Source organism: Callorhinchus milii, unplaced genomic scaffold (assembly GCF_018977255.1).
Source record: "Callorhinchus milii isolate IMCB2004 unplaced genomic scaffold, IMCB_Cmil_1.0 Scaffold6, whole genome shotgun sequence".
Classification (NCBI taxonomy): Eukaryota; Metazoa; Chordata; class Chondrichthyes; order Chimaeriformes; family Callorhinchidae; genus Callorhinchus; species Callorhinchus milii.
The window spans coordinates 334,499-585,902 of NW_024704747.1; the positions used below are offsets into that span (position 1 = coordinate 334,499).

The window sequence follows — 251,404 nt, forward strand, 5'->3', positions numbered from 1 at the left end:
CTCCAGGGAGAGTGCAGTCCAACCCAACAAATATCTCTGGAATTTCCATGTGTAGGTGGGATGCATGGAGTTCTGTGTGGTTTGGAGGTGCTTAAGCATGGTGATGGGTTTCCATGAGTCAGACACCCGGCTGGCCAAAAAGGAATGGTGCGAGTGTTCACAGATGTGAAGATGCCCAGGTGTAGGTTACAGCTGCTTTCTGTGTGTGTCCTGTGCACTGTCAATGCACTTTACAGGATATACTGTTAAGTGTAGTTACTGTGCATTTGTAGGTGAATGCAGCAGACAATTTGTGTACAGCAATGTTCCACACACAGCAATGACGTGAATGATCCATTTTATTTAGAGGATTGTTGGCTGGGGCCCTGGAGAGACTGCCTTCTCTTTTTGATTACTGCTGCAGGATCTTTCATGTCCATCCGAACAGGAACAGACAGGACATCAGTTTAACATCTCTTCCAAAGGATGGCAACTCCGACAGTGCAGTGCTCCCCCAGCATTGCACTGAAGCGCCAGCCTAGACTGAGTTCAAACATCCCAGCATGGACTTGAATCCACAAACTTATGATTCAGAGGCAAGAGTGCTATCAACTGAGCACACCTACTCTCTCAGACACACACCCATTCACACACATACACAGTCTATCTCAGACACACTCATTCACACTTACTCTGAGACTCTGGTTGAATCAGAAGGTGTTGCAGAGGCAGGGACAGTGTGTCTTGCACCTGTTGCAGCCACATGCACGCTGGTTCTGCTATTCTTAGTGTGGAATCTGCCAATCTTTAGATTCTAAGTGCGTAAGTGGAGCAGGGCTCGGGTTACTGAACGTACCTTTACACTGAGGCATCGAGAGTCCTTTTAGCAGAATCTCTTCTCCACGTTGCCAGCCTTGGGCCGCAGTTAAGCACTGTAAAGCGCTCCGAGACCCCGCCTGTTTGAAGGGCACTACTTAAGCACAAGCTATTGTTCTACAACTAATGATCTCTTTACTCTTCACCCTCTCCACTGTATCCCCTATACACTCTGTCCCTCTAATCTGTCTCTCTCTCTTCACATCCACAGATGACATCTTGGCTCATTTGGTAACAGAAATTACTATGTATTATAGAGAATCGCAGCCCGTGTGTGTTATAGAGNTTTTTTTTGTGTTAACCAGCCGGATGGCTGATACATGCGGAAACCTATCACCGTGCTTAAGAGTATCCAAACCAAGCTGAGATTTCCATGCATTCCTACACATGGAAATCCCAGAGTAAGATTGTTGGAATGGAATGCGCTTTCTCTCCCTGGAGAGAGGTAGGTGCAGGTTGGCGAGAGCCAACGTTTGGGGAGAGCCCATGAGTGTGCATTCGGGTAACTGCTGAAGTCTAACCAGCTAAAACCACACAGCTTGCCATTGAGAGCGCTGTCTGGCGCTGTCCCGCTGCTTGTCCAGCTAGGACCACTTTACCTGTTAGGGCTTTGGCTGCAGGGTTAACAGGAGCTGAGTGGGAGGATTCCCTGCCCCCAGACTGTTCGGCCCTTCCAAGTCCTGCACATGATCCAGGCCGGGCTGTGCTGTCATCAGCAGTGAGTGCCCTGAGATACTAGTATATCAAATAGCAGCCTCTGTGTGTATTATGCAGAATAGCAGCCCCTATGTGTATTGTAGAGAATAGCAACCCCTGTGTGTGTGTGTTATACGGAATAGCAGCCTATAAATTCCCTGGGGATGATGTGGAGAGCGTCTGTCCTGTGTCAGACGGGCAGTTTGGGGATTGTGGCCACAGTTACTCCTCATTCTGAGAAGCAGATACAGAGACTCAATCCAGGCGCTCAGCACCGAGAATTCCCTGCAGGCGCCTGGAATCTGTGCCATCCTCTGATGTGTGAGTGTGTGTGTTGGTGGGGGGGGGGTGGGTGGTAGGAGTGGCTGGGCTGTGTGTGTGGATGGGATGGGGGTAGGAATGGCTGGTACGGGAATGGCTGGGCTCTGTGTGGGTTGGGGTAGGAGTGGCTGGGCTGTGTGGGGGGGGGGGGGGGGAGTGGCTGGGCCTTGTGAGCGGGGTGGGTAGTGGCTGGGCTGTGTGGGGGTGGAGTGGTTGAGCTGTGTATGTGTGTGGCGGGGGCGAGTGGCTGGGCTGTGTGTGGCCGTGACGAGTGACTAGGTGGTGGGAGAGTGGCTGGGCTGTGTGTGTGGGGGAGAGTGGCTGGGCTGTGTGGGGAGGGGGAGTGGCTGGGCTGTGTGTGGGGAGGGGAGTGGCAGGGCTGTGTGTGGGGAGGGGGAGTGGCTGGGCTGTGTGTGGGGAGGGGAGTGGCTGGGCTATGTGTGGGGGGGTAGTGGCTATCTGTGTGTGTGTGTGTGTTGAGGGTGGGTGGTGGTGGGTTCTGAAGAGACAGTGGCAGAGCTGGCGGAGAGGAAGGTGACAGGGCAGTGCTAGTTAGTGCCACACTTTCACTGTGAGTGTTGGTGATGGTTGGGGATGGAATTGAAGCCAGGGACACACTGCAGTCTGGGGATGTTCGAGTTCTGCCAGAAGAAAAAAAAACCTGTTGATGCTTGGAGGAGGAATCCGTCTGTCAGCTGCTGACGCCAGAGGCAGGTTTCATGTTGTCTTGTTTAATGGAGCCGAGACGGTAGGGACTTGCTGAGAGTCCTACAAAGCGAGGCAAAGAGAGCAAGGAGCTGGCAGAGATTGGCACAGTGACTGAGAGGAACTTGGAGTGACTGGAAGAAAAAGTGAAATACTTTAAAAGTCTTGCAAAAGCAAAATAAGAGTAAGAGTTACTCACCAGCCAGGGAGCAGTCTTCATAATTTGGTTTGCCGACAACAGAGTGAGGTAAGGCTCCCTGTATGCTCACCTCAAACAAACCATTGCACATTCCCTCCCTGCTGTGTTGTGATTATGTGCTGATTAATGACCAGAAACATCCTTGTGTCAATTTAACTATCGTCTTGATGAAATATTCTGCTGAGTGCTATCTGAAAATGGGGTGTGGGATCTGGCAAAGGGGTGGAGCGCGTGGGTCCACGGTGCTAAATCTGTATCTTGGGTTTGTTGGGTGTTGGAGAGAAGAGACAGTTAATTAACCCCCTGATGGTCCAAACCTACAAATAGATTGTTGGAACACACACTGTGGCCAATCGTCCTCCAAGTATAGATCTGAACAACATCTATTGGCATCTCACCAAGGGGCTGCCTAAGCAGTAGCATCTGGAGCCATTTGCACTAAGGAAGGAGTAAAGACAGAAGGATTTTACATTTTATAGTGTTTTATCATGTTAAAATGATATGCTTCAGAAATAATCCTTGCATTTGATACATTGCCAATAAGACTGAAACATCTCAAAGCACTTCATAGCAGCCATTCTGCACACAGCCATGAAGCAACTGACCAATTTCTCTGAGGATTGTTGCCCAGGACACCAGGAGAAACTTCTTTCGCTTTTCCAATAGTATAACAAATTCTTTTAACTCCTCTCAGAACCGGCTAAACAGGAGCTTACTTTAACATCTCAACTGAAGGACATTGACTCTTAAGAAATGCAGATCCCTTCTCCCCTCAGACTGTATTGAAGCATCAGCCTCAAGTCCCTCAAGTAGAGCTTGTAGGCAACACTCTCTGAGTTAACCAAGGCCGGTTGGTGAATGGTGTGTCCTCAATCTTCAATAATAATCCTTATATTTGATACCACACATTATCACGTAATCAAAAAGTCTCAAAGCCTTTCACAGGATTTTACTGCGAAGTATAGTAACTGTGTTTGTTGGTGCACACAGCAGGTGTGAACCTGGCTCAGTTGGTAGCACTCTTCTCTCTTGAGTCAAGCCCCACATCAGAACTTTGAACTCACAGTCTAGGCTGACACTTCAATGCAGTTGGGGAGTGCTGCATTGTCGGAGGTGCCAACCTTCAGATGAGGCATTAAACAGGTTCCATCTGTCTGCGCCTCCGCACCTCAGGCATTGGCAGCATCAACATCCACGGATGCACACTCCACCTCACCAGTTAGGAACTTGGGAGTCTTTTTTGACCCTCAACTGTCCTTTCTTTCCGCCGTGATCTGCTCTGCCTTCTGCCTTCCCCCACCGCCGTAACATTACCCGACTCCTCCACTGCCTCATCCCTCAGGCCGCTGAAACCCTCATACACGAATTCGTCACCTCAAGGCTCGACTAAGGAAACTCTCTTCTTGTCGGCCTCCCCAACTCTTCCCTCCACAAGCTGCAGATCATCCAGAACTCTGCAGCTCATGTACTCTCCCGCACCAGGCTCTGTGACCCTATCACCCCCACCTTCGCCCGGCTCCACTGGCTCCCCATCCCTCAGAGGATAGAATTGAAAATCCTCATCCTCACTTTCATGGTCCTCCAGGGCCTTGCTCCCTCCTACATCTCTGACCTGCTGACCCCCTATCAACCTGCCCGCTCCCTCCGTTCAGCAGGCTCCAAACTGCTCCATGTCTCCCACCCGATCTGCTCTACCATCGGCGGCCGGGTTTTCAGCCTCTCTGCCCCCACCCTTTGGAACTCCATCCCATAGTCCCTTCGCCTCACTCCCTCCCTTGCCTCCTTCAAGGCATGACTCGAGACCCTCCTTTTGAACATGCTTTCAGCTGCCCTCCTACCTCTCTGCGCTCCCTCATCCCAACCGTGCCCCACCCACACTCGGGTCCTGGGGTGAAAGGCGCTTTTACAAAGGTAATTTTTTTTGTTGTTGAAATCGTTGTGGTTGTAGAAAGTTACAGCTCATCCAGGACTTAATATCTACACAACCAGAATGTTAGCTGCAGCTGTAAAACATCCTGAGATTCTGGTTGGTTTGGCCTGAATTCTGTGGATCTTTATATTTGTGCTTGCTCTGGAGTGCACTTCCTTTGTCATACTTCATTGATCAGTTCATCAATTATCAATACTTTACCCGGGCAATACCTCTCCATCTTCAATCGAACATCACATAATAGGCCTCACTATGCCATGGGCCTAACCCCCCACACAGACAGGCCTCACTGGGTCTAACTCTACTGTATATAATAATAATAAATTAACTAATATAAAATAACTTAATTACTCTCTCGATGTGAATAGAAGCTGACATTCAGTGTGGAACTGAGCTACCTGAGACACTACCTGCATGAAGGGGTGCTATATGAATGCTAATTCCTGTTGTTTATCTCCAGCAGACAAGGTTTTCAATGAGAGTGTTCTCTGTGTAAATTAAATGAATTGAGCTTGGTAAGGCTGAAGGATACCCTTCTGTGCTATAAAGTATAAAGCTTATACTGTTCAGTTTGTTTGATTCAGAGCCTCACTTGAAGTCATTGACAATTCAGGCCTGGTACGGCAGGGTCTTCTTACTCTTCTCTTCAATCCCTACTGATGACAGCTTACTGTTCCTTCCTTGCAAACTGCACCAAGCGCTCTGAGATGCTACCCTACGTGAGGGGCGCTATATAAATGCAAGTTGTTGTTACACCAGCATTTTCAGCTGAACATTTCTATCCCATCTGTCGAGGTCCGCCCTCCTTTTTTCTCCACTCAAAGCAGACAAGGCCCATTTGCTGAGTTTGTGGACGGAGATGACATGGGTTCCTTGTTTCCTCGTTCCCTGTCTCTTTGCCCCTCCCCCACACGCAAAGAAGATTGCTTCTAAACCTGCTGTCCACTGTAATAGATCAGCGTGGGGCAGGAATTTGAGAAGTGCACAGTATGCAGAGTCTGTGGTTGTAAATTGATGAATAATCATTTGCTGCTGAGGGTTCAGCTGAGGGACTCCCTTGGACATCGCAGCCTGCTGCCCGCTCAGGAACCCTGAGCTGTGTATGCGCAGCAGGTCACAGCATTTACCTTTGAATGATTCCAGTATTACGTCTCTCGCTAGTTTTTGGCAAGGAGTTCCACAGCGAGATTTGGACTAGATTTTCAACCAATTTGTAGATTGCTGCTTCCAAGTGTTTGGTATCCCCTAACAGGCCCCTAGCCTGGCTATTGTCAGATCAATCACTGCAGCACGACTGTGCTGTTGCTGATTATGTCACAAACGTTACAGGCTCTGCATCCCGGGCTCATTCCTCATCACAGTCGAAGCTACCACTCTAAAACAGTGCTGGGGGAGCGCTGCACTGTCGGTGGTTTCGTCGTTTAGATGAGTTATTAAACCAAGGTCCAGTCTGCTTGTTCATGTGGATGTTAAAGATCCCATGGCACTATTTGAAAAGAGAAGGGAGTTTCTCCTGATATCCTGGCCAATAATCTCCAGATAGATAGGTTATTCACTTCAATTATTATGGGAAATTGCTGTGTACAAATAGGCTACAAAATACAGTTATTACACTAGGCAGTAATTCCTGTGAAGTGCTTTGATACAGTTCGACAAAGTGATGTAGCACCTCATCACATCATCGAGACGTCTCAAAGTCCTTCACAGGATTTTGCTGTAAAGTGTAACTGTATTAATTTGGTCACTCAATCAATGACTATTTGTGGGACGCTGCTGTGCGAAATTGGCTGCCACGTTTCGCCCAAAAATATACAGTCAATTCACTTTACAATATATTCTGTTAAGTGCACTGAGATGTCTCAAAGATGTGATAAGGCGCTGTATCAAATGCAAGTATTATTATTATTATTATTTACAGCCGAATGTGATATCCAGTTTGGACATATCAATGAATTACAAATAGTCATGACCAAATTTATGTCGGGATTTTTGGTCAGGCCATTGGTAGAATCTCCTTTTTCTTTTTGAATAATGCCATGGAATCATTTCTCCTACTCACGTAAGTCACCATGGAACACCAGCCACCTCCGCTCCCTTAAAGCACAGGTGTGTGCCGCTGAACGCACTTGGCTTAAATCGAATGGTCCACCGGCAGATCTGGCTGGATCTTATCAAATCCTAGCACTCTGCCCTCGCCTCCGCTAAATCATTGTTCTACTCCAAGACAATCTTGGAGGCCAAGGACAACCCCAGGCTCTTCTTGTCCATCACTAACCGGCTCCTACGCCCACCCTCTTAAGCCTCGCCCATCGTCAACTCCAATGCCAACTGCGAAGTGATGCTGGACTTCCTTGAATCCAAAGTCGAGGGGATCTGCTCAGCTGCCTCTTCCCTTCCATCTACTACACCCTTTCCATCTCCCCCTCCCACAACGGCCCCTACCCATCCCTCCCACCATACCTTCGAACTTATCTCCCCCTCCTCTCTCACCACCACCATAACCCGCATGAAAGCAACCACCTGCTCCCGCGACCCCATCCCTACCCCTCTCCTTACCTCCCAGCTCCACCTCCTTGCCCCTCTACTCACAGACAGCATAACCTCTCCCTGTACACTGGTACTGTTCCCACCGCATTAAAATCAGCCGTCATCACTCCTATCCTTAAAAAATACTCCCTACTCTCAAACTACCTCTCCATCTCCAACTTCCCTTTCCTCTCCAAGGTCCTGGAATGTGTTGTTGCTTCCCAGCTTTGCTCCTTCCTCTCCCGACACTCCCTTCACGAACCCCTCCAATCGGGTTTCCGTGCTGCCCACAGCACAGAAACAGCCCTGGTCAAAGTGACAAATGACATTCCGTCCATCTGTGACCAGGGCTCCCTCTGCCTCCTCCTCCTCCTTGACCTCCTTACTCCTCGTGGAGTCCTGTAGCTCAGTGGTTAGAGCACTCGCTTTGCAAGTGAGAGACCTGAGTTCAATTCCAGGCAGAGGGCGAGACCTTGGGCAAGTTTCCTTACTCCACACAGAGCCTAATAATAATCCCTCCAAAACCAAAAACAATAATAAATTGGTCATTTTCAATCCACGACTGTTTGTGGGACATTGCTGTGCGCAATTGGCTGCCGCGTTCGCCCACAAATATACAGTCAATTCACTTTACAGTGTGTTCTGTGAAGCGCTTTGGGATGTCCTCCAGACGTGAAAAGCGCTATATCAAATGCAAGGATCGTAAGGATCGTTACTGCCTTGCTACCGTTGATCACTCTATTCTCATCCACTGCCTCTCCTCTCACATCAACCTTCACAGCTCTGTCCTTGACTGGTTCAGATCGTACCTCTCACATTGCTCCACTTCATCTCCACAAACAGTTTCTCCTCTAGCCCCCTCATATGGTGTTCCTCGGGGCTCTGTCCTTGTTCCCCTCCTCTTCAATATCTGGTGACATCATCCGCAGACATGAAGTCAATTTCCACATGCATGTGGATGACACCCAACTGTACCTCCCTGCCTCCACCCTTGACTCCAGGCTCACTGCTGTCCTGACAGAATGTCTGTCAGACATCAAGTCTTGGATGAGAGCTAACTTTCTTCAGTTGAACGTCAAGAAAACCGAGGCTCTCCTGATTGGCCACACCTCAGGCGCTGACAGCATCTGCATCCATGGATGCACACTCCACCGTACTAAAGCAGTCTGGAACCTTGGCCTCTTGTTTGAACCTCAATTATCCTTTCCACCCCACTCTCGTGCCATCACCTGCTCTGCCTTCCCCCACCTCCGCAACATCCCCTGGCTCCGCCACTGTCTCACTCCGCAGGCCGCCGAAACCCTCATACACGCATTCATTATATCAAGGCTCGACTGCGCAAACTCCTTGCTTGTCAGCCTCTGCCCTCCATAGGCTGCAGATCATCCAGAACTCTGCAGCCCATGTCCTCTCCCGCACCAGGCTCCGTGACCTTATCACCCCCATCCTCGCCCCACTTCACTGGCTTCCCATCACACAGAGGACACAGTTCAAGATCCTGGTCCTCACCTTCAAAACCCTCCATGGTCTCACTCCACCCTACGTCTGTGACCTCCTAACCCCCTACCATCCTCCCCGCTCCCTCCGCTCAATGGGCTACGACCTGTTTCACGTCCCTCACCTCGCCCACCCCATCATTTCGCCACTCTGCCCCCACCCTCTGGAACTCCATCCTCAGTCCCTCCACCTTGCCCCCTCCCTTGCCTCCTTCAAGACCCACCTCAAGACCCTCCTCTTTGATCGTGCTTTCGATCACCCTGCTTCCCCCCTGCCCTCCACCCTCCCCAATCCTGTTCCCCAGCTTGCATCCGAAACTCTTGACTGTCCAACGCCTTGGGACGTCCGCTCTACGTGAAAGGCACTATACAAGTATAATTTTGTTGTTGTATTAACGTACACCTGAATAGGCAGACAGGACCTCAGTTTAGCATTTCCTCATCACCTCCAACAATGCATCGCAACTCTGCAGTGCTTTGGAATGTCAGTCTGGACTGTGAAACCAAAGTCCCAATGTGGGGCTTGCACCGACAACCTTCTAACCCCACACAGTTCAGGCTGACTGTATCCTGAGCCTTTATGAAACTGTCAGAGTTGGTAATTGTATTGCTGAATATAGAGGCAGACCAGGGTTAAGTGCAGGTGTAACACACGGATGGAAGCTGGTGAGATCACAGCTGATTTGCTCAGGATTGGAGGAGAGATTTTTATAAAGAGAACAATAAGTAAATCTAGGAAAGTAATGAGAGCACCAGCAGATATGGGTGGAGCTGTCCCCAGTTAGGTACTTATGATGTCCTCAATCTGCAGAACCATCCTTTCAGCAGTGAAACAGGTCTGGCTTGAACAAGGAGCACTAGTGCCTCTCACCACAGTCGCAGCAATCAGCACAAACACCAGATAGGATTGCACATGTGGAGCAGATCCTACAGCTCTGATAAAGTACATGTGAAGCTGACTGAAGCCTGACATCAATCTGCTGTAAAAATAGCCACTGGTCTGGTCAATGCTGCCGAGAGCTATTTACACCCATCAGGAACGCAGCTGGGCCTGTCCATCAGAACGTCAGCTTAAGCACTGAACCTTTGGGCAACAATATGAGGTTTACTGCCTGGAACAGCAGCCTGCCAACTGCCCTGCTGTGACATTGTGCCACCCTCACTAATCTGGTACAGACAGGCCTCCAATCTAGTGTAGATTTTGTGTTGGTTAGCCAAGAGTCTGACACGTGTGGAGACTCATTATCATGCTTAAGAGTCTCCAAGCCAAACAACGGAGAGTTCTATATATGGATGGTTTCCAATTGTCTTTCCCTCGAGGGACATACCCTACTGACTTAATCCAAAGAGTTTAAATGCAAGAACATGGGTTTCCAGCCCGCAGAGTATGTATTGGGACACACCAGTCAGTGATAATTTAACTAGCTATAACTACAGTCTACCATTGCTGAGCATTGGTAAGTTTCTCGCTGTTAAACTAGGACCTCCGTACCCAATAAGTCTTGGCTTGGAAGATCAGGAGGGGTGAGTGGAGAGAATCCCAGCCCTAGTTACTGGTCCCTATTGATTTATGCCATAAATTAAGAAGTATAAAATCAAGAAAAACCTGAAAACACTATTGATTAAATCCGGACTTACCTAGACTCGTGTGAATGTTCGGGGGGTGGAGTGCTTCTTGCCGGCCCACTTCATGTCCCAACTCATCCCAGCATTGAAGAACTGGGTCTCTATAATCCTTCAGTACTGTAATGCTTGGAGTCCTGTAGTGTAGTGGTTAGAGTACCCGGGGTCGATTCCCAGGCAGGTCAGGGCGAAACCTTAGGCAAGATTCCTTTCTCCACACACACACACACACCTCTGTTTACCTAAAAGTAAGTAGCAACCAGTTTGTTAGTCGATTGGTGGATCACTTTCCGGTGGTAATAATCCCTCCAAAAATAAATGATAATGATAATAATATGGTCACTCAATTAATGACTGTTTGTGGACACTGCTGTGCGCAATTGGATGCCGCGTTTCGCCCACAAAATACACAGTCAACACACTTTACAGTATATTCTGTGAAGCACTTTGGGATGTCTTGAAGACATGATGAGCTATAATCAAATGCAAGGATTATTTTTTATTATTGGTGGGCGAGCTCTCAGCCTTTCTGTCTCCTTTCTCTGGAACTACAAGGATAATGATATAGATGTATAAAACTTGTTTTACTGATAGAAAATCTGACTTGATTTTCTATCCAGCTCAATGTTGGCAAGACAGAGGCCCTCCTGCTTGGCTCCTGGTAGCGCCTCCTCACCTCAGCCGCTGACACAATCACCATTCATGGCTGCACTCTTCACCTCACCGAACCAATCCAAAACCTTGGTGTCCTTTTCGACTCTCAGCTATCCTTCAAACCCCACATTCGTGCCAATGACATGTTCCACCTTTCCACACCTCTGCAATACTGCCAGCATCCACCACTACTTCTCACCACAGGACGCCGAGACCCTGATCAACTGCCCGCCAATTGGACTTCCCAACTCTTTCCTCCACAAGCTGCAGATTATTCAGAACTCCGCAGCTCGTGTCCACTCCCACATGAGGCTCCAGGAACCGATCAACCCTGTTCCTGCCCGACTTCACTGGCTCCCCATTCCTTAGAGAATCGAGTTCAAAACCTTTGTTCTTGCCTTCAAGGCCCTCCACAGTCTTGCTCCCCCCAACCTCTCCGTTCTCATAACCCCATATCAGCCTGTCCGCTCCCTCCGCTCAGTGGACGCTGGCCTGCTTTAGCTCCCCCGCACTTCCCACCCCACCATTGGCGGTCGGGCATTCAGCATCTCTGCCCCCACCACTCTGGAACTCTACCTTTCAATTCCTCCGCCTCACATCCTCGCTTGCCTCCTTCAAGTTCAGTCTAAAGACCTTCCTCTTCAACCATGCCTTTGGCCACCCTCCCACTACCTCCTCCCATTCTGACCCCAACTCCCAGCTCGGGTCCAAAACTCGATTGTCCAGTGCCTCAGGACATTTTCTGATGTGAAGGGCGCTATACAAGTGTAATTTGTTGGTGGTGTTGAGTTTTGGTCTCAGATTGAGTGTTTGTCAGTTACACAGCCTGTAGGTAAATCAAGTTGATAGCAAGTCTTGCATGATGTGGATAAATTTGATTGTGAATCTTCCAGTTTGACCTGTTCTCACAGTTCGGCTGCAGAGGCAATCTCATTCCTTCATTTTAATTGTTAATGATTCTTCTACCTCTGGTTTCAGACATCTTGTGGTCAGAATGTTCTCCAGGCTCTGACAAACTCCCTGAATAATACCACAATATTCCACCTCTCATTCAGCAGGCAGTGTGTTCAAGTGCTGATGAAGAAACCATAGCTAAATGGCTGTTATAATAACCCTTGCATTTGATATACAGCCTTTCACATCAGGAAGACATCTCAAAGCAATTCAGTGCCATGGGGTCTTTTACATTCACCTGAACAGGCAGATGGAGACGGAAACTCAGTTTAATATCTCATCCAAACAGCAGCCTCTGACAATTCAGTGCTCCATCAGCCCTATATCAGAGTATCAGCCGAGATTGTGAGTTCAAAGCCCTAATGTGGAGCTTGAACCCACATTTTTTTTGATTCAGAAGCAAGAGTGCTAATTTGGTCACTCTGGCTGCCATGTTTCGCCCACAAAATAAAGTCAATCCACTTTACAATAATCTATGAAGTGCTTTGAGAAGTCTCACAACTACTTGTGTTTATATAGCTCCCTTCACCCAGGCTAGAGTCCCAGAGCACGACACAGAGCCAGGGGAGGTGACCGCAGGCACTTATCAACACAATAAGGCGCTTTTTTCAAATGAAAGGATTATTATTTAATATGGAAGGTTCTATAAAATGGGTTCCTGTCCTTTGTAGAATGAGCACAGGCAATTGAAAGAGCATTACAACTCGTCCATGTAAATCAGGCTGCAGATGAGTGCTCTGCAGGAGGGAAGTAGCTAATAGATTGAAGCACTGATATCTTTCACAGTACTTTTCCAGCTGAGAACTACCTAATAGGGTTTTGGCAAGTGATGCAAACATGTTTGCTTCACAATTCTTGTGATTATATCAGTCATTAATTTTCTGTGCCTGAATGGAACAGCCCAGCTTTAAGGAAGCAGTGCAATGCCTGGGCACCAGTTATCACAACATAGAAATTGATCTGAAATGGTTTGACGTCATCAGAATTGATCTTGAAATATATAATTTATTGCCTACAAGAGGACAAATACCAAACTGCAACATCTCAAAGTATTGTGGAGATGGAGAGGCAAAAAGAGATCTTTTGATGTCAGTGATGATGTGTGCAGCTCCGGTCTCTCTCTCTGCGTTTTTTTGTGGATCAGTTGCCTCCGGAGCTGTGTGGTACAATCCAAGACTGAAATTGAGCCAGATTTGTATTTTCATCTCAGTGATTTCTACACATGAAGCAAGCTTATCTTGATTGAAAGCATTTTATTGACATTGTGTGTGTACAGAGGCACACGCATAGGGAAGAATCAGTGATCAAGACAGATAAGATAGGTACATACATACGCATACACAGATACATACAAAATGGACTGAGGAAAACATCAGCTGCCTGATTCCCTACTGCAGTTGGGATCTATTAGCAGGTTAAGGTGGTGTGAAGCGGCTGCTGAAGATATCAGTCAACAGCACTGATCTCCCCGTCAACATGAAAAAAATCTGGGCAAAGAAACGACTTCAGGTAAGAAGTAAGAATTAAACTGCAATTTTAATGAATTGGAATTGTTTCAGTCCTGCTGCAGCTGTGATCGATTGTGGGGGAGGAAGGTGGTTTAGTTGTTAAGAATTAAATGCTTAAAAATTGCACAATAAAACTGGTTTCTGATAAGCTGATTCCGGGGGTGGGGGCGGATATCTGACGGGTTAAGGCACTAAGGCTGACATGGAGGGAAGCTGTAGTTGGGAGAGGTTGTGTCTGTGAAGGTTACAGGAATGGGGGAAAGGTTGTGCGCTACACATCCTATTCAATGACTAAGATCAGCAGCGTACCTTTGGCAAGTGATAGATGTACAAGTCATACTGTGGCAGCCCCAGGCCACTGCTTTCTGACTACAGTCCGCGGGTCAGTGGGTGTTGTGCAGTAAATCCCAATCAGGTGTTATTGACCTGTGTCCTCCGCGGCCCCTTTACACGAGCTCTCTCACTGAGGGCTGTTCCCGGAGAGAGTCTCTGTTGAAACAAATAAATATTTAGACACATAATAAATGAGGCAGGATTGATGGTAGCAGAGTAAAGACAGCCAGGGCTTTGCACAGTCATGTCTCCACCCCCCCACTCGGAGGACATGTTTTTGGCGGTGGTACGTCATGGATGGATGGATGGATGGATGCAGACTGCCGTCAGTCCCCACCAGCACCCAGGAAGCCAGTCACAACAACACGCCCTCCTGTGAGCTGTCCAAACACCAGGCAGCAAACTAATTCATCAGCTGATTAGAAGTTGCAATCTGATTTAAATTTTACATTTAAAATGTCTCTTGAAATGGGTTAAGAGGCAGTGACTTTAGTATAATCCGCTGATCTCCAGGGGACGGTGCCAACAGTTGCCCACTCAGTGACCGTCCAGAGCTGTCTATTCCCTGAATTGTTGCCTATGTAACAGGGTTGGCAAGGTGCGCTGGGTCCTGTAGGTTAGTGGCTGCCTCATTCAAGTTTGAGTTTGTCTTGGAATTCACATCAGAGGGCACACCAGCAAGTGTTGGTCAGAATTTACTTCTCTGTAATGTAGTGTAATGGGTGTCTGTGCCTTCACACAGACTGTCTGTATCTCAACTACAGCTTTAACACACACAATACAGCAGCGGAGAAGCTCACCATGTAAGGACCTGTACACAGACATTACACCTGTTTTTACCAATGTCCTCAGTAGTTTTGTGACCAAACTGACTGAATATAGAGAAGAGCATCCCTTTTTGCCACTCACACATAGGAGTGGTTCAGAGGGTAATTGCATCATATGATGTAGAGCTGAGTCATACAAACCAGGTTCCATTGCTTTCTGATGAATTAGCTACCCACAAATCTAAACTATCCAGTGACTCCAGGGCAGGAGCGTGTGCACGTGATGTGGATTGCAGATCATGTCTGCCTTAGTTCTCATCCTTGCATTTGACATTAGAAACATAGAAACAGGAGTAGGCGTATCAGCCCCTTGAGTCTGTTCCGCCAGCATATAAGATTATGGCTGATCTATACTTGAAGTCCAGTTACCTGCCCTTGCTCCATATCTCTTAATACCCTGACCTAACAAATATTAATCTACCTCTGCATAGAAACAGGAATAATGCACCTTATCATGTCAATAAATAATTGTTGCAGTTTTGCATTTCAAAATAGAGAAATGGAGGCAGGGAGTGGAGAAAAGGCACAGGGAGAGTAGGGGGTGGATTGGAAGAAGCAGGAAGATACAGCCTGGCAGAATTTATCAGTTTTGGTCATGAGGAAGTCCATGATCTCCTCATATTTGGAATCCAAAGCCAGAATGAAGAGGTTTGAGGTAGAGGGACAGGACAAAGGAGGCATTTGGTGGTGAAGAGGATCGTAGGACTGCCCTTTAGAATAGAAGGTTTTGGCTTCATAAAAGGAGAGGGTTTAGTCATGGATGTGGTCAATTGCAAAGTGTAGTGATCATGCTTCTGCAGGTAAACGCCAACGTTCACTATGGATTCACCAATCTCACTCAGGCAGACCTAAACAAAGAGATGGGTGATACATTGGTAATGTTGATGAAGGATGATCTCTGTGTTAAAACTAAATGTAGCTGACCCAAAAGTGTGAGATGTTTGCAGGATAGGTACGTTTCCTCTCTCATCCTCTCTGGCAATTTGATGGTGGTGTGATGGCATGGTGTGGCTGACAACACATTACCACTCCAGTAATGTTGCATAACAGGTATTATGTCATTATTTTGCATTACAACTTTTCTGATCCGGTCTAAACCAGTAAGGAATTGCTGAATGGAAGTCAGATGCAACCTAATCCTTCATCCATAAGATCCCTCAAAAGATCTGGTGCTGTGACTACATATGATTGCTCACTGACCTGGACATTCTTCATTTTCAACATACTGTAGGATTGGAACCAAGGATATCAGCATTATTGAGGAATTCTAAAGGCTTTGAGAAATTGCCATGCCCCAAAGTTACTCTCATACGGCACCCATGCTATATCAGGTGCTCTTCCCCTGCAGTCTTCAGAACTTTATCCCAAATGAAAGTTCGTTGAATTTATAGCTGTGTCCTCATTTGAGAAAATTTTGAATGAAATCCAAGAAAATTCAAAATGTCCCGAGAAGGGAAGAAACCAGCTTTAAGCAATGTGCCAAGTGCAGCCAAGTCTTCACAGCAGCTGCTGCTTAGTATTTAATGATTCATGTTCAAAAAATGACGTCTCGTGCAAATGGTTTCTCGTAGCTGAAAATGCTCCCATGTGTACTCACACTGTGTGACTCCATTTGGTAGTATTACTGACCTCGTAACAGCCTTTGCATCACAAACCCAGCTCCATATATGCCTGTTGGCCAGTGTTTTGAGTAATTATTCGGGAGAAATTATTTCCATTGGTCAGTGAGTCAGTAACTAGAGGGCATCAATTTAAGATAGCTGGCAAATTCGGGAAGCTAAGTGAATTTTTTTCACACACAGAGTGGTTAGGATGTGGAATGCCCTGCTGAGAGTAGTGGTTGAGGAATAATCAATATTAGCTTTGAAAAGGAAACTAGATAGATATCTAAAAAGGAGTGAACTGCAGCAGTCTGGGGAAAAGGCAGGAAAATGGGACTGAAAGGATTGCTCTTTGAAAGAGCACAATGGGCCGAATAATAATAATATTCCTCGCATTTGATATAGCACATTATCACGTCTTTGAGACGTCTCAAAACGCTTCACAGAATAAACTGAAAAGTGAATTGACTGTATAAATACAGAATGGCCTTCTGTGCTGTAAATTTCTACAATTTTAAACCAATTCGCTGGTCAAGATGGCTAAATATGGGGAATAAGAATTGAAAAAAACATAAATGTGTTGAGAACAGAACTATGAGAATCGTGTTACTGATGAGAGGCTACCATCACGAGTGTAGCAATCAATATCTAAGGGCTAAAATTGGTGTGATGACAGTTATTGGAATGGAACCTAGAGAAAAGACTCATTCCAAAGTTTCTAAAATTTGATCAAGTGCTTCAAAAATCTCAAACACTAGAATAAATGTATAAAATAACAGCTAACCCTTTCTGTTCCACAATGAGGGAAGGACATTGAACATTTTAGGGGATTACCAAGTTTCCTTTCTTAAAGAAAGTTTACTTTCTCTCATTTTTTAAATTCTATGAAGATCTGTTGCAGGAAGGATTCCATTGAAATCAAACCAGAAATGCTTCTCTAATAATATGGTTCCTTGAATTAATTTTAAAAATTCATGCTGTATCAGGCATGTCAATGCTCAGGCTGTCATTCCACATTGGTTAGAAATCACTTCAAATTATCCAAATGTTTCTTTCCATATTTCTGTGTCAATAGTTCAAGCGATATCTCAATGTTCAGATTATCTGTCAACATAATATATGCATCTGCAGGTAATCCAATCCCATCCCTGTCTGACACCATTATCATACACCTGCAGGATAATTCTACCCCATCCCCTGTGGCACCCCCTTCTAATCGACACCTCCATTTTATATGACAATCCCGATCCCTTTCGGGGGAGTGAAGGCAGGTAATGGTCACAATGTGTCAGGACACCAATTTTTATTTAGATTTGAAGAGATACCATTACCCATATTATTGACTGGTTAAACATCAAGTAAGCACACCAGGTGAAAATCAATCAGATTTAAAATGAATCTTACCCGTAATTCTAATTTCAGTAATTAAATGTCCTCATGTACAGGGCCACAGGTGGCAGCAGGCAAACAGCTTCTCGGAGGGTCAATGTGATGAGTTGTTACTCTGGGATGGGAGTCAGGGGGAGGAATCTTCTCAAACCTGGGCCTTAAGGTGAAGCCACAGATACTCAGGATATTATTGGGAATCACGAATGGGTATAATCCCCTTGGGCTGCCATTGGGATGTATGCACATTTGTGGGATATAAAAGCATGCTAGGAGTATTAAAAGTACAGAGCTCCATGGGGGGTGGGGGGAGGAGAGAGAAGCAGGAGATGGGATACAACAACTTGCGCTTATACAGCGCCCTCCTTGCAGGGTAGCCTCTCAGAGCGCTTAACAGTGGCAGAGGCTGACTCCGAGCCGGGGAGGTGGCCGTAAGCATGGTCGAAGAGGAAGGTTTTCAGGCGGAACTTGAAAGAGGGGAGAGGTGGGGCAAGGCGGAGAGATTGAGGGAGAGTGTTCCAGAGATTTGGGGCACAGTAGCTGAAAGCGTGACCGCCAATGGTGGGCGCAGGGTGTGTGAGATGAGCAGGAGGCCTGTGCCAGTTGAGTGGAGGTGCTGGGTGGTGGATCGGAGAGGTAGGGAGGTGCCAGGGAGTGAATGTTATTAGAGAGCTCCATGGGGAGGTGGGAGGAAGGAGAAGAGGGAATGGGATTAGGTAGAGATCTCCAGTGGGGAGGGAGAGCAGGGAATGGGATTGGAGTAGAGAGCTCTAGTGGGGGGATGGGATTAGAGTAGAGAGCTCCAGTGGGTGGGGGGCTGGGGATGGGATTAGAGGAGAGAGCTCCAATTGGGGGGGGGTGGGGGCGGGGATGGGAATAGAGGAGAGAGCTCCAGTGGGGGAGAAGGGAAGTGCTCGGGCTGACAGCCAGACTGTGTGCCTGACTAATCTACTTCTCTTCCCTTCCAGAAAGCCGGTCACTCCACCCGCACGTTCGGACGCCTGTCTCATGGTGCGTTGCCCTGTGTTTAACCCGTGGCGCGGAGCCTCCTGTCAGTCACAGCCTCTCTAGTTGATTTACCGCAGGGCAGCCCAGGAGCCCGGCTCCCGGGGCAGGCTCGCTGTGCGGTTGCCCCAGACCTTTGGGCCGGCCACTCAGCAGCTCCGCACTCGGTTTAAGGAGGGATGTGCTGTCTGCCGCCGCCTCAGGCACCGAGCTTACCCACCCTCACAGCCCTGACCCCCCCCCCCTACCCACACACAGCTTCCCCACCCACACAGCCCCCCCCACCCACACACAGCCCCCCACCCCCCACCCCACACACACGCAGCTTCCCCTCTCACACACACAGCCTCCCCTCACACACGCACAGCCTCCCCCCCTCCACACACACACAGCCTCCCCCCCTCCACACACACACAGCCTCCCACACACACACACACACACAGCCTCTCCCCCCCCCACACACACACAGCTCCCCCCCACACACACACAGCCTCACCCCCCCACACACACAGCCTCCCCCACACACACACAGAGTCTTCCCACACACACACACACAGCTTCCCCCACCCAAACACACACAGCCTCCACCCCCCACACACAGACACACAGCCTCCCCCCCCCACATACACAGCTCCGCCCCCGCACACACAGCCTCTCACACACACAGACACAGCCTCTCCCCCCACACACACAGCCTGCCCTCCCCCCAACACACAAACACACACAGCCTCCCCACCCCCCCCCCCACACACACAGAGCCTCCCCTCCCACACACACAGCTTCCTCCCCAACACACATGCGCACACACACAGCCTCTCCCCCCAACACACATGCACAGCGTCTCACTCACACACACCCCACACCGACCCTACTCACACACAGCCCCACAGCCTCTTCTTCTCACACAAACACACACCCTTACACAGTTTCCCCCCCTCCACACACTGCTCCATCAGATCTGTCACCAAACACCCAACAACTCCCTCACCTACACCACCCGTTACACCCACCTAATTCTCATCCTATACTCCCGGAGCCAAGCCCGCGGACTGACTGCAAGCCAGAGATATTGGGTCACGCACAGAGTTGTGGGAGATCAGTACGATGTCTCTTAAGGCCTTCTGTCTATTGGGAACCTATTCTCTGTCTCTGGAAGTATACTGCTCTGAACTCCTCTGATTTCTGCTTTGGCTTATAATCGGTTACAAACTGCGTAATCTTCAGTCCATGTTGTTCATTGATCTTGGGGTCAGAGAAGCCTCGGTGCCTATGGGTTAGGGAGGAGAAAATCAGCCAAACTTCTGACGCCCCTTCTGGAAGGTGCCATATTTGGATGTCACCTATAGAACCTGAAATGTTGCAAGAAAGACTGGATTGGGTTTGGCTGTGATACCCCCACAGTTGAATACCTTGCCAGGACTCATTGTCTGGGTTTACAGATGAAGAACAGACATTTGGTGATCAGAGGCCAGCTTCACCCACCCATAGCCTAGTGAGATCAGGAACTCACTGGGGGTGTGAGATTTGGAGACTGAAACACAAGGAAGACATCTCCATCCTGTGCTTACCAGGCTAAGTAGATGCCTGTTTCCTGCACTCAGTGAACCCATAACCATGTGTTACTCATTAATTTTTCAGTGTATTTATTCTTGCATGTAGTTGTATAAACAGAGTTGAATGTTGCCCTATTGCGGCGCCATCCGCTAGTTGTACACAAATGTGTCAGTGTTATATGTGCATAGCAATGTGTTGTATTGTGTTAGTAACCGCTCTATAATATGTGCTTTCTCTTACTGCCACATGGAAGCGAAGTATTCCGCTCCTGCAGGAAGCAGAGCTATGGTATGCAAAATAAATATTTTACAATTTGGGGAGAAAAAGTAAGGGGATATTTACTGGGAAAATGGGACTTGGTCATGAAATCATATGGGAAGCGGATCTAGTCTGATGTTTTGTTGGCCAATATTTGATACCAATATTCACTGCAGAGCAAGCTGATTTAAAGCTAGAACATGCTGCTGACCAACATCCAATGCCTTATCCCTATGATTGTTGTCCTGGTGGAGAGGACAAATGATTCTTCTCAATATTTTTTACTTTTGATTTATTGATCTGTGTTGAACATTCACAAATATCCACCAATTTAAAATAAGTCTGGTTCAGTCTAAAACAGGGAAAGAAAAACCAGCACACCAGTATATTGGTGTATTCCAAATATGGTGGCAGATTTAACTGCAGCTGGATTTCCTGTTCTGGATGGCTATCCAGATACTTCTACTGGAAGTTCATGTATGCAGTCTCGGAAAATATTAATTTCAGTGTTAAGACACCTCAAATGTTGGTGCTGAAACTTGGTACTGTGCAAATGATCGCAGCAGGGTTATGCTGCCATTTTGGAATACGCCTATCGCTCAATTTGGTTACAGTTAGGGCTTCTGTTTGTCTGTTGGTAACCATCAGCCTTCAATAGCATTTGTGCATATGAGGATCTTGTCTTCACAATTGCGTGTGAACTCCTGTCAGTGTGAGTTTCAGAGTAAATCACTGTTAAGCAGCTCGGGGAGAGTGAAGGTAAGGCTTCTCCTGAGGAAACCAACAATGTAAATCCCAGAGCATCTCAACTAGCGATGTGCAGCTTTAGCTGTTTCTATTAATACTGAAAAATCTTGTTTGTACCCAGACTCGGAGGAATGTGCAGAGGACGACACGTTTGAAACCCAGAAGCCTGTGGTCTTGGGGAATCTCTGGGACCAAAGAAACAGACTGTTCAAAGAGTGCCTGCAGGTAGGTACATGGAGATGAGGGTGAGACAGTTGAGCAGGGTAAGTAATAGCCCGGTAATAAACTCAAGTCAATTGAGCACAGTCAGATCTGGACTTGAGAACAGAGGATTCCAAATTTAAACCACAGGGCACAGTGCAACGCGACACGTACCAGCGCTATTTCCACTAAGCAGATGCACTCTGAACTGCTTCCCGAGTACCTAATAAAGTTATTTTAAACTGACTGTCCTCCTGGCGGGAGGTAAGTGGGGTCCCTTTGGAGATGAGCTGGCTTCAAGGTGACATATTTAGCAACAGAAGTTCGGAATCAAGAAAATCCTCTGGTGGTCTTGTAGTCCTGTTTTGGAGCCAAGAGCACATCCGCCATACTCCAGGACACTCCTGATGACAGCACAGCCAGCCTGGCTCGTTGGTATGACCTGGAGGGGCAGGCCAGTCACTGGGGCAAGGATTCTTCCCATTCAGTTTCTGTTAGCCCTACAAGCCAAAGCACTAATGGGATGGGTAAACCATTAAGTTGAAATATGGTTGAAATATTTTGACCAAGGTATTATATTGGGGGAAAAAAGTAACCTTGTATTTTATAAGATATAAATAGATTGTACCTCACCCCTCTCAACTCTGCCGCTGTCCAAGCTATTGTGGGACACTGCTGTGCGCAATTGACTGCCACATTTCGCCCCAAAATACACAGTCACTTCACTTCACAGTGTGTCCTGTGAAGCACTTTGAGCCTCTCGAACACACGATAAGGCACTATATCAAATACAAGGATTATTAATATAAATCTAGCTAGACAAGCAGCGGGAAACTTGTCAGACAGTGTTTTCAATGGCAAGCTATGCAGTTTTAGCTGATTCAACTCCAGCAGTTATCCAGCACACAGTCTGGGTTTCTAAAGCCTTTTCTCTTGCCAAGCTGCATCTAATATACTCTCTGGAAATACAACAAAAATAATTTGCATTTAAATAGCATCCTATGGTACGGATAATGTCTTAAGTGCTGCACAGTGGAGGGGTTGGATACTGAAAGTGAGAGGAGGAGGTGACGATGGGCTTGGTCCAACAAGTAGATCTTAAGGTGGGATTTGAAGATAGGTGGCATGGGGAGGTGGGCATGAGGTGTAAGGATTGGAGCAAGGAGTTCCAGAGTTTACGATATAGTAGGTGAAGGCAAGGCCACCACGGAGAGATTCAGGGACAAGCAGGTAAGCAGGATGCATCCCAGGGAAAGTTTGCACATTCCATTCTACACGCAGGGAAATTTCCATGTGTGGGTGGCATACAGACGTGGAACTCTGTCTGGTTTGGATACCCTTTAGCATGGTAATGCGTTTCTGCATGTGTCAGATACCTGGCTGACCAAAACAAATGTAGCTTGTGCTTTAGATTTGTGCTGATAGTCCTATCCCAAACAAACTGATTTGCCCTCTTCATTTGAAGTAAAATCTTTTTTGTAATCTTCTGGAAGATGAATTTGTTCAACAACAAATTGGATTTCTATAGCATCTTTCATGTCAGGAGGGCTTCCTAAGTTGCTGGATGGTTGAGGGGTTTCAACCGAGCTGGGGATTGGATTCAAGAAGGGTGAGGGGAAAGATGACTGAAGGCACCGTCAAAGAGAAAGGTCTTGAGATGGACCTTGGAGAAGGCAATGGAAGGGGTGAGGGTGAAGGGACTCTGGGATGGAGTTCCAGAGGTAGGGCAGAAAGGCTGAAGACCTGACTGCCGATAGGAGGTGGACAGGACAGAGTTTGTGAAGCAGGCCAGTGCTTGCCGAGTGGAGGGAGGAGGCAGGTTTTTAAGGTTCGAGCAGGTTTGTTCATTCCCATATTGTTCTCACCGGCAACTGCTGAAAACTAAGTCTCCATGTGTTTGTCTCACTGTAGTTCTTCTAGACTTGGAGCTCAGACCTGATGTGTTTCAATGATATTTTTCCTTTCCTGAGAAGGTGAATTGGAGAGTTTCATGGATATGACATCAGGCAGCACACCTTCTTCTGCAAGGACAGTCCAAGAGCATCCACCACACTCGGATAGGTCGTGGAGCCAGCACTCATCGATGGAGACTGCAGGAACCCCAAGCACTGGGACCTCACAAGGAGTAGTGAAGGAGCAACTCGGTATCAGACTAGTTCAGGAGGCCCCCACAGAATCTCCCAGGCAAGCAGATACACAGCAGCCAGTGAGCACGCAGACCCGACACCTGGGGGTAGAGCCACTGATCCCGGCCCCCCACTCTAACTCGGTGTACAGTAGCTGGAGCTCAGAGGAAAGCCTGTCTGTTGCTAGTGATACATACGGAAGCATGTTCAGCCTCTATAGAGGAAAAGCGTTGTCAATACCTGCGTAAGTACATGCCCCTCACAATCTCCCTCCAGCTCCATCCATCATCAGGTGAATTTATTTGCAAATTTTATGTTGGCGAAAATTTAGCTTCTGAAAGAGCTCAATTTCTTGATCTTCCTCTTAAATTACTAGTTCATAGTTTATATCCTGGTACATGGGACAGAGTGGAATGCTTTGTGAGTTAACAATTATGGGCAGTGGTACCTCTGTTAAGAAAAAGAAAGCAGGAACAGGAGGAGCTCAATCAGCCTGTTCTACTTTACTAGTTTATTAGATTGTGCGAGAACTTTTAATCCCAATGCCCCACCTTTTCACCACATCCTTTAATATTTCTATGACTGTGTATTTGTCTCTCTCTTAAACAACCCTGTTAATTCCGGTTATTAAGACATTCACTGTTTTTTTCTGGTCTCCATTACCTTACATTTGTTTACAGTAAACTGTGTCTATCACTCTTGCCCAATTTCAGAATTGGTCCAGATCTTTAAATATTATCAATCTTCTATCTGTCCACAAAATGAGCTTCAATCAGAAAGAATTGTAATCATCTGCTGCCTATTATCCTGATGATAGTGACCTACAGGGAGCTGGCTATTGACAAAATTGTTGGTACAGGAGATACTGCAGCTCTCCTCTGGTGGTTATAATAAGATCAGGAAATTGAGTGCTTTGAGGTTTCCAGTCCTGATTCAGCTTTTTATATATTTTGCTTTCCTCTGACTCCTGCATGACTTCACTGAGCTCATGTGAAACTGCTTTGTTTATGACATGTGTTAGGATGTGCTCCTTTACTGGGGCACCACTTATTACATGCTAACTGTCATGACAGACCCACAAAACAATAGATATGGACATACTTCACCCCATAACCAATTGTCTGCTTCAGGTCAGTTTGATATTAATGTTGCAGTAAAGGCACTAACCCAGATTGTCCCCGATCTTCAACAGATTCCAACCCACACTCAGCCTCTCGTCCTCCTCTCTCACACTCAGCCTCTCCGCTCACACTCAGCCTCTCCTCCTCTCACGCTCAGACTCTCCTCCTCTGTCATACTCAGACTCTCATTCACACTCAGCCTCTCCTCTCACACTCAGCCTCTCCGCTCACACTCAGCCTCTCCTCCTCTCACACTCAGACTCTCCTCCTCTGTCACACTCAGCCTCTCATTCACACTCAGCCTCTTCTCTCAGACTCCTCCTCTCTCACACTCAGACCTCCCCTCTCACACTCAGACTCCTCTGTCACACTCAGCCTCTCCTCATTCAAACTCAGTCTCTCCTCTCTCACACTCAGCCTCGCCTCTCACACTCAGACTCCTCTTCTATCACACTCAAACTCTCCTCATTCACACTTAGCCTCTCCTCATTCAAACTCAGCCTCTCCTCACTCAACTTCAAACTCAGCCTCTCCTCCTCTCTCACACTCAGACTCTCCTCCTCTGTCACACTCAGCCTCTCCTCTCACTCACACTCAGCCTCTCCTCCTCTCTCACACTCAGACTCTTCCCACCACCTCTGTCTCTCCTTCCTTCTCTCTCACTCCTCGTACTCAGGGTCTCTCCCTCATAGTGCCAGAAATGACATATCCTCCTTGTGATCTTCAATCAGTGCTAGGTTAGTGCTGTTTTACAAAAGACAACTCTTCCCTCTGTTGACTCTGTTTTGACATGCCATATACCCATTTGGAAGCTTATATAGTAGTGCCTAGGGAGGAGTCTGTCCAAGAAAGAGGAAGATTTCCTGTTTATCTGTTTTGTTCTATCTCTCACAGAGACCTTTCTGAGACTGGTGTAGTTGGAGGTTCCAGTCACCCTGTCTGGAGGGACAGCATGTCACAACACCACCAGGGCGTGCAGCAAGAAACCTTGAGAGCATCTTCGTTTCCTTCAGCATCCAACCCCAGACAAGGTCCCATTAACCCCATTTCCATCATCCCTAGACCAGCTCCCATCAGCCTCGCTCCTATCAGCTCTAGACCAGCTCCCATCAGCCCCAGACCAGCTCACACCAGCCCCGCTTCTACCAGCCCCAGACCGTCTCCCATTAGTGAGCCCCAGCAGCCTGTCCGGGGCAGTGTAAGGGAGATACAGACCACTCCACTGACTCCACGCCGGAAACTCATAACACCTGTTGAATACAGAGATACCGTTCCAGAGGAGTTTGAAGCAAAAGTTAAGAAATCCAGGTCAGATGATTACCTCACTACGGATGTAGCGATGGAAGACAGCACATGTCGGCTGTCACCAGCCCCTTCCCGCTCCGGATCCAGAATCTTTGAGAAAGTGAAATATTTTGAGTCATTTCCAGAGAGGAGGCGAAGTTTTGACCTGGTGGATGGACAGCCGTGGCCAGGGTTCAGAAAGTGCAAGTCCTTTGATCACATGGAACAACATGAGGTGAGGAGAAGGCCTTCGCTCTCTGATCTGCTGGACAGTGAGGGGAGAGGACTACTGAGGGTGGAAGGTGGAGGTCCAGAGCAGAAACGCACGGTATTCAAGCAAAAAGCAGCTTCATTTGATGAGCAAGGGAAGTACGCACACAGGGTCCATGAAATAGAGTTCAAAATCTCAGAGGAATTAAATCGGATTAAGAAAAATGCGCTGAGCTCCATGTCAAAACCACAGATGAAGTCTCCTGTGTTGGAACGAGCGCTGAAAAGAGACTTGTCAGCACGGAGAGTAACTGTCCAGCGAGGTGAGCCTAGTATGATGCCCAAGGGGGCGAGGTGTGTGGAGCGAGTTGCTGAGAAAGCACCAAAAGACACAATGCTAAATTCTATGCGTAAGCCCCTTCAGAGAGGTCTTGCTACTACTAGTGTTTCAACTGAGCCAGATGATTTGGAAGTTGATGGAGAGAAACACCAAGCGCAGCACCCGATAATCAATCATATTGACCAGCAAGATGCACAAGCAGGCAATACAAAAGTGCAAGATGCAGGAACTGGAGTCGTACAGGAAATCCTGGGATCCTGCACACTGGAAACTCAGATTCAGCCAAGTCGTTCACAATTAGTTGTGGAACAAGAAGGAAAGGCAAGTTCAACTTTCCAGCACCAAGTACCAGTTAACATTTCTGCTGTCCAGCTGAAGAACTCTGAGACTCTTGCACACTTCAAACATAGGGGATCAGCTCAGAATCTATCGCAGCTTCCTGCTTCAAGTAAACAGTTGCGAGAATCATTGGAGAAAACCAGGTTGAATTTGGACCAGGAAGACAGTGTTCCAAGGCTTGACATTGCCCCACTCTGTCCTGCCAATCCAAGTGCCACACCCAGACCCATCATCCCAAGGATCACAATTGGTGAAAGAAAAGATGTAGAAATGGAAGGAAAGGCTTTAAGAACAACAGAGGGAAAATCTGCCCGGAAAATCTCCCGAGGGAAATCAAAACAGCTTTGTCCAACTTCACCAGAAACAGGTAAGGAGGTACCAGAGAGACTGGGTCAAAGAATAAACTGGCATCTTTCTGGTGTCTATAGAGTAGATAATCCAAATTTCCACAACTTGGGACAGGTCCTATTGTGGATATCATGTTTCTGTGTGTTGGCGTGTGTGTCTCTGTAATTCTGCATTTATGTGAATTGGATTTCTCCACCTTGTGCTGTCAGTTTACAGATATATGTCAGTAAAATTGTGTATCTGTTAATCTTGTGCACATGCCTGCAATTAAAATTTCAGTCCAACTTTACTAAGGCATTGTAGAGCAGACGGAGACCTGATGTATTCCAGTTTATAAAGACCCCTAAGGAGAAAGAAACCGACCTTTGTTTTCCAGTGGATTCCTCAGATGATTCCTATGTGTCAGCCGGTGAGGAGCCATTGGAGCCTCCAGTCTTTGAAATTCCCATCACAGACACAATGGTGACCGCTGGAGCTGAAGTGCTGCTGAAATGTATTGTTACAGGAACTCCCATGCCTGAAGGTAGGAAAATGAAAAGAAAGTTCCTTATAACCTTATATATTATAATCTTCGTCCTATATATTATAATCTTCGTCCTATGACCAGTACGTATAATCTACGTACTGGTCATAGGACAAGCAGCAGAAGCTTGCCAGACAATGCTTTCAATGGCAAACTCTGTGATTTTAACTGATTAAACTTCAACAATATCCTATTGTACACTTTGGGGTCTTCAAGCCTCAGCTTTTGCTAACCTGCATGCATACATTTGTTGACCTCTGTCTGATTATACATATTCTTAAGCATGGTGATGGGTTTCAAGTGTCAAAAACACCCAGCTGACCAAAAAAAATCTTCACTGTATTCTCAGTCCATGCTGAGCTAACTGGTATCTTTTGTGTATCTGGTGTAGCAGTTGGAGCTACAATTAACCTCAATTAACCTTAGTGAGGAGAGGAAAATCATCTTCTGTTTGCTATCCAGTGAAACCTTGTTGAAAGGTATAAGTGTGGTCATCAAATGAGGACAGCATTGGGCTTGGCTACGATGCCCTCTATGAGCAAACATCTTGAAAACACTCACTGTCTGGGACAACACAAGGACAATGGTAACTTGAGCAAGATCCCAGAGCGTGGCCACTTGTGGCTCTGTACCCAGCTCGAGTCAAAGCTTTCAGGAGAGGAGAAAGGGAGAGAATTGGAAATAGAAAGTTGTTACTAAATTGTGTTTTTATTTCTCTCACAGTTATTTGGAAAAAAGATGGTGAAATTCTCGGATTGGGCCAAACGTATCTGATTAAAGCAGAGGGTGAAAGGCACACACTGCTCATCCAATCAGCGAGTGTACTGGATGGCGGTCTATATTCTGTCAGTGCTGCCAATGAGGTCGGCTTGTCTAGCTGTTCCGCTTCTGTCCAAATCCGAGCAGGTACATTGTTGTCTGTTGTTGTCTCTTGACTTCCCTCTTACTCTCCCACCACTCCCTAAAAGGCACTAAGGATATCCTCTTTGTGTGTGAATAGTGCTTCCTGTATCTCCTAGACTTCAATATCTCCACCGCTTTTGACATTGTTGGCCACTTCTTTGCTCCTCTGCCCTTTGTCCTCCCTGGTACATGTTCCCAGGTCTGCACTTTCCTATCTGTGCCAGAGCCTTCACTAAATAATAATAATAATAAATCTCTTATTATTATGTCTGGAAAACGTGATAAGGCGCTATATCAAATGTAAAAATGTAAAGATTATTATTACTATTATAACATCAGACATTGACCATATCCAACACTCCAATTGCTGACTGCTACTCATGGACACTGTGGAAATCCTTGTCATTTTGTTTGTCCCTCAACACACCTTCAAACCGTTTATCCGGGCTCTAATCAAGTCACTTTCTTCCATCTTTGCAACTTCTGCCACTCCTTTAATCCCATGCAGCTGAAACCTGATCCATGAGGAGTGGAGATGAACAAGAAATGGGTCAAGGAAGGTTTAAGAGAGAGAGTCTTAGGGCAGGGTGGTCTGGGAGGGGAGAGGCAGGGTTGTCTGGGCGGGGAGAGGGAGGGTGGTCTGGGACGGGGAGAGGGAGGGACAGGGTGGTCTGGGAGGGTAGAGGGAGGGGCAGGATTGTCTGAGATGGGAGGGTGGGGTGGGAAGGGAGAGGAAGGGGTGGGATGGGAGGAGGGAAGGGTAGGGTGGGGTGGAAATAATGGGCCAGGATTCCCTTTTCATAATGAATAGGAGTTAAAGCAGTTTAAAGAATTGTTAATAAATCACTGATAAAAACAAATGGGACTCTAGGATTTATACATAGGGTGTGGGAGTGAGGCAGGAAGAGGGAGGATAGTGCAGAAGTTATGCAGCAGAGGAAGGGGATTAACAAGGTTGTTCTATGTAAATTGTTAATTAAGACAAATGTAGTAAACACTAGGGACACGTGTTACACGTAAGGAACATATATGTAAGCAGGGAAGTCAAGCAAAGTTTTTTAGTCAAGCAAATATTACAAACTTGCTTCCTAAGGCACGCCAGCCCCTGAACCAAACGTTTGATGAAAAATTGATACACCAAATTTGGAAAACCCTACTTTGAGCTTGATCCTCTTTGCCTACTCAGATCTCGTAGTTCCCGGGTAGAGAAGACCCAAATTCAATAAAACATGTCAGTGCCACAGAGATGGGTTCTTGAGACAAGTCTCTGTGTCTCCATCGCTAACGCTTTTACAGAGTTGTGGGGCTGATGTCGTCTTTTGGAGTTGTGCTCTGAAGATGCTAACCTGGCACTGTACACATGCTAGTTATCTTTGGTCAGACTGCCTGTACTTGTGAAATCCCACTATGATTGGCTGCCACATCCTCTGCTCCTTGGCCAGCTTAAGGTATGACACTGCCTGGATGATGTCTCAGCTAATTAAAGAGCAGCACAAGTATTGCGATATCCAGAGATTCGGAGGCAATGTAAAAGCTGCTGTTGCTTGAAACGCGGCATTGTCACCAACTCAATACCGCATTTCAAACTGCAATATAAAAGCAGCATAAATTACCAGAGAAATGGACAGTGTAAATCAGCTCCAGAAATAACAGACATGCTTTTGAAGAAAGCAGCAACTGAGGGTGTGCCAAGAGGCCGAGATCATAATCACGAATGGGCCTATTTCTGTTCATAAATTTCCTTGCATGCGTGAGCCAATCACCCCCATCCTCACCTGATTTTACTGGCTCCCCATCCCACAGAGGATCAAATTTAAGATTCTCATCCTCACTTTTAGAGCACTCCTTACCTATGTAACCTCTTAAAACCTTACCTATCTGCCCGCTCCCTACACACAGCAGGCACTAGCTTGATCCATGCCACCTGCCCTGCCTGCCCTGCCACCATCGGCGGTCAGACCTTCAGCCTTTGTGCCCCACGCTCTGGGATTCTTTCTCAGAATCCCTTCGCCTCCCCTTCCCCCTTGTCTCTTTGCAGACTATGGACAATATGAGCATGAATTGCAGCATGTCTCTAGCCACCTAGGTACGGAGACAGCAAGTCTGCAGTAGTCAAGAGATTGCAGCATTTATCTGTCAGTCGTGCTGTCCCTTTTGTGACATCTCTCTTTGATCACTACCCACTCTTTGCTCCTTGGCTGGGTTACACAACGACATGGCCTGGGTGATGTTACTGCTAAATAAAGAGCAGCACATACCTTGCATTGCTCTGGAGACACGTGGGCTGGCTACTGTTTACTGCTCCCACAGACTGCCTTCTCTGCTCAGTCAGGACTGTTAATCCCAAGTATGAAGACCCTCCTCAATATGGGCCTACCTCACCCAACTCCCGCTGGACCCTGTCTTCTGAGAATTTTTCCGGGAGAGGTTGTACAACACTCTGCATTTGGATATCAGTTGTCAGAGGCAGGAGCATATTGTTGAGTTAGATCGCCTGACACTGGAAGCTGTGGTTTGCTTTTTAAAGCAGAACTTTCTGTTTCTGAAGAGTGCAACGTACTGCTGTATGGAGGAACGGCGTGGACTGGCCTTGGTGTTGAGTGTTCACACTGGCTTTGTAAGTGGGGCAGGAACGGGGCAAGCTCCTTCTCTCTTTCTGATTTCTATTCTTTCTTTCACAGAAGAATCCAGTTCCAGTAATGTATTCAGAGTGATTATAGCAGTAAAACCCTTACTCTTCTTACTCTCCAAGCCATGAGGGGTTTTGTTAGGGTAAAAAGGGAGAGGTTATTTCCACTGATAGGGGAGTCAGTGATTAGGGTACATAGTAATGATCGGCACAAAAATAGCAAAAGGAGAAGTTAGGAGAACTTTTTAGAGAATAGGTATGTGGATAGTCCTGCTGAGTAGGGTGGTGGACACGGTATCCATTGTAGCTTTCAAGAGGGCCACAGACAGCTATATGAGAGAGAGAGAGAGAGAGAGGCTTGAAGGGGTAGGGGATAAAGTGGGTGGTGGGACTGAAGCCATCACCTTGCTCTATTAGCCAGTGCTGACTTGATGAGGAAAATGGCCTCCTGCACAATAGATTTCTTTGTTTCTAATCCTCTTTCCTGATAGACTAGGAATAGTTAACTTTGAGATTAGCTGGAAGATGCTTGAGGTTTACTAAAAATCAGAGCTATATTCCTGAATATCATCTGAATCTCTATATTCCTGAATCTCATGACGTGACTCAGAGATGGGATTTGGATACTTCATTGAGAATAAATCAATCTCTCCACTAGATGGAGACTGGCTACTGTTCTACTACAGTAGAACTTGCTTGGTTTTACATTCCTGCCAATATCTCACTGACCCATGTACATTTGATATGAATGCCACAATATGCCTCCATTACAAGACATGTTTGTTCCAATTAACAGAATTAAGTAGATTTTTTTTAGACTGGAAGTTTGTAAACAATGTTGATCTTTCATGACTTGAAGTGTTTCACCTGATTTTATTGTAAAATACACTGACTGTATCTTGTAGGTGAAAGAGGTGTGCTAATTCAGTAGAAATCACTGGTTAGACCTCAGTTACCATAATGAATGCAGTTTTTGGTGCCCCATTTTTCAACAAAACAACAACAAAATGCATTTATATAATGCCTTTCACATTGAGAGGATGTCCCAAGACACTGGACATTTAAGATTTTGCACCTGAGCTGGGGGTTGGATTCGAAAGTGCTGGGGCCAAGTGGGAGTGAGGGGAAAGATAATCAAATGTGCAGTCAAAGAGGAATGTCTTGAGATGGACCTTGAAGGAGGCGAGGTGAAGAGATTCCAGGATGGAGTTCCAGAGAGTGGAGTCAGAAAGGCTGCCTGTAGTGGGATGGGCAGGGGACGTGAAGCAGGCCAGTAGAGAGACCGGCAGTTTGCGAGGATTTAAGAAAGTTTCAGAGGTTGGGTGGGCAAGAAAGTTAAAAGTAAGAATGAGGATCTTGAACTCAGTCCTATGGGGTATGGAGAACCAGTGGAGCCAGGCGAGCATAGGGGTGATTGGCTCATGGAGCCGAGTGCAGGAGAGGACATGAGTGCGGAGTTCTAAGGATCTGCAGCTTGTTCAGGGAAGATTTGGGAAGCCTGGCGAGCAATTTGTTTAGAATGGAGAATTCATGATTTGCTCCACTAAGACTCTGCACATCCCAACCAGTACCCCCCCACCCCCCACCACCATTCCCAGGATTTACCGCTACAATTCCATGGTGATTGGTCAGTGTGAGAGTAACTGGAGAAAACTGAACAAGGAGAGTGACTGAGGAGAGGGAAGCTGGGACTCGAGAGCATAAGTTACTGGGCAACGACTTGTGGGAGGGCTACAATGTGAATGAATGGTACTAGGAGACATTTTTCAATTTTATCTGTAGTAATTTTCTGCTCAGCACAGAGATGGGAACTGAATGTATGTTGTTTTTGTGAATGCACAGATTCTGGTGCTGACAGGAAATTATTGACAGTTCCCACCGAGCTCTACAGCCCCATCACATCAGATGAGGAATATCTAAGTCCCGTGGAGGATCCTATTGATTTTACGTATAAGGGCAGACAAGCTCTGAAAGTGCCAGAGATCTTGTCCCCACTAGAGGCCCTCACATCACAAGGTCTCATCGAAACACACTTCAAAGCACCGCCTATCTTTGAGGTACGGAAAGAAAGAACTTGCATTCATGGCATCTTATTTTGTTGAAATATCAAAAGTTATTCACAAGTATTAATGTTAAGTGTGTGATTGTTTCTTGTACCCTATCTACAGCTGATCTTTCTACACAAGTATTTAATTTCTCTCTCACTCCATTTGTTCTTTTCACATCATTCTGCCTCGGTTTTAACACTTTTATAATATGTTAAATGCAAATATTATTTATTATTAATACTCAATTACCTGCACCTGACTGTCAGATTGCCAGTTATCATAATAAAATAATAATAATCCTTGCATTTGATATAGCACTTTTCAAGTCTTCAAGACGTCTCAAAGTGCTTCACAGAATACACTGTAAAGTGAGTTGACTGTATATTTGTGGGCAAAACATGGCAGCCAATTGCGCACAGCAGTGTCCCACGAACAACCGTGGATTGAGTGATCAAATTTTTTTTTGAGGGATTATTATCCCCAGAAAAGCGATCCACCAATCGACTAACATCCAAGTTCCTACTTACTGCTAGGTAAACAGAGGCGTGTGGAGTATGGAAACTTGCCCAGCGAGGCTGAAGGTGTTGACTAAAGGCACAGTCTTAGAGATGCATATTAAAAGAGTTTTGACGTCTGAGAGAAGGCGCAAAGCAGAGACAGATTTTCAGAGAGTTCCAAAGCATGAGGGTATAACAGCTGGGTCCTTGACCACTGATGGGGCTGGGGAGACGGACATGCTTTCTGTATTGAACATTCTGTTAAACAACATGAATTCTGCTAGAAATGAAATATCAGTAGGAGTCTGCTGTTCACTTGTGTGAATTATCATCCCTTCCTGACTACAGTGAGATTATTGGAGTAAATGTGATTTGTTTTATCCAGATATCTCTGAGTGACTTGGTTGCTGTGGAAGGTCAGAATGTGAGCCTGACTGTCAGTGTACAGGGAGAGCCCAAGCCTATCATTTACTGGTGAGTATGAGGGAAGCTCCACATCTGTCGCTTTTATACATTTCATTTATTACCTGAGTGCAAATTGCTGACAGTTCCCACCGAGATCTACATCTAACTCTACACCCAGCTCCTCGGCCCCATCACATCAGATGAAGAATATCTACATCTGATGGAGGATCCTGTTGATTTCACATGTAAGGGCAGACAGGCTCTCCAGCTGCAAGAGAGCTTGGCCCAACATAACCCGAACTATGTATATTGATCCTCTTCCAACTTGTATATATATTCCCATGTGTACACATGCACACATATCACGTGCACACACAGAGGGAAGTTTGCCACAAGAACCCCTATTACTGTAAGAGTTTCAGCATCAGGACGACAGTTACGGAAGGAGTCTTACCACTGCGGACATCTGTTTCTGAGGGAATCTCACAGTTAGAAACCCTGTTAGAGGGTGGAAAAGCAAGTGTGACTCTTTGAGGGGATGTGTGTAACTCCAGGTTTGAACATTTCACAGGCTGAGGAACCGTGAGCCAGTGAAGAATGACAACCGGCATTATGTCCTGGAAGGGGAGAAGGGGAAATTCCATCTGAACATTGTTGCTGTGCAGAGGTCCGACTCTGGAATGTACTCTTGCAAAGCAATCAACGAGTATGGCACAAAGCAGTGTGATGGCAAGCTTGAGGTCAAAGGTAAGCATGTGAGCTCCCCTGATCCTGACATTTCAGGGGTCAGGTACTGATCAATGAGTTGCACAGATAGTGTGCATGTCTCTCTGTGGCTATAAAAATATCTATATATTTGGAAAACAGAAAGTCAGTGTGTTTCTCGCATGAGATTAATTCCTCTTGGGATTTGTCTGAACCATTATGTGAGCTCACAACTGTAACCTATCATGTCTAAATCACTGACCAGTCAGTGGCAGGTGTACGTGTGACTAGATATGGACTGAAAGAGATACACATTGATAATGACAGAGAAAGCACACACATACAGGAGAGAAAGAGAGAGACACACACAGAGGACAATTGACTGACACAAAGACACATTTGCAAACAATGATCAAAAGGAGAGAAGCTCACAGATATGGAATGGTAGAGTCATACATGGACACAGAAAGACAGAGAATCACACATACACTGATGAGAGACTGAGGGAGAGATACCAAGACAGCAGAATCACAACCCAAGAGATATGCATACAGAGAAGTTTCTCTCACAAAAACACCAAGATTATGATAAAAGAGGGACTGAGAATCTAAGTGAAAAGAACAGAGGGACAGAGATAGAGCTGAAAGAGAGACACAATCAGAAAGTTTGATGGAGGTGATTGGCCAGTCAATTATCTGAAGAGGTTGTACCTATCTGGAATAATCTGTGGAACTATTTAAAGTTCTAAGTCACATTGCTGTATACGTTCATCTGACGTGATAGTGGTCAGGTTTGGTGCACACTACACTACACTCATAGGGCACTTTTCAACTCCACAGAATGACTGCAGTACCAGAGATAGCATGTGTCAAAGGGGCCAATCTTCAACATTTTAAGATACCTTTACAGAAGGTTTCTATTGCTGGCCTTTTTCTGGAACTGTATGGTTGTGGATAATTTTTCACTAGAGTGATGTCCCTCTCTCTCCCTGCAGCATGTGATGATGCATTATTCATGGTGAGAAAGGCTGGTCACACAGGTGTCCTCATTAATTACAGTGACGCTAAGACACAGATGGAGACATGCTGTTCCTTGGTCCTGTTCTGTTTTGTTGTTGCTGTGTTTTTGTGCTAACTAACTCTGTACTGCAGTGGCTGACAGAGTTTCTATCTGCACACAGGGGAACTGAGGTCATATGGACCCCCATCGCTGACTTTGCTTAGTAACAAACACCATGCAGTACTATTTGACTGTCTTGTGTCTGAGTCTTGTCTAATTGACTCCAATCAGCGGAGTCATGTAGCAATGTGTATCCTGGTTAATCTGGAGACTGGCTGCCATTCTCAGTGTTCACTCTATAACGGAGCCCATGTTGTCTGCATTGATTTCACAGTCAGCCTCTCCCTGGGGAGAGGGGTGTGCGCTGGGCATCAAGCCCAGCATTAAATAGGGTTTGTTTTCATTAGATTATCATTCAGACATAGTTTGAAGTTTAATCTATTGAAGAGATGCCAATGAGCGAATAGTTTGAAAGGAGAGGTGAGCTTTCATATTGAACTCAAGTTAGTCACAGTAGTGAGCTGGGGAGAGTACAGACCTCTGTATTAGTGTGCTGGGAGACACTGTAGGGAGACCCCATGTATGGTGAACTGGAGAGTATGATTCTGCTTATAGAGGGCTGGGAGGTAGTGGATTCCACGTATAAACAGGTGGGAGGCTGGTTTCCATCGATATGAGCTGGGAGACTGTTTAATGATTTGGGAGATTATGGACCCCATCTTTAGTGAGCTGAGAAAGAATTCCACCCAGCCCCTGCATAGTTAGCTGGGAGACTGCACTCCATATATAGACAGATGGGATTCCACATCTGGTTTGCTGTGAGAGTATGGACTCAGTGTATCGTGAGCTGATGAAGTGCAGGCTTCATGTATGGAATCCTAGAGGACTGTGGATTCCACATTAGTGAGATGGCAGAGCATGTGCACATAGTGTACCCCATGTACAGTCATCTGGAAGAGAGCACACTCTGTATGAAATGAGCTAGGATTGGAATAGAGAGCTCCAGTAGAGAGGTAGGACCAATGTAGACGTTGATGGGGAGCGAGTAGGGAATAACAATAAATAAATAATACTTGCATTTGATATAGCGCCTTATCACGTCTTCAAGACGTCTCAAAGTGCTTCACAGAATATACTGTAAAGTGAATTGACTGTACATTTTTATAAATGTATAAATAGGATTAGAGTAGGGAGCTCCAGTGGGGGAGTGAGCACCAGCACAGACAAGACGGGGAGAGCAGGGAATGGGATTAGGGTAGAGAGCTCTAGTGGAGGAATGAGCACCAACACAAATACACTACAGTGAGATGAATATTTCCTTCTGTGGCTGTACACATTCTATAATTTCATTTAAATAGCTGTAAAAGGAGGTTTGTAATAATAATTTATAATAATCCTTGCATTTCCTGTGTTTCCTCCTGATCATATGACATTACCATTTACTCTTGTCTTCTCTCATGGTTGTTGAATTTGGTACGAGTTACGTACGTCACGTCTCTCTTTTACATTTAAAGAAAAGAGCCTCCCTCCATTTACCCCCCCACCCCCGCCATCTCCCTCCACCACCCCCTCCCCCATCCATACCCTATCCCTGTAGAGTTATTTTCAGCAGTCTCTCAGATTCTCTCTATACCCAATGCTTCCTGCAAACAGTAATGTAGTCTGTCACTCAGTGGAACCTCAGCAGGATGTCCATAATGTTGTATTAAATTGCCAGATCCTCACTTCTACTTGTGTCCTGTGAAACAGCTGTGTGTGAGCTCTACATGATCATTCAGTGCAGTATTTCATGTGTTGAAACATGGCAATGTGTTGATTATGCTCTGTGATATACATATATATTAGCTCTACACTCTGGAGTTCTGTATCTTCTGCTGTTAGGTACATGTATTCCATGAATTGGATAGATCTTTTCAAGAAGCGAGTTAAAAGAATCCTGCAGGTGTTAGGTGACTTGCCGTTCACGATTTACAAATGATACTCTCGTTCTTGGTCAGAAGGTTGTAGGTTCAAGTCCGGCATTGAAAACATTGAGCTCACGATCTGGGCTGACACTGCTGCGCAGTTTTGTGGGAGTGGGGTATTGTTGGACATGCTGTCCTTCAAATGAGATGTTAAACTGCCTGTTCAGTTGGACATTAAAGAACCCAGGACACTATTTGAACTCCCTATCTCCACCCTCCACAAGTTCCAGAATACCATGCTCCCCTACTCTGCAGCAGATTGACTTCAAGATTCTCCTTTTAATTTTCAACTGCCCTTGCCCACCCCACTTCTGTGACCTACTGCAGTCCTACTCACCAATCTACTCCCTCCGCTCTTCTAACTCTGGGGTGCTTCACATCCTCCTCTCCACAGGAAGCTTCCAGCCATGTTGCCCCTGCTCTCTGTGACTCTTTTCCCTCTCTGTTTTCAAAACTCTTCTACAAACCTATCGCATTGACTGCAGCTTTGGTCATTTCCTCCTTCTGTGAACCCATAGGAGCACTATAAATAATTTTTCTACATGAAAAGCGCTATAAAAGTGCAAGATTTTGTAGTTATTGAATCTCTCTTGTGTTTTAATGTTTCGGCTGTGATACCCAGCTGGTGCTTTGTGGAAGGAATGAGAAATAAACTTTGTTTGTAGCAAGCTAGTTGACCAATCTTCTGACTGCACTGACTGAGCACCATTAACGGGCAAGCCTTCAGCCACTCTGCCCCCACCCTCTGGAACTCCATTCTGCCGCCTGGCCCCATCCCTTGCCTCCTTCAAGACCTGTCTCAAGACCCTCCTCTTCGACCATGCCTTTGTTCACCCTCCTTCCCCCTGCCCGCCACCCTTCCTGATCCTGACCCCCAGCTCGGGTCCGAAACACTGATTGTCCAGCGCCTTGTGACTTACTCCCGACGTGAAACCCACATACAAAATGTAATGCAATTTTGTTGTTGTTGCATTTGGTAGCTAAGTGATCTTGAGCGAGTCGAAGGACTACTTGTCACACATGGAACTCTGGGAAGATGTTGGAATTAATTATGGACCTGGAATGTTGTAATATGACTAATATTTTAGTTAGTTCGGAGAGATTTCTGACTTGTGCTCTGGATAATAATGGGCCATTAACCTGTGCTTGTATTTTGGGAAACATTGAAATTGGGTGAGTGTCCACAGTCCACCAGTTCAAACCTAACCATCCATGCTTTAGTGTTTGTTGTTCTGCAACAAATCAGTTTGGCCTCTGAGGACAGATGTCAAAATCTCTGCCTGTTTAGCCCAGAGTTGGAGCCCTTGTCTCTGGAGTGTTACACAATCACATGAACACAATATTAAAATGTCTTGATTTAAAAATACCAAGAGTGAATCTGTCTTCCCCAAGCCTCCAGGATTGGATGTGAAGACTTCCCTGACAGAGCCATGTTACCCGATTCGGTATCTGAGCGTCCTAATTCACTGGAAAGAGGGGAATAGTCTTCAGGAAATACAGATTGCCTGATTATCCAATAACTTTCACTGTCTATGTCATGTGGAAGGATATTGTCCTCAAAATGCCATCATAATGTAATGTTTAATGTCTGTCACAGTTGAAGACTGTTTGTGTAACTACATGGTCCACTATCTATATTGGTCTATTGCCTTCCGTATCTCAGACTCACAGCAGGACCTCAGATGCAGTCACCATTTGACTTCAATTAGATTCTCTGGGTACTTGTGTTAGTTTTCCTTGTGTTTTAAGTCTCTCTGATAATTAGAAACTATAATCTACTGTGTTGATGCACAAACACAAAGTTAATCAATGCCCCAGAGTGTTGTTTAGAGCATGTGTGCCAGCCAGTATGTGAGCAATGTGTCATTGTAATGTCATCTTCCAGTGTATATTAATGCCCAGCCTATGAGGCTACAAACAATCATGCATCCATAAAAATGTTTAATTAAAAACCTTGAGAATTGGTAAAAACAATGTCCAAATCATGTGCTAATAAGGACCCACAGCTCAAAACCCTCCAGTGTCTGTTCAACTTGCCTTTCTGACGTGACCAGTTTTATAGCTGAGGTGGCTGAACATTTCCCTAAGTGCGTTGTGTTAGAGTGTCCATTGATTGGTGAATATTGAGCCGACTCTCAGTTGTGCTTCATTAAGAATAAAACCAAACCATCATTCTGGCTACACATAAGAACACGATTCCTTTGACAAGAGACAGGAACTAGAAGTGGGAAGGATATCCTTTTCTTTACTTCCCATTGTAATGAGAAAAGATTGACAGCAGTCATCAACGCTATCTGATGTCTGAATAAAACTATATATAGTAAGATTTACAGAGTCTGGTCGGAAGAGGAAACGTGCTTGTTTACCAATTGCTGCACAATCTGACAGCCTTACAGTGATGCTGCTCCTAACATGCTGCACGATTCCAACTGCACCGAGACTCATCACCTTACACACTTGAGCTGCTGTGAAACAGATACTCACAAACATTCATTCTGAAGCACACTCATATTGGCCCTATACTGCTGTACATGGACATTTACACACCCACTTTTTCACACCCACTGTGACACTCACATATCAAACATAGTGACTCACACTATCACAAACACATACATATAGCCTATCTTGCATGCTCATTTGAACACATATACTGTACATTTACAGACATACTCAAATAGGGATAAACATCAGCAATCATAGGATACTTATCCACAGAACAAGAGCCCTGAAGGGGAAAAGATTTCCAAATGTTTTTAATGAATCTGAATTCTTTGTAACTATTTTCCAGAGGAGCCTCTCTTTGATATGAAACAACATTTTGAGAAACACAAATTCCGTAATATAAGGCTGATGTTGAGAAACATTAATTCCTAGCATTTATTTTTTAACGTTAATCTTCATTTCTAAAGAAACTCCTTAACTGATGAGATTAAAAAGAAAAATTGGAATGCTGGAAATACATTAAAAAATATTCTGAGAGAGAGTTAGCATTGCAGTCTGACTTGCAAACCAAACTGTTTAGCAGATGCTCATGGCCTGATCCGCATTCCCAGCACTTTCTGTTGGAGGCTGACTACCTCAGCAAATAATCTATCTTTAGAAAACACAGGTTTAGGTGATTGCTTCCAATCACTTTCTATCTTGTTGAAGTATTCTGTTGGAAGGACCCTAAGTGATATTGATTGGGGCACATGCCCATTCTGGGGGTGCTGCTGTGTTTATCAAGCTGTACCTGTACCTGTCTGTGTTTTGCTCAATCACTTGTTTTATTCTGTGAAGAAACAGTAACTATTTGTAAAATAATTTTTAGCATATTCAATAAAATAGTTTGAACCACAAACAAAAAACAGTAAAATGGGTGTGATTATTGTTTACTAAATGCACTAAAATTGCAGTTGATCATCCAGCTTTCAATTCCATCACTCTGTGTCTCAGTTCTGTCTTGTTGCTTCTCTTATCTCCATCCATCCCAAGTATCCAGTGGTCAGTGCACTTTGCAGTACCAAACTAATCTTGTCAGTGTAATAATACATACGTTGGTATCTGCTTGTGCAGTAATCACTGACTCCTTTACTCCGACTGCTAAAGGCACCTGGAGACACAGCATGAGCAGTTTGGGAGATTTCAGTTTCTTGATTTCAATGTGTAAATGAGCCACTAGACTCATAGTGTCCGATATAAGTGTGTGCAGGAGTGTGAGTCGGTTACAGAATGTCAGATATAAGTGTGTGCAAGAATATCTATTTGTCAATTAATTTATTCATCAGGATATGTATTAGTTATTCTTTTTTATTTAGCAGTTTATTTTTGTCTGTTTATTGGTTTATCTCTTTATCAGGTTATCTGTGAAGTTAACAATCATAACTTGTATTTATATATAGAATCCTTCACAAGGGGTAGCGTCTCAGAGTGCTTAACAGCTTATTTATTTAGCGGTTTATTTTGTTATCATGTTAATCATACTTACCTGAATATTTAATTATTTATCAGATTATTTGCTTATCTCGTTATTCATTGGTTTATTTCTATTTACTAAATTAACTTATTAGGTTTTCTTCATTTAATTATTGTTATATTTTTCTTCATATTAGTTTATTTCTCTTATCAGTTTGTCTCTATCAAGCTCTATAGTTTATCAGTTTATCGAGTCATCAGATTATCCAACAATTTGTCTCTATTTTCTGTTAACGTTAATTTCTTTATCAGTTTATTTATCAGATTCTCTTTATCAGTTCATCCTAGGTTATACCTTTGTTAATCTGTTTATCTTTACTTTCTATTTATTAAAATAAATGTTTACTGTTTATTGCATAATCTGTTTATCTCAATGTTTCTATTTATCAGTTATTTATTCATCAATTTATCTAGTTATCCATAGTTATCAATTTATTACTTTATTTGACTATATATTTTTTATTTATCTGTTTATCAAGTTATCCTCTTATTAGTTTGTCTCTTTTTTCTATTCATTATTAGTTTATCTCTGATTGGTTTATCATATTATTTTAGCTAATTATTAATCAGGTTAATTATGAATCTATGTTTAGGGTTACTGGTCTGAGCAGTATGCTAGATATAAATGTAAATTACTGTGAATGATGAGAAGTTATGTGTGGAGAAACTATATTTTTTAGGTTAGCTATCCTGGAACAGACAGTGAGGAGAAATTTGATAGAAGTGATTATGAATGGTTTGGGAAGTTTGAATCAGATAGGCTTTCTGTTGTATACAAAATTCAAGAACATATATACTCAAAACGAAAATATCAAAAAAGAATTGCAAATAAAATTTAGATTGGTGAGTGTAACAGATTAGCAGTACAAGCAGTGGGACAGGAAACTACAATGGGTTTCACAAAGGAACTAAAATGAATTAGGATTATTAAATTTAGGAAGGGACTCCAAACAATTATCTACTTCTCTCTTAAAAGTTGTTTAAGGGATCTAAGAGATTTATAAGAAACTACCTCTGGAAAACACTTTGACACATACTCAGACTGTGTGTGCTTTTCAGGAACCTGTACTGTCAATCCATGCTTCCAGCTTCCTGTTACTGCTCACATCTACCATTTCCTTTTGGTTTCCCATTGATAATTTTTTTGGGACATGTACATTAATCATTTCCTTACCAGATCCATTTTTTCTTGTTTATTCATATTACATTGCAGCCCGGCGTGAAGACCAGACTTTGACCATTTTAGCTCCTGCACGAGACAATGTGGTTAATGCTGGGGAGTCAGCCTGCTTCGAGTGTCTCATACAAGGTCCGCTAGACATTGATGTGGACTGGTTGACCAAAGGAAAGTTGGTGCAGCCTGCACTGCTTAACTGCAAGATGCACTTTGATGGGAAAAAGTGTAAACTTCTTCTAAACTCGGTGCACGAAGACGACAGCGGGATATATACGTGCAAAGTGAGCACTGCCAAAGGTAAGCCACAAAAACAAGGATGTGGAAAATGCAGGAAAATGGATTAAAGGATCTGGCTTAATCTAATAAACTGGCAGAATAGGCTTGAAGGGTTGAAGGGTCCTGTTGCTATGTATCTAAGGACTCGGCAAAATATATTAAGAGGGGAATCAAGTCATCTTAACAATCTCCTAAATATTAGGGTGATAAAGCCCATCTGTCATGGCATTTTCCTCATATTATGAAACTGTAAATCTAACTCACTAATTTCTGGACAAATCATCAATATTGTATCTCGTCTGTTTGTGTGATGAGCAGACTAAGTGCTTTCTGACTTTGGTTGACTGTTGTGGAATCCAGCTTGACTTTGGACAGGTGATATTTCATGACCCTCCCCAGTAGGCACAAATATTATTTAAAACTGCGATTTGGTGTGTGAAAGCACCACACCTGCCGAGGACTGATTTTACCCACCGTCGAAGCCCAGTTAGTGCGAGTCATGATGACTGACTAATCATGTCTGTGGAGAGGGAGAGGGAATCCAACTGCAACCCAGGATTAAGAGTTGGATTCCTGTAAATGCCAGAGTCTCTCTTTCAGATGAGAAGACTTGCAATGCCCAGCTATCGGTAGCGCCCTCAATTCAGCCGCTCTTCACCAGGAAGCTGGAAGATGTTGTCGTGATTGAGGGGAGGACAGCTCGTCTGGATGTCAAAGTCAGTGGCACGCCACCACCAAGTCTCATGTGGATGCATTTTGGTAATGAGTTCTCCCAAATAAATAATATAACCGTGTGGGACTGGATGGTGCACAGGGTCAGATACTCTGGGATTTGGGTATAAACCCAATTGCAGACAGAAGGTGTGATGATGGCCTCTCTCTGTGATGGGGCTAATGCTACAAGAGGCCAGCACCAAATACATTAAAAATGAAGATTTCCAGATTCCTGACACCTGAATGTGTGGGTATGAAAAGTGGGAGGAAAGTAATGGAGGCAATGAGGGGAATGTTCTCTAGCTGTTTCTGAGCTGGGATGGTTTGACTAACATGAGATCTGTTTGACAGGAGAAAAGGTTGTGGAGAGTGACAATGTCCGCATCGTGAAGGACCAGGGGCTCCACTCGCTAATCATCACTCATGCCGTCAGTGAGAATGAAGGAGAATATTCTGCCATTGCTCAGAATCCACATGGTGATGCCTTCTGTTCAGCAGAGCTTTACGTGGAGGAACCGCGAGCTGTGGTCTCCTCACCCATGTAAGGGCAACGGTGACACAACTCCTCATTCAGGCACAGCACTGAGCTCATAGTGGCGTTAGCATAGCTAGCAGAGGGCTCAGGCATGTTCTCATGCAAATACAGTCACAACACTTTACATCCTGTGAAGCGCTCTGAAACCTCCCCTTGATGTGAATGGTGCCGTATCAAATGTGAGGATGATTATTGTTAGTGGGCCACACAGGTTCTAACCTCTTGGTAACTATTGGGTCCTGTAAGTGTGGGAATACCACAGTCTCAGGCTGGTTCTCAAGGGGAACTAATGGGTCCCACAGTTCGAGTCCTCTGCTCGGTTGCAATCAGTCTGTGTTTAACTGAAACAACGTTCAACATTCGCTTCTAGGGCACACATCCAAACAACAAATGCATCAAACTCTCTTCAGTGTTTGGCCATTCAAGTGAAAGTTCACTTTCCAAACACATGATCCAGGGGACAGTGATTAACAATGCAGCAGTGGTTGTCTTAAATATTTGTCTTTCACTTTAAAAAGCAGATTCCAGACTGTCAGGCCTATAAGCTATGCTGTTGGTGAGAAATTTGGCCTTACATAAATTCTGCATAAAATCAGAATAAACAATCAGGAGCCTTAACTCAAATGTAAAAATAATGTGAATGAGCTTTCCGCTAGATTGCACTGTTAATAAACAGCCCTTCTGTTTCTGTTATGTTATGGACTACCTAGCTCAGAGTCGTGAATCTACTACAAGCTGCTAACATCTTGAGGGGTTGTAAGTGCTCCGGAACCCTACCCCGTGTGAAGGGCACTATATAAATGCAAATTGTTGTAGGTGTAACAACATTGCCTGAGGCACTGGACCACTTGGAGGAATACACATTCACATACTTCCACCTCCTGCGATTCCTCACTTAAGCTACATCAAAGCCTTCTTCCTACCATCCGAACATACCATACCATCACAGTGATGGTAGTCACTAGCTAAGCACTCAGTGCCATTGATCATTCCCTCTTGTGTGTTTTGCCCACACAGGGCCAAGCTGGAGAAGATGCCTTCTATCCCTGAGGAACCTGAGACCCCAGAGAACGAGGTGGAACGCTTCACAATGCCTGACTTCATCAAACCCATCCACAACATTGATGTGACTGAAGGGAAGGACGCAGTTCTGGAGTGTCAAGTGACGGGGCTTCCTTATCCCACCATTACCTGGTATCACAATGGGCTGAAGTTGGAGAGCACGGAAGAGCGGAGAATGACCCAGTGTACGTACACACACACAGCAGCATGGTTGAAGTCATGCTTTGTCAATAATAGCAGAAGAGGGGAGGCTCCAATCAATAGTAAATCTACTAATCTTGTTGAGCGAGCACTTCCCGGGGTAAATTTCACCTAGGTTTATACTTACCTAATAACGTAGCATTTCAGTGCGAAGTGTTTGTCAAATTCTCAAATGTTTAATTCTGACCCAATTTTCTGTAAGTTCTTTTAAGATCGACAGAAACCGGGCTTCAGAGATAAAAATTGAATTCAACAATTTACCAAATTGTTCAGGCTCTGAAATACTATATTAATATGGACTCAGGTGGAATTTCTACCCCATTTCAGATTCTATTAAAACACAGACATCTCACAATCACAACAGTATAGCATTGTTTAAAAAGCAAATAGTTCAATACTAATAGCTCCTTTCCATTTTGTCCATGTGAGTAGATGTTTAAAAAAAATCTTTATTTAAATTGTGACCACAATGATCGTGTTGGGTTATAAGATTATCAGGAACCATTGAGAAGCATCTATCCTCCCTTTCTCCCCTTGACATGGGTACCTTTCAAGTCCCATAGAATAGCCAGACAAGGCCATCAATCATCAACAGTGCCTTACAGTGGGGCAGAGTAACCCAGGTCAGATATTGGATACATGAAAAAGTAGATACTGAGAGAAAGTCCATTGCCCTGGTCAACTGGGATCTGCTTGATTGTGACCAACAATCTTGTTCATCACTCTGAAGCGAGTCTCATTATCCATGCTCATTGTCTTGAAAACATTGTTCGTGGGAATTTCTATGGCATGAGTTGGAATTGGTCCATTTCCCTGATGGTGGTGGTGGGAAAGGGTGTTTCTGACAGGGAACAGCAGTGCACATGCATGTGAAGTGTGGACACCAATGATGGGTTAGACTGCTGCTCTCCCCCATTTCATTACTCTAACTCTTTCATCTCCAACACAGATAAAGACATCCATCGCTTGGTCATTCGTACCATCAGCCATTCTCACGCAGGCGTCTATAAAAGCGTCATAGCCAACAAAGTGGGCAAGGCTACCTGCTATGCACATTTATACGTATCTGGTAAGATCTCAGTGACCGCTGTACCTCTGTCTCATTGTGTCTGACTAAAGCACCTGTCAACAGCAGGTCTGGATGAAAACCATGTTGGATAGTATGTTGAAATAAAATATGGAATCCCCATGAGTTAGCGACAGACTGAAATCTAATCGAACGACTGGGGCTTTTTAGTGACCGAGATCTGTCATTTTTAATGCTGTTTCAAGCTCTGTACCTGAAATGTGAGAAGGTGAAGGAGTGAGTCTGGGGTATCTCACTGGGGGAGAATATACGGTGTGTCACTGCAGTGGTTCTGATGTACTGTGACACACTGACACGTTATGACATGCTGTGAAACACTATGACACGCTGTGACACACTATGACACGCTGTGACACACTATGACACGCTGTGACATACTATGACATGCTGTGACATGCTATGACATGCTGTGCTGTTCTCTGTCTACAGATGTGGTGCCAGAGCCACCTGATGGGCCCCCTGTGGTGCTTGGAGTGAGCGGCCGCACGGTGACTCTCAAATGGAACAAACCAAAGAAACTGGATCCATCTATAGGTAACAGCAAATACATTGGCTGTTATGAGTGTGTCTGTATGCACAAGTGTTTGAATCTACTCTCTGAACACTGAGTTTGAGGGCTACACACACAGTTGTCTAAAGGTATGCTGCATGCACATATTGTGTTGAATTCGATATATGCCAAATGGCGAGGAGCATTGTGAAAGAGGTCTGGCCTATACCAGGTTTTAAATGGTATAGAGTGACACAGGGACCCTGTCTTGGTCTTATACAGGTATTAAAGGTGGCTATGCAGAAACCACAGACACTAGCTAGAGACATAGAATACAAATGCAGGAGGTAATGTTGAACTTGTACAAGTCCTTAGTTAGGTTAGAGGTATATTGTGTACAGTTTTGGACACCTCATTAAAGGAAGGTGCAAAAGCAACAGAAAAGATGCAGCATATTCACACATATCTACAAAATTACATTTGTATAGGGCTTTTCACATCTGGAGGACGTCCCAAGGCGCTGGACAGTCAGGGATTTAGACCCGAGCTGGGGTGAGTGGGGGCTAACATGTACCTGAGGATGTTAACAGGGATGAGGGGTTTCCATTATGACAAGAGACTTGATGTTAGAGGCAGTAACATACGCTCGCCTCTGAATCAGAAGGTTGTGGGTTCAAACCCCATTTTGGGACTTGGAATCACATAGTCTAAACTATCACTCCAATTGTTAGAAAATAAAATCATCCATAATCCGTTTACAACCAGATATCTTGACTGCTTTATTATTATTCGTTCGTTATTCCCCAATATCCCGATGGGTCAGACCAAAGGCTGATACAATCAACAGATCTTATAACACAATAATACCACCATAGATATCTCGAGTTCAACACTGTGTCTTTACAGCACACAAGTTTGATTCTTCATGCTTTCAGTCTTCTTGCTTACAGCTTTCAATCTTCCATCTGATATCCTCAGTCTTAGTGTTTCTAGCTCTCAGTCTTCCATCTCCCGTACCCTTGTCTGCGCAGCCCGGGATGGCCCCATCTCCCGTATCCTTGTCTCCGTGACCCGGGACAGCCCCATCTCCCGTACCCTTGTCTGCGCAGCCCGGGATGGCCCCATCTCCCGTATCCTTGTCTCCGCGACCCGGAACAGCCCCGTACACAAAGTTATCGGAACTCTTATACCGATGTTCGTCCAATCATGGTGCGGACATTAGATCACCTGGTCAAAATCATGCTGGGTTCACGTGAACACCTCATGTGGTGTACGTGCCTCAGCACACATACACATTGTCCTTAAGACCCCTGTTATCTGATGCTTGTTATTTTGTTAGGTGGGATCATTAGTACATTCCTTTTAAATGACTGATTATTTCTTATCAGTATCCCGGGATGGTACCAAGGTCCTCTAGTTTAAGCAACTTGCTCGTTAGCTGCTATTCTTGAGGGTTGCCTTTTGTTGCTCTTGAGTGTTAATCATGAGTGTCAGTCCAGTTGCCCCCCACACTTAACTTAAAAGTTAACCCGTTCGCAACATCCATTATGATTCTAACATTATACAAAAAGTGTAAATTCTAACACAATGCAGTGCTGCCCTTCACCCCTCTTGATTCTGCCCCCCAGCTTGGGTGCAAACTTTTCACTGTCCAGCTCCTTAGGACAGTGGCTTTGTAAACATTAACTATGATAGTCACTGGTGACAGAGGCTCACAAATACACCAGCACATACATTAACACACACTGAATGCTGCGTTTACAGATCCCGATACACTGACCTACGTGATTCAGAGCCAGGTTCTGGGGACAGCACAGTGGCACGTGCTGAAAGCCAACATCAGGGGAATAACATTCACTATTCAGTCACTGAATAAAGGAAATCAGTATCTGTTCAGGGTCCAGAGCACAACATCCAAGAGCTGCAGCAAACCTTCTGCCACCTCAGAGCCTGTAAAACTCCTGGACAGAGGTAAGGACTTCCTGATGAAAGAAGGTCAAGTCAAGATGCTCAAACTATTGTCTCTCTCTGTGTTACTGTCTCTCTGCTCTGTGTGTTACTGTCCCTCTGCTCTGTGTTACTGTCTGTGCTCTGTGTTACTGTCCCTCTGCTCTGTGTTACTGTCTCACTGCTTTGTGTGTTACTGTCCCTCTGCTCTGTGTGTTACTGTCTGTGCTCTGTGTTACTTTCTCTCTGCTCTGTGTGTTACTGTCAGCTCTCATTACTGCCAACTCTCTGCTGATCCAACAGGTCCCTATCTGGAGGACGCTCCTTGCTTCGTTGACAAACCAGATGTTGTGTATGCTGTGGAGAACGAAAGTGTCTGCATCACCTGCACAATGAATTATGTGCAGGCCAATGTGTGCTGGACCAGGTAAGGAGGACAGCCAATGTGTGCTGGAGCAGGTGAGATCTGCCCATGATTATGCTCTGGGATCTTGCAATCCTCTGGTGCTTGCTGCTCTCACCTGGGTACTATTGTGCCTCTAGGGTCAGTGCCTAGAGAATGTGACATCATCCCAATCTTACTGTGTTCTGCTTCATTACTGCACTGATCACTATAATAATAATATAATAATAATCCTTGCATTTGTTATAGCGCTTTTCACATCTTGTAGACGTCTCAAAGCGCTTCACAGAATATACTGTAAAGTGAATTGACTGTATATTGGTGGGAGAAATGTGGCAGCCAATTACGCACAGCAGCGTCCCATAAACAGCCGTGGATTGAAGTGATCAATTTATTATTTTTTTTCTTGAGGGATTATTATCAGGCGTCTGGAATAAGGAAACTTGCCCAAGGTTTCACCCTGCCGGGAATCAAACCCAGGTCTCTTGCTTTTGAGGCGCGTGCTCTAACCGCTGAGCTATGGGACATTATTAGCCGTTATTGATTGACAATGATCAGTTGATGCTGATTGTTACTCGATACTGATTTATAGTCTTTCCTGGTTTGAAACTTTTTGATTTAATGATAACAACAGAAACACCTATATTTCAGCGGGGAGGGGGTGGGGGGAGTGGGAGAGCTGACACCAGAGTGTCTCTGGTTAGTGACAGGGTGGGATCCCTGGCTCACACAGCGCTCGACCAAAACATGTAGAACATGAAGGTGATTGGCACATCACAAGCTGTCATGTAAAGGTCCTCCCACCACGCAGAAGGCAGCTGTCCATCAGGAAACTGATGAGGAAACTCTGAGGTTTGGGGTGACAGCTGCTAGAAGGTGCTACGTGGTGCCAGGTTCGTGAACACGTTCATATATCCAGTGATTGGTGTGCACAGAGGTACAAACTGCTGCTGGGTATTAGCTGTGACTATTATTGTCCTCACCCTTGTCTTCAAATCCCTCCACTCCTCTGCACCCCCCTACCTCTCTGACCTCATCCCTCCTCAAAACAGTGCCCATTGCCTTTGTTCCTCCAGGTCTGGCCTCCTCCTTGTCCCCCGAGTTCTCCGCTCCACCCTCGGCGGCCATGCCTTCAGCCACTTCACCCCGAGGCTCTGGAACTGCCTTCTTCCCTCCCTTCGCCTCGCTCCCTCTCTTCCTATTTTCAGGTCTCAGCTGAAGACCGTTCTTTTCGACCGCGCCTTTGGTCACCTTCCTCCCCCTCCTCCTGGCTCGGCCCTGGGATCCGTTACTGTGAAGCGCTCTGAGATGCCGTCCACAATGGAGGGCGCTATATAAATCCAAGTTTTGTTGTTGTTATTGATTAGGGTTATTGACTGAATACTGATTGCTAGTTATAGACTGTTCTATTTAATTTGACCACTGCTAGGAATGGTGTGGAGCTGCTGGCCCGCCCACGGGTATATGAGTTGAGCATGCCAGATGATGACCAGCACATGCTGAAGATAGTCAAAGTGGATAAGGCCGAGGTCGGTGAGATTACCTGCACAGCCAGTAATGAGAAGGGGACTGACTCGTGCAGAATTGCTCTGGAGTTAGCAGGTAAGCAACGTGAGAGGAGCATTACGTACACAATAAATTTCTCTCTACCCACACTATATCATCAGTTTTAGCTAGTTAGACTCCAACAGTACCCCAATGCACACTCTGTGGTCCCCAAGTCTTGGCTCTTGCCAACCTGTGCCTAATACTTTCCGGAATTAGGTAAGCAGGATCCGTCCCTCTAGGGAGAGACAGAGAGCACATTCCATTCAACAATCTATCGCTGGGATTTCCATGTGTAGGTGGGAGGCATGAAATTCTCAGTTTGATTTGGATACTCTTAAGCACAGTGATGGGTTTCTTTGTGTGTCAGACATCTGTCAAAAAAAAAAGCTGAGTGTTCCCCTCCATAACTACTCACATTGTGAAGGTTTCCCTGTGACAGTGTGAGGTGCTTTGGAGGGGCTTGTGATTACTGTGCCATCATTCCTCAAACACAAGGTGCTGGCTATCCCCTGATCTGGGCACTGTAACTTGGGCAGTGAAGGAGAAGACCCTGATTGTTTGCCAATCCTAACAATGCCCGGCTGTGACTAAGTTGTTGTGTTACAGAGGCACCATGCTATGAGTCCATCATGGAAGATATCGAGGTCAGCGTGGAGGAGACAGCCAGATTTGTGGTTGTTGTAGAAGGGAGGCCATTGCCTGACATCAACTGGTACAAGGTGAGTGGTGTGAGGAATCTGGTCACTGTGCTCCAACAGTGCAGGAGGGTGGACACTGAGCTGCCCACATGAAGCCAGTGCTGACCTGGACACAGTGATGTGACCATGTTTATTATTATTATCATGTGTTCAGGCTCTGGGATGGCCTGGCAGCACATAATCATGTGCTTGGTGTGTTTTAGGATGGCAAGTTACTGGTGGAGAGTAACCACCTGTCCTTTGTGTACGATGACAATGAGTGTTCACTTGTGATCCTGAACACAACAGATGCAGACAGTGGGGTCTATACCTGCACTGCGAGGAACCTGGCTGGAGAAGTGTCGTGTAAAGCAGAGCTAACTGTGCTGAGAGGTAAATACATTAGCAGTACAGAACGTGGGAGACAGACAGACCCAGGGTCGCATCAGGGTCACGTTCGCCCGGGGAAGACAGTCACTGACACAACACCCCAGTTTTCCTGATCCTTTTGTTGTTCTACAGGGAAAAGAGGGAATGAGGAGTCAATAGACGATGAAGAAACAATTTTGCGGAAGATGAGATTGTTGTCAGATTATTACGAGGTGCATCAGGAGATCGGGCGGTGAGTGTCCTAGTCTCCTTATCTTCAGAAGCTTCCATGGCCTTGCTCACCATACCTCTGTGATCTCTGCAGTCCTATTGCCTAAGCCCCTATGTTCTGCAGGCCTGGCTTGCCTCTTGTCCCACCATCCATCACTGTGCAAGCTTTCAGCCATGTTGCCCCTGTCTTTCTTAGAAGTTGTTATCGAATCGGCTTCCACCAGCCTTTCAGGCAGTACATTCCAGATCCCAACAACTCGCTGTGTGAAAAAATTTCTCCTCACCTCCCCTCTGTTTCTTTTAACATCTATTTTAAATTGGTTTCTCGGGTTACCCACCCACCCACCAGTGGGAATAGTTTCTCCTGTTCACCCTATCGAATCCCCTCATAATTTTGAAAATTTCTATTAAGTCTCCTCTTAACCTTCTCTGCCCTAAGGAGAATAATCCTCGCCTCTCTCGCCTCTCCTGACAACTGAAGTCCTTCACTACTGGTACCATCCTGGTCAATCTCCTTTGCACCCTCTCCAATGCCTTGACATCCTTCCTAAAGTGTGGGACCCAGAACTGAACACAGTCTCTCGCTGAGGTCTCACCAGTGTTTTATATAAAGGTTCATCATAACTTCCTGACTCGTGTATTCTATGCCCCTATTTATAAAGCCCAGTATCCCGTATACATTTTTAACAGCTTTATCTGCCTGTCCGGCCATCTTCAAAGATTTACTTATATGAACCCACAAGTCTCTCTGTTCCTTCACCCCCTTTAAGATTGTACCATCAGTTTATATTGCCTCTCTTCATTCTTCCTCACAAAATGCATCACTTTGCATTTCTCCGCATTAAACTTCATCTTCCACGTGTCTGCCCATGTTACCAGTCTGTCTGTGTCCATTTGCAGTCTGTTACTGTCCTCTTCACTGTTTACTACTTTTTCTAGTTTAGTATCTGGAAACTTGGAAATTGTACTCCCTATACCCAAGCCCAGGTCATTTATATAGATCAAAAACAGCAATGGCCCCAATACCGACCCTTGGGAGACACCACTGCACACTTCCCTCCAGTCAGAAAAACAACCGTTCACCACCACTCTCTGCTTTCTGTCTCCCAGACAGTTCTGTATCCGCTGCCACTGTCCCTTTAATACCGGGGGCTTCTGTTTTTCTTACAAGTGTTTTATGTGGCACTTTATTAAACGCCTTTTGAAAATCCATATAAACTACATCAACTGCACTGCCTTCATCCACCCGCTCTGTTACATCATCAAAAACTCTATCAGGTTTGTTAGACATGATTTGCCTTTAACAAATCTGTGTTGACTGTCCTTTATTTAACCCATATTTTCTAAGTGAAAATTTATTTTGTCCCGGATTAAAAGTCTTAAGAAGTTTTCCCGCTCTTGACGTTAGGCTGACTGGCCTGTAGTTCCCGGGTTTACCCTTCTGCCCTTTTTTGTACAGGGGAGTGACATTTGCAACCCTCCAGTTCTCTGGCACCATCCCGGTGTCCAAGGAGGATTGAAAGATTGTGGCCAGAGCCTCTGTTATTTCCACCCTCACTTCCCTCAGTAACCTCGGATGCCTCCCGTCCGGACCGGGTGACCTGTCTACTTTGAGCACCGATAACCTTTTTAGTATCTCCTCTCAGTTTATTCTTATCTTATCCAATTTCTCTACCCTCTCCTCGGATACTGTGGCATTGGTGCATCCTCTTCTTTTGTGAAGACAGACGCAAAGTACTCATTCAGCCATATCCTCTGACTCTACAAGAAGATTTCCTCTTTGGTCCCTGATTGGACTCACCCTACCTTTGACTAATCTTTTATTCTTTATATGGTTATAAAATATCTTAGGGTTCCCTTTTATGTTACCCGCTAATCTTTTCTCATACAATCTCTTTGCCCCTCTTACTTTCTTTTTCAGATCTCCTCTGTACTTTCTATATTCTATTTGATTATCTTCCGTATTTTGGACCTGACATTGATCATAAGCCTCTTTTTTCTGTTTTATTTTAATCCCATTTTCCTTAGACATCCAGGGAGGTTTGGATGCCCTACCTTTCCCCTTTGTGGGAATGCATTTGTTCTATCCCTGAGCTATCTCCTCCTTGAAGACTTACCATTCCTCATTCGCTGTTTTATCTGCCAATCTTTCTTTCCAGTCTACCTTGGCGAGGTCCGTTTTTAACTCAATGAAATTAGCCTCTTCAAGTTGAGTATCTTCACCTTTGATTACTCTGTCCCTTTCCATAAGTACTCTAAACCTAATGATGTTGTGATCACTGTTGTCCAGATCCTTTGCCCTTTACATTGTTATTTTGTCAGTTTACATGAGGATAATTGAAGTTCCCCATTATCACTACTATATTGGTTTTGCATCTTTCTGAAATCTGCAGATTTGCTTGTCCATCTCCTTCCCACTATTTGGTGGTCTATAGTATACACCTAACAGAGTAACAGCTCTTTTTCTGCTCCTTAACTCTAACTAAATAGATTCTATTTTGGGACCCTCTAGCACATCGTCCCTTTCCAGGGCCGTAACTGTGTCTTTAATCAATATTGCCAACCCCCCCCCCCTCCTTTTTTTCCTTCCCGATCCCTCCTGAGTACATTGTAGCCAGGAATATTCAGCTCCCATTCCTGCCCTTGTTTGAGCCAAGTCTCCATTATTGCCACTACATCGTAACCCCATGTGGCAACTTGAGCCGCAGCTCACCAAACTTATTTGTCATACTCTGTGCATTTATGCACATTCACTCCAAGACCGACTTGGTCTGTTCTGCATTTCTCCCCTGTCTAAACGTGTCTGTAGTGCAGAAGCTCGGTATGCTAGTTGATTACTAGCTGACAATGATATCAGGTTATTGGTGTGATTGATGGACTAGGATCAATGACTGTTTTGCGTGTGGTTACATGTGATTTTTTTCCTACCAGTGGTGCATTTTCATGTATCAAGCGGGTCACAGAAAAGAGCAGTAAAGTGGAATTTGCAGCAAAATTCATCTCCTTCCGAGCAATGACGAGGAGCGACGCAGTGAGAGAGCTGCAGCTTATATCCCAGCTGGATCATCAGAACATTGTGTACTTCCATGATGTGTTCCAGAAGAAGAACAGCCTGATCCTCCTTCAGGAACTGTATCCTGTAATTCAAGCTACAAGCACAGGGCACAGCCACAATACTCAGCACCCTGCCACAGTGCTCAGGCTTTCACATCCCTCTGCCCAGGCACAGTGCTCAGGCTATCACTTCCCTCTGCCCAGGCACAGTGCTCAGGCTATCACATCCCTCTGCCCAGGCACAGTGCTCAGCGCCCTATCAGCTCTGCTGCTACCCTGTGAGTCTATCTGCATGGTGACCACAAGATTGACAGTGACACATTGGTGCAGAGGGGAGCAATCTTCTGAAGTCACAGTGAACAGCCGGGGTTGTGTTCTGCTGTAGCTCTGCAATCATTGAGTAACTAGATAGATTTGTGTTAGGAAATAATATCTGGGGATACAGTATATAGTTCAGGACACGACATGTCAAGCGACTGCCAAGATGGTGGAAGGGGAACTAGATGGAGCTTGGTCTTCTTTCGCCAGCAAATTCCTATGTTCTTATGGAACTCCATTAGTCCAACACTGTTACTCACCTTAACTCTGACACAGCTGTTCTCAAGAAGAACTTTTTGACAGACTGATTAGGAAGCCTGCAGTCTGGGAGGAGGAGGTGAGTGAGGCTGGGGTACATGCGGCCTGAGAGGTGAGTGAGGCTGGGGTCGGGTTCCCCCCCAGCTTGAGAGGTGAGTGAGACAGGGTCTTCCTACTCCCCCCTGGCCTGAGAGATGAGTGAGACTGGGGTCTCTTTTCCTCACCCCACCCCCCCAGCCTGAGAGGTGAGTGAGGCTGGTGACCTGCTCTGAGACGCTACCCTGCATGAAGGGCGCTATATTAATGCAAGTGGTTGTTGTTGTTGCTCTGTCTGCAAGGTTAGTGTCAAGCTTCCCTCAGCCGGCTTCCTCTGCTGCTGCTGGTAGAGAAGGATAATGATGATTTGCCGGACAGCTTTTCCGGTGGTTTCGGAACTCAACTCTGATCAGTGTTCTCTTTGTCAGATCCGGGATTACATCAAACAAATTCTAGATGGGATCAGCTACCTTCATCAGTGCAACATTCTTCACCTGGACATTAAGGTAGGATTGAGTTCAGCATTGTGATTCAGCACAACAGGATTGTGATTGAACATGACAGGATCAGCCACATACTAGAACATTGAACATACAAGCAAGGCTGATACTGCAGGACAACACTGGGTATTGTCACAGTATCAGAGACACCGTCCTCAGATGAGTCATAAACACTGAGTTGTGTCTATCTGTTCAGGTGGACTTCTCTATGACACTATTTGAAAAAAGAAGGGAATTTCTCCTGGTGTCTTGGCTAACAATTCCCCAGTTAAAATTCGTCATTCACTTCATGGCTATTTGCAGGACATTGCTGTGTACAAACTGGCTGCTGCATCCGCCTACAAAAACACAAATTCAATACACTTTACAGTAAATTCTGTGAAGTGCTTTGGGACATTCTCCTGATGTGAAAAGTGCTATATCAAATACAGTATAAGGATAATTCTTGTTAGGGTTTGCTGTGTAATCATGCTTTAATGTGGGAGTCGGATTTGGTGTAAAATGGATGGTGTAGAATGGATTTAGTGCAGATTTGATTGGAATTTAGTGCTGTTTCTTCCTTGCCAGGCTCCATTAGCTCCCTGTCACAGAATGAATCAATTCCAAGATCCTCACACTCATCTACAAATGACTCCTAGCCGAAGCACCTCCCTACCTCTCCAATGTGCTGACACCTCATTCCTCCGCCTGACCCTTCACTCGACTGGCCCCATTTCACCATCAACAGCCAGGCCTTCAGCCACAATGCCCTGAGTCTCCAGATCTCCCTGCTTCAATCCCTCCACCTTGTCCCTCTTTGCCCAGATTGAAGATTGAAGACTTCCTGTTCGACCGCGCCTACGGGTCACCTCCCTTTCTCCCTGGCTCAGCATCAAACTCCGCTGTTGTTCAGTGTTCTGAGGCATGACTTCACATGAAATGAACTATTTTTGTTCAAGTTTTGTTTAGGTTCAGGTTGCCTAAAATTGTTGTGTGTAGGAATGATTTAGTTCTTATCTCAAACAGTTCCTTTCTCCTCATTTCTTCCAGCCAGACAATATTCTTCTGGCAGATGCAGGCAGCGAGAGCCTTCGGATCTGTGACTTTGGCAATGCACAGGAAGTCACCTTGGGCACATCACAGTACTGTAACTTCGGGACGCCTGAGTATATTTCCCCAGAGATCGCCGACCACTCGCCTGTATCTCAAGTTACAGACATCTGGTACTCAGACCTCTTTACTCCTTACTGTGCCTCATTCAGATTAGATAGCAGGACCACAGGGCTTGTGTCACACTTTATTCATGTCCAAAAATACACAGGGTCCTTTCATTTCTTACCAATAGTGGGTGACAAGGCTGCTGGAATTCTGTGTGTACAACAAATAGCGGTAGTGGGCATGTGGCCCAACGCTTACCTAAATATCATTAGTTGAACATTGCCACCTGTTGTAGATTCACAGAACTGCAATAGCTTCCAATCTTGATGATATTTGTTTAGTCAACTAACTATCTGACAGTTACAGAAACCCATCACAATGTTTGAGTATCCAAACCAGACCGAGAGTTCTACATATGTATGCCACCTACTCAGGGAAACTTTGCCATGTCTGAATTAAATTTACACACCCAGAGGGACATCTCCTGCTTAACTAATTACAGAGAATATTGGGCGCAGATTGGCGAGTGCTGAAGCTTGGGAACTGGATTATTCAGGGAAATGGCAAAGGCCTGGGAATAGCACAGCCCCCTGGAGTAAGCATGAAGTTGAGATCATTACAGAGCAGAAGTCTGTAATGGTCAGTGTGGGGTGGGGGCCTCCGTGGGTCAGTACAGGGCAGTGTCTACTTGTTAGCATTAAGTTGAAGTCTGATTGGGACTGGGATCTGTTTCATGGGTGAAGGTGGAGGTTCTGGAGCAGGGACCAGTCACTAGCATGCTCTTCATACCTATTTCTTTCACCAACAGGCCTGTTGGAGTCATTGCCTACATTGGGTAAGTCATCAGTTCACACATCTATCTGTTACTGATGAATTAGAACAGCTGTTTCTTCTCTGGTAACCTTCACACAGCCTCACTTATATTTAAAAATATGCATTCAAACCAGCCGAGAAATTGTCCATTGGATCCTCCTGACACATCCAGTTCGAACAAACCATGGGTTAAATACAGAGTAAAGCTCCTGTACACTATTCATCCAGCACTCTCAGGCTGGCCGTAAAACAAGTTAGCTGCTAACACTCTAATGCAGGGCTGGGGAGCTCTGTATTGTCGGAGGCACCATCTTTTGGATGAGACGTTTAACCCAGGTCCCGTCTGCCTGTTCAGGTGGACATTAAAGATCTCGTGGCACTATTAGAAAAGAGTAGGAAGTTTCTCCCCTTGTCCTAGCCAGCAATCCTCTAGATAATATTGGTCATACGTATCATTGCTGTTTGTGGGATATTGCTATGTGCAAATTGGCTACCGCGTTAGCCTATAAAACATGCAGTCACAGTAAAAACCTGTGAAGTACTTTGAGACTTTCTCCTTATGTGAAAGGTGCTATATCAAATACAAGGATTATTATGTATTAAAAGATTTGCCAAGATCACATAAATTTGCTGCTGGAACAAGCTCAATGGGCTGAATGGACTCCTCCTGTTCCTGTTTTCTTATATTCCTTACTCTCCTATTCAGCATCCCTGGATCAAGCACGGGTTAGATATGGATTAAAACTCCCTCTTTGCGGTCACATCCATCAAAACCATCCTGCCTTGTGGATGACAGGATTTCCCTGTATGCACTGGTAGTGCTCGTGGCAAGGCTGTTGATATTGTGGAAATGCTGTGTTCGGGAAGGAGACTGTTTGAGTCACTCACTGAATGTGTTGTATTTGTGCTGACAGCCTGACTGGCATTTCACCGTTCTTTGCTGAGAATGACAAGTGCACCTTATTCAACATCAAAAACTACAACGTGGCCTTTGAGGAAAAGATGTTTGCAGACCTGAGCCGTGAAGCAAGAAGCTTCGTCATCAAGCTCTTAGTGAAGGACAAGCAGTAAGTTGGGGACAAGTGCTGCACTAGACACACAAAGAGGGGTCTCTGTCACTCACTTCAGTGACACACATATACATCGACCTAAAAACATACACAGACATACACACACACATATAGAAATACGCATACAGACATACATATGCATGCAGACATACACAGACTCACAGTCGTAGAAATACACAGACGCTCATATAGATAGAACAAAATAAATAAGGGCTGAGTATTCTAGTTGTATCCCTCCTGATGTTTATCTAACATCCTTTAAAAACTCACACTTCTCAAACAAAAACCTAACAGACTTCATGTGGTACTACTGACTCTATATCTCCTAACGTTATTCCTAGGTCCCTAAACTGCCATGGTGATAGTGGAAGTGCTGCTAAATGTCACCTTCTGTAGTGACTGGTTTTACTGTGAAGATCTCCATTTACTGTTAAAATTGTGTGACACCAGTTCCCTCATCAGCAAATGGCATTGTTGCTGCCGCTGATTAGAGAGCTGGCAACCAGTGTCACATGCTATTGGTCAGTCCTGTCTTTGCCTTTGTATAAAAAACTAAAAATATTCATCAACAAATCAATCAACATAACACTGTTACTGGCCATGTGGCCCTGTACATTTTCAGTCTCAGACTGCCCAATTAGTTAAGGGACCTATTAGCCCAATAAATAGCATCTTCTGGAGCCTGCCCAGTACAAAGCCTTCCACCTCCACCTGTCCTGTCTGCTCCTCCCGCTTTCCATGCCCTGTTTATTAACACTGTCCTGTTCTCATTTGTAGGAGACCAAATGCAGACGAATGTCTCCAACATCCTTGGGTTTTGGTGAGTTATTTCCAGCTTCTTACAACAACAGCAACAACAACTTGTACTCACCCTTTCGGCTAATCTGTGCCACACCTTGTGTATACATCACATTTTCTCTTAAATGTATTGATGGTTTCTGCTTCAACCTTGATTTCTAGAAGTGAGTTCCACATTCTCACCACCTGCTCCATAATGAAGCTCTTCCTAAACTCTCTTAATACAGGATATACTGTAAAGTTAAGTGGAGTGACTGTATGCTTTGTGGGCAAAAGCACACAATCACCAATTTGCACTGTAACAGGGACCTAAATAGTGTCAATCCCTTTAGGGTCTTTATCGTAACAGAGATAGTGACTCTTCCTTGTTAATAGGGGTTGTGTTGATAAGCTGATCGTGACACTCACTGCAACAGGAGCTGATATTATCACCTGTTATTACAGCTGAAGATGATTAATTTTAATCTATTTTCAGAGCAAGTCCATTAACACGGGGAAGATGATCAGCACGGATCATCTGAAGATGCTGGTGTCCCGCAGGAAGTGGCAGGTTTGTGTGTAGAATCTTGCAATCTTGTCTAGACGATTCAGGGCACCTTCAGACTCAACGTCTCCATAATGTAACTGATATAAGGTGCAGCCTGTTAGAGCTCGCTTGAGTATAGTGCGGATTCAGGTATAACATGATAACACGATGGACTGCTCTACAACCTAGCCATTCCCTTCTCAGGGCGCACAAGCGTAGTATACTGGGCAGCCTGGCGAGTGGCAATATGTCCTGACCAGCGCCTTGGGACGTCCTCTTGATGTGAAAGGCGCTATACAAATGTAATTTGTTGTTGTTGTTGTCTGATTTGTGTGGGAGGCACTCTGGTAAGGCAGCACCCAGGTTACTACACAACAGGATTGGGATGATATTCTTTTGATCAATTGTTTTTCATTGATTTTTTAGCGCTCCCTCATCAATTATAAATCTTCCATGGTGATTAGATCCATTCCTGACCTCCTGGAAGACACATCTAGTCACATGGGCATTGGAATTCCCAAACATCTCAAACAGAATGGAGCTTCATCCGTCCTCTCCTCCTCTTCTGATTCCGATGAAATTGATGAGTTCCCGTTCATCCCGATGCCTCTTCAGATGGAGTTCTCCTCAGCGTGGATGTCTCTCAATGAAATAGCCACTGAGGAAGAGATGGTGGGGAAATCAGATGGTGGGCTGGGTGGCAGAGTGACTGAAGAGGTGATACAGGCAAAAGTGTGGGAACCTGTACAATCCTCTCCGGCACCAGGTCATTCCCTGTCACTTCAAATACCAAGGAAGCCTGAAGAAGAGGTGGATATTGTCAAAAAGAAAGAAAATGGGGAACTGAAAGCAGATGGTTTAGGAAAAGTTCGGATCAAAATAACAAGAAAGAGATCAACAGAGGCAGAACCTCTTGGATCTTCAGATGAAGAGTCTGAGCCACAGAAAGCGGAGTTTCCCAAGCGTGCACTGCGGAAAGGAATGACCATTGAGTCACCAGACTCATTCAAAGCGGATGTTGTTTCGAGGCGACGCGAGCTCCGAAGAGGCAGCTCTGCTGACAGTGCCTTGGCTCTGCTTGGAGCACAGCAGGTCACTGATGGAACCAACAAGGATGAGAGCAGAGAGCTCCTAGAGCTGCCAGGAAGACTGAAAAAATCGGTCTCAATGGAGCTCCCGAGAAGAAGCCCGAGCCCTGGAAGGCTGGAAGAGCTGAGTGTCCAGCGCAGAAAAGCCAGTCCCAGTCAGGAAGATTACGCTCTGAAGCTTGAGCTCATGAGGCAACGGCTGCTTCGGGGGGGCTCTGTGGATAGTAAGATGAGTGGTCTCCGGGGGCCACTTCTGGAACATCTAGGAATTCCAGATGATCCCAAAAAGCGCACCTCATCTCTGGAGCGGCACATTCACCGCCCACCAAGACCGGAGAAGTCCGCGGCTCAACCTAGACTAACCAAAGCAGCCTCCAGCGAGAGTGCCCCAAGCCAGGATCTTATAGAAACACGCGCTCTTCGCAAAAGTGCATCTTTCTCTCAAGGAGAACCGACAATTCTTCACCGACGAGTGGGAGCACCTCTAGAACTACCAGTGTCTCAACTGGATTCCCGGTCAGCAAGCCCAGATCTAGTTTTTGCACTGAAGGAATCTCCTTCCCTCTCTGCCTTGACCGATCCAACTAAATTCGACACCTCCCGGCCCCCAACACCAGTCAAATTAATCACAACAAAGGAGTTGTACCGAACACCATCACCAGCAGAGGTTCAGCCAGTAGTGCCAGAAGTCAAAAGCACAGAGGAGAAAGCACTAATGGAAACACCGTGCATGAAAATCATGATTGGACGAACTGCAATCATCACCCACAGTAACCTTTCGGCTGAACCCGATTTACCTGAATCCAAATCTCTGACTGAACTACCTGTGCCAGATATAAAGAGCCCAAATTTACAAACTGTACCCGGAGCAGAGCACCGGACACCTGAAGTGCTGAAAGCCACCAAAACTGAACAACCTGAAGTACACTCAGCCAAGCACAGGACTAATTTGATCCCCGTTCCCTCCACTCACTCAGCAATCCCAGCTGCAAAGGATGCCTGGCATGCCCCCGCAGAGCAGACTCCATCACAGCCTGTCCCCATGAAGCTTGTGAGCTTGTCCAAGCCAAGGGACACCTCTGCCACCGGAAAGCAGGCCCACATTGTCAATGCACACCCTCTGGGAATTGTCCAGCAGGTGGTTCAGCACCCAGCAGTGTTTTCCAGGGTCAGCCCCAAACCTGAAGTGAATGCAGAGGTGAGAAAGGACGATGGGTATCAGAGCAGGGGCCTGGGAGAGGGCGGTGAGCAAATCCCTCCAGATCTGAATGGTGGGAAACTCAAAATGAAATCGTCCAGCATGAGCCAGTGTATAAACATTGCTAATATCGAGTCTGAGGAAGTTTTTGAGGCAAAGTTTAAGAAAACCAGAGACTCCTCTTTAACCCGCAGCTTGAAGCATTTGATGAGACCAAAATCTGAGGAGAAACTGCAGCAAACATCCAAAAAGGAGGAGCAGGTGTACAGGCCAGGGCCGCTGGGGGCACCCTTACAGCTCACTAAAGAGGATGAGAGATTCTTTCAAAAATTTACAACGGGAAAATCCAGGTCCAGATCCGAGCAGAATATTCCAGAAGCAGTGAAGGATTCCAGCTTCTTAAGAAAACTGTCCTGGCGGCTAAAAGGAGCAGGAGGACCCAGTGAAAGAAAAGAAGAGAAGGTGAAAGAGAACATGGCAGCCAGCGGTGGTGTCCGCAAAGTCTCCTGGCCATTTGGAAGAAGTAGCTCAAAGGAAAGGAAGGCTGGCGGGGAGGAGGCTGATGAGGGGAGAAACGTAATGGCTACTCCCAATCAAGAGGCTGAACTTGTTAAAAAAGAGCAGAAAAATTCGCCAGCAACGAATGTGCGCAAGAAAATTGAGTCCACTATCTCAGGCATCTCGCTGAGGTTTGGGCGGAGCCGGTCTGAGGAGAGAACAGGGTCAGAAACATCACTTCCCACACCACAGGACAAAGTGGAGGGGAAGGAGGGCAAACGTGCCCCTTTTCTCTCGCTGCTCAGGCGCTCCAGCTCAGAAGCTGCCTCCCTGAAGCGAGTAGGGATCCCCCAGAACCAGCTGGCAAAGCAGTCACCCTCAGCCCCATCATCAGAGTCCCTGCAGTCTGAAACTAGCACCACCTCCAAGCAGCTCTGTGGTAAGCAGCAGTCCTTGCCTGTCTGTCTTCACTCTGAGGCTACTAATTCCACACATCGCAGCAGATGGAGTGGAAATGAGTCCCTCACCAGGCCCATTGAAATGCCTGGAGATTCACTGTCTGATCTGATAGGAAAGGCTAAATGGGGATTCTGTAAAGGGAGCCTAATCCTCATCCAAGAACATTTTTTTGTGTATGCCCACTCCCTCCGGCCTGCTTCACGTCCCCTACCTTGCCCACCCCCCCCCCACACCACCTCCGCCACCTCCTTCAAGACCACATCCATAGGGTTGTATTCAGTGGAGTTTGTGTGTTTGAGTGCACTAGTCAGGTGGCACTGGCTGCCTGAACTAAGGTGAATAGGTTACACTAGGGACCAAGCGAACAAAGTATTCTCCTGTAATATAATACTTTCTCTCCAGCTTCCCCTGATGGCGAAAGGAGGTCACGGTGGGATCGATGGGGTCTGTCCCGAGGCAGGAGAGACAAGGCAACTTCTCAGCCCAACATCTCGCTGGCCTGTGAAGCTACCTCCTTACTGTACCATAGAAGTGCTTCAGGTAACAGCTGCACTCAATCAACAATCATTTTACAAAGCTTTCCCAGAACTAACTTATCGAACCATTGCTCAATGAGTAGTGATGTGTGTCTGAGCTGTGGGCAGTTGATGGCGGCAATGCTCTCACCCATTTCCTGATGAGCTGTATCGCCCATCAAGAAGCTCGCAGGAAGTTCCTGGTACCTGCCAACCATCTACTGACGGCTCAAACTCACACTGTCAGATGATAAATGATGAACTGTCAGATGTCAAGTGATTATCCTCCGGTGGGTGGGTTGGAAGCGAACAAATGCTCTGTATGTATACAATAACCATTGATCTAACTGATTTTGCTGCGTTCAAATTGACAGATTTCCCACCCGTCTTCCATGTGAAACTAAAAGATCAGGTGTTGTTGGAGGGTGACCCCCTGACCCTCTGCACATTGCCAGCAGGAAGTCCAGCACCAAAGATCACCTGGGTAAAAGGTGGGTTCCTCTTTAATTATACTATTCTACAACATTGTTAAATACCTTTTGTTGCTGGTCCTTGTCCCCATTTCTCTCCTCTTATCACTGCTCCTGGCCTCTATCTCTCCTCCCCCCTGCAGGCCTTGAGCCCTGTCTTCTTCCTTATATTTCCAGCCCTTGGCCCATTTCTTCTAACATGTCTCAGCTTTTGCCTTGACTCTTCCTCCAATCTCCAGGTCTTGTCTCAACAACAACAACAACAACAAGATTCCATTTATAAAGCGCCTTTCACGTCAGGAGGACGTCCCATCTCCATTGTCTCCATCTCTGCCTTTCTTCTCTCATCTCTGAGCTATTCCCTTTCTCCCCCCACCTCTTCCTTATTATTACTTTTCCTGGATTTTTTTTTTTCTTCAGATCAAAAGCCCCTTGTGTCAGATGATCGGATTCGGATTGTCTCCTGTTCTGATGGCCGTGAGCTGGTAACAATAATGAGAACAATGAAGAAGGACATTGGCAACTACGAGTGTGTGGCTTCCAGCCCTCTGGGCACTGCCAGCAGCTCCTGCACAGCATCACTTGCAAGTGAGTCCCAGAGATTTGGGAGGGAGTGCATGTTACAGTCAGATTACAATCACTATTGAGTTGTTGTTCAAAATGAAAATATGCAAGAAGCTGTCTGAGAATCAAAGGCACTGGAGAGGAACGTGCCTGGACTGCACTGGGAGCCTGTGCCACAGAAAGGTCTCTTCTGGCTTCTCCCAGGAACACAATATGTATATCAATCTCCAGAACCCTAAATCCAAACCACAATTCCATAATGTGTGTGTGGGGGAGAGCACTGCACTGTTGGAGGTGTTGTCCTTTCGATGAGACATTAAATTAAGGGCCTATCTGCCTGTTTAGCTGGACACTTAAGATCCCATAACACTATTTTCTCCCAGTGTTGTCGCCAAGTGTTTTATCTCCCAAATAAAATTGGTCATTCATTTCATGGCTGTTTGTGGGACATCTCGGTCCTCAAATTGGGCGACATTTGCCTACAAAATACACAGTCATTATACTTCTCAGTAAAATCATGTGAAGCTTTTTGAGGCTTCCCAACAATGTGATATACCAAATGCAAGGGTTATTATTACCAATTCTGAACTCACAACTTATGTTACTGACTATTTCTGCTGTTAGACTCAGTACCACAAGCCAGCTACAAACCTGTATTACTGACTGTAACTCTGTTGATGTTACTACAGTTTCTTTTCTTTGTATCGCTCAATGTCTCATTGGACCCAATCTAATTCTGAGCTCTTGGATCATGTTCCTTATGTTTATAGGGCTCCCAGGCCAGCCAGGGCCTCCGGAAATACCTCAACAATACAGAAGTACAGCACTCATCCTTTGGAGGGCATCTGACACAGCTGGTCCCTGCACCTACACCTTGGAACAGAAACTTTCAGGTAAGGAGCCTTGTCCATTAGCATTCATTACAGGTCCCCACAAACATCTCTTTCTCAGCATTAATGTCTGAAATGTGTTCGCGCAAACACAGAAGTTATTGTGCCCTTTGCAAAATGTATTTCACTTTTGAAAATCGGTCTGAATTCTGACCTGTGAGAACCTACTTTCTGACCTGGTTTGGATGTACCCATACCATATAATCCCAGCTTGTATATTCATCCTGTGTGGGCCCTGCGTGTCTAAGGACCTGTGCACAAATTGGCTGCCGTGTTCCCCTACAAAATGCACAATCATTACAGTGTACAGTAAATCCTGTGAAGCACTTTGAGATCTCATAACATGAAATGTAAGCATTATTATTATATTGACCGATAGCAAAAAACATACTCAATAGTGTCTAAAGTAAACCAATGACATTTTGTACAACTGTTTGTACTGTGCCAGGAACGGAGAAGTGGGCCATCATTTCTGCTGGAATTTCCGACTGTTTCTACAATGCCACGGAATTAGTGAGTGGCACTCACAAGTTTCGGGTGGTATGCATCAACAAGGCTGGATGTGGCCCCTATAGCCAGACCTCTGAGAAGATTGTTGTGGAAGAGGATACGCCAGGTAAACTGGCTGCAGTATGGGGTAGTGGGTGGTAATACAGCTCTGGGCAGCGGGGAGGAGAAGTAATGAGTTATATTTGTTAATTTTGGGTTTGTTTAATACAGACGTGCAGCCACCCTCCCAGCCAGTTTCAGCAGAAGTGACCCAGACACCAACCATCTCCCCACCCTCAGTTTTTGTTTCCCTGCCCTCAGTTCCCATCCCCTTACCTTCAGCTCCAGTCTCCCCGCCGTCAACTCCCATCTCCCCACCCTCGGCTTCTGTGTCCCCGCCCTCACTGCCCATCTTCCCGCCCTCGCTGCCTGTCTCCCCGCCCTCGCTGCCTGTCTCCCCGCCCTCGCTGCCTGTCTCCCCGCCCTCGCTGCCTGTCTCCCCGCCCTCGCTGCCTGTCTCCCCGCCCTCGCTGCCTGTCTCCCCGTCCTCGCTGCCTGTCTCCCCGTCCTCGCTGCCTGTCCCCCCGCCCTCGCTGCCTGTCTCCCTGCCCTCGCTGCCTGTCTCCCTGCCCTCGCTGCCTGTCTCCCCGCTCTCGCTGCCTGTCTCCCCGCCCTCGCTGCCTATCTCCCCGCCCTCGCTGCCTGTGTCACCATCCCTGGCACCCGTCTCTCAACGCTCAGCACCCGTGTCCCCCCCCTCAGCAATGATCAGCCCCCTCTCAGCAATGATCTCCCCCACCTCAGCAATGATATCCCCCCCCTCAGCAATGATCACCCTGACTCCAGCAAGATCCAGCCAAGCTATCCCATCACCGGCATTGATCAGACCAACAAGGAGTGTCAGGGCTGGACAGTCGGCCACAACTAGTCTGTCCCCTATTTCTAAAACAGCTGACGGCTCTGCTTCAGGCTTGAGACATGGAGTTCCACAGAAACCCTACACCTTCATGGAGGAGAAGGCCAGGTAAAGTAGGGTTTGAGCATTCAATGGGAATATCTAGGTATTAAGTGGCAGTTTCATATGGAGCAGGGGCTCCCAGGTAGTCTCAGTATTTGGGAAGCCTGTTGCCGATATGTGTTATTTGACCATTGGCCATTGACCATACAACAGCAACAACAAATTGCATTTAAAGAGCCCCTTTCACATCAGGAGGCTATCCCAAAGTGCTGTACAGTTGAGGGCTTGCATCCCAGATAGGAGTTGGATTCAGGAGGGATGAGAGCCCTGGGGAGTTGGGAAGATGACCAAAGACCTGGTCAAAGAAGAAGCTCTTGAGTTAGACTTTAAAGGAGGCGAGGGAAGGGGTGAGGCAAAGGGACTCTGGGATGGAGTTCCAGAGAACAGGGACAAAAAGGCTGTAAGCACAACTGCCAAAGCTGAACGGGTCAGGGCACAAATGTGGGGTTTAACGGATAGTGCGCTACAAATGAGCTTTCCTAGGGAATTTATACTGGAGCTACTGTGTAAATATGTGTAAAGTGCTTTCTGACATCCTCTCAGCATCAAAGGTATTATATAAATGTCAATTGTTGTTGTAAAGCTATAAACGTTATGGGCTTTGGTGTACTGGGAAACAGAAGCTGATGTTCAGACATAGAAGCATGGAAATATTCTAGCTGTGGTCTAACAAACGAGTTATATAAGTTTGCTTTTATATTCTATACCTGTATTTATAACACTTAGAATTCCATTTGCTTTTGACAGCCTTGTCCACCAGCCTTCCTTCCCATCTCTAAGGATATGTGTAAGTTAGCCCAGCCCCTAGGTCCCTCTGCTCTTACATAACTTTTAATATTTTACCATCTAACATATTCTTATTATCCTTATTCCTCCTTCCAAAATGTATTCCCTCGCATTTGTCTACATTAAATTTCATTTGCCATTTCTCTGCCCAATCAACTAATCTGTCTGTATCCCCCTGAAATTGTGTCATTGTTTACTGTTAGGTAAGCTCCCTATTTTTGAGTTATTTGTAAACTTAGAAATTGTGCCTCTTATATTGGAATCTGGATCATTTGTATAAATGGGAAAAGCAGTGGTCCTCACATTGACCCTGGGAGTCACCACTATTTACATCTCTTTGTTGTTCCTGAGCCAGGCGGGTTCGTAGTATTCCTGCGCACATCTGATGACAGACCAGCCCACCTGGCCTGTTGACTGGACTTGGAGGGGCAGTCACTGAGAGTATGAATTCTTCCCACTCAGTTCATATTAACCCTGAAACCAAAATCCTAATGGGTAGCATGGTCTTAGCTGGACAAGCAATGGGAAGCTTGGCAGACAGTGCTCTCAATCACAAGCTATATTTTAGCAGGTTGAACTCCATCAGTAACCCCAACACAACACCTCAACACTCACCAAGTTCCTGTCAGCACATTGCCAGCTTGTCTCAGTCTGATTGGCTATGCTCAGAGGGAGTCAGTCTGATTGGCTGTGCTTATTTTTAGGGGACGGTTTGGTGTTGTCCGTGAGTGTAAGGAAAACGCCACGGGGAAGCTTTTCATGGCCAAGATTATTCCATATGAAGCAGAAAACAAGCAGGCCGTCCTGCAGGAATATGAGGTGCTGAAAGCACTTCATCATGAGAAGGTCATGAGTCTCCACGAAGCGTACGTCACTCCTCGCTATCTTGTCCTGATCTCTGAGAACTGCCTGGGGAGGGAGCTGCTCTACAGCTTGATTGACAGGTAACATGTCCTCTCTTATACTTGGAACCAGCCTGACCCAATACATATTGCAACCTCCCTCAGAGCTCCAGGGCTCTTCCCTTTGAAGCAAACAGTACAAATAGGTTCTTGAGGCAGCTGCATGTATCAGTCTGAAATCAGAAGGTTGTTGCTTGAAGCCCCCACCAAGACATACAGTCATACTCCAGGCTGACAGAGAACACTACCATCCTTTCAGTGAAACATTAAACCAAAGACTTGACTGCTTTTCAGTTGGTTCAACTGGATATTAAATATCTTGCAGTGCTATTTAGAAGAATTGTAAAAAGTTCTTGCAATGTCATAGGAACATAGGAAACGGGAACAGGAGGAGGCCACTCAGCCCATCAAACCTGTTCCATCTGTTTAATTAGATCTTAGCAAATGTTTTAATCGCAATGCCCCATCCTTTCACCATACCCCTTAATACTTCTATTACCTAAGTATCGGTGTCTGTCCCTCTTTTAAACATCTGGCCAATGTTCCTTCAATAATTCATCGAAAATTATATTTGGTCATCCATTTCATTGCTGCGTGTGGGACATTGCTGACCTTGTGCCACACTTTCCTACATAATAGTCTCTGCACTGTAACTCCAGGTGACAACACTTCAAGTTTCAAGTTGATGAAACACAACAAGTGGAGAGAAATGTAAGAGGGAGCAGCAGAGTAGGACTTTTCCATATTCTGCCTCTAGTTTCCACCCTGTGCTTTGGTAAGCTGTGCTCTGTGTGCCTCGCCCAAGAGGGGAATTATAACCTGATTCTCTCTCCAGGTTCAGGTATTCGGAGGATGATGTGGTTGGTTACATTGTGCAGATTCTGAATGGCCTGGAATACCTTCACAGTCGCCACATTGTACATCTGGACCTCAAGCCGGACAACATCATTGTGACTTACCTGAATGTCATTAAACTCATTGACTTTGGCAGTGCCCACATCTTCAATGCAACCGTACCCAAGCCACTGGGGCATCGAGTGGGAACTGCTGACTATATGTGTGAGTGCAAGCGTCTCACTGCAGAGCACACAGTTAGCTTGGAATTTTAGCCCTGCATGTTCTCAAGTCATGGAAAGGAGAGAAATTAGTCTACTGGACACAACATTAGCAGAGAGCTATGGGGATAGAGTCACAGCAAGTGATACGGAACTTGCACAAAACACTGATCCTGTGGAATATTGTGTACAATTTCATTTGAAGTCTTACAGTGGGACAGTGGGTGGGAGTACAGCAAAGGACAAGATTGATAGCTGGAAATGGAAACTTGAGTTACGAGAAGAGGCTACGGAATCGGGAACGTTCACGCTGGAAGAGAAGGCTCAGGGAGGTTGGTTATTCAAGATCCTAAATGGTCTCTAGTAATATAATTAACATGGTCACAAAGATAAGGCCAAAAAGGTCAGAAAGGGAAGGTCAAAAGATTGTTCAGATTGAATTACTTTATACAGACAGTGGCGAGTGTGTGTGGAATGAATACCCCAGGGAGGCAGTGGAGGCAGATTGTGTTAGTAAATTCTAAAGGGAATTAAAAGACTATCTCAAATAATATCTCCCTCACTGATTATTTCTCCTTTTTATTCTCTCTCTCTCTCGCTGTCTCTCTCACACTCACCCTCTCTCTCTTCCTCCATTTCTCTTACATCCTTGACTGTTGAAAAGGGCTAATGTTTTCTTGACTTAATATTTCTGAGTTCTTCTTTCACTAATGTGTTACTCTATCTGTGTCTCTGTCTCTCTCTTTCTCTGTCTCGAAGCTCCTGAAATGTTGAAGGGTGATGCAATCGGGCCACCGGCAGATATCTGGGGATTGGGCGTGCTCACGTATATCATGTGAGTACTTGGGCACACAGATCTCCACACATGTGGCTGTGTCACCAGTCAGGAATGTTACCAAAGTGACAGTGCAGGTGTGAGGTCAGTGTCACAGAGCATGGTGTGGAAACATCACAGAATTCTCCTTCCAATTCCACATAAATGTTGTGAATGCTGGAGACAACAGACAGCTCAAGCACATCAGCTCGGTATTAAGTTTTCTGAGATGCTGCCATGCGTGAAGGTCACTATATAAATACAAGGAGTTGTTGTAGAGTTACAAAGGGTAACTTGGAAGACAGCAGCCAGGAAGTTTTTCTATACCATGACGTAGTTAACGATAGGAACAGGTTGTGAGGAAGAATCTTTGAAGGACATTTGGTCTCATTTAAAAAACATCTTAATGCTGTGATGGGAAGTTGGGAATTCGGGAAGCGTGAGATCACATGGGTCAAAGGATCTTCTTCATACAAAGTAACCTTGTGAGCTTGTTCATGTATTTTGACCAGGAGAATATATCTGGTCTTTCCTGGCAGCAATCGTGCAAATGACAAGGAAATATAGAGAGATGAAAGAGGATAGGAATAATGGATTAGGAGGAGTGCAGGCTCGTGGAGAGTATAACCGGTGATATGGTGTTTCAATGCTATATGGTCTCTGTCATTCTATGGCTGCTTTCATAAAACTCTTCAAAACACATGAAGGAAAAGGCTGCATTGCTTTCTCGTGAGGAATGTGCGGGGCAGTTTGACGCTTTGCATGAGATCGCAGAATGTCGTAAGTCCCCGAGAATTTCTATTGGTATCTGGGGGTCATGGTGGGTACCTGCCTTTGCTTGCACCCTGTGCTTGGTGCCTGTGCTGAGAAGGGGCGAAGGGCACTCTCATCATTCTCATCTCTCTTCAAGATAGCGAGGTTCCCTTGCAAGTTAAGCTTGTGGCGTATAAGATGTGTCCATGGTTCCAGCCTACATGGACCTGTTGCTGAGCACCCCAAGCACATCTACATATAAATCTCAGTTCCCCATCCTCCCAACTCCCAATCACAGTGCCTCAGGCCAGTAGCCACCCATGACAATGCCAACATCAGCTCTTCGTGTGGCAGCTCTGGTGGCAAAAGCCTCAGAGAAGATGGAATTTGAATGGGAAAATAATGCTGGTTTAAACTCCACCGGTTAATGAGGAACAATTAAGAATTTTACTCCAATAAAATAGCAATGTTTATGTCACCACAACAAAGGCTTATGTGACCGTATTTAATTTTTCAAAATAAGTTTTAATTTACCTTTCCCTCCCCATCCTGCTAGTTTTTAATTATTTCATTGGTAAGACAATAGCACAGAATTTGGACCCTGACATGTTAACATATGTATATTGTATGTTTTAGCTTAGAAATATGAATTGTATGTTGCATATTATACAGACGTACATTTTTTTTGATATGATCAATTAATCACGCGCATTTAATGTTGCCTTTTAAACACATACCTGTTGTATGTTGCAGGTTAAGTGGCCGTTCACCATTTGCTGCACTTGATCCAGCAGAGGTGGAGAACAAGATCAAATCAGCACAATTTGACATCACAAAGTGTTACCCTAATGCCTCTCAGAATGCGGCTCTCTTTCTCAAGAAAGTCCTCTGCATGTTCCCAGCGTGAGTACCTGCGGACAGATCATACAGTGTTTGGAGGGTGCTATGTCTGGATGATGTTTGTTTCAATCCAATATCTACTATCCACCCACCTACTATCAGCCTGAACTTGTCAGGTATCTAATAACAAACTGGTGACTATCCTCCTGAGGAGACATCAGCAGTTTCTCTTTGAGGGTGAGCTAGCTCCTGGGTGACCTGCCTGGCAAAGGACTATCCAACAATGATGATGCACCAGCCAGCTGAGCTTATTAGTAAGACTTGGAAGGCAGACTGGGAGATCCTGCTAATCCTGCAAGTTAAAGCTCTAACAGGTAGGGTGGCCCTAGCTTCACAAACAGCAAGAAGCTTGCCACTTTCACAATGGTAAACACAATGCAATTATCTCCACCCTTTGGAACTCTGTCCCTCTACTCCACTGTCTCCAACCTCCTCCCCACCACCCCTTCCCCTCCCCCACACACCCACATGCCGTGGTTGCAGGGGAGGTTAAATTGCCAACGGTCAAGGAGAGGAAACCCAGCCATGGTTCCTGCTCCTGGTCCTGCTAGAGCACTGGTTGTACAGCTGATGGGGAAGAGGTCAGCACAGTTGGCTGAGACGCCTACTCTACAACCTACTGACTCACTACCAAGGCTCATACATGAACAATGTCCGTTTGGGTGGGGTATCAGATGGCAATCAGCAGTCCTGCAAGAGGAGCTCAGAGGGTAACTCTCAGCTAGTGCGAGAATTTTTTTAAAAATTGGATAATTGAAGTAACTGTATCAGAGCCTCTACCTAAAGCAGTGGATGAAGCCTCACCAAGCAATACAGAGAGCAGCTAGTACAACCTGGCAACCTCACCTAGAGACCTCACAGAATGAGTGGTGCAGAGAATGGAATTCCTACACTAGTGCTGTAGGAGCTGTGTCTGCCCTGTTGTAGCTGACTTGGAATAACAGTGTAGAAGGAGCTCTACTCTATCTAAACCATGTTGTAGCTGATGTGTGGATTATTAAAAGGTGAAGTAAGTTTTGGAGCTGAGAGTTAACAGAAGCATCTTGTTGCTCCCCAGTACACGGCCCAGTATAAGGGAATGTCACGCCAACGCCTGGCTGCAGGACAACTACCTGATGAAGCTGCGGCGGCAGACGCTGACCTTCACCACCACCAGGCTCAAGGAGTTCCTTGTTTATCATCAGAGGAAGCGCTCAGAGCAGGCTACTCGGCACAAAGTGCTGCTCCGTTCCTACAGCTCCTCCACACAGCCTTCAGGACCCAAGTGACCTGCCTCCCACACACTGCAACACTGAGGCAACATTCCAGTTACTCCACGATCAAACTCTCGGCTCTTCAGAAGGACTTTATATTCAGATTAAACCATTAGAAAGCTGAAGCATCGGCAGCTGTTGGTTTGGGAATGCTTGCGATCTGGGTGCCCTGTTAACAGAGTGATAGCCCGAGAGATACCTCACGCTGTTAACAGGGATGTTTAGGCACGGACTGCACTGTGCATGTGTTAGCAGCTAGTTAGCACCACGGCTGCTTCTGAGAGAGAAAAACAAGGAGATCCCTATTTGTGCAACAAACTTCAGACCAAGGAAAGAGCTGTGGTCTCCGCTCAGCCAGGACCAGGGAATGGTCCACTTACCATACTGCTTGCTGCTGTGGGAACTATGTTATCTGGTCTGACCTAATGAGTGTTACACGTGTATTTTTATGAAGCTGATTAATCTTTACTTATTTGAAATGAGAGTTGTAGAGATGGAGATGTCCCCTTACCCTCACCACCAGATTACATTAACTTTCCTCTGGCTCCGCACAGAGCCTGCACTACTGCTGTGGGCTCTGAGACTCTGGTTACCAATTGCAAATAGCACCTCCTGCATTATGCAGGAACTCATATGGCGTCACGTTAGTGATAGTAATCAAATGACCCAAAACAGGACATCGAGCAAAGGCACTCCTGATCTCTGCATCCGAGCACTGTTCAGGAGACAGTAAATACACAAAGCAGTCCGTGTCAAGCTGACGTGGGGATATTGACTTGTGTTGTGTCTTGTGTACAGCACCACAATCACTGCAGTTTCCACCACAGGCAGCAGCAAGTGGTTGGGAAGATGAGCGTGTGATCAGATTATAAGATGTATATTTTTATACTTGTGCATAAATGGTAGGGGTAACATGCACACGTGTACACACACTTATGCAGATGCACACACGTGCATTCACACATATGTGTGCATTCACATATGTGCACACGGAAGCACATATGCCAACACACATGCATGTGCACCCTGTTGGCCTGTAACACATGGCCTCCTCAGATACGCAATTAGTTGCACATGAACTAGTAGGAAAAAAGCAAATGACTTAATGTGATGTTTTAGCTGGGTGTAGGCGTGTTTGAGCCTTGCTGCAATTTCTGTCAATGAGTAGTTTTGTGTGAGAGGGAACTGAGTATTGGGAGTCTGGGCATTGGTTTGGAGAAGGAAAGATTGCAACGATTACAAAGAATGTACAGCACGGAAAACAGGCCACTCAGCCCAGCCAGTCCATGCCGGTGTTTATACTCCACGAGTCTCCCCTCAACTCCTCCCTCCTTCCCACACCCTCTATACCCCTCTCCCTCAAGTGAAGGTCTAGCTTCCCCTTGAGTGTATCTACCCTCTGATTCATTCACTGCTTCAAGCCACATAGTCATGCTGCTCTGCGTGAAGTGGTTCCTACTAAATTCTATTTTGGATCTCCCCCGGTTGCTCTCTTATACTTGTGTCTCCTGGTTACGGACTCCCCAACTGATGGAAACAGACGATTTATGTTAACGTTTCATCCACAAAATACACAGTCAATTCACTTTACAGTATATTCTGTGAAGCCCTTTGAGACATCTCAACGATGTGATAAAGCGCTGAATCAAATGCAAGGATTATTATTATTATTATAAGCTTATTGAACCTTTTATAATTTTAAACACTTCAGTTAGGTCCCCCCACTTAAACGTCTCTTCTCTAGTGAAAAGAGGCCTAACCTATCCCAGTCTATCCTAGTAACCGTTATCTGCAAGCCCTGGTATCATCCTCCTAAACCTACTCTACTCTTTCCATCGCTGCTATATCCTTCTGATAGTGTGGAGCCCAGAATTGGACACAATACACCAAATGTGGTCTAACTAAGGTTTGGTATAAATTCAACATCACTTTTAAACTCTATTCCTCTGGATATAAAGCCCAAGACCCCATTGGCCTTTTTTTTTAAAAAAAGGCCTTATCTACCTGTAGCTACATTCAAAGATTTGTGGATCTGAATCCTCAAATCTCTTTGCTTCTCTTAGGTTCCTACCATCTAGAGCTTCTTTATTTTTCCTGCCGAAGTGAATTACTTCACATTTTCCTACATTAAACTTAATTTACCATCTGTCTGCTCATCCTGCTAGCCTGTTTGTCTTTCTGCATTCTTCTGCAATCCCTTTCACTGTTTACCATGCTCCCCTGTTTGATGTCATCTGCAAATGTTGACACCACAACTTCTATACCTGAATCCAAATAACGTATGTATGTGGTGAAGAGTAGCGTCTTAACACAGATCCCTGGGAACACCACTTCCTATTTCTTTCCAGCCTGAGAAGATACAATTAATACTTGCCCTTTGCTTTTGGTTTCCTAACCAAATCTATTCTGCTTCCTCTCCCCATGATTTCAAATGCCCCTTTTAAGCACAAGCCTCTCACATGGCATTTTACCAAACGCCTTGTGGAAATCCAGAGACACTACATACACTGCATTTCCCTCATAATAATCTGGACACTAGGTCTGTATGTGGAAGGGGAGTCGACACTGCTGTGTGCGCGTCTGGGGAGTGAATACTGATGTGGGGTAGAGGGAGTTTGGACACTGGCAGAATGGGGGTGGGGGGGGGGGGGTGAATACTGGAATGGGGTGGGGGAAGAAATCTGGACTCCAGCTCAAAGAGTGAATATTGCTATGTGGGGACTGAACACTGGTCTGCGAATGAGAGCCTGGTCATTGGAAAGTGAGGGATGGCAAAAGGTGTCAGGTCAGCAGCATTTGTGAAGGAGTTTGAGGAGGAGAGAAGCAAATCTGGAGGCAGGGGGATTGACATGTATTTCCTCACAGACCCACGGATTGTCAGCCAGTCTGGGGATTGTCAGGCCATCAGTTACTGAGCTGCTTTCCTACTTAGTGGAAGAGTTAAGATTAGAGGATGAGGCTTGATTTGATTTGGTGCCTACAGGCAGGGAAGGCACGGGTATCTGAGACAGAAGATATCATATTTATTTATCTAGATCTAGTTGTAATGTGTGTGAGAGACTCTGGGTGTGAGCAGCAGCCAGTGAGCAGATTTGGACCAGTGATGTGTGATCACTGTACGCAGCTAGCAAGTCTAGGAGTTGACATATTTAGTACAGCAGAGTTTGATTTCGCAAGGAGGGGGTAGCTTGATTGGTTTTTCCACCCCTCCCCCATGTGCACAGTTTGTAAAGCTAGTGTAGTGCAGGGCTTGTAGTTCCTGTTCCTGTAAAGGCAATGCCCTACTGTTCTCAGTGCATGGCTTTCTCTCTCCTCACTGCTGCCATTCTTGTCCTGTCCTGTTGTCAGCATCTGTTATTTTGTGCCCAGGGTATGTCTTCCGTTCCTTTCTTGCCTGGGAATCCAGCTGCAACATTACCATCTGATTGGTAACAGGAAAATTATAAACCAGGTTTTTCGGGAGAAGAGGAATCAGAGAACAGGGAATGGAGAGCTTGGTTTATTAACAGGAGGATATTCTGCAGGCAGTGAAAAGTGTAACACCACCAGTAGCGGTAATATTCTAACTGAAACGTGGGGTGATCTGCAATGTTACAGCTCCCATATTCAGGCTGTGGCATTACAACGCCAGTGTTGGGACTGCAAGTTTACAGATCAAATCATGTCAGGATTATTTAAGTACTCTGTCCAGGGTTTGGGATGTATGTGATGTGACAGCTCTTGTGTGAAGCCTGTGAGGTTACAGCTCAAGTGTTGAAGCCCGCTGTAATGAGTGTCCACATTGGGTTGACTAACTGTGAGTAACTGAAGTTGGTGTCCATGTGAATGGCTGACAAGATGTACGGGGCTGCATTTTGATGCTCGGTCCTATTTCTTGTGTGAGCAGCGGCCTGAGACCTGTGGCAAATAAAAAGAGCGAGAAAAAAACAGCTGGCTCAGCGTTTCCTTCCCACATTGCAGTTACTCTGCCACCCCCACACACACCCCCGCCACCAAGACCCCCAAACCCTCAACTAGATTCCAGACTGTAACTTGCAGTTAGTTCAAAGGTCACACCATAAGTATCATGCCCCTTTGAGTATTTGTCCAGCTTTATTTGGTCAGCCGGGTGTCTGACACACGGAAATCCATCACTATGCTTAAGAGTCTCCAAACCATGCATGCCACCTACTTACGCACAAGATATTTATTGGAGTGGAATGTGCACTGAGACGACCACAAAGGATAAACTCAATTCCAATTTTTCATGACCAGACATGGTGCTTTGAAGTCAATTCAACCCCCAAGATACCTCCCACTCCGCAGGAGGATAGGTGATCATTAGATATCTGACAAGTGCAGGACTCAGCCTGTCCCCGGTAGTTGAGTTGAAGGCTCAGACCTTCAGCAGTAGCTGCATACCTCATTGCAAACCTTGGGGGAAGGACCTTATGAAGCAACTTACAACTCACCAATCACCTTGATGTTCCTCAGATCCTAGTTCAATACCAGATACCCGGTTTACATGTCACTAATGGTTTAATCCAGTCCTTGTATAAGTAGACTCGGTAAAAAGACATATCCACTGGGAGGCCAACTGTGGCTTAAGAGTGCTAAACAACAGCTCAATTACGGCATTCCCTCCCTACAGCCAATCCCCATTTTTACCTCCAAATCCATGGAGTATGAAATGGTGCAGTCAAGAACACTGGACAAATAAAGATTAGCGATGAACCATTATTGTCCTATTATGTCTATCGCAATACAGGAATGAAATCACACAGATAGGAGTGAGTCTGACTCACTGAGATATGAAAGCAGCATCTTTGTTCCATTGAGTAAGTGAATAAGAATTTGATTGGATTCAAATCAATGAGGGCTTGGAATGTGACTTTTTTGGGGGTCGACCGGGTGTCTGACATGTGGAACCCCATCACCATGCTGAAGAGGAGCCAGACCAGTTTGAGATTCCATATTACTATACCACCACCACATGGACATTTCTCTATGTCTGCAATAGAATGTGTGCCATCTCCCTGGGGGAACACCTTGCTTACCTAATTCTGGAGAGTATTAGGTACATATTGGTCACTGGGGGCAGGGATTCCACTGTGTTCACAGGGTGGAGCTGACTTGTGCCAGGAATTCCTGCATCTCAGCCATGCTGTTGGGGGGTGTTGGGGGGTGCTAAGAGGGAGTGGATACTGGCACCAAATTAAGGAAGGGAACAGGGAAGAAATGAGCCCCTCTCCCTAGTACCAACGAGCTGGTGACCGCCTGCCTCGTGGCCTGAGAACTGGAGAATGTCAGAAATGGGAAAATTCCTAAATAATACATAGAATGGAAAAATCTAATGTTAAATTCATGCCCCAGGATTCTGCTACAAGAGCTCCTGGCATGGACAATAATAATAAATAATAATCCTTGCATTTGATATAGCACCTTATCACATCTTGTAGACCTCTCAAGGCACTTCAGAGAATATACTGTAAAGTGAATTAACTGAATATTTGTGGGCGAAATGCAGCAGCCAATTGCATACAGCAGCGTCCTATAAACAGTCGTGGATTGAAAATGACCAATTTATTATTGGTTTTTTTTCTTGAGGGATTATTATCAGGTTTGTGGAGTAAGGAAACTTGCCCAAAGTTTCGCTCTGCCAGGAATTGAACCCAGGTGTCTCGCTTGCGAAGTGCCACTGCTCTTTGTAGCCCCGGAGTCACCCATGATATGGAAACCTAACCACACCTTAATTACAAGTGACTAGAGACAAAATAGAGTGAGGGACGGAGAGTCTGAGGATGCAGCTGTCCGTCCTTGGCTCTTCAAACATTCCACAGGTCCCAAGACATTCACAGTAAAGTGGAGCATCCCAATTTAGAGTGAAGCTGCACCTAATGGTTTGAATTACTTCAGATCTTGAATTAAACTATGAACTAATTATTTCTACTATTTCAGAGGCAAAAATTGCCTAGAGAAGCCCATGCAACCACATATTATCTGATAGTGCTCGCTCCCCCACTGGAGCTCTTCATTCTAACCCCATTTTCCGCTATCTCCCCATCGTGTCTGTGCTGGTGTTCAATCCCCCACTGGAGATCTCTAATCCCCTTCCTTGCTCTCGCCCCATCGTGGCTGTACTGGAGCTATCTACTCCAAACCCATTTCCACACCATATTCATCTACTTTATACTGATTCAATTCCCTTCCATCTTGTGACCGTAGGGTTGATTTTAAACTGCTCCCTTGGTTTGAGCTGATAAATGCGGCACAGACTTGGAGAATAATAATTAAGAAGTTAATAACTTGCACCATCTGTTGCTGACATGCAGGGGATTTGCTGGGTCCCTGGCCATTAGTTAAATGGCGTTAGTTATTTCATTACACAGCAAAATCCCTGTATTTAGCACAATATTCCCCAGAGTATCTGCACTTAACTCTAAATAAGGGGAGAGTAATTCTACCTCGTGCAACTGTTGGTGGATTCTCTGGGCTCCAGGTGCTGCTCCAAACAAGGTAACTGTTGCTGAAAACTGCAGAAGAACCTCTGAGGGCAGCCCACCTGCCGCCCACCGCCCGAGGCTTTATATAGTGGCCTCCCCGTTCAGTCATGGGCTGTTTCACCAGGGCTCATCAAGAGCATAAACCATTTAAGAAACAAAAAGCACTAAGTCGGCGTTTTACTGACCCAAGACCCCACGTTTCCCCAGGGTAAGTGCAAAGGCTGAATATTGTACTGCCTCACAGCGAGTGGCCATGCTCAACCAATATTGTTCCTCACATAGATACAAGGAAATGCACTCTCTGTCTCCCTCTGTGTCCCCCTCTAAGTCTCGATCTGTGTCTCGTTCCATGTCTCCCTCTGAGTCTCCCTCTGCTTCCCTCTGAGTCTCCTTCTCCGCTTCCCTCCATATCTCCCTTCCTATCTCCCTCTGTGTCTCAATTTGGTTCTCCCTCTGTGCTTCCCTCCATGTCTCTCTTCCTGTCTCCCTTTGTGTCTCCCTTTGAGTCGCACTTCAAATCTCACTGTTCTCTGAGGGTAATTATCAAGTAATCAACAACCACAACAAAAAATACCCTTATATCACAACTGTGAAATAGAAAGTCTGTAAGCACTTTCCAAAGACAGACTGGGAGGTTGAGTTGGGAAGGGACAATGCAGAGATGGAAAGCTCGGTAAAGGAAAGTCAAGGGTTAAAAAAAATGCCTCACAAGGGTTGGCTTGAACAAGCAGAAAGAGAGAGAGAGAGAGAGTCAGTGCTGAGGTGAGGAGGCGCTCGTGGGATTTGTGCAGGAGCCTCAGTTTTATTGACGTTGGATAGATTTGGTTGGACGTTGAGTTGGATGAAGTTACACTTTATTCAGTATGTGATGTCGGAAGGTCAGAGTCCTAACGGTATTACTGTGGAGTTATTACTGTATTATAATAACAATGCTTTTGACACCATTATTGACACGTCTCAAAGTGCTTCACAGGATATACTGTAAAATGTAGTGACTGTGTTTTGTGGGTGACCGCGGCAGCCAATGTCCCACAGCCAGGGAGCGAAGGACCAATGTTTCTGAGGGCTGTGGTAAGTTCGGCTAGAAACCAGGAGAAACTCCCTTCTCTTGAGGAATAGTTTTCGAGCACAGACCTCCCACCGCGTGCCCCCCGAGACCACGTTTATATAGATTTACGCTATTGCCAGCACCTGCTGAGTTAACGTCTCGGCTGGGGGGTGGGTGGGAGTGAGCGGGTAAAGCAGCAATAATCATCAGCAACTCCCACTACAGTTTGACTGCAGACACTATATGTTACAGAGAAACCTGAGAAGCGCTTTGAGACGTTCTCCCGACCTGAAAGGCGCCGTATGGAATATAAGATTATTATTATTTACAGTCAGGTCTGGGCACTGAGCTCCAGGGTAATGAGGAACATTCTCTCTATCATCAGATGTCAGCAAAGAAGGTCCTCCCTCCTCCGCCAGGATGCAACATTGACATCAACGACCCCAAAGTGCAGGACGCGGCCATCAAAATCCAGTCTTCCTACAGAGGCCACAGGTACAGTCCGTGGCCAGACCAGGGCAACCTGACGGGCTGACTGAGCCCGGGGAATAGTATGCTTACGTATGTATGTGAATATATAGTGTGATTGTGTATGTGTATAGTGCGTGTGTGTGTATATATGGTGTGTGTGTATAGTGTGTATGCACGTGTATATAGTATGTGTTTATATATCATGTCGATATGTACATGTATATATACTGTGTGTGTATTTAGTGTCTGTGTGCATGTATATATACTGTATGTGTGTGTATGTGTATATATAGTGTGTGTCTATGTATATTGCGTCTGTGTGTGCATGTATTTAGTGTGAGTGTGTAAATGTGTGTGTATATATAGTTGTGTGTGTGTATGGTGTGCGTGTGTACATGTATATCGTGTCTGCATTTATGGAGAATGGCTGTGTATATTTAGTGTATGTGTGCGCATATATATAGTGTGTGTGTGTATACTGTGTGTGTGTATGAATAGCGCGTTTGTGTGTGCATATGTAGTGTGTATGTGTGTATTTAGTGTGTGTGTGAATATCGTGTCTGTATGTGCATGTGTATATAGTGTATGTGAGTGTGTGTGTATTTAATGTATGTGTGTGTATATATATAGTGTGTGTGTGTGTGTGAATATCATGTCTGTCTGTGCATATATATATATAGTGTAGGTGTGTGCGCATGCAGGCTCCTCTACCTGCCTAACTCCCTATCCAGATCTCTCTCTTCACAAGTACATTTATTAGGCAACAAACGTTAACTGATAAAGCTATGCCCACTGCTGCCCCATCCTCTCATCATCATCACCATCATCATCATCAATTCATAGTTTCCCCTCCACTGAAAGCAAGTGTCCTGAGAGAGGCTGTGAAAGGGCTTTGAGATTTGCTGGAAAGGTGCAAGTTTGTTGATTGACATCTCATTCCCATCTGAAAAAACGAGCTGAGAGATTTAATAACTGACCTTAAGATGCAGGGACCGTACTTTGACCCGTCTTCTTTTCAGCTCATTCACTCGTTGCCTCTTGTGAGGCTTTCTGCTTTTTGTGGAGTCCTGTAGCTCAGTGGTTAGAGCACTCGCTTTGCAAGTGAGAGACCTGAGTTCAATTCCAGGCAGAGGGCGAAACCTCGGGCAAGTTTCCTTACTCCACACAGAGCCTAATAATAATCCTCCAAAACCCAAAACAATAAGAAATTGGTCATTTTCAATCTACGATTGTTTGTGGGACATTGCTGTGCGCAATTGGCTGCCGCGTTCGCCCTCAAATATACAGTTAATTCACTTTAGAGTGTGTTCTGTGAAGCGCTTTGGGACTTCCTCCCGACGTGAAAAGTGCTATATCAAATGCAAGGATTATTATTATTATTTTCCTTCTTGTTGTATTCTGTTCTGACACTCCTGACTCTGTGCCCAGATCCCGTAAAGAGATGAGGGAGAAGGGGCCGCCCAAGATCCTGAAGGAGTTGAAGGATGTGGTTCTGATTGAAGGCAGCGCGGCGAGGCTAGACTGTAGAGTCAGTGCCTTCCCCGACCCTCTTATCCGTTGGTTCAAGGATGGGCAGGAGCTGAAGGACGGGCCTAAGTACCGGTATATGTTTGAGGATCCAGATGTAGTGGCCCTGGTGGTGAGAGATGGGACATTGTCCGACCTGGGCAAATACACCATCTCAATCAAAAACACCTTTGGGGAGGCTTACGATGCAGCAAAGATCATAATTGAAGGTAAAGTTTCTGCTCTCAGAAAGTCCCAGAAGGATCATGATAGACATCAGCCCCTTGCCCCCTCCCCTCAACACCCTCCAATCAGCTACAGCCCGGGTTAGAGACGCAGTAAAGCTCCCTCTACACTGTGCGTCCACACTCCCAGGTCAGGGTTAGAGACACAGTAAAGCTCCTCTACACTGTGTGTCCACACTCCCAGGTCAGGGTTAGAGACACAGTAACGCTCCCTCTACACTGTGTGTCCACACTCCCAGGTCAGGGTTAGAGACACAGTAAAGCTCCTCTACACTGTGTCAGGAATATTCCCAGATCACTGATAAGAACTCTTACCATTGACTTCAAAGGTTGTGGGTTCAAGCCCCACATCAGGACTTTGAGCGTGCAGTCTAGGCTGACACTTCAGTGCAGCGCTGGAGATATGCTACATTGTTCGAGGTGCCGTCCTTCAGATGAGATGTAAACTCAGGTCCTGTCTGTGCCCTCTCGGGCAGAAGTTAAAGATCTCGCGGCACTATTCAGAAGTTTAGGACCACACTCAGGAGGGTTTAAGTGAATGCTTTACACAGAGACAAACCAGGACATGGTGTACAAAACCAAACACATTGGGTGAAGCATAAAAGCTCTGAAAAGGCATTCTGTGAATTATTGGAAAATGTCTAAACACCTGTGTGGAGGGAGGACCGGCCCAGACTGTCTCACAGAGAGCAGTGCTTGTCAGCCCCTTCCCGAACTCCCAAGGGAACTGATCTGTGACACAGACTCACTCACACACACACACAGAGACACACACACACTCACACACACTCAAGACAGACACACACCAGACATTCACTCACAACAGACACACACACAGACTCTCACACACACACACACACAGACACACACTCACTCACACACACTCACAGACAGACACACACCAGACACTCACAACAGACACACACACAGACTCTCACACAGACACACAGACTCACTCAAACACAGTCACACACACACACACAGAGACACACAGACACTCACTCACACACACGGACCCCGGTGTGACGGTGGCTCTCTCCCAGTTCCAGCGAAGATTAAGAAAGGCCCCGAAAACATCAAAATCCGAGCGGGGAAAACGGTGCAGTTGGTGGCGATGATCAGCGGGGAACCAGAGCCTGACGTGGGTTGGGCCAAGGACGGCTTGGATGTGGACGAAGATAACAGGTACCTGACCACCCCCCCACCCCGGGTCTCACTCCCTCGCTGTGTTTCTCACACTCTTAACACGCTTGCCCTGTCATACACTCTCTCCATCATACTCTCTCTCTCTATCATACTCTCTCTCTCAATCATACTCTCTATCTCTCTCTCTATCATACTCTCTATCGTGGAGTCCTGTAGCTCAGTGGTTAAAGCACTCGCTTTGCAAGTGAGAGACCTGAGTTCAATTCCAGGCAGAGGGCGAAACCTTGGGCAAGTTTCCTTACTCCACACAGAGCCTAATAATAATCCCTCCAAAACCAAAAATAATAATAAATTGGTCACTTTCAATCATCGACTGTTTGTGGGACAATGCTGTGCGCCATTGGCTGCCGCGTTCGCCCACAAATATATAGTCAATTCACTTTACAGTGTATTCTGTGAAGTGCTTTGGGACATCCTCCCGATGTGAAAAGCGCTATATCAAATGCAAGGATTATTATTATCTCTCTCTCTCTCTTAATCTCTTTCACACTCTCTCTCTCTCCACAGAGTGTTCTATGACATTCAAGGTGATAGCACGACACTGACCATCAAGAACTTGTGCGCGGAGGATGCCGGCCGCTACGAGGTGTTTGTGGAGAACAGTCTCGGGATGGACCAGTCATTCGCCAGAATCGACGTGCTCTGACCACCCCACCCCCCCCCCACCCCATAGCACACGGGCGGCCCCCTCGCTGCCCGGACACAGTCCCTCTTTTATTTAAAATAAAGTTTGTAAAACTTTCACCACCATAAACCCTCCATCTCTTCCTCTCATTCATTTCAAACGCGGCCTCAGTCCCCGGGAGCGGCTTAGGCTGGGAGTAGGAAGCAGCTGTGTGTACAGGGGTCACAGAGACACAAACCCCATCACAATTGGAGCCATGAACTTATTCAGAGGCCAAATAAACAACAAAACCTTTTTAACATAACTTTCTTGCGTGACTTCGTAGTTGCAAATGTCAAAATTTTGTGTCGGTGTCAAATCGGGTGCAATAGCCAAGATTGCGAGTGTATTCACTCAATCCTCGGTCTTTGTAGATCTGAGTGAGTTTATAGAAACATAGCAACAGGAGGAGGCCATTCAGCCCCTCGAGTCTGTTGCTCCATTCTATTGGATCATGACTGATCTGTACCTCAACTCCAATTACCCGCCTTGGTACCCTGACCTAACAAATATCTATCCACCTCAAACATGAAATTTGATCGGATTCAGCCATAATCCACAGTCTTTTCGGGGAGAGAGTTCCAGATTTCACCTTCACAAACGGTTACAATTGGGTTCCGAACGACAGTCATATTTGGAAATGTTGATTCCATCAAAGTGATTCTGTATCATACATGTTAGCATTTATCCAGAAAAAGCACAAATCCGCAAGTGGAGTCCTGTAGCTCAGTGGTTAGAGCGCTCGCCTCGCAAGCGAGAGATCTGGGTTTGATTCCCGGCCGGGAAACCTTGGGCACGTTTCCTTACTCCACACGCCTCTGTTTACCAGCAGTAAGTAGGAAACCCAGTTGTTAGTCGATTGGTGGATCACTTTTCTGGGGGGTAATAATTCCTTGAAAAAATAATAATTTGGTCACTCAATCCACGAGTGTCTGTGGGACATTGCTGTGCGCAATTGGCTGCCGCGTTTCGCCCACAAATATACAGTCAATTCACTTTACAGTGTATCCTGTGAAGCGCTTTGAGACGCTGTATCAAGTGCCGGAATTATCATTATTACTGTCTGCCTCACAATGTGCACTGTCCAGTGCCTCAGGACGTCCTCCAACGTGAAAGGCGCTATTCAGCATCAATGGCCCCTCCAGCCCCGCCCACTGGCTGTCAATCACAGCCCTCCAGCCCCGCCCACTGGCTGTCAATCACAGCCCTCCAGCCCCGCCCACTGGCTGTCAATCACAGCCCTCCAGCCCCGCCCACTGGCTGTCAATCACAGCCCTCCAGCCCCGCCCACTGGCTGTCAATCACAGCCCTCCAGCCCCGCCCACTGGCTGTCACTCACTGACCTCCAGCCCCGCCCACTGGCTGTCAATCACAGCCCTCTAGTCCCGCCCACTGGCTGTCAATCACAGCCCTCTAGCCCCGCCCACTGGCTGTCAATCACAGACCTCCATCCCCGCCCCTCTGGCTGTCAATCACAGCCCTCCAGTCCCACCCTCTGGCTGTCACTCACTGACCTCCAGCCCCGCCCCTCTGGCTGTCACTCACTGACCTCCAGCCCCACCCCTCTGGCTGTCACTCACTGACCTCCAGCCCCACCCCTCTGGCTGTCACTCACTGACCTCCAGCCCCGCCCCTCTGGCTGTCACTCACTGACCTCCAGCCCCGCCCCTCTGGCTGTCACTCACTGACCTCCAGCCCCGCCCCTCTTCCCGACACTCACGCGCAACCCCACAGCAGAAAGCGGGAGACGCTGCCCGGAGGGAAACGCGTCAATCCCAGGCCCGGGCTCCTCAGACATGGCTTTACCTGGTTTATGGCGACTCCGGCCCTGGAGCTGAGCGCGACTGACCGGGCAACGTTGGAGAGAGAGGTTGACTGACACCAACAACTGCAGAAGAAGCTAATTTATTTGAGGCCAGATCGTTACTGCGAGAGACCACAGAGTGACCGCGGAGTGACCACAGAGTAACCACGGAGTGACCACAGTAACCGCAGAGTGACCACAGTAACCAGAGTAACCACACAGTGACCACAGTGACCAGAGTAACTGCGGAGTAACCGCAGAGTGACCAATGACCAGAGTAACCGCAGAGTGACCACGGTGACCAGAGTAACCGCGGAGTGACCACAGAGTAACCGCAGAGTGACCAATGACCAGAGTAACCGCAGAGTGACCAATGACCAGAGTAACCGCAGAGTGACAATGCAGCTACAGGCAAACAACAACAATGCAGTGGCTCGTTACTACTGCAGGGGGAGGAGCTAAGGGGGAGGATGGGCGGTCGTTCCAGGCCGGGGGTGAGGGTGGGGGGGGGGGGGGTGCAGGACAGAGACTGATTGAACCTGTCTGAGCTTCAGCCATCAGCTGATAGCAACCAGTAGTTACAGTGTGAAACCCAGGCTGTGTGAGCGTGTGTCAGTGTGTGTCAGTGAGTGCATGTGTGTGTGTGAGTGCTTTTGTGTGTGAGTGCATGTGTGTGTGTGAGTGCATGTGTGTAACTGTGTGTCAGTGAATGTGAATGCATGTGTTTGAGTCCATATGTGTGAATGTGAGTCTATGTGTGTATGAGTGTGTCAGTGAGTGTGAGTGCATGTGTGTAAGTGAGAGTGTGTGTGGCTGGGAATGAGCCCCCCCACCGCACTCCAGGATCAGTTTCTGGGTCTTTAGCTGTTGACATTACACAGTATAAATAGCAGCTCCCACTGTTGGACATTGTCCTGACCATAAAAGGAGAACCAGCTCCGGCCAGAACCCAGCACAGTGCTGATCACAGTGTTGCTGCCAACGTAGACGGTATTTACCAGCAGCAGCACAGGTCTCCTGGTCCTCACTGTGCTCTGCAGAGAGAGTGTGAGTGTGAGAGAGTGTGGGTGAGGAAGTGTGAAGCAGTGTGAAGGTGAGGGAGTGTGGGGTTGAGGTATTCACATGGTTTAATATAAAACAACATTTTCTGGAAATGTTTATAAAACCAGGGCTGAGCCGGTGGATGGACCATTGCCAGGCGGAGCTTTGCCGGAGTGGGGAGTGGGGAGGGAGAGTTGCCAGGCGGAGTCAGTCCTCAGTGATCCTGATGTGCACAAACAGTGCGGAGGGCGGGATATACGTGCCATCCCGGGAAAGCAGGTGGATGTGACGATAACCTGGGAAACATTGTTAACACATGAGACAGCAGGGAATATCACCAGAGCCTCACCCTGTATACATACAGCAACTCACCAGAGACTCACACAGTCACACAACAATTCAGTCACACAGTGACTCGCACAGTCACACAGAGACTCACAGTCACACACTCACAGTCACACACAGACTCACACAGTGACTCAGACAGAGACTCACAGTCACACAGCAACTCACACAGACTCACAAATCACACAAAGACTCTGCAGTCACAGAGTGAGCGACCCCCCACCCCTGAAAAGAGACGAGAGTTTCTCCAAATGGTCTGACCAACGATATCCCCCAAATAAAATCAGTTGTTCACTTTGTGGCTGTTTGTGGGACTTTGCTTGTGCATTATTTGACTGCTGGGTTTGCCCACAAAACACTTATAATAATAATCCTTGCATTTGATACAGCGCCTTATCACATCTTCTAGACGTCTCAAAGCAATTCACAGAATATACTGTAAAGTAAATTGACTGTAGTCTGTGCACCCAGTGACACAATAAGAGAAACACTGACCTTGCTGTACACAGCTCAACGGCATTGTGAACTGTCCCACAAAGTCGTTCTTCGAGGTCATGTCGTAATCCTCAACCACAAAGCGAATGAGAGCGAGTTCAGGAACCTGGATGCTGAAGGTCAAGGTTTCGTACCACACTGGGTTAAAACCTGCAGAGGAGGTGAGACACCGGTCAAATCAGCAAAGAACATGATGCGGCACAGTACAGCGCAAGGCCAGGAGGGTGTGGAGTGCAGGAGAGAAAGGGATCAGAAAGGTTAAGAAATCATGAAAAAATCTGAGGGAATGTTAAGATTAATAGCAAATAGGTTTTGAAATACATTAATGTTAAGAGGAGAGTAAAATGAGGGGGGGGCACTGTGTGTGGGAGCTGGACAATGGGAGACAGTAGCACTCTTGCTTCTGAATCACAAGGTTGTGGGTTTGAGCCCCATATTAAGGACTCTGAGCTCACTGTCTAGGCTGATGCTCCAGGTCAGTGTTGGAGTTGCATTGCAATGGTGGAGGTGCTGTCCTTTGGATAACACGTTAGCCCGAAGTCCTGTCTGTCTGTTCGGGTGGATGTTAAAGATCCCATGATACTATCTGAAAAGAGACGGGAGTTTCTCCCAATGGTTTGACCAACAATACACCCCAAATAAAATCAGTCGTGGCTGTTTGTGGGACTTTGCTTGTGCGTTATTTGACTGCTGGGTTTGCCCACAAAACACTTATAATAATAATCCTTGCATTTGATACAGCGCCTTATCACGTCTTCTAGACGTCACAAAGCAATTCACAGAATATATTGTAAAGTAAATTGACTGTATATTTTGTGGGCGAAACGCAGAGCAAATTGTGCACAGCAGCGTCCCACAAACAATCGTGGATTGAGTAACCAAATTATTATTCATTCTTTTTTGAAGAGATTATTATTTCCAGAAAAGCAATCTACCATTTGACTAACAACCGGGTTCCTACTTACTGGCAGGGAAACAGAGGCGTGTGTTGCAACAAAACTTGCCCAATGTTTCATCCTACCTGGGAATCAAACCCAGGTCTCTTGCTTGCGAGGCAAGTGCTCTAGCCACTGAGCTATAGGACTCCACTTTACAAGACGCCCTCCAGACGTGATAAAACACAATATCAAACAACCAATAATAATCCTTGCATTGATACAGCACGTTATCACGTTGTCAAGATGTCTCAAAGTGCTTCACAGAATTTAGCCTAAAGTATAGTGAATGCGGTAGCCAATTTGTGCACAATAATCTCTCAAACTGCCATGAAGTAAGTGACTGATTTTATCTGGGGGTTGTTGGCTGGGATTGCAAGAATTGGGGTATTTAAAAGTCACCAGGACGAGCACATGTAGAGGGAAGGGATTAGCTGCTCCGGGGAAGAGCAGAGTCGCTCACATAATGTCCATTGTTGTCTGACTTTCAGCTGTTGTGATTCTATGTTTCCACCAGCAGGTGGCGACATAACACCTGTGCTGTACCCAGTGCAACAGCGCCACCTGCTGACAGCCGTCTGCATCGCGTGGATTATCTCCAATTATAAAATCCTTGCATTTGATTTAGCGCTTTTCACGTCTTCTCGACGTCTCAAAGCGCTTCACAGATATTTATACTGTAAAGTGATTGACTGTATATTTGTGGGTGAATTATTTATTATCAGAAATTAATCTGAGTTAATCCATAACTCAATGTCGCCGGAATCCACTTACCAGTGTCAAAGCAATCCCATTGTGCAGGGTCGGGTGGGGGATTAGACTCTGCCTTTCCCTTTCCACTTAGTTCATTAAATGCCCCCTCCCATCCTCCCCCCTACCCCCGGGGATTGTCATCCAAATACCCTCCTCTTGTTCTAATATCGCTGCAGGATTTTTAACATCCACCTAAACAGACATAGACAGGACCGTGATTTAACATCTCATCTGAAGCACAGCGTCTCTGACAAAACAGTCATTACACTTTACAGAAAATCCTGTGAACACTTTCAAGACGTTCTTTCAACATGAAAGACACAGTATGAAAGATAAGAATATTATCAGTATGTTCCACATGTCCAGTGTGAGTTTCCGTGTATATTTGCTGCACTACCGTTGTTGTCGATGTACTTGGTTTCCTGTCGCGCGCAGTCACCGGGCGTCCCATGGATCTCCACTCGCACCAGCGGGTCCACGATCGATCCCTGTTTACTGTTTGCCACTTTGGGCAATTGCTGCCCACTGATAATCTGTAGAGAAACCAGCAAACTTCAGAGACACTCTAAACCCCATACTGACCCTCGCTCAGACCCCACACTGACCCCCGCTCAGACCCCCACACTAATGGCTGTGGGGGGCTGACATACCTGAATGGTCAGGGTGATTGGCCGGAAGCCTGTGGTCCCTGTGGGATGTTCGGGGTCGAATGTGGTGACTGAGGTCCTCATGAACCAGGGCTTCAAGACAAAGCCACAGCGACCATTCTGGCTGAAAAGCCCATCGTTCAGGTCCATGTGCTCTCCGGCCGTCTGGAAGTTTAAAGCCACTGAAATGGAGCAGAACATGTTCATGTCACTGAATCCTAACACATCAGCCCTTCAACCAGTCAACAATGATCCGCCAAATGACTAACAACTGGGTTCCTACTGACTGCTGGTAAACAGACGCGTGGAGTAAGGAAACTTGCCTAAGGTTTTGCACCGAACATGGGTCCTCTCGCTTGTGAGGTGAGTGCTCTAACCACTGCACTACAGGACTCAGGACACAAACACTGCACCCCGCTCTGGCTCCTGTGCAGCCCCGTGACCCCACTCTGGCTCCTGTGCAGTCCCGTGACCCCACTCTGGCTCCTGTGCAGCCCCGTGACCCCACTCTGGCTCCTGTGCAGCCCCGTGACCCCAATCTGGCTCCTGTGCAGCCCCGTGACCCCGCTCTGGCTCCCTTGCAGACAGTACCTATCTGGCAGCCAGCATTCCACATCTCCTGAGGGCTGAAGTTGGAGGAGTCGGTGCGGAAGCCGCTGGGATAGACTCGCGAGAGCTGCCAGGTGTTGTGACAGACAAACTCGCTGGCTGTCAAGAGAGGACAAACAGACAGTCACACTGATATACACAAACACATCCGCACCCCACACACAGACACACACCCCCTCCCCACACAGACACACACCCCCACACACACCCCACACACACAGACACACACCCCCCCACACACAGACACACCCCCCCACACACAGACACACCCCCACACAGACACACCCCCACATACACACACCCCACACATACAGACACACACCCCCCTCACGCACCCCCACAGATACCCCCCCACACACAGATACCGCCCCCCCCCACACAGACACACCCCCACACAGATACACCCCCACACACACAGACACATACCCCCCCACAGACACATCCCCACCCCCACACAGACACACACACCCGCCCACACACACAGACACACACCCCCACACAGATACCCCCCCCACACAGATACCCCCCCACACACAGACACACACCCACCCCCCACTTAGACACCCCCACCCCCACACACAGACACACCCCACCCCCAGACACCCCCCCACTCACACAGACCCCTCCCACACACAGACACCCACCCCCCACACAGATACTCACCCCCCCACACAGACACTCACCCCCCACACACACAGACACCCCCACCCCCCACACACACACAGACACCCCCACCCCCCACACACAGACACCCCAACCCCCACACACACAGACACCCCCACCACACACACACAGACACCCCCACCCCCCACACACAGACATACACACACCCCACACCCCGACACACACACACGCCGACACACACACACGCCTACACCCCCACCCCACCCCGCACACACACACCCACACCCCATACACAGACCACCCTCCCCCTGTTTTCCTCATCTCCTGTGTGTCCCTGTGGCCAGTGCTCGGGCTCACATGGTGCTGATCTGTACATTTGAAAGCCCCCACAGTTTAGAGCTGAATGTCTGAGCTCAACCAACTCTCATCTCCGGCTGCTTTGTGCCAGGAGTCAGAGGAAGGGAGACCCTGAGATTCAGTCTGTGGTTTCCTGGTCACTCACCAGCCTCCCGGATCAGCTTCCTGGCCTTGGACTCAGTGAAGGAGGAGAGCTCATAGCAGTGATAGTGCTGCCGCGAGTGATGGAAGCTGTGGAAGTGAACGCTTTTACAGTAAACTACACAGTCTGACAGCTCCTTAGCCAGACTCTGCTTGGAGACCTGCGGAGAGAGGGACAGAGGCTGTGAAGCAGCGACTCTGATACCCACAGCCAGGGAACATGGACCACACAGCCTGAGGCACGTGTGCCGGGGGGACGCCCTGCGCCGGGGGGACGCCCTGCGCCGGGGGGGACGCCCTGCGCCGGGGGGGACGCCCTGCGCCGGGGGGGACGCCCTGCGCCGGGGGGGACGCCCTGCGCCGGGGGGGACGCCCTGCGCCGGGGGGGACGCCCTGCGCCGGGGGGACGCCCTGCGCCGGGGGGACGCCCTGCGCCGGGGGGGACGCCCTGCGCCGGGGGGACGCCCTGCGCCGGGGGGGACGCCCTGCGCCGGGGGGGACGCCCTGCGCCGGGGGGGACGCCCTGCGCCGGGGGGGACGCCCTGCGCTGTTACCTTTTCTTTCCTCTTGACTTCGTTCCTGATATTTTCATCCTCTGCCTCTGCGGCTTCGTCCTCGTCCGTCACCTCCCCTGAGCAGGGGTCCTCCTCCGGCCCACTCAGGGCATCCAACAATGGCCCAATCCGCTTGCCCTTCACCAGGATCTTTCCTCTCAGCTCCTGCACACATACCGCTCACACTCACCCTCTCCCAGCCCATCTTCAATACATAGCGAATACCCAGAACCAATTAACACTAACCCCAGCAACAAGATTATTAATTTCGTCACCCGCTCAGTGTGTACTTGGCGATGAGGGATACCAGTGTGTACTGGGTTGCGGGGGGGGGGGGGATAACGGTGTGTACCTGGGGGTGGGGGAAGGAAAGGGGTAACGGTGTGTACCTGGGGGTGGCGGTGAGGGTGGGGGAAGGAGAGGGGTAATGGTGTCCCGGGGAGGAGGGGGTACAAAGGACTTACCTCAGGGGATGGCATGCGGGTGGGCACAGAGCCATCGATAGTGCCCATAACCAGCCAGTCTCCCAGGAAGTGCCGCATGTGATGTGCCAGGACTCGCTGCTGCTCGAGGCTGCAGTGGTTCTCGATGGACAAGATCAGTGGCAGCTCTGACACCTGTCACAGTAAGGATACATTTACTTGCCACTGTAATGTAGCCCCATCCATGGCCCTTTGCCAAGGCCCCTCACATCAGGACCGCGATTACTCTGGTGCTCAGTGAACCTGGTACCCAGGATTGGACTTGGGCTTCAAGAACATGAAGGCGGCTGGCACATCACAAGCTTTCCTGTAAAAGTCCTCCCACCACACTGAAGGCAGATGTCAGTCTGTAGCTGTAGCTGATTAGTAAACTCTGAGGCTTGGAGTGACAGCTGCTGGAAGGTGTTACCTGGAGTCCGAGGTCATTTACATCTGTACATCCAACGCTAGCCAGATCCGCAGTAATCCAGGGCACTCACTGCTGATGACAGCACAGCCCGGCCTGGCTCATTGGCAGGACCTGGAAGGGCCAAACAGCCCCTGTTAACCCTGCAGCCAAAGCCCTAATGGGTTGGATGGTCCTAGATGGACAAGCAGCGGGAAAGCTTGCCGCAGCAATATCAATGCCAGTTACCCCAGTGCACACTCTGGGGTTCCCCAAGCCTGTGCCTAATATCCAGAATTAGATAAGCAAGGTGCGTCCTCCAGGGAGAGAGAGAGTGCGCATTCCATCCCAGATGCATACTGAATTTGGAGCTCTGAGTCGCTGTGTTTGGAGACTGTTAATAGTGGAGATGGTTTCTGTGTGTAAGACACCAGGTAAGGGTTGCCATGTTACTGCAAGTTATTTACCGTAAAAGCGTATTTGCTGATGACGGAGATGACGTCCTTGAAGAAGATCTTGGATGTGAATGTGTGGCCGTGATAGACGACAGGCTCCAGGCCGGCTCCGTCCCAGCAATCCACCTCCACACACCGGCATCCCCTCATCAACGCTCTGTAACCAGAACACAACCTAACCACAGAGCCATGCTCACACAGGACCTCAGTCCCCACAGCATGTTGTCCCCGCCTCCCCACCAGGGCCTGTCTTCCCTCATCCCCCAGAGCCAGTACCTGATGTAGCCCTCGACACTGCTGTGCCCACGGAGCTGATCCTCCAGCAGGTAGGTGTTGTGTGAGGAGTTGATGAAGTAATGGTTGAGCGGTCGCGACATGTCCTGGTGCAGACGCTCGTGCTCAGGGTTGAAGATGGAACCTTCTGGAGAACGGAGATAGGCCAGGAAGCCATTCAGAGTCAGCGCCGGGAGCTGCTTGGCTAAACAAGACGTGACAAGAAATGTTAGTCATAAACCGAGAGTGACCCCCATCACCCCCGCCTTCAACCCTCCCCCCTCCTGTCCCTAATCTCCCCGCCTTCAACTCTCCCCCATAAACCCCCCACTCCTCTCGCCCATAGCTCCTGCCCCGCTCGTCCTCTCCCAGCCCTCACCTCCCGCTCGCCCTTATCGAGCCCTTGCCCCTCGCACCCCCACCGTCGTTTCTCCGCGCCCTTTCTTGCCCTTGCCCCTCCCTGCTCTCACCCTCTCCCCACCCGGGGTTCAGATGTCATTGTCAGGCTGGTGGTTGGGTACCTGTATCCGAGGGCTCATGCCTGTCTATCAGGGCGGAGGCCGTCTCCATGGCAGTGTCCGCTGGCTCTAGCTGCTGCTCAGTCAGGAACTCGGCAAATTCCCTTTGGCTGAAAGTCTGCCCATCCGCAGAGCAGTGGGAGAAGATCTTCCTCAGGTCCTCGCGCTCTGTCAGGGCCTTATAAAACAGCACAAACTCCTCTCCCTCTAGGGTCCCTGACCGAGACTTGTCAGCCATCTGAGGGTTCGAGGGGCCGGTCAGCACCGCGGCTACACACCCACTCACACTCATCCACTCGCACGCCTGCTCACAGTCACCTGCTCACATTCACCAGCTCATAGCATTGTGAAGTGTCTCCTACTGTAAAGAGTTTCTCATTGTAAAGTGTTTGAGTTAAGGTATTAGGGTTTCCCGTGTAAAGTGTTTCCCAGTGTCAATTAGGGTCAGGGTTAGGGCATTAGTATTAGGGTTACCAGCCAATGAGGATTGGGGATTAGTGGGTTAGGTGTTAAGGTAAGGTTTTGGGTTAGAGTTTAGGTGTAGGTACCCCTGCTCACACGCACCCCCACTCACTCACTCAGCTCACACTCACACACATAGAGCAGCTCCCATGCTCTTCAATGCTGCAGCTTCGCACTGCAGCCACTGGAGGGCGCCTCCTGCTATGTTCCATTTCCTGAATGGACAAAAGGCGATTTCAGGACAGAAACCAGGAAGGTTTTCACCCAGAGACTAATTAGTGGGGGGGGGGGGGCGGTGGGGGGGTGAGGCCAGTGGGGCAGGTTGGGGTTTTGAGGTCAGGGGCACTTGGACTCATTTAGACAACAGCTCAATGCTGCGTCGGGGAACGGTCGTTGGATTTGTAGAGGGATGAGAGCAGGTGGGCCGAAGGGTCTTCATGTTGTTGCTAGGTTTGATTTCTTGGTTGCGATGCCAGCTCTCGCAGGGCTTGACCGACAGCAATGACAGGGACAAGAGACAGAACAGAGGAGCCTTCAACACCAAACAATCACCGGCCGACACCAGTGCTGGCCAAGGAGCAGCCTGACACCTCACCTCCCTCACACTCTCCATCTCACATCCCTCGGCACCTGTCGATCACTCACCTCAAACAGGCTGAGCGCATGCAGCTCGTTCATGTTCACATTCATCATTTTCAGCAGGTCTCGCACTTCCTTAAAGTTCATTCTGCCGTCTTTATCCTTATCTGCTTTCTGGAACCAGTCCCTGATCCACGTCAGGCCCGAGTGAAGGAAAATCATCTGTGCACAACGCACTCAACAACAACTCCCAGGTCAGGGTTAGAGACACAATAAAGCTCCTTCTACACTGTGCATCCATATTCCCAGGTCAGGGTTAAGGACACAGTAAAGCTCCCTCTACACTTGTGTGTCCACACTCCCAGGTCAGGGTTAGAGACACAGTAACGCCCTCTACACTGTGTGTCCACACTGCCAGGTCAGGGTTAGAGACACAGTAAAGCTCCTCTACACTGTGTGTCCACACTCCCAGATCAGCACTAATTTGTAAGAACTGCAGGAAAATAATTTCCAGATTCAGCCTGAGTTGAGAAATATTCCCTCCTCACAGGTGCTTGTGCTGACGAAGTTCTGCCCACCTCCTCGGCCCAATCATTGCTGAAGGATATCGGTCGAGCTTCTCTTTCTGGTCCATGTTCTGGAGGCTGTTGATGAGAGTGCGGAGACCACGGACCCAGGACTCTGCCTCCTGCACCGACTCTGCCACCAGGTCCAGGTTCCCGCTGCGGCCCCGGAACACGATGGTGAAGCAGAGGCCGGGGCTGAACTCCCCAGCGAGGCTCTGTAACAGCTCTGACTGATGTCCCTCTCTCACCATCTCCACATCACACAGCGAGACTGTAACAGCACACCTCAACCTCACTACACGCCAACTCTACACGCCAACCTCACTACACAACTCTACATGCCAACCTCACTACACGCCAACCTCACTACACGCCAACCTAACTACACGCCATCTCTGCATGCCAACCTCACTACGCTCCAAACTCACTACACACCAACCCCCCACACACCAACTCACCACATGCTCTATGTCAACTCACTATATACTAACCTCATTACAAGTCAACTCACTGACCGTGACTCATGCTCGCTGACATGTTACAGGCTCTGATACATGTGTCACTCGCTCTGGCACGTGTATCATGTTCTGGCACATGTATCACACTCTCTGGCACGTGTATCAACGCTATAACAGGTGTACTCACACGCGGTCCTGGGGTTCCCAGCTTTCTTCGAGTTGTACCAGACGCTCATACAATCCTCCTGCAGCCTGTAGCACCGTGGGCGTTTCCAGCTCCGAGACTTGACTTTCCTCAGTACCGCCCCCCGCTGCATGGCCTGCACGTCCCTGTCATCCTGCAGGCCTGACCGCATATACCAGTAACATACATACACACACCTTATCGTAACATACATACACACATATCGGTAACATACACACACACACAGGTAACATACACACACAACAGTAACATACACACATCAGTAACATACCCACGCCAGCAACATACACACGTGCTAGTAACATACGCACACACCAATAACATTCACACGTCAATAAAATACACACTCCAGTAACACACACACATGGCTGTAAAATACACACACGGCTGCAACATACGCACATACACAGCTGTAACATACACACATGCTAGTAACCTACATACACACACACAGACCAGTAACATACACCCATGTCAGTAACAGACACACACCAGTAACATACACAAACATGCCAGCATCATGGCAACAACACAACTCCAGCAAAACCCCAGTCTGTCAGCCTGGCTCAATTGGTACCTGACTTGTTCCGGAGTCAGGATTGTGGTGGTGGTGGGTGGGGGGGTTGGAATCCCATTGTACAATGCCCCAAATCCTGGGATCTTGAATTTTACCTTGTCCAGGCACTGGTGGGGGGAGGTAGGGGGGGATCTGCAGTGTAGCTGTGGGGAGGGGGTGTTGTAGTGTCAGAGGGTTACATTGAGCTCTTGTGTGTCTGTCTGCTCAGACGGACATCAAATATGCCGCAGTGCTATTCAACAAGAAAAGGGAGTTTCTCTCTCACGGTGTTCTGCCCAACCATTCCCCAAGATAAAATTGCAGTCACTTCATGACTGTTTTTGTGGACATCACTGTGTGTCGCGTTTGCCGCAAAACACACAGTCACTGCACTTATTCCAGGAATATCCCATAATACGCCAACAATACCTCATAATACCCCAGATTCTGACTGAATCCAGTTGCCACTTACATAGATTTGGCCTCGCAGTTGCCATCAGTTCCTCTCCTCACAGCAACGCTGAGCTCTGCAAAGTAAAACCATTTAGAAACACTCCAGCCACAAAACCCGGGGAGGGGAAAGAGTGAGTGGGGGCATGGTGAGGGGGGCAGACTGAGGGGTGGTGGGGGGAGTGAAGGTGAGGAGAGGAGCAAAGAGGCAGAGATAAAGAGAAGCATCAACAACAACTTGCATTTATATAGCGCCGTCATGCCGGACGGTGTCTTGGCAAAGTAAAGAGGCAGAGAGAGAGAAAGAGAGAAGAGAAGCTGTAAGGCAGTACCAGCACAATCACAGTACATCCCTGGCACCAGCTGTGGATGCGGAGTATGTGCAGGGGGAGGGAAGGCAGAGACCAGCTCCTCCCTCTGAGACACCTCAATGTTGCTGAGTCAGCCCTTCCCCTCCCACTGCGGCTCCTCACAGTCCAGTCTCATACAGGACAAGGCATTGTACACCCCCCCATCTCATCCCACATTGTAACCCCATTCCCTGCTCTCTCTCTCCTTCCCTATCGTGTCTGTGCTGGGGCTCACTCCCCCACTGGAGCTCTCTACTCTAACCCCATTCCCTGCCCTCTCTCTCTCTCCCCATCGTGTCTGTGCTGGGGTTCGCTCCCCCACTGGAGCTCTCTACTCTAACCCCATTCCCTGCTTTTTCCCTATTGTGACAACGCTCTGTGTAAAATCATTTTTCTTCAATTGATGCCCATCAGAGAAAATGTATCTTGAACAAGCGTAATAGTAAAGAACTTGCTGGGATTCCCATTGAACCTTCTCTGCTCCCACATAATCACTGACACAAGCCTATACCCTGCACCGTTATGTAATGCAAACTGTTCCCTGTTGACTGTGAAACCTACACACTGTTCAGTAACTTTTGCAATAATTGTTGCATAGATTGTAAAACTATTAACACAAGCTGTTTCAGTGACACGCAGAGGAAGCTGCTCCAGTGTTACCTCACTCCTCAATAGGGCTTCAGTCTGTGTGTGAGACTGTGTCCAAACAGCTCCTCATGGCTCCCAGCTCCTGGCTCCTTCAGCCCATATGTCCCGGATCAAGCAGGAGGTAGATTGCTGATAAATGGGGAAGTGTCTGCAGGATGTGGCCCACACTGATCTGTGGCTGAGCAGCTGCTCAAGCTCCCCGCCACCAGCTGCGGGATTATGGCTCAATGGGAAAAGATACGCTTCTGAGCAGTGGGCAGGAAGATGCTCACATACATTTCATGCTGAGCTGTGATGCTGACCAGAAAGCTCGCAGGGAGTGCCTCCAACCTGCCACCCGCCCAGTGAGGCCTCAGATGACAAATGACCGACTAGTGATAGGTTTCTAACTGCATCGGAGACATCCCTCCACACACCTGATATTTACACCTCACCCTAATCCCAGAGTGTGCACACACACACACATACATCACACACACAGTAGTGCACACAGGAGTGCATAGGTACACACACATACGTACATACACAAGCGTACACACGCACACATACATACACACACACAGACACGGGAGTGCACACAGACACACACAGGATTGTACACAAATCCTATTTGGAGAAGTGCACACACAAGGTGTAACATAAACATATACACACACACAGGGTGGGATGTAACAAGCACCAGAGACTGTGGATTCTCACCAGAGCAGAGTGGGCAGGATTGAGAGCCGGGAGCGGCTCAGACACGGTGTTGGGTGAGGGAACTGGAGCATTGTGCTGAGCACAGGCTGGGAAGCCAGGAGGTGAAGAAAACTGATCGGTGCCATCAGAGCCAGACCTTAAAGCAAGGATGTTGGGCGTTGCCGGCTGCTGGTGTGAGCTACTGTGGCAGCATCACTGCTTATACCTTCGCCTTCATTATATCTCCCGTCTGGTGAGCGATCTGAGGGGTCCGAGCAGAGAGCAGGGCAGGGGCCTGACAGGAGACAAGGGTCCCCTCCCCCTCATCTTCCCAGTTAGGCTGTCTGCAACCACAAACATGTGTTTTTAACCTGGGAGTGTGGAAGCACAGTAACGAGGGAGCTTTACTGTGTCTCTAATCCTGACCTGGGAGTGTGGACACACAGTGTAGATGGAGCTTTACTGTGTCTCTAACCCTGACCTGGGAGTGTGGATGGACAGTGTAGAGGGAGCTTTACTGTGTCTCTAACCCTGACCTGGGAGTGTGGACACACAGTGTAGAGGAGCTTTACTGTGTCTCTAACCCTGACCTGGGAGTGTGGACACACAGTGTAGAGGAGCTTTACTGTGTCTCTAACCCTGACCTGGGAGTGTGGACACACAGTGTAGATGGAACGTTACTGTGTCTCTAACCCTGACCTGGGAGTGTGGACACACAGTGTAGAGGAGCTTTACTGTGTCTCTAACCCTGACCTGGGAGTGTGGACGCACAGTGTAGAGATGTGAGCCATTGATTAACTGTCTGAGGAATGAAAGGCAAGAATGACAACACAGCTTTAAGTGTGTGCTTGTCCCCTGAGATGGTCAGGGTAACAGATACATATTTAATGAGCGGACACTGGATCCCGCAGCTTGCCTCGCTCCAGGAAGTGGGAACATTCAGGGCTGCAACCAGCTCGTCACCAAGGATTGTGCGGGCAGGGGTTAGAGACAGAATAAAGTTCCTTCTATACTGCGTGTGTCTGTGTGAGAGACAGTGTAAGGGAGTGACGGTGCACATCCATGCCTGTATGTGTGTGTTACAAGCATCATCCTCATAACTGTGGGTTAGATTCCCCCCCTGCTGTCCCCCTTCCCCCAGTCCTGCCCCCCACGCCCACTGCACCCCCTCCATTGCGTGAGGAAAGTTGGTGCAGGATTAAAACACGACAGAGGAGGGATTGGAGACAGAGGAATATTTATAGACATTTACTGACAGTGAGTCACTGACGCTGTTTCACTACAAACTACAAACTAAAAACTCACAGCAATTCAGGAAACTCTCTCCAGAGACGCCAGTGAGCACCGGGAGCGGCTCCTCTCCCCTCCTCACACACAGCCTCAGCCCCGCATGGCCTACAGGGCACGGCCCTCCATCACACATAGTCCCTCCCCACAGCTCACAGAGCAGGGGATCTCACACTAGCGTCACAGCCTGAGCCACCCCCCACCACACACAGCCTTGCCAATCACAGTCCTGCAAGGTGGGTTAGGCTGGAGCTGGTGGGGAGGGGGCTGGTGACCGCCTGCGGGGTCAGGCAGTGCCAGGGGAAGCCCTTCACTGGGGTGGCAGTGGGATGCCCCGAGGGTCAGTCACTTGCCCGTCTTGGAGGTTCTTGACGAGCTGAGCCAGCCAGCGCTTGGTCGTGGTGTCGTCCTTCAGCACCTGAGCAAATGTGGTGTCTTTCAGCTGGTCAGGAAGACACTGCCTCAAGGCCTCCCGCGCCCTGCAACACACACAGCGTCAGTGAGGGGGGCAACACACACACACAGCGTCAGTGAGGGGGGCAACACACACACAGCGTCAGTGAGGGGGGCAACACACACACACACAGCATCAGTGAGGGGGGCAACACACACACACACAGCGTCAGTGAGGGGGGCAACACACACACACACAGCGTCAGTGAGGCGGGCAACACACACACACAGCGTCAGTGAGGGGGGCAACACACACACAGCGTCAGTGAGGGGGGCAACACACACACACACAGCGTCAGTGAGGCGGGCAACACACACACACACAGTGTCAGTGAGGGGGGCAACACACACACAGCGTCAGTGAGGGGGGCAACACACACACACAGCGTCAGTGAGGGGGGCAACACACACACACAGCGTCAGTGAGGGGGGCAACACACACACACAGCGTCAGTGAGGGGGGCAACACACACACACAGCGTCAGTGAGGGGGGCAATACACACACAGCGTCAGTGAGGGGGGCAACACACACACAGCGTCAGTGAGGGGGGCAACACACACACACACAGGGGTGGTGCTCACTAGCCATGGCTTCACTGATACTCACCGGGGATTGTCAGACAGACGGAGGTAACAGCGAACCACGTGCTTCAGCAGCCGCGCCGACGGCTCTTTGGAAAGTTGCAGCACCATCTTCCCCTGTGTGGACAACAGAACCTTCATCATCACCACTACCATCATCATCATCATCACCATCATCACCAGCACCGCATATCGGCCGCTTTTATAGTCACCATCACTGCACACAGCAGAGTCATTGGCCACCACACACTGTCACCATCACAGCCCCACACGCTGAGCGATGGCTCCAGGTGTTGGTGTGGCGTTTGAGCTGAGGCCGGTTACTCACTTCTCTGCAAACCAAACGGTGGATTCCAGGCACTGGACGTACGACCGGGTGTCACAAAGTAGGATCCAGGTCACACCTTCCAGCAGCTGTAACCCCAGCCTCAGAGTTTCCTCATCAGCTACTGATGGACATCAGCCTTCAGTGTGACGGAAGGACAGATGTCGCCCCCCCCCACTCCCAGCACTGACACCCCACCCTCCGACAGTAATACCACCCCTCGCCTCTCATCAACCCCCGGCAGTGACAAGCCGTCCGCTGATCCCAGACTCACCAGAATCATTGCCACATGAGAGAAACGCTCGTACGTCTGGCAGATGTAGGCCAGCCCCGTGTCATCCAGGAGAATCTTCTGCAGAATAAACGTGGCGACCTGCAGCGATAGAGAGTGTCAGAGAGAGTGTGAGAGAGAGAGTATCAGTGAGGGGAGAAACAGTCAGTGAGAGTCAGTGAGGTAGAGAGAGAGAGAGTTGGTGAGAGAGAGAGTCAGTGAAAGAGAGAGAGTTGGTGAAAGAGAGAGTCGGGGAAAGAGAGAGAGTCGGTGAAAGAGAGAGTCAGCTAGAGGGAGAGAGAGTCAGTGAGGGGCAAGAGTCAGTGAGGGGGGGAGAGTCAGTGAGGGGGGGAGATTCAGTGAGGGGGGGGAAGAGTCAGTGAGAGGGGGAGAGTCAGAGAAAGTCAGTGAGAGAGAGAGTCAGTGAGGGGAGAGAGAGAGAGAGAGAGACGCTTACACACATGGCAGCCCTCCCCCCGCTGACAGAGCCATGGGATCTGTACTCACTGTTTTAGACAGTTCACTGCCTGATTCCATGATCCGCAGACAGAGAGGGATAATCTCTGTTGTGAGGAGAAAGTTAATCACTTCCTGCTCATCAGTTTTCACAAGTGCTCCTGCATCAAATACAACAGTCAGTGAGTGAGTGAGTGAGTGAGTGAGCGAGCGCAAATGTGAAAGTGAGTGCCGAGGCATCAGACTGCTTGCAGTCACACTGACCACCGGGCGCTGTGTTATGCTCACCAATGACGCCCAGACTGGTGAGACGCAGGTACTCGAAGGGCCTGGTTTTGCTGACCGTGTGGAGAAATGGATACAGGAAGAGTGGGATGTGGGCTGCAAGGAAAGCCGACCTGGAACACAGCACCAACACACATCACACATTACACCACAAAGCCAACAAGAAATCACATGACTGACTCCTACATTAACATGATTGTCCCTCTCCTCTCGGCCAGCATCCCCGGGTTCCAGCCTCTTCTGTGGGACAAGTTCCAGGGAGCAACTTTACTGCTGCCCAATGTCTCCACCAGTTTGTTAAGTTGTACTGTGGCCTCTGGCCACTGTGATAAAGACTGTAACAGAGGTGACAGTGTCACAGCCAGAAAAACCCCAGCTCCCGAAAATATCCAGCAACAAGGGTTCCCGACACTGACTCTAACCCAGTGACAGGGTCTCAGCCAGAAACTGCTGGCACAGAAATTCTATCATCCTGACCTGAAACAAGGCACCTTGTTCCTCTCTCTGCAGCAAATTAACAAGTGCTGGGAGGACAACATAAAGGAACAAACTGCCATGTGCTTCTCACATCGACCTCAAACACAGGCCTGGCAGTGACTGGCACCAGCCTGCGGATGGGGGGAGCACCGGTCGGGGGGCGGGGGGGGGGGGCCACCGGCGTGGGGGCAGTGAGGGGCACAGAGGGCTGGGGGCAGTGAGGGGCACAGAGGGCTGGGGGCAGTGAGGGGCACAGAGGGCTGGGGGCAGTGAGGGGCACAGAGGGCTGGGCGCAGTGAGGGGCACAGAGGGCTGGGGGCAGTGAGGGGCACAGAGGGCTGGGGGCAGTGAGGGGCACAGAGGGCTGGGCGCTGTGAGAGGCACTAGCTCTCCCTGGGGGCACTTACCTAGTTTCTGGGTGAGAAGCCACACACTGAAGCAAGGCCAGGGCGTTGCACACACGGTTAGACTGATGTGCTGTCAGTGTTGGGGGGTTGATCGATGGGTAAATATTTACAATCTCCTGGAGAAAAACTAGTATTATATTTACCAGAAGCAAATGTAACATTTCATATCTTCAACTCTAGTTCCATGACCTCAACACACCACTGGCTCCCCACACAATAACAGTATAATAATAATAATAATAATAATCCTTGCATTTGATATAGCGCTTTTCACGTCGGGAGGACGTCCCAAAGCGCTTCACAGAATAGACTGTAAAGTGAATTGACTGTATATTTGTGGGCGAACGCGGCAGCCAATTGCGCACAGCAATGTCCCACAAACAGTCGTAGATTGAAAATGACCAATTTATTATTGTTTTTTTTTTGTTTTGGAGGGATTATTATTAGGCTCTGTGTGGAGTAAGGAAACTTGCCCAAGGTTTCGCCCTCTGCCTGGAATTGAACTCAGGTCTCTCACTTGCAAAGCGAGTGCTCTAACCACTGAGCTACAGGACTCCACTCCATATAGGTTAGAGACACAGTAAAGCTCCTCTACACTGTGTGTCCACACTCCCAGGTCAGGGTTAGAGACACAGTAACGCTCCCTCTACACTGTGCGTCCACACTCCCAGGTCAGGGTTAGAGACACAGTAAAGCTCCTCTACACTGTGCGTCCACACTCCCAGGTCAGGGTTAGAGACACAGTAAAGCTCCTCTACACTGTGTGTCCACACTCCCAGGTCAGGGTTAGAGACACAGTAACGCTCCTCTACACTGTGCGTCCACACTCCCAGGTCAGGGTTAGAGACACAGTAACGCTCCTCTACACTGTGCGTCCACACTCCCAGGTCAGGGTTAGAGACACAGTAACGCTCCTCTACACTGTGCGTCCACACTCCCAGGTCAGGGTTAGAGACACAGTAACGCTCCTCTACACTGTGTGTCCACACTCCCAGGTCAGGGTTAGAGACACAGTAACGCTCCTCTACACTGTGGTCCACACTCCCAGGTCAGGGTTAGAGACACAGTAACGCTCCCTCTACACTGTGTGTCCACACTCCCAGGTCAGGGTTAGAGACACAGTAACGCTCCCTCTACACTGTGTGTCCACACTCCCAGGTCAGGGTTAGAGACACAGTAACGCTCCTCTACACTGTGTGTCCACACTCCCAGGTCAGGGTTAGAGACACAGTAACGCTCCTCTACACTGTGCGTCCACACTCCCAGGTCAGGGTTAGAGACACAGTAACGCTCCCTCTACACTGTGCGTCCACACTCCCAGGTCAGGGTTAGAGACACAGTAACGCTCCCTCTACACTGTGTGTCCACACTCCCAGGTCAGGGTTAGAGACACAGTAACGCTCCTCTACACTGTGTGTCCACACTCCCAGGTCAGGGTTAGAGACACAGTAACGCTCCTCTACACTGTGTGTCCACACTCCCAGGTCAGGGTTAGAGACACAGTAACGCTCCTCTACACTGTGTGTCCACACTCCCAGGTCAGGGTTAGAGACACAGTAACGCTCCCTCTACACTGTGCGTCCACACTCCCAGGTCAGGGTTAGAGACACAGTAACGCTCCTCTACACTGTGCGTCCACACTCCCAGGTCAGGGTTAGAGACACAGTAACGCTCCCTCTACACTGTGCGTCCACACTCCCAGGTCAGGGTTAGAGACACAGTAACGCTCCCTCTACACTGTGCGTCCACACTCCCAGGTCAGGGTTAGAGACACAGTAACGCTCCCTCTACACTGTGCAAGATAGGGGGCAGCACTCACACAACACCACGTACACCCGCAGCCCCACTGCCGGTACCTGTAACAGAGCAGCAATGGTTCCAAACGAGTGCCAGAGCATGGGCGCCAGGTCGGGCACAGATTCTCGCTTCTTGCTCAGCTCCAACAGGGCATTCTCCCGCGTCTCAGGACTCGACAGCTCATTAATCCATTGGTAAATCTTTTCCCGATCCACCTGTGCCAAGGCCGTGGCCGGCTGCCAACCAAACACAGTGTCAGTCACAGAAAGAGAGCACCAGCCCCCTACCCCCGCTCCACACCAGCCCATTCCCCCCCCCACAGCAGTCCCCCCACTCCCCATACCTCAGCCCTTCCTGTCAGCTCACTGCTCCCACTAAGCCTCGGCTGTTAGTAACGCTCGGGGCTTGAGTCAGTAATTTGAGGGTTCAATGCCCTCCGTTGAGCTCAGTCCACGCCGCTGCCTCAGTGCCACAGCTCAGATGAGAGGTTAAACCAAGGCCCCATCTGCCAGTTCAAGAGGACTGTGAAGACCCCACGACATCACTTGGAGGGAGTTTCCCGGGAACAGCCTCTCTCAAATATAATGTACCGTTCACTTCGTGGCTGTTGTGGGGCAGTGCTGTGCGCAAATTTAGCCACAAACATCCTGTGAAGTGCTCGGAGACATTTTACTGATGCGATAAGGAGCGAATATGGCAAATGTTATTTACAGAATAGCTACTGCCTCCCGGGATCGAGCCTCAGCCCTCTCCCCCGCGCCCCCCCCCGCCTCTCCCCCCGCCTCAGCCCTCTCCCCCGCGCCCCCCCCGCCTCTCCCCCCGCCTCAGCCCTCTCCCCCCGGGCCCCGCTCACCGCCCCGGCCGCCAGGCTGTGCATGGTGCTGGTGCTGGTGTCGGTGCTGGTGTCGGTGTCGGTGGTGGTGGAGGCGGTGGCGCTGCCGCTGAGGGTGTTGTTGCCGCCGCCGTTGGGTCCTGCCGTCCCTGACCCCTGACCCCGGGCTGTCCCGCTCCCGCCGCCATAACAACAATAATAAGACTACAGCAGCAACTGTGGCACCGACACCGACACCGCAGTGACCGTCCGCCGCGCGGACTCTCACACACGGTTTGTTTGTAAATATATTGTTGTAATAATAGGTTTTACACGTGACCTTTCAACCCTCCTCCCGCCTGTGTGTCAGTGACAATAATCACAATAACCCGCGGCGACAAACACCGAATAACTGCTAATAACCACACACACAAACACACATAATAACCCACAACATCATATGATTTCATGTGTGTAAATACAACAATAAACTGCAATAAATCACTGGAATCCCGGCAGCCCCCGCGCCGCACAGCATTGTGGGTAACAGCAGCTTCCCGCCATCAGCGCGAGAGAGGAACAGGTACACCCCGTCATGTACTCACACACACACATACACATACATGTACTCACACACACACACACATGTACTCACACACACACATGTACTCACACACACACACACATACATGTACTCACACACACACACACATACATGTACTCACACACACACACACATACATGTACTCACACACACACACACACACATGTACTCACACACACACACATGTACTCACACACACATAACATACATGTACTCACACACACACATACATGTACTCACACACACACACACATACATGTACTCACACACACACACACATACATGTACTCACACACACACATACATGTACTCACACACACACACACACATGTACTCACACACACACACATGTACTCACACACACACACATGTACTCACACACACATAACATACATGTACTCACACACACACATGTACACACACACATACATGTACTCACACACACATGTACTCACACACACATGTACTCACACACATGTACTCATACATACACATGTACTCACACACACATGTACTCACACACACATGTACTCACACACACATGTACTCACATACACACACATGTACTCACACACGTACTCACACACACATACATGTACTCACACACACTCATACATGTACGCACACACACTCATGTACTCACACACACATACATACACTCACACACATACATGTACTCACACACACACATGTACTCACACACACATGTATTCACACACACACATGTACTCACACACACACATGTACTCACACACACGTGTACTCACACACACACACATGTACTCACACACATGTACTCACACACACACGTACTCACACACACACACACACATGTACTCACACACACATACATACACTCACACATATACATACATGTACTCACACACACATACTTACGTATACTCACACATACATATATATGCTCATACATACATATATGTTTATGTACATTCACATAGACACTCATATATATATAATACGTACACACACTAAGAGAGAGAAATGGGTACCGACAGTCAGTGCGTGTATGCATGAATATTTCTCATACATTACATTTCTCATACATTATACGTGTATATAATAATAATAATCCTTGCATTTGATATAGCGCCTTATCACATCTTCGAGATGCCTCAAAGCGCTTCACAGAATGTACTGTAAAGTGAATTGACTGTGTGATTTGTGGGTAAATCTGCACATCATGGAGTCTGTATTGAGGGCTCGGGACTATGAGCGAGGGCACAGGGGGGTGGGGCTGAGTGAAGCGGGTTCTATCCTGAATGTTCAGCCTGAGAGAGCTTTCTGACGTTGACTCTTCGTTGCCTTGTGCTCAGCAGGTTACATGGTTACATGGTTGTGGTAAAGTTGTTGAGAGCCATTAAAATCTGTGATGGCCCTACTGAAAGTTTTCGGTCAGATTCGGATCAACAGCATCCAGACAGGGACGACACGCTGGCGTGAGGGCAACCTGGAGGTGGTGGAGAGGGACAACAAAGCCTCTCTCCTCGTTCGCTTCAAATGTGGCGGCCCCACCAGAACATTCCAGGTACCTCAGGGACTATGGTTCAGTGGAGTCTGACACCTCTGCCTGTGTGGGGGCACTTGTGAGCCAGGCTGGGGGTGCCCTATGTGTAAGCCTGAGGGGAGAGACCCTGTGTGTAAGCGGGGTGGGTGGGTGCAGGGGCGGGAGGCACAGACTGTGAATGTTGATAAATTCCCGGGAAGTGAATGCAAGCCAGGCAGCCCGTCAGGTCTGGGCTGGTGTTTCCCTCCACATGTTTTACCTAATTTAATCCACTCACCTGCTGCTCCCCCAGACTCTCTGAGTATCTAGCTAAATCCTTTTAAACAAATTGATGAACGCTCCTTCAACAAGGGTTTGTGGCAGAGAATCTGGCAGCGATCACCCTATGCCACTCTGTCACTGAATCCCAAACACAAACAGCTCTCCCCAGTCACGCACTCACTAACTCAAGGTTACTGTGTGACTAGTTGTGTGTATTAATGAGGTTGCTGTATGACTAGATGTGTGTATTAATGAGGTTGCTGTATGACTAGATGTGTGTATTAATGAGGCTGCTGTGTGATTAGCTGTGTGTATTAATGAGGCTGCTGTATGACTAGCTGTGTGTATTAATGAGGTTACTGTGTGATTAGCTGTGTGTATTAATGAGGTTACTGTGTGACTAGCTGAGCCGCAATGTGAAGACAGTGAAGATGAGCCCCGCGGTGAAGCAGGAGACCCGGCTGATGCTGACGCTGCAGGACAAGAGCAGCCTGACCATCGACAAGGCCCCAAGCTCCCAGGCTCAGCTCCTCGTGGACTTCTTGGAGGATCTGAGCAGCGAGAAGCTTCCAAGCGGTGAGTTGTGGCGTTCAGTTTCAGAACCGGCGCATTTTGTGTGTGTGTGTGTGTGTCAGCCCAACTCAGTGTGTGTCAGCCCGGCTCGGTGGGAGCGCTCTCACCTCTGAAACAGAAGATTGTGGGCTCAAGACCCATATTGGGACTTGTAATCACACAGTCTAAGCTGACGCTCCAACACAGCACAGTTGGATAGTCAGAGACACCATCCTTCAGACGAGACGTTAAAACCAAGGTTGGTTTATTTCCTCATCCACAGGACAATCCCACACTCGAGTATGGTATATACTGTAGTTGCTCTCACATCGGAAGCTCAGGGGCGCTGTATATATATGTGTGTGTGTGTGCGTGAGATGCTGACCCTGACGTGTGTTCACTTTCCCTCAGGAATGAAGCTGACCCCGGGATCAGGCAGTTTTGGGGGAACATTGGGGAAGAGGATTCCCTCAAAGGAAAGTCACAGGCAGTTGTGTAACATAGAGAACCAGGTGAGGCAATGGGGAACCTGATTGGGACCCGCTCTGTGCTACAGTGACTGGTGGGGAGTGCTGTGTGCGGGGAAGGGGGAGATGTGCTTCTGTGGCTGACCTCCATCTATGTGTCACAGACCCCAGTGAGGAGGGAGGAGGCTGCGTTGAGGGAGGAAGCTGTGGTGAGGAAGTCTCCAGCAGGGCCAAGCAGGGCTGGGCTGCGGCCGCCTGTGCCGGTGGTGGTGACGGTTCCCGGGAACAGCCGGAGCGGATCCCAGAGCCCCAGCTCTTACAGTAACAGCCGGAACATCCTGGCAGAGAACAGGTGGGAAACAGCAGCATCAACAGCCAGTCACTAGGAGGTTGTCACTGTGGAGCTCACTGAACTGTCTCACTTGCTGCCTGTTTTGGGGGCACAGTGGGTGGGTCAGTATATGGGGGCTGTATAGGGGGCACTGTGTGAGTGGGGCTTGTCACTGTAGGGTGGAGGGCGCTATGTGAGGTGGGCGTCTTGCTTGCTGCCTGTTTTGGGGGCCTGTGGGTGGTGGGGGTGGGGGTTCAGTGTTGGGGGGGGGCTGGTTGTATGTGGGGGGTTGTGGAGGGGGAGCAGTGTGTGGGTGTGGATCATGGTGGGGGGGTTGCTGCGTGTGTGGGGGTGTTTGTCACTGTGGTGGGGGGCACTGTGTGAGTGGGGAGGAGTCTCACTCGCTACATGTTTTGCTTAAGGAGTGAGAAGAGGAAGAGGCTTCCGGCCCCAGAGCCAGAAACGGCTGAAGATTATCCCAAAGAGAATGATTCCTCCAGGTCAGTTACAACACCAGCTGGGTAACGGGGGAAGGTGAGGGGAGAGGGTGACAGTGTGGGAGAGAAGGTTGAGAGCTTGGCTTAAAATGTGTGGAGGGGTGGGAGGAGGGAGAGGGTGACCAGGGACCGGGAGGTAAGAGGGAGAGAGTGGTGGGAGGGTTGAGGAGAGGGTGAGGTTTAAGAGCTCGGCTCGGTAGAGGTGAGGAGGGAGCAGGGGGGAAGGGCTAAGGAGTGGGAAATTAACGGCTAGGCTCGGTCCGGGGGTAGAGAGAGGGGGAGGTGGAGGATGAGGTGGGGGAGTTGGGTGGTGGAGGATGGCTGGCGGGGGGGTTGTGGGGATGCGGATTGAGGGCTCGGCTCAGGGTTAGAAATAAGGGAGGGGAGGGTGAGAGGGGTGGCGGGGGAAATAGGGTAGCTAGGGTTAATGGCTCGGGCTGGGGATAGAAGGGGAAGGGTTGGGGGGTGTTGAGGATGGGTTACAGGTTGAGGACTCGGCTCGGGCTGGAGGTAGAGTGACCATGGCTGGAATTTCCACAGCAATAACCAGGCCTGGAGCGACACTGGCCGGAGGTTCCTGAGCAGCAGCCGTGACAAACAGCTCAGCCTCCGTCAGGCAGAGGATAATAAGCCGAATGGTGAGTGTCTGCCCTGGGCCACAGATCCCGGTACCCTCCTCACCTCACATTCCCCCCAGCCCCACGTGCTCTAGATGTAGTGATATCATCACTGACAGCCCCCTGCCCAGACCCTGGGGGGGGGGGCGTGCTGCTGCATACTGGGAGAGAGGGCTAAGAGCCTGGTGTCATGTGACTGTGTCTCCTTCTCAGGGCCGCTGTCGTTGCCGGTGCCATCGGCCTCTTTCTACGGCAGCAAAGCCTCAGCCAGGGATTACACTACTGGGAATTCAGTGCTCGACAGGTAAGCTCTGTGTCAGCCCCTGGGCAAACTCCCAGCGTCTGAGTGGGGTGGCGGTCAGGGTAAGCTCCCAGTGAACTGTGAGGGTGGTCAGCCTTGGACAAGCAACTTTGACTGCTGGCTTTCTTCCTGTGAAAGGGGGAGGTGGGTGTGCTTTGTTGTGTGTCCTGGTAACATAAAGCCCACATTGAGACCTTTGAGGCTGAATGAATGAAGCTGTAAAGTATCCAGTGGTGTTGATGTGTCAGCCTGGCTCCCTCCCCTGAGCAGCAGGTTATGGGGTGGTGACTTGCTGATTTATTATCCATTCTAAATCCTGCGTGTGTGTCTCTCTCGCTCTATCGTTCTGCCTGTCTGTATCTGTCTCTGTGTGGGTATGTGTCTGTCTCTCTCTATCTGTCTGTGTGTCTGTCTATCTCTCTCTCTCTCTCTGTGTCTCTCAGGACCAGCCTTTCAAGCCAGAATCCTTCAGTAAAAAAGACCCCAGGATTTTTGCCTCAGCCGAGCCCTCAGTCTGCAAAGCGACTGCGTCTCAATCAGGATTATGCCGGCTGGAACAAGCTGAGAGTCCAGCCCTCCACACAGCAGCCACAGCAGCTGCAGGGGTGAGTACAGCACAGCACAGAGCAGGGAAACACCACCTGCAGAAATGTGACAGTGAGGCCAGAGCTGTGTGAGAATGGATTTCAGTTTGTGGAGTCCTGTAGTGTGAAGAGGACCCGGGTTCGATTCCTGGGCGAGGCGTAACCTTAGTCAAGTTTCCTTACTCCACACGCCTCTGCTTACCAGCAGTACGTAGAAATTCGGTTGTTAGTTGATTGGCAGATCACTTTTCCTGGGGTATTAATTAATAATAATAATCCTCGCATTTGATATACGTCTCAAAGCGCTTCACAGAATATACTGTAAAGTGAATTGACTATATTTTGTGGGAGAAACGCTTCCCTTCAATTTAAATAATAATAATAATAATTTGGTCACTCAATCTATGACTGTTTGTGGGACGCTGCTGTGTGCAATTGGCTGCCGTGTTTCGCCCACAAAATACACAGTCAATTCACTTTATTCTGTGAAGCGCTTTGAGATATCTCGAAGACGTGATAAGGTGCTATATCAAATGCAAGAATTATATTATCAGTTACTGTAAACTTATGTGAGACTGTATAGCTGATGGAGGGTATAGTGTGTGTATGTTGTGTGTGGGGTGAGGGTGTGTGCGCGGGGGTGTGTGCATGCACGTGGGGGGTGTGCCCGGGGTGTGTGTGTGGAGTGGGGGTGTTGTACATGTGCGGGTGGACTCCTGTAACTGGATTCCCTCTGAATGGCAGGTTCTCTAACCTGGGGAATACCTGCTATATGAACGCTATCCTGCAGTCGCTGTTCTCCCTGCAGTCGCTATCCATTGATCTGCTGAAGCAAGGCATTCCCTGGAATAAGATACCAACCAACGCACTGCTCAAGTGAGGCTGGCTGGCTGCTGGGTTCGGGGAGGGGGTGGGGGCAATGATGGGAGTTAGGGCTGTGGGATGGGAGGGGCAGGCAGTGAGGAGATTTGGGTTAGGGTTGTGGGGGCACGGGACGGTGGGGGGCGGGCAGGCAGTATGGAGAGTTGGGTTGGGATGGGTGGGATGCAGTGACGGGTTATGGATGTGGGGGAGCTGGGATGGGGGGGCCAGGCACTGTGGAGAGTTGGGTTGGGGATGACGGAGCAGTGAGGGAGGTTAGGGCTGTGGGGGCGCAGGAGGTCCAGGCAGTGTGGAGAGTTGAGTTGGGGTCCAGGGTGCAGTGAGGGGGCTTAGGGCTGTGGGTGGGGGACAGGGGTTCCAGGTGGTGTGGAGAGTTGGGGTGGGGGGTTTGGTGGGGAGGTTGGGTGGTGGGCGGGGGGCAGCGAGGATGTTAACCCTATGATGTTGTGTTGCCCTCGGCAGGCGCTTCGCCCACCTCCTGGCCAAGAAGGACAACTGCAGCCCAGAGATGAAGAAGGAGCTACTGAAGAAGGTGAAACACTCCATCTCGGCCACGGCAGAAAGGTTTTCCGGTTACATGCAGAACGTAAGCCTTGCTCAGAGCCCCCCAAAGTGTCACTGTCAGCCTCAGAGACTCACTGTGTGCAGCCGGGATCACAGTGTTGATGTCAGTATTTGAACAATTGTCATTACGATTTTATTTTCACATTCGGGGGATGTCAGTGCATTGACATCGGCTCAGCACCGACTCTGGCCCTGTTGTTAGATCGTAGTGCTGCAGTACGTCCTCTCTACCAACAGAGGGAGCAGTACTGCACACTGAGGGCTTTGTAGTAATGATAATAATCCTTACGTTTACTATAGTGCCTTATCAACCACGTTGTCAAGACGTCTCAAAGCGCCTCACAGGTTCTCGTGTAAAGCCAGTCGGCTGTTTTGTGGCTGCTGTGTTTGCAGGACGCCCACGAGTTCCTGAGCCAGTGTCTGGACCAACTGAAGGAGGACATGGAGCGGCTGAACAAGAGCTGGAGGAACGAGCAGGAGCCGGGGGGTGAGGGTCCAGCGGCTCACACCAAGCTCTATACCTGCCCCATCGTCTCCAACGTGGAGTTTGAAGTTTTACACTCAATCAGCTGTAAAATGTAAGTGAACCAGAGCAGATGTGTGCGAGTGTGTGTGTCTAGGTGGGGTGGTGTGTGTGTGTCTGGTTGGGGTGTGTGTGTCTGGGTGGAGTGTGTGTGTGCCTGTGTGTATGGGTGTATGGGGGGCGTGGGGTGAGGTGATTGAGGCTGTATGTGTGTGAGGCACAGTGGCTGTGTGTGTGTGTGTGGGAGGTGTGGGGGTTGAATGAGGTGGTTACTGTGTGTGTGGTGGAGGTGTATCCAAGCCATGAACCACTCTGCCTTCCGTCACCTCTGTTACATCGCCCGACTCCGCCACTACCTCACCCCTCAGGCGCTGAAACTCTTGTTCATGCCTTCATCACCTCCAGGCTCGACTATGCAAACTCCCTGCTTGTCGGCCTTCCCAAATCCTCCCTCCACAGCTGAAGATAATCCAGAACTCTGCAGCCCGTGTCCTCTCTCGCACCAAACTCCGTGACCCCTCTCCCCCATTCTCGCCCGACTCCATCGGCTCCCTATCCTTCAGAGGTTTAGCGCTTTGGGACTTCCTCCCGATGTGAAAGGCGCTCTATAAATGTAATTTTGTTGTTGTTTAAGATCCTGGTCCTCACCTACAAAGCCCTCCATGTCCTCGCCCCACTCTACATCTGCGACCTCCTCACCCCCTATCAACCCGCCCGTTCCCTCCACTCAGCTGGCTCCGACTACTCCACGTCCCCCGACACACCCGCCCCACCATTGGCTGGAGAGCCTTCAGCCACTCTGCCCCCAACCTCTGGAATTCCATCCCCCAATCATTCCGCCTCTCCCCCCCCCCCGCCCCCACTTAGCCTCCTTCAAGTCCCGCCTCAAATCCCTCCTCTTCGACCATGCCATTGATCACCCCCCTTGCCCTCCCCTCCCTTCTCCCCCCCCCCTGACCCCAGCTCGGGTCTGAAATGCTGTACACTGTCCAGCGCCCGGGGGAGCTGTGTGCGCGTGGGGGGGGGGAGGCGCTGTGTGCGCATGGCGGGGGGGCTGTGTGCGCGTGTGGGGGATGTGTGCGTGTGTTGAGGGCGTTTGTATCTGGGGTGGTGTCTGGATTGGGTGTGTCTGAGTTGGGTGTGTGTGTCTGGGTGGGGTGTATGTGTGTCTGGGGTGGGGTGTGTGTGTCTGGGGTGGGGTGTGTGTGTCTGGGGTGGGGTATTTGTGTTTGTCTGGGGTGGGGGGTTGTGTCTGGGGGTGGGGTGTGTATCTGGGGGTGGGATGTGTGTGTGACTGGGGTGGGTGTGTCTGGGGAGGGGTTGTGACTGGGGAGTGTGGGGTGTGGGGGTGGAGTTGTCTGTGGGGTGTGTTTATGTGGGGTGTATGTGGAGTGTTGTATGAGGAGGTGACGGTTTCTGCGTCACAGGTGCTGTGAAACCGTCACTAAGCGAGAGCAGTTTAACGACCTGTCCATTGACCTCCCGCGACGACGGAAGTCGCTGCCTCCACGATCCATCCAGGATTCTCTGGACCTGTTCTTCAGGGTGAGTGACTGAGGGTCCATCTCACTGACTGAGTGACACTGGGCAGCCATGTCTCCTGATCTCAATATAAATTATCTGCATTCTCTAGGTTTGCTGAGGACCGTTAACAAGAGGGAATGTGGTTAGCAATGAAGGAAATTGTAAACAACTTCAGGAGATGAATAGACGAGGACTGGTCAATGGGACAGAAAGAATTGCTCTTTTAAAAGGGCTGTTTCCCATAGAACCAGAAAGATGTACAGCACAAAAGGTGGCCCTAACCCTTTAAGATGTGCAGCAATGCTCTGATCCCCACCTTGTCCGTGTGCTTTGGTGTGAGTGTGTAAGCTTTGTCGTTCGGTACAACCTGCTGCTGGTATTTAGTCGTTCCCATGTTCTGTTGCAGGCTGAGGAGATCGAATACGCCTGTGAGAAATGCCAGGGCAAAGCTGCTGTAGTCACTCACAAATTCAGCCGCCTCCCGAGGTCAGTGCTGTGTGTAGTGTGGTCTTTATCTTGTCTGTCACTGACCTGGGAGTGTGGACGCACAGTGTAGAGGGAGCTTCACTGTGTCTGTAACCCTGACCTGGGAGTGTGGACGCATAGTGTAGAGGGAGCTTTACTGTGTCTCTAACCCTGACCTGGGAGTGTGGACGGACAGTGTAGAGAGAGCTTTACTGTGTCTCTAACTCTGACCTGGGCGTATGGACGGACAGTGTAGAGGGAGCTTTACTGTGTGTAAGCTGTACGGACAGTGCTCTCTCAGTGACTGTGTGGATATGCTGGTTACAGGGTACTGATCCTCCACCTGAAGAGGTACAGCTACAGTGTGGAGTTGTCAGTGAGCAGTAAGGTGGGGCAGCAGGTGAAGATCCCCAAGTACCTGAGTCTCCAGGCTCACTGCAGCGAGGGCACACGGGAGCCATTGGCTCTGGCTTCCAGCTCACAAGGCTCAGCGTGAGTGTGTGTGTGTGTGTGTGTGATAGAGAGCACGGGTGGGGAGTCACAGCTGGAGGGGAAGGGGGAGCTCAGCAGTGGGTGTAGGTGGGGGGAGTGGGCGCTAAGCGGGTGGGTTAACAATTAAAAATAATAATCCTGGTATTTGATATAACGCCTCATCATGTCTTCAAGACGTCTCAAAGCACTTCACAGAATATACTGTAAAGTACAGTGACTATATTTTGTGGGCAAAGCATGGCAGCCAATTGCACACAGCAGCTTTCCCACAAACAACCATGGGTTGGGGGTCGTCTGAGCGGATGTGGGCGGGGGAGGGGTGTTGAAGAGGGTATGCAGTGGGGGCTGAGCGGGGAGGGGGGCTGACCAGGGAGGGGTATTGGAAGAGTATGCAGTGGGGCTAAGTGGGGAGGGGTGCTGAGCGGGGAGGGGTGTTGAAGAGTATATGCAGTGGGGCTGACATAAACCCTTGTGTTGCTTTCCAGGCCACAGCCTCTCAAAACCTCACAGTCACTGAACTCCTGCACAGCCCTTCCCTCCACACTGGCCAGGTGAGTGGTCACTGCTGTAATTGTGGGGAGAAACTGGGCAAGAAACCATCTAAAGAGATGAGCCCCCTACCCCGCCCACACTCACACACAGGCTGTTACAGTCCCAGCACGAGGCGTCTTGTGTGTACAGGCTAAGCTGGTTTGTGTGTATGTGTGTGTGTGTACAGGCTAAAATGGTTAGTGTGTGTGTGCAGGCGAAGATGGTTAGTGTGCGTGCAGGTTAAGCTAGTTAGCGCGTGTGTGTGTATAGGCTAAGATGGTTTGTGTATGTATGTGTGTCAGGCTAAGCTGGTTAGTGTGTGTGTGTCTACAGGCTAAGCTGATTAGTGTGTTAAGGCTAAGATGATTTGTATGTGTGTACAGGCTAAGCTGGGTAGTGTGTGTGTACAGGCTAAAATGGTTTGTGTATGTGTGTGTACAGGCTAAGCGGGTTAGTGTGTATGTGTATAAGGGATATGGGGAAATAGCGGGAAATTCGAATTGACAGGATTAATTGAAGTACAGATCAGCCATGATCTATTTAAATGGCGGAACAGGCTCGAAAGGCTGAATGGCCTACCCCTGTTCCTATGTTCCTAAGGCTAAGCCGGTGTTCTCTCTGACAGGAAGTACAGCTTTAAGCCTGCGGTAGTGTTGCTGGACTCTGACAGTGAGGAGGAGCAGCTGAGACGGGCCATGTCGCTGAGCCGGCAGCTAAACGAGCAAACACCGGACACGGAGCCCCAAACGGTCAGTCACTCGCCCTTGTCATCCCCCAAACCACTGCCCCCATTACCCCCAAACCACTGCTCCCGTCACCCCCCCAAACCACTGCCCCCGTCACCCCCAAGCCACTGCCCCCGTCACCCCCAAACCACTGCCCCCGTCACCCCCAAACTACTGCCCACGTCACCCCCCAAACCACTGCCACGGGGCACCTTCATCCTGCTCCACCCTCTCACCAATAGCACTCCCTCGCCCTAATTTACCTGCCCCTCACCCCGCCAGCCCCCAGCTCCCTCAGCCAGCTCACTGCTGTGTGCTTTCCCAGTTCCCAATCGAAAATACTAATCATTGCATTTGCTCGAGCGCCTTAGTCACATCATGTTGTGGAGATGCCTGGGTGTAACGCTGCTCTCTCCCCAGGCAGTGAAGGGCAGCCGGCAGGAGGCTGAGGGGCCGGGGTCAGGGCTGCACACGGTGCTGGACGGGCTGACTGAGGAGGAGGTGCTGGCGGTTGTGTTGGAGATGAGCAGGCGGGAGAGCGTCCAGGCCGGGAGCTCAGAGCGGGAGGACAAGCCGAGCAGCAGCCCTGACACCGGTTTTGGGGAGGACGAGGCCCAGGAGTTCCCGGAGCAGCCAGTGACCATGGAACCTGAGGCCGTGAGGTCCAGCGCGCACCCAGGTGTGAGGGTCAGCGCGCGCACCAGTGTGAGGCTAGTGACAGGGAGCGGGGACTTGTTAGTGAGACAGCTCGACTGATGAAGGAAGAAATGAGGATTGTGTGTGGGGGGGACTTTGTGTGTGTGTGTGTGTGTGTGTGGGGGGGAGGTGGGGCTGACACAGGCAGTCACTGTGTGTGTGTGTGGGAGGTGGGGCTGACACAGGCAGTCACTGTGTGTGTGTGGGAGGGGGGCTGCTGACACAGGCAGTCACTGTGTTGTGACCGACAGAGGCTGTGTCTGTGGGGAAGGATGGCGATGAGAACAAGGAGAACAAGACACCTGATGGCTGGTGTGAGGGAGACTGGCTACAACAATACCAGCTGGACAGGGAGCGAGAGGAGCAGGAGCTACAGCAGGCACTCGCTCAGAGCCTCCAGGAGCAGGTCAGCCCGCAGAGCAATGGCGAGGGCGAGACGAGGGCGGGGCTGTGAAGGGCAGAGCTGACATTGTTACCTCCTGCCCACAGGAAGCTCGCGACCTGAAGGAAGACGATGATCTGAAAAGGGCGACAGAGTTGAGCTTGCAGGGTAACCTCCCGCCCCCCTCCCCTGCGCCACACACTACCCGCCGCACCCCCCACCCCGCACACACACTGCCCTCCCCCCCACACACACTGCCCTCCCCCCACCCACACACACTGCCCTCCCCCACACAAACACACTGCCCTCCCCCACACAAACACACTGCCCTCCCCCACACAAACACACTGCTGCCCCCCCACCCGGCGTGAGTGACTGGCTGATGGTTACAGTGTGTGTGTGTGTGTGTGACTGTGGCTGATGGTTACAGAGTGTAATAGCTCCTTTGGGGAGTCGCTGGGGTCTGACGAGGATTCTGGTAACGAGGATGGGGATTTCCTGGATGTGGATTTCTGTCAGAACGCAGAACTCAAGCGGTGTACAGAGGTGAGCATCTCCCCTGGGTGGGGGGGTGGGGGGGTGGGGAGGGGGAGGCAACTGCATATGTGTGGGGGAGAGAGGATGTGTGTTGGGGGGCAGTGTATGTGGGGGAGAGTGTATGTGGGGGAGAGTGTGTGGGAAGGGGGCAGTGTGGGTGAGGGGTCTGTGTGCATGGTGGGGCTAACCCCCTGACAACAATAACAACTTATACATATAGCGCCGTCCACGGAGGGTAGCACCTCAGAGCACTTAACAGTGGCGGAGCCTGATTGAACCGGGTGGGGTGGGCGGGGGTTGTAACAGGATCGAAGAGGAAGGTTTTCAGGTGGGACTTAAAAAAGGCAACAAGGGGGCAAGGAGGAGGGAGTGAGGGAGCGTGTTCCAGAATTTCGGGTGTAGTGGCTGAAAGCGTGTTCTCCAGTGTGGGACGGAGGGTGCGAGGGACGAGCAGGAGGCGGTGCAGTCGAGCTGAGGCGCCCGGTGGTGGATTGGGTAGTGAGGAGGTCGGAGAAGTCGGGAGGTGGAGGGAGTGGGGAGATTTGAACACAAGTGTGATGGGCTGTGTCTGTGCAGATGGAGGAGCTCAGTCATTCCTATCGGCTCATCAGTGTGGTCAGTCACATCGGCAGCTCCTCCTCCTCTGGTCAGTGTAACACGTGCTACTCACACTGATACAAGTCACATTCATTCACACGCCGCTCCGCAGTCATTCACACTGACACGGCACTCACTGCCACTCACACTCACACACCCACATGCTGTGCTGTCCTCCCGCAGGGCACTATATCAGTGATGTGTTTGACATAAAGAAGCAGACGTGGCTGACGTACAACGACCTTGAGGTGTCTCGCACGGCGGAGACCAGCGTCCAGTCCCAGCGGCAGCGAAACGGCTATATCTTCTTCTACATGTGCACGTGAGTATCTGTCACCGCGACAACCCCCCACCCCCACCCCCACATATTGTCATACAGCGCTGAGCCCCTCACCCCCACATACACACACAGGCATACATACCCCCAGTGCAGCCCCTCTCCCCCCCCACACCACACACACACAGGGCAGTTCACTGTGTGCTGTGCTTTGATGCCAATCTCTGCTGTAAAGCTGTTCTATGCTGTGGGGCTGTGCTCTAAAGCTGTGCTGTGAGGCTGTGCTGTGGGGCTGAGGCTGTGCTGTGGGGCTGAGGCTGTGCTGTGGGGCTGTGCTGTGGGGCTGAGGCTGTGCTGTGGGGCTGAGGCTGTGCTGTGGGGCTGTGCTGTGTGGCTGAGGCTGTGCTGTGGGGCTGTGCTGTGGGGCTGTGCTGTGGGGCTGTGGCTGTGGCTGTGCTGTGAGGCTGTGCTGTGGGGCTGTGGCTAAGGCTGTGCTGTGGGGCTGTGGCTGAGGCTGTGCTGTGAGGCTGTGCTGTGGGGCTGTGCGGGATAACGCTGTCTGTTGGCCTCAGGGAAACACTTGAGGAGTTGGTGGAATTGGAGAGAAGTTCGCAGCCGTTGAGTGCGGAGTGGAGTCGGCCGGTGCTGCAGCCGCTCTGACCGACCCCCACCAGCAGGCGGCGCTGTATCTGGTGACCACAGTGACTGATTGACGTGGACGTCAGTGTCCATTCGTTCTCCCTCGTCTCCGGCCACTGACCGAGCGGCTTCATCGGGAGTCACTCACACGCCGCTAATCCGGGAGGAATCCCACCTGGAATCCCGCAGGACTGTTGGGATGTGTTCTTTTCATGTGTTAATTTTTAAATATATATAAATATATGATAATGTGTGAGTGCCCCCTCCCCCCCCCCCGGCACTGTGTCGCTGTGGGTCAGCCCAGGGCCCGGGGCTACTGGTGAGATTCGGGGGCTGTGGGGGGAGCGCTGGCCGGGGGGGGGGGGGGAGCCCAGGGTCGGCGAGTTCAGTCCCTCCCAGAGCCTCAGCTATTTATGTTACACAGAGCTATTTATGTTGATTGTGGCGGTGGGGGGAGTGGTGTCCAGACCGTTTGGGGACTTTACTTTAATGAGTTTCTTTCCTTGTTTGAATGAGAGGCGATTCTCTGTGTTTTAGCAGATGTTTGTGTGTGAAGCGGTTCCCGCACTGGGATCACCATCTGCTCAAAGAAATTGTGACATTAAACCCCGATTCATTAAAAACCCGCGACAAACGTCTGTCTTTTGCACAGTGTGAGTGCGTGGGGGGGGGGGGGGCAGTGTGTGTGGGGGGTCCGGGGGAAAGGTGGGGGGGGGCTGGGGGGCAGTGTGTGTGGGGGGAAGGGTGGGTTAGTGTGGGGGGTGTACAGTGTGAGCAGAAATGTCATGTGACCGCAAGCTCCGCCCCTCCAGCACCAGCGCCGGAAGTTCTTCACGGATCCACCGGAAGCTGTAGGGTTGCCAGGTAACCTCGTGTGTGAGGGGGGGACTATGTGTATGGGGAGCAGTGTGTGTGTGTGTGTGTGAGGGGGGAGGTGCGTGTGTGAGGGGTATGTGTGAGGGAAGCAGTGTGTGTGAGGGAAGCAGTGTGTGTGAGGGGAGCAGTGGGGGGGGGTCTATGTGTGTAAGGTGGGGCTGTGTGTGTGTGAGGGGCTGTGTGTGTGTGAGGGGAGCAGTGGGGGGGGGCTGTGTGTGTGTGAGGGGCTGTGTGTGTGTGAGGGGAGCAGTGTGTGTGAGGGGGGGGCTATGTGTGTGTGAGGGGAGCAGTGGGGGGGGGTCTATGTGTGTGTGAGGGGGGGGCTGTGTGTGTGTGAGGGGCTGTGTGTGTGCTCACGCTGTGCTGTTTCAGGCCTGGCTGCTGTACTGGATGGTGTGGCTCCTGTGACCCTCGAGATGCCGCTGACAGACCTTGTTGCTGCGCTGAAGGACAATCCCTATTTTGGGGCAGGTTTTGGACTCATTGGGGTGGGCACGGCGCTGGCACTCGCTCGCAGGGGGGCCCAGCTCGGGATGATTGCCTTCCAGAGACGCTGCATGATCACGATGGAGGTGGCCAGCCGAGACAAGAGTTATCACTGGTTGCTGGCCTGGATCACACACCACGCTCAGCGCACACAGCACCTCAGTGTGGAGACTTCATACCTACAGCACGAGAGTGGACGTATTACCACCAAGTTCCAGTTTGTGCCCAGCCCGGGAAACCACTTCATACGGTACAGTACACTTGCAGTCTGTACACGGGTAAGCAGGGCACACAGCCTGAGACACTGATACATGCAGGGGTTTGTGTACGACTCCGATCAGCCGGGCATAGACCAGAGTGTGATGCAGGTCACGACTGTTTGGCTGTTGTTTTGACACAAGCGGAAAACCATGTTTAGAGTCTCCGGACTGAGAGTGTCACACATATCTGTCACCCAAACCTGGAAATCTTCCAGTGTCCGCAATGAAATGCGCACTCTCGCTCTCTCTCCCTGGAGGGACGCATCCTGCTTACCTAACTCCAGATAGTATATGTGTGTGTGTGTGAGGGTAGATCTCAGAGAGTGTGTGTGTGAGGGTAGATCTCAGATTGTGTGTGTGTGTGAGGGTAGATCTCAGTATGTGTGTGTGAGAGCAGATATCAGTGTGTGTGTGTGTATCTTTGAACTGACTTTTAAACCTCACATCTGTACTCTGACCCGGTCAGCTTTTACCCACCTCCGAAATATAGCCCTTCTCTTCCACTACCCTCAGGCCACTGAGACCCTCATCACATCCAGGTGACGTTCCCAGCTCCTCTCCACAAGTTGCAAAACACCCCTCCTTGGCTCCCACTGCCAGCTTGGGTGTCCAACTGCGCAGCGCTTTGGGATGTCCTATGATGTGAAATGTGCCAGCAAAATGTACATTTTTATTGTGTTTATGCCTCTCGCTTTGACACACTGACCTGGGAGTGTGGACATACAGTGTAGAGGGAGCTTTTCTGTGTCTCTAACTCTCACCTGGGAATGTGGACATACCGTGTAGACGAGCTTTACTGTGTCTCTAACCCTGAGCTGGGAGTGTGGATGGATATGTTGAGCCATAGGGTGTTAGCACTAATGTGGAGTGACACTGGATACAAATGCTTTGTGTAACAGGTACAGAAACAAATGGCTTCGTGTTGAGAGAAACCGTGAGAAGCAGATGGTTGACCTTCACACAGGGACTCCCTGGGAATCGGTGACTCTCACCTCACTCGGCAACAACAAAACCATTTTCTTTCATATTTTGGAGGAAGGTGGGATCATGTAACTGCTTACATTGCTCATTAGTATATTATATAGCCTGATTTAGCCATATTATAATGCTGTGTCCACCCACACGGGGGGTGGGGGGGGGAGCAGAGCGGGAGGGGCGAGTAAGGGGTGCACAATGTGAGGGGGCCGAGCGGTGGGGGGAGAGGAGAGGCGCAGTGTGAAGGGGGTGAGTGGGGGTGGGAGTGGTTGAGGGTGGGGTGATGCTGTGTGTGAGGGGGATGACATGTTTTCCTGCCCCCTTGACCCTGTGTGGCACAGCCCGGGAGCTGGCCCTGCGGCAGGAGGAGGGGAAGACGGTGATGTACACTGCGATGGGGGCCGAGTGGCGACCGTTCGGGTTCCCGCGGCGACGGCGACCACTCAGATCAGTGGTGTTGGAGAGAGGAGTCGCGGGCCGGATCGTGGCGGACGTGAGGGAGTTCATCAGCAATCCTTCCTGGTACATGGACAGGGGTGAGTGAGGGCGGGGGAGGGGGGCAGGTGCTGCTGTGGGGGTTGTGGGGAGAGTCCATGGGAGGAGTCTGAAGAGGAGGAGGGTTCTGGGGCTGCGTGACCGTGTGTGTGAGACCCTGTGCTTTGCTGTTCTCAGGGATCCCATACAGACGAGGCTATCTGCTGTACGGCCCCCCCGGCTGTGGGAAAAGCAGCTTCATGTGAGTAACATCACGGGGGGAGGGGGGGTCACCGGTACATTCACCCAAACACTGTCTCTGTCACACACTCACTCTCTCTCTCTCTTACTCAGCACGGCGCTGGCCGGGGAGCTGGAGTACAGTATCTGTTTGCTGAGCCTGAGTGACCAGAGTCTGACCGATGACCGACTCAACCACCTGTTGATCGCGGCCCCGCAGCAGAGCCTCGTCTTACTGGAGGATGTGGACGCCGCCTTCCTCAGCCGTGACCTGGCCACCGAGAGTGAGGCTAGCCCCGCCCCCAACCACGTGACCTGGCACCGAGAGTGAGGCTAGCCCCGCCCCCAACCCCGTGACCTGCCCACCGAGAGTGAGGCTAGCCCCGCCCCCAACCCCGTGACCTGCCCACCGAGAGTGAGGCTAGCCCCGCCCCCAACCACGTGACCTGCCACCGAGAGTGAGGCTAGCCCCGCCCCCAACCACGTGACCTGGCCACCGAGAGTGAGGCTAGCCCCGCCCCAACCACGTGACCTGCCCACCGAGTGAGACTAGCCCCGCCCCCAACCACGTGACCTGGCACCGAGAGTGAGGCTAGCCCCGCCCCCAACCCCGTGCCCTGCCCACCGAGTGAGGCTAGCCCCGCCTCCAACCACGTGACCTGCCCACCGAGAGTGAGGTTAGCCCCGCCCCCAACCCCGTGACCTGGCACCGAGAGTTGGGGCGGGCCTCGCTGTGACCCTCTCATCCCCATGTTGTGTAGTAACTGTGAACTGTGTGTGGTTACAGACCCCATTGTGTACAAGGGAATGGGCCGATTGACCTTCAGCGGTTTGTTAAATGCACTCGATGGAGTGGCCTCAACCGAGGCCAGAATCATCTTCATGACAACAAACTACTTGGACAGGTAATCGCTGTCTCTGAGCAGCTCACGATCTCCCCCTCCCCCCTCCCACCCCAACCCCTCAAACCCCACCCTCCCACCCCAACCCGTCAAACCCCACCCTCCAAATCCCTGCCCCCCCACTGTCACTGCCAAGCCCCTGCTGACACTCTGTACTCCCGCAGGCTGGACCCCGCATTGATCCGCCCCGGGCGAGTTGACATGAAGCAGTTTGTGGGTCACTGTTCGCACTGGCAGCTCTCTCATATGTTCCAGAGGTTTTACCCGGACCAACCGCTCAGCGAGGCCGAGGCATTTGCCAAGCGAGCGCTGGCTGTGACGGATAGTATCAGTGCCGCACAGGTACAGGGACACTTCATGGTTTACAAACTGGACTCTGTCGGTGCCATTGAGAATGTCAAGGAGATCATCGCATGAAAAGGGCACAGTGACAATGTCACAGCACTGGGGATTGGCACACTGGGCGGTGCTGGGGATTGGCACACTGGGCGATGCTGGGGATTGGCACACTGGGCGGTGCTGGGGATTGGCACACTGGGCGGTGCTGGGGATTGGCGCACTGGGCGGTGCTGGGGAGTGGCACACTGGGCGGTGCTGGGGAGTGGCACACTGGCCTGGGCACATGAACAAATAAACTCCATATACATTTCCGTTTGCTGTATAGTGTGTTTGCTTGTGTTGAGAGGTGTGTGTGCGCATATACTAAGATGTTATGTGTATGGGGGTAAGTGTGTGTAGGCATGCATTGGGAAGTGTGTGCGCGTGTATCTGTCCAAGTGTTTTGTTCTTTGCTTGTATTTGTACACTTGTGTGCAGTGCAAGTTATTGTGAGAAAACAATTGCCCAAATGGAGATAAAAACGGGGATATAATTCTAAAATTAAACATGCTATACAACGTAAAAAACATTACATTTGTAAAGCACCTTTCATATGGTGTATATAACAGGCAAATTTCCCTTATAAACACTTTATGTGTGTTCTGAAGCGTTTACAATATCAGGTTACATATTGCACTCTCATTGGACAATCCACCTGTCCCTTTGTTCTGGATCTTCTCCCTGGGAATAACATGATTTCCACATGTTATTAATGAGCCCACATTAGCTAATTATAACATTACATTATTAACAGTATAAATACTACACAAACTCAAATATGTGCAAACACACCAATCACAGTTGGCATTGGCTGCCAGTGTAACGGGGACGGGAGGGGGACCGACCCACAGTATTTGAGGCCATGTTCATGTGAGACTAAATCTCTAACCAATAAATACTTTAATTTAGGTCAAGCTTGTGACATGCAAGACACGTTGCAAACAGTCCTCCTTTACGGCTCTGAGCTCTCGGGGAAGCAGCGGAGACGTTTCCACTGGCCCTTGTTCTCCCTTGGTTATTGTCACTAGTGCTTTTACAGGAGCTCCTGACCCTCAGCGTCTGTCCCTCACTGTCTGTCACTCCACTGACAGTGTGACACAGTTTGAAAGCCTGTGTGTGAAGTACAGTGAGGTGCTGTCACTCACTTAGTCTGAGGACTGTATGACCAGGACTTGAGGTCTTGATGCTCTTTCCAGAACGCCATGTAGCTGAGCATGAGGAACTTTCCCTTCTGGTGGACTGCGTTGGTGTGGGGGCAGAGGGAGCGCATTGGTATGGGGGCAGAGGGAGTGTGTTCGGGGAGGGGGGGGGAAAGATGGATAATGAGGTCACAGGGAAATTTCAGTGGAGATGATGCTGGTGTCACAAACGCACATTGCAGCTTTCACTCACTGCACTGCGACAGCTGTTAAAGAACAAGCGCTCCCTCTCTCTGGGATTACACCCCACATTCCTGGTCTGTGGGCTCCCACAACAGAGAAATATCACCCGGTAATAAGCTAGATTTATCAAGTTACAGTGAAGTGAGCTAGATCAGGAAGATTCCCGCGCCTTTAGTGACGGCGGCAAATAGAGGAACAATTCATCAGTTTACCTTTTTTTTTGTTTTTTCTGTATTTTTCCCAATTGGGTTATTTGGTTCCTGGGGGCTCAGTCACCCCTCCCGCTGCTTGGGGGCTGCAGCTTTTCTGAGCTCCTGTCTTTGATTTCTGAGTCTGAAGCAGAATCAGTTGCATCGACCTCTTGCTGTTTCATCCACATTCCAGAATAAACACCTCCTTTAGCCAGCAACTCATCATGCCTGGAACACAAGTGACAAAAATCAATCCCTCCACCTGCCCCACCCTGTCAAATGCTCACTTGTTGGCAGGACCAGGAGGGGAAGACTACTCACTTGGACAGGGATGTCCGGGACACTACACCGCGTGAGGGACGCTATATAAATACAAATTGCTGTAGTTGTTGTGTCCCACTCTGCTCCTGATAATTCTGCAGCCAAAGCCCTAAAGACTTACCTAAAGACTTATTCTAAATTCTGCTCTATGGTCCCCAAGGCTTGGCTCTTGCCAACCTGCACCTAACACTCTCCGACAGTAGGTAAGCTGGGTACCTGGGTAGCACTTTGGCCTCTGTATCAGAAGATTACGAATTCAAGCCCTATGTTGGAACTCTGAACTCACACAGTCGAGGCTAACATCCAGTCTAGTGCTAAGAGAGGGCTGCATTGTTGGAGGTACTGTTCTTCGGATGAAACGTTAACCTGAGGTCCCGTTTGTCTGTTTAGGTGGACATTAAAGATCTCATGGTACTATTTGAAAAGAGTAGAGTTTTCCTTGTATGCTGGTCTGGCTTGGAGATTCTTAAGTATCCTGATGTGTTTCAACATCTGTCAAGACACCTGGCTAACTAAAATAAACGCATGCCCCCCCCTCACCCCCAATTCACCTCACAACCAATCCCCCACCTACAGCTCCCACCCCTATACACCCCGGCACCCCCCATCATTCTGTATATGGTGTAACTGGCTGGCCAGAGGTAATGGTTCTGCAGTGAATGCCACCTCACAGCTTCACCTGCCCCACGGCCTCATCTGCCTCACCACCTCACCTGCCTCTCTCCACGAAGCGGCCATCTTGCAGCACCAGGATCTGATCTGCATTAATCACGGTTGACAACCTGGAGAAAAATTTACACAAGAGATTGTGTCAACAAGTCTTTCCACAAATCCTATTCCTTGCTCCAGACGCCCAAAGTGCTGCTGCACGTGTCTCCATTGCCCAGTGGTTCCCACTTCCAGTAATATATAAAAACAAAATTAGTAATTATAATCCTTGGATTTGACAAAGAGTCTTATCACGTAAAGACAACTCAAAAGCATTTCACAGAATGTTACTGTAAAGTGTGACTGTATAATTATAGGCAAATGTGGCAGCTGATTTATGTAGTAACATCCCACAAACAGCCACAAAATAACCAGAATTACACATTACAGCATGGAAACAAGCCATTCAGTCCAATTAATCTGCGCCAGTGTTTATGTGCCATGTGGTCCTCATCCCCTCCTAAGCCGCTCTCCACATCCACTTCTTACACCTGAAGACCTTTCCTGTCCCCCCCCCCTTTCCGACTTGGCATCAAGCTAACCCACAGTTAAGCACTCGGTGAAGCTTTCCCGCATGATGGCCGCTGTATAAATGCGAGTTGTTGTATTCTCTTCACTCGTGCGTATGCATCAAGTTTCCTTAAACACGCTGAGACTTCTTGCTTTGGCAGTGAGCCCCATATTCTCACCAGTCTCTGCGTAAAGAAGTTCCTCCTAAATTACCTTTTAGATCTGCAACTGTTTTACTCTTAACTGTCCTTGAAACCCACATCCATGCCACGACCTGTTCAGCTTTCCCCCACCTCCACAGCATCGCCCATCTCTGCCACTGCCTTTCCCCTCTTCCCTCAGGCCACAGAGACCCTCATCCACACTTTCATCAGGACTATACAAACTGCCCATTTGCTGGTCTTCCCAAATCTTCCCTCCACAAGCTGCAGACTATTCAGAACTTCAAGATCCTCATCCTCACTTTTAAAGCCCTCCACAGGGACGGCAAGTCCCTTCACCTCACCCCCTTTCCCACCTTCCACTTTGACTGTGCCTTTGGTTTATCTTCTCACCGCTTTTGCTCAGCAATCTTGGGCTTGCTGCAAGTCTCCCATCCCTTCTTTCCACCATTGGCAGTCGTGCTTTCAGCCACAATGGCTCGAGCCACTGGAACTCCCCCTTCTGTCTATCTTCAGACCTCCCTCTTTGACCATCACCTCCTCCCTTCCCCATGTCCTGCTCAGGGTTGGGCAACAGTTTTCTAAAGCACAAACACATTGCTCTACAAGAGCGATATAAATGCAAGTTGTTTTTCACTGTTCAGCCACTGCAGGACCTGCTCACAGCTGCAGCTGCTCCACTTCAAACACTCAGATTTAAAACATCTTTTCCCAAAGCCATTGTAATGGTTTATATTATCTCTATAATTGCAGTGTGCTGTAAGCAGCGCCTGCCTTCACTGCGCAAAGCCCAGGCCTGCCCCATAGCCCTGCACAGTCCTGTCCGGCCGGTCCTTCCCTCCTGACACCCGTGCCTCAGTAACAGCCTCCGCCCACATCAGAAACACTACTTTATAGTTTGTAAAGATCAGCATCAAAGTTTGGCTGTACAAACATACCAGCTAATAATCAAAGGGCAGGATCTGGATTTACAACCTGTTATCACTGCAGCAGCAGGAGGGCAAATCCCATCAAGTCCTCATGCTTCTTCATAAAGACTGCCTCAGAGAAACACATTAACCCTTTAATGAGGTGAGTAAATAAACTCAGCCTCACACACAGGAGAATGGAGTGCCCTGTACGTCTCACATCCACCTGCATTACCCTGCCTATCCACTGCCTAGGCATTGCTCTTGTGTACCCCAGTTACATGCCACAGGACTGTGCAGATACATGTAATGTTTCATATTTCAAAAACAAATTGGTCACTTAATCCACAACTGTTTGTGGGACTCCACTGAGCGCAATATGCTGCCTCATTTTGCCTACAAATACAGTCAATCCACTGTACAGTATATCCTACAAAGTTCTTTGATACGTCTCAACGACGTGATAAAAAGCTGTATCAAATGCAAGGATTATTATTATATTTACTGCAGAATACAATGCCATGTCTGCTGTTCCCAATGCCTTACCTGTGGGCCACCACAATGGTAGTTCTTCCAGTGCACACTTTAGCCAAGGAGGCCTGAATGTTCCTCTCAGTCTGTGTGTCTAAAGCTGACGTAGCCTGAGGAGAACACAAATTAATGAAACCCTGACAAAATCTTCAACATTAGAGGTAAGCCATCTGGAAAACAATACTTCACATGGTGTGAATGGTGTGAAAATGGAAGCACTTCCCCAGAGGCCTGAGAGGTAAAATCAACTGAGGAGTTTAAAAAAGAAATTAGATAGAAATTTGGGTAAAGTTATTAAGGGGAATTGAGAAAAAGTACAAGGCGTGAGACAGCGAGAGTGTGCATCCGTCTGAGATAATGACAGTGTGTAGCAAAGTGAGACAGTGAGTGTTTGTAATAGTGTGTGTGAGTGTATGTAACAGTGAGAGTGAGTGTCTGTAGTACCGAGAGTGATGTGTACTTAATTGATGACACCTCCACAGGATGTGAATACCACACAATCTCAGCGCCACAAGCATCTCATCTCCAATGAAGGAAAAGGCAGTGATTTCAGTGTTTGGGACAAAGTGGCTTTTCATGCTTCAGCTGTTGCTCACCTCATCGAGGAGGATGATCTGTGGGGCCTTTAGGATGGTCCTGGCGATGGCCACTCTCTGCTTCTCACCACCACTCAGCTTAAGGCCTCGTTCACCAACTTGTGTATCATAACCTGAAGGAGCGGTAGGTTATTATCAATATACACAGTAGGCAGGAACCACACGCACATGCTCTGCAACCCCCGCCCCATGCAACCCATTTCATGTGGGACGTTGTGTGCAAATTGGCTGCCATGTTTACCTACAGAACTACATTTTATACACCACAGTCACTACATTTTATAGTTCTGTGACAGACTTTGACACATTCTCCCGACATAAAAGATGCTGCATCAAATGCAAAGATATTATATGTTGTTAACCCCTCCCAGCTCCGCTCCCCCCCTAACAACCCATCCCATCACATCCACCTTTCCCATCTGAGCGCAGCCCCCCCCACCCCAATCCCCACCCCACTGCCCCCACCCACAGCGATCCATCCATTTAGTTGACCCAACCAAGATGCATACACTTCCTACCATCAGGAAAAGATACTATTTGCTCATGAATATCTGCTGCTCGAGAGGCCTCTTCTACCTCGTCATCGCTGGCGCTCACACGACCGTATCTCACATTGTTCCTGATGCTGTCGTTGAAGAGAACAGTGTCCTGAGGCACCACCCCAATGTGTGACCGCAGTGACACCTGCTTCACCTACACAACCAAATACACACTGCTGAGCAGCACATTCAAAAGGTGAACCTTACACCTACCACCACCCTCCCCACTGCACAACACCGGCCCTTCCCCCATAGCAGCACAGCCTTTCCATCCCACATGACGCAGCATCACGCTTTGAGCAAGGGCAAGACTCGACACTGAACTAGCAGCAGAGGCAGGTGATGAACCTGAATATCCCTCTTCATTCCTAGAATCGACAACTCACTGTGGAACCACATGAGCAGCACAAGAGAGCAGGAACTGCAAGCGAAATGTTTAGCAAAGGATGAAAGGTGGAACAAGTAGATTTAAAATGTTTCTGGAAGGAACTCAAGTCGCTTCGGGAAATAGAAAGGATTCAGGGCTGTACTCAATGAGACTGTGTCAAAGGTAATGTTTGGGAAGTTGGATTAGTATTAATCCCCGCTTCAATCTGAAACTATGACATTTGGCAGCTTTTTACCACGAGCTGCTGGAAGAGGTGAACAAAGCTGACATAAAACTGCTCTTGCATGCTACAGAGACTCCACAAGCTACGCACTGTGTGGAACAGATGCTTCGCTGTTGCCCAATAGACATTGTTCACTTTCAGCAGTGCTTTGATTTACACCCTCTCACACCAATCTCCCCAATGAAGCTGACACCATAACCCCAGGATCCAGCACACTGGCCCTTTGCTCTCACAAGGAATGCACTCCATCTCCACTAACTTATTAAGAATTAGGAAGTTTCTCAAAAGTGGAAAATAAACCAGATGTTTGCAGAACAGACTCCCTGTTCCCCTCCCCTCCCCCCATTACACCCCTCTCTCTGGTAAATAAAAACAAGGGTTATTTAATAAATCCCGTTCACCCTCTGCCCTCCAGCATGTGGCAGGGAAGGGACTGCTGATGTGAAGTTACCATAAGTTGTCACTAGTCAGTTGGCAGCTCAGCATTATCCAGAACATTAAACAGAAATCCTCAGTATAGAGGCTGTCCTTGGAACACATAACTGGTTCAAGAACAAAGAGGGTTGAGGGTGACCTGATAGAGGTCTTTAAAATTATGAGGGGTTTTGATAGAGTTAATAGGGAGAAATTGGTGAGTCAGTGACAAGAGGACATCGATTTAAGATAGTTAGCAAACAGGCACATGGGGAGGTTAGGAGAATGTTTTTCACACAGTTCGGAGTGATGGCTAAGGCAAAATCCATATTTAAGAAAGCTTTAAAAAAGAAACTAGATATCTATGCCCCTGCCCCCTACTATCCAGTGATCTCCTCAGTGCTTCTGTCCATCCACTCCATCTACTCTGGTAACTCAGGCCTCACTTTGCCCCTGCTCTCTTGAGATTTTCTGTCTAAATCTCTTTGCCTTCCACTCTCAACTTTCAAATGCCATTTAAAACCTTACCTTCTGACTATCTCCCACCCTGCTCGGCTCCACTCCAAACTTTATAGCACAGAAGAAGGACTTTGTACCATTGTGTGTGTGCTGCCTCCTCGTCCTTCTTGACCTCTCTGCTGCTTTCGACACCGTTGACCACTCTATCCTTATTCACCGCCTCTCCTCTCACTTCAACCTCCACGGCGCTGTCCTTGACTGGTTCAGATCGTACCTCTCATACCACCTGCAATTCAACTCCTCAAATGACTTCTCCTCTAGCCCCTGGATCGTCTTTTGCGGAGTTCCTCAGGGCTCTCCTTGGTCCCCTCCTCTTCAATATCTATATGCTCCCTCTTGGTGACATCATTTGCAGACATGGGTTCAACTTCCACATGTATGTGGATGACACCCAACTCTACCCCTCTGCCTCCACCCTTGACTCCAGGACCACTGCTGTCCTGACAGAATGTCAGCATTCAAGTCCTGGCTGAGGGCGAACTTTCTTCAGCTAAATGTCAACAAGACCAAGGCTCTCCTGATTGGCTCCCGTCAGCACCTTCTCACCTCAGGTGCTGACAGCACCGCCATCCATGGTTGCACACTCCACCTTGCTAAGCCAGTCCAGAAACTTGGCTTCTTGTTTGACTCTCAACTATCCTTTCTACTCCACATCCGTGCCATGTCCTGCTCTGCCTTACCCACCTCTGCAACATCGCCCGGCTCCGACACTGTCTCACACCGCAGTCCGCCAAAACTCTCATACATCAAGGCTCGACTAATCAAACTCATTGCTTGTCATCCAGAACTCTGCAGCCCGTGTCCTCTCCTGCACTAGGCTCCGCGACCCTATTAGCCCCATCCTTGCCCAACTCCATTGGCTTCCCATCACACAGAGGATACAGTTTAAGATCCTGGTCCTCACCTTCAAAGTCCTCCATGGTCTTGCTCCCTCTATCTCTCTGACCTCCTAAACCCCTACCATCCTGTTCGCTCCCTCCGCTCAACAGGCTCTGGCCTGCTTCATGTCACCCACCTTGCTCGCTCCTTGAAGAGTGGACCTTCCGCCACTCTGCACCCACCCTCTGAAACTCCATCCACTGTCCCTCCGTCTCGCCCCCTCCCTCGCCACCTTCAAGACCCATCTCAAGACCATCCTCCTTCACCGTGCTTTCGATCTCTCTGCTTCCCCTCCGCCCTCCACCCTCCCCCACCGACCCCCAGCTCTATACAAATGTAATTTTGTTATTGTTGACTCCGACCCCTTATCGTAAACGAGTGTGAGCTCTGTGTAACTATCTTCCTTACAATAAGGATTTGGAATGCACTGGATTAGACTATATTGCACTGAAACGCTCTGGGAAACTGCCCTGTGTGAAGGGCGCTATGTAAATTCAAGTTGTTGTTGCACTGCCTGAAGATTATTGGTCAGTGTAAAGCCATACACCACAGAGCAGACACTGAAACGTACAGTACAACCTTGGTACAACTTTTTAACCTCTGAGCCTGGAAAACAGCATTCTGTCATACTGTACACAGCACACAATAACAACAACTTGCACTTCTATAGTGCCCTCCACGCAGGGTAGCAGCTCAGAGTGCTTAACAGTGGCGGAGCCTGAAACCGAGCTGGTGGGGGGAGGTCACCGAAGAGCAGGGTTTTCAGGTTGGACTTGAAAAGGGGTGAAAAGGGGCATAGCGTGAGGATTGAGGGAGAGTGTTCCAGAGTTACATGTGTTACAGAACACATCAAAGGTCAGCACTCAGCAGCCTCACCCACCCTTCTTTACCTTAGAGATGTCCTGACCATCGATCTTAATGCAACCTCCGCAGACATCATAAAAGCGGAAGAGCAGACGGATGATGGTGCTTTTCCCCGACCCTGACGGCCCCACCTGGAACACAGTAACCATCACAGAGGCTTCATCCCAAGGTTGTTTGCGAGAAAGCTAAACATGACATGTAAACCGTTTAGCAGGTTTCAGATACTCGGAAAATTCAGCTTTTATCTTTGATAATTAATTTCAACCTCTTGTAAAGGATATGAATAGCATTGACCCTCCCCAACCCAACTCTCCTCCTGTAGGAAAGCTATGCTCAGGAGCAATATGTGTATGTGCATATGTCTGTATGGTCTTCCTTGCGGTGTGTTCCTGCCTGGAACCTGTGCATGTTTGAAGAAAGTATATTAATTTCCTCATTAACGAGGATCCCTTCATAGGTGACATTACTTGGGCTATAAACATGTAATTATTTATATCTTTAGGCTCTCATTCCCACAACAAGGTTGTTGCACATGTGGGGAGTAACTGAACCTGGGTCCAGATTTACTCTATTTATTTAGCATTTTCTGAGTGTCCAAAATTTTGTCAAATTGTTAAAATAAGTCCAAGTTCTTAAAAGAACTAGTATAAAATTTAGACTCATTTACAATTTGAGATGAGCATGAAGAATCATCATGTCTAGCTTTAACTATGCTAACTCCATGGTCGCTGGACTTCCAAACTCTTCCTCCATAAGCTGCAGATTATTCAGAATTTTGTAGCTCGTGTCCTCTCCCACACCAGGCTCCGTGACTCCATCACCCCACCCTCACCCGGCTTCACTGGCTCCCCATCTCCCAGAGGATAGCGTTCCAGATCCTCGTCTTCAATTTTAAAGCCCTCCACAGCCTCATTCCTCCCTACCTCTGTGACCTGCTAACACTAACGAAAGCCTGGAATGTCAAACACAGACAACGTAACTCACCAGAGCCACTGTGTGCCCAGGTGGCACTGTGAACGATATGCCTTTGAGGATTTCTTTCCTAGAAAATGAAGTTCAACATTAAAATTCAGGATAGCACGATTAGGTGAAGCTGTAGTACTCAGCCACATTGAACCGTAGACTTACCCAGCCACATAACTGAAGAAAACATCATCAAATTCAACCTTCCCCATTCGGAATACAAGATTTGCTGCGTTCACGTCATCAATGACCTGTAAGAGATCGAGCAGCCAGTCGTCATCAGTCTGACCTCATTTGTCGCTTTGACAAAAGTAGTTTATGTGACCTGCTCTTGCTGCCTACCATTGTTAGGCTGCGGGGGAAGCAGATACTCAGTCTGCCAATGCTGCCCAATGTCATAGTGACTATGGCCAACCTTGCCTTGCTTCTGTCACTCTGCCCAAGAGGAGGACCGTATCCCAGCCACTTCACAGCAGCAACTCACACAGATAGAAGCCATGGAAAATCTGCAGTACATCAGTGGTAAACCTCACAGTACAGTGTCTAGCTTAATCACACAGGATGAGGCTGTATTCCCATCATTTGGGATTCTGAAAATACTATAACCACAGATGAGATGTGACAGGGATCAGACGTGATGGATGGTTGTCCTCCTGCTGAAAGGACAAGAGCCTCTGGGGCCATTTACTCTACTGACTTGTGCTGATTTATTCAGAGAACTGGCAGAACAGCCCATCAGCTCACTGTTAGTGTTGGGAGACCAGGGGCTGGAGCTGGAGTTTTTTTAGATCATAACTTGTGGTGACACCATTGCTTCAGCATCTGCAACAAACAAGACTCTTCCTCTTGTCTCCCCCACTCATGTTTCTCTCCCGCCCCCCCCCCCCACTCTCCCGCCCACCCACCACACAGCTTATGTGATTGGCTTTCCTGAAGCTCCCATCACACTGACCTCCTGATCCTCTTTGAAAAGCTCAAACATATTTTCCATGTCTATAAACGAGCTCTGGATTATCCTGCGGACAAAGAGGGAGAATGGTTTTAAACTTTATTTTGAGGTGAAATTTGCTTCTGCGTTTCTAACATTGTATTTTCTTGTTATAAGGTGTGACTGAGAAGCAATGTGTGGCAGCAAGAAAAACACAGCTTGGCTGCTGCGTGTGCAGGGAAAGAAAGAAGTGCTAACCTGTAGTAGGTGCCAAACCAGTTGAGTGGAGCGTAGAGCTGAATAATGTACGTCCCAAACAGAACATAGTCACCCACCTGAGCAGTGAGGCAAGAACATCAATCAGATCAATTCATCAACGAGTTAACAACACAGAGCAGTATGCTGGGACCATACACTTAATGTATGGCTGTAGTTCTGTCTACTTAGGGTGGGGAAAGAAAGGGAACACAGAGCTCTCACTCTGAACACTATCAAATGCAAGGATTAATTATTATTAATAATATAATTTTGATCCCACTTAAGCTCCACTTACTTGAAATTTGTTCTCAGTCACAAAGTAGGCACAGAGCAGAGATCCAGCCAGTAGGCCAGAGCCAATTACGAGGTTCTGTGTTTGGTTCAGGAATGCAAGGCTGGCACCGGTCTTCCATTCTGCAACCTAAACACCAATGATCCCGGGAGGATTAAAGAGTGCAGATAATGTCAGACAGCCTTTTGGGGGAAGACTTCCAGATTTCCACTACCCTTTGTGTGAAAAAATGCTTCCTGATTTCACTCCTAAATGGCCTAGCTCTAACATTAAAATTATGCCCCCTTGTTCTGGATTTCCCTCAGCCCCCAAAGGAAATAGTTTTAATATATCTACCCTTTCGAGTCCCTTTATCATTTTAAACACCTCGATTAGATCACCCCAACCTCAACCTTCTGAACTCCAGAGAATAAAAGCCAAGTTTATGCAATCTATCTTTACAATTTATCCCCAGTAACATTCTGGTGAATCTGCGCTGCAGCTCCTTCAGGGCCAACATATCGTTCCTGTGTACTAACTTTTAGTGCTTTGTGTACATGGGACACATAAATCCTATTGCTCCTCCACAATTCCTAGTTTTTCACCATTAAGAACATATTCTGACCTGTCATTCTTGGACCCCAAGTGGATGAGCAAACGTTTTCTCCATCCACCACAGGGTCTGTCCACTCATTGTCTATTCCTCCTTGTAACTTCCTGCTCCCATCTGCACAAGTTACTAAGCCTCCTAACTTGGTGTCACCTGCAAATTTGGATATACAGCCCTTTAGTCCTTCAAATAAGTCATTAATATATATGGTGAGAAACTGAGGCCCCGGTACAGATCCCTGGGGGACACTGGTTACATCTCACCAACCAAAGGTTATTATTATCTGTAATTGGCCTTGGTGCCCCTGGGTAACAGAGTAAATCAGATGGAGGTTCTGTTCAGTTACTTTAAAACTCTTTGCCTCATTTTGCTCTTACCTGATATTTCAATATAGCATCATTGAAGCGATTCACCTCGTAGCCTTCAGCATTGTAGTACTTGACCTGAAGGGACACAGTCAGAGCTGTTCATGTAATGTGGGCATTCCAGCTTCAGACAGAGACATGGTACATGGCAACAATGACACAGAGATTCCAGCTACAGGCAGAGAGATGTGGTTTGCTTAAATATGCTTCTTGCCATTAAAGTCAGGTTTTACTGGTTTGACCCCAGAGAATCAGTGAATTATCAGAAGGTTAAAGATTTTGCGCTGCCTGAGATACTATTTGTTCAAATCCACTCATTGTCACATTGTCACCGTTCAGTGGGGGTGGCCCATCTCTCCCGCCCAACCCTCAGTGCCGGCCGAGCCTATCAGTCACCTCGATGTTTCGTACCGTTTCAAAGTTAAGCAAGGAATCGACAGCCTTGGACTTTGCCTCATTGTCCCTCGTGTTCATTTCTCTTCGGTACTTTGTTCTCCATTCGGTTATTGCAATGGTCATGCCTGTTAGTGGAGAAACAGCAGCAACTAGCACAAACTGCTCAGTGGCTTCCTCGGAAACTGCAAACATTTGGAGTTTGTTGGTAAACACCGAGTCTTTGTATCATGTGTCACAGAATTAATGTTACACTGCCACTTCAGTGTCTCTCACTCACTGCTGCAATATTGCCTGCCTCCAACACTGAAAAACTGCCTACTAATTTCACTCGTAAATGACCTAGCTCTAATTTCAAGATTATGCCCCTTGTTCAGATTCCTCCACCCGAGGAAATAGTTTCTTTGTATCTACCCTTTCAAATCCCTTTATTATTTTATAAATCTCAATCAGATTCTAAGTACTCCGAGATGCTATCCTGTGTGAAGGGCGCTATATAAATGCAAGTTGTTATTATTCTTTTCAGTAGTGCTTTTAGTCACCCTCCACAGTGTCCCCCATCCCAGCTCGAGCTCCCAGATGCTGTGTGAAGTGCTTTGAGGTGTCCTCCAGACAAGCTGGAAACAGTTGCACAAAATGGAATAGCTGGAGATGCTCTTCACAGGGTTGGGGGTGGGGGGGGTAGAGTGATGCCCATGGGCTAGTTCTATAATAACATTAGAAATGAATGGCTATTGGTGGCAATTCCTGAATGTAGCCCAATTTTTTAAAAATATAAACAGAAATCTGCAGACTAGCGACTGAAAGAGAGATGCAGGCTAAAGCTGCATCAGCCCTGTGTGTTCTGTGATTCTCTCAGCTCTGCTCTCCTCCAGATACAGCTTAAATTGTTAGACAAGGATCTTAAGCCCACACTTATGATCTTTCGTTATGGGAACAAACTGGAGGCTGTAGTGGCTAATGGAGGGACTGACTGCACTTTAGTCCTGTTACAGTTTATAAATGTAGCATCAGTCACTGATAATAATAATTAATAATAATATTGTTGATGAGATGTCTCAAAGCGCTCACAGGATATACTGCAAAGTGGTTTAACTGCATAGTTTGAGGGCAAAACACATTGGCCAATTGCACACAGCAGTGTCCCTCAAACAGCCATGAAGTGAATCCACTGGGGATTGTTGGCCGTGTGGCAGGTATGTCTGAGGTACTTACCCAGGTACAGTGCCATGCATAGGAACACGATGAGTCCAAACCAGGCGCTGAAGTTGGAAATGAAGTAAATGATGGCGATGATAATATCAGCAATCGTTGGGAAAATACTGAACACAATGTAGCTGTGAAAAAACAGTTCATTTGTGTTGAACTATAATAATAATCCTTGTTCTATTAACAGTTTTATCACATTGGTGAACTGTTTCAAAGCACTTCATAGGATTTACTGTACAGTGTAGTGACTGTGTATTTGCAGGCAAACATGGTAGCCAATTTGCACATAGCAGGACACTGGGAGAAACTCTTTTCTCTTTTTTAATAGTGCCATGGGATATTTTAATTTCCATTTGAAAAGGCACACACAGAACCTCAGTTTAACGTCTTATCTGAAGGGTGGCATTTCCGACAACGCAACCTCCCCCACCCAGCACTATATTGGAATATCAGTTAAGACTGTCAGCCAATGTGAGGTTTCTGACTGGAAGGTGAGAGAGCAACAGACTAAGCCAGGCTGACAGCTAATTCATTGTATCAGGAGATACTGCAATATAATATTGTAGTCACTGACAGGTGGCAATAATAGAACATTAGCAGAGACCTGTCTGGGACTGTGTGTGGGGTTGCGTCAGTGACCAGTGATACCTGAGCAAGCTGTTGATGCTGCTGGTGCCTCTGTCCACACTGCGGAGCACCTCCCCAGTCTTCCTGCCCAAATGCCATCGCAGTGAGAGCGAGTGAAGGTGGGCAAAGAGGCGGATCTGCACCTCGCGGTTGGTGAATTGCTGCACTCGGATCCATAGGAAGGAGCGCAGATTGTTTACAAAACCTGAGGAGCCTAAACAAAAACCAATCAGTTATGTATAAACCAGCCACAGCCTCCTCCTCAGACCCTGATCAGGGCCACAAGGAAACCCTCCTCCACAACCCTCAGCCTCTGTTCTGACTGCCAGGAGTTCCCAGACTCTCATATCCCCTTTTCTCTTCTTCTGGCTATTTCTGTGCTTTCTGATCAAGTCCTTATATAATACAACAACAAGGTGCATTTACATTGTGCCTTTCACATAGGATAACGCCTGTGGGTGCTACACAGCAAAATACTGAGCTATTGGGAACAATATTGGACAAAGTGGCAACTGATTGGTGTAAATGTAATCCAAACCAAAACCTGTGAGATATTGAAGTGTATCGTGTGTCAGCCTGGTTCAATGGTAGCACTCACGTCTGAGTCAGAAAGTTGTGGGTTCAAGCTCCACGTTCGGACTTGAACTCACGTAGTCTAAGTTTACACTCCAATGCAGTCACTCCACTTTATAGTAATCCTGTGAAGTGTTTTGGGACATCCTCCCGACGTGAAAGACGCTATACCAAATACAAGGATTATGATGTTATTACAGTTTAAATCACTGTAGATGTAATTTCTAACATATGAATGGAAGTTACTTTTCTTAGTACGTTTGAACTTCCTAAAATAACTCTTTTCTTTAGGAAGTTGATAATTTGTTTTCCAGGTATTGTCAGCCATTTCTGAATTGTCTTATTAACAGTCCAGGTTGCACTGATGATTATACGAACCATACTTGTTTTATACTGCCACATGCATCCCCATTCAATTTGTAGATCGATATAATTCCTGATCTTCTCTGTTCTCTGGTTCCTTATTTCTTGTGCTGTAATCACTTGAGATAGCCTTATGAATAATCCATATGTACAATCTAGGGTTTTTATGATAATATCTGGTTTGTTACAAATGACTGTACTAGCTGTATGTACGGCTTACTGGACTCTGGCTATTTGAAATTCAGACCTAGATGGACCAGACCTGAAATGGAAAGTTTTTAAATTTCCTCGGGCCTATGTGCATGTAGCCTCTCCATAGCCTCCGCTCCCCCAGCAGCCTCTCCCCCTAGCCTCTCCTCCCCACATCCTCCCCTCCTCCTAGCCTCCCCTCCCCACATCCTCCCCTCCCCCAGCAGCCTCTCCCCCTAGCCTCCCCCCCCATTAGTCCCTCCCCCAGCACCCCTCAAACAGCTCCCCTCCCCCCAGCCTCCCCTCACCAGGGTTATTGAGTTTGACTCAGCTTGAATCCTGTGAGCAGACGATGGCTTGTTCGCGGGATTCAAACAATTCTAATGCCAGTATCTGCATTTACCGGCTCTGAAACAAGTTGGTAAATACCAGGACCAGCGTTGTCATACTGAGCCAAACCAGATCCCCCTCTCGTATTGGTGACTCCCGACACCTGTCTGTTCAGTGCTTTGGGACGTCCCCGCGATGTGAAAGGCGCTCTATAAATGTAATTTTTGTTGTTGATGGTGGTGTTCCAGCTAGCTGTGGTTTTAGTGTATTATAATATTACTATTTATATAATTAATATCTTATAATTATTATTGTTGCTATTGAATGAGCAACCCACATATTCCCCAGTTATTGTGAAACCATTTAGTATGCTTGCTGAGGCTGCTTTTTATAGTCAATATTCAGGTGGTTCTCAGGACAATTTGTGAGACAAACGTGTGTAATCTCCTACCTGCACCGCCTCCCTGTAGGAACTTGAGAAAGGCGTACATGCAGACGGTCAGGGATAACGTCTTCCAGCCAACTCCTGTACTCAGTTCATTTACTGTGTAAGAGAAACATACAGCCAGCAGATATTAATATGGTGAACGGAGGTGCAATATACAAACAGAATGTGATTTAAAGCAACAAATTAGCACTTCAAAGAAAATAATATATAATAATCCTTTCAATTGATATAGCGCCTTATCACGTCTTCGAGACATCTCAAAGTGCTTCACAAAATATACTGTAAAGTGAATTGCCTTTATATTTTAGGGTGATATGCAGCAGCCAACTGCGCATAGCAATTTATAAATATATAATCTATAAATTTACAATATATAAAGCCCTGGAGGAGGTAGTTTGGTGCTAACCGCCCCACTAAATCTATCCAATTCCTATCCCATGAACATTGGTCCATTACCTGCATTAAAGGACAATGGTAAAACAAGGAAACCCAACAGAAGGCTGTGGATGCTCAGTCCTTGAACATATTCAAGACTGAGGTTGATAGATTTCTAAAGGATACAGGGATTAAGGGATATGGGGATAGGGCAGGTAAATGGAATTAGGTTACAAGATCACCCATGATCTTGTAACCTAATTCTTATTAAATGGAGGGGCAGGCTCGAGGGGCCAAATGGCTTACTCCTGCTCCTACGTCTTATGGTCAATCAGAGGAAGGTTTTGCATAGGATCTATCAGAACATGGAAGGCCTTACCAAAATGGCTATTGTAGCTGAGACTATAACAGGTTTAAAAGGCAATTTGATAAATACTTGATGAAAAAAAAATCCTTGCATTTGGTATAGTGCCTTATCATGTCATTGAGATGTCTCAAAGCGCTTCACAGGATATACTGTAAGTGTATTTACTGTGTTGTTTGTGGGCAAAATGCAGCAGCCAGTTTGTGCACAGCAATGTCCCACAAACAGTCATGGAATGAGTGACCAATTTTACTTGGGGGATTGTTGGTCAGGACACCTGGAGAAACTCCCTTCTCTTTTCAAATAGTGCCATAGGATCTTTAATGTCCACCTGAACAGGCAGATGGGACCTCAGTTTTAGGTCTCATCTGCAGGACAGCACCACCAACAATGCAAAACCCCCCATACCCCATCACTGCATCGGAGTGTCAGCTTAGACTTTGTGTTTCTAAGTCCTGAGATGGGCCTCGAACCCACAACCTTCCGACTTAAAGGCAGGAATGCCACTACTGTGCTAGGCTGACATGACATGATACAGAGTGGGAAAAAAGTTGGGCGTGAGTGAGATAGCACTGTAACAATAATAAACAATATTGTTTAACAACAATAATATTATTTAACAATAATAAATTGGTCACTTCAATCACGACAGTTTGTTGGACACTGCTGTGAGCAATCGGCTGCCGCGTTTCGCCCACAAAATATACAGTCAATTCACTTTACAGTATATTCTGTGAAGCGTTGTGAGACGTCTAGAAGTGAAAAGCACGATATCAAATGCAAGTATTATTATTGTTGTCTAAATGCCTTTTTTATGTTTAGGAACATTTCTATGATTCTATGAACTAGAACAAATAAAATGAAGTTGTAACATACCAATGTTCTTGTAATAGATGGGCACAAAGACGTTGATGGCTCTCTCTGCCCCCAGGAGGAGCAGACACAGGAGGACTAGACCCTGCAGCAGCATGTTCCCTTGGGGCCACATGTATGGCAAAAGCAACTGGATCTTCTTCCGAAAGTCCTTCCAAGTTGACTGATTCCTGTCGTTCTGGTTTAAGAGATGCTATGAGAAAAGAAACGTGCTCAGACACAAAGCCTTACTTTTAAATTGAGATTAAATATATGCAATGTTGGCCTCATGCACAGGTGAGGAAATGACCCCATTTCGAGTGTAGCCTCTCATACCATGAAGTCAACATAACCGTGGCTTTGGCATTTACTGCTTTCTTTCAGTTCCACCACAGTGGCCATTTGTACTTGATGTAGAAACCCTTCACCCCGACATCGTGCTCTCAGCCATGAAGTGCTGCTGAATGTGATCAGCTATGGTCAAGAGCTTAAAATTGTCAGGTACCAGTACCTCTTTCCGTCGGTTTGTCTCAGTTGCCTGCATCACTGGCGTAATAAATATAAAGATTTAGGCTTAGATTAGAAAACAATTATTTTTCATACCTCTGGCCACTTTCTGAACCAGCTGACACCCATGATGATCTGAGTGAATCTGCTATTGAAGGGAAAGAGCTTTCTCTTTAGGACAATGAGAGATTTTTCCTCTTTGATCTGTGGTTCCTGATGAAGTGAGTTCTTTGTTACCAGAAATGGGAATGTGCAGTTGGGAGATGAAAGATGCTGACATGGTCACAGTGTAATATAATGCAGTATGTGCAGTGCCACGGGATTTTTTTCACCAAATTGACGCAAACAGTACTGCGTAACTCCAGTTACAAGAGCCTTGAGGCAATAATGTGCAGTCTTGTAGCATTGTGGTTAGAGCACTCGCCTCACAAGCAAGAGCACCTTGGTTTGATTCCTAGGCAGGCTGAAACGTTGGGCAAGTCTCCTTAATCCACACACCTCAGTTTATCTAGCAGTAAGGAACCCGATTGTTAATCGATTGGCGGATTGCTTTTCCGGGGATAAAATTCCCTTCGAAATAATAATAATTTGGACACTCAATCCACGACTGTGTGTGGGACACTGCTGTGCGCAATTGGCTGCTACATTTCACCCACAAAATACGCAGTCAATTCACTTTACAGTATATTCTGTGAAGCGCTTTGAGACGTCTTGAAAACGTGATAAGGCGCTATATCAAATGCAAGGATTATTATTATTATTATACTAGAAATTGATGTGCGTTCTCAGGAAGTTGCCCTTATACCCCTTGGACCCTGCAACAGCTATAGTTCTTTTATGACATTCTGAACTTCTGTGATCAGGGCTCTCTCTGCCTTCTTATCCTCCTCGACCTCTCTGCTGCCTTCGACACTGTCGACCACTCCATCCTCATACACTGCCTCTCCTCTTTAGTTAATCTTCGCGGACCTGCCCTTGCCTGGTTCGATTCCTATCTCTCCTACCATCTCCACTTTGTTGCCTCGAACGGTTCCTCCTCCAGCCCCTGACTGTCACGTCTGGCGTCCCCCAGGACTCTGTCCTTGGCCCTCTCCTCTTCAATATCTCCCACTTGGTGACATGCTCCCACTTGGTGACATCATCCGCAGACGTGGGGTCAACTTCCATATGTATGTGGATGATACCCAACTCGTATCTTTCTGCCTCCATCCTCAAGTCAAGGACCATTGCCTGTCGGACATCAAGTCCTGGATGAGGGCAGATTACCTACAGTTGAATGTGAACAAGACTGAGGCCTTCCTGATTGGCTCGCACCAGCGCCTCCGCACCTCCGACTCCATTGGCTCCCTATCCTTCAGAGGATCCAGTTCAAGATCCTGGTCCTCACCTACAAAGCCCTCCATGGCCCCACCCTATCTCTGTGATCTCCTAACCCCCTATCAACCCGCCCGCTCCCTCCGCTCAGCCGGCTCCGGCCTACTCTACGTCCCTCGACCCACCCGTCCCACACTGGCAGCAGAGCCTTCAGCCACTCTGCCCCCAACCTCTGGAATTCCATCTCCAATCACTCCGCCTCGCCCCCTCCTTAGCCTCAAGTCCTGCCTCAAAACCCTCCTCTTTGACCATGCCATCGGTCACCCCCCTTTCCCTCCCGTCTCTTCTCTCCCCCCCCCCGACCCCAGATCGGGTCTGAAATGCTGTACACTGTACAGCACCTTGAGACGTCCTCCCGTCGTGAAAGGCGCTATACAAATGTAATCTTGTTGTTGTTTATGCAATGTCAGAGTTTCACCAAGTTCATTCTGTACTGCACCCAAGGAAACTGTTCTCTCTTCTCTATACCTAGAGCACTGCATGCAGTTCTAGTCACCACAACATAAGGGGGGGATACTCAGGCCCAAGAGACAGTATAGAGGAGAGCAATGGGGATGATACACTAATGCTTGTGCAAGATTGCTCACCGAGAGCCAAGGTACATTCCACAAACCTCGCTGTATTCGATGTCTCGTTCATCCTCATTTATCAGCAGCATATACGGCCTTTGAGGTAAACCGGGTGCTTTCAATCCCAGGGTGAAAAGCAGAAATGTACAGCTGTATCGCACCAGCCACAAACCAAACTGCACCTGGAGCAAAGACATACAGGAATCATTCAGGTTGGCATTACAGCACAGAACTACCATAAATCTGCTCTATATGACTTTAATTACCAGCATCTCACTGACAGCACAGGGACACAACAACCCCTTCAACTCTACAGCCCAGTCACTCCCTGCTGCTTTTTGCCTATAAACACTGTCACTACATTCTACACTGGGCAAACGTGGCAACTAATTTGCACACAGTAATGTCCCATAAACAACCATGAAGTGAGTGACCAATTTTATCTGGGGGTTGCTGATCATGATACCGGGAAAAACTCCCTTTTTTAGAACGGTTCCATAGTTATCTTCAACTTCCACTTGAACAGGCATCCATCTCATCCGAAGGATGGCACCTCCAAAAATGCAACACCTGCCCCAACCCTGCACTGGAGTGTCAGCCTAGACTGTATGAATTCAAAGTCCCAATCTGGGGCTTGAACCTACAAACATCGGCAGACCCTCTGCCTCGCCCCTTCCTTTATGGTCTGTCTCAAGACCTTCCTGACAAGTCTTGGCTGTTTCGGGAGGTGTGTATTGAGTGAGATAGTGTTTCATTTTCTGTTGAGTCATGGGACCAGTTTTGCTGAGTCACTCAGAGCAGTGCTTAACTTGTTTCTTTCCCAGCTGCTACTTAAAAACTTAATATTCATGCCACTGCTTTAATTTGAGCCAACGTTTGCTTTTCGTATAGTATGAACATTTTGATAACACCTCAGAATGGAATGATTTTAGGATCAAAAAAGCCATTGCACCCAATAATCCCAGAGGGGCTGCCAATGTTTGTAGGTTCAAGCCCCAGGTTGGGACTTTGAATTCACACAGTCTAGGCTGACACTCTAGCGCAGGGCTGGGGCGGGTGTTACATTTTTAGAGGTGTTATCCTTCGGAAGAGATGGATGCCTGTTCAAGTGGACGTTAAAGATAACTATGGGACCGTTTGAAAAAAGAAGGTAGTGGGAAAGGTTTTCTGGAAGATAAGACCGAAAAGGCCTTCTTCGTGCAAACTAATCTTGTTATCTTGTGATATAAACATACCAATGCAACAAATTTCATCACCATCCTACAGAATAGAGTTACAAAGGAGAGTTACCTTAAGCCTTAATATTATTACCCCTATTATTGTATGAACGTTTTGGTAACACCTCATAATGGAATGATTTTACGAACAAGAAAGTCATTTCACCCAATAACCCTTCTTAGTCTCAAAATTCTCGTGTGCCTCAATCCTGGAGAGTCACCATTCAAACATTATATTCCAATTCAGTCACCTAGGACCTACCTTTTGGTCAGTGTTGTCCATTGACCACCACCACAACGGACTTCCCCACGATATGAATGCCAGATTCTCAGCTGCAAAAGCCAGCGCCCAGAAGAATAGCAGGATTGCACTATGGCCATGTGTTCTGTCCTGCAACAACACTTTAGTGCGCTCTAAATGTAGCAAAGCGATGGCACATGTCCATCCAATGACAGATAAACAAAAGTAGACAATCATGTATCCATGCAGTACACCTAAGCCAAAGGTTTGCCAGAGAATATATGTTCCAAACTGTAGGATTAGGAGCAGTGAAAACAACAACTGCATCAGGTAGAGACGAGAGTGAGGTACATATTTTGGCTCCATTGTAGTACCATATGCGTTATAACAAGCGCACTGTAATGTACCAAAGACGAAGCTGACACTCAAAAGTACTGTTGGAACTAAAGTGAAATAGAAACATGGAGAAAGCCCTTGTTGTGTCCAAACTTCTGATAAGGATGTGTTACCTTCACAGTAACCTTCAAGATTAGCCATTTTGAAGAATTACCAGCTGAAAAACAAAATTAACACTTTTAATAAGGTAAACGGGACAAGCAATTTCAACTGATCATCAAGTCAATAAGGAACTATAAAATCAGCGCTATTTAAAAGAAGTTGTTGTTGGACCACAGTTGTCATCAACTGTAGTAGTTATTTCTTAGCAATATGTTTACCAGTATTCATAACTTCTGAAATTGTTTCTATTGCTCATCTAGATACAACAGCAACTTGCATTTATATAGCACACTTCACACAGGCAGCATCCCAGAATGCTTAAAGATACCTTGCTCAGATAGAATCATAGAATTTTACAGCTCGGAAGCGGGGAATCTGCCCATCATTTTTGGAGGTGCTATCCTTCGGAAGAGATGGATGCCTGTTCAAATGGACATTAAAGATAACTATGTAACCGTTTGAAAAAAGGTAGTAGGAAAGGTTTTCTGGAAGATAAGATCAGATGAACCGAAAAGGCCTTCTTCGTGCAAACTAATCTTGTTATCGTATGCTAGCCAATCTGTTGGGGGATAGGGGACCAGTGGAGCCTGATGAGTACTGAGGCTTGTCGAGTTTGCTGCAGGTGAGGATATGGGTGGGAGAGTCTTGAATCAGTTGGAGCATATCAATGGTGAAATTTAAGGGAGACCGGCGATGATGTAGTTGAAAAAGTTGAGTTGAGAGGTAGGAAAAACATGCATATTGGTAACATTTGAAATACAGGCATAGGCGATTGAATTCTATTCTTTGTTGCTTAATTGCTGCCTAGTTGCCAACAGTAAGAAATAATTTAAATGAAAGATATAGTCCACCTAACCTCACCTCAATGCAGCTGAAACCCATTCATTCCTTTGGAAACTCTAGACTTTGTTTGTCAAACATACTCCTTGCCAGTCTTTCCATAAGGTCCAGCTTATACAATATTCCCCAGCCATAATCATCTTCCACACAAGTCTCTGTGTACTCATTCTCCCCCATCTATATAAATGACCTGGATTTGGGTATAAGGAGTACAATTTCCAAGTTTGCAATGATACTAAGCTATGAAAAGTAGTAAACAGTGAGGAGGACACTAGCAGACTGCAAATGGACATAGACAGACTGGTAACATGGGCAGACACGTGGCAGATGAAGTTTAATGTGGAGAAATGCGAAGTGATCCATTTTAGGAGGAGGAATGAGGAGAGGCAATATAAGCTGATGGTACAAACTTAAAGGGGGTGAAGGAACAGATATATAATAATAATAATCCTTGCATTTGATATAGCGCTTTTCACATCTTCTAGACGTCTCAAAGCGCTTCACAGAATATACTGTAAAGTGAATTGACTGTATTTTTGTGGGCGAACGCGGCAGCCAATTGCGCACAGCAGTGTCCCACAAACAGTCGTAGACCTGGGGGTTCATATAAGTAAATCTTTGAAGGTGGCAAGATAGGTAGATAAAGCTGTTAAAAATGCATATGGAACACTAGGCTTTATAAATAGGGGCAAAGAGGACAAAAGTCAGGAGGTTATCAGGAGAGGCGAGAGAAGCTAGGATTGTTCTCCTTGGAGCAGAGATTACGAGGAGACTTAATTGAAGTTTTCAAAATTATGAGGAGGAACGAGGAGAAACTATTCCCACTGGCGGGTGGGTCGGTAACCCGAGGACACCGATTTAAAATAGTTGTTAAAAGAAACAGAGGAGAGGTGAAGAGAAATGTTTTCACACAGCGAGTTGTCGGGCTCTGGAATGCAATTCGCTGAAAGGCTGGTGGAAGCTGATTCGATAACAATTTTTAAGAGTAGATAATTATTTGGGGAAGACAAGTTTATAGGGCTATGGGGAGAGAGCGGGGGAGTGGGATTGAATTGGAAGCTCTTTTCAAGGAGCCGGCACAGACACGATGGGCCGAATGGCCTCCTTTTGCACTGTATAATTCCATGATTCTATGATCTTCAAAAGGCTCCATTGACTCCCTGTCCCCCTCGTTACTAATGGGTCTTTATCCTGAACTTCAAGTCCACTTAGCCCCACACTGACTCCCTCCGCAACCTCCTCCAGCCCCGATGCACTCTTGGGCCTTCTGCACACCCTCACACACTGAGCTTTCAGCCACTGCTCCCCAACTCTCTGCCCCCCCACGTCCTTCCCCAGGACCCCTTGCCCCTTCCCAGGAGCCCTCCCCAAGAGCCCATGCCCCCTCACGCCCCTCCCCCAGCCCCCTCACGCCCCTCCCCCAGCCCCCTCACGCCCCTCCCCCAGCCCCCTCCCGCCCCTCCCCCAGCCCCCTCCCGCCCCTCCCCCAGCCCCCTCACGCCCCTCCCCCAGCCCCCTCCCGCCCCTCCCCCAGCCCCTCACGCCCCTGCCCACACCGTTCCTGTGAGGCCCTCTCACCGCACACCGCTTTACCTCGTCATTCAGGCGGCACCTGAGTGTACAGTACAGCCGCCCTGTGGCCGCTTAAACCGGAGTCTGACCGCGATCAGCGGAAATAGCCGATCAGAGTCACAGTGGGTGGAGGCGAGACTCGAGACTCGGCAATCCCCGCCCCCACCCGCCCCCACCCGCCCCGCCCCCACCCGCTGGGTCCTAGAAGCCGCCGATGACATTTTGATTAAACAATCCTACAGTTTAGTCCTGGGGCCAACTGCCTGTTGTTGGATCTTCGGGACTGTGGGTTATGTATCACTGTGTACCTCACATCAGAAAATGGCTAAAGTGCACTACAAAGGGCCCGGGCAAACTTTTACAGTCATTGCACCAGACCAAACTGCTTTACTCCTCAGGCATGAAAAATCACCTATCTCAACCAATTTGTACTCTATAAGCATTCTCTCAATCATTAGTAAAGTGATGGATGGAATTGTTAACAATGTCCTCTCACCTCAGGGTTAGAAGGTTGTGGGTTCAAGCCCCATATCGGACTTGGAATTTGCATAGTCCATGTTGACACTCCAATGTTGTGCTGGGGTGTGTTGCATTTTTGGAGGTGCCATCCTTCGAATGAGACATTAATCCTATACCTGTCTGCCTGTCCAGGTCCCATGGCACTATTTAAAAAGAGAAGAAAGTTGTTGCTGGTGTCCTGGCCAACAATCCCGCAAATAAAATTAGTCATTCACTTCATGGCTGTTTGTGGGACATTGCTGTGCACCAAGGTAGCTGCCACATTCACCCAAAAAACATAGGCAGTCACACCACTTTACAATATACTGCGTGAAGCATTTTGAGACTTCTCCGTGATGTGATAAGGCTCTATATTGAATGCAAAGTTTATTATTATTATCAAGAAGCACCTGCTATCCAATGACCAGTCCACAGCTGCAACAGACCTGGTCACATCCCTGATCCAAAAATAGACTTGAGCTGAATGTCAGAGGAGGTGAGAGTGACTACTCTCGGCATCAAGAAAGCATTTGACTAAATATGGCACCAATGAGCCCAAGCAAATCGAAGGTCAATAGGAGTCAGAGAGAAAACTCACCAGTAGCTGGAGTCATACCTTGATGGTTGTAGTTATCATAGAACAATTATCCCAGAACATAGAGGAGCTCCTTTGCCCTATCAACTTCAGCTGGCTTATCAATTAAGTCTCTATTGTAAGATATTTTTCTTGGGATGTGGATGACACTGGTAGAGTTAGCAGTTATTGTTCATTCCTAGAGTAGATCAGGTAGTGGGACTATTGGCTGATGTTTCCAGATTATTCAGCTCCATTCCAACACATCTAACGACAACAAATTACACTTGTATGACACACTTCACATAGGAAAGACATCCAAATGAAGCAAGACATGGATAATATCCAGGCTTGGGCTGACAAGTGTCAGGAAACATTCACGTCACATAAGTGTCAGGCTATGACTATCTCCTACAACAAAGAGTCCAACCACCTCCCCCTCAATGGCACAATCACCATCAACATTCTTGGAGTCAGCATTGATGAAAAGCTTCACTGCTGACCCTGCCCGTGTCTTCACATGCCAAGAAATTTGTAGAATAGAAAATCAGCAAAATAGAGAAAGCAATGAGAGCAATAATAAGCCTTGCATTTCATATAGCGCCTTATCACGTCTTTGAGACATCTCAAAGTGCTTCACAGAATATACTGTAAAGTGAATTGACTGTATATTTTGTGGGCGAAATGCGGCAGCCAATTGCGCACAGCAGCGTCCCACAAACAGTCGTGGAATGAGTGACTTTTTTTTAAGCAATTACTCCCCCCATAAAAACGATCCACCAACAACTTGGTTCCTACTTACTGCTGGGTAAACAGAGGCGTGTGGAGTAAGGAACATGCCCCAGCGGGACTGAACTCAGGCTCTCTCGCTTGCGAGCCGAGTGCTCTAATCACTGAGCTACAGGACTCCACTATAGCATGTAGCAATAGCATATAACTAAACTAAAAGCATGCGGAACCATCACCGAGGTGAGGTCATGATGACTGAAGAACAGATGATGGAATATCTGAGGAAATGATGCCAAGACTGCCCCCAGCTCGGGTCCGTAGCTCTGTCTGTCCAGCGCCTTGGGACATCCCCCAACCTGAGAGGCGCTTTACATGTGTAATTTTGTTGTTGTTGGAGAGGAGCCTCTGAGTAGATGAGCTTATGATTGAGAGTCAGAGGAGAGCAATGATTGAGAAGATGCTGCCATTACTGAGATACTCAGAGCCACCACAGCAGAGATACTTGGCACCGCCATGGCTGAGGGGCTGAGGCCCTCTCGGGTTAGTGGCGGGAAAGCGGCGGGTGGGCGGGGCTCACGTGCTGAGCACGAACTGCCTCGCGCTCCAGTGACCGTTGGCTGCGCGCGCCGCCTGAACGCGTGTTTTCGGTCGAATCGCCTCGTAGATATAACGGCCGCCCGCACTGCCCCCGCACCGACACCCTGACCCCCACACCGCCCCCGCACCGACACCCTGACCCCCACACCGCCCCCGCACCGACACCCTGACCCCCACACCGCCCCCGCACCGACACCCTGACCCCCACACCGCCCCCGCACCGACACCCTGACCCCCACACCGCCTCCGCACCGACACCCCGCACTGCCCCCGCACCGACACCCTGACCCCCACACCCCGCACTGCCCCCGCACCGACACCCTGACCCCCACACCCCGCACTGCCCCCGCACCGACACCCTGACCCCCACACCCCGCACTGCCCCCGCACCGACACCCTGACCCCCACACCCCGCACTGCCCCCGCACCGACACCCTGACCCCCACACCCGCTTCCCGCACTGCCCCCGCACCGACACCCTGGACACTGACCGCCACACCCTGGACACCCGCCGTCCGGCCGGCAACACCCAGCTTCCCTTTACTTATTTGCAATAAATTAGTGAGGAAGAAATGGCAACGGCGAGAGCTCCCGAGCGCGGCAACATGCACCCGGCATGTGCGAGGCCCGTGGCCACTTGCCTTGACAAGAGTGGGGAGCTGGTGGAGCGGGAGCTGCATGACGGCCTGGAGGACGGCAAGGAACGCTTTAAAGACCTGAATGATCGCTTCGCCAAGTACATCAACAACACCATCCTCAGTCTGATGCGCAAAAACAAGGAGCTGCTGTCCGAGCTCAAACTGGCCGAGAAGGAGGAGAGCAGTCGCGTCGAAGCCATATTCCTGAGAGCTCGCTGCGACCTGAAGATAAAGCTGGACGAACACCAGAAAGAGCTGTCCGCCCTGAAGTCAGAAAAGGACAAGTACAAAAAGAGGTGCTTTCTTTCAGTCTGAGTTTGCTCAGAGAAATATTTTTGCAGATCGGCGCGATGCACATCTGTTTGCCGACAGAACCTTCTATTTGCAACTTTTTGTTTTCAATATACGATTATGAACAATTAGAAATTTGGGTTCAAATTCATAAACAAGAGGTCATATCTTCAAAATTAGGACAAAAAAAAGAAAATATTATACATATGTCTTTAGCAAACGGGTGATAGATATGTTGAACAAACGTATGCACAGGTGGTGGATGAACACAAAGTACCAATGGTTTCAAAAAGTAACTCAACAATTTTTCTATGAGCTAAAACAAGTCTGGGTCAGTGATGTATTTCAAAGGAAAGCCATGCAATTTGAAGGAATTGTTTTAGTATTTTAAATTGATCAATTTCTGCCTCAAATAAATAATAGTAATCCTTGCATTTGATATAGCGCTTTTCACGTTTTCTCGACATCTCAAAGCGCTTCACAGAATAGACTGTAAAGTGAATTGACTGTATATTTGTGGGCAAATGTGGCAGCTGATTGCGCACAGCAATGACCCACAAACAGTCGTGGATTGAAAATGACCAATTTTTTATTGTTTTGTTTTGGAGGGATTATTATTAGGCGTGTGGAGTAAGGAAACTTGCCCAAGGTGTCGCCCTGCCTGGAATTGAACCCAGGTGCCTCGCTTGCAAAGCGAGTGCTCTAACCACTGAGCTACAGGACTACAATTACTATCCTGTTTGTGAATATTTGGGCGAAGCTTTAGATCTGGAGTTATGGAGATCATGAAATTGAACGTGGATGGTGATGAGATAAGATAAGCTCAGCATTAGTGAAGGAGGAAAGTATCTGAATATCACCAGGATAGTTCTGCTAAAACAGGTAGTTGATGAGGAAAATGTGCACAGAAGTAACAAAATTGTGGTGTCTTACAACAAATAGTTAAAGGATATATAATTGATGAGATCCTGTATATATTGATTCTTTGTTATCTCCCGCCTCTCCCATATTCCCTGCTTAATGTCCAGCACCATCTATGTAAAGTATGTTGAAATGTTAATCTATATGAAACTCTCTATATAAATGCAAGTTGTTATTGAGGCATAGAAGACAAACTTGACAAAACAAAGAGGCAATGTTGAAATTGTATAACAACAACTTGTTATAAGAGTGCCCTTCACATGAGATAATATCGCGGAATACTTCACAGTGGTGGGTTGGACGCTGAACAAGGGAGAAGGGGAGGGAGAAGCTGACCATAGGAGCAGGCGAAGAGATAGGTTTTAAGGTGGGATTTAAAGAAAGCTAGAGAGGGGGGCGTGTTGGAGAGTTAGCGACGAGATTTCCAGAAGTTAGCATGTAATAACTGAAGGCTTAGCCGCTGATGGTGAGGTGGAGGCAAGGGACGCACAGAAGGCCTGTTCAACAAAAACAACAAAAAACATTTCTATAGTACCTTTCACATCAGAAGGACATCCCAAAGCACTGGACAGTTAAGGGTTTGCTGGAGTTTGGAATCAGGAGGGGTGAAGGGTAGTGGTGGGGGTGGGAGCGGGTCCGATAGTAGGATCAAAGAGGAGTCTTGAGACGGGCTTTGAAGGAGGCGAGCGAGAGGATGAGGTGGAGGGATTCTGGGAGGGAGTTCCAGAGGGTGGGAGCAGAAAAGCTGAAGATCCGACCACCGATGGTGGTGGGGGGGGCAGGGTGGGTGCCATGAAGTATGCCAGTGCCCACCAAGCGAAGGGAGCAGACAGGTTGGTACAGTGTTAATAAAGAAAGTGTAAAAATATTTTAAAAAGGGCCAGAGGCTTTCCTACTTTGTTGTCCATTTCAATGATTCATGCTTTTTGTTACAGATTAGAAAAAGACATTCAACAAAGAAAGGAATGTGAAAAAGATTTTGAAGAGTTAAAAAAGGCAAGTATATTTCTTAACCAATGATACCAACCATTTCTCGTGGTCAATAAATTTATTCTTCACATAACATAGAATCAGACCTCAGACATCTAAAATGAAATGTCTGTTTCCAACTATGATAGTTAACTATGATATTGGCGAATTGTATTCATGATGTTAAATGCAGTTTGTTTTAAGATTCGTAGTTTGGGAGAAAGCACAGATCCCAAATTAGGCAAGTGCAAGTGAAAGTCTGATGAGCAAAACAAGCCCTAGGGCTCTGTTAAGTTGCATCCCAGAATGTGAGGGAAAATCAGGAGGAGATAGTAGTCTCTGATTTTCCATACGTCCTTAGAGACTAGTCAGATGCCAGAGGTTTGGAGGTGGCTTAGGTGGTGCCACTGTTCAAGAAGGGTGCTAAAAATAAGCCATGGAACTGCAGGCCAGTTAGCCATACATCAGTTGTGGGTAAACCTCTGGAGGCAATATAAGAGACTAGATATGGAGTCCTGTAGCTCACTGGTTAGAGCACTCGCTTTGCAAGCGAGAGACCTGGGTTCAATTCCAGGCAGGGCGAAACCTTGGGCAAGTTTCTTTACTCCACACGCCTAATAATAATCCCTCCAAAAAACCCAAAACAATAATAAATTGGTCATTTTCAATCTATGACTGTTTGTGGGACATTGCTGTGCACAATTGGCTGCCGCGTTCGCCCACAAATATACAGTCAATTCACTTTACAGTATATTCTGTGAAGCGCTTTGGGACGTCCTCCCGACGTGAAAAGCGCTATATCAAATGTAAGAATTATTATTATAGATAGCAATTACAGTACTTAAATCTTCATGAGTTAATCAGTCAGTCAGCCAGGGTTTATAATGGGCAGATCATGTTTGACCAATTTAATAGAGTTTGTTGAAGTAGCAACTGAAAGTGTAGGACAAGGCAATGTTCTGGATGTTGTGTATCTGAGTTTCCAGGAGGCATTTGATAAGGTGACACATGGAATATTGGTGGAGAATCTCAGGGTATGTGGATAGGTCTGGATAGAAAGGTGGTTGACAAAAAGGGTTAATAGAATCATAGGTGGAATCTTAGGTTCTCCTACAAAAGTAGTTACTGCACTTTATAATGAATCCTGAGTTTGAGATGGTCAATAATATGGTAAGGCAATATATCAAACGCAAGGATTATTATTATGAAATGAACTGGAGTTCAATACAGAACCTATAATGGCTTTGAAAAGGGAATTAGACTAATATTTGAAAAATAATAATTTGAAAAGATACTGGAGAAAGTGCAGGAGTGGGAAAAATTAGGAAGTTGCTTCAGAGAGTCAGCATAGACATGACAGGCTGAGTGGTCGCCTTCTGTCCTGGTGAATTCTATGATTTGAACATACCTGATAATAATACCGCAAGACAAAAAAAAATAATAAAAATTGGTTACTTCAATCCACGACTGTTTGTGGGACACTGCTGTGCACAATTGGCTGTTGTGTTTTGCCCACAAATATACAGCCATTCAATTTACAATATATTCTGTGAAGCACTTTGAGACGTCTAGAAGACGTATATCAAATGCAAGGATTATTATTATTGATTTTACCTGGAAATAAGTAAATCCACCTTTTCCTGTAATGCTTCCCCATATACAGCCTAGAGCAGGGTTGTCCAATACATTAACCACTAGCCACATGTGGCTAATTGGGAATCCAAAGGTGGCAAAATTGTACTTTTGATTAACAAATAAAAAATGAGTAACACACCATTGTTGGGCATGTGACCTCAACACTCATATTCGCATGTGTATTTTCACCTTTTTGTGAGTCCTGGTAAAATAATAAGACCAAAAGCAGCATGTGCGAGTATTTTTTGATCGTGCTTTACTTCCTTAGTTGTTGCTTATTGGTTAGCTGCTAAAATTGTGTGTAACATGGGTGAAAATGCTGGATCTGCCACATCTCGCTAAAGAAAACTAAATAAAGAGAAGACCCACACATGCCCTGCTCTCCATCACAATGTGGTTGGATGCTGCTTGCCCTTTGCCTGCTGGAGATGTCCTTATTGGTTGGGCGTGCTTTCTTCTGCTGACCTGGAACAGTTATTTTGATTGGTCGAGCTGACCATGATTGATAGCTCCCCTCCCCACACAATATTGTTACTGAAATCTGGAATTTTCAACGACAACTTGCATTTATATAGTGCTATTCACGCAGGATAGCGTCCCGGAGCGCTTGACAGTGGTGGTGTCTGACCCTGAGCCAGGGGGAGAGAGGGGGAGCTGACCATAAGCACGATAACCATTTGCACCCTGGTTGCAGGTGAACGGAAAAGCAACCGACCAATTTGGTGAAAGAGAAAGACTGCAAAGTTTTGCAATGAATGGTGGTAAAATGTTTAAGTAAATGTACATGTAAATGTACATCCAAAGTACACATACCTGTATCGTGTGAGTGCATGTAAGGTGTTTTCTGCTAAAATTAGTGCATGTGGCTAAAATGGTGTTGTCTGTGGCTATTTAGTGATTTCTATTGGATGACGCTGACGTAATGATTGTGTAGAAGCAAGCAATAGTTTGTTTAACAACAAAGGAAAAAAGTTTACTGCATTAGAATTTTCATTGATACTCTTATTGACAAAGTCAAATTGAATTTGCAGAAGAGCGATGAAACCAGTGTGGCGCTAGATAAACTTCAGCGTAGGGTTCGCCTGATGGAAATACAGCTCTTACAACTGGAAGAAATACGCGAACAAGTGAGTACAGCAGCTGAAGTGCTATACCTAAATCTGTTTTGTTAGAATGATCCAGTTAACACTAGTAAGTCCTTAAATCATCGACAATTTACATACATTTAACAATTCACACAGCTGATTGTGGGCCCGAATTAGTAGGAGGGAAACTGAGAGTGGCCGAAAGATAGATCTTAAAATGGGTTTTGAAGGCAGGAGGGAGGGAGAATGACAGAGGGCCTCCAGCATAGGGTTCCAGAGAGTCGAAGCAGAATGGTTCAAATCTCACCTACCAATGGTGGGGAGAATCAGGTGGTGGACATGCAGCAGGCTGGTGCAGAATTGTGAGTTGAGAAGACGCTGACAGGAGCTAAGCAGGAGAGCCCTGGTCTTGTTGACCTTCACAACTGAAGAAAGTTAGAGCTCATCCAGGACTTGATATCTGAAAGGCAGTCGGTCAGAACAGCATTGGTCCTGGATTGAAGAATAAAAGAAGCAGAGCAATAGAGTTGAGTGTCCAAACAGCATACAAGTCCTGAGGAACTCTGTGTGTGACTCTGTGGGGGCGAGATTGGAATAAATGAATAAAATACAAAGAAAAAGGTTTTGTGTTCACCTTAGAAACACTAATAACTATCCTTCAGATTTCATTTCATCTGAGGGCTATGAGCGTTCAGGTCAAGTCTTTTTAAATGCTACGTACCTGGATTTACATTTTTTTTCACAGATAAACTCAAAATATACATTTCATCCTTTTCCCATTCAAACTGTCTTTTACAGGAGCGGGTTTACTGGCAGAAGAAAGTTGACCACATACAACATCTTGAACAAGCAGATCAAATCAAATCAGAACTGGAACAGGCTTTGAAAGAGATTCATTGTGAATATGAACAGCTTGCTAAAAGGAATAAAGAGGATATGGAAAGATATAAGCAGAAGGTATATAGAAAAGCAACAATCCATCGTAGATACTGAATTGAGAATTTAGAAATGAATCCTAGGTTTTATAAATAAGTATACAATATAAAATCAAAGAGTCAATGCCAAACTTACGTAAATTGTTAGGTAGACTGCAGTTAGAATATTGTGTTCAGTTTTTGGCATTCCACTTTAGGAAGGACATCAAGGTCATATAGAGACGGTGCAAAGGAGATTTACTGGGTTGATATCGGGGATGAAATGGTTTGGCCTATGAGCAGAGACTGAAGGAATTGGGACTTCTTTTGTTAAACAAGGAAAATTATTCTTTTAATTTGTGCTTTATTCATAGTTTGAGGAGGCAAGTAATATTTCATTGCAAAATGCTAGGAAGGAATTGGAATCCTATCGCAAAGAGTTGAGTGAATTAAAATTGAAAGTGAGTATCGAGCTATCTTTCCATTGGTAAAGTGCATCTCAGTTTTTTTCTCAGTAATATTAGTTACCCCAAATCCTACCACTCCACGCTTCCTGTCCTCAAATTCCTAAAAACCTACCTCGTCTCCATGCTTTTGTTTACAACCCTGTTACCCACTACTTCTCATCTTGCTATGGATTTCATACCAACTCTTTATTTTATCCTATGTGAAAGATAATAATAATAATCCTTGTATTTGATAGAGTGCTTTTCACGTCTTCCAGTATAGAATATATTATAAAGTGAATTGATTGTATATTTTGTGGATGAAATGCGGCAGCTAATTGTGCACAGCCGTGTACCATAAACAGTCGTGGATTGAGTGACAAATTTTTTTTCTTGAGGGATTATTATCATTATTAATTATTATTAGTAATTATTATTAATTATAATAATAGTGTTATCTTAATATTATTATTACGATGCTTTAGAAGTGCACATTGTTCTTGTTATAGTGACATGGGATGTTTCGTATCTACCTGAGGCAGACATGTGCTCCTCAACTTCCCATCCAAAGGACAGCGCGTCCGACAATATAGCTGATCTATAAAAGACCTCTAAATACCCTTAATATGTAGCATATGTGTAACTGATCTATGAAATCATTTTCTTCTAAAAATAAGGATGAATTAATGAAGAACACACTGCTAGATAAGGAAAGAGAAATGAACAAGTGTAGGGATGTCGGTAAAGCAATGGAAAAGAAGATTGTAATTCATACAAATGAATATCAGGAACTGCTCAATGTAAAGACTCAACTTGAGCAGGAGATTGCTGCTTACAAAAATCTTCTGAATCAGGTGGAGAAGAAAGCAAGGTTAGTACTTTGTAAGTAAGGCTTGTAGGTCAAGTATACCAACAACTTACATTTGTACAGCATTTTTCATGTTGGGAGCATGTCTCAAAGCGCTTCACACAGCTGACTGGAAGCCTGAGCTGGGGGGTGGGAGAACTGAAGGGGGTGGGGGAGGCGCCTAAAAGTGTGGTTGAAAATAAAATTCTTAAGGTGGGCCTTAAAGATGTATGGGAAGGGGCGAGGCAGACGGAGTTCAGGATAGAACATAAAAACACAAGAAATGCTAGATGAAAGAAGACGAAAGTCCATCTAGTTTGTCTTCCACCTTCCTGGCAGTCGCATGCACTATGTCCTGAACTACCTGTGTACTATATCTCATAATGTTATCTCCTAAAAGAAAACTAGCAAATCTGTGTTTGAAAGAATCAACACTTCCGGCTTCAACTGTCTCCCGAGGGAGCCTCTTCCACAGGCTCAATTTTGCTTCACTGAAATAGTGTTTGCATAGATTCGTTCTGAATGTATATCTTAAATTGCAGGCTATGTCCTCTAGTTTTAATATTCTGGACGTTGAAACATGATCTATATTGTCTAGAGCCTTTAGAATCTTAAAGACGCCAATCATGTCGCCTCCCAATCTTCTCTTTTCCAGCATGAACATGCCCAATATACTTAGTCACTCCTCGTCGTCCAGTCCCTCCATTCTCTCAATCATTCTGGTTGCCCTCCTCTGTATCTTCTCAATTTCTCCAATATCCTTATTGTGCTGAGACAACCAGAACTGTACACAGTACTCTTAAGAGTCGCCTCACCAATAATTTATACAGTGGCAGGATTACCCCACTATTTTAGCTTGCTATTGATCCTTTGATTCATCCCAACATCTGGTTTACTTTACTCACTGCAACAGCGCATTGTTGGGAAAGCTTCATTTTATTGTCAATCAGGCCCCCCGGTTCCTTTTCATTTTCCATACATATTATTTTCCTTCCATTAAAATAATAGTCACTTCTAGGCTTTTTTGTCCTCATGTGAAGTACTTTACATTTCTCCACATTGAATTTCATCTGCCAACGATCTGCCGAATTCCCAAGTATGTTCAAATCTTCCTGTAACCTATCTTGTTCAGCTTTGCAATCTACCACCTTCATTAGCTTTGTGTCATCCGCAAACGTAGTCACTGTGCTTGCAACTTCTAGTTCCAGATCATTTATAAAAATATTAAACAAAAAACTCCCAAAACAAATCCTTGTGGAACTCCACTGGTAACATTTTCCCAGTTTGATGACATTCCCTGTACCACCACCCTCTGGGTTCTTCTGGTCAACCAGTTGCATATCCATTGTAATATATCTCCACTGATTCCCGCTTTCTTTACTTTCAGTACCAGCCTCTCAAGAGGAACTATATCAAAGGCCTTACTGAAATCCAGACATCCACAGCCTTACCCTTATCAGGCTCCCTTGTTACACCTTCAAAGAAAACCAGTAAATTAGATTGGCAAGACTACCCCTTCATGAACCCATATTGGCTATCATTTATGATTTTATTTCTATCAGATGCGCTATGATTTTATCCACATTGGACATCAAACTCTTTGGCCTGTAGTTTCCTGGGTCACTTGTGTTACCTTTTTAAAAAATAGGAGTAACATCTGCCTTTCTCCAGTCCCCCAGCATCTCTCCAGCATTCAATGATTTTTGAAAGATTTGTGCCAGTCGTTTCTGTGACTTCCTCCCCCTTAGATCCTTAAGGATCCTCGGATGCAATTTATCCACCCCCTGAGATTTATTTACCTTTAATTTGCACAGTTGTCTGGCAACCACACTGGTAGTGATATGAATCGTGTTGCAACTTTTCTCTGTGACATCCTTGAGTTTTCTTTCCAGATCAGATAAGTTACCTGTCTCCTCCTTGGTAAAGACTGATGCAAAAAAAAATATTTAACACTATTGCAGCCTGTGCAGCATTATTTGTCATGTTCTCTCCAAACTCACCTTCAGTGGCCCTATTCCATTGTTTTTTTTCTTTTACTCTTAAAAACGTTTGGTTATTCCTGAATTCTGCACCTCAACAGCTGCTTTCAGGGTCTATTCCGTGGGTTTGACAGACTGGGTTCTTAGTTACCTTATTGTGGTGATTACCAAGTATGTTGTGGGGGTATCTAGGACTTCATTCTGATTGGCTGCTCATTCACACACTATAAACAATTGGTACAACAGTAACAACAATAACTTGCACTTATATAGTGCCCTCCACGCAGGGTAGTGTCTCAGAGCGCTTAACAGTAGCGGAGCCTGACTCTGAGCCAGTGGGGGGTGGTGGGTGGGGGCTGAAACACAGTCGAAGAGGAAGGTTTTCACATGGGACTTGAAAAAGGGGAGAGAGGAGGCGAGGCAGATGAATGGAGGAGAGCGTTCCGCAGTTTCAGGGCATAGTGGCTGAAAGTGTGACCTCCGATGGTGGGGCGGCAGGTGCAAGGGATGAGGAGGGGGCCTGTGCCAGTCGAGTGGAGGTGATGGGTGGTGGATTGCGGAGTGAGAAGGTCGGGAGATGCCAAATTGGTATTAATATTAATATTCCCACATAAACTACCTCATTCTGGATTTAGGTAAGCACAGTGCATTCTTCTAGAGAGAGTGAGTGTACTTTCCAGACATAAGAAAATTCCCATGTATAGGTAGCGGCATGTATGGAACTTCAGCACAGTGATCTCTTCAACACAGTGACCTCTGGAAAGTTTCTGCATGGGTTAGACACCCAGGTGACCAAAATGCTGTTATAAAATGTAACTTTTACCTTAATAACTCTTTCGGGGAAAATCCACCAGAAATGAAACCCTACTATACCAGTAATGTAATTACAATTTTTTTAAGTGATGTCATTTTATTGTTACTTTTTAGGGACTTTAATTCTCTACCTTCCATTGTTGACAAAGGTAAGTTTACTTGATGTTATATGCCAACTCACAAAAAAAATTATAACTTCAAATGTCTTGCTTTTTCATCCTGTACTGACTGCCTCCACAGACACCTTCTTGTACATTAATGCCCAGGGCTTCCAAAATACCTGATTACTAGATTACTTCCAGAATACCTATTTACTAATAAAGACGAATCTGTCTGTCCACTAAAAATGCAATAACTGATTGGCCTGGAGACGTGATTTATATCTCATCAGAAAGATCTTGCATGGTTGAGTGTCATGGGCATATCTTTTTTCGTGGATCTCCTGTCGTTGATGAGTTATATTAAAAATGCTTTAATTAAGCCCCAAAATATGAGGTATGCCTCGTATTCTGTAACAAAATAGTGACAGAGGAAATTCCCTCACCCTTCTAGAGAGATACATTGGGAGAGGAAAGAATGGAAGAGAGTGATGAAAAAAATTCAATGCTGCATTCTTAAAATTAAATCTCTCCCCCACCCCCCTCAAAATAAAATATGCCGAGTCCCATAAACTCTCGAGGGTAAGAATGAGGAGGTGAGAGAAGGTTTTTTGGGGGAGGGATGGAGGGGGGAAAATGGAAAGGTTATATGAGCCTGCGTGTGAGTGAGTGTGTCAGGTGGAAGAGAGGGAGGAGAGAGGGTTAAAGTGATCACACATTGTATGGCAGTTTTGCTTAGTATTTATGGCATGTTAAATGGTTTGTGAGTGGTAAAAATCTACCACTGAAATCTACATTCCATATTGGAACCTTTGTTTGCAAGTGTAGCTGCCACGGGTACAGCTAATTAATTATAATGGCAAATCCGTGGTGGTTTCAGGGGCTGGGGGTGGGGGGCGGGGGAGAGGAGAGAGTCTTTGGGGTTAAAAACTGAACTGACATTGGAGACGCAAGTATTACATCTGACTCCAGAAGGACAAGATCACATAAATGACATCAACGACATCATCTACAACAAATTAATTGAAAATTACATTGGTCTTGTGTTTCCCACTCTTCCCCACTAACCTGAAGGCTGGCTGACTTTTCGTATGTGAAGGATACTTTTAATTCAAAGAATGAAATGCTGCCAAGTATGTAAATTATTCTTTTCTTTTCCCCTAAAAATCACAGGAGCAATTCATGACAAATGTTATGGTTTAGAATCTAAATCCCGGATACCAGGTAAATACATTTTAGAACTGAGAATGTAGTTTATGACCAAATGTTTATTTATATATCAATAATTACGATCTTTAACATTCCCCCTGTGTCGGTGGACAGTTTAATGACTCACCTGAAGGACGGCATATCTGACAGTGCTCCCCCAATACTGCACTGTAATGTCAGGCTAGACTGTGAGCTCAAGTCCCGATGTATGGTTTGAATGCACAATTATTTGATCAAAAGGCAAAAAAAATTCTGATGTTTGATTTTTCTGTGATGAATAATGGTTATGTTTTAGATTCTGATCCCGGAGATGGTAATGAAACGTGCATTCTTTCTTCGTCTGATGAGGATAAGGAATCCGAGGTGAGATTACTGCTAGTTAATAAGCATGATCATTCTGTGCAATAGAATTTTATGTCTAGAATTAGTACTAAATATCCAGCTGAGTTATGGTGAGGCTGTGATACAGTGATAGCATTGGCTCATCCAACTGCTAGACAATTTATATTTTCATTGCTTGTTTGCTGGACTGAACTCCTCCAATTTTAAACAAATATTTTTAAAACACACAAAGCACCCCCTTGGTGCAAACCCATTACATTATCAATAAATCAGAATTAGAGCTATTATAGTATGCAAGGCTGTCTTTCTGTGCACATGTGTAGTGAATGCAGAAGCACCCCCAGTTATGGGGCTGGTTGGAATTTTATCGACCCCAACCATATTATTATACCAGGGCTCGACTGTAGTTAGACTGTGAGGAAATAAATAACTTGTTTTATTTAATTACTGAGTAATTTGCATAATAAGCCCATTACAACAACAAGATTACATTGGTATAGTGCCTACCACGTCGGGAGGACGTCCCAAGGTGCTGAACAGTGTACAGCATTTCAGACCCGACCTGGGCTCTGGGGGGAGAAGAGAGGGGAGGGAAAGTGGGGGTGACCAATGGCATGGTCGAAGAGGAGGGTTTTGAGGCGGGACTTGAAGGAGGTTAAGGAGGGGGCGAGGCGGAGAGATTGGGGGATGGAGTTCCAGAGGTTGGGGGCAGAGTGGCTGAAGGCTCTCCTGAAAATGGTGGGACGTGGAGCAGGCCGGAGACAGCTGAGCGGAAGGAGCGGGTGGGTTGGTAGGGCGTTAGGAGGTCACAAAGATAGGCTGAGGCAAGACCATTGAAGCCTTTGTAGGTGAGGACCAGGATTTTGAACTGGATCTTCTGAAGGATAGGGAGTCAATGGATTTGGGTGAGAATGGGGTCATGGAGTTTGGTGCGGGAGAGGACACGGGCTGCAGCGTTCTGGATTATCTGCAGCCTGTGGAGGGAGGAGTTGGGAAGGCCGACACGCAGGGCGTTTGCATACTCGAGCCTGGAGTGATGAAGGCATGAACAAGAGTTTCAGCGCCTGAGGGGTGAGGTAGTGGCGTAGTCGGGCGGATTACTGCCCCGCATCAGGACTTGAACACACAAAGTTTACAGAATTCAAAAAAAGATGGTGTGCTGACGAACAATCTTCTGGATTAATTGGTCATTTGTTTCATGAATTGTGTGTGAGCTCTTTCTGTGCACAAAATGGCTAACGTATTTAAATACAGTCACTACAGTTGACATTAATTCGTGGAGTCTTATAGCTTAGTGGGTAGAGCACTTGTCTCGTTTGCAAGAGGACCTGGGTTTGATTCCCGGGCGGAGCAAAACGTTGGGCAAGTTTCGTTACTCCACACACCCGTTTACCTAGCAGTAAGTAGCAGGAGCCCGATTGTAAGTCGATTGGTGGATCACTTTTCTGAGAGTAATAATCCCTTAAAAAAATGTGGTCGCTCAATTCATGGCTTTTGGTGGGACACTTCCATGTGCAATTGGCTGACACGTTTTGCTCACAAAATATACAATCAGTTCACTTTACAGTATATTCTGTAAAGCATTGAGAGTCTCAATGACATGAAAAGGCACTATATCAAATGCAGGGATTATTATTAACCCCAATGAAAATTTATTATATTATTAAATGGATAGTTATGTGATAACCTGCATCATACAATATTTCCAGATCCAGGGGGAACATATTCCCAACTCTCTGCCATTGTACCTCAATAATCAGACACATTTGTTTCTGTTCTTTGCAGGAAAATGAAGATTTGTGTGCCCTGGACCAGGACTAGTGCAGTGGAATATGGAACAAGAAAGGGAAGCTACTCAAGGCTTCAGCACACTTTCAATTACAACATATGACAAGCGCATTAATAAGTTCATGTTCAGACTTTGTATACATTACTAGTAAATCCTTTTTAGGTATGTTGGATTCATGCAATAAATATGGGTTATTTACTACCAAATCTGATATCAGGCACAATCATTTTTATGTGCGAATTCTACATTAAATTTATTTATGATTTTAAACTTTTACTGAAAATTAAGAAAATAATAAAATAATATTCCTTGCATTTGATAGAGCACCTCGCACAGGGAGAGGTTGCCCCAAAGCGCTTCACAGGATATACTGTGAAGTCTGGTGACTGACAGGAGCCAGTTTGTGCACTGCAATAATCCCGCAAAAGCCATGAACTGATTGTCGCATTTTATTTTGGAGAATTGTTAATATAAAAACTATTATAAAATTCTCCAGATTTAGGGCATCTCCACAAAAAAAAGCGGCCGCCCCCCCGCGGCCTCCACCCACAGCGCCCCCCCGCGGCCTCCACACACAGCGCCCCCCCGCGGCCTCCACACACAGCGCCCGCCCCCCATGGCCTCCACACACAGGGCTCGCCCCCCGCGACCTCCACACACAGCGCCCTCCCGCGGGCTCTCACACACACATTGCGCCCCCCCGCGGCTTCACACACACACACACACACACACACACACACATTGCGCCCCCCCCCCGCGGCCTCACACACACAGCGCCCCCCCGCGGCCTGGGCCTCGCTCTCACTGGTCCTGCGCATGCTCAGTGTGGATTCGCCTCGGGGTAGGTACATTTTTTGGCTGAAAAAGGAGCAAAGTGTCGGCGGTGGCGGTTGGTGTAGCGGGGCCTGTGTCCGGGGCCTGTGTCCGGGGCCTGTGTCCTGGCTTTGCTCTCGAGTTTCTCAGTGACTCAGGTTAGTGCCGCCCCGCGCGAGGCTCGGCCCGGACACAAAGGTCAGGATATAACCGCTGGGCCTAAGCGAGGCCGAGGCCTGACTGACACCGACTACAACTCGGATTAACTGGGATTTTAGCTCCAGACCAGAAACGGTGCAGATTGTCCCAAACTCCCGTTTGCTGCACCAGTGAAGGGCGGTAATTGTGGAGTTAATGTTTGATTGTAGAGCTGAAGTGACCAGAGACAGAAATAACAGGTTTGTCATCAGCTTTCCTTGTTCACTCTTGTAAATAAATCTGTATTTAAACTCCAGAGCCAAGAGCAGCGCAATAACAGTCAGATTATAGCTGTGTCTCAAATTGGGACTGTTTTGGTCAAGTAACTCTCCACCCCCTCCCTCTGGCCCGGCTTTTTGAAGTCTTCCCTACATCTTCCATCTTGGGTCTCTCTCCCTGTCTGTCACGGTTCTTCAGTGATGTGCAGATAACTTACAAGTCTGTAGTCTTTAATTCCTTTATATATAGAGAGAGACTTGAAGAGCCTCGCTTTCATTAGTTTCTGCAGAGCTGTTTTGTTCACATTTCTCCATCTGTTGATTTTCTAATTCTGCCTTCTTTTCTCAAACCAAGTCTGAATCAACCTGAATCAGTGATTAATTTACTGTGTGCTTTGCTGTATTAGACACAAGACTTTTTTCTTTCTTGGATGAGGTTGAGCAGAACAGCCTCCAGTCACGTGTCATCTTTGTTTGTTAGCCTCGAGCAGTTGGTAACACTCTTGCCTCTGAGTTAGAAGATTGTGGGTTCAACCTCCACGTTGGGATTGAACCTCATATAGTCTATTTGGACACTCAAATGCAATGCTGCATTGTCAGAGGTGCTGTCCTTTGGATGAAGCATTAAACAGAAGTCCTGTCTGTCTATTCAGGTGGACACTTAAAGATGCCATGGCACTATTCGAAATCTAAAAATCAAAAGCATAGCTTTGAGACATTCTCCTGATTTGAAAGGCACTTATATTAAATGAAAGGATTATTATTTTAACTTGATCTACAGCTAGCTATCATTAGTTGTTAACTATACAAAAAGAGAAGTGTTTTTCCTGCTGCCCTAGCCAATATAAAATTGATCACTCACTCCATGGCTGTTTGTGGGACAAAATGTCCACAAAATACACAGTCAATCCAGTTTACAGTATATCCTGTGAAGTGCTTTGAGATGTCTCAATGACATAAGACGCTATATTTCAAATGCAAGAATTATTATTTTGATGAGCAAAACGATTCACAGAAAATAAAGTTCCCACCAAGTTGTTTTCACTCTTTGAAAATGATCTGTTCTTTTTTTAGGAACCATTTAAACCCAATTGTCTGAGATTTTAACCATAAAACTGCTTCTTCTTGGAGCTGCGCTGGCTCCAAGTTGACATAATTGGCAATGGAATGTCAGAATTGAATCAGTACTCCAAGGCTATCTCGGTTGTCTGATCAGCTAACCTGGCTCATCAGTCTTGTCAACCTGTGCCTAATACTCTATTAATAATAATAATAATAATAATAATAATCCTTGCATTTGATATAGCGCTTTTCACGTCAGGAGGACGTCCCAAAGCGCTTCACAGAACACACTGTAAAGAGAATTGACTGTATATTTGTGGGCGAACGCGGCAGCCAATTGCGCACAGCAATGTCCCACAAACAGTCATGGATTGAAAATGACCAATTTATTATTGTTTTTGGTTTTGGAGGGATTATTATTAGGCGTGTGGAGTAAGGAAACTTGCCCAAGGTTTCGCCCTGTGCCTGGAAATGAACTCAGGTCTCTAGCTTGCAAAGCGAGTGCTCAACCACTGAGCTACAGGACTCCACTTAGGTAAGTAGGGTGTGTTCCTTTACGATGGAGGTATATTCCGTGCCAGACACGGCATCCATATGTGCAATGGATACTCTTAAGTGTGGTGATGGGTTTCTGCATGTGTCAGACACTCAACCAAAAGGCATAAACCAATAAGAGAAAAATAATGACCTTGTTCATCATGTCTCCTTGTTTCAAATGTAAGACTAAAAGTTAATTTTTTGACATTTTAGGTACAGCTTAGAATGTTGCTGGGACAATCTCCTACTTGTTGAAGATTGGTTGGCCACGTGCTGCCATTATGGGTGAGTCTTGTGCTTCATCAAAATGAGATATGATGGGAGCCTTTCAACCTCCACTCCCCAAGTATCTTTCTCTTTTAAACACTCCTATTGATTCCACCTCTTCAGCTTTCTGAGGCAGAGTGTTCCATATGTTCACAACCTTCTGTGTGAGGAAATGATTCCTGACCTCAGATTGTTGTTATAGGGTACCAGGTGGATACCAGACTGCACAATATTATTTGCAAGAATATTATTATGATAACTAAAGCCAGGTTACACTTTTAATTCTGTTTAATTGTATCTTAAGTATGTTGTTTAAACTCCAATTCCTACCAAGAGTTGTAATAGTTGTGATTGTAGGATTTGCTGAGTTCAACAGCTGTGATGGAGCTGAATCAAATTAATTACAGCAACAAACAAATTACATTTGTAAAGCACCTTTCAGGTCAGGAGGACATAGAAAATTATTAACTTCAGGTGCTGCAGTCTGCAGAGTTGTGTAGCTGGGACATAGAAACAGAGCCACAAGAATTTATAGCTCAGAAGAAGGCTGTTTGCCCCATTTGTCTGTGCTGGCTCTTTGAAAGAGTAATCCATTCAGTCTCATTTAACTGACTTTTCCCCATACTCCTGTAGATTAATCATCTTAATGGTTAAGTGGAGTCCTGTAGTTTATTGGTTCGAGCACTAGCTTTGCAAGTGAGAGGACTTGTTCGATTCCCGGTTAGGGCAAACCGTTGGGCAAGTTTCCTTACAACACATGCCTCTGTTTACCCAGCAGTAAGTAAGAACCCAGTTGTTAGTCGATTGACAGATTGTTTTTCCGGGGGTAATAATCCCTTCAAAAAAATTAATTAAATAAATAATAATTTGGTCATTCAATCCACAACTGCTTGTGGGACACTGCTGTGCGCAGTTAGCTACTGCGTTTTGCCCACAAAATATACAGTCAATTCGTTTTACAGTATATTTTGTGAAGCACTTTGAGGCATCTCGAAGACGTGATAAGGCTCTATATCAAATGCAAGGCTTATTATTATCATAATCAATCATAATAATAATAATAATCCTTGTATTTGATACGTCGGAAGGACGTCCCAAAGCGCTTCACAGTACACACTGTAAAGTGAATTGACTGTATATTGACTCAGGTCTCTCACTTGCAAAGCGAGTGCTCTAACCACTGAGCTACAGGACTCCAAATCATTGTATTTAGTACAATGCCTTTAATGTTAGGCCATCCCAAAGTACTTCACAGAATTTACTATAAAGTGTTGTGACTTTGTAATTTTGTAAGTGAATGCAGTAGCAGAGTTACCCACAGCAATGTCTGACAACCAGCCATGGAGTGAATGACTAATTTTATTTGGGGAATCGTTGGCCAGGGCACCATGAGAAACTCCCATCTCTTGTTCAAAATTAGTTTAAATTGTTTGGCTGTTGTTTAAATGAGTCCAGTGAACTTCCTTTCTTTGCCAGTTGTTAATTAACCTCTGGGTAAAGAAAAACTTCTTGGTATCTATCGTGACATTGCCCTTTGCAACTCTAAACTGTTGTCCTCTTGTTCTGCATCCAAAAGTATTGTTCTGGGTTTACTTTTTCAGTCCCATTTAAAATATAAGCCTTTCTCTCAGTCATTTTCTTTCAAGATTGAAAAGCTCCAGCTTGTCTAATTATGATGATAATAATAATAATAAGGAAGGATTGAGTTTGCTCAACTCTTTGTGGTGAACTTGGTGATATGATACCTGAGCAAGCATGCCTGTTGTATTTCAAATGGTTGATTTATTACTGTCAGTGGTGGTTCCATTAAAAGAGAGTTTAAAAAAAACTAAAATTCCTCTGAATTCTTTCCATGATTTTCTGAAAATATAATCCCTTGGAAAATGCTTTAGTGAATGCTCATGATGTACTGTTTAAATTAAATATTTTGTAGATGAGCAGCAAGCTCTAAACTCAATCATGCAGGATCTGGCAGTGCTCCACATGGCCAGCCGTCCCGTCCTGTCCTTACATGATGCAGGGAAACCCAAAGCCACTTCCTCCAATAATCAGGTACGTGTGAATGTGAACACAAAGTAGAGTCCAGCCTGTGCTCTGACTATAGTTTAATTACATACTCCCTAAGAAGCTTGGATCCATTTAGAATAATATATTTATGTTATTATTATATTATGCATTTATAACATTTGTGTACTGTGGACCCTGTGTAATATCGAAAGCGCAGTGTACTCCCATCACTTCAGTCTTCGTCAGGCTCCATTGACTCTCTGGCTGTGAGCAGATAAATTTTAAGATCCTTCCCCTTACCTATAAATCAAGAGACACCACAGTGCGGTGATGGAGGTGGGCTGTCCTGTGCTCTGGGATGCTGCCCTGAGGGAGGAGCGCTATCTAAATGCAAGTTGTTGCTGCTGCATTGTTGGAGGAACTGTCCTTCGGATGAGATGTTAAACTGAGGCCTCATCTGCTTATTTAAATGGACTGTAAAGATCCTATGGCACTATTTGAAAAGAGAAGCGAGTTTCTCCTGGTATCCAGGACAACAATCTCCCCAAATAAAATTGGTCACTCATTCCATGGCTGTTTGTGAGATGTTGTCATGTGGCTGCTGTGTTCGTGACAACAGTCACTCCACTTTACAGTCTATCCTGTGAAGAATTTTGGGACATTTTCCTGACTTAAAAAGGTGCTATCCCAATGTAAAGATTATTATTATTTAATCTCTTTGTGCCTGAGCATTTCCCCTACCCCACCCCTCTGCTTGTCTCCTCTGGGCTTGCTGTGACTCCCCTCCTTAGTTTCATCACTATCGATGATAGACTTCAAATTCTACACCCTCAACCTCTGGGATTCCCACCCACTATCTCTGCATTCCCTGTTCACCTCCCGCCTCAAACCTACCTCTTTGGCCTCCTAAAGCCACCTTCCCCTTCTTTCTTGTTTGATAACTATGTCCCTGTGAAACGCTCCAAGATGTTACCCAACATGAAGAGTGCTCTATAAATGCATGTTGTTGTTGTTGTACAGCTCTAGCTTCTTGTCCAGTGCATATCACATAGGAAAACGTTACTGTTTTTGTATCACATCTCTTTGGAGCACGGAGTCGGACTGTGGTATAATATGCATATGTATCAGACAATGTGGCTCTGCACAGCATCTTTAGAAACCCCAGAATATAAATAATGTGCACCTTCATAACCAGAAATAGCTGAATGTGGTAAAAATTCAAACCTATACAGGATAGAACAAAAAAGGTGAATTGGTATTCCAGGGAAAGAAATATGAAATCATCTGGATTGAGTTAAAAACAGGAGCGGAAAAGCTCAATACAATAAAAGCAGAATATTTGGACTGCAACTATCTACAACAGCTTGGATTTATATAGCACCCTTCACGCGGGGTGGCATTCCAGAACACTTATCTATCCATAATCTCTAACATTGTTCTTGACATATTTATCTGGTTCACTTTTAAATGCTGTTATGAACTCAGCTTTAACAGCCATTTGTATAAAGCATTCCATATATCCGAAAAATCCTCTGTGTGAAATAAATTTCTTTATCATCTTCTATCTATGGCTACGGTTAAGATGACAACAACAACAGATTATATATATGCTTTGTGATGGGTTAAGTTAATTTAAATAAAAAATGTAATATTGGTGCTGTCACTCAGTCTACCCAGTGTACCCTATCCTCCATTCTAACCTCCTCCATCATCTCTCCTTTCAACTCAACTTTCACGGACCTGCCCTTGCTTGGTTCAAATTCTACCTCTCCTACCATCTCCATTTTGTTTCCACTAACGGCTTCTCCTCCAGGCCCCACACCATCATGTGTGGCGTCCCTCAGGGCTCTGCCCTTGGTCGCCTTCTTTTCAACAATTACATGCTCCTCTTGGTGACATCATCCGTAGACATGGGGTCAACTTCCGCATGTATGGAATTGACACTCAATACTACCTCTTCGCCTCCACTCTTAACTCCAGGACCACTGCTGTCCTCACAGACTGCCTGTTAGACATCAAGTCCTTGATGAGAGCAAACTTTCTCCAGTTGAACGTCAACAAGACCGAGGCTTGGCTCCCATCAATGCCTCCATACTTCAGGCACTGATAGCATCACCCTTCATGGATGCACTCTCCACCTCACGGCACCAATAATGAACTTTGTCACTTGTTCAACCCTAAATTGTCCTTGATACCCCACATCTGTGCCATGACCCCCTCCGCCTTTTCCCACCACATTGTCTGGCACCGCCACTGTCTCTCACCCCAGGCAGTTGAGAGCCTCATACACGCTTTCATCACATCCAGTCTCGACTATGCAAACTCCCTGCTTGTCAGCATCCCAAACTCCTCCCTTCAGTCTACAGATCATCTAGAACTCTGCAGCCCGTAACCTCTTCCGCATCAGGCTCCGTGACCCTATCACCCCCATCCTCGCCCGACTCCACTGGCTTCCCATCACACAGAGGATACAGTTCATGATCCTGGTCCTCACCTTCAAAGTCCTCCACGGCCTCACTCCTCCCTACCTCTCTGACCTCCTAACCCCCTACCATCCTGCTCGTTTCCTCCGTTCAGCGGGCTCCGATCTGCTTCATGTTCCCCCACTTGCCCCGACCCACTATTGGCAGGCGGACCTTCAGCCTCTCTGCCCCCACCCTCTGGAACTCCATCCCACAGTACCTCCGCCTCGCCCCCTCCCTTGCCTCCTTCAAAACGCTTTTCAAGATCCTCCTCTTTGACCATGCCTTTGATCGCCCTCCTACCCCTGATCTCCATCCCTCCTGATCCCAACCACCAGCTTGGGTGTGGATCCCTGACTGTCCAGCGCCTTGGGACGTCCTCCTGTCGTGAAAGGCATTGTGTAAATGTCATTTGTTGTTGTTATTGTACCCAGTGTACATAGTAAACACTAATATTTCCTTAATCACAAGCTACGACTATGAATTGTTGTGAAGGGTTAAAGACTGATCTTTGCTATCAGTCCATGGTTTTCTGATAAACGTACTGTTAATACCCGGCTACAAATGGGTATACAGTTGTAATAAATCATTCAAAGATTGGGTTTTAAATATTACACTTTGCTAACAACAACAAGATTCCATTTATAGAGCGCCTTTCACGTCGGGAGATGGTTTCACAGTATGTGAATCAAACGTGATTAATAATTAAAATCCTGGCTTGAATTTCTGAGATTAAGGAGAGAAAGTTGAACAGAATTCCTCCATTCTTGGGGTGATTGACCGGTTTCAATAGGGAATTTCAGAAACTCCTGAGGTATTGAGTGGGGTTAGCAACCAATGTCAGAATCTAAATACCTCTGTGCTCTCAACCACTAGGCCACCATATACAAACATTCTTATATTTGTTTTTAATTTAATATATTTTTAATTTTCAGAATGACATTCGAGTCAAGTTTGAATATCGTGGTGAAAAAAGGTGAGAAATGTAGCTCACCACAGAAGTTACAGAACTGCTATACACAGTTACTACAGCAACAAATTGTATTATATAGTACCCTTCATGCCTGATAGCGTTTCAGCGCTTGGAGTACAGCACAAAACACAGGACATATAAGGCTATTAAACCTGAGTCAATTATGATATTTAAAAAAGAAACACTTAAGTGAAGATATAGGATGTGGAAATGGATTTGAGAGTCTTCAGTGCAGGTGATGCCACAGCATAAGCATGAGACTGAGTTGTGCTCAGATTTCTGTGACAATCTATTGGATATCTCACTCTGATAAACAAAATGTACCAGCTTCAAATAGAGATTTGGTAAATCAGATGTTTATTGAATGCAGTGTTTTCAGCTTACTGTTCCACAAGTAGCTTTACTTCCTGAATGTGAGAGACTGTCTAATCTGGTGCTCCTCATTTTGGTTCAGAATCCTTCAGTTCCCTCGGCCAGTTCATTTGGAAGACATTAGAGTAAAAGCCAAGGTTGCCTTTGGTCAGCCAATGGGCCTACACTATACAAATAATGAGGTATGATCATATCTTTATCTCGCTCTTTTTCCAGGGAATATAACTCAATAAAATATAACTCTGTGCCTGTCGCCTGCTGAGTGTGCATGTGTTTCAGCTGTAAATGACCAAACATCAGTTGTGAGAGAAGAACAACTGACGTTGGTTTTGTTTCTCCAAATTTTCCTACACTTTGTGCACGTGATGCTGTGTTTCTATGAATAGATCCATTTGGTGGTTAAAGAGGACAGACTTGCACCCTGTGTCACTAAACAATAGTATTAAAATAGCATTGGGGCCAGGCATCTATCTCTGCTGCTATGTCATGTGAAGCCTTCAGGCTGCTCTCAGCACTTTTCTTATTGTTTTAAATAAATGTGATGTACAGTATGTCATTTTTCAGTCTCAACATCTTCCACTTTTTGTTAGTACATTTGACCTATTCACAATTCAATGTGTTCCTTCACTCAACTCCCCCCGCCCCCACCACCCCACACCCTTTCAAATTAATGTCTTCACCCCACACAATTCCACTCTAGTAGCAGAAGTTCCTTAAAGGTGGAACGTAAGAAAATAATTATAACGTTGAAGGCCCTGTAAGTTAGTTTTATTGGAGTTTTTCAACAAATCCATTTGCTTGGTGATGTTTATAAACATGTTTATTGTTTATGCTGCAGTTAGTGATCCCATTGACCACGCAGGATGATTTGGATAAAGCCATCGAACTCCTGGATCGCAGTGTGCACATGAAGAGCCTGAAGATTTTGCTGGTGCTTCAGTCAAATAACCAGGTATAACGTTAGGAAGAGTGAATAAAGTGAAGTTACAGGTACAGTGTAGGAGAGAGAATACTCACTGCAATGAGCTATTCTCTCCATTGTATTTGTCCCTATATGTAGTGCAGCCTGGTTATAACTCACTTCACTATTACAGATTTAGCTAGAACACCATTCACTGGGCAGCTGGCAGCCAATTCCTGCTCGCGGGCTGGGTTTTACACTAACATGACTGACATCTGGATTAATTGGTCGTTACCGATGTCGCTTCCTGCTTTGCTGTTTATCACAAAAGCATCGGAGACTGAGAGAGCAAGATTCTGAGGCCAAGAGAATGGCAGAATGTGAGAGAGTAGAACCACAGCAATTTACAGCACAGGTCATTTGGCCCTTGTGCATGTGTTGGCTCTTTGAAAGAGCATTGCATTTGATATCGTTTACCGGCATTTTCTGCAAACCCCTGTAAATTATTCTTTTTTAGATGTTTATCTATTTTTAGGTTATATGGATTCTGTTATGATCTCCTCGTGTCTTTGGACATTCCACACCTTAACTCTCTGTACGCAGTTCCTCCTAATCACTCGATTTTCTCGTTTGTGAGGTATCTTACATTGATGCTTTCCAGTAACTGATTCACCGGCCAGTGAAAATAATTTCTCCCCATTGACCTATCAAGATTCCTTGATAAAACTCCTCAACCTCCTCTAATCCACTGGCCCAGTTCACCCAGTCCCTATTGATAGGTCAAACCACTTGTCTCTGTATCATCCCAATAAATCTCATTTGGATCCCCTCTATGGCTCTGATATCAAACATATATAATCTCAAGCTGTTCTGCATTAAATTTCAGCTTCCATCTCACTGCCCAATCCACTAGAGAGAGCTTAAGAGAAAATAGCAATGTGCGCGAGAGAGTGGCTGGGAAGCATTAGAGTTGGCACAGTTTGGTACTATAGTATCCATTTATGTTCTAATGGAATACTATTTTAGTTTGAACTTTAGCCAATTTGTAATGTGTGACCTGCTCAATTATCTTCTCTGTTTGCTTGTCTACAGTGGGTCTGCTCTCCATTAGTGCAGAGAATTGGCTCGACCGCTGCAGATGTTTGTTTTCCTTGCATTTCCTGTTCTTGTCTATATTTCGCACTCTGATTTCCCTATTAATTAGTTAACAAACCTCAGCAATGTGGAAACATTACCAACGTTGGATGACTTGGACAATAGCACAATTTATGTGGACAAAGAGAGGAAAACACGGCTTCCACTGATTGGTAAGTACTAGTTACATTAATGGTAGGTTTCTAAAACACATCAAAACAGGTTGTAAAATTCATAACCTTTTGACATTTGGTATAGCACTTCTCATGTAAGGTAACGCCGGATAGCGCTTTTAGGTATACTGGAAGATACACTGTAAAGTGTAGTGACTGTGTGTTTTGTGGATAATTGCGGCAGTCAATTTGCACACTGCAGCATCCCACAAACAGCCATGAAGTGAATGAACAATTTATATTCAGAATTGTTGGCCAGGATACCGGGAGAAACTCCATTCCCTTTTCAAGTAGTGCCATAGGAACTTCAAAGTCCACCTAAACAGACCAACAGGGCCTTGGTTTAATGTCTCATCTGAAGGACGATGCTTCCGACAGTACAACACCCCCACTCTGCATTACACTTTATAAATTCTAAGTCCAAGTTTGGGGCCTCAACCCACAACCTTCAGACTTGGAAGCATGAGTGCTACCAACTGAGCCAGGCTGATGCGTCCACCAGCTCATCCATTAATCTTCTCAGGTGTTGTGTAAAAGCCTCATCCTTTCAAGTTCACAGCTGGAGGTGAGTGTGAAGATCCTCACTTGGGCAAGGACAGTAATGACAGTAACTTTGTGCTTTGTTGACCAGCGCCTTGGGACGTCCTCCCGACGTGAAAGGCGCTCTATAAATGGAATCTTGTTGTTGTTGTTTAGCTGCCCACACGTCAGACAGGAGCTCCCCACCTCCAGGCTACATTCCAGATGGACAGCAGCAAGTGGCACGTAATGGTTCCTACACCAGCATCAACAGTGAAGGCGAATTCATTCCTGAGAGCATGGACCAGGTTGGAATCTCTATCTATTAACAAATACTTTATTCATTCTCAAGCTTTTTCATAAAAACTGCCACAAAATATTCTTTAGATTTATTTCCTTTCATAATATTTTCACATTCTGCTTTTTCTGTTCTTTCTATTTAATCGTTGTTTTTGAAATTCAAACTCAGTTTCTAGGCCTGTGGTTTAATTGAACTTCATTGGAAAAAGTACAAGGTGTTTTCCAATTCCATTCCATTTTTCAGCATCAAATACAGTAAAAATCCCCTATTATTGGCCAGCATTAAATTGGCCAAAGTTTCTTGATTCCTTTGTCTTAATCAAATGCTGTAGAATAATTGGAATGAATATAAGCGAGAATCTAGTGATGACTGAGCGAGTATCTCGAGAATCAATTGAATATTTTACAGATGCTGGATCCTCTGTCGATGAGCAGCCCTGAGAACTCAGCATCCGGCAGCTGTCCATCCCTCGACAGCCCCTTGGACAGGTAACCGCTCCTCAGGCTTGCTGTTAAACAATGGGTATTGTGTGATAAGTAGGAGAGTGGGGGAGCGAATTGATGGATCAGTCCATGTATTGGAAGGGATGGGTTGTGAAAAGATACAGGGCTGTGTGTTAAGAGGGCTTGGGGGAGGAGTGAGGAGGACGGTGGGGGGAGACGTGGGGGGGCGGGGGGGAGCGGGGAGGAGGTGGGGTGGGGGCGGGGAGGAGGCGGGGGCGGGGAGGCGGCGGGGAGGAGGTGGGGGCGCCGGTGGGACGGGGGAAGTGGGGCGGGGAGCAAGGGGTCGCGGGGAGGAGAGTGGGGGGCAAGGCGGGCTGGGGGGGCGAGGCGGGGAATTGCTTTGCTTTAAATTCTTTGTGGATAAATTATTCAAAAAATGTTTGGAATTCTGAGTTGTTGGAAAGTAACTAGCAGGTATGTTATTATTATATTTTTTATATATATATTAGATTAGTATTTGTGAAGTCAGTTTGCTGAGGTCATGGGACAATTCTGCTTGCACTTTGCACTGACTTGCTTTATACTGCAGTGACAGCTACCCTAAATCTCGGATGCCGAGGGCACAAAGTTACCCAGATAATCACCAGGATTACTCAGGTGAGCCTCACAATTGCTTGTATTCTGTTGTTTATCCAGGTTCACGTCAGCCTGGCTTAGTAGCCTCCGAGTCAAAGGTTGTGGGTTCAAGCCCCACATCGTGACATTGAGTGGACAGTCTAGGCTAACACTCCAAGGTCATTATTCGCCCACAAAAATACAGTCAATTCGCTTTACAATATATTCTGTGAAGCGCTTTGAGACGTCTCGAATACGTGATAAGGTGCTATATCAAATGCAAGGATTATTATTATTAGTATTATTGTTATTATCCCTGACTGTCCAGTGTCTTTTGTTCAAGATTTGCCTTTTTAACCAAATTAAATGTGACACTAACCTTTCTCCATGTTACAGATTGTGATATTCCAACATTTGAGAAGATTGGAAAGGGTGGGACGTACCCAAGGAGGTATCACATCTCTTACCAACACCATGATTACAGTGACGGTGAGGACAGGCACATCGTGCCACAAAAATTCTGATACTGTGAATTCGCTTAAATAATTAATGGTGAAGAATGAGCCCTGTAATAAGTTAATTATTATCGGTGTTAATTATCACATTGTTCATAATGGCTCAGTCTAGGCAATCATTATTGTAAAAGGTATCAGCCTGCCTGCTTTAGTAGTAGTAGTAGTAGTAGACAGCGAAGGTTGTGGATTCAAGCCGTCATCGGGACTTTAACACTCCAGTACAGTGCTGGGAGCTGCTATGCTTCGGATAGGACTTTAAACCATGTTCCTATCTGCCTGTTTAGGCGGACATTAAAAATGCCATGGCACTGTTTGAAAATAGAGGGGACTTTCTCTTGATTCTTGGTAACCATCCCCCAAATAAAATTGGTAATTTACTTTATGGTTGCAGGACATTGTTTACACATTATCTGCCGTGTTTGCCGACAAATAACAATCACTGCATTTCACAGTAAAATTCAGTGGAGTGCTTTGAGATGTCTCGACAATGTGATAAGGTTCTATATCAAATGCAAACAACAACAAGATTTCATTTATAGAGCGCCTTTCACGTCGGGAGGATGTCCCAAGGCACTGGACAGTTGGGTCGGGACCCGAGCAAGGGGGGAAATGGTCAGGGTGAGGGGAGGGAAGGGAGGGAGCGAGGAGGGGGTAGAGAGTCGAGAGGGGAGCTCAAGGCATGGTCGAAGAGAAAGGTCTTGAGACCGGCCTTGAAGGAGGAAAGGGAGGAAGCAAGGCGAAGGCACTGGGGATGGAGTTCCAGAGCCTCGGGGCTGAGAGGTAGGTACCGATGGTAGGGTGGTTGAGGCGGGGGATGTGGAGCAGACCGGAGCCAGAGGAATGGAGGGTACGGGCAGGTAAGTAGGGGGATAGTAGGTTGGAGAGGTAGGAGGGAGCGAGGCCGTGAATGGCCTTGTAGGTGAGGGTGAGGATCTTGAATTCGATCCTCTGGGGGATGGGGAGCCAGTGGAGGCGAACGAGGGTGGGAGTGATGTGGTCGCGAAGCCTGGTGCGGTACAGTACACGAGCTGCAGAGGGAGGTGCCGGGAAGGCCGGCGAGGAGAGAGTTCCCGTAGTCCAGCCTTGAGGTGATAAAGGCGTGGACCAGTGTTTCAGCAGCGTGAGGGGTGAGGTAGTGCCATAGTCTGGCCATGTTTCGGAGGTGATGGAAGGCGGTGCCAGTTGTGGCGCGGATATGAGGAAGAAAGGACAGCTCAGGGTCGAACAGAACACCGAGGTTCCTGACTGGCTTTGAGAGGTGGAGAGTGCAGCCTTGGATGCTGATGCTGTCAGCGCCTGAGGTGCGGAGGCGCTGACGTGAGCCAATCAGGAGGGCCTCACTTTTGCGCATGTTGAGCTGAAGAAAGTTGTCTCTCGTCCGTGACTCAATATCAGACAGGCAGCTGTCAGGACATCGATGGTCGTGGAGTTGAGGGTAGAGGAGGAAAGGTAGAGTTCGGTGTCATCCGCATACATGTGAAAATTAACCTCATGTCTGCGGATGATGTCACCAAGGGGGAGCATGTAGAGGGTGAAGAGGAGGGGACCGAGGACAGAGCCCTGAGGGACACCGCACGAGACAGTGCGAGGGGTGGAGGAAAAGCCGTTTGTGGAAACAAAATGAAGATGGTGGGAGAGGTACGACCTAAACCACTCAAGGACAGGGCCTTGAAGGTTGAGGTGGGAGGATAAGTGGTGGATAGCGTGGTCGACCGTATCGAATGCTGCCGATTGGTCGAGGAGGCAGAGGGAGCCCTGGTCGCAGATGGTCAAGATTTCATTAGTGACCTTGACCAGGGTGGTTTTAGTGCTATGGGCAGCACAGAAACCCGACTGAAGGGGTTCGAATAATGAATGGGTGGAGAGGAAAGATCGCAGCTGGGAAGCGACGACTCTTTCAAGGGCCTTGGACAGGAAGGGGAGGTTGGAGATGGGCCGGTAGCTTGATAGCTGCGACGCATCAAAGAGAGGGTTTTTTCCAAAGTGGGAGTGATGGTGGCAGTTTTTAGGGGAATGGGAACAGAGCCAGAGGAGAGGGACAGGTTGGTGATGTCTGTGAGAAGTGGGGCAAGGAGGTGGAGCTGGGAGATAAGGAGTGGGGATGGGGTCAAGGGAGCAGTTGGTGGGTTTCAGGACAGGATGAGGTTGGTGACAGAGGGTGGGGAAACGGGTTCGAAGGTGTGTAGGGGAGGATGGGTAGGAGTCGGAGCGTGGGAGGTGGGTGGAAGTTGGAGGGGCAGTGACCGCGGAGCGGATTCCTTGATTTTGGATTCAAGGAAATCCAGCATCTCCTCGCAGTGAAGGTTGGAGGAGATGACCTGCGCGGGGGGGAACGAAGGAGTCGGGATGTGCAAAGATTATTATTAAAAGAGAAGGTGGTTTCTCTTGGTGTCCACGCCAGCATAGAGGAGAACAGAAAGACCTTGAGCAGGAGTGCCTCAACCATTCTGTTTTTTTGAATGAGACTTTTACACAAGGTCCCATTGCCTGATCTTCAGATGTTAAAGATACATTGACACTATGTGTCCCAGTAGCTTGGCCTACATTCCTCCAGATTAATTGGCCATTCACCTCTTTGAGACATTGGTGCGAGCAAATAGTTACCGCCTTTCAGGTTGTCAGGACGCCTCAAATAGAATATACTATAATGTAGTTACTGTGTGTTTTGTATGTGAGATGGGGAGAGATGAAATTTGTAAATGGATTCAGAAATGTGAACTGTAATGATCTTTAATTGGTCCTAAAGATTCTTTTGTTCCTTTTGAGCCCTCCGCTTCGCACCCTCCCTTGCCTCCTTCAAGGCCTGTCTCAAGACCTTTCTCTTCGACTGCGCCTTTGGTCATCTTCCCATCTCCATCACTCACTTGCCCTCCACCCCCCATTTCCCTCCACCCCTCTTAATTCCATCTGCCAACTGGGATGCAAACCCTTCACTGTCCAGAGCCTTGAGATGTCCTCCTGATGTGAAAGACGCTATATAAATGCAATTTGTTGCTGTTCTTACAAAAATGTCAGGAATATTCAACATTTTGAACAGTTGCAATGGCAGAGAGTTAAATTACTTGCAAAATGGAAGTTGGTGGATGGTGGGCTTTTCTCAATCCTGAGATTTTATACTTGAAATAACTGTCCGGTGCCTTGGGATGTCCTCCTGAAGTGAATGGCGCTATGCAAATGTCATTTGTTGTTGTTGTTGTTGAAATCTCCAGGTACAATTCTGTTACATTTAATAGTGGATAAATCTCTGCTGTATTACAGTTACTGATCTTGCTTCTCTCCATAGGTCGTAGAACGTTCCCCAGAGCACGGAGGACTCATGGAAACACATTGCGCTCTCCCGTGAGCTTCAGTCCCACTGAGCATTCATTAAGCACGAGCAGCGGGAGCAGCATCTTCACTCCAGAATATGAGGATAACAGGTCAAGGAGAAGAGGAAGTGACATTGAGAATCCTACCTTATCTGTCATGGACATCAGCCCTCCTAGCCGCTGTGAGATTCAGGCATCAGCCTGGTTTTAAAAATTAACTTGTGCATTTTATTATGTTATGCAGAATGTCAGTTCTTAGGAGTTTGTAAAGCCTGACTGCTGTTAGCTGTGTAATTTGGAGAGCTATTGTTTCTAGATCAAGATGTTGTAGGTTCAAGCGCTATGTTAGGATGTAAGTGGAGGAGCGTTTTGTTATAGGAAATGTAATGACAGTTTGGCATGTCCCCAAGTCATTATCTCAATATTTCAATATAGGTCATCCTTTCCCAAGTTGAGATTTTACTGCAGACAGGGATCCAGTGGAGGTTGGCCAGTATGCATTTGCATTTGATAAATAAAGTCTTGAGGCGAAAAGTGTGGATGAGGATTTTTTTGGTTGAGGGTGAGCTAGGATTAGAGGCCAGAAATGGAAGAGGGCAGTCTTGGTTAAGGACAATAGTACAATTTAAATGAGAGCTGAGGGTCAAACAAAATGTCCACAAGTTTGTGCAATGACTCCGTTTGCTGGAATGAGAATTGGGGAGATTGAAGAGAATTCTAGCCGGAGATCATAAGGTTCTGGTAAGAGACTGAACGGGAATGCTTCTGTTTTAGTGTCAAATCAGGTGGATGACCCGATGACCCTCAACACTCCTAACCTGTGTCTTGTAGACTAAAACTACATAATTTATATTCACATTGTTTATTCTCATGATGAAGTTTAATGTAGAGAAATGCAAAATGCTTCACATGGGAACAAAAAATCCAGGAAGGGACTATTGTTTAAATGATAGAAAATAATATGTACGGAAGATGAAAAGGACCTGGGGATCTTGATTGTTAATAAATTGAAGCTATTGCAGCAGTGCTTGGTAACAGTGATTAAGGTAAACTAGATAAGGCTGTATTAAAAGGGTAATATTGAGCTGAAATAGTGGGATAATCCTGCCACTTTGTAAATCACTGGTGCGATTGCACTTGGAACGCTGTGTGTAGTTCTGGTCACTGCAATATAAAAAGGATATTCCACGGATTGAGAGATTATAGAGGAAAGCAAACAAGATAATTGAGGAGGTGGAGGGACTGGGCTATGAGTAGCGATTAGATAAACTGGGCATGTTCACACTGGAGAAGAGGACAAGATTACAGTCTTGAAGATTCTGAAGAGAATACATAATGTAGACATTGAGAAGCTGTTTTGTGCTGAACAGTAGAACCAGAGGACATGGCCTGTGATTGAAGGGGGGTAAATTCAGAACAAATCTGCGGAAACACTGCTTCAGTGAGCGAGTAGTAAACTTATCCATCAGACTCTAGGGAGAAGGTGGAAGCAGAAAATATTGTTTGATTCAAGAACAAATTAGATAGATTTCTGCTAGAATATAATATCTGTGTATACAGTGTATAGATTGGCTCACGACATGCCAAGCAAATGCCAGGATGGTGGAAGGTGAACTCTATAGACCTTAGTCTTTTGCCAACAAGTTCCCATGTTCTTTCCCCAATCTCAGCACTCTATTTATTCATAGTAAATGTCATTTGACACTTTTCATGTCTATCACATCCCTCAATCTATTCCGCGTTGTGTATAGTTGCCCTAGTTTGGGATCAACAACTTTAGGTAATTTAATTTTGTCCTCCCTTCCAAACCATTTCTGTGTTTTGCAGAACAGGTTTAGAGCGGCTCTTGTGATAGACATACTGTAGCCTAATCCCTGTGAGACAGAGATTGAATAGTGATAAAAAGGGGAGAGGGAAGGTAGTGAGCAAGCCTCCTCCCTATTATCCCTCCTGGGAGTCCTCACTTGCAATACATGTAAATAATGTTTGATACAGCACCTTATCATGGTATTGAGACAACTCCAAGTGCTTCACAAAATGTACTGTAAATTGTAGTGACTGTTTTTGTAGATTAGTTTCTCAGATATTACCTTATTTGCTGTATGGAAACGTTTGATCTGCATTAATTGCAGCTCCGAGAGCTCCTACAAACTGGAGGCTGGGGAAACTTTTGGGCCAGGGAGCCTTTGGCCGCGTATATCTGTGCTACGACGCTGACACAGGGAGGGAACTTGCAGTGAAACAAGTTCAGTTTGATCCCGACAGTCCTGAGGCCAGTAAGGTGAGGTGCAAAGTTAATTTTAATTTTGAAGGTCTGCAGATTTCAATTTCTGTCTTTCCTTTTTTGGCCAAAGAGTATTTGTGTTCAAATCGCTTCACTCTCTGGCACCTCCCTACCTCCTCTCTCCCCAGTCCGGTGCCAGTCAACTTGCGCCCGACTGACACCGGCCTCCTGCTCGTCCCTCGCACCCTCTGGCCCACTATCGGAAGCCACCCCTTCAGCCACTGGAACCTCTGGAACGCTCTCCCTCAGTTCCTCCGCATTGCTCCCTCTCTCCCCTTTTTCAAATCCCGCCTGAAAACCTTCTCCTTGAACCGTGCTTATGGTGGGTTTGTGATAAATGGGAAGTCGCTACAAGGAGGGAGTGTTCTGGCCTATAGTGACTGTGGCTTCACAGTTTGTTTATCAAAGCCCCTCACATGAGGATCTGGATTAAGCAGCTGGTGCTCAGTAAGCCTGGTATATGATATTGGACTTAGACCTCCAGAATGTCAAGGTGATTGGCACATTCAAAGCTGTCCTGTAAACGTTCTCCTACCACATCAAAGTCAGATAGTTGATGAGGAAACTCTGAGGCTTGACACGGATAACAGCTGATAGAAGGTATTACCTGGATCCGCGTTCGTTCATATATCCAGGGTTTGGAATCCACCTTGATTGGTTTGCAGAGAAGTAACCAGCCTCTGCTCAAGCTCCACATCTCCAACTGGTGGAGCTGTCAGTCATTGTGTAAAATCCCAAATTTGCCATGTATTTCCATGGCTTCCAGTTTCATCACGGGGACATCATGAGGCACCGGGTCAAATGTTTTGCGAAAATCGCTGAACGGAACAGGTGGGTTTCCTCTGAGCCACACGATGTTCTTCAGTTTAATGCAAAGCCTCACAAAGGAATGTCCATTTGATGTGTTGCAATAAATAAACGTTACCATGCTCTTGTCCTCTGAGTAAAATGCTCGTCAGGTTTACACGTCAGGTTTTCTAGCTTATTTCTATGCTTCAGGAGGTAAATGCTCTTGAATGTGAGATCCAGCTGTTGAAAAATCTGCAACACGAACGGATTGTCCAATACTACGGCTGCTTGAGGGATCCTCAAGAAAGAACTCTTTCTATTTTCATGGAGTATATGCCAGGGGTGAGTGTATTGATCTTATCAAACACTACAGGAATACATCAAATAATACGTGCATTTGATTTTGAGCCTCATCACATTGAAATGTCTCAAAGTGCATTGCCTAATGGGTTAGTTTATTGTGGCTTGTTATGCAAATGTGATAGCGATTCTCGAATAAAGGAGCCCACACAAAACAGAGCTCAAATACCAATTTATAATAATAATAATCCTTGAATTTGATGTAGCGCCATATTAACAACAACAACAAGATTACATTTGTATAGCGCCTTTCATGTCGGGAGGATGTCCCAAGGCGCTGGACAGAGTAAAGCATTTCAGATTCGAGCTGGGGTTGGGGGGGGAGGGGAAGGGGGGTGGCCAATGGCATGGTTGAAGAGGAGGGTCTTGAGGGGGCGAGGCGGAGTGACTGGAGGATGGAATTCCAGAGGTTGGGAAGAGTGGCTGAAGATTCTCCGCCAATGGTTGGGGCGGGTGGCCGGGGGACGTGGAGCAGCCAGAGCCGGCTGAGCGGAGGGAGCGGGCGGGTTGGTAGGGGGTTAGGAGGTCACAGAGGTAGGGTGGGGTGAGGCCATGGAGGGCTTTGTATGTGAGAACCAGGATCTTGAACTGGATCCTCTGAAGGATAGGGAGCCAGTAGAGTCGGGCGGGAGTGGGGCAGATGGGGTCACGGAGTTTGGTGCGGGAGAGGACATGGATCCAGAGTTCTGGATTATCTTCAGCTGTGGAGGGAGGAGTTGGGAAGGCCAACAAGCAGAGCATTTGCATAGTCGAGCCTGGAGAGATGAAGGCATGAACAAGAGTTTCAGCGGCCTGAGGGGTGAGGTAGTGACGGAGTCGGGCGACGTCTCAAAGCGCTTCATGGGATAAACTGTAAAATGAATTGACTATTTTGTGGGCGAACCACGGCAGCCAATTAGTATATAAAAGTAGGGAGGTGATGTTGAATTTGCATAAAAACCTTGATTAGTCACATTTGGAGAACTGTGTACAGTTCTGGTATGTGTGAAGGATTGTATACATTTATTGCTGAATCTGAACCATCAAAAGAAATGGAAAAAGGCAGTAAGTATTTGGACAAGTTACAAGTGCTAATTGAAAAAATATTTTGTGTGAAACAGTGTCTTAAATAATTATCTTTTAAAATAAAATGAATAATAATAATCTTTGCATTTAATATAGCGCTTTTCACGTCTTCTAGACGTCTCAAAGCGCTTCACAGAATATACTGTAAAGTGAATGGCTGTATATTTGTGGGCGAAACGCAACAGCCAATTGTGCACAACAGTGTCCCACAAACAGTCGTGGATTGAAGTAACCAATTTTTATTATTTTTTTTTGTCTTGCGGTATTATTATCAGGTATGTTCAAATCATAGAATTCACCAGGACAGAAGGCGACCACTCAGCCTGTCATGTCTATGCTGACTCTCTGAAGCAACTTCCTAATTTTTCCCACTCCTGCACTTTCTCCAGTATCTTTTCAAATTATTATTTTTCAAATATTAGTCTAATTCCCTTTTAAAAGCCATTATAGGTTCTGCATTGAACTCCAGTTCATTTCATAATAATAATCCTTGCGTTTGATATATTGCCTTACCATATTATTGACCATCTCAAACTGCTTCTCAGGATTCATTATAAAGTGCAGTAACTACTCTTGTAGGAGAAGCTAGGATTCCAACCTATAAATACATGTAAATATAGTAAATGGTATAAATAGTAACAGTACAATAATTCCAATTACAGTGTTTTATGTGAAATACATATAAATAAATACTTCGGTAGTTGTTAACCACAATCCACGTGGCTGCATTGTTGGTCTGTTTGTCGACATCCCATATTTGAACGCGACAGATCAGCCAGCATCAGCTGGTTGAACTGTATTATATAATCATAATTCCTGTCTTGTGTCTCCCAGTTCAGTTTGAAAGCTGAATAATGTGTTTATATTTTGTAATGATATTGTATTTTTGTAGGGTTCAATAAAGGACCAACTGAAGGCTTATGGGGAGCTTACAGAGAATGTGACTCGTAAATATACTCGGCAGATCCTGGAAGGAGTTTCCTACCTACACAGTAATATGATTGTTCACAGAGATATAAAAGGTATGTGGTGCCGCCGCTAATTATCATATACTTAACCCTTTGAGCACCGACAAATCCAGAGAATGACAAGCTTTCTGGACTGGCTCAGTGTCGTGCAGAAGGAAAGCATTATGTTATAATGTGTCAATGTGTTGCAGCATAACTATAATGTCGTTAAACGAGTAAAAAAAAAATTTTTTATTTTTGACACCTTGTAGTTTCTCCATTTTCCCCAAAGTTACAGTGAATAAATTCCCAATACATTGTAAAGTCTACTTTACAAGTCTTCCAATGGTACTCCCACCGCCAGCTCCTGCACCCACTGGCTCCCCTCCCCCCCCACCCCCACACCGGCTCCTCCTTGTGATCTGGCTTTGCTTTGCTGTAATACATTCTGTTTTCATATCACAAATCCTGTTTGTTTTGCTTAAAAAGGAGCAAACATTTTACGGGATTCTGCTGGCAATGTAAAGCTGGGAGATTTTGGTGCCAGCAGAAGACTGCAGACAATTTGTCTGTCAGGAACAAGCATGAAATCGGTCACTGGCACACCCTACTGGATGAGTCCGGAGGTGATCAGTGGCGAAGGCTATGGGAGAAAAGCAGATATTTGGTAAGTTGAAACTGGTAGGTTTTAAAACGGGCTGATGTGTCTGTCCTTTTCCTATGAGGAGGAGAGTTTGACAGGGAGGAAGATGGAGCGTATCTGTTGTTTCCAAATGTTTTGGAAAGTCTAACATTGCAGAATTGTCCAGAGGAAGCCACATAAAATTGTGCTTAATGATTTGCCAACAGCCTTCATCAGAACCCAAAATGGATATTTGTTCATTGTTGTTTGGAGGCGATTGAGCCACCAGGAGGAACATTGGATTGTGCGTTGTCTCCCCAAGGGACGCATCCTACTTGTCTGGTTCTGGAGAATGTTGGGAGCAGGTTGGCAAGTGCCAAGGCTTGGGGACTCCACCGGTGGCTGTCCTTCTGTGGGTGGGGGGGGAGGGGGATATAAGCGGGGGCTCCTTAGAGCTGAGCCAGCTCCGAGGTGACATGTTTAGTTAGAGCACTTGGCATGCAAGCAAGAGGACTTTGGTTTGATTCCCGGGCAGGGCAAAATGTTGGGTAAGTTTTCTTACTCCACCCGCCTCTGTTTACCTAGCAGTATGCAGAAATCTGGTTGTTAGTCGATTGCCGGATCGCTTCTGGGGGTAATAATCCCTTTTTTAAAAAAAAGATAAGAATTTGGTCACTCAATTCATGACTGTTTGTGGGACACTGCTAAACTCAATTGGCTGCTGTGTTTCACCCACAAAATATACAGTTAATTCACTTTACAGTATATTCTGTGAAGCGCTTTCGAAGACGTGATCGGGAGCTATATCAAATGCAAGGATTATTGTTATTAGTGTCATTGAAGACTTCTTTTGACGTAGTTGTGTGTTGTAGGGAACGGTGCAGCAGTTTTGTGAAACCAACTCTCTAAATGAGCTGACCAGGCACTGTATGAATACAGTTGTAGCTCCTCGCTTTTATATTGTTCATTTTGTAACTTGTGTATTTTCTCTTTGCTTCTTCCCAGGAGTGTTGGCTGTACTGTTGTGGAGATGCTCACTGAGAAGCCCCCTTGGGCTGAGTTTGAAGCCATGGCCGCCATATTCAAGATTGCTACCCAGCCAACCAACCCTCAGCTGCCACCTCATGTATCAGATCACAGTCGAGACTTTTTGAAAAAGATTTTTGTAGAGGCCAAACAGAGGCCGTCTGCAGAGGAACTTTTGCGCCACACCTTTGTGCACTATCACTAGCAACTAACCTCAACATCTGATGCATTTCTTTTCTATCTGATTGCACTTTTTTAATGTATAATTTTGGTGGCTCTAGGTGTTTCCTAGGTTGTAATTTATACTTAAATTTGTATTTATAATGAGATTTTTTGCGTTCTCTCGAAGGGAATGATCAGAAGGCTTTTTTACAGTGTATTCACACAATACTCTGATGTCCTTCAGATAAAGCACTTTATTACATACCCTGACCAGTGTGGCAATGCCTCCACCCCTTGATTCAATTAAGCCAATACTTTGCCTGCTTCCTGCCGAGACGGAGCCTCCTTGAGTCCATTCAATATCAGCACACTCTGTTTTAATTATGTAAAAATATTCATGTTTTTTTAAAATTGGTATCAGCAATGTTTGTCTGTTGCAGAACTGCTACCAAAGTCTTATCGTCATCTAACAAAGTAACAGCTCTGCAGTTGCAATGCCGAGGTAGGTACAGATGACGATGCGATTTATGTAACCACCATTTCTTACTTGTTCGGTTTCTAGAAAAAGGCCAAAACCAAAATGTGGGATGAAGAATTGAGACGTGGTCCCTTTAAGATTTTGTGTCATTCGAGAACAATAAACCTGTTCTAATCCCGGCTCCTATTGTAATTTACAAGGTTGGGATTTTGCCATTTTGTGCAATGAGCTGTGAGTAATCTACATTCTTTTATAAATGTTATTATCTTATGACAACTCGGCCCAACAAATATTTAGCCTGTTTATTTGGATGTGGAGGCTGAGGAACACTGCTTCCACCTCTGTGGCTCTGGCACTATCCGTTGGCACATGGAGGTGTAAGAAGTGAGGAAAGGCATTGGATTAAGTCCACTGGAAGTGACATTCCTTATGTTTTCACTCCTTTCACCTTGCCCACAAGCCTCTTATTGGTCCCTTATTTTAATGTCTGATTTGTTGTTCTTGGAGTGATGGGAGTTATTGTTTTCTGTTTATGACCTTTTTTGTCATATTTGCTGTATCTCCTCTGAAAGACAGAGATATGCTGATAAAATGAAGTGTGTACCCAGCAGTGATGAATACATCATAGCCCAGTGTGAGGGCAGTGGCCTGGGCACAGTTCTTCGCCTACAGGGAGTGGTAGTCCATTCATTTGCAAATAGAGTTTGAAATACAGGAAGGAGGGAGGAGCCGGCACACACGGAAGGTAATTGACGATGTAGAGAAGAGGTTCAGGTTTTCTCTGCAATGCTGATACTTTTCTGTTTCCTTTCCTGGTGTCTCAACAACAACAAATTACATTTGTACAGCACCTTTCACGTCGGGAGGACGTCCCAAGGTCCTGTCTCATCAAGTCTCATCAAACATTGAAGATTGTTTTCAGGCCAGGAAGCAAATGGTTGTTTTTCTCAGGCTTTAGTTCAGCTTTTCGTGTTTGTGATAAAATTATTCATTTGACCAAAATCTGGTTGACCCATTGCAGCTATTATCAGAAAACGAAATATGTGAAGAAGTTCATCTGAGAGTGAACACAGTAAAAGGTTTGAGGCGCATGTTTACTTGAGCCTGTAAAAATAGTAATTATGTTTGATATTTTGTTGAGATAACGGCTTGTAACAGCTTCTTTAGGCTTATGTTAATCATAATGTCTTAAATTGTGCCGCTGCTGAAAATGTTTGTGAGGGGCTTTAATATGAAGATGATTCTAAGGAAAAATGTCAATGGTATTAATTATCCTAGACATCAAGAAAGAGACAATCTGATCCAATGGGATGCCCTGAGCTCTCATCAAGATTGATTGCTGAGGACAAAGTCGGTGTGAATAGCTAGAAGCAGATCATTCTTAGAAGTAGCAATGGGCCTCATCTCCAAGACGCACTGACTGTACAGCAGACAGTGATACGGCACAGAAAGAGGCCATTTGACCTAACCAGTCCTTCCAGATCTTTTAAATTCATTTTCTGCCTTTTTCCACATACCTTAATACCCTTACTTCTCAAATATCAATCTCCATTTCAAACATAGAATTGATTCAGCCTATACAGTCTCTGGGACACTATTCCACAACCTTCTGTGGGAAGAAATATTTCCTTATTTTTCCTTTAATTTTAGTAGCTCAAATGTTAAGATTATTTTAAGATGATGTTGCCTTCTTTTGAATGCCTTGACCAAAAGTTGGCCACTATCTAGCTTGCCAATCATCCATTGACCCATCTTTAAGGAATATAATCCAATTCTACCCAACCTCGCCCTTCATCCCTGATGTCACAATTTAATTATTTTCCTGGTTTATTTTTATTGAATACTGTACGTAGCTGCTACATCAAAGTTACCATTCAGCTACACCCATGATGTTGCCTCTTGAATGTGCATTATTTTCTCGTAGGTACAATCGACAAGCCCAGACTGGCCTAGGACAGACTTCATAACCCGGCATTTTATTTCTCAGTCTTGTATTTCGGAGGGTGACAATTTGCGCAGTATAGCCACTTGTGTATTTTCTAATTATAATAATTTAATTGTTAAATTAAATTATTAAATTATTAAATTAAAGATAAATGATTAAATATACACCGCACAGAATATAAAGGGATTAAGTAAAGGGAATGAAAGAAAAATAAGAAAATGGAAAATAAATAAGGTCATTGAATTTCAGTAAGAAGGATTTTCTTCAAAAACTTTCACAACTCTGTCTGTCTCTGTCTGTCTGTCTCGGTCTGTGTTAACTCTCTTGTCTGTCTTTCTTCCTCTCATGCCATTAACAAACTGTGTGTCACCATTGCCTGCTTCCCCAGCAGTGTACTCTGTTTAATGTTCCCTGTAGATTTGCCCAGTGGAGACCTGCCACTGTGTTAACTCATTAACCATCAACCCCATGGATGTGGATAGATGACAGGACACTGTCATTCCTTGCTTTATTAGGGGCTGAAAAGCCACCTTTAATTTTTCATATTTGTGATCAATGAGCTGAGGCTACACCCAGATTCAAATTGAAGTGACCCATTCTCTTCTCTACCCTAACAATGTGCCTTAGCCCCATCCAGAGAGGAGCAGTTGTCAAACCATTTGACATTTTGATTTTGTACCAAATAATGATCTGTGTCCTGGTGATATTCCAGAATGGAGGATTTCATTAATCCTCTGGGTTCAGATACACCTCAGAGATTCTTACTGCAACGCTGAGTCCATTGTCAGATATTAGCTCTGATCCTTGTCCCACACATGGCACCTCTGTCTTGCTATTATACTTCTCAATGTCCTCAATATGAGCAAGCATCGTCGCACCATGATTGCTAACATTTCTACCCTTTCTCAGCATGTAAATGAAGAAGACATGTTCACAGCACATCTGCTTATTCCTTTAGTGTCTTTTGTTTGGTTTACAAATTCCAGGCTCCTACGTAAACCTTTTGCCATGTTTTGCCTGTATAGATATGTACAACTGTGTACAATATGTACTCTTACTAATTGGTTAAAGTTTGTATAAGAAAAAAAATGGCAAAACTGAGACTAGTAAATTATTTTTAGAACTAATGGTTGAACTACCTGTGAAATATTTATCATATTATTGATCATCATTGCGACTTTTTACTCCCAAACTACATCTATTGTAGTCTCAGCGAGTGTTGGTTAACTTGCTTTCTCCCATGGTTAGTTGCAATGGGTGATTTATAGGGTCACAACGTGAACACATCTGACTTGACTCCCATACTGTTGATAAATGTGATTGAGACAGTTACCAACCAGACTGCTCGGTGTGTGTGAGAGAGACCCTCCTTCATTCTGTCTGCTTGGGAGGAAACTGCCCACAGCTGCTATTGCAATTTCAGCCTGAGGAAGTACCATAGAGAGTATTAGTTAACGGGATACTAGTGTAACATAAACCAAAAGAAGTTCCTCTCTCCACCTGCTGTCCTTTTAACAGAACTAACCAGTCTTGCAATAAGTTGAGATAATAACCACATTATGGATCTTTGTTGCTGCTAATATGCGCAATCGAATAGCAATGAAATTGGTTTCATGGTCGACTTACAGATGCTTATAATATTCTTCCTCTGTTCAGCCTGTCTGCCCATTGCAATGCTGCTGAGCAACACTAGTTTTCCAGGTAACTTGGTATCAATTATATTTTGTATGCAACATTGTTATCTACAATTTAGTGAAATTCAATGAGATTCCTGCTGTTGATATATTGTGAATCCTGTCGCTGTGCAGTCTGAGGCTGATGGTACCTGCAAAACCATTTTTAAATGTTTCTTTTCATTTATTCACATCAATTCATTTAAAATAATATGTAATGTAACTATTTTATAAATTGGTACTTCGAAATGTTTAAGTTTTGCTTTCATGTGTCAAGCTCACGATTTCACTAATTTATACAATTTGCATTTTTAAAACCGTTGAGTTTATTAGCACTTTATTCACCTTTATTACCCTCCGTTCCACTGCTCAAGTACTTCTCATTCCTCATTCATAGGGCAGGATAATTCAGCCACAATGTCAGAAATAGTATGTCCTAGTCCCCTTCAGATTTTTCTCTTAAAGAAAACAGCTGAATTTCTAACAAGGTGATCACAAGATTGGTTCGGGTGAAGAAAGCTATTCAGTCCATTTGATTTCATCCTTCCAGAATACCAATCCTACTCTCTTCCCAAGCTGATAATAATAATATAATTTTATAATAATTTTAACAGTAATTTTGTCATTCAATCCATGACTGTTTGTGGGACACTGCTGTGCGCAATTGGCTGCCATGTTTCGCCCACAAATTGTACAGTCAATTCGCTTTACAGTATATTTTGTGAAGCGCTTTGAGGCATCTCGAAGACATGATATGACTATCAAATGCAAGAATTATTATCATAATCAATCATTGCATTTGGTACAATGCCTTTAATGTTAGGCCATCCCAAAGTGCTTCACAGAATTTACTATAAAGTGTTGTGACTTTGTAATTTTGTAAGTGAATGCAGTAGCAGAGTTACCCACAGCAATGTCTGACAACCAGCCATGGAGTGAATGACTAATTTTATTTGGGGAATCGTTGGCCAGGGCACCATGAGAAACTCCCATCTCTTGTTCAAAATTAGTTTAAATTGTTTGGCTGTTGTTTAAATGAGTCCAGTGAACTTCCTTTCTTTGCCAGTTGTTAATTAACCTCTGGGTAAAGAAAAACTTCTTGGTATCTATCGTGACATTGCCCTTTGCAACTCTAAACTGTTGTCCTCTTGTTCTGCATCCAAAAGTATTGTTCCGGGTTTACATTTTAGTCCCATTTAAAATATAAACCTTTCTCTCAGTCATCTTCTTTCAAGATTGAAAAGCTCTAGCTTGTCTAATTATGATAGTAATAATAAAAATTATTGCTAATTTCTCTAAAACTGCAGGTTATCCTTGTTCTCATGGGACGTTAAACTGAGGTCCTGCCTCCTGTTCAGGAGGTCGTTAACAATCTCATAATGCTACCTGAAAAGAGAACAGAGCTTTTCCTTCTGTCATGGCCAACAATCCCTCAAATAAAAATTGGTCATTCACTTCATAGCTGTTTGTGGGATATTGCTGTGTGCAAATCATCTGCCACGTTTGCCCTCTGTAGAGCGTAGCAACTGTGGGTGAAAAGCGCATCCAATGTCTAATTATGCGTAGCAGTGTCCCACAAACAGCCAAGAGCTGAATAATCAATTCACTGGAGGAGTGTTGGCCAGGATACCGGGCAGAATTCCATTATCTCTTTGAACTTTCTCCCTCTGCCCTTCCATCTCACCTCCTATCTATATGTCTTTAACATCTCATCAGTTGATCGTCTCATCTGAAGGATGGAAATAATTATTTGGGATTGGTACATGTGCAGTGGCACGTGTGATATATGTGTGGTACGTCCATCTATCTTGGGTCCATCCTCTCTTCTACGACTCTGGATTCCAGACCCAAGGACAGGTTTACTTTGGATTACCGTAAATCTAACTGGCATTTGCCAATGAGTTCTCAGAGCCTGTTCAGCCAAGAGAGAAACTGTTCACATCCCCTTTCTGAGGATATTTTCACAAAGCAATGTGATTGTTAACTTCCTTCCAAAAGAGAGTTAATTATAGTTTTAGAACCATAGAAATTTACACACAGAAGGAAGCCATTTGGTCCCTCATGCCAGTGCTGGCTCTCTGAAAGAATTCTCTATTTCATTCCGTTCTGCTGCTTTTTCCCCACACACTATTATATCTTTTTCAAATACTTATTGAACTCCTTAAAAGTTAATACTGGATTTTGCCTCAGTCATGGTCCTAGTAGGGCATTGCACGTCCCTAACAATCCTCTGGTTAAAACCATTATTCTTAACCTCTTTCTTTCTTGGTGGTTACTTTTAATCTGTGCTTCTAGTTAGATTACTTGACCAATGAGATAATTTCTCATTGTTTATTTTAATAATAGTAGTAATCCTTTCATTTGATATAGTGCTTTTCACGTCTTCTAGACGTCACAAAGCGCTTCACAGAATATGCTGTAAAGTGAATTGACTGTATATATTTGTGGGCGAAATGTGGCAGCCAATTGCGCACAGCAGCGTCCCACAAACAGTCGTGGATTGAAGTGACCAAATTATTTTCTTCTTGGGGGATTATTATCAGGCGTGTGGAGTAAGGAAACTGGCCCAAGGTTTCACCCCCTGCCGGGAATTGAATCCAGGTATCTCACTTGCGAGGCGAGTGCTCTAACCACTGACCTACAGGACTCCACTGTAGACTCCACGATAAGTTTTATCGGTCTATCTATTCTAATGTCTGAGAAACGCATGAATGACCCTTTCCTGCTGTTCTTGCTTATTGCTTTTGTAGACTGTTTGTGTGGTGCCTTCTTAAAGTTTGAATTCTCACCCATTTCTTGCATTGCATTACTCCAGCATTACCTGATACAGACTCTTCTCTGGTTTCAGTATGACCAGTAATTCTAACTGATATCGTACTATGGAAGTGGAATATGACCATTATTGTATTTTGGAGTTAAACTACTTTGATCAGTCTATTTTCTCCTACTTTTGAATCATTGGATTAATGCACATTAGAAAATTACACTTTTTAGGATTAGGCATAACATGTTGAAACAAACTGCAAGTTTCAAATGTGATTTTAATTGATATTGCAATTCCACGTGCAAACACCAACAGATTGAACAAGCTTTCCAAGGCCAATAAATTAACAGAATATCTCATTTTATAACCAATTTTGTTTTTGTTCAATATGAGCAGACTTTTGATAGTGGGAATTGGAAACCAAACACAATTGTTGTCTGGTTTTAAATATTTTAATCCTTTTCATTGAAAGAGTAGGAGCTGTAAAGGCAGTGCTGCTGGATGTTTGAAATACACAGTGAGGCTCGATCGGTTTTAATCGGAACAGTCTAGGCCAGAGTTCCCTTCTCATTGTTCCTTTTGGCTGTATTACATTTCTAATTGTATAAATGTATAATATGTTTAAGATACATTTGATTTGTTTTGGAATTATTCCTGTTGTAATCTACCTTTTTTTGCTTAAATGAAGCCATGTTTATATTTGGTTTGTAACCAATAATCTGTTTCTATGAAATGTGTATATTGGTGGCTACGGTACTCATATTGTTTCTGATCTGATTCTGCATGAACTCAGCAGGACTAGACATGAGTTTACTTTGTTAGTCCTTGCAAAAGGTCAAAGTGCGCAGGTTACTATTCTCAGCTAAATCCATGTGGGTCAAGGAGAGTTTATGGTATTTAGCACTTTGCAGAGCATTAATAAAACTATTTATTTCACAGTTCTGTCCATTTTGTTCTCTGTATTTTTCTTCCAAGAACGAATACATTTTTACTTAATGTTTAACAAATGCCTTGACATTCCATGGATTCCCAAGACCTGAAGCCTTCTAATTTATACATTTTCAGAAGAGAGGTACAGTGAGCTGAAACTGGCTTTTTCCAATTGAACCAAAATAACCAAACTGGAACAATTAATTGAAATCCAACAGAAACTGTAATATTAGAGATTTCAGAGGTGGAAATCGAATGGTTGTCATTTGGTTGAATTTTCAGAAAATATTTCCTGATGGTACACAAGATTATTAAATGAAGGTGAAGGCAATATTGTGTCACGGAGAGGAAATTGGTTGGGAGATAGGAGTAGAAAGTTGGTATAAAAGGGAACTCGCTGATTGGTGAGCAGTGACGAGTGGTATTCACCACACTTTGGGTTGGGGCCCCAGCTTCTCACCCTGTATATCAATGACCTGGATACGGGAATAGACAGGTGTGTATACAACTTTGCTGATGACGTTAAGCTGGAAGGTGCTGTAAATTGCAGAGGACAGGCGATTAAAAATAGAGACATTGGTCAAGTGAGTGGGCAGAACTATGGTAGTTGGAAGTGGTATATTTGGGATAGAAGGACTGTGGTTGGGAGCATGGTCCAAAATGGGGAAGCTAGAAGAGCAGTTGAGCAGAGAGATCCAGGGGTTCAAATTAATAGATCATTAAAAGCTTATTCACGGGTACAGGAAGTAGTAAATAAGGCTGTTGGAATGCTGGCTTTATTATGAGAGGTCCGGAATGTAAAAGGAGTGCTTCTCCAGTCATATAGAACATGGTCAGACCTCATCTGGAGTACCGTGTTCAGTTTTGGGTACCCAATCTCCGGAAGGACGTACTAGACTTCCAGCAATGGATCATTAGATTAATACCTGGCTCAAAGGGTCTTTGCTATTAAGCTCTCCCCCACTCTGCTTCACCCAGCTCGCTGTCCTTCACCATGACTATCAACTTTGACTCAGTTTGAAGATGGCTTATTAATTACAATGTTGGTCCTGCCATTTGTCAATGACAACAAGTTACATTTATATTGCACCCCTTATGCAGGTTAATGTCCCAGAGCGCTTTTCGACACTGAAAAAAGCCGGTACAGTTCTTCAGTTGAACGTCAAGGCCGAGGCTACTGATTGGCTCCCGTCAGCACCTCCTCACCTCAAGCGCTGACAGCATCACCATCCATGGTTGCTCACTCCCCCTCACTGAGCCAGTCCCGAACCTTGGGATCTTGTTTGACCCTCAACTATCCTTTATACCCCGCATCTGCGCCATGACCCGCTCTGCCTTCCCCCACCTCTGCAACATCGCCCGACTCCAACACACTCACTCCGCAGCCCCCGAGATCCTCATAGATGCATTCGTTATATCGAAGATTGACTATGCAAACTCCCGGCTTGTCGGCCTCCCCAACTCCTCCCTCCATCGGTTGCAGATCATCCAGAACTCTGCAGCCCGTGTCCTCCTGCACCAGGCTCCGCGACCCTATCACCCCCGTCCTCGCCCGACCCACTGGCTTCCCATCACACAGAGGATAATAATAATCCTGGCATTTGATATAGCACTTTTCACGTCAGGAGGCCGTACCAAAGCACTTCACAGAACACACTGTAAAGTGAATTGACTGTATATTTGTGGGCGAACGCGGCAGCCAATTGCGCACAGCAATGTCCCACAAACAGTCGTGGATTGAAAATGACCAATTTATTATTGTTTTTGTTTTTGGAGGGATTATTATTAGGCTCTGTGTGGAGTAAGGAAACTTGCCCGAGGTTTCGCCCTCTGCCTGGAATTGAACTCAGGTCTCTCACTTGCAAAGCGAGTGCTCTAACCACTGAGCTACAGGACTCCAGTTCAAGATCCTGGTCCTCACCTTCAAAGCCCTCCATGGCCTCGCTCTCCCCCCTCTGTGACCTCCCAACCCCCTACCATCCTCCCCGCTCCCTCCCCTCAGTGGGCTTTGGCTGCTTCACGTCCCCCGCCTCGTCCACCCCATCATTGGCGGTTGGCCTTCAGCCACTCTGCCCCATCCTCTGGAACTCCAGTGCGCAGTGCCTCTGTCTCGCCGCCTCCTTCATGACCCATCTCGTGCTTTCGATCTCCCACTTCCCGTCCCCTCCGGAGCTCAGAGTCCAAATAACAGTGATGAAGATGATGAAGATGATGATTTCACAAAAACAATGTTACTGACAGGAAGGAGCTGCCGCGCATGCGCCGCTCACTGCGGCTTCGCTGGTGACGATGGGCAGAAAAGAGAGAGGTTAGAGCGGGGCCCGGGGGGGGGGGAGGGGGACCGGGGGGGGGGGGAGGGAGGGAGGGGGCCCGGGGGGGGGGGAGCGGGGACCGGGGGGCCCGGGGGGGGGGGGGAGCGGGGACCGGGGGGGGGGGGAGCGGGGGGGGGGGCCCGGGGGGGGGGGGAGGGGGAGCGGGGAGGGAGCGGGGACCGGGGGGGGGGGGGAGCGGGGCCCGGGGGGGGAGCGGGGGGGAGCGGGGACCGGGGGGGGGGGGAGCGGGGCCCGGGGGGAGGGGGAGCGGGGGGGGCGGGGGGGGGGCCTGGGCCTGGGGTTGGGGTGACTCGGTCTGTTTCTCCCACTCAGACCGAAAGCGGGTGAAGCGGCGTCGGGCGGAGGAGGAGGATGAGGAGGAGGAGGAACCGGGGGCCGAGTGTCCGGAGGTGGTGCCGTCAGCGGCGGGAAAACAGGTGGACGAGGCGGAGACGAAGTTGGACGAATATGGCGCCAAAGATTATAGGAGTCGCGTCAATCTGAAGGACGACCACGACTCTCGGCCTCTCTGGGTGGTGCGTCCGCGGGAGGCGCTGCTCGTGCAGCGGCGCCCCCTCCCCTCTCCTCTCCCCCCCCTCCTCCTGCTCTCCCCTCCCCCTCTGTCCCCCTCTCCTCTCTCCTCTCCCCCCCTCCTCCTCTCCCCCTCCTCCTCCCCCCCCTCCCCCCCCTCCTCCTCTCCCCCTCCCCCCCTCCCCCCTCCTCCTCCTCTCCCCCTCCTCCTCTCCCCCTCTCCCCTCTCCCCTCCCCCCCCTCCCCCTCCTCTCCTCTCCCCTCTCCTCCTCTCCCCCCCTTCCCCTCTGTCCCCCTCTCCCTCTCCCTCTCTCCCCGGATTGAGGGTTTAGTGGTGAATCTGTTAAAATAATGAAGTGAATCCGCAGAGAAAGGGCAGTCGGAGCGGTTCTCTGGTGTCGATGGTTTGAGGATCTGCGATTGTTTCTTTGGGGCGATGTGAAAATGTGAAATTAAAATGTTTTTTTAGGGACGAAATGAGTGGATGAGGAGTTTGTGAATGTTGGAGATAATGAGTATTGTGAAAAGACAGGAAAATGGGATTAAATGATTTAATCGCTTCGGACGGTGTGAATTGCTCAGCAGTTGTGTAACTGTTTTTGTGGACAGGCGCCGGACGGACATATTTTCCTCGAGGCTTTCTCTCCGGTGTACAAATACGCTCAGGATTTCCTGGTGGCGATCGCAGAGCCCGTGTGCCGCCCCTCACACGCCCACGAGTACAAACTGACGGCCTATTCGCTGTACGCGGCTGTGAGTGTGGGATTGCAGACCAGCGATATCATAGAGTATCTGCAGAAACTCAGCAAAACCTCTATTCCTGACGGGATCTTACAGTTCATTCAGGTAAATAAATACAAAAACAAATAAACATGTGGGCAAGTTCCCAACTTGGGATAGTTTGCCACATTCTCACCTGAACTTAAGAGGTTTGTGGGAATTAGCTCCATGTTGGAGTGAACGTGTGTGTGCGTGATGGTGGGGGGGGAGTGTGTGTGTGTGTGCACGGGGTGGGGGAGGGAGTGTGTGTGTGTGCACGGGGTGGGGGAGGGAGTGTCGTGTGTGTGTGTGCACGGGGTGGGGGAGGGAGTGTCGTGTGTGCACGGGGTGGGGGAGGGAGTGTCGTGTGTGTGTGTGCACGGGGTGGGGGAGGGAGTGTCGTGTGTGCACGGGGTGGGGGAGGGAGTGTGTGTGTGCACGGGGTGGGGGAGGAGTGTGTGTGTGTGCACGGGTGGGGGAGGGAGTGTGTGTGTGTGTGCACGGGGTGGGGGAGGGAGTGTGTGTGTGTGTGCACGGGGTGGGGGAGGGAGTGTCGAGTGTGTGTGCACGGGGTGGGGGAGGGAGTGTGTGTGTGCACGGGGTGGGGGAGGGAGTGTGTGTGTGTGTGCACGGGGTGGGGGAGGGAGTGTGTGTGTGCACGGGGTGGGGGAGGGAGTGTCGAGTGTGTGTGCACGGGGTGGGGGAGGGAGTGTGTGTGTGCACGGGGTGGGGGAGGGAGTGTGTGTGTGTGTGCACGGGGTGGGGGAGGGAGTGTCGAGTGTGTGTGCACGGGGTGGGGGAGGGAGTGTGTGTGTGCACGGGGTGGGGGAGGGAGTGTGTGTGTGTGTGCACGGGGTGGGGGAGGGAGTGTCGAGTGTGTGTGCACGGGGTGGGGGAGGGAGTGTGTGTGTGTGTGCACGGGGTGGGGGGGGGAGTGTGTGTGTGTGTGCACGGGGTGGTGATGGGGGGTTCGGTCCCCCTGTATATGCATGTTGTTGGTTGCTGAGATAGTTTGCTTTACCCGCAGCTCTGCACTGTCAGCTATGGGAAGGTGAAGCTGGTGCTTAAACACAACAGGTAGGGACAGGGTTAAGTTTCTCTGTTATTTCCAAATAGATAAGTTCAGTTCAACATTAGTGTATTAGTTTGAATGTTCAGAAACACACAAGATGATTTTCTTTGTGGGGTGAGTGATTGTTAGCTGCTGAGATCGGAGCAACAAAATTACATTTAAAGAGCGCCTTTCACGTCAGGAGGACGTCCCAAAGCGCTGGTGAGGACGTGAACATCCCTCTATGTGTGTGTGGTGGGGGGGCGCGGCGGCAGGGCTGACACTGTGTGTTTGGGGGGGACAGGGCTGACAGTGTGTGTTTGGGGGGGACAGGGCTGACAGTGTGTGTTTGGGGGGGGGTTCAGGGCTGACACTGCGTGTGGGTGGGGGTGTATGGCTGACACCAATATCCCTTTATAAAGTCAGGGAAATTATAATGTACAAAAAGCCCATTTGCTCCCTGTTGATGTTATCGCCGCAGAATCTTCACTGCAATCTCTCAGACTTTCATGTACATGTTGTATGATCTGATTCTCTTATGCTTCCTTTTTATTTGATCTTTTCATGCTTTTTTGAGGATCTGTTCATGCTTTTACCTTCACCATGGATTGTGCACACTCAAAAATTGTTTTAAAAGTAAAAATGGCTCCATTTTTCCTCAGTTGAGTTCCCTCTTCCCTCTCTTATTTCCCAAATTATTTTAATTCCTCCCACATTCTTTTAAAAGTTCCCATCAATCATGTGCTGGTGCGGGTGGGTTTGCAGATCCTCATAGATCATAGAATTATTATTATAATAATAATAATCCTTGCATTTGATATAGCGCTTTTCACGTCTTCTAGACATCACAAAAAGCTTCACAGAATATGCTGTTAAGTGAATTGACTGTATATTTGTGGGCAAAACGCGGCAGCCAATTGCGCACAGCAGGGTCCCACAAACAGTTGTGGATTGAGTGACCAAATTATTATTGTTTTTTATTCTTGAGGGATTATTATCAGTCGTGTAGAGTAAAGAAACTTGCCCAAGCTTTCACAGCACCAGAAGGAGGCCATTTGGTCCATCATGTCTGTGACGGTTCTTTGAAAAGAGCTTCCATATCAACCCCACTCCCCCGCGCTGTCCCCGTAGCCCTGCAAACTTGTCCTCCCCAAATAATTTTCTTGAATGTGATATTGGTGTTACTCATCCTATAAAATGGATGAACTTCTGGAATTACTGGTAGCAAATGTTGTTAAGTGGATCCCATCTTCAGGTTGATTGTGTTTTGCACCAATAAGGTACTTTGTGGAAAGCACGCATCCGGATGTCATTCAGAAGCTGTTACAAGAAACAGTCATAAGAGATTGTCGTCTCCGAAGTGCTGAAGGTATTGAACCTGAGCTCATCTTGGGTACGGTCTCCAGTAAGTCAGCCATGTCGGTAAGGAACCCATCTTTTTATTGTTCAATGTCAGCTGTTTTAAGGTTTACAATTGCTCCTTCTCCCAAACATCTTCCAATAACTTTATTGGTCAACCAACTTGGTTTTACCCTTCTAATTTGTCCATGACTCATTTGAGGAATACATTTATTTTGTTATTAAAAACCCCAATCATCTCTTTAAAGTATTTACTAACACAATCTTTCTATTTAATATGTCTCTAATTTTAACTTCTTCATGAATTTCCCAGTCGGCTTGCCTAACGTGTTTTCTTATCGGTTTCCTCCTTTATTCTGTGTTCATTTATACTCTTGTCAGTTATAACATTATCGTCATTAGATCACACAGGTTCTTAGTCTCACTTGGTTTGGTCTGAAATGCAGTACACTGTCCGGCGCCTTGGGACATCCTCCCCACGTGAAAGGCGCTATACAGATGTAATCTTGTTGTTGTTGTTTATTCTTATATTTTGGAATAAGCTTTTGTACGTTGTCGAAATAATAAGAGAGCGTCCGTCCCTTGGAGGAGTGAAGCCATTGTATTGTGCTCTCATCACAGATGCCCAAAACTAGTCAGAGTGATGGACCCTCCACCTCACAGGGCACTGACACGGCCTCAAATAAACCAGATGTCCCCGCAGACCTGCTTGAGTTTTATGAACAAATGGACAAGGAAGAGGAGGAGGAGGAGGAGATGCAGACTGTGAGCTTTGAAGTAAAACAGGTGATAACTTGAGAGGTTCCCACTAGAGCTAAGAGGTAAATCCTGATAGTTTGTCAAGAATATGAAGGTATTATATTAAAGTAATTAGTAATTGATTATTTTCCTGAGTCAGCAGATCAATAACAAGAAGGCACAAATTCAAGATAATTACAAAACACAGAGATTATTATTACTGTTATTAGATTAGAGATTGTATTTGTATTGCACCTTTTACGTTGAATTAATGTCTCAAAGGGAGAGGTGAGCAAAGAGAATCTAAATAAGTTGACCAATGGTATGGTTAAAGATAGAAGTTTTTAAGACTGTTTTGATGTCAGGGTGGGAAGGATCAAGGCCGAGAGATCTAGGAAGAGTTCCACACAGGAGAATCTAGGCGAGTTACCATAGGGGAGACTGAAAGAGTGAGGAATGCACAGCAGACCACGGTTGGAGGAGCAGAGGGCATATGAGGAAGAATGTAGTTGAAGGTAAGGTAATAGGTATTCCAGCACTCCGAGACACTATCCTGCGTGAAGAGCACTATAAATGCAAGTTTTTGTGGTAAGTGTGGAGAGGAGGGGGAACAATGGGAACCAAATGAGAAGGTTAGTTCATCCGTTGGGGGCAGTGGGAGCCAGTGGAGCCTTGTGAGGATGGGGTAATGGGTGGGGCAGCTTAATGCAAGAGAGAATGTGGGCTGCAGAGTTTTAGATGAGTTGGCGTTTGTTGAGGATGGATCTAGGGAAGCCAGTAAGGAGAGCTTTGGAAGTCTAGTTTAGCGATGAGAGAAGTTGAGAGGTGGTAGAGTGTAAAGGGATTTGTAGGTGAAGGTGAGGATCTTGAAATTGATTCTTTCAGAGATAGGGAGCCAGCAGAGCTTGGGAGGATTGGGGTGTTGAGTTTGGTGCTAATGAGGATGCGGGCCACAGAGATTTGAGTACTTTGGACCTTGTGGGTGATAGAACTGGGGACACCAGCAAGGAGTGCATTTGAGAAATCAAGATGGGAGGTGACAAAAGTGTGGATGAGGGTTTCAGAGTCAGAGTCGAACAATATAGCAGAGGTGGAGAAAGGCGTTTTTTGTCACAGACTGAATGTGAGGTAGAACGGGGATCAAATGTGCGGATTGAATCAGAAGCCAATGTTATGCAGAAGTTTAGTGAGGCTGAGAGATAGGCCAGAGAGGTAGAGGAGGTTGGAGCTGGAGTTGAGGAGATGTTGTCCCTATTGAGCTGCAGGAAGTCGGGTGGGGAAGAGTCCCAACTGGAGGAGGAATTGATTTGGGTGTCATCCACATACATGTGAAAGCAGACCTCATGTTTATGGATCATGTTATCAAGATGGTGTATGTAAATGAGGAAAAGGAGGGGACGAGGATAGAGCCACGAGGTACACTGCAGGCAATTGTACAACGGCAGGAAAAGACACCATTAGAGAAGCTGAAGGAGGTGGTGGGTCAAATAGGAATTGAACCAGGAACATGATCCGATGGAAATGGATGAGGGAGGATGGAATGATCCACTGTATCGTAAGCAGAGAGGCCAAGGAGGCAGAGGCAGAGAGACAGCAGGGGAAGAAATTGTGAGAATGCCTTTCTGGATGCTAGTACCTGTAGATGTTTTGGGGACTCTATTTCAACTTGCAGATTGTGTAAACGGTATTGTGTTGACTGTCTCTTCTACAGGAAATGATTGAGGTTTTGCAGAAATGTTGCATCCAGCTGGAGTACCCCTTACTAGCAGAATATGATTTCAGGAATGATAACGTCAACCCCGATGTTAACATCGATCTGAAGCCAACTGCAGTGCTGCGGCCCTATCAGGAGAAGAGTCTGCAGAAGATGTTTGGTAATGGGCGGGCCAGGTCTGGAGTCATTGTACTTCCCTGTGGTAGGTCCACACTCAAAATGTAAAAACATTTATTCTTGTGTCCTAGTTAACAATCCTCCTAATCAATTAGTTATTCATTTGATTGCTGTTTGGAGGATCTGCCGTCTGACAACTGTTACCTGCAATTCATCTGGAGACATTTCACCTGCAGTCTGGCTTCAGTTGGAAGCTCTGAGCTCTGTGTTAGAAAGACATGGGTTAAAGTCAGGCTGACATTCCAGTGCAATGTTGAGGGCTGCTGTGTTGTCAGTCAGAGATACCATCTTCAAATGAGTCATTAAATTGAGGTCTTGTCTGCCTATTCAGATGGACATCAAATAATCCTGACACTTCAAAAAATTGGTGTTCAAATTGGTATCGGTCTACAAATACAGTCACTTTACTGTAAAGCTCTTTGGGCATCTTGATGTGATAAGGTGTTACATCAAATACATGGATTATTACAATGTGCATAAAAATCTGTACATTACCAGGTGTAATGTGTAATCTGTACATTACCAGGTGGGCTCCAAGGTTGACCAATGAACCACTCACGATACTTTTCCAATTTGAGAACTAATTTAATTGCCTCTGTAGAAACTACTTTAAAAAAAATTCACTCAAGCCTTTGGTTTCTCTCCAACTCTATCTTGTTGAGCCTGGATCTGAATGGACCGGAAACAGGAAAGTGTTCATTTTTGTGCCAGGATATGGGCAGGTTAAGCTTGATGGACTTTCTTGTTCTCTGCTACGTGAGGCCTAGGATATGATTGTGAAACACCTGCTTCAACTCGTGTGTTGCTGCAGTTTCTTACTGAGGGTCTGACTTCAAGGAAATTCTTGGTCAAATATTCCCATCAGTATCTCACGTCCTGCAAAGCCATCCATTTCTCAGTTTATGGTACGTTCAGCATGGAGTGATAGTGACGGGCTTAAGGATGTGTGAATCTTTTACTAGGTGCTGGAAAGTCCTTGGTGGGGGTCACGGCTGCCTGTACGATTCGGAAACGCTGTCTGGTCCTGTGCACCTCTGCTGTGTCAGTGGAGCAGTGGAAATCCCAGTTCAAAATGTGGTCAACCATAGACGACAGCCAGATCTGTCGTTTTACTTCAGATGCTAAAGACAAACCTATTGGTTGTTCAATAGCCATCAGTACCTACTCGATGTTGGGACACACAACTAAACGTTCATGGGAAGCGGAGCGAGTGATGGAGTGGCTGAAGAGCCAGGAGTGGGGGCTAATGCTGCTTGATGAAGTACATACAATTCCAGGTAACCATAGCAATATAATGTAAGGTGTTCAGTCCTATGCAGACAGAGTGAACATTCAAATCATTATGTTAGGGTTGGGTTTTAGGCTCTAGATACAGTGAATACCTGAATTATCACCACTTGTTTTATGTCAGATTGGTATGTGGCCTGGAGGATGGTTTCATCCATCCCGCGAGCCATTTCCATCCGCTCCCTCCCTCCTTCTCCGCACACCATCCTATCAGTACAGCAGCTCAATCCCATAGTCTTGTCAGGGAGTCTCTCGAGCTGAGAGGAAGGCAAGCGTGTCTCCTTATCAACTCCCATAATATGTCTACTTAACCTAAAGTACAGTCCATCTGCACCAGTTCCTCTACTTCTCATACCCGCAATTCTTCCTCCACTCTGTCTCACTAGTTCCCATTTGTCTTTGTTTTCCTGGTGTTTGATTGGTTGGACTGTTATTACAGCAAAAATGTTCCGTCGAGTGCTGACAATTGTGCAGGCACATTGCAAACTCGGGCTGACAGCCACCTTGGTTAGAGAGGATGACAAAATTGTGGACTTGAATTTTCTAATTGGACCCAAACTCTTCGAAGCCAACTGGATGGAACTACAGAATAATGGGTATATCGCGAAAGTCCAGTGTGCTGAGGTGAGTCACGTATGGTACATATACAGTGCGGTGACTGTCAAAGGCTCTGTAAGTCGCTTAAAAGGCACATAGATAGATGGAAAGTGAAATTTAATAAAAATTCTTACATTTGATATCGGGAGGGCATCTCAAAGCACTGTATAGGATGTTACTGTTTAGCCCTGAGAGGGTTTGGGTGTAGTTAGTAACTGTAATTAGCTTTCTGTTCTTCTGCTTAAGTTTACCTTTTTTATTTTTTACTGAAGTGCAAATTACAGGGAATGTCTCATTCTCACCTGCAGGTCTGGTGTCCCATGTCCCCGGAGTTTTACCGGGAATATGTTGCTATTAAGACTAAGAAGCGGATGCTACTTTATGTGATGAACCCCAACAAATTCCGTGCCTGTCAGTTTCTGATCCGCTTCCATGAGCGAAGAAATGACAAGATCATTGTATTTGCCGACAATGTATTTGCACTAAAGGAGTACGCCATTCGGTTAAACAGGTGAGTGGCAGCAGCAGCTGTCAATATGTGGGGAGAAAGTATTATAATAACATTTCTCCAAACAATAGCTGCATGGCAAAATCTTGCTGAATTTCCATGATCCTATTTCTGGACTCGATATTGTCACTTCTGTATTTTTAAAAAAACGACAATTAGGGTTACAATTGTTATAGTTAGCGTGAGGCTGACTAACCTGGGAACATGTTTCTGTTTTTAGACCTTACATTTACGGTCCAACATCACAAGGGGAAAGAATGCAGATTCTGCAGAACTTCACACACAATCCCAAAATAAACACCATTTTCATCTCAAAGGTAAAGAGAAAAGGAAACGCCTGATCGCTGAAAGTGTATTCCCACTGCTGGGAACATTGGCAGGAGGAGGGCAGGAGATTGGGATTATCACTTGGAATGTTAAAGGAATGGTTAGAAGAAGCTTTCATGGGCAGAGGTTTATTGTAATACAGAACCCATTGCCACAAGAGGCTATTGAGGCTGAGTCCATAGAGCATTAAAAGGGAAATGAAGAGGAAAGAAATTAAATATGTGGAAAGAGCAGGGAATCGGGATTAGTCAGCTCCAGTGAATAAAATAAACCAAATTAGATTCAATGGTCTCCTTGTAATTTGTATGATTCTAGGTGGGTGACACATCTTTTGATCTCCCTGAAGCCAATGTGCTTATACAGATTTCATCACATGGTGGATCTCGGCGGCAGGAAGCTCAACGGTTGGGGAGAGTCCTGCGAGCAAAGAAGGGTGAGCAATGTGTTTTCGTGTTCTGTCCAGGTTCTGCTGGAGAGCCCAAGGAGACATAAATAGACTGGGAGAATGGGCACACAGCTGAATTTACATAGTTACATAGAGTGCTAAATTAAATATAGGGAAATGTGAAATGATTCACTTGAGTACAAAGGAAAAAGAAACTGACAATATCCTGGGGAGCAAATCTTGGGTTTCAGATTGAAAATAAATAGTCATTGGCCTTATGTACAAAAGTAGGGAAGCAATGTGAAATTTATATAAACTCTTGGTTAGGCCACATTTGGAGTACTGTGTAGTGTTCTAGTCTCGGTAGGTATTCTAAAGATTGGTATTTAAAAAGGAAAAATATCAGGGCTATAGGGTAAGAGCGGGGGAGTGTGATGTTGATAGCCTCCTTTTGGGCTGTAAGTTTCTTTGATTCTATTATAGGATATTGTAGGATTAGAGAAAATGCAGGGTAGATTTACAAGGACGTGAATAGGTTTGAATGGATACAGCTGACAAGTTGGAGCTTTTCTTTTTGGAGATGATTATTATTATAAGATGATTGAGAGGTGATCGAAGTGTTTAAAATTATGAAAGGATTTTATCAAATGGATGTTAATAGGCTGTTTCCATTTGTTGGTCCAAAAAAGTATTTCAGAGGAAACTTGATGCATTCATAAAGTAGAAGGGAATAGGAGGCTAAAACCCCATAAACTTGCTATTGAGAGCACTATCTGCAAGCTTTCCCTCTGCTTGTCCAGCTAGGATCACCCTATTTATTAGGGCTTTGGTTTGCAAGGCTAATAGACTCTCAGTGGAAAAATTCCCTGGTCTCTAAGTCCCTGTGATGAGCCAGGCTGGCTGGGATGTCATTAGTAGTGTCCTGGAATACTCAGGAACTGGATTACTTGGATCGTCACAGAGGCTGGTTCGACTTTGACGTTCTGGTGCCAAGCACATGAAGTACCTGGAGTACTGCGTACAGTTTTGGGTACCACACCACAGGAAAGATATATTGGCCTCGGAGGGGGTGCAGCGCAGGTTCACCAGAATGGTACCAGGCCAAAAAGGGTTGTTACGAGGAAAGGCTGCGTAAACTTGGATTGTATTCCCTCGAGTTTAGAAGATTGAGGGGTGATTTGATAGAGGTTTTTAAGATGATAAAGGGATTTGATAGGGTAGATGCAGAAAAGCTATTTCCTATGTTGGGGGAATGCAAAACAAGGAGGCATAGTCTTAAAATTATAACCAGACCATTTAAGAGCGAAATTTTTTCACTCAACGGGTGATAGAAATCTTGAACTCTCTCCCCCAAAAGGTTGTGGATGTTGAATCCATCGACACCTTCAAGAAAGAGATCGACAGATTTTTGGTAGGTCGGGGTATTAAGAGATGCAGGAAGAAAGCAGGAAATTGGATTTGAAATTCTAGTAAAGATATAGATCAGCCATGATCTAATTAGATGGTGGAACAGGCTCGATGGGCTAAATGGTCTACTCCTGTTCCTATGAATAGTGATTAGTAAATAAACTAAAGCTCCAATCACCGATGCTGGATGACACACACAAATTAAGGCTGTGACCAATACATCATTCACTATTTTGCATTTACTGACTTGGATTGGATCTCTAAATTTAGGACCTGTAAATTGTGTTGGCCTCAGAATAGTTTTATCAACTCAAAATGTGTTAGGTTTTGTGGCTGACATTGCCATTATTTAGCTCTGATTTAGTTGGTTTGCCTATTTTGCACAGGCATGATCGCAGAAGAGTACAACGCCTTCTTCTATTCTCTGGTGTCTCAGGATACGCAAGAAATGGCTTACTCGGCTAAAAGGCAGAGGTTCCTGGTGGACCAGGATACAGCTTTAAGGTACATTTGTAATCTAAAGGAATGGAAGTCAATTTGTGTCGTGTAACATTTCATCATTGCCTCATTACAAGCATGAATTAGTCAAACATTGCAAGTGACCATTCCTGCCCGTTCCCCATCCTGGAGGTGACTCGATGACCTGTTGAAAAGGATAAATTGGCCTTAATGGTATCTGGACTGATGTCATACCAAGGGTCTGACTGCATCAGCTGTTTAATTTCTCCTTCCACATGGGTATCAAGATCAAAAAATGTAGTGGTTGCTAAATCAGTGAGCAAAGCTCTTCCAAGGCCTGAATAATGTTCAACGATCATAGAAATTACACCTAGAAAACATTTCACACTTACAGTAAATCCTGCAAAACACCTTCAGACATTTTGATGACATATGTGTCAAATGTAAGGATTATTATTATTATTATTATTAATCTTGTTCCCTACTCTTTCCCTCTTTTGTGTTTTAATGGTACAGGAATTATACTGTATATTTTGCAGGTTTACAGATGATATCTAATTTTTGTCCTAAGCAGGTTTAAACAATTTATTGCACAGTATGTTTTCTAGGGAGAAAATGTATGGTAACTGATTTTGGTAATCATTATCACAAGGTAGAAAACTTGCTGAATTTTGATCACATATGATGGGACTGAATACTAACCCTGTTTCAGTATTGTATTGCTGGTTTCATGGCCAACAATCTCCCAGATAAAAATTGGGGTCTTTCTCTTCATGGCTGTTTGTGGGATGTTGCTCTATATAAATTGGCTGTTGCTTTTTACAAAATGCAGTTACTACACTAAACAGTAAAATTCTGCAAAGCTCTTTCAACATCTTGAAATGATAAGGTGCTCGACCAAATGCGAGGATTATTATATTATCTTGAAATTTAAGCTTAGCATTTTTATTTGTTTGAATCATAGCAGCCAGATTGTCTTTTTAATTCCAGTTTTCTAAGTTTAGAATTAATTTGAGGCCACTATATGATGAAGTGCTCTCCCCAGGACCAATTGATCCACAAATTATTCCTTTATTTGGCACTTCTATAATATTCCAGCTATTTGGCTCTTTGTGTGCCTTGGAGTCTGAGATACTCAGCACCTCAGCTGATAATGAAAACTGAGCATAATTTTCATTATGGTCGGTTCAAACCAAGTTGTCTTTTTAATTCCAGTTTTCTAAGTTTAGAATTAATTTGAGGCCACTATCTGATGAAGTGCTCTCCCCAGGACCAATTGATCCACAAATTATTCCTTTATTTGGCTCTTTGTGTGGCTTGGAGTCTGAGATATTCAGCACCTCAGCTGATAATGAAAACTGAGCATAACTTTTATTATGGTCGGTTCAAACCAAGCACTTTCTTGTATCCAGGTAATTACTAAGCTGGTGGGAATGGACGAGGAAGATTTGCAATTCTCCACCAAAGAGGAACAGCAGCAGCTGCTACAGAAAGTGCTCGCGGCCTCAGACCTTGACGCAGAAGAGGAGGTGGTAGCAGGAGAGTTCGGCTCAAAGTTCCAAGTTAGTGAAATCTTTCTGTAACTTTTCCGGAAGCTGATATTAACTCGCTGTTGAACAACATTTATTTCAGGACAAAAAGTTGATGTTTTATATGTATAAATGAGGGTTCAACAAATGACAGAATATATTGCAAAGTGGAGTGAGTTTGTAATTGGGTAAAAGCTCCAATAAAATGCTAAGTGTAGGTGTACAGCCTGGCTCTCAGACACTCTTGTTCCCTCTCCTCATATGAAATTGTATGGCCTTGGTTTGTTCTGAGTTAATCCGTCTCAGTTAGAACCTAAATTGCCTTGATTTAGGTTTCATTGTATCCCTGAAGGTCAGCACTACTAAAAATGCAATGCCCCCCCCTCCCCCAGTCCTGGAGGCCAGAATAGCTCAAATTCTCCAGCATGGGGCTTGAACCAGACTGAGCCAAGCAAAAACTTGCCCTTCACACGGTGATAAGTTTTGGTTATAAAGAAAGAAATTAAAATGTCTTTGAGTCTAATCATTACAGGCTGCAAAGCTTTGAATTATTTGCCAAGTTGACATACTTTCATTTTTCTACTTCAGGTTTCTCGACGCTTGGGTGCAATGAGCTCAATATCAGGAGCAGATGACACCATTTACATGGAATATCATGCTTCTCGCAACAAGCACCTGCCCAAAAACATTCACCCTCTCTTCAAGCGCTTCAGGAAATGATTCATAACCTGGATATCTGGCACATGTGGAAAACCATTGTTGTGCTAAAGAGGATCCAAACCAGACTGTGTTCCATGCAGCCCTCCACGTGGAAATTTACATGGTTAGAACACGATGCACACACCTCTCCTTGGAGGAACGCATCCTGCTTTCCCATTCAGCAACAAGGAGACCCTGCTTATCTTATTCTCTTAGCCATCCCAAGGATAGTCATTTGTTGGTTGTTTGAGCCTCAGATAAATGCAGAGATTGGAAGCCAGTGGAGGTTGGTGAGGTGGTAACTACGTTCTATGCATTAGATACCCAGGCAGGCTATACTCAAAAGAGGGTCTGTCACATTGAAGTTAATGTCACCGCGTACAATGTACCAGGAAACACTGAGACAACTTCATGCAACTTGTTGAATTTAAAGAAATTTAAGAGAATCAGTTCAAAGGAAATTATAATTCTGTTCTTCACTTTGTTTAACCACAGCAGCTAAAAATAACAAACAGCACAAATTATTGTGAAATAATTGATTATAATATCAAAAAGATATTCACATAATGAAGAATCTGTAAATACTTCATAATTTTGAGGTTGATTTCCTGGAAAGGAAAGTGGCCAAAGCAGTTGTGTTGCTGGTATCTGGAGGCGAAGGCCACCGCACGTGGTCTGAGGGGAATAAAGTGAAAGATTAGATCTTGAACTGCCTGATGAGACGTCCCAACAAAAAGATGCTTCTCACCATTGTCATTCCCACCAATTTTCTCCTGACGTTGCTGACTTGTGCTGGAGGAATGTTTCCCAGGCCCTTCACTATCTGCTTGAGGGCCAATTTCACACGGGGAGGTTCAGCTCAGGATTGTGCTTTGGAACATCACTGTCCTTCCTCTAATGGCCACACACACACTAGATCACAGCTGAATGGAAACTCTGGCTGATGTTTGCTCACTAATGAAAGGATTGTGCTAAGATCCAACAAGTATCCTTCCCCGGGGGTGCTATTTAAGTGCAAGTTGTTGTTGCCTTTACCATTGAGGCCATCAAGAATGTTAATAGCTTTTCTATTTGCATTTTACTATTTTCCATAAATAGTTCAATGACTGGGAAAGTAGCTCTCTTTACCAGGGATTTGCCAAGGGCTGTGATACAGACTCTGTGCAGCGTCCACTTTCACTGTCTCGCCAGAAAGGAAGGAGGCGGCAGGAGACAGCAGGAAGCAAACAACCGAAGAAACCTGAAAAAGACAGAACTTTAGAAGCAGTCGTAGTTTAGACTCGATTTTGCTGCAAATGGGATACATTTTATCATTCTTTAGGTGGTTTTGCAGCAATAATATAGAAGAAATCATTCACCCAATAATAATTCCCCTTGCATTTGATATAGCGCTTTTAACGTAAGAAGGATATCTCAAAACATTTCACACTACTCAATGTAAAGTGCATTGTCGGTTTACTTTCTGCCTCTCTTCCGTCATTCACCTCAGTGAGCCCCGCACTCGCCTGGTTGGGACGTCCTCCCGACGTGAAAGGCTATACAAATGTAATCTTGTTGTTGGTTCGTGTCTTACTTAACCAACTGCCATCACTTCATCTATAATCATTTTTTCTTCCTGCGCCATCCGGTCACCTGTGGTATATACCACAAGGCTTCATCCTTGATTGCATTCACTTACCTTTCGCCTGCAAATTACACACTACACTTCACACTAAAATCCTGTGAAACGCTTTGAGACTCCTTCTCGACATGGAAGTTTTATAATAAGGATCTCTGATTCCTTACCTCCTCTGGAACACCAAGCCTTTTTGCTGGTATCTTTGGGATGGCGCATTTGAATATTTCTGGTCCTAGTTCCCCGTAGTTGGCAATTGCGGTTTCTGAGAAAATTGTTCCCTGTTAAAGAGTAAGCAATGGCCTAAGATGAGAGGACGCAGAGCACAGCGATAAGTGTGTGAAAACAATAGTTCTGATAAAGTAAGAAACGTAATTGGCAAATGTCGGAATGGCAGCAGAGAGACCCGCCGTCAAAGGGATTTTCTCAAATTTGAGGTTCTAGGCTTGGAACAGTCAGAAAATGATCATCCAGTACACGCCCACACCTTTAACAGACATCTGGCCCTCCCCACCATTCAGCTTCTGAGGAATGTACACAGATCCCACCAGCCAGGGTAAAGACCCTTGAGAATATCTTTGCCTGAAGAAACAGAAAGCATGTATATTATATGTGGAATTCTTTTTTAGAGTTATCTTGTCACGTGCCTGTTTGGGCCCTGGTCACCTATTAACCTGTTAATGGCTTTCTTTAAGTTAAACAAAGACTTTGCTTCCTGTAATCTTTTTTGGTTTTGATCAGAAGTTAGTCTTCTTAAGCAGCTTAATTTAGATACCAAGCAGTGATGAGTTTCTGTGTATGTCAGATAACAACAACAAGATTACATTTGTATAACTGGCTGACCAACAAAAAAATACTTACAGGAGCAACAGCATTGACCCGCACACCACTATGAGCCCATTCAATGGCTAAACTCTTGGTTAGATTGTCCACAGCGGCTCTTGCAGCTCCTGTATGTCTGAAACAAATTACAATAAGAACTCACATTTTTTTACAGCACCTTATGTCAAAACTTCTCAAAGCACATCAGATAATTGTTTTTATGTTTGGGACATTGCTGCATTTACCTACAAAAATATCATTTGAGTTAGGCAAAAGCAGCAGCCATTTTCGCACAAAGCAATTACCCACACATAGCTGTAATCTGGAGCATCATTGGCCAGATCACTGGAAAAAAAAAGTCCCTCCTTTTTTTCAATAACATTTAAGAACCTTAACATCCACCTACACAAGACAGTTGAGTGCTCGATTTAACATTTCATCCAAAGGACAGCACCTCTGACAGTGCGACACTCCCCCTGTACTGGAGTGTCATCTTACATTGCGAGCTCAATATTCCCACGTGGGCTTGAACCCGACCTAACCAGGAAAAGAGTCCAATCAACTGAGTTAAACTGATGGAATTCAGCTAGCTCTGCACCACATGCTGCAAACCCACTAACTGAGGACCACCCCGCCACCCAAAAATGTGGGGTCCCCTGCCTCAGTCCTCAGATGTTCATTGAATCTTGGCCCCCCTCCCACCCCCGTCAAGTTCTAAAATTTTCAGTTTATTCTAAAAAGGAATAACCCAAACGCAGACGCAACTGCTATTTGTTTGACACTTACGACATTCCCGGGAAACCCTTCCACATGTCAGCAACAATGTTGACGATTGCCCCTCCGTGGTCTCTCATCCACTGATTATAAACTGAAATGGAAACAAAATAAGCAGAGAACAAAGGGCACAGATTAATTGCCATCACAGCCTTACACGCTATCCTGTAAAGATCTTCCCTTCGTGTTGACTAAATGGGGAGTGAACTTCAGCTAATGCCGAGACTTGGATCTGCTGATAGAATTACGGCTCTGCTGATCCTTGGACATCAAAGAACTCACATTTGAAGGGAACAGTGATTTCTATTCAGGTAAACCACAAAATGATTTTGTTAATTTTTTGCCAGCTAATCGCATTGTGTGGAGGGATGGCTGATCCTCTATCCTATGTGGCCAGTCTCAGGCTGACTCGCCATGAGGAGCAGCTGGTGACACTCACAGCTGATTGTGATGAAGAATGTGACCCATTTGTGACATTGCTGTGAAAAAATTGACTATCGTGTTCACTACACACACAGTCCACACTTTACAGTGAATGCTGTGAAGCATTTTGAGACGTCCTCCCAACATCAAAGGATGAGTGAATTTAAATATTAAAGAATTATAAAATGTAAATATTATTTATGAAGTTTTTGTAAGGAATAGGGTTTAGGGCTCAACTTCCCTCTCCCAATGAAAGATTGAAAGACTCACCTTCCTTACAACAGTAGAATGTTCCAGTCAGGTTGGTCTCAATCACAGCGTTCCAGCCTTTCCCAGTGATGGCTTCAGCCGGACTCAGGAACTGACCACCTCCATTATTCACGAGGAAATCAATTTTCCCGTGTAATTCCAAGGCACTTTTTATTAAATGCTTCACCTAAGCAAAAAGAATTAGATCAGAATAGAGTAAACCCAAAGAATGTGTGAGATTGAACAATTCCTTGAAAGAGCTTTGCTGATTCTGATAATGGACTTCTGTATTCAAAACACTAACAGTCTACAAACCAGACTAAGAGTTCCACTTGTGTGTGTCACCGACCCATTGAAATGTCCTCGGCTCATTCAAAGGACTTGGAGGTTCAGGGATTCTCCCCACTCAGCTCCTGTTAAAACACTGCAACCAAAGCCCTAAAAGGTAGAGTGGTCCTAGCTGGGACAAGCAGCAGTGAAACTTGCTGGACGGTGCTCTCAATGGCAAGCTGTGTAGCTGCAGCTGGTTAGACTCCAGCAGTTACTCAATGCACACTGGGGTCCCCAAGCACTTACTCTGCCTACTCTCCGGAATTAAATGAGCAGGAGGCGTTCTTCCAGGGAGAGAGTGTGCTTCCCATTCCATTCCAACATGGTATTTAAATTGTGTCCCTTTGAAGATCAAAGATTTATTTACAAAGAACTTTGCCTCATGAGAATCAATAGATCAATAAGCATGGGCAGGCCCTGTCCCTATTCAATTCCAAAGCAAAGTTTTGGTGTAGCTTCTGATAATTTGAAGCAATCTCAAGAGGTTAATATTACCTCATTTTCGTTACGAATGTTGCACTGGATTGGCGTAACTTTTGCAGGATTGGAAGTGGGAATGTTGGCGGAAAATCTCTTTGCTGCTTCCGTCAACCTCTCCACCTGACGCGATGCAATCACAACATTGCACTCTGAGAAGATTCAATCATAACCATAAGACGTCTACTCTTAGAAGTACAACAACAAAATTACATTTGTAAAGCATCTTTCACTTCGGGAGGACGTCCCAAGGCGCAGGACAATTTGTATTTCAGACCTGAACTAGAGGTCGGGGAGGGTGGGGGGGAAAGGAGGATGACCGAAGGCAAGGTCAAAGAGAATGGTCCTGAAGGATGCAAGGGACGGCATGAGGCGGAGTGACTCCGGGATGAAGTTCCAGCAGAGTGGCTGAAAGCCCGGCCACCAATGGTGGGGCGGGGGACGTGAAGAGGGCTGGAGCCCCCTGAGCGGAGGGAGTGGGCAGGTTGGTAGGGGGTGAGGAGGTGGCAGAGGTCGGGGAGGGCTTTAAAAGCGAGGACCAGGATCTTGAACTGTATCCTCTGTGTGATGGGAAGCCGGTGGAGTCAGGAGAGGACGGGAGTGATAGGGTCGCGGAGTCTGGTGCAGGAGAGGTCACGGGCTGCAGAGTTCTGGATGATCTGCAGCCGATGGAGGGCGGAGGCTGACAAACCGGGAGATTGCGAAGTTGAGCTTCGATGTAATGACTGAGTATGAGGGTCTCGGCGGTGAGACAGTGGCGGAGCCGGAGATGTTGCGGAGGTGGGGAGGAACAACTGAACTTGTAGCGCAGTGGTCTGGTCCCATAGTGTACAGTGCTGATCACTGTTATAATATAAATAGTCTCAGAATATCACAGCACAGGAACAGACCGTTTGGCATCAGCTTTACGCTAAGATTTTTCTCCACAAAAGCCACTAAATCTAACCGCACTATCCTGTCTCACTCCCACCCCCCGGGGTTTCCTACCCAGTTGCAGAAGTTCCGCTGTCACCGCCGCCCCGATGCCGCTGCCGCCGCCGGTCACGATGGCAACTCGCTGCCGGAACAACCCCGCGCGAAGCACAGAGGGTACCGCCATCTTAGTACTGCGGGGTCACGGCGTGGGGGCGGGGTCACGGCGTGGGGGGCGGGGTCACGGCGTGGGGGCGGGGTCACGGCGTGGGGGCGGGGTCACGGCGTGGGGGGCGGGGTCACGGCGTGGGGGGCGGGGTCACGGCGTGGGGCGGGATCACGGCGTGGGGGGCGGGGTCACGGCGTGGGGCGGGATCACGGCGTGGGGGCGGGGTCACGGCGTGGGGGGCGGGGTCACGGCGTGGGGGCGGGGTCACAGTGTGGGGGCGGGGTCACAGTGTGGGGCGGGGTCACGGCGTTACATATTTCCACCACCAGAGGGCGTTGATTATCCAATGTAATGTTTTTCCGGTCGCATTACCACAGGAGACCACAGGGCGGCAGTGATGCTCCTTACAAATAGGTTCGTTTTCCTTAATTGAGGAAGTTTTGGACCAACACGTGCTGTAGGTTTGACAAATTTAGTTCGAGCTCATGAATGTTTTCCTCAGTTGGGTTCTGGTTGAGGATAAGGGTTAGGTTTATAGTAGGGTTCGTTAGGGTTTGCCTGACAATTAGGGTTGGTTTAGGGTTAGTGCAGTCCTGTAGCTCAGTGGTTAAACCACTTGTCTGAGAAGCGAGAGACCTGGGTTCTATTCCCAGCGACACGTTGGGTAAGTTTCCTTACTCCAACGCCTCTGTTTACCCAGCAGTGAGTAGGAACCTGGTCGTTAGTCGATCAGCGAATCTGGAGGCAATAATTCCTTAAAAAAAATTGGTTGCTCAATCCAAGACAGTTTGTGGGACACTGCTGTGTGTACTTGGCTGCTACATTTTGCCCACAAAATTAGGTTTAGGGATTAGGGTTAGGTAGGGTTTACGGTTGGGTGAGGGTTTAGGGTGCGTGAGGTTAGGGGTTGGGTTTACGGTAATTAGGGTTGGGGTTAGGGTAGGGTTTAAGGTTAGAAGTTAGGCTTTAGCGATAGGGTTAAGGTTGGGTTTAGATCCCTTACCATAGTTTATTATGTCAATCATCCCAATTGACCTGAGCTCCCTAGGTTTTGGGGTGGGTTAGGGTTAGGTTTAGATCCCTTTCTATAATTTATTATGTCAATCATCCCAATTAACCTGAGCTCCCTTTTTAGGGTTAGAGTCAGGTTTAAGTTTAGGGGTTAGAGGTGGGTTAGGTTTAGATCCCTTACTATAATTTTTTGGAGTAGGGTTAGGGGTTAGGTTAGGTTTAGGAGTTAGGTTTAGGGGTGGGTTAGGTTTTGGGTCAGGTTTAGGGGTTAGTTAGGTTTAGATCCCTTTCTATAATTTTTTAGGAGTAGGGTTTTGGGCTAGATTCCTTCAACATTGGATTTAGTGTTAGGGTTTTAGGGGTTAGGGTTGGGGGTTGGGTTTAAGGGGGGGTTAGGTTTTAGGGGTGGGATAGGTTTACATCCCTGAAATACGAAACAAAAATATATTTTCTTCTCCCCAAATCTGTTTTACTGGGCGTCTAAGCCGTCTGGTGTCAAATCCCTCTCCCTCTCTTTCCTCTGTTCTTCTTAGTTTACATGCCCAGACCAGTGCTTAATCATGGTCTGGGCTGTTTATTTCATCCAGTGGATTTTGTTCACTGTTCCTTGTTCTATTCTGAATTGATTGGCTGGCATTGCCGGGATGCCCTGTTGCTTATTCCCGATAAATGTATTGATTTCTTCTCGTGTATCCCTCTCCTTTCTGTCCAGATCCGGGCTAAAACTAATTTCTTTGTGAAGGCCACTTCCCTATGTTCAATCATTCCGATTGACCTGAGCTCCCTGTTTTTCAATTAGATTATTTTTATCATGTTCTATCAAAATGTTATGTGTCTCTTTTGCCCGCTGTTCCGTGTTTTTGGCCAATTTGCAGAGAGTTCCCTCTGACGGTTTTGCCAGTCAAAAAACTCTGCTAATTTGTCTGCCTGGATTTTGATGCCTTCTGCGGAGCTCGATGTTATTTGTTAAGAATATTAAATGGTGGTATGTCTGGATTAATCTAAAAAAATACCCTGACTGTGCTCACAAAATTATCTCTGTGTGTGGTTCCCTGTTGCCCACCCTCCTCGCTCAGGTATATTCGGTTGCATTTCTGCACCCTGCATGGAGTCTGTGCCACGTTGGTTGGAGGTGGGGTGTGGAAAGGTTTATTTAGAAAAGAGAGGTATGCTTACCCCCAGGTAATTGGGCTCCTGGCCTTAGTTGGCTTCTTGCTTTGGGGTTAAGTGATCCCCGCCAAGCACCCCGTCGCTTTGTGGCTTGGTGCATTTCAACCTGGAGGGAGGAAAGGAGGCCCCCTCCCTGAGAGAGGAAAGGGAAAAGGAAGGGGTTAGTGGTCCGATTGGTCCTTTGTACTGGGGTCCGTGGATCGCAGTTTTGCTCTCCGTCACTGTGAGGTTTTGGTGCTTTCTAATGAGAAGGAATTCCCCCCTGACGTTTCACCAATTAGGATTAAGTTTAGGGTAAGGGTTAGGTTTAGGGGTTTGGGTTTAAATTAGGGTGATTTATGGATCAGGATTTAGGGTTGGAGTCTTTTCTATCACACTTTCTGTCCAGTGTTTGATGATGTCTCTGAACCATTCAATAGGAAATTCTAGAAAAGTGTGAATTCTCTAAAATAATTAATATGAACCCTGTGAATTCTCTGAACCAGCCAATAGCAAACAGCCCATGTGATGATAATGACTGGTTTCAGCTGTGAAGGGAGGACCTTCAACTGGGCCTTGTGAGGAATGTGATTCCCTCATTGGCCACATGTCAAACCTGAACCTTTGGGTATTTAACCCAGAGGCTGAGCTCAGTCTCAATCCAACCATTGGAGGAAGGAGACACCCCATCAACCCAGAGGGAGCAGATGAGTTGCTGGAGGCTTGTGGTTCAGAGCAGTGAAATGGTCAGTTTGCATGTGGTGGAGCTTGGCTCTGGCTGGTCTCTCTATGGACTATATCAGTTAAGTCTGTATTTGTGAGAACCTTCTGGTGGGCTGTAAATTGTCAGTAATGTTTGTGAAGGGAAGTTGTCAAAACCTTGGGTGTTGTCAGTCTTGTGAGCTTCAGAGACATTATCACTGTCCACCTGCTCTCCATGTCAATTGTGAGCAACTCTTGGCCAGTTTGGCTTCTCCTTTTTTGTGTAATTTGTCTCAAAAACAATTGCAGTTTTGTTTCTATCTGGAGTCTGTAGACAACTCCCACCAGAGTCTTCCCTCCTTTGCTGTTCCTTAATTCTACCCATATTGTTTCTGTGGCCTGATCACCTTTACTAAAGTCATTTCTATCTTGTTGTACTTGAATGTTATCCATATTGCTTGCCTCATTTCCCTATCCTTTCTGAAGATCTTACAGCCTGGAATTTTAGCTCCCAGTAAAGCCCAACTTGTAGCCAGGTCTCTGTAATGGCTACTACATCAGACACTTTAAGCTAAATTTGTGTTAACTTGTTTTATTTTTATACTATGTATATTTGTCACGGACACTTATTAGGGTAACTGTCCTCACTTGCACATATGCCCAATAGTGTTTTTCTTGCTTTGTGTTTATTTTCTTAAACTTTCTTTCTCTTTCTGGAGCAACTCAGTTAGTTATCACTTTTGGTTTTCTAGCCTTTGTTCTTCTCTCAGTATTTAGTTCTGTTTCCACTTCAGTCAGAGGTTGTCCTGGAGCCAGTGCAGGTTTGTGTTGCTTTTGAACGCTGGTTTAATGCTTGTTCATACCAGATGGTCACTTGGTATTCATACATCAATGAACTTTGGAGACCTTGTTGCCATCCATCTCGGTTTAATGTGAATGTCTTTTGACCTGTCTGACTTTTCTTTGTATTGTGTAACTCGTCTCTGAGATGGCGATGACAGAATCACTGTATGGAATTATTATTTTGCAGTGTTAGTCTTTAAACCATCATCTAGATTTTGGTCAAAGACATCCAACTAGAAATTGTTTGGAGATGAGATGCAGCTGAAAATTGTGGGAGATGTAAGTGATTAATGGGCTGAGCTCAGTTGTTCGGTGGAGTCCTGTAGCTCAGTGGTTAAAGCACTCGCCTTCCAAGCGAGACACCTGGGTTCAATTTCAGGGAGGGCGAAACCTTGGGCAAGTTTCCTTACTCCACATACCTAATAATAATACCTCCAAAAAACAACAATAATAAATTGATCATTTTCAATCCACGACTGTTTGTGGGACGCTGCTGTGTGCAATTGGCTGCTGTGCTTCGCCCACAAATGTATGGTCAATTCACTTTACGGTCTATTCTGTGAAGCACTTTGCGATGCCGAAGACGTGAAAAGCGCTATATCAAATGCAAGGACTATGATCGTCACCCAAAGCCAAGTCTGTACTAATGGGAACCAAATGCTGACAACTGAAGCTCATGCCCTGTTTCACTCTTTAGCACCTTGGGATTCGTGGAGGATAAGTAAGGTAAGTCTGTACTAGTGGGAACACTATGATGATGGCAAAGGTTGTATATCCTTCTGTGTTGCACCTTTCCACACTCCAGAGGTTTAGCAACACTATGTAGACTTCATGCAGGATGTCTGACATCCCAGCACATATGAGCATTAACTCTGGCTCACACTGGAGGTTGAGATTAGAAGTCATTAGTAATGGAGACTGGGAGGAACAGGATGGAGGAGATGTTGCTGGATTAATGTGTTGAGCTCACAGTTTGGGTCGAGGGTTTAGTTCATCCACCCAGATTGTAGGAATAACAGAGATTGAGGTTGGACACTGTTACATGGTGTAAGATCAATTTGATGGTTTCTGTTATAATCTTCTGAAGAGACAGTAAATTTGCTTGATCTTAGGTAACATAGAGTAGCTGAAGGTTGGTTTTGTTTGCTCAGAGCCAGTGTCTGTCCACGTTAGTTCAGTTACTGGTTGAGTCAGTTTATGAGGGGATGATTTGGAGCAGTTGTCGATCATTAGTTTGTGTCTGAGTTGGTTCAGTGCAGGTTGTGAGGTAGTAAAGGGCTAATCAAAGTAGGGTGAATGTTTGAGATCATAGAGTGGGGTCCCAGGTGCTCAGGATTAATTGGGTAAAAATGTGTCTTGGGCACATTAGAGGTGTAAAAGGGAGGAGGTGGAGATGAACCAGAGTTGTTGAGGTTTGGAGTTTTCACTTGCACTTGACTCTTAACATTACTAATTATACAAACTCTGAATTTCAGGAACTTGTAAGAGATTTGGGGTAAGGTTACTCTATTGGTTACTGCCTCACAACCTGCACAATTGTGAAGAGAAGGATGTCTCCTTCAAGAGTGCACTTAAACAGCATGTAATTCTCAGCCAGCGATAAGATACTGTGACAAGGTGTGTAGTCGGTGTCTGTCAAGGTTGGTTCAGGGCAGTTGTAGAGAGTTAGCGTATGTCAGAGAATCCTCTGTTATTGATGCTTTTTATCCTGAGATTGGTTCAGCATAGAGTTGATTGTGTCGAGGCTGATTCAATGTAGGTAAACAGCCTATTAGTTTAGAGCGGTGTCTGACTTGGACATTTGGACTACATGGTAAATGAAGATTCCTGGAAACCTTAGGGTGACAACTGAAGCTCACACCCCATTTTTCTCTCTAGCACCTTGGGACTCGTGGAGGATAAGACAAGTCTGTACTCGTAGGAATCCTGCAATGACAGCGAAGGTTGTATCTCTTGCACCTTTCCACACATCAGAGATTCGACAACATATGTGGACATCATACAGGATGTCTGACATCCAAGCACATATGAGCCAATCTTTGGTTTACATTGTTGGTTGAGATTAGAAGTTATTAGTAACAGAGACCAGGGTTTGAGAGGGGCAGGATGGGGAGATGTTTCTGGATTAATGTGGTGAGGTGACATTTTGGATCGAGGGTAGAATTAATTGGTACAGATTGTATGAATCACAGAGATTGAAGTCAGACACTGTAGTTAGATGGTGTAAGGTTAGATTTGCTAACATCTATTACAATAGTTTGATCTGAGATCAGAGTGAATTTGTTTGTTGTTGGGTAATATAGAGTAGTTATGTGAAGGTTGGTTTTGTTTGTCCAGCGCCAGTGTCTGTCAAGGTCGGTTGGATTTAGTGGCTGAGAGTCAGTTTGTGTCAGGGCTGGTTGTGGAGCATCAGTTTGTGTGCAAGTTGGTTCAGGGCAGGTGACTGTCTGTTGAGGCCGGTTGAGTGCACTTGTTGAGGGTTAGTCTTTCAGGCCTGGCTCAGTGCAGTTGCCTCGGGTCAGTCACTGCCAGGGCTGGGTCGGAGCAGTTTGCACGGCTGGTTTGCTAGTGACCAGCAATGTGTAGCTGCCGAGAGTCATCGCTGCCGGGTCTGGGTCAATGTAGCTGCCACGAGTCAGGTTCTGTTCAGACTGGTTTAGTGTAGTTGTTGAATCAGTTTCTGCTGAGATTTGTTCAGCGTTGGGTTTGTGAGTGAGTTCAGTCCAGTTGTTGAGAGTTGATTTCTGTCTGTTTCCTTACTGGAGTTGGGTTTGTTGGGGTTTAGTTGAGAGGGTGTTTGAGAGTTGGCTTGTGTCAGGGCAGGTTCAGTGCATTTAGTTTAGTGAGTAGCCAGGGTTGGTTACTAGAGTTGGTCTGTGTCAGGGCCTCAGTGCAGTTATTGAGAATGAATTTCTGTGGATTTGATCTGTGAAGCCCAGGAGAGTTGGTTTGTGTCAGGATAGATTCGGTGTAGATTAGTTTGAGTCAGTGGGTGCCAGCGTTGATGAGGGTGAGTCGGGGCTGGTTTTGTGCTGCTGAGTTGGTTTGTCAGAGAATCCTCTGTACAGTTATCACTGTAATTTATGCTGACTTTGTTTCAATGTATTTGATCAGTGTTGAGGCTGGTTCAGTGTGGGCACGCAACAAATTTATTTATAGCAGAACTTGGCTCGGGCAGGTTGTACTACATTGGACTACAGAGTAAGTTTTTTTTGGAAACATTAAGATATTTGTGTCCTCTTTCCTTCCAGCAAGTTGAGATTTGTGTAAGATAATTGTAATAGTGGAAACACTCTGTCTGCACTGTTATTCTTTCAGATTTTACGAGGCTTCTGTAAGTCTGTTGTTGCTTTGCTGGGATTCCTTCAGCTATTCCAAGGTTGTCCTGGAGCCAATGCCAGTCTGTGACTGACATCAATTCAGGGGTCAACTGAAGCCAAGTCTGTGCTAATGGGAGCCAAACGCTGACGATTGAAGCTCACACCCTGTTTCTCCATCTAGCACCTTGGGACTCGTGGAGGATAAGGTAAGTCTGTACTAGTGGGAAACCAGTGTTGACGGTAAAGGTGGTATCTTTCTCTCTCGCACCTTTCCACATTCCAGAGGTTTGGCAACACAACGTGGACATCATACAGGATGTTTGACAACCGAACGCATATGAGCCAAACTCTGGTTCACACTGGAGGTTGAGATGAGAAGTCCTCAGTAACAAAGACTAGGGTTTGAGCGGTACAGGGAGACGTTGGTGGATTAATGTGTTGAACTCACTGATTGGGTTGAGGGTTTAGTTCATCAAGTTTGTAGGAATTGCAGAGATTGAGGTCAGACACCAGTTATTTGGTGTAAAATCAGATTTGATGGTATCTGTTATAATCTTCTGAAGAGATAGTGATTTGCTTGGTTTTGGTTGTACAGTAGTTGTATGAAGGTTGGTTTAGTTTATTTACCCAGAGCCATTGTCTGTCCAGTTTAGTGGCTGAGAGTCAGTTTGTGCTGGAGATGGTTTAGAGCAGTTGTCGATCATTAGTTTGTGTCTGAGTTGGTTCAGTGCAGGTTGTGAGGTAGTAAAGGGCTAATCGAAATACGGTGAATGTTTGGGATCATAAAGGGGTTCCCGGTGCTCAGGACTGATTGGGTAAAATTGTCTTGGGAACATTTGAGGCATAACAGGGAGACAGTGGAGATGAGCCAGAGTTGTTGAGATTTGGAGTTTTCACTGACACTTGACTCTTGTAGAGTTGTCTTGTGTTGGGAATGCTTCAGTGTAGGTAAAGAGCCTAATAGTTTACAGCAGTGTCTGGCTTGGACATGTTGCACAACATTGGACTATATGGGAAATGAAGATTCCAGGAAACCTTGGGGGACGACTGAAGCTCATGCCCTGTTTCTCTCTCTAGCTCCTTGGGACTCGTAGAGGATAAGGTAAGTCTGTACTTGTGCGAACCAACACAGTGATGATGGCAAAGGTTGCATCTCTTTCTCTCTTGCACCTTTCTACACTCCAGAGGTTTGGCAACACTATGCGGACTTCATGCAGGATGTCTGACATCTGAACGCATATGAGCCAAACTCTGGTTCACACTGGAGGTTGAGATTAGAAGTCGTTAGTAACAGACTGAGGTTTGAGAGGGACTGGATGGAGGAGATGTTGCTGGGTTAATGTGGTGAGGTGACATTTTGGATTGAGGGTAGAATTAATTGGTACAGATTGTATGAATTGCAGAGATTGAAGTCAGACACTGTAGTTAGATGGTGTGCAGTTGTTGAGGTTTAGAGTCTTTCAGGTCTGGCTCAGTGCAGTTTCCTCGGGTCAGTCGCTGCCAGGTCTAGGTCGGAGCAGTTTGCATTGCTGGTTTGCTAGTAACAGGCAATGTATAGCTGCCGAGAGTCAGTTGCTGCCGTGTCTGGGTCAGTGTGGCTGCCACGAGTCAGGTTTTGCTCAGACTGGTTTAGTGTAGTTGTCGAGTCAGTTTATGCTGAGATTGGTTCAGAGGTGGACTGGTCAGAGTGGGTTCAGTCTAGTTGTTGAGAGTTTGTTTCTGTCAGTGGTTCCTTAGTGTAGTTGAGTTGGATTTGTTGGGGTTTAGTTGAGAGGTTGTTTAAGAGTTGGCTTGTGTCAGGGCAGGTTCAATTCAGTTACAGTGTAGTTGAATGAGTGGGGACAAGGTTGGATCAATAGAATTGTTGGGAATGAATTTCTGTGGATTTGATCAGTGAAGCTCAGGAGAGTTGGATTGTGTCAGGACAGGTTTGGTGTAGATTAGTTTGAGTCAGTGGGTGCCAGGGTTGGTGAGGGTGAGACAAGGCTGGCTTTGTGTTGCTGAATTGGTTTGTCAGCGAATCCTCTGTGCAGTTATTGATGTAATTCAGGTTCAGTTTGGTTCAGTGTATTTGATGAGTTGGTCAGTGTCAGGGCTGGTTCAGTGTAGGTACACAGCAAATTTATTTACAATGGAGCTTGGCTTGGGCGGGTTGTATTACATTGGGCTATACGGTAAGTGATTTTTGGAAACCTTAGGATATTTGTGTGCTCTTTCTTTCCAGCAACTTGGGATTTGTGGAAGGTAATGTAAGTGTAATAGCGGAAATATTCTCTGTCTGCAGTGTTATCATTTGAGGTTTTGCGAGGCTCCTGTAAGTGCTGTTGCTTTGCTGGGATTTCTTCAGCTATTCCAAGTTTGTCCCCGAGCCAATGCCGGTCTGTGACCAACATCATCTCAGGTGTCAAGTGAAGCCAAGTTTGTGCTAATGGGAACCAAACGCTGATGTTGAAGCTCACGCCCTGTTTCTCTCTCTAGCACCTTGGGACTCGTGGAAGATAAGGTAAGTCTGTACTAGTGGGAACACTGATGACAGCAAAGGTGGCATCTCTTTTTCTCTCTTGCACCTTTCCACACTCCAGAGGTTTGGCAACACTATAATAATCCTTGCATTTGATATAGCGCTTTTCACGTCGGGAGGACATCCCAAAGCGCTTCACAGAACACACTGTAAAGTGCATTGTTTATATATTTGTGGGCAAACGCGGCAGCCATTTGCGCACAGCAATGTCCCACAAACAGTTATAGATTGAAAATGACCAATTTATTATTGTTTTTAGTTTTGGACGGATTATTATTAGGCTTGTGGAGTAAGGAAACTTGCCCAAGGTTTCGCCCTCTGCCTGGAATTGAACTCTGGTCTCTCGCTTGCAAAGCGAGTGCTCTAATCACTGAGCTACAGGACTCCACAGGATGGAGGAGATGTTGCTGGATTAATGTGTTGAGCTCATAGGTTGGGTCCAGGGTTTAATTCATGGACACAAATTGTAGGAATTGCAGAGATTGAGGTTAGATGGTGAAAGATTTGATGGTATCTATTATAATCTTCTGATTAGACAGTAAATTTGCTTGATCTTGGTTAATCTAGAGTAGCTGTGTGAAGGTTTGTTTGTTTGCCCAGAGCCAGTATCTGTCCAGGTTGGTTCAGTTTACTGGTTGAGTCAGTTTATGCCAGGGATGGTTTAAGGCAGTTGTCAATCACTCGTTTGTGTCTGAGTTGGTTCAGTGCTGGTTGTGAGGTAGTAAAGGGTTAATCAAAATGGGGTGAATGTTTGGAATCGCAGAGAGGGTTCCCAGGTGCTCAAGATTGATTGAGTAAAAAGTTATCTTGAGCACATTTGAGGTATAAAAGGGAGGAGGTGGAGATGTACTAGAGTTGCTGAAGTTTGGAGTTTTCACTGACTTCACTCTAACATTACTAATTATACAAACTATGAATTTCAGGAACTTGTAAGAGGTTTGAGGTTGGTGTAATGTTACTTATTAGTTGCTGCCTCACAACCTGCAAAATTGTGAAGAGAAGGATAGCTCTTTCAGAGTGCACTTAATGTATAATTCTCAATCAGGGATAAGATACTTTGACAAGGTTGTATCGGTGTCTGTCGAGGCTGATTCAGGGCAGTTGTGGAGAGTTAGTGTATGTCAAAGAATCCTGTTATTGATGCATTTTATCATGAAATTGGTTCAATGCAGAGTTGGTTTGTGTTGGGAATGGTTCGATGTAGGTAAACCGCCTAATAGTTCACAGCTGTATCTGGCTTGGACATATTGCACAACGTTGAACTGTATGGTAAATGAAGATTCCTGGAAACCTTAAGGGAACGACTAAAGCTCATGCCCTGTCTCTCTCTCTCTAGTTCCTTGGGACTCATGGAGGATATGGTAAGTCTGTACTAGTGGGAACCCTGTGATGGCAAAGGTTGTATCTCTTTCTCTCACACCTTTCCACACTCCAGAGGTTTGACAACACTATGTGGACATCATGCAGGCTGTATGACATCCAAACGCATGTGAGCCAACTCTGGTTCAAACTGGAGGTTGAGATTAGAAGTTGTGAGTAACAGAGACCAGGGTTTGAGGGACAGGGCAGGGAGTTGTTGTTGGGATAATGTGGTGAGGTGACATTTTGGGTTGAGGGTAGAATTAATTGGCACAGATTGTATGAATCACCAGGATTGACGTCACACTGTAGTTAGAGGGTGTAAGGTTAGATTTGATAACATCTATTACAAGAATTTGATCGGAGTGAATTTGTTTGTTGTTGCGTAATGTAGTCTTTGTGTGAAGGTTGGTTTATTTGCCCAGAGCCAGTGTCTGTCGAGATTGGGTTTAGTGGCTGAGAGACGGTTTGTGTCAGGGTTGGTTGTGGAGCATCAGTTTGTGTGTGAGTTGGTTCAGGGCAGGTGTAGAGTCTGTGCTTGTGTGTCGAGGCCGGTCAAGTGCAATTGTTGAAGGTTAGAGTCTTTCAGGCCTGGCTCAGTGTAGCTGCCGAGAGTCAGTCGCTGCCGGATCTGGGTCAGTGCGGCTGCCACGAGTTAGGTTCTGTTCAGACTGGTTCAGTGTAGTTGTTGAATCAGTTTATGCTGAGATTGGTTGAGAGTTGGGTTTGTTGAGTGAGTTCAGTCCAGTTGTTGAGAGTTGGGTTTAATTGAGAGGCTGATTGAGTTAGTGTGTCAGGGCAGGTTCAGTGTAGTTTGAGTCAGTTGGTGTCAGGATTGGTTACAAGAGTTGGTCTGTGTCAGGGCCTCAGTGTAGTTGCTGAGAATGGATTTCTGTCCATTGGATCAGTGAAGCTCAGGAGAGTTGGTCAGTGTCGGGACTGGTGTAGTGACGTTGAGATGTTGTGAGACAGGACTGGCTTTGTGTTGCTGAGTTGGTTTGTCAGGGAATCCTCTGTGTAGTTATCGATGTAGTTCATGTTGAGATTAGTTCAGTGTATTTGATGGGAGTTGGTCAGTGTCAGGGATGGTTCAGTACAGGTACACAACCAAGTTATTTACAGCAGAGCTTGGATCTGGCTGGTTGTGCATTTGGACTATGCAGTAAGTGTAGTTTTATGGAAACCTTAGTATATTTGTATCCTCTTTCTTTCCAGCAAGTTGGAATTCATGGTAGATAAGATGCATGTAATAGCAGAAAACTATGTTGTGTGGCGGTTGGTTTATATATGCCCAGAGCCAGTGTCTGTCGAGGTTGTTGGGTTTAGTGGCTGAGAGTCACTTTGTGTCGGGGCTGGTTGTGGAGCATCCGTTTGTGTGAGTTGGTTCAGGGCAGGTGTAGAGTCAGTGCCTGTGTGTCGAGGCGGGTCGAGTGTAGTTGTTGAGGGTTAGTCTTTCAGGCCTGGCTCAGTGCAGTTACCTCGGGTCAGTCGCTGCCAGGGCTGGGTCGGAGCAGTTTGCACGGCTGGTTTGCTAGTAACCGGCAATGTGTAGCTGCCGAGAGTCGGTTGCTGCCGGGTCTGGGTCAGTGTGGCTGCCACGAGTTAGGTTCTGTTCAGACTGGTTTAGTGTAATTGTTGAGTCAGTTTATGCTGAGATTGGTTTACAGTTCATTTTGTCAGGGTGTGTCAGTCCAGTTTTTGAGAGTTGGGTTTAGTTGAGAGGCTGTTTGAGAGTTGGCTTGTGCCAGGGCAGGTTCAGTGCAGTTGCGCAGTGTAGTTGAGTGAGTGGGGCCAAGGTTGGATTAGTGGAATTGTTGAGAATGAATTTCTGTGGATTTGATCAGTGAAGCTCAGGGGAGTTGGTCAGTGTCAGAGCTGGTTTAGTGAAGTTGAGGTGTTGTGAGACGGGATTGCCTTTGTGTTGCTGAGTTGGTTTGTCAGAGAATCCTCTGTAGTTATTGATGCAGTTCATGTTGAGATTGGTTCAGTGTATTTGATGGGAGTTGGTCAGTGTCAGGGATGGTTCAGTGCAGGCACACAACCAATTTATTTACAGCAGAGCTTGGATCGGGCTGGTTGTGCATTTGGACTATACGGTAAGTGTGGTTTTGTGGAAACGTTAGTATATTTGTATCCTCTTTCTTTCCAGCAAGTTGGAATTTGTGGTAGATAAGGTAAGTGTAATAGTGGAAAACTAAAGCTATTACTCTTTCTCTCTTGCACCTTTCCACACTCCAGAGGTTTGGTAACACTATGTGGACATGACACTGGATGTTTGACATCCGAACACATGTGTGCCAAACTCTGGTTCACACTGGAGGTTGAGATTAGAAGTCGCTAGTAGCAAAGACTGGGGTTTGAGTGGAACAAGATGGGGAGCTGTTGCTGAGTTAATATGGTGAGGTAATAGTTTGGGTTGAGGGTAGAATTAATTGGTACGGATTGTATGAATTGCAGAGATTAAGTCACACTGTAATTGGATGGTGTAAGGTTTGAATTGACAACACCTGTAACAAGAGTTTGATCTGAGGTCAGATGGAATTTGTGTGTTGCGTAATATAGTCTTTGTGCGAAGGTTGGTTTATTTGCCCAGAGCCAGTGTCCGTCGAGCTTGTTGGGTTAAATGGCTGAGAGTCGGTTTGTGTCGGGGCTGGTTGTGGAGCATCCGTTTGTGTGAGTTGGTTCAGGGCAGGTGTAGAGTCGGTGCCTGTGTGTCGAGGCGGGTCGAGTGCAGTTGTTGAGGGTTAGAGTCTTTCAGGCCTGGCTCAGTGCAGTTGCCTCGGGTCAGTCGCTGCCAGGGCTGGGTCGGAGCAGTTTGCACGGCTGGTTTGCTAGTAATCGGCAATGTGTAGCTGCCGAGAGTCAGTCGCTGCCGGGTCTGGGTCAGTGTGGCTGCCACGAGTCAGGTTCTGTTCAGACTGGTTTAGTGTAATTGTTGAGTCAGTTTATGCTGAGATTGGTTCAGTGTTTGTCAGGGTCAGTCAGTCCAGTTGTTGAGTTGGCTACTGTCAATGTTTCCTTAGTATAGTTGAGAGTTGGGTTTAGTTGAGAGGGTGTTTGAGAGTTGGCTTGTGTCAGGGCAGGTTCAGTGCAGTTACACAGTGTAGTTGAGTGAGTGGGGCCAAGGTTGGATGAGTAGAATTGTTGAGAATGAGTTTCTGTAGATTTGCTCAGGAGAGTTGGTCACATCAGCTGGTTTAGTGTAGTTGAGGTGTTGTGGGACAGGATTGCTTTTGTGTTGCTGAGTTAATTTGTCAGAGAATCCTCTGTAGTTATTGATGTAGTTCATGTTGAGATTGGTTCAGTGTATTTGATGGGAATTGGTCAGTGTCAGGGATGGTTCAGTGTAGGTACACAACCAATTTATTTACAGCAGAGCTTGGATCGGGCTGGTTGTGCATTTGGACTATACGGTAAGTGTGGTTTTGTGGAAACCTTAGTATATTTGTATCGTCTTTCTTTCCAGCAAGTTGGAATTCATGGTAGATCAGGTAAGTGTAATAGCAGAAAACTATGTTGGCAACTAAAGCTATTACACTCTTTCTCTCTTGCACCTTTCCACACTCCAGAGGTTTGGTAACACTATGTGGACATCATGCTGGATGTCTGACATCCGAACACATGTGAGCCAAACTCTGGTTCACACTGGAGGTTGAGATTAGAAGTTGTTAGTAGCAAAGACTGGGGTTTGAGAGGGACAAGATGGGGAGATGTTGCTGAGTTAATATGGTGAGGTGATAGTTTGGGTTGAGGGTAGAATTAATTGGTACAGGTTGTATGAATCGCAGAGAATCAAGTCAGACACTGTAGTTGGATGGTGTAAGGTTTGATAACATCTATTACAAGAGTTTGATCTGAGATCAGATGGATTTTTTGTGTTGCGTAATATAGAGTCTTTGTGTGAAGGTTGGTTTATTTGCCCAGAGCCAGTGTCTGTCGAGGTTGGTTGGGTTGAATGGCTGAGTCAGTTTGTGTTGAACATCAGTTTGTGTGCGAGTTGGTTCAGGGCAGGTGTAGAGTCGGTGCGTGTCTGAGGTCAGTCGAGGGCAGTTGTTGAGGGTTAGAGTCTTTCAGGCCTGGCTCAGTGCAGTTGCCTCGGGTCAGTCGCTGCCAGGGCTGGGTCGGAGCAGTTTGCACGGCTGGTTTGCTAGTAATCGGCAATGTGTAGCTGCCGAGAGTCAGTCGCTGCCGGGTCTGGGTCAGTGTGGCTGCCACGAGTCAGGTTCTGTTCAGACTGGTTTAGTGTAATTGTTGAGTCAGTTTATGCTGAGATTGGTTCAGTTTGGTTTGTCAGGGTGAGTCAGTTGAGTTGTTGAGTTGGCTTCTATCAGTGTTTCCTTAGTATAGTTGAGAGTTGGGTTTAGTTGAGAGGGTGTTTGAGAGTTGGCTTGTGTCAGGGCAGGTTCAGTGCAGTTACAGTGCAGTTGAGTGAGTGGGGCCAAGGTTGGATTAGTAGAATTGTTGAGTGAGTTTTTGTGGATTTGATCAGTGAAGCTCAGGGGAGTTGGTCAGTGTCAGAGCTGGTTTAGTGAAGTTGAGGTGTTGTGAGACGGAATTGCCTTTGTGTTGCTGAGTTGGTTTGTCAGAGAATCCTCTGTAGTTATTGATGCAGTTCATGTTGAGATTGGTTCAGTGTATTTGATGGGAGTTCGTCAGTGTCAGGGATGGTTCAGTGTAGGTACACAACCAATTTATTTACAGCAGAGCTTGGATCGGGCTGGTTGTGCATTTGGACTATACGGTAAGTGTGGTTTTGTGGAAACCTTAGTATATTTGTATCCTCTTTCTTTCCAGCAAGTTGGAATTCGTGGTAGATCAGGTAAGTGTAATAGCGGAAAACTATGTTGGCAACTAAAGCTATTACACTCTTTCTCTCTTGCACCTTTCCACACTCCAGAGGTTTGGTAACACTATGTGGACATCATGCTGGATGTTTGACATGTGAGCCAAACTCTGGTTCACACTGGAGGTTGAGATTAGAAGTCGTTAGTAACAAAGACTGGGGTTTGAGAGGGACAAGATGGGGAGATGTTGCTGAGTTAATATGGTGAGGTGATAGTTTGGGTTGAGGGTAGAATTAATTGGTACAGATTGTATGAATCGCAGAGATTGAGGTCAGACGCTGTAGTTGGATGGTGTAAGGTTTGATTTGGTAACATCTATTACAAGAGTTTGATCTGAGATCAGAGTGAATTTGTGTGTTGGGTAATATAGAGTGTCTGTGTGAAGGTTGGTTTATTTTCCCAGAGCCAGTGTCTGTCGAGGTTGGTTGGGTTGAGTGGTTGTGAGTCGTTTGTGGGGCTGGTTGTGGAACATCAGTTTGTGTGCGAGTTGGTTCAGGGCAGGTGTAGAGTCGGTGCTGTCTGAGGTCGGTCGAGGGCAGTTGTTGAGGGTTAGAGTCTTTCAGGCCTGGCTCAGTGCAGTTGCCTCGGGTCAGTCGCTGCCAGGGCTGGGTCGGAGCAGTTTGCACGGCTGGTTTGCTAGTAACCGGCAATGTGTAGCTGCCGAGAGTCAGTCGCTGCCGGGTCTGGGTCAGTGTGGCTGCCACGAGTCAGGTTCTGTTCAGACTGGTTTAGTGTAATTGTTGAGTCAGTTTATGCTGAGATTGGTTCAGTTTGGTTTGTCAGGGTGAGTCAGTCCAGTTGTTGAGTTGGTTTCTGTCAGTGTTTCCTTAGTATAGTTGAGAGTTGGGTTTAGTTGAGAGGGTGTTTGAGAGTTGGCTTGTGTCAGGGCAGGTTCAGTGCAGTTACAGTGTAGTTGAGTGAGTGGGGCCAAGGTTGGATTAGTAGAATTGTTGAGAATGGATTTCTGTGGATTTGATCAGTGAAGCTCAGGGGAGTTGGTCAGTGTCAGAGCTGGTTTAGTGAAGTTGAGGTGTTGTGAGACGGGATTGCCTTTGTGTTGCTGAGTTGGTTTGTCAGAGAATCCTCTGTAGTTATCGATGTAGTTCATGTTGAGATTGGTTCAGTGTATTTGATGGGAGTTGGTCAGTGTCAGGAATGGTTCAGTGTAGGAACACAACCAATTTATTTACAGCAGAGCTTGGATCGGGCTGGTTGTGCATTTGGACTATACGGTAAGTGGTTTTGTGGAAACCTTAGTATATTTGTATCCTCTTTCTTTCCAGCAAGTTGGAATTCGTGGTAGATCAGGTAAGTGTAATAGCGGAAACCTTACGGTGGCAACTAAAGCTATTACACTCTTTCTCTCTTGCACCTTTCCACACTCCAGAGGTTTGGTAACACTATGTGGACATGATGCTGGATGTTTAACATCTGAACACATGTGAGCCAAACTCTGGTTCACACTGGAGGTTGAGATTAGAAGTCGTTAGTAGCAAAGACTGGGGTTTGAGGGACAAGATGGGGAGATGTTGCTGAGTTAATATGGTGAGGTGATATTTTGGGTTGAGGGTAGAATTAATTGGTACAGATTGTATGAAGCGTGGAGATTCAAGTCGGACACTGTAGTTGGATGGTGTAAGGTTTGATTTGATAGCCTCTATTACAAGAGTTTGATCAGAGTGAGTTTGTGGTTGGGTAATATAGAGTCGCTGTGTGAAGGTTGGTTTATTTGCCCAGAGCCAGTGTCTGTTGAGGTCGGTTGGTGTGAGTGGCTGAGAGTTGGTTTGTATTGGGGCTGGTTGTGGAACATCAGTTTGTGTGCGAGTTGGTTCAGGGCAGGTGTAGAGTCGGTGCCTGTCTGAGGGTTAGAGTCTTTCAGGCCTGGCTCAGTGCAGTTGCCTCGGGTCAGTCGCTGCCAGGGCTGGGTCGGAGCAGTTTGCACGGCTGGTTTGCTAGTAACCGGCAATGTGTAGCTGCCGAGAGTCAGTCGCTGCCGGGTCTGGGTCAGTGTGGCTGCCACGAGTCAGGTTCTGTTCAGACTGGTTTAGTGTAATTGTTGAGTCAGTTTATGCTGAGATTGGTTCACAGTTTGGTTTGTCAGGGTGAGTCAGTCCAGTTGTTGAGTTGGTTTCTGTCAGTGTTTCCTTAGTATAGTTGAGAGTTGGGTTTAGTTGAGAGGGTGTTTGAGAGTTGGCTTGTGTCAGGGCAGGTTCAGTGCAGTTACGCAGTGTATTTGAGTGAGTGGGGCCAAGGTTGGATTAGTAGAAGTGTTGAGAATGAGTTTCTGTGGATTTGATCATTGAAGCTCAGGGGAGTTGGTCAGTGTCAGAGCTGGTTTAGTGAAGTTGAGGTGTTGTGAGATGGGATTGCCTTTGTGTTGCTGAGTTGGTTTGTCAGAGAATCCTCTGAGTAGTTATCGATGTTGAGATTGGTTCAGTGTATTTGATGGGAATTGGTCAGTGTCAGGGATGGTTCAGTGTAGGTACACAACCAATTTATTTACAGCAGAGCTTGGATCGGGCTGGTTGTGCATTTGGACTATACGGTAAGTGTGGTTTTGTGGAAACCTTAGTATATTTGTATCGTCTTTCTTTCCAGCAAGTTGGAATTCATGGTAGATCAGGTAAGTGTAATAGCAGAAAACTATGTTGGCAACTAAAGCTATTACACTCTTTCTCTCTTGCACCTTTCCACACTCCAGAGGTTTGGTAACACTATGTGGACATCATGCTGGATGTTTGACATCTGAACACATGTGAGCCAAACTCTGGTTCACACTGGAGGTTGAGATTAGAAGTTGTTAGTAGCAAAGACTGGGGTTTGAGAGGGACAAGATGGGGAGATGTTGCTGAGTTAATATGGTGAGGTGATAGTTTGGGTTGAGGGTAGAATTAATTGGTACAGGTTGTATGAATCGCAGAGAATCAAGTCAGACACTGTAGTTGGATGGTGTAAGGTTTGATAACATCTATTACAAGAGTTTGGTCTGAGATCAGATGGATTTTTTGTGTTGCGTAATATAGTCTTTGTGTGAAGGTTGGTTTATTTGCCCAGAGCCAGTGTCCGTCGAGCTTGTTGGGTTAAATGGCTGAGAGTCGGTTTGTGTCGGGGCTGGTTGTGGAGCATCAGTTTGTGTGCGAGTTGGTTCAGGGCAGGTGTAGAGTCGGTGCCTGTGTGTCGAGGCCGGTCGAGGCAGTTGTTGAGGGTTAGAGTCTTTCAGGCCTGGCTCAGTGCAGTTGCCTCGGGTCAGTCGCTGCCAGGGCTGGGTCGGAGCAGTTTGCACGGCTGGTTTGCTAGTAACCGGCAATGTGTAGCTGCCGAGAGTCAGTCGCTGCCGGGTCTGGGTCAGTGTGGCTGCCACGAGTCAGGTTCTGTTCAGACTGGTTTAGTGTAGTTGTTGAGTCAGTTTATGCTGAGATTGGTTCACAGTTTGGTTTGTCAGGGTCAGTCAGTCGAGATGTTGAGAGTTGGGTTTAGTTGAGACGGTGATTGAGAGTTGGCTTGTGTCAGGGCAGGTTCAGTGCAGTTACGCAGTGTCGTTGAGTGAGTGGGGCCAAGGTTGGATTAGTAGAATTGTTGAGAATGAATTTCTGTGGATTTGATCAGTGAAGCTCAGGGGAGTTGGTCAGTGTCAGAGCTGGTTTTGTGAAGTTGAGGTGTTGTGAGATGGAATTGCCTTTGTGTTGCTGAGTTGGTTTGTCAGAGAATCCTCTGTGTAGTTATCGATGTAGTTCATGTTGAGATTGGTTCAGTGTATTTGATGCGAGTTGGTCAGTGTCAGGAATGGTTCAGTGTAGGAACACAACCAATTTATTTACAGCAGAGCTTGGATCGGGCTGGTTGTGCTTTTGGACTATACGGTAAGTGTGGTTTTGTGGAAACCTGAGTAAATTTGTATCGTCTTTCTTTCCAGCAAGTTGGAATTCGTGGAAGATAAGGTAAGTGTAATAGTGGAAACCTTACTGTGGCAACTAAAGCTATTACACTCTTTCTCTCTCACACCTTTCTATACTCTAGAAGTTTGGCAACATTATGTGGACTTCATGCAGGATGTCTGACATCTGAACACATATGAGCTTTAACTCTAGTTTACATTGTAGGTTCAAATGAGAAGTTGTCGGTCAGATGGTGTAAGATCAGATGTATATTCAGATTTGATATTATCAGTTTATCTTCTGATTAGAGAAAATATTTTTGCTTGTGGGTGATACAGTGATGTTAAGAGCTGATGTTTGAAGTCTGTTTAAGTGTAGATTTGAGAGTTGGTTTCTGTCAGTGCAGTTTGAGGGTTTAATTAGTAGAGTAGATTCAGGGCCCAGAGTTGGTTTCTGTCAGGGCTGCTTTGAAGCGGGGTCTCAAAGTCCGTTTACTAGCGACTGGCTTTGTGTATCTGCTGAGATTCAGTTCCTGTCAGCGTTGTTTGAGGGTTCAGTTTGTGTTGAGTTGATTCGAGGCTGAGTTTGGTTTGTGTCAGAGTGAGTAGAGTAGATTCAGGGCCAGAGTTGGTTTCTGTCAGGGCTGCTTTGAAGCGGGGTCTCAAAGTCCGTTTACTAGCGACTGGCTTTGTGTATCTGCTGAGATTCAGTTCCTGTCAGCGTTGTTTGAGGGTTCAGTTTGTGTTGAGTTGATTCGAGGCTGGAGTTTGGTTTGTGTCAGAGTGAGTGAGTAGATTCAGGGCCCAGAGTTGGTTTCTGTCAGGGCTGCTTTGAAGCGGGGTCTCAAAGTCCGTTTACTAGCGACTGGCTTTGTGTATCTGCTGAGATTCAGTTCCTGTCAGCGTTGTTTGAGGGTTCAGTTTGTGTTGAGTTGATTCGAGGCTGAGTTTGGTTTGTGTCAGAGTGAGTAGAGTAGATTCAGGGCCAGAGTTGGTTTCTGTCAGGGCTGCTTTGAAGCGGGGTCTCAAAGTCCGTTTACTAGCGACTGGCTTTGTGTATCTGCTGAGATTCAGTTCCTGTCAGCGTTGTTTGAGGGTTCAGTTTGTGTTGAGTTGATTCGAGGCTGAGTTTGGTTTGTGTCAGAGTGAGTAGAGTAGATTCAGGGCCCAGAGTTGGTTTCTGTCAGGGCTGCTTTGAAGCGGGGTCTCAAAGTCCGTTTACTAGCGACTGGCTTTGTGTATCTGCTGAGATTCAGTTCCTGTCAGCGTTGTTTGAGGGTTCAGTTTGTGTTGAGTTGATTCGAGGCTGAGTTTGGTTTGTGTCAGAGTGAGTAGAGTAGATTCAGGGCCCAGAGTTGGTTTCTGTCAGGGCTGCTTTGAAGCGGGGTCTCAAAGTCCGTTTACTAGCGACTGGCTTTGTGTATCTGCTGAGATTCAGTTCCTGTCAGCGTTGTTTGAGGGTTCAGTTTGTGTTGAGTTGATTCGAGGCTGAGTTTGGTTTGTGTCAGAGTGAGTGAGTAGATTCAGGGCCAGAGTTGGTTTCTGTCAGGGCTGCTTTGAAGCGGGGTCTCAAAGTCCGTTTACTAGCGACTGGCTTTGTGTATCTGCTGAGATTCAGTTCCTGTCAGCGTTGTTTGAGGGTTCAGTTTGTGTTGAGTTGATTCGAGGCTGGAGTTTGGTTTGTGTCAGAGTGAGTGAGTAGATTCAGGGCCAGAGTTGGTTTCTGTCAGGGCTGCTTTGAAGCGGGGTCTCAAAGAGATTCAGGGCTGAGTTTGGTTTGTGTCAGAGTGAGTAGAGTAGATTCAGGGCCCAGAGTTGGTTTCTGTCAGGGCTGCTTTGAAGCGGGGTCTCAAAGAGATTCAAGGCTGAGAGTTGGTTTGTGTCAGAGTGAGCTTCAGGGCTAAGAGCTTCAGGGCTAAGAGCTTCAGGGCTAAGAGCTTCAGGGCTAAGAGCTTCAGGGCTAAGAGCTTCAGGGCTAAGAGCTTCAGGGCTAAGAGCTTCAGGGCTAAGAGCTTCAGGGCTAAGAGCTTCAGGGCTAAGAGCTTCAGGGCTAAGAGCTTCGGGGCTAAGAGCTTCAGGGCTAAGAGCTTCAGGGCTAAGAGCTTCAGGGCTAAGAGCTTCAGGGCTAAGAGCTTCAGGGCTAAGAGCTTCAGGGCTAAGAGCTTCAGGGCTAAGAGCTTCAGGGCTAAGAGCTTCAGGGCTAAGAGCTTCAGGGCTAAGAGCTTCAGGGCTAAGAGCTTCAGGGCTAAGAGCTTCAGGGCTAGAGCTTCAGGGCTAGAGCTTCAGGGCTAAGAGCTTCAGGGCTAAGAGCTTCAGGGCTAAGAGCTTCAGGGCTAAGAGCTTCAGGGCTAAGAGCTTCAGGGCTAAGAGCTTCAGGGCTAGAGCTTCAGGGCTGGAGCTTCAGGGCTGAGAGCTTCAGGGCTGAGAGCTTCAGGGCTGAGAGCTTCAGGGCTGAGAGCTTCAGGGCTGAGAGCTTCAGGGCTGAGAGCTTCAGGGCTGAGAGCTTCAGGGCTAAGAGCTTCAGGGCTAAGAGCTTCAGGGCTAAGAGAGGGCTAAGAGCTTCAGGGCTGAGAGCTTCAGGGCTGAGAGCTTCAGGGCTGAGAGCTTCAGGGCTGAGAGCTTCAGGGCTAAGAGCTTCAGGGCTACGAGCTTCAGGGCTAAGAGCTTCAGGGCTGAGAGCTTCAGGGCTGAGAGTCAGGGCTAAGAGCTTCAGGGCTGAGAGCTTCAGGGCTAAGAGCTTAAGGGCTAAGAGCTTCAGGGCTAAGAGCTTCAGGGCTGAGAGCTTCAGGGCTGAGAGCTTCAGGGCTGAGAGCTTCAGGGCTGAGAGCTTCAGGGCTGAGAGCTTCAGGGCTGAGAGCTTCAGGGCTAAGAGCTTCAGGGCTAAGAGCTTCAGGGCTAAGAGCTTCAGGGCTAAGAGCTTCAGGGCTAAGAGCTTCAGGGCTAAGAGCTTCAGGGCTAAGAGCTTCAGGGCTAAGAGCTTCAGGGCTAAGAGCTTCAGGGCTAAGAGCTTCAGGGCTAAGAGCTTCAGGGCTAAGAGCTTCAGGGCTAAGAGCTTCAGGGCTAAGAGCTTCAGGGCTAAGAGCTTCAGGGCTAAGAGCTTCAGGGCTAAGAGCTTCAGGGCTAAGAGCTTCAGGGCTAAGAGCTTCAGGGCTAAGAGCTTCAGGGCTAAGAGCTTCAGGGCTAAGAGCTTCAGGGCTAAGAGCTTCAGGGCTAAGAGCTTCAGGGCTAAGAGCTTCAGGGCTAAGAGCTTCAGGGCTAAGAGCTTCAGGGCTAAGAGCTTCAGGGCTAAGAGCTTCAGGGCTAAGAGCTTCAGGGCTAAGAGCTTCAGGGCTAAGAGCTTCAGGGCTAAGAGCTTCAGGGCTAAGAGCTTCAGGGCTAAGAGCTTCAGGGCTAAGAGCTTCAGGGCTAAGAGCTTCAGGGCTAAGAGCGTCAGGGCTAAGAGCTTCAGGGCTAAGAGCTTCAGGGCTAAGAGCTTCAGGGCTAAGAGCTTCAGGGCTAAGAGCTTCAGGGCTAAGAGCTTCAGGGCTAAGAGCTTCAGGGCTAAGAGCTTCAGGGCTAAGAGCTTCAGGGCTAAGAGCTTCAGGGCTAAGAGCTTCAGGGCTAAGAGCTTCAGGGCTAAGAGCTTCAGGGCTAAGAGCTTCAGGGCTAAGAGCTTCAGGGCTAAGAGCTTCAGGGCTAAGAGCTTCAGGGCTAAGAGCTTCAGGGCTAAGAGCTTCAGGGCTAAGAGCTTCAGGGCTAAGAGCTTCAGGGCTAAGAGCTTCAGGGCTAAGAGCTTCAGGGCTAAGAGCTTCAGGGCTAAGAGCTTCAGGGCTAAGAGCTTCAGGGCTAAGAGCTTCAGGGCTAAGAGCTTCAGGGCTAAGAGCTTCAGGGCTAAGAGCTTCAGGGCTAAGAGCTTCAGGGCTAAGAGCTTCAGGGCTAAGAGCTTCAGGGCTAAGAGCTTCAGGGCTAAGAGCTTCAGGGCTGAGAGCAGGGCTAAGAGCTTCAGGGCTGAGAGCTTCAGGGCTAAGAGCTTCAGGGCTAAGAGCTTCAGGGCTAAGAGCTTCAGGGCTAAGAGCTTCAGGGCTAAGAGCTTCAGGGCTAAGAGCTTCAGGGCTAAGAGCTTCAGGGCTAAGAGCTTCAGGGCTAAGAGCTTCAGGGCTAAGAGCTTCAGGGCTAAGAGCTTCAGGGCTAAGAGCTTCAGGGCTAAGAGCTTCAGGGCTAAGAGCTTCAGGGCTAAGAGCTTCAGGGCTAAGAGCTTCAGGGCTAAGAGCTTCAGGGCTAAGAGCTTCAGGGCTAAGAGCTTCAGGGCTAAGAGCTTCAGGGCTAAGAGCTTCAGGGCTAAGAGCTTCAGGGCTAAGAGCTTCAGGGCTAAGAGCTTCAGGGCTAAGAGCTTACGGGCTAAGAGCTTCAGGGCTAAGAGCTTCAGGGCTAAGAGCTTCAGGGCTAAGAGCTTCAGGGCTAAGAGCTTCAGGGCTAAGAGCTTCAGGGCTAAGAGCTTCAGGGCTAAGAGCTTCAGGGCTAAGAGCTTCAGGGCTAAGAGCTTCAGGCTAAGAGCTTCAGGGCTAAGAGCTTCAGGGCTAAGAGCTTCAGGGCTAAGAGCTTCAGGGCTAAGAGCTTCAGGGCTAAGAGCTTCAGGGCTAAGAGCTTCAGGGCTAAGAGCTTCAGGGCTAAGAGCTTCAGGGCTAAGAGCTTCAGGGCTAAGAGCTTCAGGGCTAAGAGCTTCAGGGCTAAGAGCTTCAGGGCTAAGAGCTTCAGGGCTAAGAGCTTCAGGGCTAAGAGCTTCAGGGCTAAGAGCTTCAGGGCTAAGAGCTTCAGGGCTAAGAGCTTCAGGGCTAAGAGCTTCAGGGCTAAGAGCTTCAGGGCTAAGAGCTTCAGGGCTAAGAGCTTCAGGGCTAAGAGCTTCAGGGCTAAGAGCTTCAGGGCTAAGAGCTTCAGGGCTAAGAGCTTCAGGGCTAAGAGCTTCAGGGCTAAGAGCTTCAGGGCTAAGAGCTTCAGGGCTAAGAGCTTCAGGGCTAAGAGCTTCAGGGCTAAGAGCTTCAGGGCTAAGAGCTTCAGGGCTAAGAGCTTCAGGGCTAAGAGCTTCAGGGCTAAGAGCTTCAGGGCTAAGAGCTTCAGGGCTAAGAGCTTCAGGGCTAAGAGCTTCAGGGCTAAGAGCTTCAGGGCTAAGAGCTTCAGGGCTAAGAGCTTCAGGGCTAAGAGCTTCAGGGCTAAGAGCTTCAGGGCTAAGAGCTTCAGGGCTAAGAGCTTCAGGGCTAAGAGCTTCAGGGCTAAGAGCTTCAGGGCTAAGAGCTTCAGGGCTAAGAGCTTCAGGGCTAAGAGCTTCAGGGCTAAGAGCTTCAGGGCTAAGAGCTTCAGGGCTAAGAGCTTCAGGGCTAAGAGCTTCAGGGCTAAGAGCTTCAGGGCTAAGAGCTTCAGGGCTAAGAGCTTCAGGGCTAAGAGCTTCAGGGCTAAGAGCTTCAGGGCTAAGAGCTTCAGGGCTAAGAGCTTCAGGGCTAAGAGCTTCAGGGCTAAGAGCTTCAGGGCTAAGAGCTTCAGGGCTAAGAGCTTCAGGGCTAAGAGCTTCAGGGCTAAGAGCTTCAGGGCTAAGAGCTTCAGGGCTAAGAGCTTCAGGGCTAAGAGCTTCAGGGCTAAGAGCTTCAGGGCTAAGAGCTTCAGGGCTAAGAGCTTCAGGGCTAAGAGCTTCAGGGCTAAGAGCTTCAGGGCTAAGAGCTTCAGGGCTAAGAGCTTCAGGGCTAAGAGCTTCAGGGCTAAGAGCTTCAGGGCTAAGAGCTTCAGGGCTAAGAGCTTCAGGGCTAAGAGCTTCAGGGCTAAGAGCTTCAGGGCTAAGAGCTTCAGGGCTAAGAGCTTCAGGGCTAAGAGCTTCAGGGCTAAGAGCTTCAGGGCTAAGAGCTTCAGGGCTAAGAGCTTCAGGGCTAAGAGCTTCAGGGCTAAGAGCTTCAGGGCTAAGAGCTTCAGGCTAAGAGCTTCAGGGCTAAGAGCTTCAGGGCTAAGAGCTTCGGCTTCAGGGCTAAGAGCTTCGGGCTAAGAGCTTCGGGCTAAGAGCTTCAGGGCTAAGAGCTTCAGGGCTAAGAGCTTCAGGGCTAAGAGCTTCAGGGCTAAGAGCTTCAGGGCTAAGAGCTTCAGGGCTAAGAGCTTCAGGGCTAAGAGCTTCAGGGCTAAGAGCTTCAGGGCTAAGAGCTTCAGGGCTAAGAGCTTCAGGGCTAAGAGCTTCAGGGCTAAGAGCTTCAGGGCTAAGAGCTTCAGGGCTAAGAGCTTCAGGGCTAAGAGCTTCAGGGCTAAGAGCTTCAGGGCTAAGAGCTTCAGGGCTAAGAGCTTCCGGGCTAAGAGCTTCAGGGCTAAGAGCTTCAGGGCTAAGAGCTTCAGGGCTAAGAGCTTCAGGGCTAAGAGCTTCAGGGCTAAGAGCTTCAGGGCTAAGAGCTTCGGGCTAAGAGCTTCGGGCTAAGAGCTTCGGGCTAAGAGCTTCGGGCTAAGAGCTTCGGGCTAAGAGCTTCGGGCTAAGAGCTTCGGGCTAAGAGCTTCGGGCTAAGAGCTTCGGGCTAAGAGCTTCGGGCTAAGAGCTTCAGGGCTAAGAGCTTCAGGGCTAAGAGCTTCGGGCTAAGAGCTTCAGGGCTAAGAGCTTCAGGGCTAAGAGCTTCAGGGCTAAGAGCTTCAGGGCTAAGAGCTTCAGGGCTAAGAGCTTCAGGGCTAAGAGCTTCAGGGCTAAGAGCTTCAGGGCTAAGAGCTTCGGGCTAAGAGCTTCGGGCTAAGAGCTTCAGGGCTAAGAGCTTCAGGGCTAAGAGCTTCAGGGCTAAGAGCTTCAGGGCTAAGAGCTTCAGGGCTAAGAGCTTCAGGGCTAAGAGCTTCAGGGCTAAGAGCTTCAGGGCTAAGAGCTTCAGGGCTAAGAGCTTCAGGGCTAAGAGCTTCAGGGCTAAGAGCTTCAGGGCTAAGAGCTTCAGGGCTAAGAGCTTCAGGGCTAAGAGCTTCAGGGCTAAGAGCTTCAGGGCTAAGAGCTTCAGGGCTAAGAGCTTCAGGGCTAAGAGCTTCGGGCTAAGAGCTTCAGGGCTAAGAGCTTCAGGGCTAAAGCTTCGGGCTAAGAGCTTCAGGGCTAAGAGCTTCAGGGCTAAGAGCTTCAGGGCTAAGAGCTTCAGGGCTAAGAGCTTCAGGGCTGAGAGCTTCAGGGCTGAGAGCTTCAGGGCTGAGAGCTTCAGGGCTAAGAGCTTCAGGGCTAAGAGCTTCAGGGCTAAGAGCTTCAGGGCTGAGAGCTTCAGGGCTGAGAGCTTCAGGGCTAAGAGCTTCAGGGCTAAGAGCTTCAGGGCTAAGAGCTTCGGGCTAAGAGCTTCAGGGCTAAGAGCTTCAGGGCTAAGAGCTTCAGGGCTAAGAGCTTCAGGGCTGAGAGCTTCAGGGCTAAGAGCTTCAGGGCTAAGAGCTTCAGGGCTAAGAGCTTCAGGGCTAAGAGCTTCAGGGCTGAGAGCTTCAGGGCTAAGAGCTTCAGGGCTAAGAGCTTCAGGGCTAAGAGCTTCAGGGCTAAGAGCTTCAGGGCTGAGAGCTTCAGGGCTAAGAGCTTCAGGGCTAAGAGCTTCAGGGCTAAGAGCTTCAGGGCTAAGAGCTTCAGGGCTAAGAGCTTCAGGGCTGAGAGCTTCAGGGCTAAGAGCTTCAGGGCTAAGAGCTTCAGGGCTAAGAGCTTCAGGGCTAAGAGCTTCAGGGCTAAGAGCTTCAGGGCTGAGAGCTTCAGGGCTAAGAGCTTCAGGGCTAAGAGCTTCAGGGCTGAGAGCTTCAGGGCTAGAGAGCTTCAGGGCTAAGAGCTTCAGGGCTAGAGCTTCAGGGCTAAGAGCTTCAGGGCTAAGAGCTTCAGGGCTAGAGAGCTTCAGGGCTAAGAGCTTCAGGGCTAAGAGCTTCAGGGCTGAGAGCTTCAGGGCTAAGAGCTTCGGGCTAGAGAGCTTCAGGGCTAAGAGCTTCAGGGCTGAGAGCTTCAGGGCTAAGAGCTTCAGGGCTAAGAGCTTCAGGGCTAAGAGCTTCAGGGCTAAGAGCTTCAGGGCTAGAGAGCTTCAGGGCTAGAGAGCTTCAGGGCTGAGAGCTTCAGGGCTAAGAGCTTCAGGGCTAAGAGCTTCAGGGCTAGGAGCTTCAGGGCTAAGAGCTTCAGGGCTAAGAGCTTCAGGGCTGAGAGCTTCAGGGGAGCTTCAAGGCTGAGAGCTTCAGGGCTGAGAGCTTCAGGGCTGAGAGCTTCAGGGCTGAGAGCTTCAGGGCTACTTCAGGGCTGAGAGCTTAGCTTCGGGCTGAGAGCTCAGGGCTGAGAGCTTCGGGCTAGAGCTTCGGGGCTAGGGCTACTAGGGCTGAGAGCTTTAGGGCTGTTAGGGCTAATTAGGGCTGAGCTTAGGGCTGGTCAGGGTGCTCAGGGCTAACTAGGGTGAGGTTAGGGTTAGCTTCAGGGCTGACTAGGGTGGCTCAGGGCTGTTAGGGCTGCTTCAGGGCTGATAGCTTCAGGGCTAGGCTAGGGTGCTTAGGGCTGAGATTAGGGCTGAAGCTTAGGGCTGGAGCTTCAGGGCTAGGGTCAGGGTGAGAGTTAGGGGGAGTTCAGGGCTGAATTCAGGGCTAGGGTTAGGGTGACTTAGGGCTAGGGTTCAGGGCTAGGCTAGGGTGGTTAGGGCTGCTTAGGGCTGAGGTTCGGTGTTAGGGTTAGGGTCAGGGCTGTTAGGGTGAGGGTGAGTTAGGGTGAGTCAGGGTGTAGGGTTAGGGTTAGGGTTAGGGTTAGGGTTAGGGTTAGGGTTAGGGTTAGGGTTAGGGTTAGGTTAGGGTTAGGGTTAGGGTTAGGGTTAGGGTTAGGGTTAGGGTTAGGGTTAGGGTTAGGGTTAGGGTTAGGGTTAGGGTTAGGGTTAGGGTTAGGG

At 46.8% G+C, this 251,404-nt stretch overlaps 10 protein-coding genes across 18 annotated transcripts; 6 read left to right on the plus strand and 4 right to left on the minus strand.

Annotated features, from left to right (window-relative positions):
• Positions 1-21,351: 21,351 nt before the first annotated feature.
• On the plus strand, positions 21,352-75,409 carry spegb (striated muscle enriched protein kinase b). Its single transcript, XM_042336573.1, has 40 exons — positions 21,352-21,403; positions 23,353-23,563; positions 25,521-27,166; positions 27,524-27,670; positions 28,394-28,576; positions 33,045-33,259; positions 34,133-34,221; positions 34,724-34,899; positions 43,051-43,311; positions 43,891-44,049; positions 44,356-44,545; positions 45,557-45,786; positions 46,752-46,871; positions 47,319-47,423; positions 49,144-49,350; positions 49,630-49,753; positions 51,159-51,331; positions 51,884-51,996; positions 52,179-52,347; positions 52,477-52,576; positions 55,486-55,686; positions 56,203-56,263; positions 56,649-56,726; positions 57,750-57,922; positions 58,666-58,692; positions 59,585-59,737; positions 60,518-60,560; positions 61,014-61,088; positions 61,491-64,287; positions 64,710-64,847; positions 65,197-65,313; positions 65,713-65,880; positions 66,627-66,749; positions 67,195-67,362; positions 67,467-68,259; positions 69,744-69,983; positions 70,777-71,000; positions 71,756-71,831; positions 73,317-73,466; positions 74,521-75,409. The coding sequence occupies exons 2-40, from the start codon at positions 23,370-23,372 to the stop codon at positions 74,729-74,731; spliced, it is 10,617 nt and encodes a 3,538-aa protein (XP_042192507.1). The 5' UTR covers positions 21,352-21,403; positions 23,353-23,369; the 3' UTR covers positions 74,732-75,409.
• A 5,865-nt stretch (positions 75,410-81,274) lies between these two features.
• On the plus strand, positions 81,275-86,428 carry spegnb (SPEG neighbor). The gene is made up of 5 exons (XM_007910325.2): positions 81,275-81,406; positions 82,632-82,741; positions 84,146-84,453; positions 85,512-85,653; positions 86,182-86,428. The coding sequence occupies exons 2-5, from the start codon at positions 82,632-82,634 to the stop codon at positions 86,318-86,320; spliced, it is 699 nt and encodes a 232-aa protein (XP_007908516.1). The 5' UTR covers positions 81,275-81,406; the 3' UTR covers positions 86,321-86,428.
• A 2,484-nt stretch (positions 86,429-88,912) lies between these two features.
• On the minus strand, positions 88,913-103,078 carry plcd4b (phospholipase C, delta 4b). 5 transcript variants are annotated; one of them, XM_007910319.2, is made up of 17 exons: positions 103,014-103,078; positions 100,055-100,109; positions 99,009-99,167; positions 98,406-98,634; positions 97,864-97,993; positions 97,350-97,433; positions 96,760-96,994; positions 96,242-96,443; positions 95,978-96,122; positions 95,108-95,260; positions 94,644-94,808; positions 94,094-94,250; positions 92,950-93,066; positions 92,362-92,540; positions 92,109-92,244; positions 90,024-90,173; positions 88,913-89,479 (listed from the first exon to the last, which is right to left on the minus strand). In XM_007910319.2, exons 2-17 carry the CDS (start codon positions 100,077-100,079, stop codon positions 89,391-89,393), a joined length of 2,355 nt encoding a protein of 784 aa, XP_007908510.2. In that variant the 5' UTR covers positions 100,080-100,109; positions 103,014-103,078; the 3' UTR covers positions 88,913-89,390. The 5 variants fall into 5 exon arrangements, with proteins under 5 accessions (XP_007908510.2, XP_007908512.2, XP_007908511.2 ...); XM_007910321.2 differs by lacking the exon at positions 103,014-103,078 and adding an exon at positions 101,730-102,043; XM_007910320.2 differs by lacking the exon at positions 103,014-103,078 and adding an exon at positions 101,043-101,475.
• cnot9 (CCR4-NOT transcription complex subunit 9) lies at positions 102,929-109,056 on the minus strand. 2 transcript variants are annotated; one of them, XM_007910317.2, is made up of 8 exons: positions 108,903-109,056; positions 108,109-108,285; positions 106,253-106,368; positions 105,372-105,481; positions 105,135-105,244; positions 104,631-104,729; positions 104,057-104,148; positions 102,929-103,474 (listed from the first exon to the last, which is right to left on the minus strand). In XM_007910317.2, the coding sequence occupies exons 1-8, from the start codon at positions 108,924-108,926 to the stop codon at positions 103,306-103,308; spliced, it is 897 nt and encodes a 298-aa protein (XP_007908508.1). In that variant the 5' UTR covers positions 108,927-109,056; the 3' UTR covers positions 102,929-103,305. The 2 variants fall into 2 exon arrangements, with proteins under 2 accessions (XP_007908508.1, XP_042191952.1); XM_042336018.1 differs by lacking the exon at positions 108,903-109,056 and having other exon boundaries at positions 108,109-108,366.
• A 330-nt stretch (positions 109,057-109,386) lies between these two features.
• usp37 (ubiquitin specific peptidase 37) lies at positions 109,387-123,593 on the plus strand. 2 transcript variants are annotated; one of them, XM_042336020.1, is made up of 24 exons: positions 109,387-109,443; positions 110,799-111,010; positions 111,655-111,826; positions 112,214-112,314; positions 112,434-112,621; positions 113,023-113,100; positions 113,638-113,735; positions 113,928-114,018; positions 114,459-114,620; positions 115,344-115,475; positions 115,944-116,067; positions 116,439-116,623; positions 117,996-118,113; positions 118,499-118,578; positions 118,885-119,049; positions 119,535-119,600; positions 120,206-120,329; positions 120,726-120,984; positions 121,253-121,407; positions 121,491-121,551; positions 121,814-121,929; positions 122,497-122,566; positions 122,701-122,839; positions 123,367-123,593. In XM_042336020.1, exons 2-24 carry the CDS (start codon positions 110,855-110,857, stop codon positions 123,452-123,454), a joined length of 2,928 nt encoding a protein of 975 aa, XP_042191954.1. In that variant the 5' UTR covers positions 109,387-109,443; positions 110,799-110,854; the 3' UTR covers positions 123,455-123,593. The 2 variants fall into 2 exon arrangements, with proteins under 2 accessions (XP_042191954.1, XP_042191955.1); XM_042336021.1 differs by having other exon boundaries at positions 110,802-111,010.
• A 608-nt stretch (positions 123,594-124,201) lies between these two features.
• Positions 124,202-128,296, plus strand: LOC103189807 (mitochondrial chaperone BCS1). The gene is made up of 8 exons (XM_042336089.1): positions 124,202-124,297; positions 124,682-125,045; positions 125,955-126,094; positions 126,372-126,566; positions 126,703-126,766; positions 126,859-127,028; positions 127,532-127,649; positions 127,811-128,296. Exons 2-8 carry the CDS (start codon positions 124,726-124,728, stop codon positions 128,061-128,063), a joined length of 1,260 nt encoding a protein of 419 aa, XP_042192023.1. The 5' UTR covers positions 124,202-124,297; positions 124,682-124,725; the 3' UTR covers positions 128,064-128,296.
• A 187-nt stretch (positions 128,297-128,483) lies between these two features.
• Positions 128,484-153,175, minus strand: abcb6a (ATP-binding cassette, sub-family B (MDR/TAP), member 6a). Its single transcript, XM_042336088.1, has 20 exons — positions 153,116-153,175; positions 150,206-150,737; positions 148,771-148,908; positions 146,301-146,490; positions 144,689-144,781; positions 142,804-142,996; positions 142,162-142,283; positions 140,965-141,074; positions 140,566-140,631; positions 139,603-139,728; positions 139,308-139,384; positions 139,074-139,137; positions 138,287-138,372; positions 138,143-138,200; positions 137,185-137,289; positions 133,851-134,025; positions 133,333-133,445; positions 132,752-132,846; positions 130,632-130,700; positions 128,484-129,825 (listed from the first exon to the last, which is right to left on the minus strand). Exons 2-20 carry the CDS (start codon positions 150,719-150,721, stop codon positions 129,675-129,677), a joined length of 2,547 nt encoding a protein of 848 aa, XP_042192022.1. The 5' UTR covers positions 150,722-150,737; positions 153,116-153,175; the 3' UTR covers positions 128,484-129,674.
• Positions 153,176-170,271: 17,096 nt separating this feature from the next.
• On the plus strand, positions 170,272-198,144 carry map3k2 (mitogen-activated protein kinase kinase kinase 2). 3 transcript variants are annotated; one of them, XM_007910330.2, is made up of 17 exons: positions 170,272-170,309; positions 172,510-172,581; positions 174,497-174,615; positions 177,968-178,008; positions 178,460-178,559; positions 179,216-179,329; positions 180,483-180,585; positions 181,282-181,412; positions 181,814-181,893; positions 182,438-182,505; positions 182,860-182,952; positions 186,262-186,468; positions 188,419-188,567; positions 189,570-189,701; positions 191,677-191,806; positions 192,221-192,398; positions 193,359-198,144. In XM_007910330.2, the coding sequence occupies exons 2-17, from the start codon at positions 172,578-172,580 to the stop codon at positions 193,582-193,584; spliced, it is 1,875 nt and encodes a 624-aa protein (XP_007908521.1). In that variant the 5' UTR covers positions 170,272-170,309; positions 172,510-172,577; the 3' UTR covers positions 193,585-198,144. The 3 variants fall into 3 exon arrangements, with proteins under 3 accessions (XP_007908521.1, XP_007908522.1, XP_007908520.1); XM_007910331.2 differs by lacking the exon at positions 170,272-170,309 and adding an exon at positions 170,381-170,439; XM_007910329.2 differs by lacking the exon at positions 170,272-170,309 and adding an exon at positions 170,388-170,679.
• A 5,415-nt stretch (positions 198,145-203,559) lies between these two features.
• On the plus strand, positions 203,560-217,879 carry ercc3 (excision repair cross-complementation group 3). The gene is given in 16 exon segments (XM_042336310.1): positions 203,560-203,639; positions 203,977-204,179; positions 204,784-205,020; positions 205,961-206,010; positions 207,265-207,406; positions 207,965-208,129; positions 209,793-209,997; positions 210,935-211,249; positions 211,699-211,883; positions 212,165-212,367; positions 212,585-212,681; positions 213,007-213,124; positions 214,870-214,968; positions 214,971-214,987; positions 216,355-216,504; positions 217,060-217,879. Coding segments are annotated over 16 exon segments (2,337 nt in total). The 5' UTR covers positions 203,560-203,620; the 3' UTR covers positions 217,192-217,879.
• On the minus strand, positions 217,692-222,964 carry pecr (peroxisomal trans-2-enoyl-CoA reductase). Its single transcript, XM_007910332.1, has 8 exons — positions 222,848-222,964; positions 221,879-222,012; positions 221,075-221,240; positions 220,394-220,475; positions 219,647-219,743; positions 218,956-219,066; positions 218,299-218,410; positions 217,692-217,845 (listed from the first exon to the last, which is right to left on the minus strand). Exons 1-8 carry the CDS (start codon positions 222,957-222,959, stop codon positions 217,757-217,759), a joined length of 903 nt encoding a protein of 300 aa, XP_007908523.1. The 5' UTR covers positions 222,960-222,964; the 3' UTR covers positions 217,692-217,756.
• Positions 222,965-251,404: the final 28,440 nt, after the last annotated feature.

Excerpts from the sequence above, each read along its gene's own strand:
- map3k2 (XM_007910330.2), top strand. Across the intron at positions 180,586-181,281 it reads AACACGGCTTCCACTGATTG|CTGCCCACACGTCAGACAGG; the intron begins GTAAGTACTAGT and ends GTTGTTGTTTAG. Across the intron at positions 181,894-182,437 it reads CTCGACAGCCCCTTGGACAG|TGACAGCTACCCTAAATCTC; the intron begins GTAACCGCTCCT and ends TTTATACTGCAG.
- spegnb (XM_007910325.2), top strand. The coding sequence starts at position 82,632 with ATGTCAGCAAAGAAGGTCCTCCCTCCTCCGCCAGGATGCAACATTGAC. Across the intron at positions 84,454-85,511 it reads AGCAAAGATCATAATTGAAG|TTCCAGCGAAGATTAAGAAA; the intron begins GTAAAGTTTCTG and ends GCTCTCTCCCAG. Across the intron at positions 85,654-86,181 it reads GATGTGGACGAAGATAACAG|AGTGTTCTATGACATTCAAG; the intron begins GTACCTGACCAC and ends CTCTCTCCACAG.
- pecr (XM_007910332.1), bottom strand. The coding sequence starts at position 222,959 with ATGGCGGTACCCTCTGTGCTTCGCGCGGGGTTGTTCCGGCAGCGAGTT. Across the intron at positions 218,411-218,955 it reads GGCTTGGTGTTCCAGAGGAG|GTTTCTTCGGTTGTTTGCTT; the intron begins GTAAGGAATCAG and ends TGTCTTTTTCAG. Across the intron at positions 217,846-218,298 it reads CAGCCCTTGGCAAATCCCTG|ACCACGTGCGGTGGCCTTCG; the intron begins GTAAAGAGAGCT and ends TATTCCCCTCAG.
- usp37 (XM_042336020.1), top strand. The coding sequence starts at position 110,855 with ATGGCCCTACTGAAAGTTTTCGGTCAGATTCGGATCAACAGCATCCAG. Across the intron at positions 113,736-113,927 it reads AGAGGATAATAAGCCGAATG|GGCCGCTGTCGTTGCCGGTG; the intron begins GTGAGTGTCTGC and ends TCTCCTTCTCAG. Across the intron at positions 119,050-119,534 it reads TCCAGCTCACAAGGCTCAGC|GCCACAGCCTCTCAAAACCT; the intron begins GTGAGTGTGTGT and ends GTTGCTTTCCAG.
- cnot9 (XM_042336018.1), bottom strand. The coding sequence starts at position 108,357 with ATGGGCTGGTGTGGAGCGGGGGTAGGGGGCTGGTGCTCTCTTTCTGTG. Across the intron at positions 106,369-108,108 it reads CCATTGCTGCTCTGTTACAG|GAGATTGTAAATATTTACCC; the intron begins GTACCGGCAGTG and ends GTTTTTCTCCAG. Across the intron at positions 103,475-104,056 it reads CGTCTGTCTGACAATCCCCG|GGCGCGGGAGGCCTTGAGGC; the intron begins GTGAGTATCAGT and ends TGTGTGTTGCAG.
- spegb (XM_042336573.1), top strand. The coding sequence starts at position 23,370 with ATGGATATGACATCAGGCAGCACACCTTCTTCTGCAAGGACAGTCCAA. Across the intron at positions 34,900-43,050 it reads TGGCAAGCTTGAGGTCAAAG|CCCGGCGTGAAGACCAGACT; the intron begins GTAAGCATGTGA and ends ATTACATTGCAG. Across the intron at positions 56,727-57,749 it reads TTCTTCACCTGGACATTAAG|CCAGACAATATTCTTCTGGC; the intron begins GTAGGATTGAGT and ends CATTTCTTCCAG.
- abcb6a (XM_042336088.1), bottom strand. The coding sequence starts at position 150,721 with ATGGCTAATCTTGAAGGTTACTGTGAAGGTAACACATCCTTATCAGAA. Across the intron at positions 139,729-140,565 it reads ATGCTATATTGAAATATCAG|GTTGCAGAATGGAAGACCGG; the intron begins GTAAGAGCAAAA and ends ATTGGTGTTTAG. Across the intron at positions 130,701-132,751 it reads ACCATTGTGGTGGCCCACAG|GTTGTCAACCGTGATTAATG; the intron begins GTAAGGCATTGG and ends ATTTTTCTCCAG.
- plcd4b (XM_007910318.2), bottom strand. The coding sequence starts at position 99,219 with ATGTATGTTACGATAAGGTGTGTGTATGTATGTTACTGGTATATGCGG. Across the intron at positions 97,434-97,863 it reads ATGCGCTCAGCCTGTTTGAG|GAAATGGAACATAGCAGGAG; the intron begins GTGAGTGATCGA and ends TTGTCCATTCAG. Across the intron at positions 96,995-97,349 it reads ATGGGAGCTGCTCTATGTGT|ATGGCTGACAAGTCTCGGTC; the intron begins GTGAGTGTGAGC and ends TCGAACCCTCAG.
- LOC103189807 (XM_042336089.1), top strand. The coding sequence starts at position 124,726 with ATGCCGCTGACAGACCTTGTTGCTGCGCTGAAGGACAATCCCTATTTT. Across the intron at positions 125,046-125,954 it reads CCGGGAAACCACTTCATACG|GTACAGAAACAAATGGCTTC; the intron begins GTACAGTACACT and ends TTTGTGTAACAG. Across the intron at positions 126,567-126,702 it reads TTCCTGGTACATGGACAGGG|GGATCCCATACAGACGAGGC; the intron begins GTGAGTGAGGGC and ends TGCTGTTCTCAG.